The sequence below is a fragment of the Emydura macquarii genome, unplaced genomic scaffold (genome assembly GCF_026122565.2).
Source record: "Emydura macquarii macquarii isolate MOO-44397 ecotype Brisbane River unplaced genomic scaffold, CSIRO-AGI_Emac_v2 contig_2734, whole genome shotgun sequence".
NCBI lineage: Eukaryota > Metazoa > Chordata > Testudines > Chelidae > Emydura > Emydura macquarii.
In genome coordinates this window covers 2,828,570-3,116,927 of record NW_027132871.1, presented here as the reverse complement: position 1 = coordinate 3,116,927, position 288,358 = coordinate 2,828,570, and the positions used below count along the sequence as shown (strand labels likewise).

General features: G+C 41.0%; 1 protein-coding gene and 1 long non-coding RNA gene across 3 annotated transcripts; one reads left to right on the top strand and one right to left on the bottom strand.

Annotated features, from left to right (window-relative positions):
• Positions 1-55,774: 55,774 nt before the first annotated feature.
• LOC137165051 (uncharacterized) lies at positions 55,775-61,611 on the bottom strand. Its single transcript, XR_010923274.1, has 3 exons — positions 61,488-61,611; positions 56,858-56,906; positions 55,775-56,603 (listed from the first exon to the last, which is right to left on the bottom strand). It is a non-coding gene; the product is annotated as an uncharacterized lncRNA (long non-coding RNA).
• A 13,183-nt stretch (positions 61,612-74,794) lies between these two features.
• GLRA2 (glycine receptor alpha 2) lies at positions 74,795-226,401 on the top strand. 2 transcript variants are annotated; one of them, XM_067566161.1, is made up of 10 exons: positions 74,795-74,921; positions 75,085-75,296; positions 77,495-77,628; positions 106,116-106,183; positions 113,904-114,127; positions 126,685-126,767; positions 127,524-127,661; positions 132,864-133,078; positions 184,785-184,934; positions 224,926-226,401. In XM_067566161.1, exons 2-10 carry the CDS (start codon positions 75,229-75,231, stop codon positions 225,202-225,204), a joined length of 1,359 nt encoding a protein of 452 aa, XP_067422262.1. In that variant the 5' UTR covers positions 74,795-74,921; positions 75,085-75,228; the 3' UTR covers positions 225,205-226,401. The 2 variants fall into 2 exon arrangements, with proteins under 2 accessions (XP_067422262.1, XP_067422263.1); XM_067566162.1 differs by lacking the exons at positions 74,795-74,921; positions 75,085-75,296; positions 77,495-77,628 and adding an exon at positions 105,968-106,021.
• Positions 226,402-288,358: the final 61,957 nt, after the last annotated feature.

Here is a 288,358-nt window from a genome sequence, read left to right as displayed (position 1 = left end):
TATGCTGGAGAACTGTCCTTTGGAGGTGTGGTTCCACTGGCAAATGTGACGATTTTGTTGATAGCTTCAATGGATGCAGACTGCCCAGGAGGTGAAGGGGAGGCAGGGATCCCCTGAGCCAATTTGGAGAAGAGGGCCCCCACACTGATGGCTCTGTGCTCCAGGAATTTCACTGAGTCTCCACTGCCTTGTATCTTTTGTTGTCATTCACACAGAAGGGCAAAGTTAGTGCAAAATTCTACCACCCTGACTTCGTAGTGTTTTGCACCTGTTTTGAGCATACGTACATTTGCAAGACAGTATAGAATCAGGACCTGTTTCTTCCAAAGGCTTAAACTGACTGTCATTGAATGTCTCTTTTAAATCATTGTAATTATTTTAGGCTGACTATATGCACTGTCTGTGTCCCTGGTAAACAAACCCCCTATTGGGTGTTGATGCTACTTCAGATCCTGACAGGTACAGAGATGAAGTAGGGGCAAGTACATGCACTGTGTTCAACTGTCATTTGATTCCACTTTCTACCGTTGCTATTATTATCTGCTACATACATTCCAAGTGCCTCATGTAAAAAGATAAGATAGCTTGACACTGCAGGACTAGATATAAAGGGTAGTGCTCCTGCCAGGGTGCTTTCTTTGTTGGTAAAGGAGAAAGCATTATCAAGTATTAAGATCATATTTTTCTACTTGAAACTTTTTTTTTAAACTTGGTTGAAAATGCTGGTTGTAAACAGGTATCAATAGCAAACACTATCAGATGGCTGCCAGACTTTTAGAGCCCTCAGTTGGTATGATGGCAACAGGCATATGCATCATAGCAATCAGAGATAAATAATATCAGAATGGAGATGATCAATGCATATCCCTTTCCCTTGTGGCTCAGTTTGGGGTAGATTTAGATTTCAATCAATACAGAGATTCTGGGGACAGAGACTGGGAGGAAAATGTTTGCACAAATAGAGGTTGGCTAATGGCTACCATTTGTAACGAAAATGAGACTAGTCAAGTCATTGAGGAAAGAACACCATGCGACGGATTCTCTACTGTCATTTTGGACTCTTTGGGCTGCACTGGTGCCCCAGAGGTGGCAGAAAGTAACTAGGGCCTGGGCTACACTGCCGCACTGGGTCGACAGGAGATACGCAGGCTATGTACTGTAGAATGTGTATTTCCTGCCGATTTACTTACACTCCCTTACTGTGGCATCTTCCCTGCACTGCGCTGATGGGAAATGCCCTCCAGTTGATGCAGCATTACTATTTTCTGGGGGATAGAGTTACTGCGTCGAACAGAGAGTGTTTCCAGGATCAATTGAGCAGGTCTCCACTGGTCACTCAATTGATCCCGCTGCGTTGATCCGTGAAGTCTGATGCAGCGGAATCAGTATAGACATAGAGAAATCTCCACCTGTGGAGATCTAGGGTATGTGGGCTGAGAGTAGAGGAGGTGCAAAGGTAGCTTACAAATAATTTAGTGCCCAGCTTGGATGAAAGGGAGAATCTGACTTATTGTCTAGTTACTTAGTGCTGCCCTTGCTGAAAGCCTTACTGTAAGTGTATGAGCCTTTGCAGCTTAGTTTGACAAGACTGCCATGGAAATAAATCAGTAAAAGAAATTGCCACTTGCAAAATGTTTCAATGTATTTTATTTCTCATTTGCTTTTTGAAGGGCTTGAATGGAGTCACGCTCCTTATGCATGTGTGGCTTTTTATTTTGCTTCTTTATATTGTTTAAAGTAGGCATGAAAGATTTATTTTTTTAAGTTTCTTGTTATTCCTGATTTTTTTTTTTTTTTACCATTAGAAATTCAGGTCTTGTCTACATTATTTTTCCCAGAAGACTATGGATGACTGAAGAATGAGCAGGATTATAACATTACAAGTACAAAGGAAGTGAAACTGAGAGGAGAGGGATTTTTAGTGAGGCCGCTTAAAACTCTTTGCTTTTTATATTTTGTTAACCTCTTACTAACTCAAACCCCCAACAAGCAATGAAGCTCACACTCCACTTTCTTGATTCTCTGAGGGAATATTCGGCAAAAATAGGGGCTTGGTATTTCTAAGGTAAGAAACAAGAAGAAAAGAAAAATCTAAAATACAAAAACAACCCCTGCAGGCCTCACCCCCCACGTGTTTTGGTCATCTTTATGCAAAATTAAATAGGAAAAAAGGGGCACAAATGCAATTTTTATTTGGTCTTTGCAGGTCACCTTTTATATAGTTTTACAATCATGAATGATATGAGGTGAGATACTGAAGGGCATGAAGACTGTCAAGAGAAGTTTAATGTGAATTAAAAAGCCTCTTCCTAATGAAACAATTCTTATGATGTTACTACTGTCACCCAAATATAGTGGGATATAATTTCTCTGCAAATAAATCAGAATGTGGCACATCTAAAATGATTACCTCTGCATTTAATGAGCATTTTCAATGGATCATATCATAGAAAAACATCAGCTGTGCAACATGTTGCTGATAAATTGGGTAGTATGATTTATCTTGCCAGATGTGGGTTAAACTGTAGCTTATGAGCAATGGCCTATTTAACATGCTAAATAGCTAAGGTCTTTTATAGCTGATATTTTTCAGGGTCACCTTTGTTTTTCCTATTCTGCATAGGGCTTTCTTTGGTTGGAAGACTAAGTCCTGTGTCATAACCAGGGAGTTTTCTTGAGCACAATATGAGATGGCAGAACAGAAGAAATAGTATGTGAATCCAATTTCACTGTGCTGGCAAGCAGTTTTCTAAACAGAAAACTATAGTAGAGTGCTCCTGATTTTTCCGTTCTATGCAGGAGTTTTCATTTGAACTTGTTTACCCTTCAGCAAGTGGTCCAGATCACAGTGGAGCTGGTACATGCCCTGGCTGCATTAATAGGCATCAACTGGACTTTTCTCCCAAAGTGTGTAATTTTATTAAAATCCACAACTAGTGAAGAAATTATTCAGGGCTTCAAGGGATGCATAAGATTGTATGAAGAAATAAAGCATCAGGCTGTGTTTGGAATGGTGATGCACATAGGTGTCTACCTGGAAAGCATTGCTCAGGAGATGAGTGTGGGGCTAAATCTGTCAACTCAAATATTGACTCATCTCCAGAGGCTTTTGTGACAGGGATCACAGAGAGGTGTTCTGAGGCAAAGTCTAGGAGTCAGGTCTGGTCTACATGGGTATGCATCTCCTGCCCCTCATCCCTACAAAAAACACTCCCATGCTGATAATTTGGACCTGAAGCAAAGTAAACTGTGGGAGGAATCTGCATAGGCCAGCATATAGGCACACATTAACACTGCTTTTACAGCATATATATGGGTGGTTGCCAGTTCACATCATATCAGAGCTCTGTCCAGTCATGTGGTAATACAACACTACTATTGGGCAGTACACATGGTCTCTTTCAGAGCTTATTCCAACAAACTGCCAGGTACATATGGACATAGCTAGTGCACGAGAATGATTTTTTTATATGTAACTAAAGATTTGCAGCATCCACTCCTGACATCCACTATTGGCTCCATTATTTACTGAAGGATGCTACAGCTCTTGCTATGTTAAAAAATTAACTACACCTTTCACTTAGTAAATGAGATGTGTTATTGTGTGACTGCTGGCAATGAGATAACATATATATTGAGGTGGAGAGTGATAAGATCTGAGGATAATTGTAAATGATAGCGTTTATGGCTGGGGTTGTTAAAAATCTTAACTAAGCTAAGCACCCAACTCCTACTGAAATTTAGTGAGATTTGGACACCTGACCCCTTTAGACTTCTTTGAAAACCTCCATCTAAACCAACACACTAAATATTAAATCAACAAATTCAGTGATGACTGGTTGGGAATTTTTCAACAAAAAGTTTAATCAGAAACTGCCAATTCATAGAAACAAACATTTTTTCAGAAATTGGTCGGTTTAAAAGAATTTCCTGTTTTGAAAAAAATTCTGAAGAAAAGTTTTGAAACTGTCAAATGCCCCATTTGATATCTTCAAAATTAACAGCTCCATTTTTCAGTTCAAAACAACTTTTTTTTTAAATTTAAGTTAATTTATAGTTTAAAAATGTAAAAGCATTTTAAAAGATAAACATGAAAATGTTTCATTTTGATTAATCTGATCTGAATCTTCTCAGATTTTCAGTTCATTAATATTTTTGAGACATTGATCTTTGTCTCAATTTGGGATTGGAAAATTTTTCCAAAATGTCTCATTCTCACGAGACAGGGAAACATTTTCCAGCTCAGTTCTACAGATAGTATTAAACCAATGTTGGCTCCATGGTGAAACTTCTGCTAGCCAGGAGAAACTGTAGCTTTTCCACGTCCAAGTAATAATTAATACTAAGGTCCCGATCATCCATGTGTGCAGATCGGTGTGCAGATCTTCCCATGCACCCTCCCACCCACACAAGCAGTAATGGTGAGGGCCATCTATTTGTGCGACAGTGGAGATCCTATGTGCCTCTCGACAAGTTTGTGGTTGGAGCAGGAAGTAGTTGGATTGAGGGAGGAGTGGGCAAGCTATGAGGGGAGGGAATTCATGCCTCTCCACTCTTCTTCTCTCTCTGATTGCCCTGAAAACCTAATACAACTGTATTACAATTCCAGTGCTGCCTCCTTTGCAATGGTAATCCCAGCAGCAGACATGGCTGTCCCTGGCAGCATGGCTCTTTTTAACCCACACTGTCAGAGAGCTGGGTTAGGGCTGATGCGGAGACACAGGACCTCCATAGTGCATTGCCCTGTGGCTTCCGCAGGGTTTGTTGGCCAAATTATCACTATCTTTTGGAAGGTGGGAACAACTCCCTCTCCTACCCCAGCAATGGAAGCAGAGGAGAAAATGATGCAAACGGGAACTGTGTGGTGTCTTCCTGCCCCTTTGTCAGGTATCACAGCACTGAGGCACAATTTGGCCAAAAGACATTTTGTTCCTTTCATGTAAACATGGAAGATGTTCACCTCTGGGCATAGAATACAGTGGATCTCCATAGCGATGGCGCCTCCAAATGTTATCCTGCCTTGTAAGACCTGGGAAATTCTGAAAATATAAACTAATTGATAATGATATGGAATCCTTGAAAAGCTACTTTCAAGCAGTAGTTTGATAATTTTATGGACCCAAAAGATGAGGTAGATGCTTCACAGCAGACAAAGCCATGTTCTCTGCCCCAAAGAGCTCCCAATTTTAATATAGACACGATAGAAGTAGGGGTATCCCAGTAGGGAAGAAATGGGGAAAGGAAGGCTGAAGGTTACTGAAAGATGTTATGTACATATCATTAAATAGCACTGTGTTTTGTTTATAATAGGCTTGAGAGATGTTTTGTCTATGTGAAAATTTGACACAGCAGACTGAAATAAAGACTTTTCAAGAATTTCTGCAAAGATAGGAATGGAGCATTCCAGAAAGAAATGGAGTCACTAGTCATTTTTTTGCATCTCCAAACTATCCTAAATCATATTGCAGTAGTGTTCCAGAATCTCCCATCTGAATCCCTGCTTAATGTCACACAGTGTTTCCTCCAGGTCTTTTGCAAGAGAGCATCTCTATTTCTTGAAACAATTAAATTTAAATTTGTTTGGTGGCCTGTAAGTCCTCAGCCGCATTTCAAGCTTATAAAGATGGTGAGACGAAAACAAGGGCTGTGATTCCTGGGAAATGAGAATAGAATCAAGCTGTGGGGAAAAATACCCTGAATTGCAATCTAAGCCACAAATCCTCTTTCAGGAGCTGAGACACAGCCAGGAGAGGTCATGATCCAAACTGATAAGAATGAAATTGACAGTGCTGGTTTATAGAGTCTGAGCAGAAGCATGTTAATTAGAGTCAATCAATGGAAAAGAGAATGCTAGGATGAGGCAAGAGACTCAGATCAACGAAATCTGATTGACGAAAACCATCTTTAAAAGTCTATTTCTTTTTTCTTTAGGGTAAGATTTCTGCAACAGCTACTCAGCCTGCAGATAGAAAGCACACATTGCAACCAAGAATTATGTAAAAGCAAGTCAAAAAAAATAAATAATACAAATTAACACATTTTATATCAATAATTTAACATGTTACAGCATGAAGAACTGCATCAAAATACCACTCTCTCTTATCTGAAACTCCTCTAAAAATGCAGATAATCATGGACCAGAATATTGATTGCATTTTAATTGTTTTCAGTTTCAAGCTGAATTCTGTATCATAAATTCCCTAATATAATCCAAGTTTGCAGTGTCTCAGTACAACTCTTTTACAGGGTAAGAACTGTGAAGATGCATTCCTAATGATGGGAGGGAACCATTCTCACTAAGGCTGTGGAGGCAGAGTTTAACAGAGGGGTAATAAGGCTTCTAAGACATGGTTACAGAGGGTTGTCCACATGAGATAGAGTCTGAAAATGGAAATCAGATTTAACATCTAACTTCATAATGGAAAAAACCCAGCATCTAGGAAGGGCAACCTGGGTTGGTAGATTTCCCAGGATGGGGAGAACAATACATTTTTCATTTTGTAGCCCCTTTGTGTTTACTTTCATGAAAACGCTGGCACACTCCCTTTTGGGGGTAAACATTTTTTGTGTTTGGGTTTTTTTTAGATTTTTTTTTTGGTTGGTTGGGGTGTTTTGGATTGAAGGGAATGTCAGTGTTGTGCATGTCATTCGTCTGGCAGAAAGGCCTTTATGAAAATGAAGGTTTTACAGCATTTCCTATAGATGGTCAGAGTGGGGATTTTCCTCTGGAACTTTTGTTCCATAGCTGAAACCCCTCAACAAAGAATGCTTTGTCCGCAATTCTCACATGCTCCATCCTGGGCTTTGAGATCTCATGGTCCCAGAGCAGTGCAGACTCAAATGTGGTCTTTAGCGTAGCTGACGCTTGAGCCATTAATTGCTTGGAAGATTTGGATCAAAGCATCAGAAGCTGACTGGAAACCAACAGAGGGACTCGTTTACAGACCTTGTGTGCTCATCGTGGTTTAAACCATGGAAAAAGTGGGCAGCTGCACTCTGCACCAGCTGAATGGTGAACACATGAAACGTGCGCTTACATGAAGCTTAATATTAAATGTGCTTAAGGGCATGGCTAGATCAAAGCCAGAGTGCTCAGAACCTTACAGGCTCAAGCCTTAAATGAGTTAGAAACAGAGGCTCTTCTAGACAGCAGGAGCTGGAGAGGAAAAGGCTCTTACCACAACAGCGGAAAGACACAGGGAGAATACCTAGGAGGCTACTATGGGAGGGGCAGAGAGGAGGGTATAGAGCAGGGCTGTGCACAGGAATTTACATTTTTCTGCTTTTAGAGGGACACATTTTGTGCCCTCGCCACAGCCCTGGAGTTAAAATAGCTCTGTGACCCTGCTGCAGCACCAGGGCCAGAGGAGTTCTCTGCCCCCGCCTGCTCCCCCATGTCCACACCCATGGCGTAGAGAATAAAAATCCATGAGCTGGAGAAGAGGGCGAGTGCAGGGGGAGGTTAGAAATCAGAAGCCAGATCCTCAGCTGGTGAAAATCTGCCCTGTTCCTTTGATGTGAAAATTCTTGGTAACAGAAGAAGTTGTAACTTTTTTCATGTCCCTTGTAATAATGACCATTAAATCCAGTGAAAAGTACCAGCTGAGGAAAAAGATGCTGTCTCAGCAGAAGCAGGTGGGCAGAGTGTAAAGTTGTTGCAAATGATTGGGTAGTGGGAATAAAGTCCATAGCTCCAGGCAAAATGATAAACAAAACAAGGGAGGTTAAACAGGCGTGTGCTTAAAGATCTCGGCAGCTAGCTAAGAGGTGAGTGCTACTTCGATGCACCAAGTCTAACAGTGCTGCTCATACGGCATGGGGTCCGCTGCATCCAGGCATGTCTGTCCTTTTTGAATCAACATTCATAGTGATGAAATGTGCTTGCAAATGCAGTGTTTGACTACCCTGAATCAAAATAGGCTAGTCAGCAATACAGTAAAATTAATAGGGATCATAGTCCCAACAGACATCCATCTTATTTAGTGAAATAAATGTAAATAACTAATGGAGATATTGCTCTGTACTTAGCTACATGTACACGTACACCAAATGGCACACAACCCAGTTTATGTTGGTCCCAATATATGCATGTTGTCAGTGTTTGCAGCTATATTGAAAATGACTTTTACTAAAGTTTGTTAGAATTATCTAAAACATGGTTAAATAGAAAAGTTTCTATCCATGCGGGTATAATGCTTAAATTATCCAAAAGTAGCAAGTTTGGCTTAAAAAGTCAAAATGCATAAAAGTAGTATATAATTTGCAACATCCCAAATTAGGGTTAACACATTTAACAATACAATTTAAATATCAGTATTCAAATACTCAGGTACATGACTCATGGGAAGATATACTGAGAGCAGCTTGGACAAAATAAATACAATAATTAGTGTACATTGTCCCTCAGTAATTGGAATGTAAGGTAAGTTGTCCCTGAAATACGGTCCAAAGAGAAGCAAAGTCCCCCCGTTTCTTCCAAAATTCACCTTCCAGGGAACCGCTGAGGTACATGGTGACATCATGGCTGGAAGAGATCCTGGAGATTTGCTTTCTGATGATGTCATACACAGCACTTGCCATGATTTTCCTCAATATAGCATCCAGACACATCAAAAGATGGAATGCGTGAGCACTTGCTGAAATGTCACACAGAATACCCATTGGAGAGATGTTGGCATTGCCCTGCCTGCGTAAAATGTACACCAGCTCATTATTGACCCTCTGGGAGAGGTTACACCCACTTCTTCACCAACTGCCTGATAATGTTGTCTGCCTTGTTGAGATGTACCTTCACCACAGCAAGATGAATGAAATACGGGGAATCAGGAAGACATTCAAAGCATTGATCTTCCGCCATGGGGCCAGCTGCGAGGAGTCAATCTTGGCCATGTCCCATAGAATCTCCACAATGGTATCCTCAGCTGTCTGCTGGACACAAAAACCTGTGGCCATGCTGAGATGTTGGTATGCTTGTCCATCCTCAAGGATAATCATGGGGTCGCCCTGGATCTTGAACAGTGTCATCTGGACTGAGTCCCTTCTACTGCCATCGATTTTCAGGGATGCGCGCTTCCTAGCATTGAAACGGAATCCCATCCAGTTGACAGCATGGTGGGTCACATCGAGTGTTTACTGGAGGCTCTCACGATTATCTACATTTGTGACTATTTCATCTTGCAAATACCCCCAAGAAATAAAATTCCCACCTCAACAACCCCTTTCAGATGTGGTTCCACTGTGCAATATGGACAAGGTGCAGAATTCTGAAAGCAGAATTTTGTCCTTTTTTGTCAAATATGGACCAGGAAGTTGATGGGAGAATCTCATGTATTTGTTTTAGATTCAGTTATACTGCCAGACATGTGTTTGTCGTCTGTTACATTTATGGAGACATGCTGCCATGCTGTGGCCAAGCAAGTAAAGCATAAAGAGGTTACTTGTCAAAGCAGCTTTTGTTCTCTGAATTCATTGCCTCTGTGGACCCATGTTGTGAGACTGCATGTGATAGCACGGGGTGACAGGACCCATTTCAAAGCAGTTAGTTATTGTGAGACTGCATGCATGCCTCTGTGTTCCAGCATTCTAGAGCCAAGGGTAAAAAGTTCTTGTCCCTCAATTCCTCTCTAATTCTGGGCACATTCTATAAATTACCGACGAAAGGCTTTTACTGTCACTATGGGGATCTGCTGAGGAAATGTCATGAAGGAGAATTGAGATTTGGAGGCATCATTGCTTTAAATTTTCCTTGGATGTTTTAGCATTTCAAACTTTTAAGTGTGATTGTGATGTCCTCAAAAACTTCAGAGGACAGCTGCGGAAGGCTACTGGAATGGTATTTGAACTACAGTCTGTACTGGATGGAATCATATGAGTAACTGAACTTTTAACATTGCTGCTGGTCCAAATAAGTTTTAATTACTAAGTGCTTACCTATAGCGTTGGACTTTCATTGTTCAATAATTTCTCATTTTAGTTAGCATTTTCTTCTAAACTTTTTAGTACACAGTATTAAGTTAGGCACTCCAGAAATCAAGATTTTAAGTCAATTTCATGATATTTTAAAATAAGTTTGGGGATCTTTTTACTTGTCTTCTGATTTTGGGCTTTGAGGGTGGACTTGGCTCACATTTGAAGCTTTTCTGTGCTGGGAACTTTTTATTTAAAATGACAGTTGAAATTCTCACTCATGCCTTCAGGAGCTGAGGCTTTAAGAAACCCCCCAAACATCACAAGACCCACAATAAAATCTCCAGTTTGAACAGCTGAATACACTAATTGAAAGAGTCATTAATTTCAAGGATGGAAGTGTTTTAAAGGAATATCAACACATTACCAAGGAATACTTAATAGATAACAATTTTGAATATAAATAAAGAATCTAAGAAAGAGGAATTATTATAATGGAATTGCTTGATTACTTCCTGGTAGGGGTCTGGAGAAATACCTTGAAAATGGAACACTTTTTCTAACTACTTTAATTCTTGCTCAAGTTATTTTTCTGTGTACTTCCTTCTACTAGGCTGACTACTGCTACCTAACACTCGCATTCTCAACCTAGCGTTGTGATATCAAACACTCATAATTCAGCAAATCCTTATCTGAATTTTATTCCTGAAAAGTTAACTCTGCCCTACTACATACGTATATACTGTTGTGTTTTTATACCCACTTTATATAGATGTGACTACACAAACTGTGGAGAATCCATGCCAGGCAGTGTAAAATTCAGCCCAAAGGTTAATGTTGCAGCATACCAGGACTATATGATAAAGGGGATTAGAATGAAAAATGAGACGATGCAGCTCAGCTTTGTGTTCATAGTTTTAGATGGCTGGCTTCCGATCTCTTAGAATGAAGTCATGCCCGTACTAAAATGAGCGGGGGTTTTGCCATTGACTTAAATGAGGACAGGATTTCACCCTAAGTGACTTTTTTCCCCAAAGCTGTTACCAAAATATTTGCTGGCTTTGATATCATTTTGGCAGTTCCTGGTAGACAAGTATCCACATCACTAAACTGTCAACACAAGGAGCATTAACTGGCAAGTGCCAACTTTTTTTTAATCAGTATCAGCAGGGATGCTGATGCAGCAGTAATGGATTGGCCATGAAAATTAACTTTTCTCTTCCCGCACAAGTAGTATTTCAGGTAAGACACATTTGCAAAACAATCTAAGGAAACTGTACTTCTCCTGGCACTAAATATAGGACTTCACTTTCCATGGTTGTTAGATCAATGCCTTTTATGAGCAGTAGGTTCATATGAAAAATTTAAAAAATTTAAATCATTTCATACTTTTTACTGTAGTTACACATTCCATTGCTTCTGCTAGTTCTCACATGAACCAATAAAGAATCTGTGAAAGAGAAAATAGAACAAAAAGAGAAATGAAAGCAAAATCATGCCTTAGGAATACCAGAAAAGATCCATGCAGATGAAGTAACAAGACTGTCAAGAAAGAAACTCTGGAGAGAGAGATGATGCTGGCAACTCAAATTCAGAAAACCACACTTAAATTTAAAGCTGACATAGTCTGACAACATTGATGAAACCATAGACATATGTGGGCAGCAGCAGAAATGAACATAGTGATGAACTTGATCTGCCTAGACTGGCTGTTGCTCAGATTGGTACTTGATTAATTGTCATCCGCATTCATGATGATATTCTGGAGATTAGTCAGTGAATTTCAAAAATATGGAGCTAAATGTGAGACTGCGTACTACAGAGACCTGGAAACTTAGGTCTACCATAAGAACAATACATCATGCTGCTCTAGCAGTAGAAATGTCATTTCAAGAGGGTATCCACTAAGACCCCAATTCAGCCAAGCAGTAAAGCACAGGCTTAATTTTAAGCATACCTAAAGCCCATTCAAAGTTAAATGTGTGCTTTAGTGCTTGGTTGAATCAGGACCTTAATTAGTAAAACACTGGCCTGTTTGGAGAAATCTGAGCTCCTGTTTACCAATGACCTTGCTTAACTTTAGTTAAAATGCCTAAACAAAGACTTGGGCAAAATCCTGGCATGAAGAGTTATAGCTGTGTGGAGACATATCAGGCAGAAGAGCCACATGGCAGGCTATCTAAGAGCAGGGTGGGGGGAAAGGTCTATACATTTTACTGCTTCTCTAGTGCTTCACATGCTGTTTCTATCACCATTATAAAAGCGGTTTTTGTTCTGTTTGTTTTTAAATACCATTCTAGAGCACCAGGGAGCAATCAAACCCATCCTCCCTCCATTTTCCCTTTTATTCCACAATCTAGGCCACTGTGGTTTGCATGGCTGCTCCTGGAAACTATCAACACTGTTTCTGGCCCTACTCCACTTTCCCCTTCCTCAGCACTGGCATTTGGGGCATGCCGGAGACATGGCTTGAGGTAAAGAGAAGGTGACTGGAGTGCTGCCATTCTGTGGCTACATCTACTCTCCACCCCACTTTTGGCGACACGTGGGGTATAGGTAATAACACACCACAGTGAAAAGCAGGCTGTATCCACACTGTGTTCTGTAGTTGCATCTGTTAGCGAAAGGCTCTGACAAGAGGGAGGCAATGAGGAAAGGCTTCATCACCTTCCCATTGCCAAAGCCTTTCATTATGGTGAGGAAAGGCTCTGGCGGGGGTAGTGGGAAGAGGCAGCAGGGAAAGGCCTCCCCACTGCTGGAGCCTTTTCCTGTGGTTGGGAAGGGCTCCAGCAGCTGGGAGTAGTGGGACACTGAATGGCTCAAAATAACAGTGTAGACAGGAAGGCATGGCTTGAGCAAGCAGACAACAGTCTAGGGTATGTCCTCAGGTACTTACCACACCATTCAGGCTGGTCTGTATTCTACTCACCTAAGTAGTGCCTCACTGTCTACATTGCTACTTAAACCCCTACCCAGGCTAAGAGGGGCTACCTGAGTACATACTCTACAGGCTGCTGAAAGACGTTTGCAGTGTAGACATAGCATTTGGTCATCCCTGGGTATAGAATGGCTCCTTTGGGGACATTGCAGCAGGGCATAATATAGAGCATTCCTGAGGTTGCTCGAAACCGTGCCAGAGACTGAAGCAGCCCCTGGAAAGCCTGAGAATTGAAGTAGTACAAAAGGTATCTCAAAGCCATGTGCGCTGAGTGGAGCTCTGGCACAGATGAGGAAGTGATCCAACAAATGGAAGAAACCAGAACCTGAAAGGCAATTTAGTGGTGATCTTCCTGAAAGTTGCATCTCCACATGCTCATGCACTTAATTATTACCCCATGTATTATATCTGAGTTAGATTCCAGGCAAGTTGGGGTGGGATTTTGTCACTTTTTTTTTTTTGGTTTGTAAAGAACCACATGTCTGTCCCCTTTTACATTCTGTAAATTGGGGATGGACCTAAATCAACACTCCTTAAGCAGGATTTTGTAATTTGCTTTATCTCTGCAACAGCTAACACCACAAACTCAGCACACTCTCACTATCCTTTTATGGGCACATATTTCAGCCTATCTGTTGTTCTCAAGCTATTCTCTTTGACTATACATTATTTGTTGTGCATACTTGGTCACCTAGTCATGTGCTATTGTTAGATGACTGAAATTTTTATAAATGAGGAGGGAAATCAAAGATTTCAAGCTAACTGCACAGATGCTTCTGGTATGAGCTTTCATGTGAATATGTATTTGCTCAGAAATTCATTTTCTGCACACACTTGCAAATATAAAAGAAAAGGGCTCCTGCTACTAACAGTTCACTGAAAACAAGTAAATAGTCATGATAGCTGATGAAGTGAGTTTAGTCTTTATTCATAAAGACACATTCAAATGCATTTCTCTCAGTATTCACATTGCCTTAGTGCTTTCCTCTTAACCAGAAACATTCTGTGATTTTTGTGTGTGTCCCCCCTTCCTCTGAAGCATCAGAGATGGCCACAGCTGAAGATGAGACACTGGATAGTGTGAGCCAGGCTCTGATGTGGTACTGAGAATTCTTTCTGTAGGGTGCTTGTCTGTAGGGTCTTGCTCACATGCTCAGGGTCTAACTGATCACTATATTCAGAGTCAGAAAGGAATTTTCCCTCAGGTCAGATTAGCAGGGAATTTAGAGAGTGTGTTGGGAAGAACAGTGGAGAAGAGGGTTGCAGCAGGGGGCACAGGTCACTTGTCAGGATCATCTAGATGTATCTCACTAAATGAATTCCCTGCAGGGACCTCAGGTATTGCTGCACTTCACTCCCTCCTGTTCTCTGTTGTGCCACACAATAGCTTAGTCTCCTGAAGGCTGTCATACTTTTGGTCTAATTCTGGTGGTTGGGTTTGATGTGGAGGTGGCAGGTTTGTAACTGGTGGCCTGTGATATATATGGAAGGCCAGACTCAATGATCCAATGATCACTTATGTCCTTAAAGTCTCTGGCTTAGTCTGTCATGGGGTAGTGGAAAGCTGGTGATCTTGAGGCTTTCTGTTTGGTGCAGCAAAACAGAAGCAACTGATTTAATCACATAGATTCTATCTTGAATAATGAATAAGTTGCTTCCCTCCCACAGCTGCCCCATTTCTTGTATTTGTATTCAACTGTCATCTTGGGAACAGGAAAATTTAAGTACTTTGTGTTCTGTCTTCAACCTAGGAACAGAGAAAGTTTTTGTACTCTTGTTTTCTGCTGCCAGACGTGCAATAATTTCCCTTCCCAACAAAAGATTGGAAATGGATTTAGTAGAAAACTTTGGGAACTGTTCCCAGCCAATGAATAAAATTAAGTTAACCAAATCTAGGTCAAGGATGAGGGCTTTGGTAATTTGTGTAGAGAAATGTGCTGGTTTTGGTCTGCAATGAAAAAAGTCTGTGAATGAGAAACACTTGCTTTCATTTTATACTTAAATCAGTATGCTAAACTTCTCAAAACCAAAAATTGGCCATATGCAATCTAAACTTTGCATCCTAAAATATACATCTTTTAGTCCACTATTAAGCACTTGAAAGCAAATGTTGGCATTTAATATTGAATTCCAAGCTTCTTACTATCCACCTAATAGCTCTTTCCAGTGAAACAAGAACTATGCCCTCTGACATGCGTAAGTCACTTCAGTTATACTTCCAGCATTTGCTTCAAGAATGTATATTTTCAATTTCCAAATCATCTTTCATGTGTCATCCAACACATATGCTTCACTCCAGGAATGAATAAGCTTGACACATCTCCTGCTTAATGTTATTAGGTTATATTCTTCTTAACTATTTCTTTGAGACTTTATCTTTGCAATGTTTAAGGCCAGTTTGCTGCCTGTTGGTGATTTCCATTGGAATAAAAAACACACTGATCGATGGAAAAACTGCCTAAAACTCTTTGTGTTCAACTACACTGACTTACATTGCTCAGTACAATGCAGGATTACACAGATGTGTCCATATGCTGACTGGCTGAAAAGGCCAAACTATCTTTCTTTTGGCTATTTACACTGGAACAGAAAACACAATTCCCACTGTGGTGATGTTTAGCTTTTACTAATGAGATGCACTATCATTGTAACTTGCCTAACAAATCTCCTGAGATCTGGTTTTACTTTTATTGAACCACTTACCATGGATTGCACATATAATTTTTTTGTTTTTGTTTTCATTTTTATAAGTAAGTTGCCTAGCTGCTGCATGTATCAGGAACACTGCAATAATAAAAGTCCAGTTGTTCATTTTCTTCCACACCCAAAACTTCTATTAGCTTCAGTAGGATTTGGCATATGCTAGATGTACAAGGTTAGGTCTCCTGGTTCACTATTAAATACCTACTATAAAAGTCTCACAATCTTGTCATACGCTGTTTAGCATGGAAAACAAACTCAGTTGCCTGCCAGCCCTTTGGCACTGACTATCCTTTAGTTAATAACCAATTGTTTACACGGAAAAGAGTGAAGGGTGAAATCCTGGATCCACTGAAATCAATGGGAGTTTTTCCATTTCATGTAGATAATGTCAAAATGTTCGGCATTGACTTTCTTGGTTCATTTTATTTGGACTTTTACAGTAGTTAGACTATTCTATACATCTTAGTTATTAAAATATGTTTGACAGTATTGAAACAAAATTATTTGACTATCAAAAAAACATTTTAAAATTTTCAAAGAGATCTTTTTTGTAATTTTCATTTTTTAGGAAATATCAAAATTTCTGCTTGTTCTTCCAATTTGGAACAATTTTCTTTTGAAATGTTGGAATTTCCAGCAGAACAGAAATTCCATTTTCTGACCTCTTTCTGGAATACGTTTTGCTATATAAGATTGCTTCTAGGAATGGGACTAACTGGTCTTCTCAAATATCAAATATAATAAAAATCTTAAATGATTCAAACAGTACCACAGAATCTCTATAGATAGAAATTCCATGCTTCAATCAGAAGAGTATAGTAGTAGGAGTATAATACCAACCGCCTGATCACAATGGTGACAGTGACTGTGAAGTTCTCAGGGAGATTAGAGAGGCTACAAAAACAGAAAACTCAGTAATAGTGGGAGATTTTAACTATCCACATATTGAGTGGGTACAACATGTCACTTCAGAATGGGATGCAGAGATAAAATTTCTAGACCCCGTTAAGGATTGCATCTCGAAGAAGCTAGTCCTGAAACCAGAGGGAGGAGGCAATTCTTAATTTGGTCCTAAATGGAGCACAGGATCTTGTCCAACAGGTGAATATAGCTGAACCATAAGGTAACAGTGACCTTAATATAATTACATTTTGCATTCTTGTGGGGGGGTGGGAGTGGGGGGGGGAAGGAGGGGGAGATACCAAAGAAGTCCACCACAGTGGCATTTAACTTCAAAAAAGGGGAACTACACAAAAATGACTAACCTAGTTAAAAACGGAAATTAAAAAAAAAACAATCACAAGAATTAAATGCTTGCAAGCTGCATGGAAATCTTTAAAAACACCATTATAGAGGCTCATACTAAATATATACCCCAAATAAAAAGAAAGAGCAAGAGAACAAAGAAAATGCCACCACGTCTAAACAACAGAGTAAAAGAGGCAGTTGGGGACAAAAACTGGAAGTCAAATCCTACTGAGGAAAATAAAAAGGAACATAAACTCTAGCAAGTCAAGTATAAAAGTATGATTAGACAAGCTGTAACAGAACAGAGGAGGGTAAACCCCTCACCTGCTTCTGTTGGCCAGAGCCTAAGGGGCTTGGGGAGAGCAGGTAACAGCTGCTGCCTTGATTAGGCTGAGTCAAAGCCTCGGCCTCGGGAGGGAAAAAGGAACAGTTGGTGACCTGGCTGAGGGAGATAAAGAGGACAATGCCAAAAGCCAGGGAGGCACAGCCACACAGGGCAGGGGAAGCCTGTGAGCCAGGAGGGAAGCAGAACCGAAAAGTGGGACTAAATTGTATGTACTGTAAATAAAGGAGTGTGGGTGATTGCAACCAAAGAAGGTGCAGTGCGCCCTTTGGACAAGGGGGAAGGGATAAGGAAAACAGGGGACCTGGCCCACTAAGAGTGGGGGCTTGTGTGGGACCCGATCCTAGCTATTGTAACAAGTGGTGGCCCAAATGGAGGAGACTCTCCACTGGCTGGTGAAGACAGTGCTGGAGCTACAGCAGTCCCACCAGGCGGAGTGGCAGGCACTGCTGTCCTGGCAGGCCAACCAGCAAAAGAGAGTAGACCACTGTGCAGCAGAAGCTGATACAGCAAGCAGAGAGTCCCATGGATGGAGAAGGTGCCCGGGCAACCGGCTGGGGACTCTAAGATGGGTCCAAGTGATAACCCTGATGCTTTCCTCAGGAATTTTGAGAGGGTGACTACAGCAGTGGGTTGGGAGAGGGTGACCTGGGCTCTGCACCTGGCACCATATTTAGGGGGTGAGGCCCAGGTGGTGAACATGACTTTAGGAGAGGCCCAAGCCTGGGAGTACAACACTGTAAAGACTGCCATCCCCTACCGAGTCAAGCTGTCAACGGAAAAGTACTGACAGAAGTTCCGGACGGCCAGACGGACAGGGAACCTAAGGCCGTGGGTATTTACACAGTGGCTGACAGATGGGGTTACCAGGTGGCTACAACTGACCACGCAGACTGTGGAGGTGGTCTTGGACACTCTAATTTCAGAACAATTTCTGTAGGGCCTACCATAGACTGTTCGGGTATGGGTATGACCGCATCAGCTGGGCCAATGAGGGTAACCGAGGAGTACATGGAGGCACAGGCATCTAAAAAGCCGGGGAAGCCCAACAAGGACCTGGAGCCTGAAGAAAGGACCCTGGGGCCTACGCCCAAGAAAGGGCCGGAGCCAGAGAGTGGCAGGGGCTGAGAAATGATTTGTTGGCAGTGTGGCTGCCCAGGTCACAAGAAACTGGATTGCCCAGCTATGGAGTGTGGGCTAGGGGATTTTTGCAGGTGGGAAGGCAGCCAGGGGAGGCCAAAGGGATGCCTGTTGAGCACCATCCCCGTCTGGGTGGGGAAGAAACCCCAGCAGGGTTTGATGGATCTCAACTCTACCCAGTCATTAATTTGGCAGGGGCTAGTAAAACCAGGATGGGTGGTCCCAGGGGCTAGGATGGTGGTGCAGTGTATCCATGGGGAGACTCGGCAATACCCGCTGGCCCGGGGTGAGCCTTGAAGCCAATGAGCAGTTTAGGTGGCAGCAGGTCAGGCTAGTGGGCGGATTGCCCTAAGGAGTTGGGAGGACACCTGGTGCATACTGGTCATATCCAACTTTCCCTTAATGTGCCATTTTTCTGTCAATTAGTGAAAGGACATCTTTGTGTTGTAACAACAACCATGACCCCTGGTACTTTATTTTACTTTGATTTGAATTATCCTAAAACCTCAGCTTGTCTTGACAACTGCTTTCTTTGTGTAACACTGGGAAAATGTCTTGTGTATAGTACCTGCACCTGCATCAGTTTCTAGTCTTGTATTTCTACTATTGTTTACCCTTCTGCTAGGCATTTCACAAATAAATAGTAGGAGATAGTTCTCACACTACAACCTGTTCTGAAAAGTGATCTAAATTAAGAGCTACCTTGTACAACATAGTATGAACATTTTTCACATCATACTAGAGCCCAGTATATTGCCCATTCAGTAACTAGGGCATGAGCTGTATCTCTCTTATTAACACTAATGAAAAATGGTAGATTTTCAATCTCCAGTTCATCACACCAAATTGCAGAAGAGAGCAGGAATTAGTAGAGTCAGCAAGTAGATCAGAGAAACCAACTTAACTTCTGTAGAGCAAACTTCACTTTTCAAAATATTTATTTTATTCATGTTAAAATATTGAATCTCACTTGCTGAAAGAGACCACATTAAAGGCAAAATAAGAAAAAGTATATAAATGTAAATGTGAGCAAATACATTGCAAACTTGTCATCAGGAACAGATTAAGAGTGGGACAAAAAACAGCACTGGAATTCTTAGTAGCACCAAGAATTGAGAAAATTGAGCAGGGTGCCTTTTTGGAATGCTATTCCCTGAGAACTGTAGACCTTGATATGATAGAAGATTCTCCTGTGCACTGATTAAAAGCACAGGAAGCCCTCTTCAAAAGAAGTTGAAGACACTTTTAAAATTACTCATAGAATTGGAGACATAAGAGGGAAAGGAAATCTAATGTACCAAAAGTCACACCCCTTTTGATCTTGACCTGAGTCAAGATTACTATGCATGGTAATAGCTAAAATTATGCAGCATCTTTCATCCAGCTTGATCTGACAGTTTGAGTGTGATATTGAAGTATAAAATAACAGAATTAGGTTTCAAACATCTACCATTGAGCCACCCCACCCAAACCATTGATCCCATATTGCAAAGAGTTCTTACAATAACCTAAGAAAGTGGTGTACACTTGATCTCTGGAAGAGGTTGTTGGTTAAGATAATATGTTAAGATTGTGAAATGATTTTAGGGGAACAAAGTCCACATAGTGAATTTTGCCTGTGAACCAGAATGTGGTGAGCTGTATAATCATGTTTGTTCCTACAGGAGCAAATCCCACAATCTCAAGCCAGCTGTTAATAAAGTTCTGACCCTGGGGCACTGAAGCTTTGCTCTTCTCTGATCAAAAATTTTTGAATTATTTTTTTCCAATCAAAAAATGGCCTTTTTTCAAAACCTTTCATGAAAATATTTTTAAAATGTTCTGGGGACTTTTCAACAAAAACAGAAGCTATTTATAAAAAATTCCTGTGGCTGTGGGGGAGAGGGAGGGAAGAGAAATGGAAAACCCAAATCTTTTCAAAATTGACAAGTTTTGGTACAAGAAAATTGACGGTGGCGCTTTTTTTTTTTTTTTTTTTTTTGGGGGGTTAATCAGTTATTTTTAAAAACCTTGAAACAAACACTTTAGAATTTTTTTTTAAATGTGAAAGCCATTGTTGACTTTCTTTCCAGCTCTAGTAGACAGCACCATTGTTAGAGAGAAGTGAAACTACTGAGTTCCCAGACAGTGGACAGGTCATATGAGACCCTTAACCTTGACCCAGTGTTCAACAGGGAGCCAGTGGAGTGAATGGCATGCTGAGGTGTGTAACTGAAGGGAAACTGTAGGCTGTTTAAAATTATCCCCAGAAGCTCTGTAGGGACTGAAGGAAGCAAAGCGCATTCAGCCACATCTGCATGAGACTCAGGATTTGTAGCCACTTAATGAATCCCCTGTAGCCAACTCAGGTTTTCTTGTGAGTGGTAATTAGGCAGCATGCCTTTAAAATGTCAGCTGAATTACATAACCCCTGAGCAAGAATATCCACCAAGGAACAGAAAATCACTCAAACTAGAAGAGACACAAGTCACCCCATGGTTTGATTGTGATGGCACAATGACCAGCAATGTTTCAGAATGGATCTGGATACAGCCACCATGGACATTTGCACAATCCACACAGGAGCACAGTTTAAGACTAACAAAGCATGGGTCTTACCACTGTTGCTTGGGCAATATTGCCCAGTTTGCCCGGAAATGGTGATCCTCTGTCTTTATGCCCCTGGTGCCACAAAGACCATTCACCCACGTCCAGGAGGGTCTGCCCCCCTGCTGATTCTCTGTGGACTCGTGTGTAGTACAGGGCAGGAGGTGGAGACTTCACTATGCTGTGCACAAGGCTCGGAATCATGGCACCTTTCCTCCTAGTACAACAGAGCATTTTCTTCATGGATCTGATGTGCATTTTGTATGTTGTTCTCAACTACTTATGCTTTCCCTGCATCTCAAACTAAAATTTGGACTTTCTGACTTACAGAGCCAAAACATTTTCTTAAAGTTGTTTATTACTCCTTCCTGCTCTCAGCCTGCCCACACTACCATTTTGGCTTGGCCTGGTGGCATTGCAAACCATTCTCCATTCAGGAGAACCTCCAGAAAATAGCCAAAGAGTGTTGTTCAGAGTGGCTCTCTGATGCTTGTCCAGGGAGCAGATAGAGCATGGTGAGTTTGGCCAGAAGAGAGCTCATGGTGCTAATAGAAAGAGAAATATTTTTAAATGCATGTTTTTATTAAGGCTTCTCCTAAAACTCCCTCATTTTTTTGTAACAAAATTACTACTTCCAATGAAATACATTTGGAATGTAAAATCTTGGTGGCTATCCCAAAGGATTCCAGCATTGATAACTTCTTAAGCTAGAGCTGCATTTACTGATGCCAACTAACTGCCTTCCACTAAGAAATGAAGATAAATTGGAACAAATATGTCCTATTGTTCTCAACAATGATGTACACCTCCCTCTGTTTTAATTTGTATATACCTAAGGGAGTAGTGCCTAAGAGTTACAACTATTTAAAATGGCCTGACTTTCTGTGGCATAAAGCAATTTAACTGATTCCCCTTGATATCAAACACAAATTACTCAGATGTGACTGCAAAGAACAGACCTCTTGGCAAACAGCTGTGCCCGGCTGTTTAGCATTTGCCAGGCACATTAAACATATGCCAAATGAGTCCTGGCCCATTGCCTAGTTTTAAATTTAGGTAAAAGCAAGGACTGGCACTGAGTGTTGTACTAAATGAAACTTGCTGGAAGCTCCTGCAGTTGGTGCGTGTCATGCTTAAAGAATGGCCAGGTTTTTTTAGACATCTAAAACATTTGCCCACATCCTAAGGTGAAGCTTGACTCAGTTCAGTGGGAGGGGTTTGGTACAAAGGTGGTTTTAGGCCATCTTTATATGCTCTCCTAATCCTGGGTCTGTGTGACCATTGCTCTGGTCCCCAAGATAATTAGAGCATCCTCAGGGTTTCTTCACTTATACTGGAGGAGTTGCAGCAGCTGGGGGCTGTCGTCAGAGGATTGTACCAATCACATCTCTTTCCCCCTGTCCAGGGGGATGGGATCATGTAAGAGTTAACTAAAAGAAGAATGGTGGGACGGAGAAGAAAAGAGTCATCTAAATACAGGATTGTATCAGATTGGCCAGGAGAAGCTTCATAACTATGAATTATAACTTTTAAGACTCCATATATATTTGCTGATGACTTGTTTATGTTTGAAAACCTTTCCAAAGGCTATTGCTGCAGCTATTTTAGTCTCTCTGATTTGTGCCCATTTGTAAGATGGGGGTGGATTGGCAGGGGCTGGAGTGCTCCAGTGAAAGGGGTATTTCAGGGATGGAAAGGGGAGGTGGCTGGAGAACACCAAACTCTGGCTATTCCCAGATGGTAGATGGTCCACTGAGAACCATTGCCATCTGCCAAGGTTAGAACAGTCTACAGCTCCTCTAACCTATGGGAGGATCAGAGCTGGGGAGGAACAGAGAAGATAAGAGAACCATAAGTGGGTCCCTTAGACCTTTCCTACTCCACCATGATGAGCTGATTTTGGCCATAACATAGAATCTGCCCCTGTGTATTTAGCAGTACCTGCACTGGTTATCTTTTTCCAATAGCAAATTCACTGCAGGCATAAATTTAGTGCCCTGAGTGAATTAAAAGACCATTGGTTTCAGTACAGTTAATAATCAACAGACCCTCAAATTATACTTGATTTCTTTGTTTGGCTTGCATGCAGCAGATTCAAATATCCATTTCATGAGCTATCACGAAAAAGATAAGAAAGGAACATAACCTTCCAAATGGCAAATCAACATGATAGAACATTTCAGCTTTAAATATTCATGAATATTATCCCCCATGTTTCTTTGAAGAGTTCTGACATTTGCTTAAGTAATTACTGTCACCTCCAAATGGCTGCCCATATTTTTGTCCTTTAAGTTCTCCTATGGTATTATTTATGCCTTTGTTTCATCTCAGCTCTTTGAGCCAGGTTTTATCAGGCCTGCCAGGTGCACTATGCACACATGTTCTGAATTAATCTCCCTACTCTCAGAGTGTAACAAAGTTCATTTATTCAAGGGAGTGGGGAAATTGAGGGAAATTCAGCTTGAGACATCCTGGTCTTGACTGCCTATGCAAGTTATTCACATTAGGGAAAATGCCATCTTCTACTCGAGTAGTTTCAGAACTGGCAAAGCTGGAATGCTAAACATGAGTAGCCTTGAGTCAAATCCTTTGCCACCAATACCTCTCAGAACAAACAGATTAATCCCTCATAATCATGTGTTTTAACAGATTTATTGCACTGTAAACACAACACTTTTTTTCTAAAATCTCATCTCAGTATTCTGTCCCTTCCTTATAGAGATGACAGTTATGCTTCTGCAGTTAGGAGCTTTGCTTCTCCTACAAATCTGTTATTACCAGAAGCGGTCATTCCCAGAAAGAAATTTAGTGCTAGATTTTGATAGCTGGGCAAGTTGCACCCGCTCACATCCACCTAATCGATGTGAACAATAATCCAACTGCATGTACAAGTCCTGCCATCAGCTCTGTGGGTGTAGATGTTCCTACTGTGGGGTGGAATTAGTGCAGTTTTAATGCCTGGTTGGCTGGCTTTGGGGAGCTCATGCAGAGATTGAGTGTCTGCTGCTTACCATGGAGCTCAGCTCCCTCGGGCTGTAATAGATCTGGAATAATCAGTCCTAATACTTGCATTTAATTCATATTGAGGATAGAATAAAGTTGGCTAGAAATTATAAGTGCCCTCTCTTTAAATGCAGACTGGTCTGGATTCAGAATGGCACTTCTAGCCAAGACAGTTAAAGTGGTGAATGAAGCCCGGCTGTTAGGCTAGGACAAAAAGCAGACTTGCCTCCAAAAGAGAGATGCTTATTTGGAAATAAGATTCAAAGATTGGCCAGGAAAACTGCTGTATATGTACACCTTGAAAATGGCATTTTAAATTGCAAAATGCCAAGGGGGGGGAGGGGAATGACATAACTGTTTGTCTAATGCAGTGAAGGCAGTCCTGACTGGAATTTGGAAACATAGCATCCAATGTATGAGAGCCTGTTAGATCCTGCTTGGAGGATATATTTATGAAAATAAGTCTGTGAGAGGAGTCACAAGAGAATCTGAAAGATATGACTGGGGACTCCAGCAAGACACTAGAGGGTGGGGAACGAATCACAGGCTGGTTGGTTGACATGTCTGGCCAGAGGGCCAGGAAAGAAAAGGGGAAGCTAAGGAGAGAGAGAGAGAAAAACTCAAGAAATAGGTTCTTATTTTCTTTAGTGACCTGCATTGTCCCAATTTGGATTTGTTTGTGTAGAATTTAAAGTGCAGATGTTCAGCTGGTGTCACTTGTCATTGTTGGTGTCAATGGAATTATGCTCTCTAACACCAGCTGAGGATTTGCCCCTAAGGCTCTAGTTATGTGTTTTTGTTTCTGTTTTGTTTGTGTTTACCATTTCCTTTGTTTTGATTTTCTTTTATCTATTAATGTTTTATGACCAGCACAGTGATTTCAGATTGCTTTTGGGGAACTGCACATAGAGAGGTGAAAAAGACTTTTAACCTCTAAAAAGTGGTAAAGAAAGCTGAGTATCTGAAGTATACCCTGCAGGAGTACCTCTCTTACTATCAGAGCTACAATACTTGGAATGGAGGCCTCTAGTGACCATGGACAAGAACTGGGTGTAAGGTCATAAAAGCTCCATGCACCCTTGCTGTGCAGGGGAGCAGCTATACGCATTCAGTTAAGAATTACCTAGTGCAGATTAAGAGACAAGAGCAAGAAAGAACATTGTGTTGCTCCTCAGACCATTTGTATTGAGCTGATCATAAAATGCCTGCTGGACTATGCAGCCAGGAGGAAGAGTTCTCTCCATTTAAGTATAGTAGACATAGAAAACAAGTCGTAACAGATGCAAGAGAGTGCAGAGTCACTTCATGTCTTCTCTGCAAACTGGGGAAGAGGGGAAGGCTTCTCTTCCTGCTGCCCTTGTGGAGCCTTTTATTTTTATTTTTTTCCAGATCTTTTTCTGATGTAAACCTCTCTTGTTTTCTGCTACTTCATGGGGGTGTTGCACTTGTCTGTAAAGATACAGAAGGGGGACAAGAAGCCTGGTTTTCATGCGTTTCAATGGCTTACCCACTATGTGTGTGATTGCAAAATACCTTAATTTGTGATATTTGCCTATATACATTGGTGCATGTAATTAGGGCCGTGCAGTTGTGTTGCACACATCAGAGTATATAACAAGCGTCTTCACTGAAGTCAATGGACTTAACTGCTGTTAGTGAGAGGAGAAAGCCCTGTGGATCTTGACTGTCAACATTGCCATAGAAATCTCCTGCAAAGAAAGGGGAACTCTCCATAATCCGTTCTCTTTTGTGCTCCCTTTTTACAGACATCCGTGTGATCAAATGTTTCTGTCACAGATATTTACGGAAAGTGAAACTGAAGCCAACTTGTTCAAATAGCCACTAAAGGAAACTTTTTTTAAAAATTCTTTCCACAAACAATTTTATCACCAGAAATATAATATTTGGCACCTCCGATCCCTGCAAACATCATATCTATTGACTCATAAACCTGCCACTGTAGCTCAGCTCTACTTCAGATTTTATGTCTTTACCAAACAGAAAAGAATGCAGATTTTTCTCTCTACTGCAGTTTACATTGAGTGCTGTACAATGGATTAACTGTGTGCAAGAAGCTGAAGAAATGATTGTGCTGAGTTATGTAGCACATGGAACTGCTGCCATCTTCAAAGGTTCAAGACAATTTGTGAGTTAATAGACCAGACGTGATTGCACTAAAGCAATTTCCATCTGAGTTCAGGGAAGTAAGCCATAGTGGCAGGTTTATGAACCAACAGATTCGTAACCTCAGTGAACTGAGGTTTCAAATTTGAGGTTTGTGTGTGGAGAAAATTGCCCAACTTCCAGGGAATCTGACAGATATTGTAGTACTGTCATCCTTATTAGCATTAAGTCTGCATTGTCACCATAGAACTTTATTCTTAAGGGATTATAAATAAATGTGGATTTAAAATTCTGCTGTGTCAATTTTGGCTAGGCATGGATTCAACAAAACAACAAACACCCCAACCTGTTGTGTTTAGAAATAGGGAACTATCCCTTTAAATAATTTGCAAGCATTCTAGTGGCACTTGCTGTGCTCCGTTTTAGAAGCCTCTAGAACCCAGCCGGAGCAGCTGTGTGGATGTGTTTAGATAGTAAATGTGGTCATTTGGGACCCATGTGGTGTGTTCGTGTTTTACAGCCAACAAGAAACACAATGTTTGTTTTTAACCAAACAAAAATGAAATTATACTATTTTTAGATGACATGGGCAGAAATACAAGTTACTGGGCCAGATTTACCAGCACACTCAAGTTACTTTGCGCTCTTCTGGAGATGCATGGCAGCTGTAAACCTGGCTCACTCAGGTTGGTTTGCAGCTGTTCTGTGTCCTGGAGTAGTGCAAAGTGAATCTAGCCCATTGTTTTTAGACACTATTTTGAACTCCAGTAACTTTCACAACTGTGAAGAAAGTGGATTTATACCCAAATTCGCTGCCAGATTCAGACCCCAGATATGTGATGTGGTATCTGAGAATTTGCTGATATCTGCTTTAATCCTTTGTTGATGAAGCCAGATTTGGTCCAGCCATACCTATATACTTGAGGCAATAGAGAATAACTGCATCTCCTTGTGCCAAACTGTTCTCATTCTCCCCATAGAATTTCCATGAATAGTGTTTTGATGCCACTACAGCTGCCATTAGCTAGATTGAAGGAAGGATCCTTAAATCAGAAATATTGCTCTCTTTTTTAGCATTATGCACAAGTACCTGGTGTTGAGACCTTTGCTCCAGATCATCCCATTGAAATCAGTGGGAATTAGATACCTAAATATTTCTGAGGATGTGGGCCTTTGAGTTTGTTTCTCTCATGAATAACTGTTTTGCGCGGACTCTGTAACATGACTAGTTAGCTGCAGAATTGGTGCTTGGTATTCTGCTCTCTTGGTGGTTTTGCTGAGCTGTTTTCCTGAAGCGTGTGTTTTTTTTTTGGGGGGGGGGGGGGAAGAGAGGGGGGGGAAGGAAAACACTGAGTTACTTTTCAGAAATGTTGCTGCTGCACATGGTTACTCACTTTTGCTTTTGTTTCTTGACATACAGATTGTAGTGCACCCGAGAGCTCAAAGCATTCCATGAGCTAAATAGGGAAACAGCCCTGAAGTCATTTTTAGGGTGGATGGTGACAGCCAACCTGCAAAATGCACATTAAAGTGCACAACACAGTTGAGAGGGGACATTTTTGCAAGAGAATCAAGCCCCACTCTTACAAATAGTGGCATGCCCATGCAGAGCAGATGAGAAGTCAAGTTTGTAAAGTGCAGTTTTGGGCAGAGAAGCGACTATGTAAAAATGTCACTCTCTCACAGATCTGTCCCCTGTATACTCAGTCATATCTACTCACAGGACTCTGACAAACATGAAGTTGTATTGCTATGTTGACTCCTGTTAGTGTTGCAGAACCAGCAAAGCTATGGGGGACTAAGCTGGATTCTCTGATGGTTCATGCCCCAACAGCAGAATTGCAGAAAATCACAAAGGACCAGTTTACCTTTCAGATGCTAGGCTGAGTTTCTAGGGATGGCATTTAAAAGAAAAATATCTTTCTAGAAACCATCCCCTCCTGTTGAGGATGGTTAGAACCCATGGGGGCATACATCTCCCGACAGGAATATTTCAAGTCCTTTGTAGCCTTGGACACCAGAGCAGGGCCAGGCTCAATCGGACACCATGTCTGTAATCCACTTTGAGCATGTTCGCTGATGGTTGGCTGGATCAGGCCTTTAATTTCCCTTGATTTCAATGGGAGCTGGATTGAGCCAAAAGCAAATTTACTTGGGGTCACCTCTCTAAGGGATGTCACAGAAGTGTGTATGTTGTTGGCAGAACTGTTCGCACCTCATTATTAGTATTTCTGTATACAACACCAGAAGTATTTTAGCAGGTGTACAGGTCAGTAAGAAGATAGCTCCTTGGACAGTGACCTTATAATTAAGGCTGGTTGAATCTCTTTTTGAACAGCTTTTCAAATGATATGAAAAGTTTGTGAGGATATCTGCATTGTTTGAATTTTTCCCAGTTTTCAATAAAATAGAGCCAAATGAAAATTGGGCCAAGGCCCACATACTCCCTGCCACTCTCCACCCACTTGTTGCAGTTCTGAAGAGCTTGCTGTCCCACCCAAGTCTGTAACTGGTAAAAGGGCAATTTATTTACTTGTCTTTCCATCCCACTTTGTCAAAGCCAAGAAGAACAGAACACTACTTTGGCAAGTACACCTGTATTACTGTAGGCTGCACTTTACTGTAACATATATATGTTGCTCCTGAAAAGCATTCTGATTTTATTGATTGTACATCAGTTATTCACTTGAAGTGTGTGGGTGGCACTGAAGACCATGGAAAGGATGTGAAAATGTACACTCCTTTAGATTTCTTTAAAAAAAAGAAAAAAAGAAAAAAGAAAAGAAAAAAACACCCACATGACCTGCTATTTTGTGTAACCTAGCTCATTCTAGCCCTCAAACCACTTTGGTAAGAATCTGGATAGGTACACAGGCAAATAAGATTGTTCTTGTAGCATATTCACACAGAGCCCTCCTGTTGCTCAGGTCCTCTGCACCCACAAATCAGCTAGAGACCTCAGCTTCATAGTCCCCTCAGTGCAATTTATTTACAGGCTGCCTGCTCACATCCTTCCAGTTACAAACAGTCCAGTTTAACAGCTTCACAGTCTCATCCAGCCACCATGAGGCACTTGCCCTACTCTGTAGCTTCTTCCTTTCTGGCTTTTTTCACTGGGCAGTGCCTCCTGTGAACCTTTTATAGCCCCTGGCTAATGAGCCCGGCAGCTGCTCCCTATTGGCCCACTAAGTGCAGGCTTACTCAGCCAGCTCCAATTCTCCCTCCTTAATTGGGCTCACATGACAGAGGGCTGGCTCAGTTTTCTTCTGCCTAGCAACCTGTCACATTCTTCAGAAACATTTTTCTGAGCCCTATGATCTCTCTCTTGACAGGGATAGTTTAGTAGTATCCGGAGATGTGGGTGGCTCCATCAAAGGCAGGGAAATCACCCCAATTTTCTCTTCAGGTTGGTGATACAATTTCTAAAAGAGATGAAGCCCCAAAGAGCTCCCTCCCGCACATTTCTGTCTACCTTGACACTATTGGAACTTTTAATTTGTATGGGTTTATGATTCAGAAACATGCCAGAGAGAGTTAATGTCACATTCAAGCAAAATATTAAAATGTACAACTGCAACTTGGAGACATAGTGCCTCAACTTAGATATGGGTTGCACTTACAAAACTTCAGAAGCTTCTTTAAATGTCATTGTGTGATATGCGATATCCTTTATGGTCTGTGACTGCCTGCCTTAAATGATTTCGTTTTATTATGCTGTGAAGCATTTGCCAACTAAGAGCTTTCTGAGTTAACTTTAGCAAGAGTCTGAATGAAAAGTTCTCTGTGCTACAGTAGCTGCCGATTTGTAAGCATTATTTCTTTTTAATTTGTATTATTCTTCAGTGAGTTTTAAAGGTGGCTGAAAAAAATTAAATGGAAAAAACTTTTGTGATCCCAAATCATTAGCAAAATCCATAGGATGTTGTAAAAATCAAAAGCTAATGCATTTTAAAACAAAATATTGAGGGTGAGGAAATGGAATCCCTTTTATACTCACCTGTCCTGCCAGATACTGAGTTCAAAGTTCTGGGTTGTCCTAGAACAGCTGATGACCCTTGAAACACATAAAGTCCTGGAAGTATTCCCTTCTTTCCTTTGGGGGTGTAGTGTTATGGTTTGCAGGGGAAATGAAGACCCTGAACTTAGGACTGGGCTAGAGATGTGTGGTATATTTGCAATGAAACATGAAACCTTATAAAACTCACTTGCTTTTGGATTTTGTAGCAGACTTAAAACATGGACTATTTGTTTTTGAGAAGTTAATTGAAGCTAGTTTTTGAGTGAACCGAAGCCAATTTCATGCATATGTAGGGCAATTGATGATTTTTGCATCAAAAGCAGAAACTCTTGGTTCTGATTAAACCTGTGTGATACTTTGTGGTTTCACTCAATATTGTTTTCAAATTTTGCATTCGTTCAAACTCCGAGTGAAATTTAGCAGGGGGTGTACACCAAAATAGATGGAAAATGAAGAAAATATTGGCACAAATGCCTCCATTGTGAAGAAAATGAGTCTGAAAAGTGTTATGATTTAGTTCAATCTGAGCAACAAAATCTGGACCAGTTCTCAGTGTATTGAAGCTGGTTTGTACCTTTATGAAATTGGCTGCACTGAATATTAAATATTGTGAGCAAATATTTTCATTGCACATGATTTGCGGATATTTTTCTAATATTTTAGCAGAAATTCTCCTTGGTGTTTCTTATGTGCAGTGATTAGCATGTGTACCTACTGTATGACTCATGTTCTGATTTATGCAGATGTGCACCTTTCCGTTAGATTAGACGGAGTGTCAGACCTGTTCAAGTATGTCATCAGCTTGCTAGGTAACAATTAAAGCTGAGTTTCCTAAAGCTCAAGTGATAGGAGCTGTGCCTCAATTTTATTCCCACTTCTGACTGTGAAATCTTGGATATCCACAATGTGTGTTGTTGTAACAGCTGTGAAGTGGTACTTGGACCTGAAGAGTTATTTTGCTGAATGACAAAGAGCTACCCAAAAAATCAGTGTGATAGCCTAATGTATCTCTCATTGACTCAAAGTCATTTTGTGTTAATGCAACACCTAATGAAAACATGCCCTCCAAATATCAGGACATCATGTGATTATTTTATGGTTTACTTTACTGTAACGCATCTGATAAAATATCACCATATTATCTCCTACCATCTATTCTTTCTGACTAGGTAGGAACAAACAGGAGTTATTTGTTCATTAGTCCTTCCTAGTGCTTTATTTGCATTCAGGAGCTTTGGATATAATCCTATTTGCTCTGCCTGGGACCAAAGACAGTATACGGTAGCCCCAGGCAAACATGTAGAGCTCTGCAAGATCCCACAGGTGTTTTTAGACCACAAGATCTGTTATTCTCATGAATTAGAAGTGGGAATTAGCGTCAATCTCTGTGAGTCATTGTTCTCTGTTAAAATGTTTCCTGGATCTAAAAATATTTCAGGGTTTAGATTCCTAAGGGTATGTCTACACTGATGGCAGCAAAGTCGCTGCCGTCAGATCAACCTATCTGGATCGACTGAGCGGTCAGTGTAGACCCGCTCAATTGATCAGGAAGCCGACGTACTAAAACCACTTTCTCAAGTGGCGTAGCGCAGTGCAGTGAAGACACCATGCAGAACAGAAGTACAGCAGTCGACAGGAGTTACAAAAGCTACTCTGCATAGCTTGTGTAACTCCCATCCACTGCTGCCGAATCACCAGGTAAGTATAGACCAAGCCTAAATCTACACTGCCTTTCCAGTGACTGTTCTCTTAGTTTGGTCTGTCACGCATGGTCATTAACAGTGTGTTTCCTTTTTCTGTTCCAAAAGGTAACCTCCAAATAAAATATGGGGATGGATTTTTAATAGCCTATTAACAAATCTGAAGCCAAGCAGCTAGTGTAGAGTGAAAAGTTTGGGACAAGGCAGTCTGTATAAACTTTTCAAAATTCTACTATAATCAAATATTTTTCTGACATCTTTATATTTATTCTCTCCTTGTAGGGAAAGCTTATGCTGTGTAGCTTATCTGTGACTCCTTCGATTAAAATAAGTACAAAAGAACTTATAAAAAAGCAGGGCTTTATATTTAGTTCAAAGTATGAATGAAAGTTCTTAACAAGCTCTTTATGAAGTCTGGAAGCAGTCTCTTTCCCTCAAACTCTGACACTTGCTTGGACCAGGTTTTTAGCTGCAGAACTGCAGTGATCTTCATTCCCCTGGGGTACTAGATAATACTTCTGCTACTCTTGCTGCATTGACCATAAACTTGGGAGCTTCACGATGTGCATGTGGCTCACAGATATAACTCTGTGATTCTGTTATCATTACACTGTTCCAGCCTTCCCTCTTATTGATTGTTACACTCACTTATTTTCATTAGCCACATATTTAAGTGAAAAGACAGTCATAAAAGACTATTGTTTGATCACTCAGCCACTGTCAGTGTTTTATCACAAATGCCAATATTTCTACATGCAAATAGGTGTGGTAATTAAACGTTGCCCTTTGGAGTTTGACAAACTAGTGATTAAAATATATACTCTTAACAGTAATCAATAAGAGGAAAAGGTTCAACGAAAATACCTACTGTTGTTTCATTATGTTTTTTCAGCAAACCTGGAGCAACTGTTTAAAATCTCATCCACACAAGGAAGGCCAGCTTGATCAGTTTCAATATTCCCTAGTTATCAAAGTTAATTTCACTGATCATCTAAACAATATTCTCCATCTTATTACTGTGGGGCTTTAGCAAACCTGACAAGACAGTGAGGTAACACGTCCACCCATAACTACGGGATGGTTTTGCTTGCTGCTTTATTTTTCATTTAGGATATACAAAATGTATAACAACTGGGGCCTTGCACTGACAAAGATTTAAAGGTGGGCTATTAGACTGAGCAAGGTAATTCGAGCTAATTTAGCACCTTCTAAAACTCTAGTCAAGACAGAGCAGCTGTGCTTTAGAACATGTTAAACTGGGTGAATTGAAACCTAGGATCTACCACTTCATCATCTTTTAAAGAAATAGGTTTCAATTCAACCACTTTAGCATGTTCTAAAGCTCAGCTGCTTTGTCTTGACTAGAGATTTAGAAGATGCTAATTAGCTTGAGTTACCGACCTAGACCTGACATCCCACATTTTAAAATCCTAGTCTAGATGTAACCTATAGATATGTCTCTTGGAGGGAGGGGAGGCTGAACAGTAATACTTCCTTAGGAGGGCATTATATAATGAAGAAGCTAAGAAGAATTAAAATTTAGTTGGTCCAGCAATTGAGTAAAGTAGGAAGATCTAGTACAGTCTATCATAACACCTCAGTTTTGAAATTCCTTGCTTTGGGTTTCAGTAAAGGATTCAGGAGCAAAATATATGGGATGCAATCCATATATACTTCAGTGTAAGCAAAGGCAAAACTCTGCAGGGAGTGATTCAGGGTAACGTGGATCTCTGTGGCCCCTGAGTTCTGAATGTGATGTGATGCGTACACAAAACCCTTTCCTAGAACCTCATAGAGGGAATTTGCTGTTCCTAAGGTGGCACATGATAAAATGATGGAGTCAGTTTTCAGTGCATATTGGGGAAAGCATCCACAGTCTTTCAAACAATTTGTGAGATAATGAAAAGTAACTTTTTGATGTGTGATGCAAATGGTCTTTGTTAGCGACTGAAAGCCCAACCCAAGGGTAGTCTGATACGAGGAACAATAAGGTTAGCATCAATGGAAATAGTCAGTGAAGGTGAAACAGGTGAGCCATGTAGAAACATCTGTCAATTTCAGAGTTAATTGTCAGCCTATCGTTTGTCTCCATTTCAGATAAATGCTAATGCAGTCTTGAAACTATTTTCACTGAGGCAAATGGACCATGGGTATTACATTCAGAAAGATTATAACTTTTCTACAGAGAACATTCTGTTTATCCATATCCTAAATAATGGTAACTCCCAGGGTATACAAACCTGGGGTACCCCGAGGGTCTACAGAACTCTGAATGGTCAATTTGCAGCTAACCAGCTAGCAAAACCTATTTAACAGTTTGACATGCTCCAAGACTGGGAGACTCAGACTAAGCGATGGTTCCTTTCCATCTGAAATACAATCAGTATCTGAAAGTTTCAGGAGACATGAACAGGATCTTATGGTATTTGTTGCACCATTCTACAAAATATATACTACATAAAAGTAAAGAATATTACAATATAACAATATGACAAAGCATCATGGTATTGGCAATCTACTTGACACAACAGTTTGTCAGGCATTATTGCATGCTTCCAATGTAATTAAAATAGGGTTGTACTGTTACTGTTTGCACCTTGCAAAAACTTTTGTATGGTGCTCCAAATATGTGGTCAACATATATGTTGTGAACATCTTTATATTCATTATAGGAAATGATTTAACTGGAATGGGAGCAGGACTTGGTTTGAAATGAATCAAAAGACATCCAAACATTTTTAAAATAACATTTCCCCTTTATACAGCATGGTAGCCCATTTTTCTTTTATTTTCTTCTCTTTTTATATAAATATTGGATATTTTGGCTTCTACAGAAGGCAGAGAGAAGCTGGAGAGGTGTCTTTTATACTGGCAAACCACTGGAAATACCTGAGAACAGGAGCCAGTCAGCGTAGTAGCAGCCAGTCAAAGTAGGGAAACTAGGGTATTCTAAATTAGGCTGTCTTCAGTGGTTCAGCAATGATTTACATCAGCTGAAGATCTGTCTTCAAATGTAGAATTATTAGGAAATAACCATATACTGGTTGTACAAATCTCTGACTGAGCCCATTATTAGCGAATAAGGAAGCAGAACACAGGGGTCTGCATGCTGTATGGTTGTCTGATAAAAGAAAAAGACACAGGCTCAGAACTTACTGAGGCATCCAGGTAAAAGTGAATGCTCCTTCAGTAAATCAGGTAGCCAGAGGGCATCATAGACTGATTTTATAGAAGATGATTTACATACCCCAACCTCTTGTCAAGGAAACATTCACTTCTCTTGCAGTAGATTGGGATCATTACAGAGATATACTCCCTGGAATATCTTTCGGTTGAGGATCCAATCAGCTGGTGGTTGGGCAAATCTGTAGTATGACTTGAGAAATATCTAAAACTGTCACTGATGAAAATCAATCCCAGTACTCCAACTGTGAAGAAGACCAAAGTCAGAGTATGACTAACAGTGAGTGAAGAGGAACTGTTCCCTGATGCTATCTATGTTAGTAACACAGAGCCCAAAAATGAGTTCATAATACTAGGGAGGCAATATTTCTTAAAACAGTCAGGGTCCCAGGATTTAGGAATCTACATACATTGGGAAATAAAGTGGCTGTTAGGTTGTCTTCTCAGACTCGATAACATGAGAGAAAAAGACCTTAGCAGTTACTCTAGCATTTAATGAGAGTAAAACTGGATGCCTTCTATTCAATCCTGCTTATGAGTGTTGGTCTGCAATACTTTAACATTTTCAATTCTTCCATCATTTGTGACAGATATAAGACAGGATAAACTTGGAAGAAATCAAGAGGGATACAAATATAGCAGTTGCCTCTGTAAACACACTATCTCATTAATACATTAAAGTGCACCCCAGTAAGTAGTGCTATCTGTAGTAAGAATCAGTTTCTGCAAGGTTTGACTAGCTAAACATAGATAACTTGATTGGTATAAAGAAGACCTAATAAGCCATTTAAAAATGAGCTAAGCAGAGCAGGAACTAGGCATTTCAAAGAACAAGCAACACACATAGCTCTGAGAAATAGCTCGAGTGAAATCCTGGCCTCATTGAAGTGAATTTCAAAACTCTCTTTGACTTTAATAGGGCCAGGATTGTACCTTTGGTGTTAAAAGCATCTTCTCTCTGGAAGGTCTTGGTAATTATATAAATATCCCAGTGGAAATCAGAGACCATATCATAAAGCAGCAAGTCCCCTTGAGCAAGAATCAGGTAACCTTGCTGTCCTTGTCCTTATGTCACTAAGGCACAGAACCTGAAAGGTATATAGCTGTCTAACTCCCATTGAAATCAATGAGAATTAGGCACCTAAATACCTTTCAAATCTGGGTCTGAGTTCATATAACACCAAGGACTGATTTTTGCTTACAGAAGCAGAGTAAATATTTAAGTCATGTCTAGAATTTACTGACTTGGAATCTCTGGTGATATTACATAGTTATCCAGAGCCATTGATGGCCGACATCATCCTACACCAGAATGTGAACAACAAGCTAAGAATCCATGCTCCCATGTGGTCCCTGCTGGCAACTCAATGTGTATTTCATTGGCTGAAATGGATTTCTGGGTGAGAAGATGTTGACTTTTACTTGGAGGAATACCAGTAGTTGGTTAGGAAGTGATGCTGTGTAGACAATCCAGTCCCTTCTGATCCACTCAACTAAACTCTGTGGTTTATCCATGGATTGGCTTCCAATGTTTTTCCTCCTTCAAAATTACCCACTCCAGATATACCTAATCTGATTCCACTGAATGACTGGTAATAGAGGAGACAATCAGCCCTATATTTTTAATATATCTTTTGTTATCTAAAATGTTCTTGTAAAATATTCCATGTCTGGGAACCCTCAGTCTCTGCTTGCTGTTAAATTATTTCAAGTGTCGGTATCAGAAACAACTGCTATATATTCCTCCTTAACACTGTTGTATCTAATTTGCTTGTTTACGATAAAGCCAAGGATTAGTGCTACTAACAGTTCAGATAATTTGACAATGTGAAGTGAAACCCAGGGTAGCTCAAGCATTAATTACCACATTTTATTCTAAGAAACCTGCTTTTAATAATTGATGCAAAGTAGGTGTTACTGCTACTGTTCATTGTTTAATTACTTTTCTGATCAAACACGTTAATGAAGGAAGACCTAATAAATCATGCAAGAGCACAGCAAAGTACTTAATTAATATGTGTTGCACTGATTGATGGTAATATAAAACCACAGCAATCTTGAAACGGTGCTTATATGTGACCATGCACAATTACAAGGGCACCTTCAAACAAGTTCATTTTTTTTAAAACTAAACCGAGACAAAGAATCCTTTTTTTAAAATAAAGCAGGAGGGGAGATTTTCACTGAAATAGGCTGGAGTGCTGTGCTGCGGCTGGGGGAGTGGGGTACATCTAATTTAGGTCCAGGTTGAAGGCTGGAGCTTTGATGTATGTTCCATGGGGAGGCAGGGAACAAACTCCACCCTCCCAACAGAACAGCCCATGGAGACTTCCTTTTCAATGGCCCCCTTACGTAGGTTTTCCTGTGGGAGGCCCTCATTTATCATTGGCTTGTGACCATTGGAAAATGGTGACCACAATACACCTCCACTCCCCACAGGTATATTTTATTTGTCAACAGATCAACTACAGATAGGAATAGGTAGCCACTATCTAATGTCCTCTGCACACAATTCCCTCCTTTGCAGGAAATAGCACTTCATTGAATGTAGTCTCTCTGCTATCAAGGGTCTGGGCAGAGGCATCTAGCTGGGAGTGGAAACCTTCATCGTGGCTGCTTCATCCAGTTGCTGCTTTTGGGGCTCTGGCTATGCCTCTGGGAAGTGCTGCTGGGACTTCTGTCTCCTGTAGCTCTGGGCAATGGTGGGGAGGGAACACTCGGACTATAGACTGGATTTTCAAAGGTATTTAGGCACCTAAAGATACAGCTACATTCCCATTGGGATTTTCAGAAGTTCCTAGCAGTCTAACTCCCACTGAACTCAATAGGAGTTAGTTGCCTAACCTGTTTAGATGCTCTTGTAAGACCCGCTAGGCTCCTCTGTCCCTAATGCAACTACCTCCACTTGCCCTGGATGTACAGTTGCTAACCTACCCACTGCCCGGGTGCTATTACAGTCCAGTCTCTGCTCCTAAGGGGATGACTGTGTCCTTAGAAGTTGGTGTTCTTTCTTTCTTTCTTCCCCATATGGCCCGAGGAGCTTCCCCATTGGATTTTATGATCAGTGTACTCACTATCCCCTTGCCCCCACAAGAACTTTCTTTTATTTTTCTTTGTTTACAACCAGAACACACTCGTTGTTCATGTGTCACAGAAACTGACCTGTCCTTCCTCAGAACAGTAATTGATATTAAAAGCAGATGAGCTGAGAATCTTGCTGCTGATGCCTTCAGCAACACACCCTGCTATGTCCCAGATTTCACCAACTCTCAAATAAGGGATATTTGAGGTTATTTTTTCCTTGTCTCATATCAACACACACATTCCTCTATATGCTTCTAGAACTTCATAAGTTTTCTTTAGTCTTTGGTTCTGAAAACTATAACCTTTGGAAATGAACTCTGCCCTTTTTATTTTGGGATGACTAGGGCCAGTGGATTTGAATATAAGCTTGTAATGTAACAAGGAAACCAAAACAAATGGCCAACAGGATTTCAGACTCCACTAGTGGCTCACCTAATGATAGTCCTTATCAGTCATGAGATTATTCATAGAGTACTACATTCAGTTTGGAACATTGACATTTAGAAACGTTCTTGATCTGTTGGAAGGAATTCAGGGAAGCAAAGGCAACAACATGATGAAGAGAGAGAGGGTGAAAAGAACAAAATCTGTATAGCTTAACCAAATAAAAAGTAGAATAAGAAAAACAACTCACCTTATCTTTTCAAAAGAAAGCCAAAAGGGTAAACAATACATAACGTAAATGACCAAAAAAAAAGTCACAAACAGACCATTTTTAACTTTATACAGTTTTGATTCATTAAATCTGTTGAGGTTTTTCCAGAAGGTTTCCAACAACCTGGTAAGTTGGGCTGGGAACTGATGGCAGAATGGTGAAGTGGAAAGAAGTTGAATCAGATTCTCTGTCTTTTTATGGCAACTACACTGAGGATCTCTCTGAAGCGCATGCTATTGAGGATGGGCTTTGAGAATCATTCTCAAGCTTTGTTTAGTCATTCTGCGTTGAGTCATTGTTCATATTTAGTGCAAATAAGTGCGTCATATTCCTTAGAGGGAATGTGCAGATGACTGAGTATGATGAGGGTTGGAAAGATAACCTGCAATAACAATTCTGTCATCTTATTTTATGAATGAAGTTGGTTTAAAGTAACAAAACTAAACCAAATCAACCAAACCAATCAGTTTGTGCTCTGCATTCCCAGGGTGCCTAGAGGTCTTTGGGAATCACAATTCCAGACAATTGTAACATATGTATGATCAGTTACTCCATTTGAAAGGGAATAATTTATCTGGTATAATCTGTTCTCTTCTCATCATGCTCAATTTAGCACACACCGGATATCTGGCGTGTGAGGGTGGTATAAATAAACTTAATAAGTCTCCTTCCTAGAGCTGAAGACGGAGCAATAGGCATATCACATAACTACTCCAGATCTGTCTCAGGGACAAATGTCAAACTAGCCCTATGCATTCTTCCCCTTAGAGATAATATAATGACCCTTTTGACATCAGTGGCAAAACTCCGATTGACTTCAATAGACCGAGCATTTCACCCTTCGTATTTTAATTCAGCAGACCTCAGGGTTATCTGAAACAAGTGTTTGGGGTTTACTAATTTAGCTATTGTGTTTATATGGAGAAAAAGTAACCAACAGCTCAAGAAGAAAATAAAAGGAAGATTCATAAGTTTTTCAGATGGACCATTTATTATTGAGAAGTTTTCAGCTGGCATTAGTTACACATCCCAAAATATGTAATGTCAAACCTAATCTGATTCACTAGATGAACCATAGATCAATAAAGCAATTTCTCCCCTCCACCCCAACTCTTTTTAATCTTGTAAGGAAGCTTCAGAACTCCTTCTTTCCCTTTGTGGGACAAAATTAATGGAGTGGATTGAAATTTTTGATGAAAAATGAGTGGAAAATTGATAAAGTTTTTCACATAAATTGTTTTCCATTTTCTGACTGGCTCTAATAATTTAGTCCCCAGATTAGTTAATCAGGGGGTTGCTTCTCACCTTTATTACTAATAATAAAAAAAGGAGTCTTTGCCAAACCATTTCAAAATGTCTCTCTCTGTCCCTCGTAACCAAAATTAGATGCCACATTGCACCATGTCCTTCTTCCCACCCCATATGGATCCATGAAAAGACACTGCTGATGCATCTTTCATCACTTTCTGCATAAGGATTCAGGTATGTAAGTACCTGTGTCCTAAATCTGGGACTTATTGTGATCCACAAAACCCCCACTTGGCGGCTGCCTAATTCTATAGGTGCCTAAATTCACTCAACACCTTAATTTTTGCTGTAAAATTTCCCCATGAATCTATTTCTACCTCTGGGTATGTGCATTGCTGCCTCCCTCTAGCTACCTAGGTGCCTATCTCATGCCTAAACCCAGTGATCAGGAAACTGGGGGGAAGATAGTCATTCCTCTGCCTGTTGCTCAGATCAGGCCCCACTGGTGCAGGCCTACCAGATTGGGCCCCATTCAAAATCTGGCAGGAGGTAGAGGTTGTGGTGACAGCTGTAAGTTTTACTCCAGTGTTTAGCGCACTAGCCTGGGATGTACGAGACTTAAGTTCAATTCTCCTCTCTGCCTGATGGTGAAAGAGAAGATTTGAACACAGATCTCTCATTTGCTGAGCTGTGGGATATTCTGATGTGAGGCTCCCTCAGTCTCTTCCGTTGAAGCTGTTCTACTTTCTATAGCTAGAGTGTTTGGCCTACAGAGAAAGAGAGTGAGAATGACCGTATAGCCCAGTGATTAAGACACTCACCTGGGAGACTCAGGGTCCAGTCCACTTGCTCCACTGTCTTTTTAGGAGAGGAGTTCCTGCGTGTGGATTGCTAGCAGAGGTAGGCATCTTCTTGCAGCCTGAACTTAGGCACCTTGCTCCAGGAGAGCAGAAGGCTTGGTGGATCACAGGGTGTTCTTGTGAATCTCTAGGCACCTAAAAGTTTGGTGTTACAATGCTGAGCATGAAAATGCTGGAGCCTCTTTGTGGATCTGGGTCCCAGTTTCTTCCAGGGAAAAGGAAGTCTTAGCAGTAATGCTGCAGAGGGCAGTGTGTAGAGGAGAGAGGCTCCTAACATCATTAGAACTTCCTTTCAGAAAAAGGTTGGTATGCCCAGGCCAGCCATAGTACAGCTAATGATGGGTAGAGCTCACAAATCTAAGTTCAGGTTTGCTTAAGCATCTGGTAGTTTGGATGCTTCCTCTGAATTATGAAAATTTTGTGGGAGGCCTTTGCAGGCCTCCAGCTCTGATCTGGTCTTCAGAGGATGATTGGGCAGCTGCTTCCCCCTCTATGGGCTTTTAGGGAAGCCAATGGGCTCACTTCCCTCCTTCCACTCTAGTCTTTAGGCCTGCCTGACAGGCTTGTTGATTCTTATTAGGGTAGTTGGATGACTGGCCCTAAAATCCTGCCATGGAGGACAGCTAAGCCACCGACTTAATATGTAATAATTTATAGTGCTGTTCAACTTAGGATCTCAAAGATAGGTAAATACTCTGATCCCAAGAGTGCAGATTGGTAAACTGAGGTACAGAAAAGTTAACTGAAATATCAAAAGTGGCCTCAGTTCTTTGGGTGACCAGTTGGAGATTAGTGTTTTGTTTTTCTTTTTGAAAGGTGCTGAGCCTTCTCAGCTCCCAGTGACTTTAATTAGAGTCCTGGGAGCAGAGCATCTCTGACATCGCTGCATGTCTGAGATTGGACCCCACAAATCTGAGCCCCCCCCCAAAATCACTGGCCACTTTGAGCACATGACTTGCAGCAACATGTTTTTAATGTGCCACAATGAGCCAGTGGCAGTTGAGAATGAGACCCAGGTCACCTGATTTCCAGTTCCCACAAGGCCAAGTTTGACGACCCTGAGAAAGCAGTAGTGGACTTACCAGATGACCCCCAAAAGACATGGAAGGGAAGTAGTGGGTGCCTGGCCAATCTCCATAATAAAGCCATGAGAGAGAAGGGACAAATTAATTACAGTCCAAAGAGGGATTAAGGGGTAAGGGGGCCTACTGTGCCTGAGCAATATCTTGTTTTTGGAAACTTGCTGCTTTAGAACAAGAAATGGTAGTAAATAACATAATTGCAGCACCATAATATTGGCTATTGCATCTGCACATTAGACTGCCATGATACCAACAATGAACACTGGTAATTTGGGGTCAAATTGTGGGGACCACAACATATATCACATTACCACTCTAATTCCTGATGGTCATGCACATCATTGTCCACCAGGCCAAAACAGAACAAGATCTCTTTTTGCCTCCTGACTGACACTACAAAATGTAGGTCCGTCCTGCAAGAGGCTGAGCACCTGCTGAGAAGTACTGAGTACGCTCAACTCCCATTGATTTCAAAGGGCTTGAATGGGAAATGAATTTAGTGGACATAAAGGGCGCTTAGCATCTGGTAGAAGATACTCTGCACCTTGCCATAAGGAAAGCAACAAATCAAATGGCCCTGCCCACTTACACGGCACGCAAGTGAAAGCTCAACGGACTGCTTGACTAACCTTCAGCAAGTCTGAGGGATAATAAAAAGGGCATCTGCTTCACATGTGTTAGAGTTTTTGGAATGGCTTAGAAGTATATGATAAAACTTCCCTTAGGAAATCAAAGTAATGATTTGGCTAATTGCTCTTTATTTTTTATACCCATTATAATATTGTAAGATAGACATCAAAGTGCCCTGTGACTCTTATGTTTTTTGGAACACAAATGAAAGGAGACATCTGATCTACATTACCTAGGCAAAAGATCATACAGTAGTCTCTAAACTTGAATTATTCATAAGCAAGTAATACCTAATTAGAACAATGAAAAGCTGAGACATTGCAGATATTTTTTTATTATTTTTAAAAGCACAAATTATACTAGCACATGAGCATTGTCTTAGGGCATCTCAAGAATCACGTATATAAACCGACACACGATCATCATAAGCATCAGTCAAATTAATTGAATAAATATGTTGTTAGACTAATGCACATTCTGGCATGATGCCCACAAGGTGAAATACAGTGAAGGAGGCCACCTCTCTCTTTCAAGCTCTCTCTTCCCTACCCACATCCCTTCTCCTAGCTTGTGAAGTTTTGCTCTAAAAGCCAATGGGTAACATACCTTGGGGCTAGATTGAACCCTTGTTCAGTGTCATTAATATTGGGTGAAACACAGCTGCACTCCTCCATGAGCTGTTCACAGAAGGAACTGGGCCTCAATTGCAATTCCTTCCTTGCTTCCTCTTTTCAGGGGAAAGTAATTTGCATCACTCTTTTCCAGGTGCAGATTCCTTCCCCGCCCCCACTTCCCACTTATTGCTCATCTCTTCTGGCCCATGCATAGGGAGAGAAAGAGCTAACCTATTCTTTGCCCACCCACTCTAAGGAAAGTGTGGAAGTTTTGGGTGAGCAGCCCATGTTCTTCCCCTCCTCCACCAGCTTCTGCATTGTCCTTGGACCTCCCCTATAAGGAGGTCATGAAGAGGTCTTCTTATGCCCCTGGTCAGTCAATTAGAGCCAGCCACAGTCTGATTAAGTGAATAAAAAGCCTCTGAAACTCTTCAGGAGCAAATTACAATGTATGTTCTATATCCTGTGTACTGTCCCTGTTACGTGAGCATCCAGCATTGTTTGAGGTTCCATGAAAAATTTAGAGCAGTGGATTTTTTTTTTTTTTTGGAGGGGGGCTAGTTTTAAATCTTTTCTGAAGCGTTTTTTAATTTGAAAAAGTAAATCCTATTTAAAGTAAAGTATTTTCAGTAAATCCTAATCTGGGACTATGGTTTTTGTGTGTTTTAAATGAGAGGAAACAGATATTTTTCCTAACCAAAACAACCCCTTTGACTGGCTTGATAGCATAAACTGGATATGCTATGATGGAGATGTTTGTCAAAGGCTGCCCCCATTTCAGACACCTCAATACCTGCTAATCAGCATTAGTCCCTATGACTTGTGGGAACATCCAGGTTGGCCCCTTCTCTCATACAGTCTCCTCAGTTTGTCCTGGCTTGAGATCAGGGTTTTGCTGTGTGCCATGTGCTGTCCTTCCAGTGCTCTACCCGCTGCTCAGCCAATGGGTTTGGCAGATCAGCCCAGGGCAGCAAATCATAACGCTCCATCACAGTTCAAAATGGTTCCATTGGTGGGAGGTGGGCAATGGCAGAGAGTAATTGGAAGTAACGATGCAAGATTGTGTGTAACCTACTTGTCAGTGTGTTACATGTCCCACTCTTTGACCCTATCTACTGAGGATATGGATTTGTCACCACGCTTAACCTGAAAGCCTGGCCCTTTATTTCAAGCTATAGAGATTCATGCCTTTAGCTCTAAAGCAGATGTTCCCAACCTTTTTCAGAGAAAGCCCCACTAATTAAAACTAGGTAAAACACACGCCCCACCCCCTCACAGGCCATAAACACGTATAACCCCTATAAACACATATAATGATAATAATAATAACACTAAATTACAAAAATAATAATTAATTTTACCTGAGTGAGAAGCTAAGCCTTCCCTGGCACAGCTGCCACCGCATGCCCTGCCCCTTCCCGTCCCTCATGGGTTGAGGGCAATGGAAGCGGGCCCTGGTGGGTTGGCTGGGGCTGCTCCTCTCCGGTTGGGCGCCTGACCAGTGCGGGGCTGCTCCTTTGCTCTGGCCAGAGTGGAGCTTGAGGCTGCTGCTTCTGTCACAGAGCTCGGGGGGCCTAAATGACCTCAAAATTACTGAAGCCTCATGGACCCCCTGTAATCTTTGGTGCCTCCCCAAGGGGGTACTGCCCCCCAGGTTGTGAACTGTTACTCTAGAGGTCTCTAGGTCAATCCTCAATGTTGGCTAAGGTGGCAGCTGTTGCATGTTCATCTCTTGCACAATCTATGGACACCCTGCACTGCCCTGTGAGTGTGGCGCTGGGCCTGGAAAGGTGGCAAAGCAGTTGGATCGTGTGTCACTGTGAACCCAGTGGCTATTGCCACTTGTCAAGTGACAGTGTAGAGACTACTGCAGCCTCAGGATGAAGTAGTGGCTGCAGAACAGCTCTGCAGCTGCTAAAGGGAGAAAAAGTTCTACCACCCTTTTTGGAAATTGCTGTGAGGAAGGGATGTCATCCATCCATCTTACAGATTAGGAGGCTGGAGCACAAGACTTATGAGGAAAGGCTGAGGGAACTAGGCTTGTTTAGTCTGGAGAAGAGAAGAATGAGGGGGGGATATAATAACAGCCTTTAAGTACCTGAAAGAGGGTTCCAGGAAGGATGGAGCTCGGCTGTTCTCAATGGTAGTAGATGACAGAACAAGGAGCAATGGTCTCAAGTTGCAGTGGCGGAGGTCTAGGTTGGATATTAGGAAAAAAATTTTCACTAGGAGGGTGGTGAAGCACTGGAATGGGTTACCGAGGGAGGTGGTGGAATCTCCATCTTTAGAGGTTTTTAAGATGCGGCTTGACAAAGCCCTGGCTGGGATGATTTAGCTGAGGTTAGTCCTGCTTTGAGCAGGGGGTTGGACTAGATGACCTCCTGAGGTCTCTTCCAACTCTAATCTTCTATGATCCTATAGCCAGTGCAGAGTGTGCTACTTGGGCCGTGCACTAATTCCAACATTTGGGACCCATAATGTGCAGATTCTTTCATGGTTGGTGATGTGACAAATGTCCAGTTTGGATCAAATTTGTAGGTTAATCTTCAATCTTTAAAGGTATTTGAAATCACTCGGATAGTTGCCTGGAGAAAAATATAGATAGCATATAATTATTTAGGGCCTCATTTACAGAGGTTCTGAGCACTTACACCTGCAATTGGAGTCACTGGGAGCTTCAGTTTTATGTTGGTGTAGACCAGAATGAGTTTGAGAGAGAGAAACATTGGTGAACCTTTCCTATGCTGCTCTGGATTCAGGAAAGCACTTGGGAGTTAAGCATATGCCTGAGTGCTGATCTGAATAAGGATGCTTTCCTGTACACTAGAGTTGATTGGGAAATGGTAAAAAAATTAGTACATTTTTTCATCATCTTCACCCTCTCTGTAAAGACTTCTGTTCAGCCCACTCCCACCCCCTACAAATTGGCAAAGCTACATGGCACTGAAGGCACCAGAGAGTCTCATCATCTCAGAAATGTAACTGGGTACACAAAAACACAACTCCATCTAATATCTCTTCCCAAAACCACTCTGTATTCAAAATCCTATTCAGCTTTTTAAGAGACGAATACAAATGTATTATAATATTAGTTGGTGGGTTGTTGTTTTTTTTCTTCTTTCAGTGCTGTAAACAACTTCTGGGTGTTTCAACTCCTTTATCTTATGTTTTCTTCTCCTGGTTTACTGAATTATTAATCTGATTGTTCAATTCATAGTACCTTATATTTGCATGGATTCTAATTCCAGTGGGTGGGACATTTTAACCAGAGCTAACAGAATGAGAATTCAGCATACAGCATGAAAAGTAGACAAGTAAATCAGACAGATTGGCTGACTGAAAGGAGGATGTTTCTTTGTGACCTAAGTTTCCATGGCACTGAGAGAAACACTTTAGTGGGGAGTTCTTTTTTTTTTTTTTTCTTTTTTCTTCTTCCCCACTTGCATCTGAAATGAAGGAGTTCAAAGGCCCAGAATTAAAAAGAGCCTCTCAATAATTGATTAAATAAGGAAATATTGAATGCATACTCTCAAAAATTAATGGAAGAGAGGGAGAATTAATATAAAGCCCTACATATTTTGACACCTGGAATGGCTTTCCAGCTGACTTGAAGCATTTTAAAAATCTTTAATGTGGCAGAATTCTAAACGTTGCACTTTCCCACTGCAAAGTGAAAATTAAAATACAAACTTCAGATGCTGTGCGTAGAGGACTTAATTTTCAGTGAACACAAATTAAGGCCCAGTCCTGCAATGTGTAGTGTGCATTTGGATTGCTTAGCCTGTGCAGAGCCCCACTGACTTCAGCAGGCATCTTCGCAGACACAAAAAAAGGTCTGCCTGTATGTTATATTGTGCAGGATCAAGACCTAAAACCGTGAAAAATGACTTATTTCTGACTTGCACTTAAGTATCTGTAGAACAAGTATGTGCTTTGTGGGCCCAATTCCGCAGGCCTAATCATGTGACTAGCTCAACTGGCACTATCTGTAAAAATGTTCCCTTTCCTACTGTGGGTGACAAGTAATCTTCAACAATTCACCATATTTCCCTTAATTAGTAAAGCCAATCTAGTAAAATGCTTTGAAATTGAATTAGTATTCCATAATGGTGAGAATGAAAGCCATCTAACCAGTATAAAAACTGCCAGATTTTAAAGAAAGAAACAGATGGGTAAGGTAATATCTTTTGTTGGACCAACTTCTCTTGGTAGAAGAGACAAGCTTTTGAACTTCACGGAGCTCTTCCACCAACAGAAGTTGGTCCAATAAAAGATATTTCCTCACCCACTTTGTCTGTCTCATACCCTGGGACCAACACTGCTACAACACCTCTACAAACAAATTTTAAAAACTAATTTGTACTGTTCCATCGTTGATTAATCTGTAGGCACATAGCAAGCACTCACATAACCAACAGCCATTTATGAATGAACATTAGATAAGAAATCTGAAAGCAATACTCATTAGACTAACTGTGTATAATGTGTTTTACAGTGGTTAAAAACAGAACAACAACAACATAGGATGAATTTGACTTAAGTGAAATAACCATGTCTTGTTTCGAGCTGATCAAAAACCTTTAGACTGAAAAATTTTCAATGAATTTTTATTTTCAGTGGAAAATGAAGTTTAATCAAAATTGACATATTTCTGTAAAATGTGTTCATTTCAATGAATTTTTCATGGGAAAAAGTAAAAATGAATCACTTCTACTTGTTTCAGTAATGTTGAAATGTTTTGTTTCAATATGGTAAAAATGTCTTGTTTTGAATTTATTGTTTGATTTATTTTGTTTCAACATTTTTATTATATTTTAATTTCAATTTTAATAATACATTTCATATATTGAGCATTATTTAAATGAATTTTTTTTTTACCTGATGGAGAAATGTTTCAATATTATTGAAATTAAGCATTTTGTTGGTCCCAAATTAATTTTTTTCAGAATTCTTGTTCTGTTGACAATTTTGAAATTTCTGCCTTTTTTTCCTATTTGGCATGAAAACACACTTTGAAATGTTGGAATTTCTCATGAAATGGAAATTCCAATTTCCAACCAGTTCTAGTCCTGTTGCATAAAACCATTAAATGAAATATGGTTAGGCTGACTTTAGTCTCCTCCTGTGCACACGCAAAAGATTTGATTCTGCTCATACCTCAAAGTAAATCAGGAGTAACTTCTTTGAAATCACCAGGCCAAATGCTTTGCTTATACACAGGGGCAAAGTTCCACTGAAGTCAGTGTTTACAACAGCAGTGGCTGTTTATAACAGCCTATTTATAACAGCAGACAATCTGGCCTAATGGAGGTAAACTGCTGGAAAACTAGCATAAGGGAGATCAGAATTAAGGTCCTGATACAATTTACTCAGGTCACTTCTATGGGCTTTTGATCAGGCCGTAAACACAGAGTCCAGGGCCACTATCTGGATTCTGAATGGTGCCAGTTGCACTGGTTGCTACCAGTCAAGTTTCGTATTAATTACAGAAAGTAATTGAAGTGACTTTTTAAAGCCTTCCACAAATGCTCAAGTTACCCCACCAATTTTTAATGACATCTCACTCTGCTGGACACTAGCTAATGACAATTCTTCTTGCACCTTGAGTACTGAAATGTACTGCTTTGAGCGACTTCAGGAATATATGTGCCTTCCCCTTATTTAAGACCATCATAAGCAGAAGACTTGCCAGCTTTTACTGGCTTTTACCTGATTGTAACTAAGTGGTATCTCTGCGGGGTGGAATCACTTAATTTGAAAGCTACCGTAAAGCACCTTGATGTGATAAGGCACGATGAAAGTTTGTTGATTTTGTTCATGGCTGGGTTCTATTACCAGGGATCATTTAAAAGCTAAATAGGAAAATAATCCCTTGCTCTCTGCAATAGTTCAGAAGAATTTGGCACAGCCATTCTAAACCTAGAAAAAAAATCAGAACTATGTTGTGAAAACAAGAAGGATGGTGTTAAAGCATATGCTGTTCATCAGTGTTCTCTGTTAGCCTGAGCACGGCACACTGCCAAAAAATTCATTATATCATCTATTTTTAGTCTAACAAAATCCAAATACAGTGTTATGAAGAATCCCTTTGAATAGATTACTATTACTATTTTTCAGTAATATAAAAAAAATGTGCTTTCCATGCAGCTTGTTATAAAAACTGGTCATCAATGTTCAGCTAAAAGTAATTGTTGGCTTTTCTGAGCCTGAGTTTTTTTATTAGAGTTGAAATAAAATATAACGCAGAATAGTTTTATGACTATGATTAATAGAATTTTGCATGTTCAGTATGTTTAGAGAGACCTGTTATTATATGATATTAAGGACATTTTACCATTCCATTTAATAAACTAAAAAAGAATATGCTGCAGCAGATCATCCTTGTGACTAGTAGGCTGGATCCTGAACTGCCTTCTATAACAGCCTTTCAAGGGGAGCAGTGGGGGCAAGAAATCTAGCTGGCTTCAAGACTGAGCTTGATAAGGGATGGTATGATGGGACGGCCTAATTTGGCAATTGACTCATCTTAGATTATCAGCTGTAAATATGCCCACTTGGCCTGTGATGGGATGTTAGATGGGGCGGGTTCTGAGTTACTACAGAGAATTCTTTCTGGGTGTCGGATTGATGAGTCTTGCCCACATGCTCAGGGTTTAGCTGATCACCATATTTGGGGTCGGGAAGGAATTTTCCGCCAGGGCAGATTGGCATAGGCCTTGCGGGTTTTTCACCTTCCTCTGTAGCATGGGTCATGTGCTGGTGGATTCTCTGTACCTTGGAATCTTTATACCATGATTTGAGGACTTCAGTAACTCAGTCGTAGGTTAGGGGTCTATAACGTGAGTGGCTGGGTGAGGTTCTGTGGCTTGCATTGTGCAGGTCGGACTACATGATCATAATGGTCCCTTCTGACTTGATAGTCTATGGGTCTATGAACTGTGGAGCATTTGACGTAGCTCAGGCAGGGAGATACAAATGTATTTTTGTGCCCCCCCATCTCCTGACTGGAGCATTCTCAAACCTGTGCTAAACTTTTGTCATCTGCCAGCAGTCCTCAGCAGCTAGGGATTACCAGGATATAGAGACAATCCAGCCACTTCTCCTATGCTGGGGGCCAGGATGAGTGTGGCACAGGAGCCACTACAGTGGTTCTATGCACCCTGGGATTTCCCTTGCACAGGGAGAATCCACAAGAGGCTAGATTTATGGGTAAGCCAACATTAGAGTTACTTGGAACACTGCAAAGCTGATGAATCATGGCCAAGGATGAGCTAGCCCGGTAGTTCCCAACCTTTTTGGCTCAAGGGCCACAGTTATCATTTTTACGGCCCTTCAGAGCCACCAGCTTCTGCCAGCAGTGCCCCACACCACTGCAGTCAGACAGAAGGAGTCCTCACTGGTTTCCTGTCCCCTCGGCTGCAGCAGGGAAACCACACATGTCCTGTAACCCCATGTGCTTCACCTGGGTCCCTAGGCAGTGGCTCCCTTCTGTAGACAGGGGGACAGGAGATCAGTGCTCCCTTTCCTCTGGCTCCAGAAGGGCCCCCAATGTCTAGGGAACCCAGGTGGAGTGATTTGGCATGTTCCTTGCTACAGCCAGGGGGAAGGGAGCACTGATTTCCCTTCCTCTTGGCTGCAGCAAGGAGCCAGCACCGGTCTCGTAGCCCCACAGCAACGCCCTTTGCCTGGGTCCTTAGGCAGCAGCTCCCTTCTGCAGCCAGTGGCAGGGGAGTGGTGGGCCACTTTGAAAGACTCTGTGGGCCATTTTTGGCCCCTGGGCCATGGGTTGGGAACCCCTGGTCTAGCCCAGTGACTTTGTAACTATGGATATGTCTACACTGCAGCTGGAAGTGTGCTTCCCAGTGAGGACAGACAGACAGCTCTAACTCTGCATGAGCTAGTGCACTTAGAGTAGCTGTGTAGCCACAGTGGCATGGAAGGAGGCACCGGTGGAGGCTCAGGCTAGCCACCCGACCTCCTGTGTATGTCCTTGGGTGACTAGCCTGAGCTGTTGCCCATGCTGCAGTGGCCACACTGCTATTTGTACCCTGTTCATTTGAACAGAGCTAGCAAATGCCTGCCTACCCACGCCGGGAAACGTACTCCCCCCTATTCTGTAGACATACTCTGGATTTTGTGAAATATTTTAAACGTGAACCTTTTAACTGCTGGGTGTTCCCTCATGTAACCCCTCTGAAATCAACAAGACTACACACATAGACAAAATTCAGCATATGCATAAATGATTTGTTGGATTTGTGTACTCTCTCTGCTAGTTAAAATGGCTGGCTGCTGCTGCTGCTGCTGCTGCAGCAGGGAGTGGCTCCAGGACTGTGGTTACAGGGGTGCAGATCTGTTTATCAGCCTGCTTTCAATCAGCCCTGTAAATAAAGTTCTGTGTTCAAGTTATTGTAGCTTTTATTGTTATTATTTATTATTTTTATCACAGTAATGTCTAGAGCCCCAAACAAGATCAGGTTTCCACTGTGCTAGGCACTGTATAAACAAATAGTGAAAGTACTTATCCTAAAGAACTTAGTCTAAGTATACGAGAGGTGAAGTGACGGCCAGCGATCACACAGCAAGACTCCAAGACTCTGGACTCTCATACCCTGTTCACTAGACCACACTGTCACCCCATTTCTTTTATCTATCTAATTTCTCTGACTTGGCTTTTTTAAGCTGCAAATCACCATGATATCTCAGTTCCAGTATGAGGATCAAAAGCTATATTATATTTGGTTTTGTCAACTTGCACTGAAAGTTGATTTGACACATGTAAACTTTGAGGTAAATTGTGTGAATGTGGATTTAGTAGAAATAAGTGAAAAATATGCAGCAAATAATCCATTTGACAAATGTAACTTTTATATCTGTATATGAAACATCGGGAGTAGGATTAGAATTTGACCAAATATATCTAAGAGTGACATTGACGGAAGTTGGCCTGCGTTCTACTACACCTCTATATTCTCAAGATTATGACGCTGGGAATTAAACCCTAACATGGAACTTAATTTATTAAATATTGTTTCCATGTAAAACCATATTGATTGTTTTGTCATGAAGATCAGAATGGAAACAATATGAGGGCAATAATATCTACTTGTGTAAAATTGTACAGAAGTGAATTTTGCAATGTGAAGTTCTGATTCAGTAATAAGTTTCCAGAGATGCATAGAGCACAACATTTAGAAATCCAGAGGAAAGTGCCAGGAAAAATGAAGCATCTGGAGCAGGTGGTAATTTAATACTGTTAATATCAAGATGCAACGGTCCTGTTCTTTTTGGTAGAAATTGGATTCCAAACCTGAATTTAGACCCGTTAGAAGCTAACCAGATCATTGACCCAATAGAGGAATTATGTATTAAAGAGACTTGTATGTTCAAACCAGGAATAGGTTTTGTTGATAGCATTGAGACAAAAAATATATTTCAAAGAGAGCAATTCCAAAATTCTATAAAGCTAGACCAAGCTTTTGAAATAAGATGCTCTGTGAAACAGCAGCGCAGGGAGGTAGAAAATGAAGGGATAATCTCCTCTGTTATATTTGTACTGTAGCAAAAACAGATGGTGGTGTACTAATGTATGAGGATTATAAAGTGGCAATTAATCTTTTCTCAGACATGGATCAATAACCTCTTCCTAAAACTGAGGATTTATTTTGTATGTTGGCAGGAGGACAGACACTTACCAAGTTAGATTTGACACAGGCTTACCAGCAGGTGGTGCTGGATTGTAAATCTATTTTTCCATTAATTATTAAAAGGATTATTCCAATGTAACTCATTGCCCTGTGGTGTAAGATGGTGCAACATCTTTTTTTCAAATCTTTGTAGAGCAGCTATTATTTTGGATGATATCCTTGTTACTAGAGAAACAGAAGAGCACTTTTGTAACTTAAAAGTGGTACTAAGCAGATTTGCACAGCTGAATTGGGAGTGAAGAAAATACACTAGTAAGTTTTGCAGGAGAATGTGTATTACTTAAGCACCAGAACTGGTGGTGCAGGAAATCAACTAGTTAAATTAAAACCAGAAGTTATAGAGCTAGTGCCAGTTGCTGGCTATCCTGGCATGGCATTAATATACTACTGTGGAATTTGCATTTAATGCTTCCCATCTCTGGCAAAACCCACAAACAAATTGTGAGTGAAAGGATGATGATGAAAATATCAAAGAGTATTTATTTGTGGCTAATTTAGGAAAGAACATGTGCAAAAGAACTGAAACTCTCAACTTCCATTGCTGAGTCTTCATTTTGAATGCATATTATCAGGTACTAAGCAATGTCTGTTTATACCTTAATTTTTTAAAATTACATTTTATGATTGGTATAAACTTTGTAATAGCAGAAGCCAAATGAATAAACTTGAACTGATTGATAAGAGCATAAAAAATATTCATACTAGAAATGGTTGAAAAGTGAGTGAGTCATTTGAAAAAAAATATTCCAGTTTTTCCACAGAAGTGTCAAAATACTAAATAAATAAAAAAAAATTCAGCCACCTCCATAGTTAGTAAAAAAAAAAAAAAAAAAAAACTAAAAAAACCGCGTATGTAAAACAAAACGGAACATTTTATTTCCCCCCAATTTTCATCAAAATTGAGTAAATTTTTCATTCAAATTCAAAAATTGAAATATTTCTTCCCACTCACCTCCATTTTTTGTTTCTCCCTGTACCCTAGGGATTCCCTATCCCTTTTCTTCTTCCCTTAAAGTCTGCACCTCAGATGGCTTTCCTTCTGATAGAAGAGGTCAGGGTGAAAGCTGCCTTTTGAGCCTTAAGTCAAGACCTCTTCTTTGTCTTTCAGAGAGGTAACAAGAGAAAAATTTGAATTGTTCCTTCCACCGATGATGATAATACCTACCTCTTAGCGCTTTTCATTAGTAGATCTTAAAGCACTTCATAATCTTTAATGTATCCATTGTCACAACACCCTTTGTGAGGTATTGTTATCCCCATTTCACAGATGGGGAACTGAGGCAGTAAAGACAAATAACTTGAGCAAAGTCACAGAGGAAGTCTTTGGCAGAGCAAAGAATTGAATGTGGGTTTCCCAGGTCCTAGGCTAAGGCCCCGACCACTGGACTGTCTTTCCTTTTCCTTGAAGGCAGAGCTTCCTATTTTCGCAGAGTTTCCATCCTAAAAGCTTGGGGTGGATTATTTGTATTTCTGCAATGGAAAATCAGACTGATTTTTTTTTTCCCCTTTAAAACTGATTCCACACAGATCTCACATTAAGCCTAAAGTGATTTTGTTTCGGCTATTCAGACACAGCCTTGCTATTGTTCAAACAGGCCACTGATGATAAACTTTCCGAATTATGTTGGCCTATTTTAAAAGTCATTACACTTGTTTCGCAGACTGATTCTACAATAGCACTCAATACTTGTACAGAGCATTTAAGTGCCATACAGTTGTTCTCTGAAACATACCTACAATTTCACAATAAAGAACCTTTTCCTGATTCATCCATTTCACAAAGCTGAACAAACAGTTCTTTATGTCATGGACTCTCAAGTACTTTATCAGCAGATTGTGCAGATGTTACCGCAGTCCCATTAAAAGTAATTATAGGCAGTAATACAGACAAGTATTTCATACTGCCTGAACTGTTGATCCTTTCATTTCAAGAAAACAATATAAATATCTCCTACTTTCATTCCATATCTTGTCCTGTTTAATTGACAGGCCTGCAATACTTATACTTAACTGTGGATTGTGCTTCCCTGTCAACATATATTTTGAATTATGTGGATTTACTTGTTTTGCTATTCCGGTTAATGCATCTTTCTGCTGATAGTTACAGAAATGTGAAAGAACTGAGGGGCTGGAGTTTATGGGGCTTCAGTTCTAATAATCTGGACACTTGAGTTCAAATATTGCTTGGTGGCAACTAACTGAAAAATGTGTTTAGCTTCTCTATCTAGTTCGCAGAGAACATTACAAACCAGTATTCATTCCTCAGGCACAACAGCTCTATTGCCTCTGTGTTTTATCTCTCTTTTCAACTCAGAGATCCTATTTGCTTCCACTTGCTAACCTCTGTATCATCCCGAATTCTGAATTCTCTTCTCTTCCCACAGCTCACACAAATTTGCCTATTTATTGCCTTCACAATATTGCCAGTGTGTCACTACCTTTACTGAACCATGATTGAAATATTCATCTATGCTTAATCTTCCCTTACTTTCTTTATGGCAAATATCTTTGTGACCTCCCAAGTCCCAGCTTTCTGGTTTCAACAGGTGCTAAATGGTGCTGCCCATTTACGCAGACATGCAAACAAGTATGACTACATCACCCTGTCCACAAACATCTCCAGAAGCTCCCCATTCATTTCCAGAGCCAGATCAGAAGTGACTTTGATCTTTATACAACTCTCCAAGGTTTCCCTCCAGCTGGAGGGTAAACTCCATTCCTCCAGCCTTTTTTTAGGGAAAAGAAATTGTTTGGGAAGTCAAAATGTTGCCATCTGTGAACCTGCCCCAAGTTTGGGGTTTGTAAAGAAACACACAAAAAGGTGATATGACAAAGCATATTTAACATGGGAATTATTGGCACATCAAATATGGAAAACCACAATGCTAGTCACTTTTTATGTAACTCACTGAAATCCCCTGGTAGAGTTGGGGGTCACATCTCCTGACACCAGGCACTTGTTCACCCCTGTTAGTGTGGAAGCAAGCATCAGAATAAACAAGTTTGTGTTTTATATGTATTTTAAGTAACAAGATTAACAGAAGATAAAAAGTACAGAAAAATATCAGTGCTTTGTTCCAGGTGCCTTTTGAGAATGGAGAATGTTGTCTTGGTACCAGCCTATGCCCTCTACTGTCAAATTGACTCGTCAAAATAAGTCACTCTTATGTGCTGTTGGCTTCATTTCCAGAAATGCCACTCAGAAATCTCACTGAAGTCAATGGGGATTGCAGATATTCCTTTGAAAATCAGGCCATAACATTTCTCAAGGTGAGAGGTAAGGTAAGAAGTTTTAATTCACATCCCAACTAATCTTTAACACACAATGAATTCAGCTAACTAAAAATAATTCTCATACATTTTGTTCGTTTATGAAAAATTTAAAAACCAGAGAAGCTGAACGTTTACTTTCCATGATGTCCTTAATATTTACATTACATAGCTTATTAAAAAGAAACTGGATTGCTCTAGGGATTCCTTAGTGGTTATTTTATGCCAGTTTTGCATGTTAATGTGTTCTCAAATCCAGTGCTGCTGTCTATAGTTCACTGTCTAGAGAAATGCAAATTAGTTAAAGCCTCAGTATTGCTGAAACAAAGCTGTGTAGCATCTAGCTGAAACTACATCTGCAATATCTCTGTTTATCTTAACCACGTTTAACATTGTAATTAATTAAAACCAGTAGCAATGCTGCGGGAATGCTTCCAGAATGTTTTCAGATCTGGGTGGTGTTTGAAACGCCGCAGAGGATGATGATGTGTCTCTCTTCAGCTACTCTTGTTAATATAGAAAAACTGTCCAGGAACTAGGCATCCCAGAAAGTCTGTTGTTCTGAAAAATAAATACAGTATAGCTATTTATTGGGGAAGGGGCTGAGGGAGAGAAAAGAGGAGAGAGGAAGGAATCTATAGTCTTGTTATGAAAAAGCTTTTGGAACTAGTAGATATACCACTGTTCACCATTTCATTGAGGTTGCTCTAGGGAACTCTCTTCCCAAAATCTTGCAGTTCAGAGCTTTAAAAGTTAACAGAGATTTATACAGAACAGAATATGAAAATCTAGCTGTTGACAGTGATCATACTCACTTCAATAGATGATCCCAAAGGTTAGATGAATCAGACCAGTATCATAGTTCTGTAAAACCAACACGTTTAATATATTTTACTATATATTTATGCCCATGGAAGCTTGAATTGAAGAGTTTGTTTAGTTACCATCCTCTTTCACTGATGGTGGAGAATTATATTTCAGAGTGGGGTGGAAGATGAAACCCCAAAGAGAATGGCACAGACAGATGTAGCTCTCTTAGTTGTCTCTTAGGTATAGAAAACTATCTGGGAACAAGGCCTTCAGAAAGGGCCATCCTTTTAACTGGATTAGTGCCTGTCCCTTTAATTGGAGTGGCATTAAGAAGAAAAAATTCAGACTTCTTAGTAATCCAGGAGAAAGATGTTGAGAAATGGAAAATTGACTAAATGACTACTGCAAAACCAGTAAAAATCACCATATTTTTTTCCTCTGCAACTAATAGATAATGTATATTTTCATTATTGCCTTTAAAGCATATGCATGTCTGACTGAAATATATGAGTTTGTCTAACAGGAAAACAAATGACACTTAAAAGCAGAGGAATATCTTGGAGTAGATTTTCATTTAATTGATGCAAATTGTGCTTAAGTGTGATGTTTTGTAATTTGCTATCAGAAGGAACAGCAGGCTTAATCAATGTGAATGATTCAAAGGAAAATGCATGGAGTGCCACATCCAGTTGTGATACCTCATTATGACTTTCCTTGTTAATCTTGGTAATGTGTAATTAGTGTGCAGTGTTGTCTGGAACCAAATAAAATTGTCTATAGGTGTGCTCCAAGAAAAGTCTAGAAATAACTAGGCAATTTTGAGATGCTCTCTTTCCTACTGACAAAATGTTACACTTTTAAATTGGGCCTTCTGGAAATGCATAAGGAATATTATGTGCAGAACAGAGCACCTTCAAATTACTAAAAATGATTATGTCTACTAGTTACTTTGTGAATAATCATCCATTATTTTGATGCAAAATCTGGAGTAGATCTTACTTGGCTGCCGATTGTTAAACATTTTCATCCTTTCAGATGCTCAAATATTGTAATGAACCTGCTAGTTCATTTTTGGACACTGTACAACATCCAGCCACTAGCAAGCTTCTAGGGCACAGGAAAAGGAAGGACCACGCACAGGAGAAGTGAGAGCCAGAGGCTGCATGAGAGCAGGAACAGCAGGTCAGAGGCAGCAACCTGGGAGCAAGCTGCAGAGAGAAGGCTAGGGAGTAGGCAGTTTGGGAACTGGGACAGAAAGACTGAGAATCTGACACATGCACTCTGCAGACAGGAGAACAGTGTGAAGACGTTATTCTTATACCATTTTATTACTGGTTTGACTCTGAGTGAGATTTAGACTCCTAAGTGCCTAAATCATTTTGAAAATGGCACTTTACAAAAAACATGGGGTAAAATTCTCCAGTCTCTTTGTTCTGATTGTACTTTTGGACAGACTTAATAATCCTAACATCACATAAAATCAGTGTAACTGGTGCCCTAATTTAGAAAAATTGCATATCCAAAATACGGGGACATTCTTCTCACACTTTGAAAAGCAAAATGGCTTTATATGTTAAATCTGATTATCATGGCATTTTAAAGCATTTATGTTTTGGTGTGCATTAGGGCATAATTTCTCAACCTGCCCCAGATTGGACTGGGTGGCAGTCACCCACCTCCCGGGCTGGCAGCCAGGCGGCAGCCACCTGCAACTTACCCAGGTGGCAGCCCTCCTCCCTCGCTGGAGGCCCAGTGCCCAGAAAACTTGTCAATTTCACTGCTCTAGCTGAGCAGTGAAATTAACAGCTATGACAGCCCCAGATTTCACCAGTTACCCTCTTTTCTTGTCTCTCTCTCTCTCGCCCTCCTTCCCCGTCTCTCTCTCACCCCTTCCTCCTTTCAAATCTATGGCAAAAAAATTGGCTCGGCACGTTATATTCCCCAGTATTGGCACGCCGCTCAAAACCTCCTAGCTTTCGCCAACATCACCTCTAATCCAGGTACATACTTGAGTTGTGCACCCCTGGTGGAATGGTGATAACCCTACCCACACTAGGTCTGACATCTGTCATATCACGGCCTTATATACTCAGTCCTTCCTCCAACATATGACTCACATTAGTCTGTAAATAAAAAATCCTGTGGAAAATTGAGTGTTTGGGTACTTATTACAATTTTCAGAAGTTAGGGGGTACTTGCTACTTAAAAGGTTGAGAAACACTGCATTAGGGAACATGCATACAGTTACTTTGTACTGGGTCAAGCTCAACCCTGCAGCCATTCTGAACAAGGAACTCCCACGAGCAACTTCCTTTTTCTACGCACTAAATGGCTACAAAACTGAGTCATTTGTTTCCTGTATATAAAATTCAATATTTCAATTCACTTTTCCCCCTGCATTCTCTATCGCATTAATGAAAAATAAATGTGCAGGCCCTCTGGTGGACAACATAATAGCTCTAAATTCTCATGGCTTCTAGCTGGGCAAATTGTTTTTCAGTGAACTGTTTTTTGCCAAGAAATGCTTTATTCAGGGTCCAAAACTATTAAATTTTTCCCACTTGGTCTAATCTATTTGTAAGAGTTAAAATTTTCTTGTTTTAATTATATCATTTTGACTTCTCTTTAAAACAGCATTTCGATTTTAAATTTGGTGTCTTTAAAAAAAGACTACACAAAAGGGTGAAAAACACCAAAATGGACAGATAAAAATGAAAAACCCAGGGGCAAAAATTAATTTTTGGTTGACTGAAATGTTTTGGTGACTCAAAATTAAACAAAAAACAAGCAAAATAAAACGAAAAAAACCTAACTTACATCCCTTCCCCAAATAGTTTCACGTCAATCTGAAACATTTCACTTGACTTGAAATGAATTGTTTCAGATCTTTTCATTTGATAGAACATGTATTTCATGGGTGGGGGTTTTTTCAGATGTTTTTGTTTGGTCATTTGTACTACAAATTGTAAACAAAAATCTCTGTAAAATAGGTGGATTTGTTATAGGATGGGTTCACTTCAAGAGTTGTTTATGGTTCTAGAAGGGGAAAGGTGGGAAGATTTGTGCAATGGGCTGAGATCAGTCTGTCCCTGGCTTCCTCTAAAGCAGTGTTTCTAAATGACTGGCCTGTGGACCAGTTCTGGTCCCTGAGATTTCCCTGATACAATATAGGAAGGCAGCAAGCTAATTCCTTGTATCAAAAAGGTGGAGAAACACTGCTCTAAAGTATTTTACTGTGTGTTCAAAGATACTCTATTAATTTTCTTAATTCCTCCTCCTTTAAAAAGGTACTTTTTCTATTAAATAAAGACATTAAGTGCCTCTGCAAGTTCATTTCAAGACAAGAAATATTGCCTTGAAATTTGAGTCAGTTTCTCAATAATTGGGATGGCTGGCAACCAACCCCTACTGTGTTGCAAGCATCTACTTTCTAGGGTGGGTTATTTACATAACTGGGAGAGGTTCTTTTCTTTGGCAACTGATCTGTGTGAAGCTCCAGACCCCCATTCCCTGTCCCTCCACTCCATTGAAAATAAAGAGCAGATCCCTGAGGGGACATCTTACTACAGTGCTGTGCTTTGGCATTAGCTGACCCCTGCTGAAGCAACAAGCTATATTACTGTTGGAATTGAGATCATGCCTACAGTAGGTGATGGTCTTTGTAGACAACAGAACAGATGGAAAAGAGCATTTGTATTAACCCCTAGAAAGCTTTGTGGTCTTACTCTGGGGCTGAAAAAATGGATGATATTTTTAAGGGCAGCGCCTACATTCATTTACTTTCTTTTTTATTTCTTGTTTACAAGAGGATATAATTTAATGCTTTTGTGCAACAGTTACTGTATGAACTACCTGACAACATATTCAGAATCCTTTCAGGAGACACTTCTAAAGATTATTTCCAATGTTCGCTGACAAGACGTGATTCTGCTAGGGGGACCATGTGATTTATACACAGCTTTATTTTTTTATCTGTCTTGTCTATATCTATTTATAGATGCATCTTCTAATTCACCTATGCCCATATGGCAACCAGTATTTCTTCCTTTAAGAACAAATGTGGTATTAGCCTAACATAACATCAAAGTCACCTTCCCTTCTAACATTCCTCTTGAACTTTAAGTCATTTCTCAAGTAGGGAGAGCACAGGTAGTTGACATCACAAGGAGTGCACTGCAGCTCCAGTACTGGGAGAGAAAGTGCCTCTGTTTCATTGCAAACTCTTGCTTTGTTTGGAGGGCATGTGTAATGGGATCCACATATTGCAAGAGCATGCTGGCAGGTATATGAACTACAGAGCATGGTGTGTAGTGCCTTTCTTCCAGCTTGGCACCTCCTGCTAATGGTCATTCTATTGCTGCAGTGAACTATCTTCCTGTAATTCACAGAGCTCCCTTTTTGCAACTCAGCCCTCTCGCTAAGTCTCTACATGGTCACTCCCTCTTCTGGGGTCTGGAAGTCTCACCAGACCAGCTGTTTAAATGGCACCTCCCACAGTCCTGCATCACTTCCCAGGGGCTGGAAGGGGAACAGACCCTTGCTCTGCACTGGGTTCCAGCCCAGCAACCCTATAACCAGCAGCCAAGGTCTTCACAGTCTCTCCACTTGCTGCAGTTTCCCTGGGCTTCTTCCTACCTTGCCTTCTCAGGTTTTCATTCTCCAGAACTTCTCTGGGGTTGATCCTTCTTCCATGGCTAGGATTCCAAAGCTTATTCTCCCACTGGATTTCCTCTTCTCCACTTGCAGTGAGAGACACTCCCACCCCCTGCTTGTATAAACTTCCTCTCTTTATTCCTCCCCCAACTTGTCCCTCAGCTGGGCTTCATCCACAATTATTATTTATAAATCCCTGGGCCTCCCTTCAGGTGCAATTATGAAGGTTAATTCGCCTCTTCTGGGCCAGTGCTGGTGTGGGGTAAACACCCCATCACAGCATGGTTTATACATTCAGTAGATGGAAGTCTTTATTCAAAGTCAATACTGAACCAAGGCCATCACATGGTGTTGGGGGTGAGGGGCACTGTGCTACTGGAGCTGCCTTCTTTTGGCTGAGACATAATACCCAAATCATAAACAACTGTGGTCATTTAAACATTCTATAGCCCTGTTGATCAAAATAGTACTGTTAAGCCCAAACATCAAGCAGGATCCCAACTGGATGATTGTTCTGGTTACCTACATTCCTCCAACATTTTGCTGGATTAGGTATTCTTCACTTTTTCTGTCCTGAACTGTTGTGTGGTGTTACTGTACACTGACTATGCAGATAGGGCTGCATTTTAGTGGCAAGTGAAGAAGTATTTGGGGATGGATGGATGAATGGATAGTTTGTACACTTTTTTGTGCATAGTGGGGGGATGAAAGGGAGTATGAAATTCAATAGGAGTTGAGTGCCCAGTCCCTTAGGGTCCTTTGCAAATCACTGTGTATATAACTATTACTACAATAAAGATGTATCTTCCTATCACAATAGTGCTTTTTCATTATCCATGTGTATTATGAAGGTTGAGATGTTTTGGGCTGTCCCTTCTTGCAACACAATTGGAAAAATGAAATGAATTGTATTTTGTACCAAAACAGTAAATCTTTGAGGATAGAGAACATGAATTAGTGGAATGCAAGAGAAATCTAATCTTTATAAATGTGGAGTAATGGAAAGTGACAATTCAGGACTACATTTATCAATTATTTCATTAATCAACTAAATCCCCTGGATATATTTCCTTAGTACACAGAGCCCAGAGTATTAGGATCTTAGATGGCACTCACTCACATGGAACTCTTGCTGATGCCCTAAGGGTTTCCCTAGGATGAAGAATAGATGTCCTTGGATTTGAACCCGATTGATAACTGGAAGGGCCATAGGTGGGCTTATGACCTTTTAACAGTCTTTATTCAGACCTTCCTGTGGAGTGCAAGGAACAGATACCTTCAGATCTCAACCAGATTGAGGTCCTGAAGCAAATCATTCAAGAAATATGCTGCTGTGATTTTCTGAGGAACACTTAATTTCAGATGATGACCCTGAAGTTTTATTTTTTAATTGAGTGAATGCCTTTCAAACTTACCATCACCTATAACTGCTATTAAACTGATCCTAGAAAAGTATTGTCTTACTATATTTCAGTATATAACGAAGCACTTTACTTTTGGGCTATGGCAGAGAAGCACACAATACAAGTCAGTAAGAGGGACTGCAAGGTAGCACTCAGGACTTTCCGTTCACTTTCAGGAGTTCTTAACTATCCTTCCTGAGAAGTGTAGGTCAGAGCCGCAGGTGGCAAGTCATTCAATGTTCCATGAATAGTCTCATTTCTGTAATAGGGAAAGAGAACTCTGGGTCATATCATACAGCCAGGGTACCTGTCATCCTATGAGGCAATCTGGGATCTGAGAGCTTTTCTGTAGATTAGGCATGAAGTTCTTTGCAGTGGACAGCACTGGCTTTGGAGACTGAGTGAAAGACTAGCAAATGACTAAAAGGGCAGACTGGAAGTTACTTGTGAGAAATCCATCTTTGAAAACAAACAAATAAGAACATTGAACCACCAATCTATTGCAGCAGGACAATTTATGCTGGAGCTAATGTTCTGTGAGGTGTTGAAACACTTCCATGATGTTATGAATGATGGCCAGTCACAGGGAAAGAAATTTAATGAAGAAAAATTGTGCTCCAAAGAAAACACAAGACAAAATAAATAAATGTTTGTTAACTGAAAAATGGTAACATTGTTAGCCAGTGTAATATCGTTTTTGTGTTTCTAAGAGGATGTTACAGACAATGTAAACAACAGAAAATAATGTCTAAATTCCCTTCTGTAATCTCCAGGGTGAATCTCTTGATATTTATTTTACTCTCCCTAAGAACCTGCACTCTATTTGAAGGCAATAGACAAGCTCCCCTTGATTTCAGTGTGAGGTGGCTCAGGACATAAATGCCAGAACTCCCGCTAACGTCAATGTGAGTTTTACACAAAATCTGGATGAGATCATCCCTGCAGATCAGGAAGGAGAATTTAGTCTGAAAACTAAAATAAATACATTTGAAAAGTAAAAATTCTTTACTGTGCCCCTGGAAAAAAGTATTTACAAAACTGAGTTAAGCCATTATTCTTGAGTTGCATATTCAACTAGTTTTATGTGGGTAAAATTCCCCTTATAAGATGAAGGTAGTTTTCCATTTCTTCCACTGAAATTGGTTAGTGAAGTAATAGGAAGATTTGGGCAGAACACTCATAAAATAAATCTCTTGAATTCTGTCCACTGCATATTTACCAAAAGCATCATCAATGCCATATGATAAGTCTTCAGAAAGTAAAACCAAGTATGAATAATTCATATATATGTCTTTATACTACTCTAAAGGGACCATTTCTGTCCATTAGGTAAATAATCTGAATTTTTAAACCATGAAAGAAAATGTATCTTACTGATAGGCTGGAGCATTTAGTGAATACTACACCTTGAGATGAATTGAGCTACTTTTTACCACCCATCTAGCATTAAGTATCTTAAACAAATGCCATAATAGTTGCAGGGAGAGGCTTCAGCAGATATGCACCAAAGAAGATTTGTCTAAACAAAATCAATTCCTTTTCTTCATATCCTAGTCTCTTTGCCTCACTGCTATCCTTTAAACCTGAATGACAAGTTTGATAGCTGTTTAAAAAATCATACCTTCACTAGAAAAATCTATTTTCTTAAAAATAGAGGGAAGGAATGGAAGCAGAAGATAACGAGGAGCTGGAATATATGGGTTATTATTTTGTTTCAAAGCCAGGAGCTAGTTTCTTGACAAATATTGTGGATACCTAACTCTGGAATCTGAAGGGCACAGTTTATCGCAGAATAAGACGATTATTCTGGTTACGTGTCTTCACATCTTGAAATGCCTAGTGATCACTGTCACAATTATAGGGTAACTGAACCTGTATCGCCTAGAGTGACCAGACTTTTCAATATTATTGGGACCGGCCTGATATTAGGGGCTTTGTCTTACATACACAACTATATTCCCCCCGCCAAGTGTCCCGATTTTTCACACATGCTATCTGTTCACCCTGGTATCACTCCTCCCATGGTCTACTCCAGGAGTGCCCATTCTGGTCTCAGGTCTCCTACTGTCTCTGGGCAGGGACCCTTGCTCCACTCCCTTCTGATCAGGGTTTTTTTTAAGGCTGCACTGCTCCCTGCCTTACAGTGTGATATCCCCAGCAAGCCAGTCTATCTAACGGACGTGCCGGTGCATTGCTTTCTCTCTGAGGTCTACAAACAAAGTATTACCAGCAGTTACCACAAAACTGTTTCTAAACAAGCACATTTATTTGTGAAGTAAAAGCATTACAGAGAAAACACAATAAAAACAATAAAGAGATTTAAACACACACTAAATACACCAGGAGTCATCCATATGTCTTATTGAGTCCTAGCAGGCCAAAATCTTTCCAACCCTTCCTCAAAGGTTGGGGCCTTCCCTTGGACAGAAGGTCCTGTGCATATGATGGATCAGAAAGGAGATCTGAGTCAGTTTAAACACAGCCCCTTCTTTGTCTGTTCGTCTCTGAAAAAAAAAACAGTTTGAACCAGCCTATTGAAGCCTTCCTAGCAGGTGGCACCTCTCTGGAGCTGTTTACAAGCTAAGGGATTCACCTTAATCACATCCCCCATTGTTTCTGGTTCCTGGAAGAGCTGTGGTAATCCTCCCCTCTGGAGTTGCAAACAATCCCTGGCCCACAGTGATACATAATTAATACAGCATTGTCCCCTAGGAGACTGCATGTGGTTGTAATATCTGTTGTAATCCCATTCAGCCTAGAATTTTCAAATTGAAGAGAACTAAGTGGGAGAATCTAAGATAGCTTCTTTAATGCTAACTGGAGTGATCGAAGATGTCTTATTGAGAGCCATCTTCAAATGCCGAGAGGTTATTCTAGTGCAATGATTTAATATGATGATGAAATGCTGTAGATTTATTGGAAATAAGTAAGGTATGAACTAGGTAGTATTGTTATAGCCATATCAGTCCCTGGATATTAGAAACACAAGGTGGATGAGGCAATATCTTTTGTTGGACCAACTTCTGTTGGTGAGAGAGAGAAATTTTTTGAGCTTACACTGAGCTCCTCTTCAGGTCTTGGAGTTGAATGTAGTTGCCATAGTGATATAGATATTGAGACCACTAGGGATGAAGTTTTGTTTACTGGATTTGCTCAGGAAGTAAATGTCATTGTTAAGTTTTGTTTCCTTTTTCTTCATGTTGAGAAGTTTCTGTTTCAGACATCACTCTGTGTAAGTTCGAAAGCTTGTTTCTCTTACCAACAGAAGTTAATCCAATAAAAAATATTACCTCACCCACTTTGTTTCTTGAAGGCATGAACTGTAATTTAAGTTTAAAACTCTTGAGGATAATGATATTGTTCTCCTCTGTAAAGTGTTTTGAGATCCACTGATGAAAATACCATATAAGAGCTTTGTAGTATTAGTATTATTATTTTACCAGGATTTAAGCTTATTTTACGTGGATTTAAAGGATAAAAATTAGATTTACAGGGTGGGATTTTTAAAAATAGTGAATGGGAAAAACTCACATTTACTTCAGTGGGAGCACCACTGAGCATCCTGTAAAATTCCACCCTCATGAGCTAACACAGAGGTGGCAGAACTGTGGGGACAGGGAGCGCTAGCAATGGAAATGTTGTAGGGTCTCCACCCCTGTGTAGACTTGTGCATGTCTAGAGGAGGTAGAGATGAGAGCGGGATCTGGAGTGACTGGAATGGGTGCCTCGGGACCAAGGTTCAGGCTGGGGAGCAGGGAGTAGGATCCGGAAGAGAAGGATCCCCAGGACCCTCCTTCTCAGCCTAGAGATGGCTCCCAATGAGTCTCAGTGTTTCCCTCTCACTCCCTATACTGTCCCTCCGGACTTCCCATTCTCAGGGTGTTGCCACCCTCCTCCCTCCTAAACCAATCACTCGTTAGCATCTGTCCTTCGAAGAAAAAATAATGCAGAAGTCTTTCGTTAATGCAAATATCAATAACTGGAAGAGAAATTGTATTATTCTTTACCATAAATTGGTGGGCTGCCTTTTTTTTTTTTTTTTAATTCCACTCTCTCTGTTCATACTACTCAAGCAGCAAAGACTCTGAACATTTCACTACTACAAAGTGAGAACTCAGTTGTTGGAATATACTCCTTCAGAGATATCTAGATGGGCAGCTTCCTGGACAATATTGTCAAGAATCACTAGCACCTATATCCTTTTAGGAGTACACTATAGATACCTTATTGTAAACCATTACTTTTCATTGTGAAAATGACTAACATTTGCAGTAAGCAGAAAATTTCGCTGAATTTGTTTGAAGGCATAGCAAGCTCTTTATTTTTAAATGCCTTAAGACAGATCTGGTTAATAAGCACAGTTTTTGTTGTGGTGAGCACTTACAAGGGCTGAATGAGCTCCACTTCCAATTGACTTCAGTTTGGTTTATATTTTGCCAGGAAAGAAGAAAAGCTTGGGAGAATTCCCTTTGTTTATTATCTAGTGGGTAAACAATTAAAGGATAGATATGAAAGGATCCACAATCTCTGTAGGAGTCTTTTCTCCTCTCAGTGTGTATTGTGTAATAAATGCATAATTCATATACGTGTCAATAGTTATTGTCAATAGTAATGCACTGAGGGGGAACAGAAACTTTTACATTGGTAACTTCACTAGACCTTATTATTTCTACTCTATAGACTACTGCTTAATACACTGATATAATATTTATAAGTAAACTTATGTTGGTGCTGCAACAATAATACAAGCACAGTGTTATTGATGCAAATTTTGTTTGGTTGTTTAATTATTTCTCAAAGGTGAAAGAGGTTAGCACATAAATATCTTCTGTAATGTATTTTTCTTCTATTATCTCTCTGTAAGCTGTCACTCAGTATTGCTGCTGCCAGAGGAAAGCACCAAATGTGAGAAGAGACTAGCTGATATTTTAAATCTTTGAACATTGAGGTCATAGATTTTGTTTGGAATTTTAAATTAAGAGAATATAAAAGTTGCATAGTTAAGCACTAAGAAGTCAAATGCACAGGCAGCCTTAATTTTGGCCCACTGTGCATGTACCATTATGATATGTTCTTTAATTATGTGGTCATATGCATCTCAAATAATACTTTTTCTACAAACTTAGATACCAGCGTATGACATTTTGTAGTACCATGTACTATTCTGCGTATACTGGACAGATTCCAGGAATGTCATTTCTATGAAAAGTCTATAGTATGCCAATCCTACACAATATATGATAAATAAATAACACATTGCACAGCACCTTTCATCCCTGGATTTCAAAGTCCTTCACAAGTATGGACAGTCTGTGCTGTTTCTGTATGCTGACCATGCAGATGTGAATGCATTTCAGTGTAAGTGAAAAAAATCCTTGTGTGTTTATATACACACACACAAACACCGGGGGAGGGGGAATATCTGAACAGCAGTAATAATATCTTAAAGGTGAAAAAAAGGAAACTGAACTACAGCAAGGATAAATGACATGCCTAACCTGGTGGCCGGACCAGGGATAAAAAACAGATCTAAGTTCTGATGCCCACTCCCTTGCCTTACCTACAAGACGGATAGAAAAGTCTGATGTTATAAAGTTTATGAATAAAGTAATTGCTCTAAAATTAATAATAATATAGAGGATACTTTGCAGGTTACCTTTAAGCATAGGGAAAACTAATTGTGACTGTCTAAACCAATGATACCAGAGCCACCAGAGATTTGCTAGGGTCTTTCATCAAGTTTTGATATTTAACAAGAGTTCTTATCACTGGACTACTCACAACTCTGCTTAGTGTGCATGAGGTGGCAGAGTTACTGGGAGAAATTGGAATGAAAGCACTGGGATCTCTCCCTCTTCCTCCTAGCTGCCAGAAAAGGTAGAATATGTGTGAGATAAAGAAGAGAAATTGTTAATTAAACAATTTAAGGTTGGAGCGAGAAAATAGGAGAAAAGGCATCGTGTGGAATGAGAGGCCACGAAGAGCCACAAAACCATCCACATTTCATTGTAATAATTGGGTCTCAGTATTGCATCAATACTGAACATTATGTTGCACTGTGACAATGAAATATCATAGCTCAAATATCATAAGGCAATAACAGTATATCACATGGCAAGTGTTTTTCTTTTAATTTCTTTTACATTCTGTGACACTGTACACAGATGTAGTGGCTCCTCCCACATTCTGGATTTACTGGGGCATACATAATCTTGATGATATAGAACCAGGACAACTGCATACAATAGCACAGATTCCAAAATGACTAATTATCTAAATCATTTGTCTTTAGTACTACTATTGTTTTTGGCATGGTTTTCACCAGGCATAAAAATTAAAAGAGCAGTTTAAGGAAACTCTTGTAATCTATTTACAAATAAATTGAGCTTTGCTGTCTTCTTCTGTCTGTAAACATAATTATACCATTCTAGATTTCAACATGCTTAAGATTTGATGGGGTGCCATATTATAAAGACAATTTAAAGAATGTTATCATGACTAAGCTTAGTAAGGATTAAAAGGGGTAAAGTTAAGAAAAAAATCAGTTTTGTTTCAAATCTGGAGGATGCAGATTTGATTAAAATATCAAAGTCCCAAGATTTACAAAATATCTGTATCACAACACAGGCATATTTAGCTTGATAACATTAAGGAAAGACTATATAATGTGTGGCATGACTTACTATAACATTTTGGTGTCTACTAAAGTCACTAATCTACAGTATAAAGCAAGAAGTTGTGTAAAGTATCAGATCAATGTACAACAGCTGGATCAAAGTAGTTGTTGGAAATGAAATCAAGACCTGTTTTCAAGAGTTTTCAAGTATATATGTATTGGAATCTAGTGTTCACTAGATAAATCACCTTAATAGTCTGATACACCAGAACTCTTTGTTAGCCACAAAATCAGGCATACATTAGACAAAGCTTTTGTGGAATTCTTTCTTGCTGTGGTTTCCAGTAATTCGCTCCTTCTGAACTTAATAAATTAGAAATGTTAAAAATGAACTCTGATAAAAAATCCAACTCAGCTATCAAAATTCAAAGATGTGGTCTGCTGGCTTTCTACAAAGACTTGTCTTTTATGGTTGTGGTTAGCTCAGATAAACTAAACAAACAGGATGGGAAGGAGCATCAGATGTTTAATATTTGTAAACTTGTTGAGCTGTTGTTTGTACAGTGCCATGGGTTTACATGGAACGTTACAGAAATATGAATGACAGGCCCCAAGGAGATTACAATCTAAAAGCCTAGTCTGTATCTAAGGCAGTTGTTCAACAGGGTAGAGGGAATAAGGAGCGCCTGGAGTAAGGATAGCCCCAATAGCAACCTCTGCACACAAAGGAGTGTATAAGAAGCTGCCAATGTTGTCCTGTAGGAGCCACTCACCAAAAAAGAGGCAGAGACGAAAGAAGGAAGGAAGGAAGGAATAGGCAGAGCCATGGCTTTGTCCCATCTTGTGCTGATGAGCCTGTCAGGCAGTGTCAAGAGAAGTGAACTGTACTCCTTGAAGGTAGCAAATTACTCTCCCGAGAACAGCAGTGGGAGCATTAGGAGGCATTGTGTGTCTCTGAGGCAGAATATTTCCCTGTGATTTATGGGACTATATACCATCCTCACAAGAGGCTAGGCCTTCAAAAAACAATCCATTTCTAGATAAATGACAGTGTAGGACATATCTACACTGGGGTATTCAAGAAAATTAAGATGAATCAACTAAAGGTCAATGTGCACTGAGTGCCAGCGGCCCGTGTGGGCACTTCCATTCAGGGGTAAAGTGACCTTAGTTTGCTGTAATTTAAATCTTCCTCCACTGAGTGAGAGTATTGGGGGAGGGGATGTAAAGCTCTTTAATTTATGCACACTGACGTCACTTTATCTGATACATTCTAAACTTTCCTGAATATCTCTGTGTGGACAAGCCCTTAGAGACTGCCCCTATTTCATTGCCTTCTATAGAGTTTGTGGAGGAGGGAGAAACACTTGCAGTGATGACCACCTCTCTCCACCACCACTTCACAGGAAAGAGGACATCCGTGCAAGGTCCCCTCTGTGTATGGATGATAGTAACATGCCCTGAAGCCAAAGATAGAGATCCTAGTTGTTTTGGGTTTCTCAGATAAAGAGAGCTATGCAAAGGAAAAAATGCTATTATTTCTTATGTTTTGTTGTTATTAGACCAAATTTTGAAACATTTACTCATGTTTTTATTCAGTTCTTCAATGTATTCAGTTCTTAATCAATAAAAACCCTCACTGAAATTGGCAGGAGCTTTTCTTCAATAAGGACAGAATAAAACCCTGAATAAAACTTCAGGTTTTGGCCTGTTGTTGTTAAGCCTCTTATGACGTTTTTACACATACTTCTATTTTTTTAATTGAGGACAGGATATTTGGAGGAATGTTTTGAGAAAAACAGCTGAGAAACAGCTGTTAAGAGGCATGACTTGGAAAGCAAGTTTTCAAGTGGGTCTTCTCTAGTTAAAAACTTACAGAAGGTAATTAGTTAAAATCTGTACACTTAAAGTACCAGTTACTACATCTTGAATATGTCTATATACCTGCCTGCCCCTAAAAGCAATAGTCATGTCATGAAAAACATTTGAATACCCTTTGCAGAGAGATACCAGCTGTTCTCAATGATTTCTGTGGCATGACATCCACAAACATTCCTGAGATTCCTCACACTTTTAAGCAGGTGGCAGTGTAGGTTAAAGAGATGTAATACATATTTCCTGTTGTTAGAAGAAGTTACATCACAATTTTCCTTCAGTCCAAATTTACCTAGCAGTGTCAGCAACTCCGTGCCAGAGAGTAGGAGCTAGGAAAGTATTTAGAAAAGTACACCTTTGTCTAAGTGAAGAGGAATCCCACTGTGCTCTGGTATTCCCAGGAGTCTCTCTCAAGCAGCATTCCTCAGAATGAGATATCACAGTAGCAACATATGGATTCTCTTGTTTAATACCATTTTAATCAGAACTATCTGCTGGAGATATTGGTAGATACCATAGTGCAGTGATTCAGCATATATTTGTGATATGTTGTTAGACTGGCTGTAGTGATTTTAACAAATACACTCTGTCTTTGTCATGTCATGCATTGGACCTTTCAAGCTGCAGCTGATGTTGTTGTCCTGCTAGAGAAAGGAGGGGAGGGAATTGTGTTAGGTTTATATTTCTACATTTTTCTGCTTTTGTGGTATTTCAGAAGAGGAGTTGTATTATCTTAAAAGAGCAGAAAATCAATGACTGGTAACTTCTGTGCCTTCTGTGTACTTTTAAGAAAAGAATGGTACCGTACTTAACTAAATAAAAACAGCTCTTTCCCATGTAATGAACAATGTTAAATAGCCTTGATCTCTGACTAACTTGGGAAGATAGCAACAGGTTTTCATAAGTAATTTTTAAAGATGCCTACAACCATTAGAAAAAAATGTGTCATAAACTGTGGTTTTTTTCACATGAAGGGGAATGAGAAATATCTTTGTGTTGAACATTTTAAAATATTTATTTTGTGGGAATCTATTTAAATGACTGAAATAGTGTCTGCAGTGAATTGATTCCATGGAGAAGGAAGGTATAGCTGGACATAAAGCTGAAGCAAGAAGAGTAACTTGTTTATTTGGAAGGTGTTAAAGGGGACAGAGGCCTTTTCTTTCTCCATTGATTGATTTCCAGAATGCTAACATGGAGAAGACCACAGGTTTTAATAAAATAATTATGTACCTGTAAAGGAATTACTGAACTATTTATATGACAGTCACAGGCTCCATCCTCAGGTGTGCTGGGCCTTGTTCAGTGAACCTAAAAGGGATGGAGGTGGTACAATGCTACCTTTCTACCTTACCCAATGCTTGGGCCAGTTAGGAACTGCTTCAGCCCTGTGCCCCTGAGGGCTGTTCTAACTTGTACCAACTTGTAACAACCTCCCAAAGGCCATCACAACAGTGACGATTGCCAGAAGCCAGAAGGCTCTCCCCATGCCTCCTCCTGCTCCAGGAACACCTGTTGTGCTGGGAGGGAGGGTGCTGCAAGTATAGAAACAATGTAGCCTATTTTATGCTCCCTGGACATTTCTCTGTGCAAGGAGAATCCCCAGCTGTCCAGGGTGCTTCAAGGGGATTTTGTGTAAGGACGGTTTTCAATCCATGACCAATGTCGGCTCTTAATGTACTTCAGATGCACCAGGTGATGTCTTCCCTAAATTAAGTTCTCAATCACACCAGCTCTCACTCCAGTTTACCACATGAAGACATAACCAATAAATAAACAAACAATAAGGTTCTGGGGAGACACTATGGATAGGGCACTGAAGTAGAAGTCAAGAGACCTGGACTCTATCCCTGGCTCTGTCACTGACCACCTGGGTGAGTCCCTTCACCTCTCCTTCTCTGGGAATCCAAGGAAAGAGAAGAGGTGAATTGGATGATGGAACCACTTCACCTGTCTCCTTCCTCCTAAGAGGCAAATTGGCCCTCGCTGCTCCCACAAACGCCCGGAGGGGAGGGGGAGGAGTTCGTCCGCCCTTCCCCACAAGTGCTCAGGTCTTGGGGCCTCTTCTCTCTTTCTCCTAATGGGTGTTTTCTGCCCGGTGAGAGGCCTGTGCCCAGCACTGGACTGCTTTCATGCCCCACAGGCAACCCTTTTGCACCCACAGCCCTCAGCTACCTGGGCAGAGGTCAGGGGCTGCTCTTGCCTGCCCTTTCCCACCAGGGCGAGGGAAGCAGCTGTTTTCTCCCCCCTCCCCAGGGCCCTGGAAATTCGCTGAGGGAAGATGTCACTGTTTGCCTCTTCTCTAGGAGAGCCAGGGCAGGAGGCAACTCCCCCAACCGGGGCCTAGCAAGGCGGCCTCCTCTTCCTCCCCTTTCCCTAGGCAGTGACCCCGCCTGTCCCTACCCCTCCCTTCTCCACTGGGGCTAGAGCACTGGAGGCCCCAGCTGCTTCTCAGGAGGGGGGCAGAGCCATAAGCCTTTACCTGCCTCCCCCACCCAGGCCACCTCCCCCCTGCCCTTCCCCTAGGCCGTGTAAACAGGTTCCCTTCTCCCCGCTTCCAGTGCCCCGCTCAGGGCCCCGGGGGCGCGTGGCTCCCCTTGCTCAGGGCGAGCCTCTCCCCTGCGGGGTTTCGCCTGCGCCCCGCAGCTCAGAGCTCCTGGCTGCACTGCCCGCCCCGGGCCCGCTGAGGGATGCGGGAGGGGGGAGCTGAGGCCGAGCCCAGCCGCGCGCAGGCTGGAGCGGAGGGAGCGGGGCTGTTCCCGCCCAGCCGGAGCTCAGCGCGGCTCTAGCGCTGCGCGGCGGGCAGAGGGAGCTGCATGGCGGAGCGGGGTGCAAGGGGCCGGGGCCGGGGGCCAATCGGGGACGGGGTTTTCTGAGTCATGACGGTGCACCCCCCCCCCCCCCGGCTTTCCTACCGTGCCCCTTCGCCCTCCCCCCTTCCTCCCCCAGCCCAGCAGCAGCTGGGCGCGCGCCCCTCTCTCCGCAACATCTGGCTGGCTCCCCCCCTTCCCCTGCCGGCGGGCGCGGGGGGGGGTTGGGGGAGCGCCTCCCGGCCGCTCGCGCAGGGCAAGGGCTGGGGTCGTGCAACGGCGCGGCGAACAGATGCGGGTGAACCGGGAGGGAAAGGAGTTAGCCCCCCTCTTCCCCCCCCCGGTTGGGGAGGAAACGTCTCTGAACTCGAGTCACGTTCCGGCTGCTTGATCCCCCCGCCCACCCCACCGCCGATGCATGCGCACACCAAGCCGGGCTCGGAGCTGTCCAAGTGCTGAAATTTATAGGCAGGGCAAGCTCACGTCTCTCTCCCTCATTCCGGCACAGGAGCGCAGCTGTTTCTGCAGCCCACACCAATCATTCCACAGCAATATTTACAACTCACTGCCGGGCGGGGGAAAAGAAAAGAAACAGCCCCAACAACGACTCCTAGATACTGATTTCCAAAGCAAAGGGGGAAATAAAACAAACCCACAACAGACCCTTCTCCAGCGTGGCAGCAGTTATTTCCTTTTGCATGATGTTCTTAAGGTAGCAGGGCAATTTCCCCCCCATCTTTCAGTAAAAGCAGCCGGGGTTACCACCAGTTCCGATGCTTTGTCTCTTTTGCATTGGCTGCTGGGGATGAGCCTGGGTTTGACCTGACCATGATTCCGAGGACTGGCACTTCTTATTTTTTACCCCCAACTTGTAGAAATCCAGATCGCCTCTTTTTGATTTTCAAGAAAATCAAATTATTGCTGGATTTGGGAATCTAGACAGCACAAGGTACTATCCCTGCTTCTCTCTGGAATCATTTCTGGGATATTATCCATAATCATCACAGAAAACAGGAGGAATGAACGGGCAGCTAGTGAAAATTTTGACAGCCTTGTTTGCATTTTTCTTAGAGACAAACCACTTCAGGTAGGTGAAATAACTGTATACTGATATTTACCAAAAGGTGTGGAAAACATAACTATGAGCAACCACATTACATTAACCTAGTTTATTTGCTACGTCTGAGAGTATTTCATATTAATTTTATATAGGCAATACCTTTTACACTGGAAGAGCCCCGTTGCTTGGTAACACACACAAAAAAAATCCCAAGTTTGTGCAATACATTTTCCAGTTCTCTGATTTAAAGGCTTATTTTTACAATGACACATTAATAAGCTCTACATAGCTGAAAAACATTTTAATCGTTTTTCCTTTTGGAATGGAGTTTAGTCTCCCCACTCCCTCTGGAAGTTATTTAGTAGGTTGCCTTATTTCCCTCCTCCCCCCCCCCTTCCCCGCAAGCTGTGGGAATGATTGAACTAGTTTTGTCAGAGATGTGGTTATTTGTATCCAGAGAACCAACCCTCTGAATCTGGGAAAACCTTGGACCAATTCATAATTCCTTTACACTCCTTACTTCAAGCAGCAATACATAGGAATGTCCCTGAAATTTCAAAGAAGAGAGGAGATATTGCTTCAGTTATTGAGCTTTCCTTACCATTCCAAAAAACACTGGAGGGTTATTTGTCAAACCAATGGTTCGCCTGAGTTTCATTAATGTAATATGTTTTGTTTTGTGTGTGTATGTATACATGTGTACATATACAAAGTGTGTGTGAATGCATGTGTGTACAGTGACAGAGTGAAATATTATTTATATTCACAAGTTTGGGATGACCACATCACTCAGTACTGGTGGTTCCAAGTGGAAACACAAGTGATTTGTGTTAGATCATTCCAAATAAGTGAACTGCATGGCTACCCACTTTTTATTATTTTATATTACATTTATACCGATTAAGTTGGGAATAATTTCTATTTTTGTTATATAGTCAAGATATCAAATCATTATCGCGTCATTGTCAGAAAAATGAAAGCTGCAGAATATGGTGGTAATATCACAAGTGTTGAAGATAATATACTATTCTAACAATTCTAATGTTTTAGTGGGGGGAAATAGGATTCATTTGCTTTAAATTTCAGCTAATCATGTTTGTTTGGCTATTTTTACAGATGAATACACACACATTGATGATAAACATAGTAACAAGACATACTGCTCAAAGTGAATTATGTCTTTTGGGCACATATTTAAATACACCAATACTGTAGAAGAAATAGTGACCAAATTACTTCTGATACCTCTTGGAGATGCTTTTAAAATATATTTAAAAAACCAGATAATTTAGGAACCAACAGAATTAGACATATTTTAAACTCACTGATTTAATAATTATTAAGACAGAATTAATGTCTCTGCAGTCCAAATGTATTCAGGTGCTTCTAATTTATTTTTCTAGGGAACAACCATCTGAGATTCCCTTCACCTGAAATATTGAATATGCCATATGCACAAAACTACAAATGCATGATGGTACCATTAAATTAATGTTAACCTCAAGACACAGACCTATTCGGAAAAAGTCTGGATATAAATACAAATTGATGGGAAAGATGGGGGCAATGGCCATTATCATTGCTCGCTGTGGGTTGGTAGAAGATTAAAATCAGATGTGTCTGCTTCTTAAACCCTTTTCAGAGAAAATAAACATACAGCTGGTAAAGAATGGGGTCTTTAATTAACACCATTTAAAACCAATTTAGATGCAATCTGTAAAGACTATTGCTGTTCCTATGTTTTTGTTTTGTTTTGGATATTAACAAAATCAACAATTTTTACTGTTGTGTGATGAGATTTGACAGTCATTGTATGGAAGTTTGAAGTCACCTTAAGAACCAACTTAAAATGATTTCAGTAGCATGCATGTGACTCACACAATAACATGAACTGGGATATCAAAATCATCAGGAGAATGCCTTAAATAATGCAGATAAGTTGAAGACATCTATTTAAAATCCTACATTTTTAATAAATTTTTGTAGTATAAGTATTCTGAAGAGCAAATTGTGATGCACTGATATATTTCTTTTACTTGAAACTTATTTTCACTTCTAAAATAAAGTTTTCTGATGAAAACAAGGATATATTTTTCTACCCATCTATTCATTAATACAGTCAGTGTCTTGATGAAGATTTTTTTTAAGACAATGGTAATTTTCTCCCCAAACATAAAGGCAATGAAAGCTGAATAGTCGCTAATGGTGGCTAATAATTTGTTTAGGGCGGCTTTCTGTAAAGAACATGATTCCAGATCTGGAAAATCCCCCTCACAGACCCTGTCTCCTTCAGATTTTTTGGACAAATTGATGGGAAGGACATCAGGGTATGATGCAAGAATCAGACCAAATTTTAAAGGTAAGTTTCTCTTTCTATTGATAAACTAATTGGAAGTCTTCTTGACAAACTATGGATTTTTGATAACCACATCTGTGGCCTGATTCCCCTTTCCATTATTCCAGTTTTACAGCAAAATCATTCTCTTGAAATAAATTATTCCATTGGCATATAAGTGGAGAAGCACAGTGGAGAATCAGGCCCCTGGTGCTTAAGATGGAGCTTCTTTTGGAATGTAGCCAGACATTACAATAATATTTGTAAAGGATCAGGTTTTGGTTTTGCTAGAAGTCATTTCTGAAAACCTCTCTAATTACTGATCTAAACAATAAACAGAAGAGTGCTCCAGGTTCCCTTACTAAAACAATTGGATTTGCTGATTTCTGAAGTTTCTAGACATACAGGGCCAAATCCTGAACTCTCAAGCAAAGCCCAAACAAAGGGCTGCTGTGCTCATTTAAAACTTTGAGGGAGTTGAGGGAATTAGGGGCCAAGTACCCATATAGTAGGCTTCTTCCAGCCACTGCTGGCTATGGGATAAGGGAGTGGACATAGCCCAATTCTCCTTTCATATGTTGATTTAGGGTTACCTAGGTTTGTGCTTTGCTTGGCCACTCCCTGCCCTGCCCTCATTCTCTCACTGTTTGCATTGCTGTGTGGAGAATCGCCATAAACACCTAAGCATCAGCACATAGATGCTGAGGCTTCCGCAGCTTGGACCACTTGTCAGTGCATAAGCAGTGTTACCGCTGCTTTTGCTCATTCAACATCCATGTCAGTGAGTTCAGGCTTTGGTCCCCAGACAAGAAGAGAGGGGAGATCAAGTTTTCTCTTAGGCATTTAGAATGGCATGAGAGCTCTACAGTTCTACCTAACTACCTATTTTTTTTTTCTTTTTTTACAAAGAATTCTATGCTCAAAGTGCAGTGATTCTTAGAAAAGTAACTATGTGAAAATGTACTTTTTTCCTCAATTGGTCTGCTCCCCTGTGTGTATTTCAGATTCATATCTGCTAGCTTTGGTGACAAAAATGGTTTGGGGTTTTTTACTACTTTTTTACTCCTCTTGGCCCTGCAATGAAAGCTATTCGTATGAGAGTGAAATGAAAGATGGTTGTTCAGCCAGTGGATGCTACTAATATGAGAGAGTGAGCTCACACATCAATGACAAAAATGTTCATTACATTTCAAATCAAGAACCAATTTCTGCCTTCACTCCCTCCTGTGCAAACTGCAGAATTTGGAATGTGAAATCTGTTTTTACTGTTTATGATGCATGAGCCAGGAAGAAGCCAGTGTGACTTTTATATTCCAAATAAAGCTTATGAAGCTGCCAGACAAACAAAATTCAGAAAAGCCCTTGGGCAATGACTTAAATGGTATTTAAGCATGTGTTTAAAGTTTAGCATGTGCTGAAGTGCTTTTCTGTAGCAGGGGCTGTGTTGTTAGTAGTAAAAAACACATCCAAATCATCTTCTGCTCTCACTCACACCCCATGCAGTCACATGGACTTCAGTGAAGTTTGATAGTGTGCAAAGGAAAGCAGAATTTGTCCTTAACTGAACAAATAAATAATTGTTAAGGACAGATTCTGCCTAGCCTTTACATGGGTGTGTAGCTGGGAAGGAGAATGCAAGAAGCCATCCCATGCTATGCTTTGTGTACATAAAACCAGACACAATAGCAATCTCTATACACAAGGGTGCACAGAGACTGCCTCTTCTCTACTCCATGAGGGCATGTAACACCTCTAAGGGAGAAGGGTGGGAGCAGACAGATCTTGTGGCTCTGCTTCTTCAATGCACTAGTAAGCAGAGCTGACTTGCTGCATGGGTAGGCTACATCCTATAAAAGAGGGCATGCTACTCCATTCCACAGTGCCTGAGACTAGATACTTCCAATGTTTCCCCAGGAGAGTGGAGGCTTCCCAGGGGTGCCAAAGAAGGACTGTACCGGCAAGGCATAGTTTAGCCCTGGATGATGATAAATATAGAACCCCCCCAATGCTGTTTTCACAAAGCCATTTTTCAGAGCAGAATTGCACTTTGTGGCATTTTGAAATCCGAAATTAAGCTTCAGCACTGGTACAACTTCCCTTCTTCTAAATCTTTCTGTGACGGTTCTAATAGGTGAACTCATCTGTTTCTATCTTCTCTATAAAGCCATCATGTTTGATGATAGAAAGTTAAGATGCTATGCATGGAGTTTTGAATGTCACATCACCAGTGAAAACCCTGAATAACCATAGCCAGGCTTGTTGGCCTATTTACTCTATATTCCAGGTTCCAGAAAATTAGCTGAAAAACACAATTTTGGCCAATGCCCAAATATATTAAACTTTTCCAAAAAGTACAAGTAGAAAGCATTGTCTTTCTATTTTTGCATAATTTCCCCTTAAAGTAAATAAACAAATAGGCAGATGGCTTGTGGGGAGGATCATAGTGAATTTCTGTTATTAATCTGAATAGTGTAAGGTGTTTTTGTATTGAGTTCAGTATTATGATCACGTTACAAGATACATTTTAGTTTCTAAGATTTTGCTGCTCTATTTTAGTTTGCTTTTGTGATTGGATCCATCAATACAATATTAATGTTCAAAGTAACAGAAATGTATTAAAGTGTAAAATGTCAAATTATTACATTATTGATTAAATTGTATAGTTGAGCACTTTTTAAGCCAAAAAGGCATTTGCATGAAGAGTCTTTTTTTTTTTTTTAAATCTATTATTTGATTATAGGTTATGGAATACATAAATATTAAAGGAACTGTGAACTATAGTACTTTGGATATGCATTCATCCAGATTACTTTTGTTTCATATCAATAACAGTTCAATCACACAGGTTTTTTTTTCTGGGCTATACCTGGCATTTTTTGTTTTGTCAGAAAAGATTCTTGAATTCATGAAGAAGGCAATTCTATTGCATCCTCTTATTCTATGCTACTGAATGTACTTTAATTTAAATACATTTATATGACAGGTTTCAAAGGCTGAGTCACTGGAAAACAGATAGCTATTTGGTTAACTTCTGACAAAAAGGCAATTCACTTTAGTGTAAAGGAAAAATAATTGTTCACTTAAGCAAAATGCTTTATCCAAATAAACACATTTTTCTCATTTGCATTCTTGAATAGAAAATTCAGATGGATTAAATGAAAGCAACAAGGTGAATATTAAATAATTTAAATATCAGCCACTGATGACACAAGTTGACATTTAGCTCTTTTAGCAGCAATACTGTTCAGTGCAGTCATTTATACGCAAGTGACCTTATAAATTATCACTGCCATTTGCCATTATTTTCAATAGAAAATTGTTTTCCAGTTCCTATAGGTCTAATAAGAGATTGTGTGCAAAACCACCAGAGGGTGAGAGTGGTTGTCACCCTGATGGGCACCACAGCGTGAGCTAAGAACAGAGTGGCTAAGAATTTCCTTGCTTAGAGCCCTGTAAGTCAAACACTTAGACCCTGCGAGGGGGGATGGTCCCAGAGCTCGGGCTCCAGCCCAAGCCTGAACGTTTACACCACAATGAAACAGCCCCTTAGCCTGAGCCCTGTGAATCTGAGCCAGCTGACACAGGCCAGCTGCGGGTGTTTAAATGCAGTGTTGACATACCCTAAGAGGCCTGTACTTTAACTTACCTTTGCATTTTACTTAATTTGATGGTCCTAATAGCTTAACAAAGGCCAGTGAGATGACTATCACACCATATTTTAGTTTATATAATTAAAGGCCCAATCCAATTCTGATCGAAGTCAGTGGGAATCCTTCCATTGACTCAAGTCAGCATTAGATCAGGTGCAGTGGCTCAAGCTGATGTTTTGCTCTTTTAGCTGCCTTGTCAGGAGAGCCTCGTTTCTACTAAAGAATAATACGTGCAATTTGTTCGGCGCACACAGTTCACTAACATAATGTTAAAGTCCTGTCTTAAATTACATAAACAAAGACATTTTGAGTGCAGAGTGGAGCTTTCTGTTTAACTTACCTCATTCTTCTTAGGGATAGCAGCCAAGGATATACTTTCTCTTAGACAAGAACAAGAGATAATGAAGTAGTGTTGCAGTGTTCCGGCCTGGATTACCACCTGTTCACCTGAGGCTGATTCAAAATGATGTGCAAAAGCACACGCAATACCATGAAGCCCATGCATTTCAACAACTTAATCACAACATGGGTCATGTGGGTCACAGAGTGGCAGCCTAAAATTAGAATTTCCTGGCAGTTAACTTTTAAAGTCATTTTAATATTTTTTTTATTTCCCTTTGTTACAACTGTGTAGTCTAAAAGCAAATTTAAAATGTAAACACACATTACAGCAAATCATATATGAAAAGCTACTTGCCAGTCATATCGATATGTCAGTCCCACAAAATGCAGTAGAAAAGAACACACCTGACACTCTTTCAGCAGAAGTTTGCAATGGATTCCCACTATAGTTCAATCCCAGTCTGCTGAGCACTGCTGAAAGCTGTGTGAAGAGCCAGCCAAAATGTTAGTATTGTGCTGGGTGAAATCCTGGCCCTGTTGAAGTCAGTGGTAAAACTCTCATTGACTTCAATGGAGCAAGGATTTCATCCCCATTGTTTGCTCAGCACCTGTACACAGAGGTCGAACGAAGTAGGAAAAAAAATGAACACAGCCTTCACCCATGTGAGCAAATCTCCAGATCCATGCAGAAAAGATCAGAGGTGAGGCGAAGGGACAATGGTAGGAAAGGAAGTGGAGATAGGGTGCTGGATCCTCAGCTGGTGTAACTGGACACAGCTCCACTCATTTCAGAGGAGCTATATGGATTTACACACATTCAGGCTCTGGTTCAGAATGAAGGGAAGACATAGATGCTCATACACAATTCAGTGAATGCTTTAGGATTATATTAGGATTTTCAATGACTCATACTGCCAGTCGGGAGCAGCTCGCTCTAGTGTACTTAATAGTTACACCTAAGGGAAAATATGGGTAGGTACAGCCATGAGGGGACTAATCACTGGCATACCTGCTCCCAAGAGTTCTCATGATTGAGAACTATGATATGATCAGTTCACAGTTGATCATATTCAGCCTGGCTGTGTCGACATGAATTCAGATGCAGGGACCCGGTGGCTGTGTAACTTTCCTTCTGTTGGGAGGAACATGGATGACAAAGACAGCCCCACAAGTGGGCAGTACTAGATAAGAAAGGAAGGTGGTCTGGGAGACCAGAAGATGTTTTAATGCATCTTCTCAGTAGCCTATGCCAATGAGTCCTCTATGGAACCCTGTAATCTAAAGCTGCTCCCTAAGCGGAAATTCTGGGGAGAGGGGTGGCACTAAATACAGGAACTCTCTCACAGGCTGATCTCACAAGACAATTCCCTTCTGCGGCACAGGAGAATTAGCAGGTGCAGTGGGAAGTAACATACATCTCCCTGCACAAAGTTTGGTGAATCTATTTTTCTCACAGCCACTGGCTCATGATGGCTGTTGAGCGTAATGTTCTTGCCAGCCCACTAGCACCATCAACCTTCAGCTTTACTCCATTAGCCTCAGCTTACTTCCTGAAAGGATCATGAGGCTCAGCAAAGCACCAGGCTCTACCAGTGACTCAGAATGGCTGATAATGCAAAATCCTTAAAACAAAATAGTATTTTTAGTGTTTTTATTACATGCCTTGGGACCAGTCCTGCTGGTGCTTCTGCAGGAGACAGTGAAGGTCTCAATCCAGTTGTGCCAGGGGCATCCCCATCTGACTGACTAAAATGATTAGCTGCCTGCTTTGAGCTGTAGGACAGCATTAAGCAAGTGGAATGGGTGCGGGGTCTGTGTTTGGCAGGGGGTGTGGAGGATTTGTCCCCATTGTCTCTAATTGTACACTCTATTTTGGCATAGAAGAGATCAACAATATTGGTTACAGTGATGCTGTTAAACTGCATGTTCATAGCTATAGTTACATCTAGCTGTTTTCTTTTAAGTCATGATTTATTAAAGAATCTTTCCATTTTTTGTATGCACTTGCATTTAGGATTTCAGCAGCAGCGCATTTTTCTTTTTCACCAGATTGCAGTGCTGTTATTGCAATTTATTGTGTGGTGTCTTGCCCAAAAGCTGTTGTTTCTGGGACAAGAGCACATGTGACACTCACTGAAGTTATGTGAAGAGAGATGAAGTTTGGGCATGTAATGGCTGCAGTTATGAAAGAGTATTTTGTGATTATAATTGTGTAATGTCATTTTCATGCTTAGTCAGTGGGTTTAAATCTGAATAATAAAAACATGGACTATAAATTAGCCTGACAACTGTTACAGGAAATGGCTTATGCACTTTAATACTCTAACTTCTTGGCACCAAGTGTCAGATTTTCCCTCATGTTTGAATCCATTGTTTACTTGTTTGTCCACTGCATGTACCAGGAATAAATTACAAAAACATTTAACAAGAGAAAGAAAAACCATTACATTACAAGGAAAGTGGAATGAGTTGAGCCATGGTTAATACATGGCAATGTAGTTCTTGATGTGCTAAGAAGAGGCACTGTATGCAGATGACTCAACATGAATCAAAAGATGCCAATTTAAATTAAATACCTTTAAAAATACCTTGTAAAATATAACTCAGGTAACAAATGGAAAAACTCACCATGCAGCACTGGCTATGAATCTGCAGAGCTTTGTTTGACCACGGTTAGCAACCTTCATAAGCCCAGATTTCAATGGCTAACAGCTAGCTTCCCTCATAAGACCAGAAAAAACACTATTCAAAAACTGGTTATTTGCCACACCATTCAAGATCCATAAAGGTCAAAGCCAACAGAAAGCAACATCCTGTGCTGTCTCCACGGGGTGTGTTAAAGGAGCAAAAGGACGCAAATCACCCTTCAGCCAGTGTATCCACATTGTAACTAGGAAGGATTCTCCTTTGAGAAGTAGGTGAATGGCTGGACCAATGATCTGTCAGTTTGGGAACGTGGCCAGGCCATCATCCTCTCTATATGTATGCTGCCATTGCCTGTGAGCATTAGGTGGAACACTGCTATGGGGATAAATGTTATCTGCCATGAATATTCTGCCCTGAAATACTTCCAGCTGATTTCTGATGAAGTTGTGTGCATATCTGAGTGCCAAATTTGGCTGTATATCAGGACAAATTATTCATAAACAATTGTTGTATCCTTTGTGTGAAACATAGTAAAGGGAATGCTATCCAGCCGCAGTCTGTTGGCATGCCCAGTTCACCTGATGTTTTATTTGATAAACCTATTTACTGTAGCTATGCAAGGAACACTCTCTGTTCTATTTCTGTTTGAATTCCTGTATACAGTCTGCAAGGGCATTTGTGGGGGCTTATGTGCTGTGCCCATCTCTCTCTTTAATTTAGGGTTCTCTTCCAATAGACCAGTGTGGCCAATGAGAGTTCCATGGATTGATAGTGATAATTGTCGTTATGGTGTGTTTCCTTTATTCAGAATCAGTGATTTAATGAAGAGATATTACTGGATTTGACTGTTGCCATGGCATATTGGCCTGCTGCTGCAACATAAACTACAGAAGGAATTTACCAAAAAAATAATGTCAAAGCAAAACCCAAGATCTTTGATATCAAAGAAAGATACATTGATGTTCTGATAAAATTCTATTTAGATTGTTTTATTTTTATCATATCAAATTGCTAAATGTCCTGCATAGATGTAAATATTTCATGCAATGGAAGCTGACGCACTAGAGTGACTCACTCAGCTAACATCTTGATGTGTTCAGGTTGCCTTAGAAAACACATACAATTGATAGATATATATAATGTATTTTATGTTTTTATATATAAACTTACGTATACAGAAGAATATAAGAAAGACCATACTGGATCAGACCAATGGTTCAGCAGTCCCAGTATCCTGTCTTCCGACAGTGACCAGTGTCAGATGCTTCCGAGGGAATGGACAGAACAGGACATTCTTCTTTGACTGCTGGGCCCTGTGTGTATTCCACACATGGCATATGCATGCAGACCATGTGCCTGAGTCCAGAAATTCTTCAAAGCAGTGTCCATTGGCCCGCGCATGCACAGTAGCTCTCCTTGTGATCCCAACCAAGGGTGTAAGAGGCAGTGCAGGTTGATGCCTCTCCAGTTCCTTCTTACCACTGAATGGCCTGAGTTGGAATTGTGTCCTCCTTCACTCTGTACTGCAAAGAAAGAAAATATTTGTAGCTAGTTATATAGCTTGGCTTAGTAGTTAGTATTTAAAGTTTATAATTAGCACAGAGTATTTCTTTTCCCCCAGTTGGGGACCCCTCCCTGGCTCCAGGACTATGCCCAGAGTCCTGGGATTCAAGAATTGCATCTCCTGCTCTTGCTCCTTCTCCATCAGTAAAGAACATCAGTGATGTCTGTACTGTCTGGGTGAGTTGCATGTCTCTGCAAAGTGCAATATCTATTGCTCCTTACCACCCAGAACTTGAGAAGCCCAGGAGCTTCACCTATGAAAGCACCTGATGGAGAAGGCTATGAGGCCCCTCCCTGATCTGGGCCAGGGAGAACCCCTGTACATTTATATAGTGGGGTACTCCACTATGGGACCTCATTGTGTCCCAAATGAACAGAAAGCCCTGCTTAAATTGTTCTAGAGGAGTCCTGGGTCATAACTCCCAGGGCGATGCTTTTCTGCTGCCTTGGACAAACAGCCTCAGATATGCCTTTCCTCCCATCCCTCTACTTCCACAAGTCATAGGGAAGATATGTCATGACAGAGCCAACATCATTCTTCTAGCTCCCTACTGTCCCAGACAGTTCTGGTTCACGGAACTTCCAGTAATGTCTGCCCATGCACCAGTCAGAATATGCCCATTCCCAGATCTCCTAACCCAGGGAAAAAAGCAAACATTCCAATTTGAGCTCACTCCATCTCATGGCCTAGTGTCTGGATTGGCATGGGAAATACAATGGTCATGTGTGGCCCCCGTTCAGAAGATCCTTAACTAAAGTAGAAAGGATTCTATTAGAACCTCCCATCTGGCCAAATGGAGATGCGTTTTGGCCAGGGCACAACTCCACTAACCTTCTATAGATACCATAAGCATCCTGGTTATCCTAGACTATCTCTTGTCCCTGAAGACTTCAGGTCTCACTATTACGCCTCGTAACAATTAGTGTCTTCCTCCCTTGGTGGAAGGACGTTGCATCTTTACTCACTCTGCTGCAATATGATTTATGAAAGGTCTGATCAGGACCCTCCCATCACTGCGAAAACCTACACCTCAGTGGGACTTTAATCTTGTCCTGTCAACGCTCACAGGTCCACCCTTCGAACCTCTGGTAACTGTATTCATGACCCACTTGTGCATGAAAGTGGCATTCTTAGTAGCTATCGCTTTGTACAGGACAGTCGGTGAGCTTGGAGCTATCATGGCGGATTCTCTTTACACAATGTTTCACAAAGAAACGTTTTCTCCGACTACACCCTAGATTTCTCCCTGAGATTGTTTCTGAGTTCCATATCAATGAAACAATATACTTGCCTGTATTTCTTTCTGAAACCCCATGCTTCCTCTGAAGACAAGAGACTTCACTCCCTTGATGTTCAGCATGCCTTGGCATTCTACCTGCAAAGAACCAAACCCATTAGGAAATCATCAAGACGTTTTATTGCCATAGCAGAGAAAATGTGTGGGCAAACCATATCTTCCCAGAGGATTTGTAAGTGGGTTTTGGGATGCATTTTAGAGTGCTACAAGATAGCAAAACTTCCTCTCCCTGGGGGTGTCACAGATCATTCCATGCAAGCACAAGCTTCCTCCATGACATTCCTATTGAAGTTCTGCGCAGGACATCTGCAGAATAGCCACCTAGAGTTCCATCCACATGTTTGTAACACATTATACCCTAGTTCATGCCTTGGCTGCACATACATCAGTGGGATCAAAAGTATTGCAAGCATTTTTGCTACCTGTTTCCTCGCACTCATCTCCCGGTCTGAACATTGCTTGCCAATCACCCACGTGAGAAATATACAGAGGGACCAGCACTTGAAAAAAGCACTTGAAAAAATGTAACTGGAGATTCTTCAAGGTGTATGGTCCCTACCTGTATTCCACTACCCACCATCCATCCCCTCTGCTTTGGATCCTATTGGATTTGCGGCAAAAAGAAGAACGGGGGAAGCCTCAACCCACACTGCCTCTTGCACTCATGGCTGAGAGCACAAGGAGAGCTAATGTGTATGTGTGGGCCAACGGACACGTGCTTTGAAGAATTTCTAGACTTGGGTGCATGGTGAGCATGCATACCACATGTGTGGAATACAGATAAGGACCACACATCTTGAAGAACCTCCAGTTACAGTAAGTAACCTCCATATTTATTGGGTGATCCATCCCATGTCATCCAGTCCCAGCTTCCAGCTGTCAGAGGTTTAGGGACACCCAGAGAGCACAGGGTTGCATCCCTGACCATTTTTGGCTAATAGCCTTTGATGACTCCAAGACCTCTTTCTTGAGTGGTAATAGCCAATTAAGACCCCATCATTTTGTATGTATAGTTGGGATTATGTTCTCCAATGTGCATTAATTTGCATTTATCAACATTGAATTTAATCTGTCATATTCTTGCCTAATCACCTAGTTTTGTGAGATCCACTTGTTAACTCTTCACAGTCAGCTTTGGACTTAATTATCTTGAGTAATTTTGTATAATCTGCATACTTTGCCACCTACTTATTTATGCCTTTTTCCAGATCATTTATGTGATCCAGTACAGATCCTTAGGGGACCCTGCTATTTACTTTTTTCCTATATGAAAACAGACCATTTATTCCTACCTTTTTTCCCCTACCTTTTAACCAGTTGCTGATTCATGATTCCCTCTTATCCCATGACTGCCTACTTTGCTTAAGAGACTTGGTGAGAGATCTTGTCAAAGACTTTCTGAAAGTCCAAGTACACTATATCCACTGGATCACCTTTGCTCACATTTGTTGATGCCCTCAAAGAATTCTAATAGATTGGCGAGGCATGATTTCCCTTTACAAAAAGCATGTTGACTCTTCCCCAACATATCGTGTTCATCTATATATCTGATAATTTTATTCTTTACTATTGCTTCAACCAATTTGCCTGGTACTTAAGTTAGGCTTACTTGCCTGTAGTAACCAGGATGGCCTCTGAAGCCTTTTTTAAAAATCAGTGTCACGTTAGGTGTCCACCAGTCATCTGTTATGGAGGCTGATTTAAGCGATAGGTTACATGCAACAGTTAATAGTTCTGTAATTTCATATCTGAGTTCCTTCAGAACTCTTGGATGAATACTTGGTCCTGGTGACTTCTTACTGTTTAATTTATCAGTTTGTTCAAAAACCTCCTCTACTGACACCTCAGTCTGGGACAGTTCCTCAGACTTGTCACCTAAAAAGAATGGCTCAGGTGTGGGAATCTCACATCTTCTGCAGTGAAGACCGATGTAAAGAATACATTTAGTTCTCCACAATGGCCTTATTTTCCTTGAGTGCTCTGTTAGCACCTCGATCATCCAGTGGACCCACTGATTGTTTGGCAGGCTTCCTGCTTCTGATGTATTTTAAATAATTGCTTTTGGTTTGTGTCTTTTGCTGGTTGCTCTTCAAATTCTTTAGGACTGCCTAATCAAACTTTTACACTTGATTTGCCACACTTTCTATTTTCCTCATTAGGATTTGACCAGTTTTTAAAAGATGTCTTTTTGTCTTTAGCTGCCTCTTTTACTCTGTTATTTAGCCATGGTGGCATTTTTGTTTTTGGTCCTGTTACTGGTTTGTTTTTTTTAATTTGGGACATACACATAGTTTGAGCTTCTAATATTGTGTTCTTAAAAAAGCTTTCATGCAGCTTTCAGACATTTCACTCTTGTTCCTTTTAATTTCCACTTAATTAGCCTCCTCATTTTTGTGTAGTTCCCCTTACTGAAGTTAAATGGTGCTATGGTGGGTTTCTTTGGTATTTTACTCCCTACAAGGATGTTAAATTTAATTACATTGTGGTTGCTATTTCCAAATGGTTCACCTATATTCACCTCTTGGACCCAATCCCGTGTTCCACTTAGGACTAAATCAAGAATTGTCTCTCCCCTTGTGGGTTCTAGGACTAACTGTGCTAAGAAGAAGTCAATAATGGTCTCTAGAAACTTTATCTCTGCATCCCATCCTGAGTGACATGTTCCCAGTCTGTACAGGGATAGTTGAAATCCCACTGCCACCAGAGTCTGCCGCTGCTCCCCAGCTCAAAGCATGGGCTACCACACCCAGTCTCAGTTAAGGAGGTTTATTCTTTTATAACAAAGATTAACAAACAAGTAGAAGGCAATCTTAAGTCAATACCTGTCCCAGTGGTCTCTGGCTCTCCAGTTCTGGACAGCTTCCTTATCTCCTCCAGCTCTGCTCCCTTCTTGAAGCTATAGCCACAGGGTTGCTTCCTTAAGCTCCTGGCATCCTTGGGGACCCACCCAGGAATTAGCTACACTCTAGCGTGGCCTCTGCTGACTGGCACTCAGCCTGCCTCGGTCCTTCCTCCCCAGCTGTCTATCAGCAGCTCTTCATAGGCCCAGGTGTAGCCCAGTCCTCTGTAATTAGCTGGATTGGGCTCACCTGCTTCAGTCCAGGAGAGCTGGGCTCAGTCTATCCACAGAGACCAGCTACCCTGTGATACCCCCATTATTATTGGGCTTTCTGTTTTGTAGCCTCTCTAATCTCTCTGAGAATTTCACAATCAGCACCCCCACTGTGGTTAGGCGGCCTGTAGCATATTCCTCCTGCTATAGTCTTATTATCCAAGCCTGGAATTGCTATCCATAGAGATTCTATGGTACAGTTTGATTCCTTTATGACTTTTACTCTGTTTGACTGTATAGTTTTCTTTCACGTATAGTGGCTCTCCCCCACCAGCACAATCTACTCTGTTTGTACCCTGCTATTACCATATCCCACTGATTATCATCATTCCACCAAGTTTCTGTGATGCCTATTATATCAATATCCTCATTTAATACCTGGCACTTAAATTCACCCATCTTAGTGTTTAGATTTCTTGTATTTGTATACAAACACTTATAAAATTTGTCAGTATTTAGTTGTCTCTAGGATGACCAGGTAGCAAGTGTGAAAAATTAGGACAGGTTGTGTGTATGGGCGGGGGGGAGAGGGGAGCGGGAAAGTAGGGGGGGAATGGGTGCCTATATAAGAAAAAGCCCCAAATATCAGGACTGTCCCTATAAAATCAGGACATCTAGTCACCCTAGTTGTCTGCCTTGATGTGATGTAACTGAATAGGCCTCTTTTTTGTTTAACTATTTGTCTTTGGCTCCTACCTGTGCTTTGTCAATGTCTACCCTCTCCTCTTTACTAGGATATATAGTATCCCCTTTAATAAAACCTCATCTAAGGGATGTGTCTATTTGAATTGTGTGCTCCTCCATACCTGTCTGCTTTCCCTCAGACCTTAGTTTAAAAACTCCTCTACAACCTTTTTGATTTTACATGCCAGCAATCTGGTTCTGTTTTGGCTTAGGTAGAGCCATCCTTCGTGTATAGGCTCCTTCTTTCCAAAAAAGGTTCCCTAGTTCCTAATAAACCTAAATCCCTCCTCTGAACACCATCATTTCATCCATGCATTAATACCTTGCAGTTCTTCCTATCTACCTGGCCTTCCACATGGAACTGGTAGCATTTCAGAGAATGCTATCTTGGAGGTCCTGGACTTTAATCTCTTACCCAGCAACCTAAATTTGGCCTCTAGGATCTCTCTCATACCTTTTCCAATGTCACTGGTACCTACATGTACCACCACCACTGATTCTTCCCCAACATGGCACATAAGTCTGTCTTGATGTCTCAAGAGTTCCTCAACTTTCGCATCTAGCACACAATTCACCATGCAGTTCTCCCTGTCATCACAAATATAACTATCTATATTTCTAATAATCGAATCCCCCATTACTGTTCCCTGCCTATTCCTGATAACAGGGGTCTCCTCTCTCGGAGAGGTATCTTTAGTGCAAGAGGGTACCATGACATCATCTGGAAGGAAGGTCCTAACTATGCAATTGTTTGCCTCTTGATCCAGCTTGAAGTTCTCCTTCCTTGAGACTTTCATCCTTCTTACCAGCACAGAAGCTGTCAGATCACTCTACTGTGTCCTGGAAAATCTCATTTATGTACCTCTGTTTCCCTTAGCTCCTCCAGTTCAGTCAATCTGGTCTCAATGACATACATGCCACCTGCCCAGAAGGTGGTATCGTACATGCTGTATTCAGTGCAATAAACTGGATAGCCCCTACCCTGTTGCTGGAGGACTTCTGCCTGCCTTATTTTTACATTTGTAGGGTTTTTGTTTGTTTGTTTGTTCAATCTCTCTCTCTCTCTCTGGCAGGGGCACCATTTCAGATTTTGGTGGGAGGGGGGAGGCAACTTTAACTGTGATTCTAGCGGCTACGTAGCCACCTGAAAATTCTAGGGTTTTTTTGCAGATAATAACTGAGAAATTATTTGACAGGAGCACTGTATCTAATTCCTATATAAAGAAAGAAAATTAAATAAATATTAGACCCACTTTCCTCTAATACTAACATGTTCTGACATCTTGTGTCAAGTCATTTAAGGGACACTGCTTAGATTTAAAATTTTAATGTATATTCTTACTTTGTTATTTTGTACAATTGAAACATCTATATTATTTTCTATCATTTAGGCTACTTACTTTTTTGCAGTTCACCAAACCTGGAATAGATCATTTAACTTATGGAAGCATCCTACTAGGGCCAGGCCCTGTGAGTTTATACTGAACCTGCCCCAGGTTATAGGGGATGTTGCCATACTACAAATATTAGACTAGAAACTGACTTTAAACAGGAATGAAACTGACACTTTCAAGTCACTTTCACAATATTGCCAACCTCAAATAATCAAAAATCATGAATCAGGCTCACCAAAATCATAAGATTGGTTGAAAAATCATGAGATTATGTAAAAATAATAGATTTGGTGTTCTTTTTATTTGCCTTCTACTTTTTTAACCTCTGGGGTGCACTGGAGTCACATTTTGAAGCTGTCTCCACAGCCATGAGGGCCAGAAACTTACTTTTCCTTTAAGAATGAAGGCCGACATCATCACATATCCACTTGACTCCAGGAGCTGGGGCTTTAATGAAAACCATAATTATCATGAGACTCATGACAAAATCATGAGAGTTGGCAACATTGTTTTCTGTTTAAAGACTAGTTACTTTCCAGAAGGCTCTTAAACACAACACTACAGTGATTGAATTGCAGTTCTCACAGGAGAATATTTAAAACCAAACAGCAAGAAAATTCCACATTTTAAATTCCACACTGAGAAAATAATTGAGTCATTTGAGGAGGGTCAAACCTTGCAGTCCTTAATCAGGTAAACTTCTATTGCTGTCAGCACCTCCACTCTAATAGATACCTCATATCACCCTCTTTTCTGAATATAACCTTGGCTCAGAGGGCATGGTTGTATTTCTTCTGAGTCCCCTGTGTTCTCTCTTCAACACCCCTCCAACCCCACAGAGGGATTCCTATCTACAGGTTCATCTAAAGACTTCCAGATCCTTAATCTAATCACCCGTCCTTTCTTATCTTAATCATGCTGCCTTTGTTTGTAAACAAAATATCTGGGGCACAAACTGAGAGCAGCCCCTCCCTTCTGTAGAACTCACATTCCACATTCAGGTTGCCTGGGGCTAGGATGTGCACCTCGATCAGACCACCTGTACAAAAATTGTGGCACCCCATCTCTCTCTCTCTCTCTGTTTTGGGAGGAGGGCTATTGGCCTAAGTTTAGAGAATGTTTATTAGGTGTATCTTGCTCTCAAGCTCCATCTCTAAACTCTCTTTCAAAACTCCATTGGCTGCTCCTGTTCGCTAGCTCTTCTGGTCACTTGTTGCTGAGGTCCCACCAGAAAAAAAGCGGAAATGATGTTGGAAAAAAGCGGAAATGCAGTCAAACACGCCCAAAATCAAACCTATGACAAAGGTGGCAGATGTCTTTTTAAACCTCTGTTCTCACTCAGTTAGCCCCGGCCCCTTGTCAAGGAGTCCTAAAGGGATTAGCGATCAAAGGGTGGCAGGCTAGAACCTCATTTGGAGCCCCTCAGCCTTGCTTAGGAGACCACTAGGCTCAGCACACAGCCCTCCCAAACAGACCCCATTATAAACTTCAATCAAGTAGGCACACCACAAGTAAACAAGCACACAAGAACAAACCAACTAACAGACAACAAACTGACCCCCAGGGTCACATAGTCGCTCCTCCTTTGCTTGGAGAACTCCCTTGCAAAACTCCCCTGATTTGTTGCTCTTGTTCATGCCTATATGCGCACAGACACACGCATAACATACTAAAAGTGTGATGGGTCCATGACTCCCAGGGACTTCACATCATGGGAATTTAGCTGCAATTTTCATTTCCAAATGTCAGTGCTTATAAGATCAGGCCAGTCTGAGGTGTTTTTCTGGGGCAAAAACCAGAAAAATCCTATTCAACAAGAATAAGAGTTGTCTAATGTAGAATGTTCAAAATTCAGAGAATCTAGAATCCCTGTGTCCATGTGAAGCCCCACTGAAGTTCCTTGCAGTATCTAATGAGCACCCTGTTCCAGAAGACATAATTTCAGTAAAAGAGGTAATATAGTAAAGACATAAAATACACTGGTTAGCCCCATTTACAAGATGGTGCCATTTCTTTTAACTTAATATATGGAAAGAACTGGTGATAGTGACAGTTTATTGGTGAAAAGAATCACTGAAGTATGTTTTGAGAAGGAATTTGAATGAAGAGAGAGTGCTTGTTTGGTGTATAGGGAATAGGAAACTGTTCCATGCATAAGAGATAGCACAGGAGGAAAATATGAAGGTGGGTGGAGAAGGATACAAGGTGAGCAATAATGTAGAAGGCTGTGGTAGAGTTTAGGAACAGCTTAGAGATAGTAGGAGGAAATGAGAGCACAGTTACACAGAGTCATAGAGATGAGGACTAGGAGTTTGAGTTTAATACATAAGGTAATTGCCAATGAAGGCAACAGGGAGTGATATGAGCTGAGAAGGAAGAGGAAATTATTTTCAGAACAGCATTCTGTATGGATTGCAAGGGGAACTAGCTTCAATACAAGGAGGTTAAAGAGGAGGATGTTGCAGTAGCTGAGGTGTTCAAAAGGCAGAGAACTGTTGTAGTGGTAGAGGTGATGAGGCAAGGCTAATGATGAAGAAAGTAAGTGAAAAGCTGGCAGGCTTTGGAAACAAAGTAAAGGAACAGGACTCAAGCAGAAAGTAAAGGAGTCAAACAGATTCTGAGTTTGGGTGTCTGGGTGAAAGGGAGAATAGTAGAATTATTGATCAATACAGGTCTTGATTCTGCACTCAGTGAACTCCAAAGTTCCCAGTCACTTCACTGGTGCAGGATAAGGCCTGTAATGGAGGGAATTGGAAGATTTGGGTGTGAAAATAAGGAATTCAGTAGTAGGACATCAGATGGTTTGTGAAAATGTGTATGAGTGAAAGTGATCATGAAATGATAGATTTCATTATTCTAATGAAAGGAAGGAGTGACAGCAGCAGAATAAGACAATGGACTTCAAGAAGCTGACTTTAACAAACTCAGGCCTGGTCTACACCGCCGGCGAAATTCAGCAGCAGTCAACGGGAGTTATGCAAGCAACACAGAGCAGCTTGCGTAACTCCTGTTGACTTCGTAACTCCCGTTTAGCACGCCAGCTCCACTGCGCTGTGCCAACAGGAAATGTGTACCTGTCAACACAGTGCTACACTTTCTGGGGAGGTGGTTTTATTAAATCGACTTCCGGATCGATTGAGCGGGTCTTCACTTCTGTTCAATCAATCCGGATAAATCGATCTGACAGCAGCGACTTTGCCACCGTCAGCGTAGACATACTCTCAGACAACTGATAGGTAAGGGCCCATGGGAAGAAAGTATAATGGATAAAGGAGTTCAGGAAAGCTGGCAGTTTCTTAAGGAGAAATATTAAAGGCACAACTGACAACAACTCCTATGCGAAGGAAAGACAGGAATTATAGTAAGAGGCCAATATGGCTCCATCAAGAGATCTTTGATGTCCTGAAAAGCAAAAAAATGAATCCTATAAAAAGTGGAAATATGGACAAATTCCCAAGGAGTAGTACAAAAGAATAGTGCAAGCATGTAGGATAAAATCAGAAAGGCTTAAGACACAAAATAACATACACAAAAGGGACATAAAAGGCAATAAGAAATGTTTCTATAAATACATTATGACCAAGAGAAAGACGAAGGAAAGTGTAGATCCTCTACTTAGTGGGGAAGGAGAGCTAATAACAGATGACATCAAGAAGGCTGAGATGTTTAATGCTTATTTTGTTTCAGGCTTCATTAAAAAGGTTAATGGTGACCAGATACTCAATACAATATTAGCAACAAGGAGGAAGAAATGCAAGCCAAAATAGGGAAAGAACAGGTTAAAGAATATTTAGATAAGTTAGATGAATTCAAGTCAGCAGGACCTGATGAACTTCATCCTAGGGTACTTAAGGAACTAGCCGAAGCAATGTCAGAACTGTTAGCAATTATTTTTGAGAACTCATGAAGGGCAGGGGAGTCTTAGAAGACTGGAGAAAGGCAAACATAGTACCTATCTTTAAAAAGGGGAACAAAGATGACTCAGGGAATTACAAACCATTCAGCCTAAATTCAATTCCTGGTAAGATCCTGGAAAAAAATATAAAGCAATCAATTTGTAAACACCTAGAGAATAATAAGGAATAGCCAGCAGGGATTTGTCAAGAACAAATCATGCCAAACCAACCTAATTTCCTTCTTTGACAGGGTTACTAGCTTATTGAAGGGGGGAAGCAGTAGCGATATATCTTGATTTTAGTCAGGCCTTTGACACAGTCCCACAAGATATTCTTATAAGCAAACTAGGGAATTGTGTATAGATGAAAATACTGTAAGGTGGATACACAACTGGTTGAAAGACCATTCTCAAAGAGTGGTTTGCTATCAAACTGGGAGGATGACTCCAGTGGGTCACTACACCACTACGCCATTTGAGGGGGTGGATTTACTGCGTCAACTTCCTGATCGATTGAGCGGGTCTACACTGACCGCTCAATCGATCCAGAAAGATCGATTTGACGGTGGTGACTTTGCCACCGTCAGTATAGACATACCCTGTGTGTCAGCGCCCTGACGCACAAATCTGTCTTCCTTACCAGGAACCTTCTCGATACTCTACCAGTCTTAACCTTGCCTAGCAGGTATTTATCAGCTCCTCAGAAATGTCTCTCTGCACTGCACACCACTTATCATGGTACATTCACAGAAGATATTAAGTTTGCTTCTGTTTTATAGAGTCAGTACATTACAGCTTATTAATTTATCTAGTGTAAACACAACCTTTCCTTCTAACACACCACTGAGTTGGTTTATAGTAAAAATAAAACAAGTTTATTAACAAAAGGGCATAGGTTAAGTCAGTGACTCTCAGCCTTTCTAGACTACTATACCCCTTTCAGAAGTCTGATTCGTTTTGCAAATCCCCAAGTTTCACCTCACTTAAAAACTACTTGCTTACAAAATCAGACATAAAAATACAAAAGTGTCACAGTGCACTATTACTGAAAAATTGCTTACTTTCTCATTTTTACCATAGAATTATAAAATAAAGCAATTGGAATATAAATATTGTACTTCCATTTCCATGTATAGTACATAGAGCAGTAAAAACAAGTCATTGTCTGTATGTAATTTTAGTTTGTGCTGACTTCGCTAGTGCTTTTTATTTAGCCTGTTGTAAAACTAAGCAAATACCTAGATGATGTACCCTCTGAAGACCTCTGTGTACCCCTGGTTGAGAACCCCTGGGTTAAGTGATACCAAGTAAAAGGAATAAAGCTAGATATGGTTACAAACAAGTAAAAGTAAACATACACTTTCTAAAGTCTAAGACCTAACTTAACAAGCTACAGTCTTTGTTCAAGGTAGTTTTCTCACCAATCTTCCTTTCCCAGCAATAGTTGGCTAACTCTTAGGCAGGGTCCTCAAAGAGTCCAATGTGTTGGTTTTCCTTGTCTCTCAGATGAAGGATAACTTAAAGTCTTTCTGTGTGTCTTTATATCTCAAAGTCTGCCCATATTTTTGAGGTCAAATTGATCTTCTGGGGGTCAGTCTCCTATCTCCTCTCAGGGTCGACTCCGTCTTGATTTAGGTGTCCCCTGCAGTGCTCCCATATGATGCTTCCTGATGCAATTTTGTAATGTAAATGTTCCCTTCCTGCGGGTTTTGATACCAATGAATAGCCCATTGAATTTGGCCACACCTGGTTTGAGGGGTTGGCCCCTTTCCTTTGTCTGGAGAAAACCTCTTTATCAACTCTTGAAACGCTTGGTTTAAACACCTTTAGTCCAGCGTTTCTCAAATGCGGCCACCGTAGCCGCATGCGGCCACCAGAGGGTTTCTTACAGCCATGGCAATCTCCTGGGCAGAGATGGGGGAGGGGGCAAAGCAGTGGCCCCTCCCTGCAGTGGCCAAGGACTCCGGGGGAGGGCTTCTTAATCACAGAGTTTAAAGCGTAATCTCAGTGAGTATCCATAATGCCACATACAGCATTGTCACATACATTTCACAATGCTATTATTGACCACTGTGTGATTTCAGATGATGCCTTCCCAGGTATATTTTGTACAAATAACATTGCCATAGTGTGTAGGTTGCTTAGGCTCACACCCATGCCTCAGCACACATTGTGCTCTTTACATGTTAATCAACAGCTCAGAGTCATTAATGCAAAGCAACTGGTTGTTCTCAGAGAATATTGTGACACAACTGCCTTTGCAATCTGCTCACGCTGATAGTTCTGGTGCTCTCAGCAATCATGCCTGAAAAGCTGCAACCTTCCCATTCTCTGATTTCAATGAACACTCTCTAGAGCCCAGACAAGATCTTCACATGCCAAGAGGAAGACAATCAATTCAAATTCCCGAAAGGAAGAAATAAGTGGTACCAATTGCTAAATGGTTTGCAGTGGAGTGGTTGAGTTAAATTGAAATGGAAGGACCTGAAAGTAGTAGGCTCATAAGACATGTTTTTTGGTTTGAAATATATAGGAAGAATTAAAAGTGTAAGATAAAATTGTCAAAAGTGAGTTAGTCATGCAAGAACCTAACTCCTATTGCAAGTCAATGGGGCTTAGGCTCCTAAGTCACCTAGGTGCTTTTAAAATGTGTACCCATAGTCTTATTTTCATGCCCAGGGATTTAAGTGTAACTGTATATTATGAAAATAAGGAGACCGGGTAGCTCAGGATATTGGCAATTGCATATAAAGCCTTCGCCTCTAGGTCACTGATCTGGAGGCAATGCTGCTAAGTAGGGACTCAACGCTAACATCTCCATGTCAAGTTACTGCATGCTGCACAGTAACATCCCATGTGATCACTGCTACAGTGAAGTAAAATCCTAGAGTGCACATCAGCGTACTAGTACTTCAAAGCCTAGTACACTAAACTGTGCTGCATGACTTTCACGGCACTGCAGCAGAGTTTGCAGGGGCTGTTATTGCATGGCAAGCTGGTGCCTGCTAGATTCATGCCCTGGCTTGCTGCAAAGTAACTTGATGGGTAGACAAGCCCTAAGTGAAATGATCTTGGCACAGTAACCCCACAACTGGAACCTCTATGCATTTCTGCTGGGAATATCATCAGAAAAGGACAGAAATTAATAGGCATGATGAATGGACTATCCTATAATTCCAAGAGGTGGTCCCTATAGAGCAGAGTTGAGGTTCTTGAGTGGTATGAGGAAACATACCCTGCTCCTTTTGGACCCATCCTATGGACAGAGGTTATCACTCTTTAGGAATGCCAACCCAGCAACTTTCATGAGCTCTTTAATGCATATAAAAATTGGATTTAACTGAGGTTTTCTGTCCTCAAAACTTTGCTGGGATTTTACCTGCATGATTCCCATTAAATTCAGCAGCAGTTTCACAGCCAAAACCCCATGCAACATTTCAAAACTGTTTTGCTGAATGTGTGGAGTTTGACCACAGTGTGTGTCAATATGCAGATAGCTCTGGTAGGAGCTATTCCAGAGGAAATGCTTTCTTTTCTGTGACTCATTTTGTAATCACTTTGATCTGTCATACCTTTGTCTTTGGTGTGAGGACAGGACATACTTGGTAAAGGACCTTTAACTCTGGAACTTGCTTCTCTTTGGACTGACAGTCTGATTATATTGACATTGAAGGTATATGTTGCAAGGCTGTGTATTTGTGCAGGTGTTTTCCAGTGGTGAATCAAAGGCAGGAAGCATGTTAATCCTTTGTGTGAGGAGAAGAGTTCTGTTATTTGTTGCCTTTGTGTTTATTTAGATTTATTTGTGTGTGTGTAATTTTTTATTGTTCATGTGCACAGGCAGAGGATATTAGGCATATTGTATACAAATTGAAAAGTAAGTAAAATCTAAATGCCTCTCAGATAAATAAGGATATACCTAAACTATGGTTCGACATGTCAAAATGTATGGATTGGTCATGGGGAAAAAGGCAAAAGTGTCCAGGAAGCCATGGATATTATCTCTTACATTTACCCTACTTATCTGATTGGCTGTGATGATCACAGTGGGTGTGATCCAGCTCCAGGTGAAGTCACTGGAAAGTTTCCCATTGAGTTTAGTGGGAACTGGACTGACACACTGACAGAGTGCATACGTACAGTATTAGGACAATATATATAAAACTTCAGTAGTATCACAGCAAGCCACTCAAAACAACACACTGCAACCCAGCTTTCCAAACCATTTAGCAGCCCAAACTTCGTTCCCCAAAACACTCCAACAGCTGATACCACCACTCAGCTTCTGAACGAATTTGCCATCCTTGGACCATAACGAGTACAATTCATAGAGTCAACTGCTTAACCAGGCTTCGATTCCAACAATAAGCCACACTTCCATTCGAGCTACCAACCCCAATTTCCCTCAGTTCCGTAGGATGAACACCTGACATAATTTCTCAGATGAACAGTCCTACTAGAACACATCAAGCCTGACTCTTAGATATGAAGCTAAAAAACAGAAAGGATTAGCAAAAACTTAAAAAATCATAGAAGATGGAAAAAGGGCCATACTGACGAAGCCATAAGCGGCCAGCGTACCATAATGTCAAAACAGATGTTTCACTAGGTATAAGGATACATTTGATACACACCAAATAAAGCACACTCAGAATCAGAATCTACTACACTTACTGATTTCAGCGGAACTCCTTGCAGAGTGACGGATTCAGGCTCTGAATGAACACAGTGCCGGTGAAGGGTTAGATGAGTAATTTACATACAAACCCTTTGTTGGGAGCAGCATGGAGCAGCAGTGGCAAAGAGAGAGCAGCAGGAGGCGTTCTGACTCCTGGTATGTGGGTGTAGCATGGCTCTCATGTATAACAGTTTTCACCCAGCATGCTTCCTGTAGGCCCTGCCCCATGAACTGGTGCCCTATGGATCTGGAGAGAGGTAGAACCCACATCCTACATCCATCCCTCTGTGCCTACTTTGGGGTCCTGTGCACCATGAGGAGAAGAGGGATGAACAGTTCCTATGCTCAGGACCTGTATTTCTGCCTGGTCTTCTGCTCCTTGCACATCTCCCCACACTACACACCTGTGAAAGGATCAGGTGGAATCCGGCGAGGTGGAATAGGTTTATTCTGTTGCTGATACATGTGTGGCAGTTCCACAAAATGCAATTCCATAGTCCCAGTTCTACAGCAGGTGCCCAGAACTATCCATTGCCGTAGTCAGATTATACTAGACATAACATGCTCAGTTAACTAAGCTATCGTACATGAGGGATGCACTTAGGGATGATATTAGTTTTAGCTTGATGAAGCAGAATAATAATTTTGGGTTTATTTGTTTGTTCCAGCAAATTGGATCATCATAAAATACCACACAATTACTGCATTTCAGAGATCCCTGAGATTTTTGTCCTTTTTTGTGCTTAATGGCTGGAATTGTCATCAGTGAAGAACAAAAGTGACTTAAGGATATTAATGGCTACAATATATTGCAATATGAAGAATGTTTCTAAACATGCTCTAAAGAAAAGGGATTTGTATTTTATTAGGTATTATTATACTTAGGGAAACAGAATGAGGCAAAAAGACATCATAGTAAACAAAGTCTTTGGTGAGAAATGCCACGTTTATAAGTAAGCATTCGGGTGAACACATGCACACTTGGTCCCCCGGCATCTTGCTTCTCATGAGTGATGTGCTGCTCCTTCTTTACTCATGGTTAACAGTCTAGCTAGGTGTCAATGTTTAGATGGAAGAAGAAGTTGTACTTGTCCAAAGCTCATGTTAGCTAAAATCAATATATGTTTTCCTGGCTCCTCTTCTAGTTTTATCAGTCTCAACACCCTGGTATGGCAAAAGGGTGGCGCTATGGCCAGACTTTCTTCACACCCCATGTTGGGGAGCATTATCCCCCTGGCAGGGTACAGACAGTGAGCAGAGCTTGCATTCTTCTGAGCATAGGCACTGCAACCTACCTGAACTATGCAAGGTAGGGGGAAGGCTCCTTGATTTCCCCACTCATTCCCTGTGCACCTCATAAGGGCCAGCTACAATCTGGGTCTCAGTTTTTTACCTGGTCCTTAGGCAAACTCACTGATTTCAGTGTGAATTGCATTTAGGACTAGATTATGCCTTTAGGTATATCCCTGAGCAAGTGGGTGTGTAAATTGCATCACTTCAGGGAGGAGTTCTAGGAAGTACTGCACCTCAAAGCTTCTGTAACAGAATTACCTCCTTACCTCTCCCTTGCTCTGGGAGGTGGGGGGAGTCATTTTCTGTTGTCCATATCTCCTGCAAACTACAGAGTTCCCCAGGCCAGCTCAGCTGTGCTTACTGGCATATTGGTGACTGGCATCAAGGCTCCGCTCATTCCTCACCCATTCCCTGCCCGCCTGCTCTAGTGGGTGCTTAACACCTTCTTATTCCTGTAAACCTAGACCCAAGATGTGGGTATCCCACACTGGGGCATTAATGGTGTTCTTACTTCCCTGTGGTAGCACATAGTTCAAGGGAGACACTAAGCCTAAAGATAGAGTTTACACTGAGTTGTAACCTCAAGGTTAGGCCCTAAATATGTTTGTCATTCTTCACTCAGTTAGCCTATAAATATCCTGTTAGGATTTTCACATTCGCGCGCGTGTGTGTGTGTGTGTGTGTGTGTGAGAGAGAGAGAGAGAGAGAGAGAAGCATTTTTCCTTCTCTACCTCTGGTTTTGCTTTCACATCTTTCCAGTCTCCTCCCTCCACCCCCAGTTCATGTGTGTCTATATGTGTGTGTCTGTATCCCATTCTTTGATTTTTAATAATTATTCTTTCCTTATGTACCTCTTTACTCAAATAAACTTTCCAAGGAAAATAGTCCAAAACCTGGGAGTTATTTTACACCTCTTACATAATGACAACACCCATTGACATTTTAGTTAAAGGGAATCTGATTCATGTGAAGAAAAAAGTCACTATGTGCAGACTGAACACTAGAGAATACAGAGTATGGATGAAGGTGAAAGAACTCTCCAGGGCAAGGAGAAAAGATAATCTAGAAATGACCATACCATTAAATGAGGCATTCAGCATAAGATACCAGCACCAGAGAATGTGCATCAAAGGCCACTGACAAAAGCAGAGTTAACAACTGGAAAAGTCACAGCAGACATTCCTATGCACACTTCATTCAATTCAGCAGTACTTCTGTGTGATGGAGTATACAGACCCCACTTTAGCAGTTGACAGGGAGAGGCTTACGCTCTACCCATAGACGGGAAACTCCACAGCTACATACCATAAACACAGGAACTGTCAAAAAAGTAGGGCTCAGCCAAGTCTGGAGAATTACCTCCAGGAACACTGAGGGCTCAATTCAGGAAAATGTTCTTTGGGGCACTAAGTACCCTCTAGTTACAGGAGGTGCACAGCACTTTAAAGTATTAGGCCTCTTAGAATGATGAGCACTGGGAAGTCTGGTTTGCGGGCAGTAGGTGCAGACCTGCTGGTGAAGTGATGGGATGGTAAATGCTACGAAACCTAGTTATCGGGCAGACAAGTGACTGCCCTCTTTCTGATGGATTCACACCTCAGCCATCCCTTTTTGGGACTAACTCCATTCAGAAACCAGGCTGAAGAATATTTTTTATTTTGTTTTTAACTTTCACTTGAAAACCCTGACTGTGAAGAGTCTTTGTTTGTTTTAAATAATAATAATACCTAGCTCTTATATGGATCCAAAACATATGGGTAATCAAGTCAAGAGAACGTCAAAATCTTTGAGTATGGTTGCATACTCAGCCATGGTTTGTCCCATTTTACGAGACTAAAAACTATGAAAAGTAATGTACTAATATTTAATAAAAGGATTAGATGCAAATTAAAACAGAAGACTTGATTTAACATCAATTGTGCTTGTTTTTTAGTGGTAGGAATTTCAGTAGTCAAATCAGGTGAAATCTTGTGGGTTTTAGAACAGACTTTTGTGGGTTTGGAACAGGTCCTGAAACCTGAAGTGCAGTTTAAGAGGTTTTCCAAATGCATTAATGGATGAAAAAATCTTGAAGAAGGAGTACAAGTGTATGAAACTTTTAAAAATTAAAAATGTTGTGAACACTCTCTCCTTATAGGCACATTTCTCCATTAAGGCCTATTATATTCCCCACACCCTCTTTGAACTACTAAAAAATCAACAAAAGAAAAATCTTCACAAGAAAAAAAAAAGAGATAATTAAGATATGCCAAATTGAACTGCTGAGTCATTTTTCTTTTTTATTACACATATCGTCTGCTCTTTCGCTGTACATTGTTTCTGAGGCCCCAATTTACAAGGTGCCAACAGACTGACTCCAATGGAGCTCTCTGCAGGTGTAGCCATCTACCCCATGTTATGAATGTTGCAGGACTGGGGCCACAGAGTACAAGTTTCAAATGCCTTTTTTGCTATTTGTCTGTAAAGTACCTATTATAAATCCTATGGGGGATTTATAAATAAATGTAAATAATAATACAATAAATTCATGCCTCCTCGATAAATTGGAATTATTTCAGGATAGCACTGTGAGAGTAGAGAAAAGGAGGGTGGATGCATTGGCAATATTTAGATATGCAGAAATTCTTGGCCAAAATTCCACAGCTGGAATGAATGCCTTGAATAAGAAGACATGAAATAAGCAGAACTATATTAACACTTGGGAGAAGAGAAGAAAAGGAAATGTTGTTAAAACTACCCCTCTGACTGAAAAAAAAGAGAACAATGCAGCATTTTATTTGCAGTAGCTTGTAGGCTGGTAGTGAAAACATTTGTTCGAAGAGAAAAGAGAAATTTGCACACAAAAACTTTTGTTAGAAAAAAAACTAAGATTGCTGGCCTCCACTGAAATTCACTTTTAAGCACCCCAAAAGAATGTTACTTTTTACTTTTACAAATATTCTAATAACTTTCACAAAACTGCAAATGTGAAACATTGAATTTTTAAATATCAGGACAATTTTAAGATTAAAAAATTGGTAATGGGAAAATAGAAAAAAAGTATGTAATATTAAATGCATATGTGAAATCTGCCACTATCTGAATTTAATCATCTAGCCTTAATACAATCGGATTGATTAGGAAATCATATAAAAACACTTGCTTGTTACATCATAGCTAAAGAGCTAGTAGCTAAAATATTAAATATCATTTAGGCTCCCTTCATGCTTATACACTTCAGTGATTCCTAAATAGCAGAGAAGGTTGGAGTGGGGGGACAGAGGGAAATACAGTGTTGCTATCTAACAAAAGCTGTATCCAGTGAAGATTGGTAGTGACCAAAAATTGTTATGATTAGAGAAGCGTCTTGGTGTCTGCTGTGAAAAGGGTTGGTTGTCTGAATTCTGTTTTTAATGGACAGGCGTCTACGTTAATAGTTGCCCTTGTTGTAAGTCTCAGCAGAAAGACCCAGGATTGAATGGAATAGGCAAGAAGCCTGAACCGCCAGAGATGGTCTCTCCATCGTTGGGCTGAGATGTGGGGCAGTGTGGGAAGATTACAGTACTGCTGCCTGTGCTGTTCTTGTTTGGTGGAGCAACACAGAACTTTTGTGTGTGTTTTTTTCAATCTAACGCTTTTCATACATCCTTACATGAAAAAAACGATTGCTTCTTTGACTGACATGCACATGACCTTGATTGTGAAATCTCACTTTCTACTTAGTCACATCCACATCTGTACCAGTCTGTACAGTTATCGATGGATCTGTGCTTTTGCTTCAATGTATATTGCAACATTTTTATTGCATTCCACAGGTCCTCCAGTAAACGTTACTTGCAATATTTTTATCAACAGTTTTGGATCAGTCACAGAAACCACAATGGTAAGTGTTATGATGCCACTGGCAACAAAACAACAATACTTGATATGTCATGAACAGACCCTGTCAATTTTTCTATTTATTGTTCAACTTGCAGGTCCACCTGTAAATGTTACCTGCAACATATTTATCAACAGCTTTGGTTCAATAGCAGAAACTACAATGGTGAGTGGGACTGACCATTGAAGCCATCTTGTGAAGGAGTGGGATGTGGTATAGAATGGAACTATTATAGATGTGGGATAGTTACAGAGTTCTTAAGCTATTGATAATGTACCTATAGTATTAAAATAAAATAAACTTTGTATACTATAGTACTAAAGTTCAGGAATAGCTACTGTTGGTGTTTGCTTTTTTTTGTAAGAAATGATGCTCTAAAGAATAAATACTTAGTCAAAAGAGTAAAGAATATGGTTATAACTTAAATAAATGTACCACATGGATATGCACCTGGAAATCAAGGTTAATTCTAAGAGAAATATATGATGGCTCTGTTTCACATTTGCATGATACTGCTATAATTAGAGCTTTACATATTTTAGTGACCTCCAGGACGACAAATTAGAGTTGTGTGAAATTTCTGTAACGAAATTGAAATGAACCGGATTCAAGTCCTCTGACTTAGGTTTTGTTACAGATGGGAAACTTTGGTGCTTCACTAAAACATGTGTTTTGACCTATAGGGGCAATCTTAGCTACATTTAAGTGAATGTAGATCTATTTACGGTTTTGAGATTAAAACCAGGAAAAACTCAACCGAACATCAGGTAGAATGTAATAATTTCCCCCCAGATTTGTTTTGAGTCTTTGCTTTTGATTGAACCCGATAACTCAAAGCAAAACATAGTAGATGTTAATCTATACAATTAGATACAAAGAAAAGATTCCCTCAAATGCTTGTGAACCTTAACTGCTGAATTTCATAGAGCTCTACTATAATTTTAAAAAAAGAACTTGGGAAAATATGTTGGTGCACATGCTCCCTTCCAGTGCACATAACTCCTGTTAGTACTGAAGGGACTTTTTAAAACAGCATAACACTCCTAATACGTAAGATTCTGTCATCTTTCCATTAATGGATTGTTACACTATAGATAAGCCTATTGACTTTGATGGGACTATCCATGGAGCAAAGTACTGTGACTGAGGGTTGCAGAGTCTTGTCCATAGTGCTTTGTATTTAACCCGCTGTAGCCACTAGAAATGGGTTAGAGCCATATAATGGATTCATATTTTGAATACTTGAAAATTCTGAGATATTTGGTACAGGGATTTAGTTCAGTCTACTCTAGATAAGGACTAGCTATAAATTCCAATTTGCTTTCAGATTTAACCTTCCCCTTCTGACAGCTGCCTAAAAATCAGGTGTATTCACACCCCATTGAAATGAGACCAGACCTCACTCAACCACAAAATTCAATGAGATTCATGTGCACCACTTTAAAGCAGGAGCTGTGAGCTATTTTGAAGTAATCACACAGCAGCTCTGACACTGTTTTGTTTAGTCCCCCTATGGCTCTATCCTATGCTCCTGAGTGCCTTATACACCTGTTGAAGTCAAAGGCAGTAAAGATTTCTCAGCACTTTGCAGGATCAAACCCCTAAAATCAACATCAAGCATGTTATCTATAAAAAGATATGGCAATTCAAGGACAGGTTTTAAGTAATGTGGATATAAATATTGCCCTGCAGTGTTTGCATTCTGCAAGAAGAACAGGTGTGTATCTTAGCTAGTTAATCGACACCTGATTTAAATATTTATTTAAATTATGCCGTCATTTTAGGGAGAGATTTTCAAAAGCACTGAAGACATTTAGGAGCGCAAGTCCCACAGAAATAAATGGGACTTATACTCCTAAATTCTTTGGTGCTTTTGAAAAACCTCCATCTAACATTTCACTAAAGATTAACTGAATTTTTAACAGGGTAGGTAACTTTCTTACATAATATGAAAAGAGAGCGGCCCTGCTATAAACAATAATGGAATACAGAAGAGTGGAGGCAGTATAGGTTATAATGTACATGATTTATACAGTCTTTTAAAATGACCTCGACATGAAAATAAAAAAAACCCTTGAAACTGGGAGGGAGGGGAAAATATCAGAATTCCACATAATTTATAACAATCAACAGATTTTACTTTCAGCAGCCTTAAAGTCTTTGTAAGATTTCCTAAATCTGAAGGATTCTGAGAAGAAAGTTCTATGAACATAGCCTTGGGTTTTGCATTCACTCTTGCATCTTTCTGTTGCTCTTGGCACATAGAGAGATAGGCACAGCATTAAGTAGCGAATATCCTGCACTTCACTGGCTTTACAAGATGGCATTCAATGAAAATATTTGCACGACCTAATGCTGATTGCATTAATTAGACTCCTTCATTTGCTTTGATCAAATCCCCTCATTGCATTTCGTCTATCAAATATGTTAATGTGCACCTTTTCAATGTTCCTTAATACATTCTGCTGAAAAAAGCTAAACGTTCAAGTAAATGAAAACAAAGACTGTTGGCATCCTTGTTTTGCTTTATTCATAATATCTGCAAATAGTGTTGAAAGAGTTTAGTTAAAGTGGATGCTGTTAAGCGGTTTGATATTGATTTTCTTAATACAGCTACCCTGTTAATGACTAGTTTAGAATATGTTTTTAAATGTTCTTAGAGGCAGACATCAATTATTGTTTATCTACTTCACTTTCTAAAGTAAATTTAATTATGTGGTGAAAAGTTTTGCATCGCTTGTGATAAATAACAAGGTTTTTTTTGCCATCTAGAACTCATTTTGTTCCCATCAAATGCTGATGACGTTGACATAAAATTCAAATAAAAAATGAAAAATCATAAGTAGGTTACACATTAGATTGAAAATCAAAAGAAGACGTTCATGTCTCAGAGGACCAAAGTGCTTAAAGTACTAAGGTTTAAATACTAAAGGGGTTATTTTCAGAACATTGCTTGGAAAAGACATATTGAAAACCTTTGGAGATCAAATTCTGCTCTCAGGTGATCTCAGATGATCTCACTGGGATGCCCAATCCTGCAGTATTTACTCAGGCAAGATTCTTAACACCAACAGGCATTATTTCTGACTTTGGAGTAGGACTGATACCTAGATGAAATTCATCCCTGTAGGCCAGCATATGTCTCTTTCCTCACTTAAGTCCCACTCAAGCCCTATTTTGAAGGTTTAACTGGGACTTAAGTGTTGGATAGACCTTGTGCAGATCTCCTGAAGAGCGTTGAATGCCACATGATATACACAAGTTCCACTCATCAGAACACATGAGGACAATTTGAGCCTAAGGAGGCTGGTGGATTGGGCCCTCGATCCTTAAATAGTAACAGGTTCTGAATTCACAGTATGCAATGATTTTGAAATGACTGCATGGTATGATACTCTTGTACCAATGACGAAGGTTTGGTGGGAAACCCAAGTAAATTCTGTATTTTGTTGGTGGACTTTTTTAAAAAAGCTCAATATTATCCCAACTCTGCTCCCATTGAGTCACTCAGAGTTTTACTGTTGATTTCAATGGAAGCAGAGTTAAGCCAATGTCAAGCACATTTGAAAATTCCATCCTACATGTTTACCACTCTTATCTACTGAAATAATTTAGCTTTGGGAGTTTATTTATTTGTAATGGTATGAATAAATTTAAAAGTATGTATTTATAAAAATATTTATTTTTAAAATTTCAGCTAATAAAACGCAACTTATAGTTTTGCTGTGAATTTTCACTCTAAGTTCTACGAAATGATTCATACAGAAAAAAATGCAGCATTGTTAATTCTTCTGAATTTTAATACACAAATGGGATGGTATCACTTTTTCTTATTACAAAGGAAATTATTTTCTTCCTTATTAGGATGATGTACATTATGCCAAATCAATAATAGATAACAAAGGGCATCATACAAAGCCTATTGAAGTCAATGGGAGTTTCTTCATTGTCTTCACTGGTCTTTGGATCAGGCCCTACATTATAAAGAGTGGGCCAAATTCATCCTTCACGTAACTCCACTGAAGAAAGCAGAGATACAGCAGGGATGAATTTGGTCAGCTGACATGATAACTATTACACATGCAGAATTCAGCAATAAAACCTCAGCATGAAATAAATGTGGTTAATTATCACAAATGAGTTATCTATATCAAGTTGGGCAACAATCCCAGAGAATTCAGTTGCTCATTGTCCAGGGGGTTTTAGCTATTGCCCTAAGAGAATCTAAGAGCAGTTCATAGATTGACAAACTAATTGTTAATTATAGAAATGAATAATTGCAAGGATATTTTATTGTTGCTGTGCACTGTAATCAATGGTTGACATTTGAGATAAGTTCTCTGTTGGCTTCAATGGCATTCCATCCATTTATTCCAGCAAAAAAATTAGCTCTTTCTTTACAATCGGTAAAGTGCAATAGAACTTTGTTGTGGCTGCATGGACTGTGTCATCTTTTCACTAGAAAAAATGGGATTCCAAGTTAGCCACTTAGGACCTGATTAAGCCAGGTATTTAAGCACGTGCATGACATTAAGCACATGAGTAGTCTCACCAGAAGTCCGTGTACTCAACTACCTGACTGATTCAGGGCCCTACTGAAGATCATTTAACAACTCACTGCCAGTTAATATTAATTTTTAGAATTTATATAGCACAGTTCTCTGACCCTCTTCCGAATGCTTTATGCTGCTGAGGCTGGGTTGGGGTAGCTAATTCCCCTAGACACTTGAATCAAATCCTTGGATGAATAAAGCCACTGTTGGGGGAAAGATGGGATGGAAGAAGGCCCAATGGCATGCATAGCGCTCTGACAGATCCCTGGCTAGTGCAGCAGCTATCTGCAGCCAGAGTAATTTAGAACTGTCCTGCAGCTCTTCTAAGTTACAGTGGTGGCTATTTTGGCCCCCAGCTGGCCCACTATGGCAGGAGAAGAAATGTGAATTAGAGTTACCTTCTACCTCTCCTTCCCCCCACCCAATTTCCTCAGCAGTGCCTAATATTAACTTGGTGCATCTATAGGTTTGAGCTTTTAATCTTCAATGCATTTTTGAATATCAGCTAATAAATCCTACCAGCCCCCCTATGTGGTAAAGTGATTGCTGTTACCTCCATTTGATAGTTGTAAACCTAGGTAAACAAGTTAAATGATTTGCCTAAGGCCACAGATGATACCCATGTCATAGAGGGGGTTAGAACTTGGAGTTCTTGTTTCCCAGTCCTGTGCTCAGCCCACGTTTCACAGTGAGACTACGAAATGCAGTTAGATAAAGTTTCTGAGTCGGTTCTTCGACGGGTGTTAATCAGCCCTGTGTGAGTGGTTTAATATGTTCCATCCATGCCTGCCTTCAGGAATTTACCAAATAACCCATATGCTGTCCGATATGCCATACTGTGATATCGTTCTCAGAAGAGACTACTTCCCAGGATGATAGTCATAGCATCAGCAAAAAACATAATCTCAGAGAAATACAAAATTCTATACAAGATACTGTATCATTGTACTTAACCAACAGTCCGCCTAACATTCCACACCTCCTCCTCACCGTGTTGCAAAGAGGCAGCAGAGAAAACCTTTTAAAGTTTGTATTTCATTTTAATTTTTCATCAAGGCTGGAAGCAAAAATAATTAGAGATAAACAGGGGCTATAATAAGGCCATTCTGCTTCTCACAAAAATGTGCTGGGAGAGAGCATTTCCATATATACCAAAATGATTGAGCTGAATATTACCCTTACAGATATGTCCATAAAGGATCATTTAAGGCTGTTGGTATTTAAATTCAGCTTTGGTATAATGTATATCATCAAACACAAACTCTTCTATCAAAAAGGACTTTACAGTTCATTCCTTCTAATCTAAATTAGTGTGTACTACAGCTGATGAAAGTATATTTCTTTTATAGGTTTTTAGGAAATGTAAAGAATGTAATGATAAAGAATGAACAATTATAGAAGTGTCCTGGAAATAAAAAATCCTTCTGCTTTCATTAAGCTTCAGTATGTGTCCTACTTCAGAGAAATTAAAAGCCACTCACACAGTTGACTATATTAACTTTATTTCCTAAGCAATCTCTGATGCTAGCACCTATCCTTTTTCCTGTATTAATTTTGTTAGAGTATTTTCATACCTTTTTTAGTGGAAATTGTCCCAAATATATTTACAAGGTAATAACCGTATTTCTAAGGCAGCGAAAACAAGAAAAGGAGTTGCGGAGTTTGTTTCCTTATGTGATACAGAGATGCTTTGGCAATTTAGAACACAAAATATTTGCTTAATCATAAATCATATGAAACTCCATGCCACAGAAAAAAATGCACTTGACTGTGAAAAATGTATGTAGGCTTGTCTTTGAAGACGTCTGTGAAGTGCATCTAATAACCGACTCTCCTTGAGCTCAGTCTCCCACTACCAGTCCCTTGTTACTCTCTAACTCTCATGCTTTGGCTCACATCCACACAGGAAAAATTTTAAAAAAAATCATATTCCCAATGAAATCATGAAACATTACCCTATGGTTTCAGCAGCTTCATCAGTCCATATGCTTGGAGCTGTTTGAAATGTTTTGTCAGTTCAACAGCACACTTTTTGTCACGAGCCTACTGAAGGAACAGCAGGAAACTTAAGTTTGGAGGGGTTTATTCATCAGAATTTGCATATTTGGCAAATAACTCACTGCATCACTAATCATAAGGGAAATATTAACTTACATTTCAGTGATGATAAATTCTTTCTACTGTGCAATTCAGTGGCCTAAGTAAACAAATATCAACTCATACATTTTCCAAGTCAAAAGCATATTGCTGCCATTTTGATATATTCTAGCTATTGCAGAACAAATCCTAAATGCAGGATTTTTGTGCAGGATATGAAATTATTTTGAGTCCCTTTCACTAACATATTTCTTCTTTCAGATAATATCATCAGTTTTCATATCCTTAAATATTCCTGAAACTAAAATATTCAAGGGAATGGCATGTGGATTTCTGATAAACTATTCTTAGAGCAGTTCAATGTAGAGGGTTTGATCCCAGTTAAATGTATAAAAACAGCAACAAAGCCAGCAATGATAGACCTGTATTTGTTGAGCATGGAAACTCTGTAGGAATGATACACTCAGAATATGTAAGACAGTGTGACTGTCTTTCCTATCAACTTAAATGGGCTTTGGGTCAGGACCTAAATGCTGTTATAACATTCCCTCTTAATGGCCAATTTTGCCGCAGTATTGAAGTTAGTTCTAAATGAACCACTTAATAATTGCTGTCCTCCCAGCTGTAACGAAAAGGCTACTGGGCAGAAGAATGCAATTAGAATGAAAATAAGTAGAAAAGATGTGGCGAAGGAGCAGAGAATTAGAGAACACATAGACAGAAACAGACCATAGATATACAAAGGTCATGAACAGGAAATAAGATGCAGATATAATATCTCTTATCACATAAACTATCCCCTGGAGCAATAGAAATCTGTTGATTTACATATTGTGAATGATTTACACTTTGGGGTATTTTCATACCTTTTTATTTTACATTGTGATTACTGGACACTGTACAACTAGTAATACTTCTATATTTCTGAGTTTCATGTTAATTCAGAGTACTGCAGAGGGGGTTGTAGTTAATATTATGGTTGTAGTGGATCAGCTGAAATGGGACTATTGTTTCTGATTTGGAAAATGTACTCATTGCACTACTTTGGTGCAGAATGCCACGTGCACTGCCTTATTTTTAAATAATAGCTCTCTCATTCAAAGGAAAGAGTAATATGTAGGTTTATTATATCCTTGGTACTGAACTGAACCTAAAATCATTGGGAGCATCAGGAAATTTAAAATGAACCTCTCACCTCGGCAAGAGATTGACTTTTGTGCATGGCATTTCCGTAGGACTACAGAGTGAACATCTTTCTGAGGCAGCAATGGAACGACTCACGCCTGGCTTACAGTGAATATCCCGATGACTCCTTGGATTTGGATCCATCTATGTTGGACTCTATTTGGAAACCTGATTTGTTCTTTGCGAATGAGAAAGGTGCAAACTTCCATGATGTTACAACGGACAACAAGTTGCTAAGGATTTCTAAGACTGGGAAAGTGCTATACAGTATCAGGTAAACCAGCTTTTTTTGCTACTTAAGTCCCCTTGCTTCCATGTCTTTCTTGACATGGCTACACTTATAGAATTTACATCTTTAATTTTTTTTTGTCCCTCGTGTAAACTCTAATGAGACATAAGTTCAGCAGAGTAGAAGGAAAATCTGTCTACTTCCCCCTGGTGAGCTTTTACTCTTCACAAATTAGAATATAAGTGGCACAGATGTATCTCCTAGCCATGCTGAAAAATGAAGGGGTCTAGTGTCCTATTGATGTGCATCAGTAATTCCAATTAGCATCAGTTGGAATTACTCTCCTAATAGGAGGAGAAAATCAACCTTTCAATTTTTTGTGGGTTGAATTTTAAAAGTAAAGGGGAAATGTTATTTTAAATGGCTGAAGAACATCTTAAGTGAAGTCATTCTTGCCATGTAATAACTTGGCATGCGATAAATATGAAAATCACCCAGATATCTGCTGGCCTTTGCATGCATTTAAAAATCAGTGGAATTGCTTTTTATTTTTGATAAAAAGTGCAATGTAGTATATGTCATGCTGATTGGGCTTAGGCTGAGTTAATATACGCTGTTTGACACAACATAACTTGATGTGACCTTATGAAATGAGACACATGCAGGGAATCAGAATGATAGAGTGGTAAAAAAGCATTACTTAAGAATCAGCTGCAGCAAATAATCTAGAGCACTCATTTGACATGCAGGTTAGGGTGCACTTTTATTTGATTAATTGCTTAACGCTTGTAATGGGATCTGAAGATGTAAAGCACTCTAAGTGCTATTACTATTATTACAGAAATTAATCATAATTTCTGAATTCCTGAAGACTTCTTTTCTTGCAGTGCTTGGTTTTTATAATGTTTACGTTCTTTTGGGTGTTTAACTAGTTGCTTGATGAGCTGTTTCTTCTTAATGAACCTGAACAAAATTCTTATTAGCTGTAATAGGAGTTATTCATATGTAAGGGCTGTAGGAGTGAAATATTTCAGTGTGGATATTTCTGACTGGACATTCTTAAGCTTATGGAAACAGATTTTTAATAACTAATTATTATTGTTTTGCATAATGAGAAATTAGATTTGCAGTGGACAAAAAATAATGCCTACTCAATTTGCTTAATTCCCATGGAAATTCTGTAATAGGAACACCACAGTATGTGGACGGGTTGGTAGATAATGTAAAATAACAGTACACAAGGGTGAAAACAGAACTAACAGAGTGATATATCATACATTAAACATTCTGTCACGTATAGATACCTCTTATTTAATCCCAAGAAAGAAATGAATGCTTCTGTTCATTTGAGTGACATCAGACCCATCTTACTGGAGGCAACAATGCAGCTGGGTGCCATTCTGAGCACAGATGGATAATTTCCCTGACATTTGTCCATGCTGCAAAAGTAATATTTCAAGCTGTCATATCATATTTGTAAAATTCACAAACCTAAATGAAAGTTAATGTGAAATCGAGTAAACACAAGTAATACTTTGTGCTAAGGAAAAGTGTATTGTTTCTCATTTGCATAGCATAGCATTAGCATATATTGTACCAGGTGCTTTTACAGCACCACAGCATGTAAGATACAGATTAATAACATTTATAGTGAACAGAACCTATGTTTGAAGGGTAATTGAGAGTTACAAATTTAGAAGCAATTTAAAAAATAATTGTTTGACTATATTCTCCATATACTGGCCTTGATTAATCCTCCATAACTCAACTGATTTCAGTGCTGTTACAATGGAATAAAGCTGAAGTAATGCAATGGTTAGTTAGTTCCATTGCATTAGGATGTTATAGTTGTAATTGCTATGTCATTTTCACTACCATAGTACTAGTACTTAGTACTTGCATAATAATAATATGTAGCATTTACTGCACTTTAAAAGTTCAAAGCACTTTACAAATATGACTCTGACAAGTTACATCTCAGGCTGCTCTATCATATATTTGTAAATTTCAGAAAATCAAGAGAAAGTTCATTGGAAATAAACATAAACCATATTTTGCCTAAAGTAAAAGTGTAATGATTTCCAATATGCACTGAATAAGAAGCAAGGTATTTCTAATGTCTCTGGCCTCCCCACACACTGCATTGGTAACATTTTAGGAGTACAATTTAGAAGCTACAAATAAGTAGTTACAATAGAACTAAACACAATTTAGAACTACAATCCGTAGTTACAAGGTCACATTCACGGAACAACTTCCCCATAAGCAGAGGTGCACAGTAACTGGGATTGTAATTTTTTGCATTGTGAATGCATTGTAACTAATTGGGACTTCCATTCTATTTCCCTACAAATAGCATTTCACTATAGCAAAGTTCATTGTAAGTGGCCTTCATTGTTTATATTTTATATAATAAAAATAAACTGAAAAGCAAAAATTACAATATAAATCAATAAAATGTAAACCCCTAAAGTTATATGGTCATACCTTTCTAAGCCTCTGGTACTGCAATGAGCCCCACATGGCTGGCTCTCTAAGTAGAGATCCACCCTTTTGCAGCTCATTGCAATGTCTAGACCCAAGCAATGTCATGACTGTTGAAAATCTGTCTTCTCTTCCCACTGTCTACTTCCCATAGTACATTTTGTTATGTTTTGCATTTGCATTTTGTGTCATGCTGCTGTATAGATTTTAAGTAGTTTGGGACATGGATCATGTCTTTTCTAGCTCACTTTGGTCTCTACATAAGGAATAATAATATTATATGACAAAAGGGTTAAAAGAAATAATGGAATCCCAGAACATAGGGCTGTTTATACATTTTATATAGGCCAGGTATGTGCTACTTGATCCCCACCTGCTCAGTTCTGACTAGTCAGCTACCTCAAACTATTAGTCACAACCAGCCAGAGTGGATTTATTTTACCTGTGGGAGAGGAGAGAGAACACATTTGCTTAAATAAATAGGTTTCCTTGCCACATCTATGCCCCCTTTGTCATGTGCATGTTTCCAAAAGATTTCAGCCATAACAGCTTGATATAGAATGTGATCCACATGAACTAGGATCCAGGAGATTGGGCAAAGTCTTCTCCCATCCAGAGTAAATTATGAAGCAGACCATCACACTTTAAAAATATGAAGAGATGTTAGTTTGTTGAGTTATTTAGCAAATGACTGTTTGGAATTGTCTTAGAGAGAACTGTAGAGGAAGAGACTTGTTTGAACAGTTTACCATTCTTCTCCCCTCTCCTCCTGGCTTTGATTACAGTAGCTGTAAGATATCATTGAGGAGCTGCACAGGGAAGTACTCAAAATATTTCAAAATAGCTACATTTGTTTTCAGATTAGCTATCTTTATTTTGTTCGTTTGTCTTCATTGTGCTGGATGTGATATAGCTGTTTAGGCCACTACCTTTTTATGGTCTCATGTCCTGACCTTGATCCAACTGTAAAATGCTATTAGGGAGAAGGACAGAGAATCTAAAGGGGAAATGGTGTTGGTGGAGGTTGTGTAAAAAGGAATAATGCTGCTAAAACACCAGGGCACGGGGAGGAATCAGGCTTTTCTGTTTATGCAAGAGAATTCTACCTCTGTACCCTCCATACTGTAAAAAACAGCTGTTATTGCTAGTTGCAACCTTCAAAAGCCAACACCTGCTTGCCCAGCCAAGAGAGCTGCTCTACATCTGTTCCAATGGCAGTACATCTATAGTACAAGCCCATGTGCCAATTGCTTTACCAAGAGATGACAGTCCAAAACACAATCAATTCTCATTCTGCAACTTCTTTCTTTGTACTGCTTTTTTTCTTGTTTGTTCTTTTTCTCTTTCATACCATGGCAATTGTGCTGAGTGCTGGAGAAACTTCTCTGGCTCCAACACTAGCACATGTTTTTTGATATATTGTGCCTATGCTTGACAGATTTCAATATTTATTGTTTTTATAATTGCAATGGAAAATATCACTGTTTATTTTTAAGCATTTTAAAATTTTATTTATTCAAATTTTCACAACTGAACAAAATTATGTGTTTTAAGCATTTTTAATCGATTTTAAATTTTCAGATGTGGGCTCTGAAGAAAGAGGATGCACTAAGACATAGTTCCTTCCATTCCTACATGTCCCTGTGGGTGTGTTTGAATGGGGGAAGGAGGGGTCATGTGTAACTGACTTGGCATTATTTCAGCACTGGGTTGAAATAGCCTTGGAGAGCTCTTTAAATTGGCCAGTATAGAAGCTGGTAGTGCAGCCCAGTCAGCTGGTTTAGGTTTACATTGTCTAAGATTATTTTGGAGCCAGATTCTTTGTTGGTGTAAAATGGTGCTTCTCCATTTTCTTTAATGGAGCTATGCCAGTTTATGCCAATGGAGGATTTGGCAGGTGGTGATTATACTATACTGTCCAGTCCAACTGAGCATGCTAAGTGAAAAGTCTAGTGTGCTGTACAGACTATTCGACAGATCTAAAATAAGGTAAGTATCTTTGTGCTTACATTTGATTACTTCAATTTATTTTATAATCTAATGTTAGGATTTAAGAGGATTTTGACTTCACTAGCAACATTGTCTTGTCCTGGGAGATTAACAGAGGGTGGGAGGAGAGAGGCCATTATTACGACTGACAACACTGTTTATTTTCTGAGAATCAGTGAACATCTCCTCTCTGATCTCATTGGTTATACCAAATCCTACCATGATAATATTGTCAGGGTGGCATTTTCCTTTGGAAGCCAGGCTTTGATAGCATAGTCTCCTGTTTCCTCTGGGGAAATTTCAGGTGCTTTTTATCTGGCCCATGAAAAATAATTCATTTCTCCTTCAGCAAAATCGTATAAAATTCAGTGTTCTTTGCAATGACTTTTTAAAAACATTCAGCTCTTTATATGTGCTTGAAGTAACTTCCTGAATGAATGAAAGCACAGTCTAAGAGTAACAAAGTGAAGAAATGCTTGTTGAAGTGGAGCACCTGTGTACAGTGGACACACTGAAAGTGCTTTTTACCATTTTGATAGCTATCATACCTCTCATAGAGAGATTATTTAGACATAATATGAATAGCACTAGAACCAATAAATATTTTGAACTACACCTAATACTATAGGGACAAGGTTAATCTCTAAACAGTGATTGAGTCATATATGAATCTAGCGATTTTGCCAGATTCATCTTCACAGGAACCTGATTACAAAAATTAACAATGGTTTCAAATACAGTAAAATCTGCCTCAGAGACCACCTGTCACAAGCGACTACTTGCAGAGGCCACAGAACACCACTGCTTTCTGATGTGCAAACCTTTGAAGAGAGACCACCTCTTACAATATACCTCTTTTGCTAACTCCCATGAGTGGCTATTCTGGCCAGGTTTTACTGTACAGCACTTAATAGTGAGATGTACAGCACTTAATAGTGAGAAATGTTATCAGCCTGTGAAGCCATCCCCGTGGGAGAATATAGCAGAACCTACTGTCCTTCTGCTACAATCAGATGCCCACAAAGTCCTTTCCCACCCGTCCTTGCTCTCTTCTTCTTTCCTCTTTGGTTCCTTTTATTAAGCCACCTGAGATTCCTTCCTGATATTTGCCTTAGCCCTTGAGACAATTCCTTTCTTCTCTCTTGCTTGCTGATGATCCCTCGCATCACCGTTTATGGACTCATTTATTCTCACTCCCCCATTCTACAGTGTCCAGATCTATATTGAGGATCTGACTGCATTTGTCATCTTCCTAGATTTCCATTGGCCCTGTAGTACTTGTTTTGATTATGTTAAAGACTGAGTGTTTGTTATGCAAGCAGCACAGCTATTGTGAAAACCACATAGACAGTTTTGCTTGAAGAAAATATTAGCTTTTTAATGACACTAGTTGGTTTCTCTTCTTCAATCATAAGACAGTTAAAGTGAATTAAGGACCCTGACACTAGTAGCTACCTGGCAAGCCCAAATTTATACCCCTTTATGCATGCACACATACAAACACACACAACTTATCACCTAGTTTCAATCTAAAAATAGTGTCATATTAATAAACCGATCTTTTTTGGGCACAGCCTGCGCATAATTTACACACAGAGTTGTTCTTGACTGAAAAGATTTAAAAAATAATGGCAAGAGGTTAGTTATGGAAATATGTGCTAATGGGATACTGCTGATTGGTTGCAGGCCAAGGTTTGCCTCTATGTCCATGAGTTTTTTATTGGCAATGGTTAAGTCTTTACTGAATTGTCAGTGACTCATGGCTACATCCACCACTTGAAATGATCTCCTTGTAAATACAGCAGTAACAAGTTGAAATGTAAAAGGGTGTAGCCGTGAGGCTGATTCTAAATGAGTGATGCAAAAAATCTTGTCCCTGTATCATGCTTTTAAGAGTAACTGACTGCCTTCTGCCAATTGTATTTAAACATATTGCTTAGGACAGAGGAGTCATGGTGCCAGAAAGAAAAAACCAGACCAAATAAACAGTGGTGTAGAGTAAATATCCAGGTCCTGGAAATTTAAATATAACTAGGATAAAGAAACAACACAAGGAAAATCAAAGATTGCAATTTATTCTTTTTGGAGAGGAAACAGATAGTTACATTATTTTAACTATTAAATGAAATCATTCTTAAACTTAATTTCATGGTATTGCTTGAGTGATAATTGGAAACTCATTATATTCATTGGCATAGTGTATCAACAGACAGTAACTGCATTACAGTGAAAAATGAGATGCAAAACCATTTTTCACCATTAATGAGAAACCTACCATTCCATTCCAGTCACTGGGGTTGTTAATCAATATGTGAACCAAAACGAAGCCCCGCAAACCACCGAGGAAAGCTAGATAGGATATTCTGAGAAATTGAAGTATAGGAAGCTTCAGACTATAGTTCACATTTTGCCACAACAGAGGATATCCCTTATTTTCCATAAGCCTCAGTTTTTGTTCCATCTCCACATGTCAGAAATGAAGTTGCATGTGCAAAAGATCAAAGAGGTAACTGGTGTGTCAGATTGACAATATCCTGAACAAACTTTACAGAATTAAGGTACACTTTCTTGAATTAAGCTAAACTTCATTGCATTAGGGTTAATACCTTAGGGGTACATTGTATTGAAAATGCAATTGTGTATGTGTTGTTGTGGCATTGTATATACCTTCTGTAGTAGGATGGAGGGATGCTACTAAACTTCCTTGTTATCAGCCTGTGAAGCCATCCCCGTGGGAGCGATACGCATATATTAGTTCAAACTGGATTCTCCAGAGACCAGCAAATAAAGAAAAGACTTTTGGAAAAATAAACTGGGTTTAGATGGATTCAGAGCCTTCTTCCTGATCCAGAAAAAAGGACAGGACCTTAGGGTAAGGTTGGAAGGACTGGCCATGCCAGAATCCATGTTGGGATTCCTGGTATATTAGCATGTGTATACGTTTTTATTGTTTTTCATATGTTTTTTTCTGTAATGCTTTTACCTTAAGAATAAAGGAGGCTTGCCTAGGAAGTGCTGTGTGGTAACTTATATGTATAGCAATACCTCTGTTAGCAGTCTCTGGAGAGAAAACAAGCAGGTCTGCTTAGGCAGACTGTGCTGGGAAATACACAGTGAAGGCAGAGAACTGTGCAGCCTGGACATACTCTGGTCAGAAGGGAGAGAGATGTGGGTCTCCAACCAAGAAAGGCAACAGCTGGGGAGCTGGAAGCCTGAACCACTGAGGGGAAATACAGGTGCAATTGCCCTGAACTGTGACAACTGGATCCAGCAATTCTGGAAAACATGCAAACATATAGGTTGGCAGCTCTTCTTTTAGAAAGCAAGGGAAACTGCCACTAGCTTATACAAATACCAGCATTGCCAGCCCCAGGGATTCAACAATCATGAGTCAGGCCCCCAAATCATGAGATGGGCTTAAAAATGAGCAGCTTTTTAAAACATAATGAACTTGGGTTTTTGTTTTTTATTTGGCCTGCTCTCTGAACCATTTGGGTTTACTTGGATCACATTTTCAAACTTTTCTCAGCAAGCTTGAGGGCTAGAAACTTACTTTTTTCATTAAATAAAAAAATAAAAGCAGAGATTTTCACTTAATCCCACTACTTCCAGGACTAGGGGGCTTTAAGAAATAATATCCAAAATTGTGAGACCTGTGATAAAATCCTGGGAGTTGGCCACATTGTGGTACATATCTGCTAGTATATCCACCTCCTTATATCACACCCATCGTGATATTTGCATGCCTACCATGCCATGTTAAAAAGGAGAAGACAAGCCAAAAATTCAGGATATATGATTACCTACCTGTGTGCTACCTCAGTGTTAGTATTTTCTCATGTATTAGCAAAGTAATACTGAACATTGTATTGTAATGGGCTTCCTTTCCCACTAGTGGGTTGTAGGTGGGTGTGGTTTGAGAGAGGCTGGGGCAATGAGAATTGAAACAAAGAGTTCTTCCTGGGGTGATGCTGCCTGTTGCCTGCTCTAGGGGAGGCAGTTGCTATTGGGTGGGTTCCATTTTTTTTGACAAAGTGGTTTTAGTTCCTTGCTCCAGATGGGGAGCAACCAGAGTTTTCTTAAGGAGGAAGCCTAGCACTCTCCCTCCCCTTGTATCCTATAGGTTGGTTTGGCTTAAGAAATGCGTCGAAGTCACATTTTGGGCCTACATTAGCTTAAGTGTAGAGGAATATGGGAAATGGAAGTTGCTAGTGTGACAAAACTGGAGATCAGTTGGAGACAGAAAGTAAGAGCTGGCAGGCAAGGACATGAACCAGGGTTATGTTACCGTTATATCTGGTTAGTTATAACTGGTATGAGCAAGGTTTTTAATAAGTGTTTTTAAGAACTGTGAATGTTTTATTAAAATGCTCTGTATATTGATAGTATGGGAAGGACACTGGTGCAGATGTTAATTTAAATGATGTGTAATGTAAAGAGCCAATAAGAAGGTGGTGGAAATGTAATTATGGTAAAGATCAGTTTAATGTTAATTAGTGTCATAATAGAGTATAAAAGGGGTAGTTTTGCTAAACTGCAATTAACATGAAAAGAGTACTGTCAGGTTCTGGGATTATAAAACTGTACTTCACTTTGGTGTCAGTGGACTGATCACCCATTGATACTCGTTTCATTTCTGAGTGCGAGTATAATAGGAGCATTTGTGTAAGTGGTAATCACATGCCTGTTTACTTAAAATCATCATTTTTCTTTTTAATAAAGTTTGGTTGTATCATTCAAAGTGTCGCCCGGTGGGCTGTTCCTAAAAAAGTTTCTATAACCGACCTAAAGGCTCAAACCTGAAAACTATGTTGGGTTTTATTGCACCCTTATTTTTAACAGCTTAGTATTAATTGGAAACATGTCAACATAAAGGTTACAAAAGGTTACGCTCTGCCATGCACCTAGACCCAACCTCTTCCACCCGCCCCACATTCTCCTCCTGCATCCAGCCCTACGCGCTCCATCCAGCTGCCTCTGCACCCATCCCAGATCCACATACACTCCCATCCTGCTGCCCCTCACTCAGTCCCATAATTTACCCCCCTGACATTGCCCCAACCCCAGTTCTGAGCTCTCCCCCTTGCACTCAGCCTATGGGCTCCTTGCCCCACACCCAGCCCCAATCTCACCAGAGAAGTGGTCAGGCTGCAGAGCACCAACCCTACCATGGGCCGGGAAGTTCTGGGAGCCCTAGACCCCATCCTCCTCCTGCATCTCCACTTCCCCAGGAAGAGCCAAAAGCCCAGTCCAATCCTACCATCTTCCTGGAGACTGGGGATTCCCAGTGTCCTTTGCTCCACTTCTTCCCAGGGTTTCGGAGTGCCAGATCAGCATGGGTGGCTCAAGGATTGCGAAAGTAAGGGAGGTGCACAGCTACATGGGGTTCAGCGCTGCTCAAATTTGGCCTGTCCACCCCTCCATCATGATGAGAGAGGGATTGGGCCAAATTTGAGTGAATGGCATTGCGACCTGGTGCACAGGATTGCAGTGTCACTCAAATTTGGCCCAGGTGCCCCGCCATCATGATGCAGAGGTGGTTGGGCCAAATTTCCAGCTCTGGCCTAGGGCCAAGGGGAGACCTGGACTCCCTGTCCAGCCCCTCGTTGTTCCCATGCCCCCAGATATCCCTGATGCTACTTTACATCAATGTAAAGCAGTGATGTATTATACACTACAGTGATCAACCAGAAATACAAATGATCTAAACTGCAGTCAGTGCATGCAGATATATACCAGCATGTCCTCCTGCTACATGTGCACAGATGTTATTCTGTTGTGTTTAAACAAACTGACCTGTCTTGCTGTATTGTCATTTCTGGAACAACCCTCTTCCAGTACAATAATATACACCAATAAATTAGTAATTCTCCTATTGTGATATGTCAGGATTTGAAACTTTGTTACTTTTGCTATGTGATCTGCTGTTGAGCCAATTTGACCATCTTTCCAAAGCTCATTGAAGTCAGTGGATAGCCTCCCATTGACTCCAGTGGGGTTTGGATCAAGCCCACTAAAATAATGCTGTTCTTAAGGATCAAATTTGCCACCTTGATTAAGCACTTATTCACGAGTATTCCCAGTGTCTTCACTGGAACAACTTGTGTAAATGTTCATCAAGGTGAGCAAGGGGTCTTCATCTGGTCTTCATTCATCTAGACATTAATTTGCACTATTGTACTACCCAGGACATGGCACCCACAAAAAAAGTCAAACAGGCAGAAAAATGTCTGTGCTACGTGATCTTCTGAGAGAAACACACTTTTTGGAGATAAAGCGGGTGCAGATAAAAACTGCACATTTATCTCCAACAGTATTTCCATTTACCATATTGCTTTCTGTTTCTCCCAGTTCAAGTATAGGGAATAGCTCTTTAAAAATAAATCATGGGAAGTGGTAAACATTCTGTTTTAGTGGCACTGATTGTACTTAGTTGTCATTCGGTAAACTGTGGAAAGAGGATGCTCTCCTCAAGTCTATTTGCAAACCACTACATTTTCAGGGTAAGAAATTAAAATGCCTTTATTCCTTTTTCTCAAATACATATATATCATATCATTTTTGTGAGTTCCTGAGGTCCTTTTTCTTGCAAGATCAATGTTCTATGCCTGTATAAGATTTGTCTTTTAGATCAAATGGAATTTTGGCTGTGAGTCATAGCACATCAGACTAACAAAAGTTAGCTCCTTAAAAATATTATGTAGTTTAGACAGTAGTGTAATGTTTGCTATAGATTAGCAGTCGATTAAATCCTAATTAAAGTTAGATATTCAGTTATACTGCTAACAGAGAAAGCAAGGCTTTTATTTGAATTATGTACTGAACATATAATTCCTTAAAAGATTTAATCCAAAGTCTAACAGTTCTTGATTTAGTTTTGCATAGCTGAACATTTACCAGGCATACTCCCTTTGTATATTAGGTATATTCCATATGTATCTTGAAATATTTGTCTAGTACTGTAGGAAAATCAGAGGAAGAAATATATATAATATATTACTGTAGTATTTGATCTCCTAAAGTTTAAATCCCACATACTGCACAAAAGGGACCCTTTCATTCATTCATATGTACTGACTTAAAGAGATCAAATAGTGCATTAGGGTACAAAACTGCAAGATGAGATAGGAAGATTGAAAGCTGATCTATTGAAATAATCTGACTAATTTAAAACATTTTACTGATATTGGATTTTTCATATTAATGTGCCTGATCCCCTAAAAACTGCCATTAACTTTGTTATAATAGGGATTTTGGGTCAAAGACTGGGTGGGGGCTAGTGGCTCTAGGTGGGCGTAAAATGGCAAGGAGCAGGAGGCAAGAAGTGAGAAAGGTTGGATAGAAGCAGGAGATGGGGTATGTGGGAGTGGATGGGCACAGAGGGAGGAAGGGGCATGAGCTGAAGTTTGTGGGAGCTTGGATAGGTGCCAGGGGAGGGCAGGGTTCAGGGAGTGCGTGTGGGGAGGGTGTGGGAATAGGAGCAGAAGGGGAGAAGAGGTGGGATTTTGGATAGGATCAAAGGGGGAGAGGCTAGAGCAGAGGAGTGGGGGGTTGGATGGGAAGACAGTGGTAGGGGAGAGGCTGGTGGCACATGGGTCTATAATTACTAGAGTACACTGCCCTCCAGGACCTCTAACTGAACCCAGGAGTCCTAAGTATCGATGTTCCACTGTTGTCAGCTAATATCTGTGAAACCCACTGGCAATGTGTGTGTGCCTTCCCCCGTAAGTGGCTTTCCCACACAGAGCGTGATAACCTACTGCATGACCTACAACTCAAGATGCTACACTGTTTGGGTTCATTGTTATACAGAACACATACAGATTGCACTATAACACATTGGCATGCCCTGCTGTCTTTCTGCAGTTCCTGCTGACTGTGGGCTAGTAAGCCACAGCCATCAATGAGCATCCTGCTCACCTATAGGAGCCTCTACCTTAAAAGCTAGAATTCTGACACTGTTGCAGGCCTCATCCCAAATCTCTAAGAGGATGGGGTGAAGGGCTAAAATTGTAGGTCTCTATAGCTTGACTGCATCACTTTAAGCATTGCTGAACTATAAAGTTTGTGATTAGGATATAACTTGCAAAGATTTCTAATGGTAGTTTACTCTTCTTGCCCATATTTAGGCTAACATTAACCTTATCATGTCCAATGGACTTGAAGAACTTTCCTATGGATGTGCAGACTTGTACAATGCAACTAGAAAGCTGTGAGTAACCAGCTGATTTACCTAGTGAAGAACTGTTTGTTTTTTTTTAAATCAAATTTCACAGCTTCACTATTGTGCCTTACAGTGGAGATCATCACTCCAGAAAGTCAGAAAGTCAAAAAGTCTCTGCAATCTGTTATCTGCATAGTGAGATACAGTGCTGCTGTATCACCAGTGTGAAACAAGACCTGAGAGTATTTTAAGTGTCTGTCCTTTCGCATCTTCACTCTCTTTTCTCTGCATTGTCCACTTTGTTCTTTGTCTTTCTCCTGCATATTTCTCTATGCTGAGTTTCAAAGAATTACAGAACTAGTTCAGTTTTGTTATTGATAAGATACAACATATTGTAATCTAGAAATACTCATTTTGGTAGCATGTAAGAAGTGTGTAACAAAAAATAACAAAAATAAAACAAAGTACAGAAATACATAGCTACAGTGAAATATAATTTCTGTTCTGAACATAATATATTTGACAGGCTGTTCAAATTAAAATTAAAAGGTTTTTTATTATAAGTAAACCAAAGCAGATATTCAGCATGTTTGAGGTTTGAGTTGAATATTTTGCTTTTAATACAATTACATATCTGATGCTATTTCAAAGGTTTTAATTGTAACAGCGTAGTTCATCTTATGAATGAATTAGACATTCCTGTATTGAAGTTTGCCCATTCAAAAGTGACTCATCTGAGTCATCATTTATTTCCATCTGTACCTCTATTCCATTATCTAATGATGTGTGATTTGTTTATTCTAGTTGGGTACACTATGAATGATCTGATATTTGAGTGGCTAAGTGATGGTCCAGTGCAAGTTGCTGAAGGCTTAACCCTGCCACAATTCATTTTGAAAGAAGAAAAGGAACTTGGTTATTGCACAAAACACTACAACACTGGTGAGCATTCTTCTATTTTTTTTCCATTAGTAATTACTTCTACTAGCATCCATAGGCAGTTTTGTAATGGGTCTCATTTATTAAGTCTGCTGTTTGAAAGCAGTGATAATTGCTTGTTTAGGCAAAAGCAGGAAGTCCAGGAACACTAAAAATGCTGGAAAATGAAATATTTTTTTCAGTACTTTCCCTTTAAAAAGGTAAAACCCCTGTGCATCACATCTTGTGTCCAGAGCAGGAATTGCTCTGCTGGAGTTTGGATGTGGCTGTTTCTTCTTCTTCTTCTTATGTAGAATCTCTGTAACTGGAGATTTGCAAACTTGGTAGCCCATTCTATATGATCCACTGTTAATCTGTTTGTGGATTCATAGTCCTTTTGATCCACCCAGGATATCTTCATGAATGATCTGAAGGATGGGATAGTTTGCACCCTCAGTATGACACTAAACTGAGGGGCAAGATAGATATCCTGGATACAGAGTGACCTAGACAAATTGGAGGATTGGGCCAAAAAAATCTGATGAGATTCAGCAAGGCCAAGTGCAGAGTCCTCCACTTAGGATGGAAGAATTCCATACACTGCTACAGACGGGGGACTGACTGGCTAGACAGCAGTTCTGCAGAAAATAACCTGGGGATTACAGTGGACAAGAAGTTGGATATTAGTCAACAGTGTGTCCTCATTGCCAAGAAAGCTAATGACATATTGGACTGCATTAGTAGGAACATTGCTAGCGGATCGAGGGAAGTGATTATTTCCCTCTATTCAGCACTGATGAGGTCATATCTGGAGCATTGTGTCCAGTTTTGGGCCGCCCACTACAGAAAGGATGTGAACAAATTGGAGAGAGTCTAGAGGAGGGCATCAAAGATGATTAGGGAGTGGGAGCACATGACTTATGAGGAGAAGCTGAGGGAACTGGGCCTCTTTAGTCTGCAGAAGAGAAAAATGAGAGGGGATTTGATATAAGCCTTTAACTACCTGAAAGGGGGTTCTAGGGAGGATGGAGCTAAGCTGTTCTCAGTGGTAGTAGATGACAGAACTAGGAGCACTGGTCTCAAGTTGCAGTGGGGGAGGTCTAGGTTGGATATTAGGAAAAAAATTTTCACTAGAAGGTTGGTGAAGCACTGGAATGGGTTACCTAGGGAAGTGGTGGAATCTCCATCCTTAAAGGTTTTTAAGGTGCTGCTTAACAAAGCCCTGGCTGGGATGATTTAGTTGGAGTTGGTCCTGCTTTGAGCAGGAGGTTGGACTTGATGACCTCCTGAGGTACCTTTCAACCCTAATCTTCTATGATTCTATGATCACATCGTCCATTCCCGATATTGTTTTTCTTCCCCATGTTCTCCTGCCATTAACTTTTACTTCCAGTGAACATGAATCACATTCTGAACCTCTTAAAATGTGCCCTGCAAATCGAATCTTTCTTTTCATCGGATCATTGACTAGTGTTTGCAGAGTTCTGATCATCTCTAATACATTTTCCTCGGTTATGTGGTCTTTCCATGATACAGCATTTTCATAATTCTTCTATAATACCATAATTAGAAGTACTGTAGTTTCTTTATCATCAATTGTTTGAATGTCCATGTTTCACAACCATAATTTAAAACAGACCAAATATACGTTTTTAAGAGTTGGACTTAGTGTTCAGATTTATGTCCCTTCTCATCAAATGTCTGTTGTTTCAGAATGTTTCCTTCACTCTTGCTGTTCTGGTGCTGACTTCAGTATCCAAGCTTCCAATTCTGTAATGATGCTTCCCAAGTACCAATAATTTCTCACTTTCTGTATGGCTGTGTTGTTCACTTGAATCTTGCATGCTTTCCCAGGATCTTAGCATACCACCATAGATTTTGTCTTGTCCACATTCAACTCTAGACTATATTCTTTGCCATATTTATATATAATCTCCACTAATTTCATCGGAGCTTCTGAATCAGCCAACAACACTATGTTATCTTCATGGCGAATGTTATTCACAAATTTTCCATTCATCTTAATGCCTTCTTCCGTTTCTTCAATTAATTTAATCAAATATTCATTATAAATGTTGAATAAAGTCGGTGACATTATACAACCTTGTCTCACTCCTCTCTTGATCTCTATTAGATTGTTTTATTACTTGGAGTCTATATCAATCAATCCCTACAAATCTTAATATGTTGAGAAATTTATAGTAGTAGTTTCTGTCAAATGCTTTTTGGAAATCAATGAAACACCAGTATACTGTTTTCCCCAATTCACTTGACATTTCTAATATGAGCTTTAAGCTTATAATGGCATTTATCGTGCCCTTTCCACGTTTGAAACTACATTGTTGTTCACTTATTTCCTTATCAATCTTTCTTTCCTTGTATTTGGTCTTGAAAAACTCACAAAAGAATCTTAGAGGCATGCAACAGTAGGCTGATTGTTCTGTCTTTACAATCCAAAGCGTTATTCTTTTGGGGGATTTGGATACACAGGGAGGTTGTAAAGTCTTCTGGCAAATCTTCTGTCTCAAACATATTCTTCATTGCCTCTGACAGGGCTTTCAAACCTCCATCTTCTATGCTTTTTAACAATTCAGCCAGAATTCCATCATAACCTAGCACTTTTCCATTCTGAAGTCTTTTTATTGCTGTCATGATTTCTTCATCCATTATTTGTGGGTGTACTTGATTAATCTCACCATGTCACAGTACTATCTTTGGACTTCTGTGGCATTTTATAGGGGCAGCAGTGTCATCTGCTGCTTCACCACCTTCTGTTAGCACTAGCATCAAATTGTCAATGTCTACTTATGTAACAGTTTTCCCTGCTTATATCACAGCTAACCTCCATATCTGAAGGCAATTCCACTATCCATCACCTGTGGACATACTTGATGGCAGAAGACACTGCCTCTGGGAAGTTTACCCAGAGACAAGTTTTGCAGTTTGGAGTCTATGATATGCAGATAGTGTTCGGGGATTTTTATTAATGGGTTTCTTGGTACTTGCTGGGCCGAGGTATAAATCCGTCTCCTCTAAAATAGGCATTTCATTTTGTCAGGATGAGAGCCAGTTATATTTGCATCAGTTATACTTTTTCATTCCGTGAAATGACATGACATGAGTAGTTCAGCCCCAGTCAGTCAGTCAGTGAATGTTACATTCGTTTTTATGAAACAAAACTATTGTTTAATTTTTCTGGTTGTTTGGTTTTAAAAACAACAGCAACAATGCTGCTTAAGAAATTGCTTTAAATTTCTTTGGCCCAAAATGTCAGGGGATGAAAACCCAGTGATTCACTGTCCAAAAACTCTGGAAAGGGTTGAAATTCTGCACTGTGGAAGATGGGAAGAAACAGACTGGGTGGGGAGCGATTAGTAATCTCTGACCAACAGCTTCCTAGCAAACCCCTGGGGATTCCCTGCATAGGATTATACTTCCTATCCCGTGGTGTGGCAGTTCCAGTCCAGATTTGGGAGCAGTGGTCAACAGAGAAAGCCTTGGCAGCATGGCAGAGCATGCTGAAAAGCATGTGCAGTTAGAAGGGTCCCCTACATATGAATGGCTCTTCTCTCCAGAAAATCTCCCAAGATCTGCAGGTTTGGAGAGTTGAAAGCTATGGTTGTTCTGACGGGGACAAATACTGTCTTCCCTCTGAGAAACAATCCATAGAGAACTCTGCAAAGGGAGGCATATGGAGTTTCCTTGGAGTTTTCAAGCACTGGGGAGAACTGGACACACATGTTGTCCTTATATTTATTGATAATACTAAGACACCGTTGCTGTTCACACACATAAAAAATAAGCAGAATTACCTGTGGGTGTCAGGTGATTCCTGTTACCAGCTGATTGAAGTGGCAGAAGTTTGACATTATCAACCTATTTAAATTATTTAGTCAGGATCTAACACAGAAAACTACTCTTTGTTACATTTTCATAGAACATTATAACTTTAATATACATTTGTGAAAGAACAGCAATCTTATTCAGCTCCAACCTTCCCCTGCCACTTTCCCTCCCTCCATCTCATTGCATGACATTCAGCCCTTGTAGATCTATAGAGTTTTGGAAAATAGAATTCTCGAGTGGCTGGGGTACACTAATGCCCTCTGTATTGTACTTGATCATTCAACCAGTCACTGGGGAAATAATGCCGTGCAGCACCATCCGTTCAGCCAAAAAACTAGTCCCCTACCCACATGAGTGTTTACTTTTAACAGCCTCTTCTCCAACCCCAATAAAGTGTACCAATATAATTTTGTTTACTAAGGATGAAGCAGGTCCAACATACTTAGGTGTAGGCAAATGACTGGTCTACTGGCCAGATGAAGAGAGAACCTTTGAATGAGGTGGGATCCAGCCAACCAAAGGAGAATGGGACTGATTTGTTTAAAAAGATTTTTTTTAGGGGACTGGACCTCTTGTAAAGTGATCACACAATGTAATAAGATTCAGAGTGACAAAAATAAATAAAAAAATATTTTCCACCTTCAAACTTGTTATTTTGCTATTGTGAGGTCCATTACATTTTTGCCTAAGACAAAAACTTGTATTTTTTCAAAATTGAAGAACCATTTTCTCAGTTGAAGTGAAAAATTTGACATCGCTCTGTCCCACTGTTTCAAGTGAATATTATGATGTCAACTCTACCAAACTACAATGTTACCAAAAAGCTAAACCAGAACAACTTTTAGATACTGTGATCTCTGCTTTTAGAGCTAAGATATTATATAATAGCTACAGCCCTATTTAATTTGTGATATTGCAGAAATTGTGGATCCCGCAATAATAGGCTTCCACCACAATTTTGACAACAGTGGCCAGGATCCCACTGTCAGCCCCACACATGGTAGGGCTCCGGCTGTCAGCACTGAGCATTAATGACTGTAATATAATTGCAGAAAAATATCTGATTATCAAAAAAATTAGCAGGAATAAAATAATACCTGAGTGTTTGTATTGTTCCAGCAAATTTTTTTTAAACAAATAGGTCTTCTCTGGTTTTTCCAAATTACCACAATTAACAAAGATCCGTTATTATTTTTCTGCGATTTTCCATGTCTTGTCTAGAACTCAGCCACAATTATCTGACAATCATCCCATGATTCAGTTAGGATCTTAATGATAGCATGTTGTGAAATCTAGATATGCCTGACGTCAGGAAGCTAGTTTGTGCTAAAAAATAAGACAATGTGCAAAAACATTTATAAAAGTAATTTCATGTTCTAGGAAAGTTTACTTGCATTGAAGTCAAGTTTCATTTGGAGCGTCAGATGGGATACTATTTAATCCAGATGTACATTCCTAGCCTGCTGATAGTCATTTTATCCTGGGTTTCTTTCTGGATCAACATGGATGCTGCTCCAGCCAGAGTTGCTTTGGGCATCACTACAGTCTTGACAATGACTACTCAGAGTTCAGGATCCAGAGCTTCTCTTCCAAAAGTAAGACATCTCTGCTTAGTATGCATTTCTTGATTGGTATCTTGCCAAGAAGTGTGTGTACATTTTTAGAGCTTCTGCAAACTCAGTTCAATATGCTTGGGGAATGAGAAAGTTCCACCAGTTTAACTAAAGATGTGATGATGTAATTAAACTGGTGCAAAGGGCTGTGTAACACACTTTTCTTTTGGTTTAAATTGGCTTTTATTGGTTTAATTTAAATCAATTAGGAATCTGTTTAAGATAAACAGAAATAAGCCACTCTTACACCAAAATGAGTATCCATGCAGGGGTTTGCACCAGATTAAATAAAGCGGTTTAAAAGCTAATTTAGATTGGGGCAACTTTGTTGTGTAGACAAGGCCCAAGTCTTCTGCTCAAATTGCAAAGATGTGCATATCAATTGACATTAATGGTGCAAAATAATGGTGTGATGCCCACTATATACACACCCTTGCACTTTCACTAAAAAAGCAGAGTTCTACAAATCTGAGGAACTGTAATGGTCAGTGTAGACAGCACCTCCCCCAATAGATGGTGCTGTATCTTAGTGTTAAGTTGTTGTCTTGTATGTTATTATGTTGTTGTATTTGATTGGGGGAGTTAATAGGAAGTTTTAGTCTTGTCCATCTGTGGTAGAGTTGTATGCAGTGTTGTTGTAGCCATCTTGGACCCAGGATATTAGAAAGACAAGGTGGGTGGCGTAATATCTTTTATTGTACCAATTTCTGTTGGTGAGAGGCACACCCTTTCAAGCTTACACAAAGTTCTTCCTCACGTCTGGGAAAAGTACTTAGAGGGTCACACCTAAATACAAGGTGGAACAGATTGCTTAGCATAAATAGTTAACACATATTTAAAGGGACCATTCTAGGTGAAGTGGCCAGTTAACACCTCTGCAGTGATAGACAAGAAGAAAGGGTGGGGGGGAAGGGTGTGTGGGGGAGCTAGGTGGTATAGATTATTATAATAAACCATAAATCCCGTGTCTCTATAAAGTCCTTGATTTTTAGTATCTAGCAAAGTTATGAATTTATGCTCCCAGGCTTGTACTTTTATGGTGTTGTGCAGGTTTCCTTTGAGAATGAGGACCATGAGGTCAGATAGGATATCTCTGTGAAAAGTATTCACCCACAGGTAATATGATGTTTTTATTTTTTGTCATTTTTCCATGTCAGTTCACTGGAGAGCTTAGTGATTGTCTGGTATAATCCACATAATTGTAATTGGGGTATTTATTGTGCTGGATAAGGTACACCACATGTTGTGATAGGCATGTGTAGGACTCATGGATCTGAAAGGTGTGTTGTGGGGAGTAGTGATCATCATAGCAGTGGAGATATTTCTACAGGTTTTGCATCTGTTGCTATGGCAGGATCTGGTGCCACTTTAAGTTGGTGTGTCCTGGTCTGTGGTAAGCTTGCCTCTGATAGTGATCTTGAAGAGGTGGGGGGTTGCTTGAAGGCCCGAACAGGAGGTTCAGGAAAGATTGTTTTCAGGATGTGGTCCACACTGAGTATGGGTTGTAATTGTTTACTGTTACCCTTATGAGTTCCAGTGTGGGGTGGTAGGTGACAGATAGGGGTAGGCAATTGGAGGAGGTTTTATCTCTGTATTGAATCAGGTTCTCTGGGCGTATTTGGGTAGAATATTCCATGATGTGATCTATTTCTCTGGTGGAGTGTCCTTGTTTGATGAAGGTGCTTTTAGGTGTGTATCTCAGAGCATATTTTGAGGTATTTGAGGGCCTGGCTGCAGATGACCAATTTCTTGGTGTGTTTGGGGTGTTTGGATTTGTGAAAGTAGGTGTGATGATCTGTGGGTTTCTTGTATATAGTTGCCTGTTGGGTTCCATGGTTGAAGCTGATTGTGGTGTCCAGGAAACTGATGCTATTGTGGGAGTGATTTAGAGGAAGTTTGATGGCTGGATTGAAGTTGTGGTGGAAATATAGAAGCCGTTTAAGCCAGCTGTCCAGAGGATGGAAATATCATTATTATATATCATTTGTTTTGTGGTGTATTTGTCCAGAAATTCTCCCTTGAGGTGGCTCATGAAGAGTTTGGCATATTGGGAAACCATCTTACCATGGCTGTTCCCATAGTTTGGACAAAGTGTTTGTTGTTGAATATAAAGTTGTTATGGATGAGGATGAAATGGATGAGCTCAGCGATGTGTTTGGGGTGGATAGCTGAGTGTTGGCCCTTGTCTTGTAGATATTACAGGTAAGCAGCAATCATTGTAATGGATGTTGGTGTAGAGGGATGTGACATCCATGGCATCAAGGATGGTGCTCTGAGGGAGGTTGTTAATGTTACAGAGTTTCTAAAGGAAGTCAGTTGTGTCCTGGAGGAAGTTGTTCCTTTGTGCAAAGTGAGTAGTTTGGGGATGGTTTCCATAGGCAGTGCATGCCTCTTGCATTTGGGGAAGCTGGCTCCATCCCAAGGCTCTGCCCCTACTCTGCCTCTTCCTCCTGAGGCCCTGCCCACGCTCCACCCCTGCTCCATCCCAAACTCCCCCCCCTCCCCTCGCTCAGCTCCCCTACCACGAGGACCCTTACCCCCACTGCTCACTCCTCTAGGCCCCCCCTTCTTCCAGATCCCAGTCCTCCCCCCCGAGGCCTCCCCCACCTGCTGCTTGCTCCCATGGGGAGTGAACCACTCTAGTAACTCTCCACATGAAAGGTGTTTCATTCTCTCACATTCTCCCTCAGGCAGTGCTTTCTTGCTTTCACTTCCTACCCCACCTGTGGGAAAAAGCAGAGTGAGAGCAGGGAGTATGGGCTGAGAGGAGTGAGCAGTGTGGGCAGGGGGCGGAGCGGGGGGAGGGGGGAAAGAGGCAGAGCAAGGGAGAGCCTCCGGGAAGAGGTGGGCCATAGGTCAGACATGAAACAGGAGCTTCTGAAGGCGATGGCTGGGGTGGGGAGGCTTAGCCTTCCCAAGCCTCTTATACCCACCACCCATGATGGTTTCTATGAGACCTGATAATCTTTCAGTAAAAGTGTTGTGGCCAAATATGACATGTCTGCCTATGTTCCTTTGTTTGTGCATCTTGGAAAGACTGTAAAAGGTTCCTATGACTGCAGCAGGGGTGTTAACTGGCCACTTCACCTTGAATGGTAGCTTGAAATGTGTGTTAATTACTTATGCTAAAGAAACTTTTCCACCTTGTATTTAGCTGTGGGCTTGTCTACACTTACCTCCAAGATTCAGCAGCAGTCGACTGAAGTTATGCACGCTACGCAAAAAACTTGTGCAACTCCCATCGACTTCTCTGCTTCTGCTCTACGCGCCATCTTCACTACACTGCGCCAACGGGAACCGTGTTCCCATCAATGCGGTGCTACGCCACTTGAGAAGGTGGTCTTAATACATCGATTGCTGGATCGACTGGGTAGGTCTTCACTGACCGCTCAGTCAATCCAGAGAAATCGATCGGATGGCAGTGAATTTGCCGCTGTCAGTGAAGCTGTAGCCTGTGACACCCTGAGCAGATTTCCCAGACCTGAAGAAGAGCTCTGTGTAAATTTGAAAGTGTGAGTTTCTCACCAACAGAAGTTGGTCCAATAAAAGTTATTACCTCACCCCCCTTGTGCTAGAGTTATTTGCAGTGTTCCAATAAATCCTTTGATTCAGTAAACTCGTATTACAACTGGATGAAGTTGCTTAAAGATGGAAAAGCACTTTTCCCTGAGAAAGAAGAAATTTACTGTCATGAAGCTGAGACTGGAATGACTTTAAACAACTTATATGCTGCTGGTCCTCCAAAGCCTCTACAAGGCCTCCACAATTATCCACATGTGCCCAGAAGTACAGACAAATTTTATTATGATTCACTGGGAAAGAATCACAGAATGAGTTGATTATTTATGCTGCAGTAAGCTATGGGCAATGCCGTCAAAAGTCTTAGTGCCATCATGGGGAAGAACTGCACAAATGAGAACACAATAATGTCGGTAGATTTTTTCACTGTGTCTGGTTGCTCCTGGTGTAAACTGAACCAAGTGCCAATAATCAGGGCTGACTCAGTAGTGAAGACATACTCTTTGAGTGCTTGCACAGATTAAGATCCATTCCTGAAAGTTTGTTGTATTTTGCTATACTGTATCCTCAGTATCATATTTTGTCTTATTTTAACATACTGTAATCTGCTTAAGTGGAGCATATGTGGAGAAACTTTAAAAATTACACAGATTTTGTTGCTGTCCCTTTTTAGTTGATAATGTGAACAGCACTTAAAAATCTGGTGACTACAACAGTTGATTCAACTTCACTTATTCAGTTTGAAATATGCATAATTTTTCAAGAATACTGTGAAGAAGAAAATCTTTCATGTATGAATTTAGGTTTCCAAGTGGATGATTTCCTACCATATGCACAGCTTATTTTATTTGTAGCACCAAGTAAACAGTTTGAAAGAATGTTATTAAGGAACTAACTTGATTCTGAATCAGTGTCTGTCTGTAGGCCTCTGGATACCAAGTTCAGGACAGGACGAGACAAAATGTTTCCCTAGAATGGGATCTCATCATGCAACCCTTGTTCTTGGTGGAATGTTTCCTCTTTTGTTTGTATCCTCCTTTGTGGGGATGGAGAAATAACTGAACTTGATTCTGTGCTCTTGCTAGTATTACACATGTGCTGGGTAGAGGAGAGGAGGAGATATACAAGAGCTGATTCTGGCTCCTTGATTCTGGTGTGCAGATATACTTCAGCCTCAGCATAAATTAGACTGCTAGTGGCTCCCAAAGGGGCAACAGCCAGCCGAGGATTGTCAAAAGGTAGCAATGCTTTGGCCATGCTCCATCGGACCCCAATAATTCCCCACCCTCCTTACGCCAGGGAATTAGTACAAAGGAGATAGATCTCTCTAGAGAATCTAGCCCATTTATTTCAGTGCAGTTATTCTTTATTAATACCAATGGAAGTGAAATCAGAATCAGGTCCCTGTGTGTAGTTTAACAGAGCTATGCCTTACAATTATGGTCGGCCTATCTGAGGAGTTTGTAAAGTATGTAACATAGTAGACCAATGTGAGGAGTTTAAAGTTGCCATTGGAGGAGTGCTCTTACATGAACTGAGAGAAGGCCAGCATGTCTGTCTGTTGATCATAAAAAAGTATCTTTGAGTTAGTTAAATTAATGAATAATCAATGATTCAGTGTCCTCTATCTGGGGGTTCTTGAGGTTCATCCAAAAGTAGATTGTTTTTGATGCATTAGGCCAAAACGTTGCCCTTGGGGTCTAATCCTGCATCCCCAAATTCATAAGTAGTCCTAAGTCATGTTAGTAGTCCCACCAATGTCAATGGCATACTATGTGAAGGCAATGGGACAATTTTTGGGAATAAGGGTTATTCACATGCAGGTGAAATTCTACACTCACTTATTCTGGTGCGATACCAGAACAGTAGTAAATTTGATGAAGTGACCCTGGATTTACATGCCTGTAAATGAGAATAGAATTTGGCCAATGAGTAGAGGTCTTCAGGACTTGGATTAACTGAGCACAAATTGAGATACTTTACTAAACTGGAGTTGTGCTAATATTTTGGCTTGTTGGTGCTTACATGTACTCGTAAAATTAGAACATGTTTAAAACAAGACATACACATTAATTACCATAGCACATGAATCTGACAAATCAGCGTTAATCTGCATCTTCTATCTTTATAATCTATTAATGTGGATATAAGCAGTTTCAAATACCTTTGTTTTTTTTGGAGATTGAACATATTGAGATGTTGTGTCTTGTTTCCATGGGGATTTGGACATTAATACCAAGAGGTGTGCCACTCTCCAATGTGTAATTAAAGGGATCGCTTCCTACCCTAAGAAATAAATTCACAAAGTGCCACAAAGCTGATCCTACAGTACATATGTAGCTAGATACTATATGGCCTCCACATCTGTAGCATCTGACTGCCTACAAAGCATTTGCTACTAATAAAAACAGCCAATTTTTGTTTGTGTGTGTGATTGTTTGCTAAAGGGAGAGTTATTTTAAAGATGCTTGTTTAATTGAGATAATAAATTATGTTTCTTAATAAAAATTAGACAGTCTACCAATGACGACCTAGGTGCCTTTAACCAAAATAAAAATATGAATCAATTCAGTATCAAATCTGAAATCCCAAATGACTCTTTAAAAATGATTTTCCAAATCCTGCCTATGCCTGCCAAGATATAAAAAGGTAATCTGCCAACATTATATCATTTTAAAAATTGCTTCAAGCATGAATATGTAGCAAAATAATAGAAGCCAGAAAAATTATTGCTGTAAGAACATTGGGAAAAATATAGACGCTACTTTGCATGAAAGCTGTGTGAGGCCAGCCCAGATTTGAATACAATATCTTCCTGTTCAACAATTGCTTCCTTTGTTGTTTCTCACTCAGCCTGTTTATTAATGTGTTCTTATCTTATTTACATCTTACTTTTATTTATATGCATTAAAAGAGCTTAGCTTTGCCTTTAATTTATCCACTGCATCATATGGAATATTTCTTTTTCATTTTAGTAGAGCATTACCACAAACTAACAAACAACCCCTCCCTGCCCCCCAACAACTTCTGGGGCAATAATTCCTTTCCTTAATAATGTCCAAAAGAGAATGGGCTGAAGAGATTCATAGCTAACTTGTTTTTGTATCAGTCTCTGAACAGTTATCTAAATGATGTGAAAGTGCTGTTTAGAGGCAATCACCCATTATACACCACACATTTTACTGTACTAGTATGAGATTATATAACAGAACTATTTGGAATCACCCTTCTCTACGTTAAATACTCATTTTGACCCACAGTGCTGCATAACGGTAGGTCACAGGCAAACCAGGCATTATGCACTCAAGCTACAGAAAAATAAAACATGAGCTTTTGACTGCAAAAAGGAAATAGAGAATACTGTAATCTGAAAAGAATTAAATGCAAGTAATTTCAGTCTGCAATCATGGATGCTGTGCAGTAGGTAAACATTGTCATGAAGCTTTTTCCAAATAGTTAAGTTTATCTCTGCGGTAAACTCTCCTGTTAATTCTGTGGACCCTTTGATCCCCACTGTATAATGAAGTGGTTATACATACATGGCCATGTCAGTTACACTGATCAGAACATGGTCCAAAATATACAAAACATTGAACATGTTTTAATATTCTCACTTGGTTATAAACAAAATATCAGGTAAAACTGACTTTTACAAAAGCAGCAGCAAATCACAAGGTATTCCAGCTCCAAACTTGACTACGCCTCTGGAGAGTGAAAGCTGCAGAGCCTGCTTCTGAATGCATGAGCTTTTGTCTTCCCTGCAGTCCCAGCGTGAAGTGTATATTGGCTGTAAGCAGCCACTTAGACCTGCTCCCTTCCCAGAGGTGGGCTAATAGACTCTGCTGCACCTAATTTCCATATAGGGAATAGTATTGGAGAAGCACCGATCATACTCACAGCATGCCCCGATATTTTAATTAGCATTAGGTCCCCATCATGGGCTGTATAAACCCCCCACTGAGCAACAAGGGATTAAGGAACTACTCTGAGCTGAGCCAGCCCCACCATGTCACACCTGTGGCAAATGCACCAACTGGAGGAGGAGTTAAGAGGCAAGAAGGCAGCTCATTTGGGGGCAGACTAGGCAGGAAAGCAGAGCTGCTAGCAGCTGCAGGGAAGAGGAGTGAGGGAATGCAGACTCTCTCCAACAACTGTCCACAGGCCCCTCCCTGAGAGAAGGGAGGGCTTGCTGCAGAAACAACACATTCCTCTCTCCCTCTCCTATGAACTCTGGACTGGATTGATCCTCTATTTTTGTTTAGACTACCCCAGCAGGGGAAAGCCCTGGGACTAAGCTAGCCCAGGAGGCTGGACCATACTCTAGAAGGAGGCAATTGTCATGCTGCTGCCAGGAGGTGCCTTGTGGTGAGCAGACAACCCTCATGTTGCCATGTCCCAAGCTCACTGCCTGGGGTAATTGCAGGGAGGTGGTAGGAGATCGCTGGGGATGCTTAAGGCCCTCCCTGGGCTGTCAGAGCACTGACAGTCCTCAAAGGGCCCTAGGTTGGGAGTGGGAGGGCCTAGGCTCCCCATCCCGTCCTGCACATCCCTGGCCTAAGCCCTAACCACTAGGTGGTACTCGCCTACCAACCAACCCCGAGTGAGGATCTTCACCATCTTCTCCTCCTTGCCAGAGAAGAATCTTGATGGGTTATATGACAAGTAAACTCCCCATCAACTGCTTTAGTGGGGAGTGAAGACATGCCCCAGTGATCTGAAGAGCTCCCTCCCAGTCAGTAGACTGGAGCAGGGGAGAGGATGAGTAAGCTTCTGAGCTCCCTTCTCAAACAAGGAACCCACAACACCCCTGATGGGACAACACCCCTTCCATCGTTACCAGAGGCAGGAGGCCCACTCCTGTCCCTGCCCACACAGCAGTCAGGGGCTGAAGAAGTCTCTGCTAATTTATCAACCCCTTTCAGGTGACTAAGGCAATGCACCACCAGCAGAGGACTTCCCCAATGTTCACTTCACCAACTCCACTTCACTGAGGCCAATTGGTCCTCTGCCAATCACCTGGGGGTGAGAACACATGGGGGAGGGAGAGAGACCCTCCCTCCTCATCCAGAACCATAACAGAGTCCCTGCTTGGCCCCATCAGGGTTTACATGTTGGGAGAAAACTGTCTAAGTGTAGACTAGTATAGGACTGCTGAGAAGATGGCAAAGCTAAATCGTAAGAGGGTCCCTATCCCAAAACACACTGTATGGACTAAGTACCTGATTCAAAGCTCACTGAACTAACGGGAGTCTTTCTATTCACTTCAGTGCTTTTTAGATCATTAAATGGGGGCACTCTGGAGCACTAAATTCTGAGAGCTGCAGAGACCTGACAAACTTAAGTCAGTTCTGAGCACCTGCAAAACTGAAGTAAAAGAAGTTAGACGTCCAGTACCTCTGTGATTCTGGCCCTGTGCAAGAATTATGTCAACATGAAAAAGAGCATGGATGAGAAAGCTCTTTAAATGCATATAAATAAAAGTAGCAAACAAAGAGGAGGGACACTGCTCTAGGGGAACATTCTTCAGTGGCCAGCTGTCTTCTGTGGGAAGTATATAGCTTATTTTTTGCGCAACTAATTTCTATTGTTTACAATTGCTTTAGTAAACAGAAGAGGTTTTTCCTTGATGTAGTTATATCATAAACCATTAATAAAAATTGAGAATGGAAGTAATTTGAGGCCATAGTACTTTTAATTTGGCCTCAGTACTCTTGTTATATGAAGATATAAACTCATAAATAAAACAGATTTTGCAAATATCCGACTTTTGATACTTGGCTTATCCAAATGTCTGAATATCTGACAGGCTATTTAAATGGTTAGGTCAACCTTATATTTATTGGTGAGTTATAAACTCTTGAAGGAGATGATATGCAATGAGCAGCCTGACAAGCCTTAAAGCTTACAGTTGCCACCTGTCTTAATTATTCTAAAATGATGCTGATTTTGATGGGACAACCCCATAGCAGCCAAGTTTACAGCAATAGTTACTGGAAATGTTTTGGTACCCCAAATTATCAGGTGTTACTCTGGCTTCCATTGTATCCGGATATTGACACTGACAAATAAATATGATACTGCAGGACAAGACACTGAAAATCATAGCCCATTGCCAGATCACCTCCAACTTCTGCTTTTTCTGTACACACAAGCACCCATTAATAGGTTTTAGCACTTATTTTTTGTAGTGCTGTTGTGTCTCTTGCTTTCTCTATTGTTATAATTTTGATGCTACAAATCATGTATTCCCCCCCCCTTTATTCATATCAGCAGCACAGTCAGTTCTGTGGGTCATGTGCTCTAGCAGGGCTCTTTGTATCCAGCTCTGCCAAGCTCAAACAAAATCTTGTGGCATTTGTATTTAGACAATGGTCTTCAGCGTCTATTGTTGGTATTTGATTTTTGGGCATGGAGATTTGTTCAGTAAAAATCTACAGGACAGAAGTTACTTTGTTCACAGAAGAGCTTCAAAATAAAAAGGGGCTCACAAACATCTAGTTAGACATTTTGCACCATGCAACGTATTGAAACAAGTACTTTGCATTAAACAGATTGTCACTTAATCCAAGGCTCTGTGTACAACGTATGCAGTCATGCAAATGGCCATGGAATTTGCCTTCGTAAGTTTGCTCATAAATCTCTACTTGTAACTCATATCCACCAAAATATTGCCTTCTTCTACCCTTCAGATTTTCTATCTGCTATCACACCTTTTGGTTGGTGGTGTTGGTTTCATTCTATGGTTTCCCCATGAATGGGGAGTTTGGTGGATTTCATGTTCTCCTGAGATGCTGCCCTTAAAAGAACAATTGGGAATCAGTGAGAGACAGTGCCTTCCAAAATGAGGACATCAGCAAGAATGAGTAATTTCCAGCCTGCTCAGACTTTCAGAGGCATAGGTCTATGTGAGTGGAAAGCATAAATGTCTGGCTCAGATTAAGGGATACATAGCCCAGCTTCTACATTTCTGCTCTCCTCTTGGCTTTAGTAGCTCTGCAAGGGAGCTTGGCGTCTACTGGAAGAGTGACCAGAAGTGGCCAATAGAAAAAGCCATGATACTTGTGGGGACAATAAAAGCAAGAGAGGATTGGGATGGCATATGGAACTCCTCAGATCATTTGGAGCAAAGTCCTACTCCCACAAATTGCCACAATTCATTTCAGTTCTGCCACATAAACCAAGGGTCTTGTCAAATAATTTAGGTCTTACTCTGGTGCATAAGACACCAAGGTTTGGGTTAGACCCATGTTCCAGATGTGGCTGATCCTACAGTCCTTGCCCGTGTGAAATTCTCATTTCAAGACAGATTGCCTGAATAGACTGCTGCACTGGACCTCTATAAATGTTCCACTGGTTAGAGAAGAAAATCCAAGTGCTTAATGAATATGTCAGCCAATATTTTCATTGTTAATACATTACATGTATATTGTACTTTAAATCTGACTCATCTTTATAGTAAATATTCTGGTATTCACTGTACCACAAAAATAGTTGCTGTAGTGCACAATTGCTAAAAATACACAAAAAGGTGTCTGATACCTCTGGGATGGAGGTTGAGTACTTCTGGTACACTCTCAAGTTGACATAGTACCATCACTTGAGAGCGTGGCATTTAGCAAGGCCTATTTCAAGCTTCAGACAAGAGAGCTTGTTGTGCCAGCTAGTCCCTTTATTTGTTTCATAACACTGATGGGATACTAGTGTTCTTTACTTTATTCTGCATACCCTCCAGTATGTTCTTACAGCTTTTAGCAATTCTCAGGGGTGTGTGCAGTACCACTATTTTACATACACGAGTGCCCTGAACCCTCTGAGATCAGCAGTGTACAATACCACAGCTCATTCATTTACATTAACTACCAGTTCCTCAGGAACATTACTTATGAAAATTTTGCTGTTAATATTTTATTTGAAATAATGCTACTAGGAAACCCCATGTTCTGTGCAAAGCATTTTCCTTTGCAGACCTTAAGATAACAAATCACTGCATTCTAATCAGTGCATTACTGTAAAACAAAGTATATTGGGTACTTTGTCCGTCTAAGTTTTATTCATCAAATATATCTTGGGACACAATTAAGTTGTTTGAAAGTGACTGATCTGTGCAACAGCATTTTCATTTGGAATTACTATTTTGAGCTGAATGTTTGAGTTTCAATAACTGATGCTCAAAAAAGCCCAACAAATGTGAAAAGCATAGAAAACCTTACGTCTTCTTTGGGTGTCTCGTACTGATGTTGATCCTGCAGAAATCCATAGAAAAACTTCCACTGGCTTCATCTGCAACATTATTGTGCCCCAGTTTATCTCGTGATGCTATGTTATAGGAAATTCAATTTCTGAAGATGGCTTCCTTGTTAATTATTTAAAACAGGGCTGAACAAAGCATTAGAGAATACAGTTAGTGAACAGATGTCCCAATATTCGTGGATTGTCTTATATAGGTGCTTATCACCCCTCCTCCCCCACACCCTGTCCTGATTTTTCACACTTGCTATCTGGTCACCCTAAATACAGTGTACAGAACAATCCTGCACTGGCAGGAGGATGAACTAGATGATCTGACATGGCCTTTCCTTCTAAAATTTCTGGGATGACCTCATTAATACTTCTTTGCTGGTAGTGCAGAAAAAATGCTTTCCTTTTCAGTGTTGGGGATGTCAGTTGTTGCAGCAGAGGAGTATTCTAAAAGTAGTCTTGGCAAGATAACAATTTAGTTTGCCTTTTAAGGCATGAAAATATGGCATGCGTCAGTCATCAGTGCAGTTTATGATGATTCATTGTTCATGATGCCTAGATAGTAAAGCTAAAACCACAATAAAGTTCTCTCCTCAATTATTCCTTTCTAGAAGTTGGGAGTTAGCTATTGATTCCACATTTTATACTTTGCTGCAGGGAGAAGGCAGTCTGGGCAAAATGAGTCTTGTTCTTCACTGCTTGATCCTTATGTCCACTTTCAACACGTGTTAAGGACTACACAAGTCATTTTGACTTGCTCTTCACAAGGAGCAAGGCAGTAGTGAATCAGTCCCCGTGGTTGTACAAATTACATGTACAGATTTAATATAATTATGTTCCAAAAATAATAAATTTGCACTGATTAAGGAATTAGCTTGCATAATCACTAAACAAAAAAGTAAACCAATAGTAAGATTTTTTTTAAAAGTGGGAAAATTTTTAAAAAGCCTCTTTTCAGTACATGTATATGTATCAATTAGTCAAACATGCATATATAATTATAAATTAACAACTTATTGTAATGGGAAGGTGTAGGCTGCCAACTCAGCCCAGCAGGTGGGTCACAGCCCTTCCTCAGACCCAGGCTTTGAGGAAGGCCACAGTGCCTTGCTCCAAAGAGAGAGTTAGTGGGTTTGCACAAGTCTTCAGTTCCTGGCCCCCAGGCCAGATGGGGCTGGCAAGGAGTATATAGCCCCTGACCCTCCAGCAGGGCAGGGCTGGTAAAGCAGTCTGTAGCCACAATGCTCAGTATCCTCTGTGGCAGCAGGCTCAGAGGAGACAAGCACTCCCAGAGTGGCTAGGGAAGGGGGGAGAAGGACACAGGCCCACTCAAGTCCACTGCATCCCACCTCAGGACTCTATCAGTGGCAAAAGGGTTCTGCCACTGGGTCATCAGGGCTCCAGCCACAATACACTGACACTGGTGCAGCCACAAGCTCAACCAAACTATAGTCAGCTTCCCCTGGGCTATTTCCTCCCACCCTGAACCCAGGTACCTGGAGCAAGGGGGGGGTCCTCTTCCAAGTCACTGGGTAGACAGCGAGCAGGAGTCCCACTAGTCCCTCACTGCTCACCAGCAGCAGATCCAGGAACTCCTCCAGGCCATCAGCAGATGGCAGCTCCTCCAGGTCCCAGGGGGTCCTCCAGCACACAGGGCTCAGACAGCTCCAGCAGGTCCCAGGAACTCCTTTAAGTCATGGCTGGCCTCAGAGGTTCCCTCCCAGTCAGCTGCCTCCAGTAGCTCTTTCCAGTCACTAAGGCCCAGTAGCCCTGGCAGGCCCTTGAGGCTGTAGTCAGTGGAGGGCTTGCTCTGCACAGCCACAGGACCTAGGTCAGGTCCAGACCACAGACACATCCTTCTCTGTCAGCAGCTTCCCCTTGACTAAATGGCTAGGCCAGCCTTTTATACTTCCCCTTCCTGTCCTGGCCCCACCCCTCTGCCCCCGGGGGCTGTGGCCTGCAGTGTCCTGATTTGCCCAGTAGAGGCATTGCGGCCCTTCCTCAGGCCCAGGCTCCGAGGAAGGCCACAGCGCCTTCCTACAGGAGGACAAATCAACATCCGGGAAATGTGGTCAGTTGCTATTTGTTATTTAAACAATCAAATCACTTTCTTTTTAGTGGAGCTGTGATTGTCTGACAAGTCCTGTTTTATGTGGGGGGTTTTGTTGCATTATGTGGGTTGCTGACCCTTCCACCCAGAAACTAAATCTGCTCAAAATGAAAATAAAATCCTGGGAGAGACTCAAGTAACAGAGAAAATTCAGACAGCACTGTAATTGTTACTTCTTGCCATTTTGTCCCTAAGGTAGGGGTGACATTTAGGGGTTATGTCATTGAGAAAGCAATGCACAGTAGCTTGGTTATGTACACATCTAGTAGAATCCCTGGATGTGCAACAAGAAATAGCGTTGCCAGTCCACATCCAGAATGGCTGAAATAGTGATCCATACAGCAGTGTTAGCTTCTTTAGATGTCTTGCTTTCTGTCTTTGTCCTTTCTAATGAGTGGCAAGAGCAATTCATTATTGTTATTTTTCTTACTCATTTGTGGCGTATTTGTCATTTTTCAGGTGGTGTCTGTAGGGAAATAAGAATTCATATGTTTTCTAGGCTTGCTGGTGCAAGAGACAGATGTTTTATAACCTTGGCAAAACAGTGTGTCCTGTACCTTTTAAAAGCCTCGACAAGACAGTAACAGCAAGAGCATTTTATTGGTAAATTGCTTAATGTAAATATCCCTTAGTGAGTGTGGCTATGAGAGCTGATTAGCTTCACATCTTCCATATATTAATGAAGTTTTAGTAAAAGCTTTTCACAATTTACAAGATAGGCTCAGTCCACTTATCTAATATAAAGACTTTGGGCTTTTTGGGTATGTGTAATGCACTATCTAGTGAGTTCACTTGGTCAGTTTCATTCATGATTTGGATGATTAGACTGGCTTCCTCCAGATGTACTTGCCTTTTATTTAAAGAATGACAGCCTTAATAGCAGTTGTTGAACCCACCAGAGTTCAAAAATATCTTCATTGATTTCTTCTCCTGCCAGCTGTTAAGTAGTATTTTTAAGCAAATGGCTGCTGCTGCTCACCATCATCATCATCATCATGATGTGCTTCTAATTCATATACTTTTTAAAGATGAAATCATTGTTGTAGTTGCAAATCATCTTGAATAAAGAATGAATGTTAACTCTGAGCTATATTTTAGAATTTGCTCCTAACTCCTCTTTGCATATAATACACATTCTACCAGTTTTGAGTTTCTGTTGCAGCAGAGATGGGTATTAGAGCTGACTGGGAATTTTTCAATGAAATGATTTTTCCTCAGAAAAGGCTGATTTGTCAACAAAGGAAAGGTTCTGTTTGATTGATTTTTCAGTTTTGAAATAGAAGAAATGTCCCATTTTGATATTTTCAAAATTAAAATGTTTCATTTTTCAGTTTGAAACAACTTTTTATTTGAAATTTTAAGTTAATCTATAGTAAAAAAAAAAAAAAAAAAAAAGTAAACAAAATTTAAGATTGAAATTGAAATGAAACATTGATTAACCAGATCTGAAAACTCTTTGGGATATTCAATTTGTGAAAAATTTTAAGATTTTGGCTTTTTGTCGTGATTCAGGACAGGAAATATCTTTAAATCTTAAATTTTCATGAGATGGGAAAACCATTTCCTCTACCTCTCTGAGTATTGAACGCTTTTGGATGCTTTTTGCGCTTGGAATGATATTAGGAGTCTAGAGGCACACTTTAATAAAAAAAAAACTTAATTCAACCACACGACCAAGCTAGAGCTTTGTAATATTCTGAGTTTAAGAAAACCAGTTCAAAGAACTCCACCCACACAAACTCTAGCAGGGATATTAAATTACAGTAACAATCAATTGGCTGTTTCTGTCTTCTGGGAAGAACAGTGTTGCTTAGCAACTTCTGAGATTTATAGAATATACATTCATAAAGGGACCATTAGATGCTCTAGTCTGATCTGTGTAATACAGGCCATAGAATTTCATCCAGTTGGTGTTTTTTGACCTGGGTCTTCTATAGTGTTTTTCATTATTAAATCTCACGGTGATTCTTGTAATTAGCCCAATAATTCATGTTTGGCTAAAGCATATCTTCCAGAAAGACATCCAGTCTTGATTTGAAGACATCAAAAGATGGAGAAATCACCACTTTCCAATGATTAATCATCTTATCCTCATTGTTTAAAAAATTGAACCTAATTTGAATATGTCTGGCTTTAACTTTCAGTCTTGGTTCTTGTTATGCTTTTCTCCACTAAATTAAATAGCCCTTTAGTACCCAGTATTTTCTCCCCATGAGGGTGCTTATATTCCATAATCAAGTCACTTCTCCCAGTCTTCTTTTTTGATAAGCTTAATTCTTCAGTCTCCCACTGTAAGTCATTTTCCACCAGTCCTTGAATCATTTTATGACTCTTCTTTGCACCTGCTCCAATTTTTCCATCATTCTTTTAAAAAGGTATCTACCATAACTGGATGCAGTATTTCAGTTCTGTCTCACTAATGCTGTACACAAAAGTAAAATTACCTCCCTACTCTTACTCATTACTCCCCTGTTTATACTGGCAAGGTCTGTAATTAGCCCTTTTTGCCACAGCATTGCATTGGGAGCTCATGTTCAGTTTTGTCCATTATGACTCCTAAATCCTTTACACTGATTTCCAGACTTCAGCCCCCCATTCTATAGGTATGGCCTGCATTATTTGTTCCTAGATATATGACCGTGCATTTAGCTATATTAAAAAGTATTTTGTTTGAATGGGTTCAGCTTTCCAAGCAATCTAGATTGCTCCATATGATTGTCCTGTCCTCACCGTTCTCTATCACTCTAACAATCTTTGCCATCCACAAACTTTATCAGCAGTGGTTTTATATTTACTTCCAGATCATTGATAAAAATATTAAATAGTGTTGGGCCTAGAATTGCTTCCTGTGGAGCCCCACTAGATTATTCCCCATTAATCAGAATGTCATGTAGTACTAAGTCAAATGCCTAAGACAATTCTAAGTATATTACATCTACAACATAATTACCTTTATCAACCACATTTGTTATCTCATCAAAAACTGAAATCAGATTTGGTTGGCAAGACCTATTTTCCAGAAAACCATGTTGACTAGCATTAATTAAATCCTCCTTTAATTCTTTCTTGATTGAATCCCAGATCAGTTATTCCATTATTTCCTCTTGGAGTGATGTCAGGCTAACTGGTCTACAGTTACCGGGTCATCCCCTTCCCTTCTTGAATATTGGCACAATATTAGCATTCTTGCAGTCTTCTCAAATTTCACCAATATTTCAAAATTAAATAAAAATTGTGAATTTAATGCTCAGGTATAGTATATCTCGTAGGTTTGCAAATATGATCTTGACCAAAATAGCTGAAATCATCTAAATGGACAGTGGGAATGCTTAGCAAAGAGGATATAAGAAGTATATGTTTTATTATTTGTCTATATTTGTTTGTACTATCCAGTAAGGTGAATTTTTTTTAAAAAGGCAAGTATATATCACATTAAATATGGATGATGGAGATTAGGAAAAAATAAGTACAAGTTTGAGTATTTCATTAATTATGAAACAACAGAATACCAGTGGCAACTTTAGCCATAGAAGAAAGAAAACTGATAGACCTTTTCAGCATCAAAGGTATATAGACAACCATTTCTGCAACTTAAAGTGAACAAAGACTATTACAATCTTTTTAAAAATATTGCCAAAATAAAAAGCAGATTAGTGTTGGCATTTAAAACTAGTAAATTTACAGTATAGATTTTTTTTTGTTCACATATGATAAACAATAAACAGCAAAAAGAAGAAGCCTGGCCAGGCATAAATGAGAGAAATAATGAAATAGCCTTAATGAAGATCATTTAACATAAATCAATAACTTCACATGCACAGAGATTCCTCATAAGCAAATCTAAACTGATATTTAGGAGAGGGATATGAGATTATTTTTGTTTTGTGTTTCGTAATAGGAGATTAAAGGGAGAGTATTGAACACAGACTTTTGCCCCATGGGCTATTTTACTGTGTTTTCATTTCTAAAACCTAAAACTAAAACCAAGTCTTAGTACCTAGAGTAATGACGTTGTACAGTATTTCACAGAAGCCTCTGTATATTACAACCTATTTTAAATTAAAGGGAAAATACAAGAGTTAAGACCAAACATATAATATAAGAAAAAAGTAATAATTCCAGTCATAATACATAAACACTCAAAATATTAAGGTGCAATTTTACTCTACAATGCGGCCATTTAAACTTGGCGCCTTCTTGCCTAGATATGGTCCTTGTGTGTGACCAGAGTCTGATCCTCTGATTATTTTAGTGATAAAATTTTTCACTACATTTATTTTGACTCCTATTAGCCCTGCAGAGTCAACACAGCTAAGAATAAGTGAGCTATGGATGATATTCCATCTCCAGTATCATCCAAAAAACTGCTTATTTCATTCCATCTGTTACATCTCAGCAAACCCACTGAGGGCAAGTGGGTTACACAAATGACACTGAAAGTCTGATATAGAGACAATGGGGTTGCACACAGTGCATATTTCAGCATGCAGATCCCGGGAGTTCTGGATGCAGGACGAGGGTAGAATATGTCTCTCAAGATCTAATGTAAGCTCGCTGATGCTCTCCTATGCTTTATTTGGTCCAACAGCCTATAGAACAAATTGTAGACTCTTTGTGAAAATCAAATGCTGAGCTTTTCTGGATAATTTGGATAAAATCTTGCAGTTTTGTGAGCAAACTGTGGCTCTGTTATCTGCACAGAACATATGCAGGACATGCAGTAGGGATCTGCTCCATGGAAAAGAGGACAGATTCTCAGCTGGTATAAACTGGCATGGCTCCACTGAGTTCAATTTACACCAGCAGAAGATGTGGCTTTAGGAAACTGGTTTTCGATGGAAAATTGGCTTTTTGACTAACCCAATTTTTCTTTGAGAAAAATGTCTGCTTTATATGGAAACTTTTGATTTTATTTTTCATTGAAAAACCAAAGATCTGAAAACCAAAATATTTTGGTCAATACCTGAATATTTCTATTTGAATATGCTGCCACAGAGCCTGGCAGGAGTTGGAGCTCCGTTGCTTTGTGTCCCCATTCTCCTCTATGGGGCTGGACTCTTAAGGTGCACCACCTCCTTTCTCAAGAGGGGAGACTGTGTCCAACATTTAAGATGTAGTCTGACCTGGAAGATCAGTCTATACAGAAGACTAGGAGCACAAGGCACCCAAACTACAACTCATAAGGCAGCCCAGCAGCACTTCCTGATAGATATTTTGTTGTTGTTGTTATTGTTGTTGTTTTAGTTGATTTTTTTCTGGTTTTGAATTTGCCAAACTTGAAATTTTCCATAGGAAAAAAATATTTCCAGCTTGCTCTAGTTATTTGACATCAATGCAGTTCTTAGCTACTCTTGAGGCATTTTAACACCATTAATATAATCTCATTTCAATTTTCCCTAGGCTGTGTTCTCTTGGTCCCCTTTAAGACCTGATCCTCTGTGATCCTGAGTCAACAGGAACTTGACTGATTGAGAAATACGTTACTGGATCGATAGTCAGCATCCATTACACCCCAATCTTGCGCAAAATTAGTTTATTTTTCTCTTACTTGAGTAGATAGATTTCATTGTGACATCTTTAGTTCTAAAGCTACAAACTGTCAATATTTGGCATTTCGCTGTAGCTGTTTAATTTTTCTAAATTTCATTATTTACATTAGTATGTATGTAAGTGCTGTAAATAGATTTCAAAAAGATTTTTTTGTTTAGTTTTGTTAATAAACTCCAAAAATGGAATAGAATTCAATGATTGGAATAAGACAAAAGTAAGTGTTAAATCTTATATGACAAGCAAACATGTAGTATGCCAGGGAACTGTTGCAAACAACTTTCTCCAGCTCTGGGAATATTGCCAGGGCAAGTTGTATTTTGATACATTTAAATACCTCTGCTTACAACTGTATCACGGTAAAGTCTTCCAAAAGGGCCCCAAATATTCAGTAATTGCCATTAATACCTAAGAATAAAAGGTATGTATAATGGCAGTTAAAAGCAATACAATAAGGACTTTCATCCTTTTTGTCTTTAAACAGAGATTTCTGAGCGTGACTGGGCAGGCCTAAAATTTGTAAATTAGCTTTGGGGATTTCAAAGGTAAGCAGAAGTAAGAGCAATTCACCCCACCTCTTGCTAATATGCCCATTTCTAGAAGCAAACTTGAAGTGAGCATATTTATAACAATGTTTTGAAACATTCACACAGGGTTCCCCCTTCCACATCCTCTCTCTCTCTCTCACACACACCTATTTCATTTTCTGGCTGGAAGTGGAGTTGCTAGGATACCATAAGAAAGGTTCTTCTCTCGGGCATTCCAGTTGTGACCAGAAACAGAAGTGACTGATATCTTTTGAGAATGCCTGTTCTCATGAGATTTCCAGACCACTTTTGCAGACCCGAGAGATCCGGATAGTTTGAATAAGCATCAGGGTGGAGATATCAGAAGCTTCTCGTTTACCATCATTGTAATGAGACATAGCAACACATGAGTATAAACTGAAGCATGCACTTCTTCAGAACTGTTTCTGTAAGTGTGCCTTTCCCTTTTGTCTGTGACAAGTGTTGTTCAGCTCCTGTGATGTTTACTGCTGTTCTGGAGACTAGATGAGAAGAGTTTGACGATGATAATTACATGAACGCAGAAGCCCCAGTCATGATCAGGGCACTGTTCTGTTGGTGTTGTACAAACACACAGTAAGAGACAGTCCATGTCACACAGAATTTATAATCTAAAACAATAATAATAGATACAAAGATAATGGAAAATCTGCTCATTATGGATGTTTAGGAACAATCTTATATTTAGAAATTTAAAATTAAAACAGTAAACCAAATTGAAATAAAATTGGGAAACCAGAATATTTTATCTGATTGAACAAGACCTCATCTTTTTTCGAGATAAGTATATATTGTGAAGCAAAATGACTGAGGTAAAGCAAATGAACTGGCAGAATGTTTGCAATCCAACCTCAAGTCATATGAAACTTGTCTGGATGATAGTGATCAGACATGTATTTTTTAGTCAGAATCCTTTGAAATTTGTGATTTCAAAGTAAAATGGGATGAAATGTGATTACAACTGAGTTTTATTATTTTTCATTCACTTGTTTTTCAAATCATTGCCCTAAAAATGCTATTAGCTTGAAAGAAAAGTGAAAATGTAATTTATCTTTAACAAAATACGCCCCGCCATCCCCAACCATAATCCCAGCCAACCCCTCCCCCTACAAACATTTCCTTTATAATTAGTCACTATATAAAATATTACTTATAAATTGTTTTAGAATGTAACCAACTTTACAAAACAACAGAACTTGTATATTCCATGCAGTATTTTACTTGCAATATTTATAGATCCAGCTTGTGCCCAGCCCTGGGTGCAGGAGTTGAGGGGTGTGGTGGAAGAGGACACAAGTCGTCATTCCTCTCTTTTGTACCCTGAACAGTATCTGGACCCAGTCAGAGATTCTGTATTCCTTGAACATAAAGCCTGGATCAGGCTAGTGCTCCTACTAGCACTAGCCACCTCAAAGGGGACTGGGAAAGGAAGTCATGTCCCCTACACTGGCCATTAGAATGAACCCAGCATAGGAGGTGGAAGAGCATACGAGGCACCTTTATAAAGTGGGTAGGGGAGATGTCTGTCTAGCCTGTACTCTTCTGAACGCCAGGAGGAATTCTGCCAAAGTTTGTTACAGTTGCTCTAAGGGCTCCTGTTGTAGAATGGTCTGTCCACATCCCTCCAACTGCCAACAAAATGGGCCTCAATTTGGCCCAGAATCCATAAACTACTCCCTTAAAACAGTCCCTTTTGCTTTCTGCCAATTAAAGAAACAATCATTTGACCTCATGTCTGCATCATACAACTGAAAATTGTATTCATTGTCTAATACTGATGGGTTTGGTTTGACTATCATCTGCTTTTGCTGAGATCGGCAGTAGTTGCTTATATTCTTCTATAGTCCACACTGAAATCCCCGAAGACTTTCTGCTATCTATCTTGGCAAAGCTTTGGGTGGTGCGATGGACTCACATGAATAGCTTCAATCTATAAATGCATATGCCAGCTATCCACAGTGCAATAAACACAAGTACTAACAAAACAATAATCTAAGGGGGAAAAAAGCCATAACTTTCTCCTCGGGTTCTTTGATGGGAGATGTGATTCAGGGTTTAAACCCATTTAGACAAATTGTTTGTTTTTACAGGAATTAAATTTCTCTGTTCACTTCGTTTACTCATATTAGCTAAAAACAAACTCCCAATCAAAACTTGCTTAAGTGAAGAGAATCAATTCACTCAAACATCACGAGAGTCTCATTTTAGTTTCAACTCTCTTTTTTTCCAGGAATCTCAATGAAAATATAATTTAGCTTAATAATCTTCCCAAATGCAATACCTTTGTGTCACTTTAAATAAAAGGATTTTCTTTTAGACTTCGGCCAAAACCAGGGCCTTCCATGAGCCTCAAACCAAATGGAGACTTCAGTCTTCCTCACTGACTCCAACTCTAAACCAAGAAAAGAAAATTTATCACCCACAATCTGTGGAATGCACTTAACTAACTTCCACTTGGGATTCAGCCAATGAATGAATGACGTCTACCCCAGTGCTAACGAATTTCAATAATTTCAAATAAAGTACTAACAACCCCCAAAACTTGCTTTCATGGCAATGCAGAAAACATCAAATCCACTGAAGTCAATGGAATTACAGAAGGGATCAATTTAGTCCTTGATATTTTGTCCTATGATCGATCTGCGATGCATTTCTGTTGTAGCAACTCCAGCTATTTAAAAGAAAATAATCCTCCAAATTCATACAGACAAGCTATTCATGGTATCATTGGAAACTTATGATTACCAGCTCCCCTCAGGAGCAATGGAGCACTTAAAACTGGCTAGAGAAATAGCTGACTAGCAGTGGGTACATTTATATCCATATTAGGACCTACAATACAAAATGAAACAGCAAACCTGCATGGAGAAAAATGAAAGAATATATTCAAACACTAACTTTGAGAAGTGAACTCACCTTATTTCACACATCTCTACTAGTTTGCATACAGTCTTGTGGCTGTTTTAGAGGAGATTAAAGTTCTTCTGCTGCTATGAAAAGAGGTGGAGAGATTGTGCCATTTAGAAACAGTCTGTAGTAAGGGTTGTGGCAAAGCCAAACTACCCTGGGGAAGCAGTAGGAGGCATTCTTCCTCCCAGAACTAGTGGACCTACTGTACTCTTTTATGGGGTGCAGCTGAATCCTGCCTGTGCAGCCAGCTTTCTCTGATAGTTAGTGCCTGTGGGGCAGAGCCAATGAATTGCAGATCCCCCTACCTCTAGGGCCCTCTGCACAGCCAGAGGACAAGGGATGAAGCACTCCCTGCTGTCCTTGGAGAAATTCTGCCTGGCCTTTATGCATACCATAAAAAAGAGAGGAGGGTCCTTAACCTGATGTGCCCTGCTCCCTGCACTGCCAATGTTCTGTAGGTCAAGCAACACAGGCCTGTATTTTGGAAGCCTAAGGTCTTTCACTCTTTCTCTAGTACTGCTTGTGCGTGCAATCTAGCTGGTGACCTATGATATCTGCATGTTTGCAGCCATGAATTAATTGATCCTATCATGAACAATACCTACCATGGCATTAACAGAGCCAATATTTTAGCCTGTATAAGGAGTCAGCAACCATTCATGTGAGCAGACTGGCCGCAAAAGAAAACACCAGGTATGTGCTGCAGGCAGCTAAGGTGACAAAAGAAAGTTAAATGTAGATAATGGTAACCAAAAATTGCAAAGTGTCATTTAAAAGAACAAGAATTAAGTGGTGGCATCACATATAGGGGCACTAAGAGAATGAGAACAAACAGTTTCCAAAAAGCAAAGTTCATACTGTTTTCTATGATGATTTCAATAAGGGTGTGAAGAGAAGCCAGTTGAACCTCAGACTTTCCATAAGAGTGAGAACACCAAAGCCTGAGACAGGGTGGAAACCTGGAGCAAATACTGAAAGAGCATAGTAGGACAGGAAGGATTTGGCCTGGCTTAACATGAGTACTTGAACATGGGTGAGGCCTCATTTCTTGGGAGACAGGATTAGGGAGGTAAGTGGATCAGCAGGCTGGAAAGAGATGGCTGTACTAGCTTAAAAAAAGGGGGAACACTCAGGGACCCATTTACAGTGGACAAGATAACAATGGATAAAATAAACCTGAAGCATGAGATGAGGTAATGAGTAAATTGGGCATGGACAGTGCGTGGATAGAGCATGCTGTACAGGGATTGGTTCCTACAAAGCCAATCCCAAAGCATGAAATGCAATATATAGTACAGGCAATGCAATGTGTAAATGTATAAAAAGGAGAAGGTTTGCTATGTAACTCTGGATGTGTGGTACACCCTAGACCCACCCCCCTATGCAGGAGTCTGATCAATTCAGCGTAGCTTTGCTATATGCCAAATAAAGAAAGTTCTTGGGAAACCCAGTGAAAATGGTCTTGGGGGAACCCTAACAAAGTACTATAAACAACATTTCCCTGCTCTCTCACTTTGTCAAAATGCTTTGAGTCTTCTCTGAAGTAAACTTGAAGCCATTAGGACAATAAATAGCATGTATCCATTTTTATAAGTACACAAGCTTTGACATATACGGAAGAGTAAAAGTGAACATGTCCTCTGTCCCCTTTTGAAAAAATGACAACTGACTTGTCTCTGTGTCTCTGATTGATAAGGCAAACACATGAGAACATTCGGGTATTCCTTTCTGACTGACATAATGTTTGTAATAACACTTTATCACTTTTCTTATATAGATGTTTAAAGACAAAGAAGGCTCCAGTAGTTTGTCTTTTATTTTGGTTCCTAGAACTAAGCCAGGCGCCAGCAAGTATTCAAAAGTGTGTGCACACATCTGCCAGAGAGCTATCAAAGTTACACAAGGAGAGAGAGTCAGAGCCTCTCATATGGCTAAAAGAGGGGGAACTTAGGAACCTAGCTGCCACTTTAGGCACTTAAGTCCAACATTTAGGCACCACTGGCATTCACAAAATTCCTGCTCAGATGCTGTAATGGAATGTAAAACTGCATTAGAATATTTAGCCATTAGGCAGTGCCCTGTGTAATACCTGAGCTGATAATAGCCAGGGCGAGCAGTGCATTGAAGGGTAAGCATCTCTTATATCTCATTACAATGGAAGCTCTGTAATCAGTCCATATCTGGTATATCACACGATGTCAGAAGTAAAGGCAACCTAATTGCCAGTGGAAAACAGAAACAGAAGGAAAGCAGCAACAAATTTTGCACACAGGAGGAAAAAAAGGCAACAAAAGTTGCAGGCTTGATCTCATCGACATGACACTCTTCAATGCCCATGAGAACTTCAGTTTTCACAGGCCTTTAGACTAGACAGATTGTAAACAACATTTTGCAAGATTTTGCATTGCAACCAAACTCCACAAGGAAATTGGAGACATCCAACTATGCTCTTTAATTTATGCTATGGGGAAGAAGATAGAGCATATCTTTAAATCTTTGACCTTTACTGAAGATAGTTACAAAGATGACTGTGAAAGGGTTCTGGCTGTGTTTGATGCATACTTTATACCTCAGGGAAATGGAGTTTATGAAAGTTCATGTGTAAAAAGAAAATTCAACATCCAGGAGAATCTGTTGAATCTTTTATCAGAGCTTTATATGCATTTTCTGAAAACTGATTTGGGGCCTGTAAAACATGAAAATATGAGGGAGAAATTAGTCATAGGACTTGCAGATAAAAATCTTTCACAGCAGCTACAATTAAAAACAAATCTAACTTTGCAGACAGCTATTCAATTAGTAGAGCAATTTGAGCTGGTGAAACAGCAAAACCGAAAGCAAATTGCCAATCTTGAAAAATAAGAAACTAGCTTAGAAGCTGTAAAAAGACTCAGCACGAGTCTTAAAAGTTAGTATCATAAGACCCATGAGGCTAAGAAGGACAAATTTCAGACTAATTAGAAAGCCTTTCAGACTAAATGGGCAAATTCATAGCCAAGTGATGTATGTTCATGCAAAGGTACAAGATGTAATAAATGCATAAACTATAGACATTTTGCAGCTGTTTGTCACACCAAAGCAGTCAGGGAGTTAATTCATATTATAGACAATCAAGAGCCATTGTTTCTAGGATCTATCATGTGTGATCACAGAGCCTGTTCGGAAAGTGAAACTGAATATTAATTGAAAGACTGTTGACTTTAAAATTCACTCAAGAGCAGACATGACAGTTGTATCAGAAGGGATGTAAAATTGCCTTCAACCCCTCCCAGAGCTAAACTCACCTGACACAGCCCTGACTTAGCCTGGAGGTATTCTGAACTACATGGGCTAGTTCACCAAAGAAACAACTTACACTCTGAATGAAACACTTTTGTCTTTGTATGTGATCAAAGGATCAAAGACCAACAATCTTTCCAAACACAGTGTGGCAGACATGATGAGGTTGGTGAGAAAAGTGAAAGAACTCAACAGAGTATTTAATGATATTGGACTTTTTAAGGAGATCCAGTACAAATAACCCTAAGTGACAACGCTGAACTATACAAGACACAGGAAGTAAATTTCCACTCTACTCCACGCTGATTAGGCCTCAACTGAAGTATTGTGTCCAGTGTTGGATGCTGCGTTTCAGGAAAGATGTGGTGGACAAATTGGAGAAAGTCTATAAAAAAGCAACACAAATGATTAAAGGTCTAGAAAACATGACCCATGAGAGAAGATTGAAAAAATTGGGTTTGTTTAGTCTGGAGAAGAGAAGACTGAGATGGGACATGATAATAGTTTTCAAGTACATAAAAGGTTGTTACAAGGAGGAGGGAGAAAAATAGTTCTCTTTAAGCTCTGAGGATAGGACAAGAAGCAATAGGCCTAAATTGCAGCAAGGGTGATTTAGGTTGGACATTAGGAAAAACTTCCTAACTGTCAGGGTAGTTAAGCACTGGAATAAATTGCCTAGGGAGGTTGTGGAATCTCTGTCATTGGAGATTTTTAAGAGCAGGTTAGACAGAAACCTACTAGGAATGGTCTAGATAATACTTAGTCCTGTCTGGAGTGCAGTGGACTGGACTAGAAGACTTCTTGAGATCTCTTTCAGTCCTACACTTCTGTTATTCTATATGGAAAACCAATACCTGTATCAGGCAGACCTTGGAAGAAACCAGATGCAGATTTATGCAAATTCAGAGTACATTATTACCTGGTCATAGTGGACTATTTTATCCAGAAATAATGTATTTGAAAGATATTATATGTTGTAGTATTATTGAAAAGCTGAAGAGCTTTTTTGCTCATCTCAGAATTCCTGAACAACTAGTGATGCACCACAATTCACTGCAGTGGAATTTAAGTCAGTCCAAGTGAAATATGATTTTGATCATATTATTAGCAGCCCACATGACTGACAACTGAATGGAGAGACTAAGAGAGCTATACAGACAGCCAAGAAAAGGAGGAAGATCCATTCCTTGCTCTTCTGAGCTACAGACAACGCCAACAACAGCTACTGGATATAATCTAGCACAGCTCCTGATGGGAAGACAATTCAGAACTACTATTCCAATTTTGGAAAAGAACCTATTTCCAAAATGGCCAGACATGAAGAGAGTAGCCATGTCAGATAAAAAGGCAAAAATTGCTTACAAAGACTTGTATAATAGACATCGTTCAGTTAAAGAACTGCTGGGTGTAGAACCTATTGACTCTGTTTGTATCACATTGGACAAACTTTCAAAACTTAGCTGCGTGAAGTTCACGTGCTAATATTGTCTTGTTCATCCATTGTGTACAAAACTCCAGTTTTGTATGCCCATAGAGGCATTTGCATTCAAACTGGGGTAACCGTATGCCCACCTATCAGTTTGTTTGTTTAAATACTGTCATGTTTACATAAAAAAGGACTTCAAAGCTCCATAAGCATTTTAAAGGATGTATTTTATGTCAAAAATTGGTTCATTAGCTTCTAAAACCAGATAGATGCACTGATGCAGCAGCACTGCTGTAGAGCTTCAGTGAAGATCCTGCCTACGCTGATGGGAGAGCTTCTCCTGTTGGCATAGGTACTCCACCTCCCTGAGAGGCAGTAGCCATGTCGACTGGAGAAGCCCTTGGGTTGACATAGTGCTATCTATACTGGGAGTTACGTCAGTATAATTGCGTCACTCAGAAGTGTGGATTTTCCACACCATTTAGCAATGTAGTTATACCAACATAAGTTTCTAGCATAGACCAAGCCTCAGACATGGTGTAGACATCCCTGGTGTGACTGAGAGTGTGCAGAGTAGGCCTGTTGGTACAAGGGAATGCTTTAAATAGGCTGAAAGCATAAAATGTTCTCTGGAGAGCAGAGGAAAAGTCTTTTGGGGTCTTGCCTTTACTAGACAATTTTTTCCATGTGAACACAATTGTGAAAAGTCACAAGAGCTGAAACAAAGAGTGTAAATCAGGGAAATTATGTTCAGCATTGTATCAGCATCATGATTAAATAGTTAAACAATCAGAGCTATCTTGTTAGATGATTCTGAATGATATTTGCTCTTGTCTATACTGACCAGTCCGTTATGATTAGCATAATTTCAGCTAACTTGGCTCTTCATGATAAGGTTAGCAGACACTCACATTTTGTAATGTAACCCAGCCCACAGAATCAATGTGGTGTTTGCTTTGTAAAACTTGCTTAATAGTTTCTAAAGTAAGTGTACAGAACATGTAACAGGTAGCCATGTGTCCAGTTTTGCACTTCTGGGCCTTGATTATCCCATCAGCTGCACAAATGCCCTTTTGGGTCTTGGTTATCCTATTAGTTGTATATATGTACAACTGCCACACAGTGCAGTGGGAGCTGTGTGCTTAAAACTGACAGAATAATCAGATTCCTGCATACAGATTATTTTTCCAAATTAAAACCTGACCTGGGACTATAATAATTTAAGCAAAGGTTTTAAGATAAACATTATTTTTAGAGAACATAAAAAAGCTGTGAATCAGTATGTGCTAAGAGGGAATGTGTCTCAGTACTCACTTAAAGATATGACTAAATCCCACGGACCTGTTCGTTTTATCCTGTTTTGGGATTATTGAGCCCTCACACTTTTCATTCCCTTCCCACCACCACCAACTCACACTTTACACATAGGTAATTCACAAATGTCGTTATGTCAGATACAATAGTCATTAAACAAAGGCCCTTGCAAAATGAGCGCAAACAATGCTATCATTGTCATTATTTCACCAGCGTGGTTTTGTAAAACATACTTGAAGGAACAAAATGCCAGCTGTGAATGTTATTATCATGCTGCTTTTTTTAAAGATGCTAAATAACTAGCTCTATTTTTTTACATAGACCTTGACATTTCAAAGCTATTTTAATGTGGACATTATTTTAAGACTTTCTTTTGAATCACTATTGTATGGGTATCTTTCACTCAATTTTTTTTTTTTACTGACTTCATACAACGTAAGACTTTCTTCTTGTGAGATTGTTTTTCAAAATGACTTCATGCGCTATAAAAGGAAAGGAGCGTGCCTGTTCTCCATAAAAACCAAATACCTTTAACATTAGTGCAAACTATCTGTTACATTTTACTGGGAAAGACAGGTTGACTGATCTAAATGCGGTTCACATTTGTCCTGCTCAATAAAAGAATGAAAGACTAGAAGCCTCCAGTTGTAAATGTGACATCATTATTCAGCCAAGGTTCATGGGTGTCATTTTTCAAACAGTGGCAAATGTGAGCAAAAGTAACCAAAGACTTTAGGATGCATCCTCGGCCACAAGGAGGAAGCTCTGCACCTCTCCTCCACTCCCCTTCCTCCCCCCCTCCCCCACATCCCAGTGAATAGAGCATAAATATGGAAAAGGGGGTCAGAGTGTCCTTACAACCCTGGTGAGCATTAGCAGCGAGTATGGTTTACAGCTACTGTGATCTGCAGGGGACTGGCCCAGGGCTGGGCTAGCTGAGAATCACTGAGTGTAAATGGCATCTTACCCCTTGATGCACCCCAAATAGAGCACAAGGGGAGCACAAGAGGGATCTGAGTTTCTCCTCTCTGCTTTAGGCAAGGAACTAACACTTTGACGAAGGAAAATAATAACCATTTGACATGGCATCAGAGGTTACTAATCCTTTAGATCTACTCACATGAGGTGTCTGCTGGGTGTTATTCCAAACAAATAAAGTAATAGCACATGGAAATATTGCAAGGACGTCCATTTGTCAAAGGTCACCTTGTCATCTTTGTTGGCATGGGGTGCAATCTTGCCATGTGATGAGTTCCCTGGCCCTGTTCCAGCAAAGCATGTAAGCATGTGCTTAACTTTAAGTATGTGAGGGGTACAACTGGCGTCTTAGAACCTGTTTCCCCAAGGTTTTTATGTGGAGAGGTGATTTCACGTTTTTATTTGGCTGCCAGCTGTTGAAAGAAAAGGACCTTAATAGATAATACATTATATGACATGTTGCCATGGCATTAGGTTATTGCCAAGGCATCATCATGTTACTTCACTTGTCCCAATGGGACTAAAAAAATGATGTAGATGATAGGTTTCATTTCTGAATGAGGACAAATGTGGTATTGAAAGAAACAGTCACTACCACAAATCATGCGTATTGTGCCATTACCTATGGGTAGAAATGGAGAGAGGAGATTCCACTATTACACATGAATGAAGATGAGCCCTTAACGACAGTGGTGATGATCAGAAGTGAACTTCAGTGAGCTGTTCATCAGAAAATGTAAGACCAGGTAAAGATGCCCCAATTGACTCTCTGAAAACTTGCAATTGTGGCATCTTTTCACACATATAATTGTGTCAGGCTCACAGAGGATTCGGGGGGTAGGGGACTTCCATCTGAGGTTGTGTGACCTGCTGTGCAGAGGCTCACTAAAGAAGTCTAAACAGGAAAGAAAGCATTTAGCTAGGAGCCTCAGACATGGGTCACTGGAAAATAGAAGTAAAGGTTGAAAATAATATTGGTTTGGGACTTATTATATTCAATTCTGGACAAGTGCCAGAAAAGTATCTTTAGACTGAGTAAAGAGTATGCCCGTGTCATTGTTTTGCAATCTGTTATTTTACTGAACACCCACAGCTGGAATGTAATGCTTTGTGCCTATCGAAAACACAGATTTCATGTGGTTTGATTATTCATTACTACTACTGGCCTGTTGCAAATTATGAGATCTTAAAATCATGTCATTCTGATTACCACCTTTTATACTTGAATTCTAACATAATTCCAACAGTCAATATCTCAAGAATCTGTAGATACAGAAACCAGTAATTTATACCTCTTGAATGCTTGGAAGTCCAGACTCAAATGTCGTAATGCATTAATCACCAGCAGTTCAAGATTTACAAGATATTGGTCGCTAAAACTGTAAGGGAAGCACTGTTTTAAAGTTCACAGAACTATACAGCTGCATTTAAGACTAAAGTATATTTTCCAAACATTGGCCCTAGACTATTGATCAGAAAGAAAATTAGTTCTCTAACTATAAAAAAATATTAAAGAGTAACATTTTGGTAGAGTGGGAGGGACCTGTTGTTCAACTAAACAAGGAAATATTCACTCAATTATGGTATTATTTGGGAGCAGAGAGAATAAGGGTAAAGCCTGAAAAAAATGAGAAAGTTTCCCAAAGACTCTCTCTGTCCATCATTATTCCTTCTTGTGAGGAGAATGAAACCTGAAAAAAGTTGATCCGCTGCCTGTGGGTCAAAATTAGTCTGCATAGGATGTCTAGCAGCACAAAAGTCTTTAAAGAAAGAAAGAAAACTTTAAGGGTTGAAGCAGTTTCTTTATAGAGAATTTGCTGTCTTGCAAAGTCTTATTGCTTTAATGATATTGTTGAGCCATAGTGGAAAGAGTGACTTAGCCCTGCTGATGCAGTGCTTACGACTATACTTTAATACATTCTGTATATTAATAGTTGCTGCTGGTGCTGCAAAAGAGGTTCTTATATTACTATTTATTTGTTACTAGAAAGATTCATGTGTTACCATGAAATTGTTACTAGTTCTTCTTTCTTCCTCAATATTTATTTTAATTTATCAAAATTATTCTAGAAATAAAATTGAAACTAGGTACAAACTGAAGTCCAAAACCACATCCCAATTCCTTCTGCAAGTTCCCCAGGCTCACTTGTTGAAAGCACTGTAATTCTACTGATGTGTTCATACTATTGCTACTGCTGTTGGCAAAATGCCCCACACACATGAAATATTGGTCTTTGGTGGACCTTTATGCATAAAAGCAATAACTAAATAATAAATTATAGTAGTTATTCACTTTTCAGTCTTACTATTGATGTACATAACTGCCCAGACCCCAAAAATAGACAGTTTGTATATGTAGCATTGTATAATATTTATATACAGGTTTGTACTCCACACTGCATGTCCAAAAATTTTTTGTGAAAAAAATACAGGGATATTGACACGTGGACATCAGTGGAAGTACCCACATATAATGATGTAAATCATAAATGATAACAGCCAAACACATTTATTTATTTATTTTTTACATCAGCAGCAATTTGGTGGTGTTGAAGGTATATTACAGCTCATGATACTATGTCAGCCTGGACTCATCTGCTAATCTTACTGTTTAATGAAGCCGTGATAAGAATTCAACTCTGCAGTGATCATTGCTAAGTAGCAGAGGTATACAAAGAGCAAGTCAATCCTTGTCTGCCTCATTTATCTGAGAAGGGCTCATTAATATATGTGGAAGGAGTTTGGCTGCTTACAAAAAGACTTTTTAGCATGGATTTTGTGATTTAAAAAATACTAAAATAATTCAAGGAAATATGAAGAAAATATTAATTACATAAATGTTAAAAAAGAAAAAAAACAAAATAATGATTATTTTCAAACTAGAAAAGTGAGCTACAAATATGAGAAAAGCACATCATGTCAGCAGCTGCTCAGAAATCTTTGAAACCTCATTTCATGTTTATCTGAACATTTATTAGGGGTAATTTTTCTGTGGTCATAACCATACTAGTAGTAGGCTTGGAAGGATTAGATTTTTATTGGTAAATGTCCGTAAACATCAATTTCACCATGCATGCACAACCAACAACAACAACAAAAAAATTTACACCAATAATAATCCAAATCTACAGATTGGCTAAGTAAGAAAAATGCTGTTTCAGAAATTATTAGAATTTGATTTAAGGCTATTTACTTTGTATATTTTGACATGTGATGTTGACAATTTGTGTTTTAACAGCTACAAGTTTTAATTTTTTGAGTCTCAACATCTGCTAAATTAAAGCTAATGCTTTAATTAATTATTGTCTGACACCCCAGTGTCTGACCCCACCATAATTTCCCTCAACTGTGAAAATTTAAAGAGATAAACATTTTTAAAAATGCTTAAAACCCTTAATTTTGTATAATTGTAAAAATGTAAATGGAAACAAATCTAAATAAAATCTTTAAAATAAACATTGATGTCTGTCAAAATTATCAAAAAAATAAAATTTGAATTCTGCCAAGCCTTACTATCATCCAGCTACATTGCAGAAGAGAGCTTCCTCTAAGGGTCGTGTATTGGTGATTGACAGTAGTAAATTACAAGATTAGATGGTGAGATCTTCTGTAGCAAATGCTATGTATTTAGGCATAAACTGTATGACAGTGCCACTGTGACATTTCGTATATGTAAGAAGGTATTGTATTTCAAAATGTTACATTGGGGAAGCAGGGAGAAAGATGGCTTTGAAATTCAAAAATATCAAAATAAGCACCAAATGATGTGATAGATCAAAGAAGTCTGAGTAATGATACTTGTGTTCATATTTCTTCATATTATTCTGTCTCTCTGTGTTAATGGGGAGTTATACTTCAGGGATGCATGCTAAGGGCATAGTCTCATCAAAACGGGCAATGATGTACAGATCAGACTACAGCCTTAAATTGTTTCAATTTGTTGCCCTAGTGACCTGAATACAGAACTATTAGGAAGGGGAAGATTTAACAGTACCAGTATTCTAATTCAATCAATAAAAATATAAGGCTTGTCAGACTAAAACATATTCGTCCTTGTCTAAAATCAGGGATTTTGGTTTCAGTTTAAACCAAAATTTGTTTTAAAAAAATTGAAATAAAAACCAGGAAATGACAAGGTCCGAAGGTCATTCAATGGAATTAATTATTTTAACATATACAACTTCAGTCTGTTGCATACAAATTCATTAAACATATTTGCAATGAAAAGTCATGGTCCTAGAACACAGGCAGGTAACAAGGATCCCTGGGTTTAATAACATTGCAACAAGAGAAAATACTTTTAATAATTTTCCTGAACATCATATGCATGCACAAATTTTTAGATTAGACTATCATAGTTATTTGGTTATTACAAGAGCTCTGCACTAATCACTCTCAAACCACAATAAAACACTGATTTCCAAGCCTAAACATACCATAATTACTACAGGGAAATCTGTGATTAAACAATATTATTTATAATAAATGGAAGCCTTGAAGCTTGAATAAATGGAAGCTTTGAAAGCCTTCTCAAACTGTGTTTTAATCATGTTTGTCTTTATGAAGCCCTGACGTTAATTAAATAGGTATACCAGTTTATAACAAGGAAATTGCTCTTCTCCTTAGGAGACTTTGTCTCAATAAGGTCTTGAGAGGTAAGAGGAGGGAATCAGTTATAGAGCAATATTTCTTAATGTTTTTAAGTTAAACTCCAGTTTAGTACATTTCAATAGATGTTTCTTTCCTTAGTTACCAGTTTTTTTCATAGGAATGCTGGAATTGGTTTATCAGAGGAGTGGCTTATATAGTTCAGTGTACTATGTCCAACAGTAACCAGTACCAGATACTTTAGAGGAAGTGCAAAAACTCCTTAATGGACAACTGTAGAATAACCTATCCATAGGGGTAGTTTTTTCCTTGTTCTAGTTAGTGGTTGACTTATGCCCTGAGACATGAAGATTTGTAGCTTTTTAATTTTGTCCTGTCTAATATTAGTGTGGATGTTCTCAGTGATATAAATATATTTTTTAATCCTATTGAGCTCTTGGTCTGAATGCAATTTTGGGATGAGTTCCACTGTCTAATTAAGCATTCTGTAAGAGAAAGTATTTCCCTAAATGTGTTGCTTTTCAATTTTATTGAATGATCCCTTGTTCTTGTTTATGAGAAACAGTAACTAGGAGCATGAGACCTACCTTCCTCATAACACGCGTTATTTGATATACCTCTATCATGCCCTTTTTTATTAGACTTCTAATAGTCCTGATCATTTCAATCTGTCCTCACATAGAATGACATATGAAGTCTTTCCAGGCCTGTCCATGTCACAGTCAAATAAGTATTGCATTAAAAGTCAAATCTAAACTCCGCTAAAGATCAAGACACAGACCCTGTCCTACTGAAATGTGTGGACTCCATGTGGTTAAAGTCAATATTCACAAACTCTATGTCTAATGCTACTTAGCCATCCACTGGGGATCTTCTGAAAATAACTGTTTCGAACATGCTGATCAGACATGATACATGTCTTTCCACTATAAGTCAGAAAATCCATGCAAAACCAAGGCTTTATTTCTATGCATTACTCTGGAGTTAGGCTGCATTTAAAATTCTGTGTTTTCTATTCTGCACAATTAAAGTTCATTACAAAAAATACATTTACCTAGTTATTTTTAGCTTGTGTGTTTTCATCAATGTGTAGAACTGGCCTAATGAGTCTGTATATTCACAAACAGACTGGAAACAAGTTTAAGTACTTTCAGAATAAGGATGATGTTGAGAACTAAGATGAGGGATTGTAAAGTAGGAAATAAAGGAGGTGGCAATCTACCAGCCATCAGCACTAGCAGGAGACTGGGTCTTTCTTTCTCTACAGTGCTTCCTGATATCTCTAGAACATCAGGAGCTTCTGCAAAGACACAGAGCATGATGCTGTAGCTAAGTACAGCCAACTGAGGAAAAAAGAGGGAACAGAACATAGGTCTCCTAGGCTGAAGAGTTTGAATACTTCAGTTGCTGTCTCACTGCAGGAGATTTTGTCTCTGCCTCCCTCCTCAGGTTACTGATAAACACATTATGAAAGGAGAGGAGCTCTGAAAGTGAAGGGGGATCATATAGTAGCTAGATAGATTACATGAATGTAGGAGTGGTCAGTCATTAAGCCTGCCAGGGACCAGAAGAAGATATGAAACAGGCACTGGGCAGAAGAACAAGAGTAATGAAGTTATCTTCTGCTCAGCTGCCCTCTCCTCCAGATGGAGGGGGGCACCTACAGAGGGGAGTTGGGGCTGTAGGGGGTAAGAAGGAGGGAGAAACCCTTTGGGCTGAGATGGGAAAAGCAAATTTATTTACAGACCATCAGATCAAATGTACTCATAAGTGTCTTAACTGGGCTTTTGAAAAAGTAATGTTTTCCTGAGGAATGGGAACATGAGGTGTTGGTGGAATAGCTAAAGTCCAAAACTAAAGCACCTCCTACATTACTCCAAAACCAGTCATCCAAAAGGTTGATTAGGAGCCTCACTACATATCTGAAGAGAAGTGTCCTAAAAATAACAATCTTCAAATAAAAATGTTAAGAGATCTCTGAAATCTCTGCAGATTGTACATTTTACAAAGGGGAGGCTGCCACCGAAGCACCCTTTAGAGGTGTAAATGTACTAGCAAATCAAAAGAAGATTTTCACTAATGTGCTACTGAAATATGCATTGACTAAAGCATCTCAGATTATGTTTAAAGATTTTCCAAATAAACCAGGTGTAAATTTAATGTGGCCAAAACTCACCTCCTGATCCTTCCAACTGCCTCAACTCTTCTTCACTGTTGATAACACCATCATCTCCCTTTTCATTCAGAGCCACATCTTGGGGGATCACCTTTGATTCTTCCACCTCCCTGGTCGACACTTTCATCCATGTTCTAATCCTGCTGCTTTACCTTTTGTAACATTTCTAACCTGTCCTTTCTTTCCACACTATTAAAACACATGAAGAAGCATAAAGCACACACCAAATTCTTCCCACTAACATTCTAACACAGAATCTGAACTCAGACCTTAGCCTTTGACCGTGAACATATAAAATCAGACAGAAGCCCAATGCACACCTCTACCTACAGCAAATGCATGTTAATGATCAGGTAGGTATTATAGTTTTTGTGTTAGAGTGTGAATTAGGAGAATTTGGTGTGTGCACTGTATGTCTTTATATGCTTACGGACAAGGGAGTTGCATGTGGAGGCGTCTGGTCTGTTTGTGCAACTGGTCGTCACATGTGGTTGTTAAGATATTATGTTAAAGAAGCTTCCTTTACATGAATATTTCCTTGTTGTTAAATGATTGTGTCGGCAGGTTCTGCACTTAAGCATCCTGAACTGTAATCAAAGGTTTGGATGCTGGAACAGCATTAGGTTCAAGGCGCTTTTTAGGCTATGTTTACACTGATGGCGGCAAAATCGCCGCCGCCAGATCGATCTTTCAGGATCGACTGAGCGATCTCACTCAATAGATCAGGAAGTCAACTGAGTAAGTTCATCCCCTCAAGTAGCATAGCACTGCATCGACGAGAACAGGCTCAGCGCAGTGTGAACAGCACGCAGAAGGGAAGCTGAGCAGTCGACATCAGTTACGCAAACTACTCTGCGTAGTTTGCGTAACTCCCGTCGACTGCCGCTGAATCGCGGGGTCAGTGTGAACCGGCCCTTAGAAAGGGAAAGTGTTGTGAACCTTACAGATGTGTTTACAAAATAAAAATTAAATTGAAAATGAGACCTCATACAAATCTCTAGCTGTTGTGGCTGTGAAGAAAACCTTCAAAATGAGAAGTGAGTGTAACCAAGGCAGAAACGTCTGCTTGAGTTTGCAGGCAGCCTGATACAATAGGTCTGATGTGCAGGCTGTCCCATTCATTTCAATGGTGCTAAATATATCTCCCGCAGCTGGGTGAGAGGAAAGAAGCCCTTAAATGTTACTGTAGCCTTGCTTAAAAAAAGGAAAGTCCTTTTGAATATCTCTTTACTGCTTGACCGGTCTCTTGTCATAGCATAGAGAAAACTGCCATAAACAAAAAAGCACTGAACATTTTTATGTTGAGGTTTCCTTTCCCTCTCTCAGATGGGATTGCTTATCTCACAAATATCAATTTTCTTCCAAATCCCATTTGAAATGAGTTCATGATGCAGTGATGACACCATGAAAGTTACCCTGGGTTGCAGGAGCTCCCCAGAATTCATAAAAGTTGTGCTCAGCAAATTGTAGCTGGATGGTGAGGATAGCCAAAGCACTAGTCTGACAGTCAATAAAGCGAGGTTCTATTTCCAGCTCTGTAGCTGACTTTCCATGTGCACTTCGGCCAGTTGCTTAGTAACAATCACTACCTTGGTCTTCCCATCTGTAAAATGGGGTTAAAATACTTCCTTGTCATGCAGGGATAATATGAGGCATAATTAATGTTTGTAACTTGCTGTAAGACCCTTGACAGGAAGAGCTTTAGAAATGCTGAGCATTATTTCAGTAATCACCAAGTATAGTCTACTACCTGCCAATGCAATGTTGTTTCATGTAGGAATTTTTATTTCTCTGGATCCTCTGGCTTGGTGGCCTGATTTTTAATTTGTTTTTCATCACAAGCATTGTGGACTCATAATGGCAGGTGAGTAAATGTCAACTTATGTGAGAAGCATTTACCAGAGTTCACCAGCAAGGCAAACACTTCACTGCAGCTCTAATAAAGAATGAGAGAACAAGTGATACTGAAATTCCTGATATCTATTAATAATTTATCAGACATAAAGATATCTTTTAAATGTAGATTTGAAGTTTTTCTCTTCATGCTTCTAGCCATGCATTACTCCTCTCTTCAATTTGCTAGCAGGGTCAGTATTTTTAACCAAGAATTTTTCAGGCATACCTATCCTTAATATATATGTTGTAATAAAAATATTCTGTACCACAGTGGCATGTTCTACAATTCTGCATAGAGATACAGGACTCTTCTTTTGGCCCATACAGGAGCACTGCATGTTGCTGCTAATTCTGCTGACTTATTATGGAAGATGTGGCTGGCTAGCAGGGAGCCTTTGCTCTGGTCAGAAGAAACTAGAGGCAGAAAGAGATTGGTGCTGCAGGAAACCATAGGGCCAACTAGTGTTGGGAAGAAAACTCAGGGTGAGGTCCTGCTGTTGTTGTTTGATTTACCAATAAAACCAATTCCCTGGAAGTAGGGTGGGAATGACACCTGCTCACAGTTAACATTTGTCATCTTCTGCACCAAAATTAGCATGTTCTGTGAATAGAATTATCTAGTAAACAAATGCGAGTGTTTTAAAACCTCAGAGAAGAGTTGTGATTTGAAAACTGGAGGTACATGATTTAGAATCCTGCGCAGTGTATTTTCTGAGCTTCTTTAAAGTGTTGAGAATTAAAGAAAGGGTTTAGGTGACTCATTAAGGCACTGGTAAAACTTCAGGCCTTCACTATTGCCTGAGCAGGCAAAAGGGAGGCAGCTTGCACCCAATTCCAGGGCAACCAAAGCTATTTTCTTCCCTGGCACAGGTTTGGTTGCCCCTGATGTTCTTTTGATTTACACCGTGACTTCAATAGCCCCCCATGAACCAATGCAGAATCACCTGGGCACAAAAATGCCTTGGCCCATCCCCCTTCTGCACGTGACATACCAATCCCTGCCAACTCTGACCTGTCCTTTGGGCCTCCTGTGGAGAGTGAGGCACACAGCTGGCTTTGTGGCATCCTTGGAGGATCTCTTGCACCAAAAAGATATCTGTTTGCCTGTTATGCTGGTATTGCAGGTGAACTGTAATCCCGGTGAGCACAATATCTTTCTTCTTGCTTAGTAAAACAGTAGCCCAAGAAGTGCAGAGAAGAGAAGCAATGGAAACACCTATGAACTCCACATGTGATACATGAGTAGCTGAGTATTTACCACAGGGCATCATAACTTTGTGCTCTGTGAGAGGGTAGATACTCTCAGCACAGGTGTCACAGCACTGGCTAACCTGCACTTACAACTCAATATGTTAGATGTAAAAAGCACAGGTCCGCCACTGTACAAAGAAAGGTAAGGAACCCTGGAGGGGTTTTGTACATATTGCAGAATTCAGTGAGCCTCACCCTGAACATTCCATTTCCCCTGAGCAGTGGAATATACTCTTCACCAAACAGGGGTGTGCAAAGAGTGGGTGGCTTTCTTCCAAGTTCTCTCCAGTCTTCTTTGCTCTGAGAGTTCATGATGCAATATCATGGAGTTGCGCTGCAAACATCAAGTAAAAGTAAGCTTTCCTTGTTCAGGTTCAGCAGACTTGAACATGACTTGCTCATGTGGGGTTAGATTCCTATGCAAACCATTTCTCTCAGCCCTGGTTGCAATGCTGTGGCCCTACAGCTCCTAAGACAACCCTTCACTGAGGGAACTGAAAAATCCTGCTCGTAAGCTTAAAGCTGTACTTTTGGATTGCCTTCAGCCCCTGCAGATGCTTGTACATCTTGGCAATGCTCAGATATGTTTTTCCAATCCAGAGGGAAGAAGCTCTTTAAACTTTAAATTTGGCTGCAGGGAATACCGAATATTATCACACACCTGATACGCTTAGCAGCAGACAGAGGGTTAGGAACAAAGGATCAAATCTTGAAGCACAGGCCTCTCTGTTTAATCGTGCATTTCTGTCGTGTGGGTGGATGGGAGGGGGAGCTACCAAGAACCCATCCAAGGGATCCTTATGTCACAAAAAGTGACTTACTTATTATTCTGAAATGTGGAAGGGAGAAAATAGATGCAACACCTACAAATGAATGCATGGTTAATGGAGCTCTGCACAACAGACATCAGACATTCTTCATGGAGGAGGAGCATGCCTCTTTGCTATTCCTCCCTCATCAGCCTCAACAATTGTCATCATCAGGCCACTTATGCTAGATCCCTAGCCCGCCAACATATGTTGTAACTGAGGATTCCTCCCCCGAGCCTAGCTTTGTGGTAGCACAGTGTCAAGAAAACAAAGCCCTTGGTAATATAGTACAAATGAGAATATATAGTTCAGAAGAAAATATTAGAGCACAGATCAGAAAATAGAGATAAGAATGGAGTTTTACCCAAAATTTAGCACTTGCAGATGAAGTCCTATTACTTGGCTCTGCTTCCAAGTATCCAAAACCTCGCCAATTTGTACCTTAAATCAAGAGGCTACTTTATATCCCTAACAGTCTAGGATACCACTGCATTTTGATTTGTTGTGTGAGCAGCTGAGGTTCAGAAAGTAATTCTGGTTAATCAGCATCACCAGCAGAAAATGAATATAAAATGTGGTGCTATGTATTCTGTTCTACCCTGAATGCAAGTGCATAGCACTCATTAGCGCTCATGGGAGCTACGCACATGCACTGAGGGGAGAATATACTCCCAATCTATTGGTTTACTGCTTCTTTCTGCAAAAGGCAGAGCTTACTCTCTCTAGGTTTGTAAATACAGTTGGGTCATAATTAACTTTAATTAAAAAACAGAAGAGAAAGATGTTTCTAGGCCAGACATCTCAGACTACCCAGGACAATTAGATCTTGATTAAAAATACTGATCTGAAACTGAAAAATGACTTGATTGAGTCATTCAATCCAGCATAATGTGAGTAGGAAAAATATCATGTGAATTGGTTGTTCATGGTCTCAGAATTGCTTTGGATTGTTTGGGCCTGATTTGATCTCAGTGGCATCCAACCTGGGATGCAGGCCCTTGGCCAGATAGTTCAATGGGATGGTAATGCAATAATGCAAGCATCTCATAATTTCCTATTTGCCAAGGGCCTGGAGCTGGCAAAGGGAGTGGCGGTGAGGTCAGGTATCCCCCCCTTCAGTGGAACCTCTGGGAAGGAGTCAGGGATCCTGCCACCTGCCCTTTGCCAAACTGCATGCTCCCCTCAAAATAGCTGCAAACCCCCTGCACCTGAGGACATGAATCTAGAGCACTAAGATCAATCGGTATAGGTAGGGAGAAAATCTGTGACAACAAAAAGTTGCCTGTCTGTCCTTGTTGTATGTCAATGGGACACACCTTTGTGACACCAAGGGCAGCGCTGATTCCTTGCCATGAACTTGAGACCTTCAGCTAACTTGAATATGCATTTTCATGCAGTTACATTAATTTTATATCCATGATCAATTTAGAATGTGATGTGATTAAACTAATTTTATTAACCTTAAAACTGTATACATGAAATCTCTCTAAATGTTGCTATTTCATCCCTTTTTATTTTTATTCCTTTTTCTTTTCTTCCATCTGTCATTTTATTTTTCATCCCATTTTCTTTCTTTTTTTCTCCATTCTGTATTTCGTTTTTCTTCCATTAGTTTTTTCTTCCTTTTTCTGCTCTGTTCTGTTCTGTACCTGTTCTTCCTCTCCTCTATTTCCCTTTCTCCATTTCTTCTTCCCCCATTTTCTATTAATCCTCTTCTACATTTTTTTTTAATTCTCTCTCTCCCTATGTGTTTTAAAATACATTAAATGTGGCTGATCTATAGTTACAATGGGAATCTGAATTTGTATTTCTTGACTTTGCCTTGTTTAAAATCTCAACTTCAATGTCCAGTAAACATTTTTTTTTCCAAACATAGGAAGAAGATAATTTGACAGGATGCACATTCAGATACTTTTTGTCACGTGATCATTATCTACAAATTCTTAAACTACACACAAAGAACACACTTGCCTGGCTTACATGCTTTGATCTGATGAAGATAGCAATTCTGAATATAATGCCAAAAGAATCAGTCAGGCTACATCAAAGAATGATGATGCTTAACCCATCCAAAACCATAAGCATGTGCTCAAGTAACAGATTAGGAAGATAGTTTTGTGGTCAAGAGTGAGCATAATGTAATGGGACATCTCATTTCTCCATGCTCAATTGTTTAATCTGATGCGGTTTTAGTGTTGGTAGGGCAATTGTCACTAACCAAAGAACTTGTTTAATTTATCTACTACTAATATGGAGAGACTGACAGTCATAAAAATGAGCAAATGACTTTTACCTTCAAATTATGCCTTGAAGGAAGTCATAAGAAATCTACAACTTAGGGAAGAGGAGGAGCAGAATGATAGGGAGGAAATGCATGAGTCTTTTGTCTAATCACAAACAGAAGAGATCAAGAGTTAAAAAGCTTATTGCCCTAGGCATACTTTTTCTAATTTTAGGTTCTTGTTGTTTGGTTCAGTGAACTGGATCACTTTTAATGGTTCACTTAGTTGTGACTACCATAGAAACTACAGCATGGTAAATGTGTTTTAGAATGTACTGTTGTTACCTGAATAGCACTATTTTTGTGCTATCAGGTAGAAAAACAATATATACATGTATACATACACACACACACCTGGTATCAGTCACAACTACATTACCAGCTGTCAATTTTGTGGTTATTATTTGGCTTACATAGAAGAAAGGGGTTCATTTATCCTGACTCCTCATTATTTGGAAACAGCCATGCATGAGGTCATTCTATTCGGAGGTCAAAGAATACAGAGATCTGGGGCAATTCTGCCCAACCAGGTAACAAATATAATGACAGCATCCTAGCTGGCAGCAGCTGAGTTGAATGAAGATAATTATTCACCTCAGATGAACCAATCAAATAGCATAAGTAAATGCACATATTTTACTTGGTTCTTCAGAGGAAAATAAAGTATTTTCTGGACCTCAGTTAATGTCCATTTTGAAAAATTAAATTTCAGAAATTAGTGACCACAATAAAGAGTTTTTCTGATGTTTCTGATGCAGTCATTCAGAATGTATATGACAATGCACATACTGATTTCTTGTTTCAGTGAATCTTAAAAATGGATAGATATATTATTTCTCAAGATAGATACTTTCCTTGATCTTGGTCAAATTGTGCCTCTCAATTTAATACATTTTTGTTATGGAAGTTAGTGTCAGCATATTGCTCCATGCATGATTTTAATCATTTTGTTTTTGCTTCAAAATCCTATTAGCAGCCTTTGCTTCTCAGAGCAGACCATGTTGCATCTTCTCTTTCATCTTTCACGGTTGTTTTCATCAGTGGTCATTCTAGGCATGTTTGTATCTGCATAGGAACTTAAAATTTAGGGCCAAAATTTTCATATGCAAGTACCTAAATAAGTGACTGTTGACTTTTTTGAGAGTGAGGGTTTTGGCACATCTGAAAATCAGTTTAAGTTCCTAAGTTTAGGCAGTTCTTGATTGTAGAAGATATTTCTGCTGTGCAGACTACACTGATTTACAAGAATTTTAAAGTTAAAAATTGCAACTATTAGGGTGACAGCTGGAAAGGATAGTCATCTTAGTTTGGCATAACCCCCACCACTTTTGTATTGCTAATTTTTAATTTATCCAGTAAGGATTCTCTGAATCCAGTCCTCAAGAAGTGCTTATGCTCAAGGTTGAATTAAAGAATCCAGGGCCTTAGACCCACCCTACATATTATTCCCCTGGCTACATCCCCCTGCCATGGCCCCATGCCTTCTTTGGGTGGTCGTAGCTTTCAGAGTTAAGATGAATAGAGGATGTTCACACCTCTTGGAGCAATTGTGTCAAGCTTTCTCCAGAGTCAGGCAGGCATCAGTTACACTTGGTCCTGTTTTCAAGATCTTCTTTTCATCCATGAGGGTTAAAACATTTTTTTAAAAGAAAGCTAAGATTCTGATGTCATCATGTAACACGAGGAGCGAGGGCCCTAAGCACTGGCCTCAAATGCCTGTCTTAATCAAGTCTGAGTTATACTAGATTCCATGAAATATATTAAATAGATATGTGAGTTATTGGTGTATGATGGATGCCTTTCAATTGCCTGCAGACCAGAAAAGTCTGTTACTTACAGCACAGACACCAAGCTATATTGTTCACCTTTGAAAAATAACTACACTGGATGCTCGTCTATTGGTAAATCTCTTTAGCCAAATGAAGGAATGGTCACAAACACAAGAAAACAACTTTATTTTATTTTTTTTTCTTCTGCTGACTGGCATTGCATGGCTTTTCTTACATTCCTTACTCCCAAATGGAAACTGAAGCAAATAGCTGGGACACTGAGCTGCTATGTTAGCTTTGATGGAATAAGTAGGCCCAGAGAATTAAAGCTGTTAATATGTTCCTGTCATTGAGAAACACTGAGCACTTAAATGTGGCTCTGGGTTTCAGGTACAACCACCATTAATTTTTTTTTATAACCTTTATTAAAGATACAGAAAGAGAAAGAAAAACAGTTTCTTTATTTTAGGAACCCGGAATAGGAGTGATCTTTTCCATCCTTTCATTATTTTTCTACCTTAGGTATTTTGTCTACACTAGGCCTTTTTTCTGACACCACTTTTGGTCTATTAATTCCAAATCCATTTTTCACTTATTTGAGCTCAGTCATGATCTCCTCATTGTCCTTGGGTATTATCAGTACACCTTTTCATTTGGATAATTTTTGCCTGTCTGTCTTTTTGTACTTTTTTTTCTCAACAATTTTATATAACAGTATGAATTAAACTTATATTACTTTGGACAACATAGAGTATAGACCCCTGCTCAACAGATTTTTCCATTCTAATGTCATCTTGGCCACAATGAAATAGCAGGTAGTTGATTACCTTCCAATTACATCAGCATTTTGGCCCTGGATGCCAGTTTCAATAAAAGTTTTACCTCATTGCCATTAGAAAAGACTAGATTGCCCTGGAGTTTTCACTGTAGATTTATATCTGTATTTCAGTATAAATCTGCAGTTTAGAACAAATGAATTTTCAGGAACAGGAAATCCAGAGCAACTATAGCTGATGATGGCTTGAATTCACCAATACTTAATACTGTCTTGGAAAAGAAAAGCTGGCACTCTTTCTGTTTCATCCACCTGATACCCAGCTCTATATTTATGGGATTAAAATTTAAAAGATGGAACTATGTCATGCAGGAAGAGAGATCAAATGGTATGAATACACAATGTGGACATTGTTTTCTTGGGAAAAGAGAATTGCTTTTCATTAACTTTAACCCAAGTGAACTTTTTTCTTGCAATATGTCATGTAGTTTATGGCTGGACTGAATTTATAGCAAGAAGGCACTCCAGAAAGTAGTTACTATTTTATGCCTCTTTTACATTAGACTAATGTGCTATAAATGAATGTGATACTATGGTATAGGAATCAGTTGTGAGACCTTAGCAGAGGTTCATGAGCTGTTGAAAATCTCCAGCTTCTTATGGCCTAATCCTACTCTCATTGAAGTGAATGAAACTTTTGGTATTGATTTCAACAGGAGTCGGATTGAACTATTAGAGCTGTAGTATTCCTGCTATGAACAGACACCATTGGCACTCCCATGGCAGGTAGGCTCCTTCCTGTATTGTACGGAGCCTGTAAGCAGAGCTTTCCAGACTCCCTGCTGCAGAGAGGGGAACTTAAAAGCTTTGAGAACTTCAGAAAGGACTGAACAGCTCCCAGATCTTTGTTAGGCAGGCTGCTGGCTCATCAGGCAGATTTTTTTTTCTGGGAGACTTGCCTGGTTTCCAACAGAAGATTCAGAGACTGGGCCAGATGAGGCAGGAATGAATGGGGCAGGAATGGGGAGGTAACACAGTTCCATACATATTCCCCACAGAAGAAAATACAGACTGAGTCTGGATTATCTTTCATGTGGAGACCTTTTCTGAGGGCTCCAGGAGTAGCATGCCCAGGAAGAGTCTGGTGGCACAGCTGTAGTGCAGCCACACTGCTGGGAAGGGAGAGGGCATTTGAGGTCTAGAGTTGGTGTGGAGGTACAGGAACTTCTCCATGGATGGTCCTGTCCTCCCACCATGCTGCAGGATCAGCCAGGTTTGGTGGTAGGCGCCACCACACCCATTGGAACAGAACTCTTCAAGTGATCTTCATGGAGATTTCCATCCCAGGAGTTTTAATATTGGAGGAGATAGTCCAGGCTAATACATTTATTAAGGCAAATCCAGTACACGTTATACCAAATTCAGTACGGGCATAAGCAGATACATTCATATTGTCTTGAGTTATGCCCCATGGTATGCCTGGCTGTCACACAGTGAATATGACTTTTTAAATTATAGGCTACAAATGATGATAAACTGGAAATGCAATGACAGAGACTAGCAGAAAATGTCAGGGAATAGGAATGTGGACTTGGATTAATAAAATACGATTCAGATTGGGAAAATGCAAATTAATAAATTATGCCCTAAATAAGTACAGTTCCTAGGAGAGAGACATTTGGAAAGAAGTAAAGCCAAAAATGATCTGAAGGAGGAATGGGCATCAAAACTGATATTAACTTCCATGGCAAGGTGGCCCTTCCTTGAGTACCCTCCTGCGGCAAACCATGGCATGACAGATGCACCTGTCTCCTTTTCTCCTTGGATTTAACAGGAATTAGCCTTAAAAGGAATATAGTCTCTCTCAGCCCACCTCTAGGCATAATTTATTCCTGTGCATATACAATCATCCACAGAACCCTCAGGGTAAAAACCAGTCTTCCAAACTACAACAGGTACAATCACAGCTGTTTTCCATGCCCCCTCCCATGACATAATTTCCAATTCACTCTCCCATGAATCCATTTCCAGTCTGTTCCCACACTCTTTCTGCCCTGGTTCCCAGGCTCCAATCTCCAGGTCATCCAGCTAAGAGCTCCCAGATTCATTTATTTTCTGGAACTCTTGGCCAGTAGCCCCAAGTTGGTATCCCCTGATGGAACTACCCAGTGGTGTTCCACTCACTCAGCCTGGCCTACCTATCTGTGAATCCTGCCCAGCAAGGAACATCCCCCCTAGATCAACCCTTTGTTCTGAGCTCAGCTTCGTGCAGCCCTTCACTCAAGCCTGCTTCGTGCCTATGAGTCCTAACCCTAGGATTCACCCTTCAGTGTCAACCCTCTTGAGTTGAACTCAGCTTTCCCTAACCAAGCTGGTTCTTCCCCTTATTTCTCAGGGCCTCTTCACATGCTCTCCTGTAACTCAGCAGGGGATCCCCAGCCTTGCCCATTTCTCAAAATCAACATTTTGTTCTTCCTATTAGTACTCTGTACCAGCTCTCCTCTGCTGCTCTTCTGTCTCCTTTGGGTCTCCCCTTTCCTCCTCAGGCAGCTCTCACCTGTCCTTCTCTGTTTGTCTCGCTTAGTCTATTGTGAGGCCTGTTTCTTTCTTTGCTCTTCATTTATAAGGCTCTCTTGTCTTATAAATCACAGGTATATTGAACCCTGCTTCCTCTTAAAAGTGTCAGTCACCCTATGACAGCTTGCAATCACAGCTGACTGAAATTTTTCTTGCAGAAAGTTTTCCTGTGAGAAATACGGTTTCATTGAAACCAAAGAATTAAGCAAATTGTCAATTCCAATGAACAATGTTGATTTTTTTCTGGCAAGAAATGTGGACATGAAAATTTTCATTTTGAATTGATGTTTTGAAACAAAACAATAATTTTTGTTTTTTTGTGACACAAAATGTCATTCAGGTTTTAAAAACCTGAAAAGAAATTACACAAATTTGTTACTATTTGCTATTGAAATGTTGATTGACATAACAATTTTTGTTTAGGTTTGATCAAAAATGACAACCCTTTTATTTTCAAACTAATTTCAAAATGTCAAAATTTCCCACTGGATGAAAATTCAGTTTTCTAAAAGTCTCTGCTTGCAGTGTGAGACACTGCAAAAACAAAATGTAAAATGATTTTGTACTTCATATCACAAGTCAGAGAGTATTTTTTTGCTGAGATTCTAGCTAACAATGCAGATATTTACATGGTTCTCATCACTACAGCATCTGAGCACTTACTATTGTTAATGCAGTTACTCTTACCTGTGAGAAAGGGAAGTATCTTTATCCCCTATTTTACAGTCTGCTGAACTTAAGCAGAGAGATTAAATGATTTGCCCAAAGTCATACAGGAGATCTGTGCTGAACCAGAAATCGAACTCTTATTGATCCATGATTGATCCATGAATGACAAGTCAGTGAATGGCAAAACAATGGCTTAACCACAAGATCCAAACCATTCTTTCACCCAGATTCAATCGAGAAGAGTACTGCATTTAGTTTATGGCATTTGGATACATTTAACAAGATATAAATAAACTGGAGGAAATTCAGAGAATTAAAAGGTTGGAGGGATTAATCTGAGGAAACAGTTTTTTAAAGGGCCAAATGCTGTGCTGACTTACACCTTAGGAAACTCCAGTGAAGTCAACAGGTTCGCAGAGGTATGAGTCAGAAATTAGTCCTGCATATGCACAGTATAGTTTGGCCAACTGTCAAACAACTGCCGATATGAAAGGTGTAAAGGCTAAAAATGAAGAAGAATTGCTTGGTCACATTTATTATGCTCAGCCTTATCATGCCTGTTTCTTGGTGCAGACAGACATTCTGAAAAACTTTTCTCATTAACTCATCCTAAAACATTTACAGGGCATCTGAATAATTTATATAATTTATGGTGTGATTGGTAGGGAGCCATTAACTCTCTAAAAAAGCCAGTAGACGGGAAGCTCTGCAACATAAGGTACATGGCAATTTAGTGAGTTAAAGAAAGAAAAATACAAGAAATGCTTAATGGACTTTCTGAATGTGATAAAACTGAACAAGGCAATGGTTCCAAACATCTAATTCTAAAAATACTCTAGAGTAGGCTGAGCCAATGCGCTAGGACTTTTAAAAGGTTTTCTGGCGGTCACCCTTCAAAAAAAAACCAAATCTTTTCAATTACACTAGAAAGGGAGAAAATATTTCCTCCAAATTTGCAGTATTTCCTATATAGGGAACAACAGAAAATGCTGAAAATGCTGAGGTAAATTTATCTAGATATCGAGGGCAAAAGTGGAAAGCTTTCAAAGGTAACCACTGTGTTTTTTATATCCAGGAATTACCACCAGTGCATTAGCTCACTGTAAATGGCTAATGGCACAAGTAGGGAACAACCCCACCTCCTATGCAGGCTGTGGCAAATAAACAGCTGGGATTGGGGTATGGAAGTCAAGGAGGCTGAAGAAATAGTGCTGTTTGGTAAGGAATAGGGCAGAATTGAAGGAAGAGAAAATAGACTGGTAGTGGAGGAAGTCCATGGGACTTACATTCTGGTGCAAAAAAAATATGACTGCTGTGAGTTAGTTTGTGTGGGCCTGGAGAAGAAGTGTGTCCCTCAGAAGAATTTGAAGCAGCAGAAGGAATGGGCCTGACTGAGAGATTGCTCTATGTATTGGGGAACTTGGAACAAGGCACAAAGTTTGATTTCAAAGCATTACATGGGGTTTTAGCTACAACAGTTCACTCACTAGGATTACGTAGGTAAAATGATGCACAGTGCTTTGGAAATGAAGGAGTTGATGTGACCCTATTAGAAGACTTCTGCATTTTTTTTCATGGAGCAGTACATTGTGATTGCTTTTTTTTTCCTCATTGATCGCTGTCATGCAGAGGCATGGGACTCCAGGGCAACACAATTTAGGCACTACCAAGTATGCTGCTGTTGCTGCTCGCCTGATTCCAGCTGAGCAAGATGGAGTTAAAAATAATCCAGCTAGCTCAGGAACTGTGTGGATGCAATTTACAGCAGGACTACATAAGTGTCAGGAAGGCTAACTCAGGAGTTCCTTTATTATGTTGGCCTCAGTGCCTTATGCACATGAGCACAGAATTTGATCAGTCAGAAATACTGACCCGGGGGCTTCATGTCCCACAATGCCATATCTCTGGCAGCACATCCCAGGTGTCTGTGCATTCCTCATGTGATCTCTAAGGTATTTCTACACGAAAACAAGTCGTACCTTTAAAGATGGTAACAAATAATCAGAACACCAGTTGCAACTACATGTTTGAAGAAATTATAGTGGCTCGATTATTCACGTGTCTCAGCCCGTAGCCCATACTTTTGGGTTGCTGGAGAGTGGCGGGGGTTGCACTGTGCTTTGCAGAATGCCTAAATACTACTACTGAACATTCTTACATGGGTATGGCCTGCAACTTCCAATACAGCTGCTGTGCATCTAATTTAAATGCATGGCTTTGTAACTTTATACCAGGCCACTGATCCCATCATGTGTTATCCTACTGACATAGCCAGTTTGGCCACTCAATACTGTGTGTGTGTCTGTGGGAGGGACATGACTCTGGGCAGGAGGTGAGCCTCCGGTGAATGTTAACTAACAATGCTCAGCATCTCTGAAATTTTCTGCATCCTGCCCATTGTCATGCAGGATAAAGCCCTGTATCCTTTCTACAGTTCTTTAAATATTTAACTCCTCTGCACATATGGTCTTCTTAGTCCTCAGTGCACAGGGCCATCCTTAGCACACTGATATTAATGGAAATACTTCCATAGACTGCTATGGGTTTTCGATCAGATCCATAAGACTGAAGCTGTTCTTATGCAAAAACAAATGAAATGGGTATGCCCTGTTAGAAGTGTGAAAAGGTGATCAACAGCAAAGAAACAATAGTATGTTGTGAATAGTATATGCAAAGGGGCCCACTGTAGAGAACTGGCCAATATGTCTCCTAAAAGTACTGAAGAGTTAGACAGATATGATGTGTCTTTACCTGTTCTGTTATTCAGACAACTGTGAGTACTTACTGAATGCAGATATGTTTATTTTGCAGTATATTGTTCAGCCACTAGATGTGTTAGTGTTCTAGACATGGTGTGGTTCCTGGTAAACAAAGGTGACAACGCTGGAACTCATGCTGGGTTGAAGTCTGTTTGTTTGTGTTTGTAGTTGTAGATGTTCCCTATATGCCACTTATCAGGCATTCTATTTCCTGTCTCTATTCTCTTTTAGGTCTCCTATGTAAAAGCTATCGACATCTGGATGGCCGTGTGCCTTCTCTTTGTGTTTGCTGCATTACTGGAATATGCAGCAGTCAACTTTGTTTCAAGGCAGCACAAGGAGTTTCTGAGGCTTAGAAGAAGACAAAAGAGACAAAACAAGGTACCACTATTTTAAACTCACATTCTAAAGCTTCCAGTCACTGATTACTCATTATAAAAGGAGTTGAAAACTTGCAACAGGTTCCATCTGCAGTTCATTACCCTTATAAATAGGTGTCAGTGGATTGGTCATTGATCCTGTGTGTCTCATTCTCCATCTCGCCTTCCTGAGGCAATTGTGCTTTCATGTGTTAAATACCAGATATATTAGGCTGTATCTACACTAGATATTTTTAATCTTCAATTTTTACACTACTACTGATGCAACTTCATTGGTAAGCAGGAAAAATGGGAGTGCTACTGTAAACAGGGCATCCATTTTTTTTTTTAACCTCAGTGCCTTCTAGACCTGCTGAGGCCAAAACCTTCCTGAGACTTGTCTAGTGCTCTTACTGTAGTGTTACTAGCATTGAAATGGAAGAAGTTTTTTTTTTCTTTAAATCTAGTATAGAAAAGGTCACCATTCTGCTTCACTTGTACTGCTTGAAATTAGGAATGATTTCATTGACTTCAGTGGAGTTATGTGTGAAACTGGTAAAAGGGAGATCAGGACCAGGGATTGACATTTCCTGTCCATATTCCACTACTTTGCAATTTGTTGACCTATACAGACCTGAAATTGGTAACAAAAAGGAGCAAGTCATCTCATACCATTAACCTGAAATTTAGAACAGAGACTTATTTTATCCTAGATACCCATCTCCTGAATTTTCATTGTAATATAAGAGACAGAAATACTTGGCATTAAATTCAATTTTAGGACAGCAGAGCACATGCACACAATTATAAGAACTTTGCATTATTCGCCTTCTTTGTATCCAAGGGTCTGTCTCCACTACAACTGGCACCAAGCTTCCTAGCGTGGGTCAGCAAACACACACTAGCTCTGCTTAAGCTTGTGTGCTAAAAATGGCAAGGTAATCTGGGCAGCTGCCTGAAGTGCAAGTCCAGCCTGGGTGACTAGCCTGAGCTTCTGTCCATGCTACCCTGGTCACATGGCTATTTTTAGTGTTTTGGCTTGAGCACACTCCCAGCTGTAGTTTAAGTGCATCCTTAGTCATCATAGTAGCAACATTCACGTTTAACCCTACGTTTGAGTTTGTAGTAGGTTGTATAGATATTTCATGCAGGAAAGCATGGTATTTTATCAAAAAGGGCTGACCACAATGGCGCAGAGACATTTGTGTTTTGACAGTTTGGTTTAACTAATGAGCTGTAATTAAGGTGTTACTGTGTTACTTGAGGGGTGGTCTTGGAAGGAATCCAGTGTTGTCCTCTGATCTAACGCTGTTGTCACATGAACAGAGATTCCCATTAAGATTCAGTTACCCCCGAGAATGGAAACACTTGCCAACCTGTAGGTATGTGTGCCAGCAGTGCTGCCACTGGAGTCCTTTATTTCCAAGAATAATGTGGCAGCAACAGAAGCTGTTTTATTTGTATTGTAATTTTGGTTATGGAAATCCTGACTTCTCTGGAGGGGAATGAGTTATTAACAGGCTAATATTAGCAAGTGACAGTTCTGTAACTACACAGACTAAAAGCGTGTGTTTTGATCAGTGGGTGCAGTAGTTACGCAGTAGTAATGCTGCTCTAGGATCACTTGCTGTGATGACTATAGAAAGAACTTGATCTGAAAAGCAAAGAGGACCTGTTTTTACTCTTTGCTAATTTGATGCTTGAAAATTAATCTAATGTGAAAAGGGTAACCCCATAATCAAATACAAGGAAATATTTTGTTATAATTAACGAATGTGAAATGAGACAAGGGCAGCTATTGGTTTTGCTTGACTTTCCTATGAACCCTGATGTTAGTGTTTCACAAAAAGGAATAAAGTTCCTAAGCCATCCTTTTTATCCTATGATTTCCACTGTTCTTTGCTTAAGTTTGACTTTCACAATTTATTTCTTTTTGAACTGATCCATGTGGTTTTGCATGACGGTCTTCTCTAACTGTGCCCTTCTTCTTTTGTTTCTGTTTGTTTGTGGTGTGTGTGGTTCTTTCTTTCTTTCTTTCTACTATTATGCTATTTCCATTCTCACTGCTGCTATCAGTTCTGACAATCTGGGGACAGCACAGACTGTGACTGTTGGGAATGAAAGCGTCAAGTCGGTGCGGCGCATGAATGACTTGGGAAGTAAAGAGTCATCAACATACAGAACAGTAAATCAGATCTACAATTCAAACTCAAGGGTAAAATGATAGAAAAAGGGAGTAAGAGAGACACTTGGTGCAAAAACTATGTCATAAATTGGCAGCACAACCTATTTTCATGGCATCCTCTGTAACCTATTGTGTTCTCTTTACTAAATGTCACAGCAAAATATATGGTACTATCCCTAGCATGAACAGCTGTTTCATGCTATGCATTTCCACCTCTTGTGCCCCATCTTTATACTTTTTCCCCATCACAACATTCATGGTACTGCCATCACAAATTTTCTCAAGGAAAGTGCATGTACATTGTGTAACCTGGTTCTCCAGTACATGTACTTACTGTATAGTGAGTGGAGATAGGAGAGTAGATAGTTCCTGGAGACAGAAAAAGCCTTTTTAATCTCATCTTTCAAATGAATGTATTCCAACAAAACTAGGTATGTGTAGTAAAATGCACTTTGATTGACATGACATTCATTCTTAAACCTGAAACCCTATAGTGTTCTTTCTCAGCATGCTCTGACTCTTGTTTATAGAGGTGTGAACACCCATGAATTAAAAAGAAACTGGTTTATTAATTATTATTATTATTGTTATTGTGAGGAGCAGTTGGTCTGAAACTTTTTAAGTTTACAGTATATACCATACAGAGTGAGTGTTATTTTTGCAGTTATGCAGCAATGTACTGGCAGCCCATAGACCCAGATTATGGGTGAGAAGGGGGGTAATAAATTCAGCGCTGGAGGGAGAAATAGTTTTAGGGATATTTCTCATTAAACGTTGCTGGTGGCTGACCTATAAAACTCTGTGAACATTGGTGGTTCAGAGAAAATGGAACCAGAATCTAAACCTCCCTGGAGATGGTTTCCCAAAACAAAAACAGAGCTTCCTCAGCTCATCAACTGGCTTATTGTTTTATGCCTCTGACTCTGAGCAAGGTCAGTAAAAAAGTGATTTCAGGGGATTTTGCTGCATTATAAAAGAAGCATAAGCTTTCATGATCAAAGCAGAACAACACAGCTCCTGGTGTGAGTCCTTCATTCTATTTTCCCTGTGTAATTCAATAAGCTGTTTGTCAGGTGGAGCCACTAGTCATGTTGGATTCCATCTGCAACCCAGAAAATTGAACAATGGTGTTGCAATGTGAACAGTGTTTTTGCCCTAGGTATGTCCATATTTATACATACACAGAACTGACAATAACAAGAGAATGTTCAGGTTCTCTCTACAAAATAAAATTAATTTCTTTATACTGCCACCTTAATGTACATCCCTGGAAACCCCACACATTACAGCAAAACTTGTTGAAACAGATACTTTGATGTGCAGTTCTCATAAATGTGTTGCAGACACCTAGATGAAGCCAACATAGGGCCTGATTTCCCTTTTCCTAAGGAAAATCAAACAGAGATGTCTCCTATATTTCCATGATGGCATTGCTCCACTGCACACAAGGCAAGGATCATCCACACAGAAGCTGCGTATCTATGCAATATTTTGGCACCACTTTTTGGCAGGCTGGGCTCCTATGAAGTTGCATTGTCAAGGCTTCTGTAGCATGAACTGGGCCCAGAGAACATCCACTGTAGAAAGTGGTCTGCTCTTGGGGAATCTTCATTGGGCCAATGGGAGAGGATGTATATTGGGCCACACATCAGGCCTGATGCTTCCTCTTCCCAGCACAAATTCACCAGGTGAAGATCTCCAGCAAGTTCCAGGGGAGATGGTGCCAAGGAAGCAGCTAATCACCCTTCCGTACAGTGTAGGTGATTGCCAAGCAGAGTAGAACACAGATCTTGGGGCCTTGAGAAGGCTCACCAACTTGTAACTGGTTTGCTGGATCATCACAGACTGCACTGAAGAAAGGCTTTGGCAGAGTTTACAGTGAATGCACATGCTGCAGTCAGCAGACAGCTTCTAAATTACACACCTACAGAGGAAGGGCTACAAGGCCTCTTTCATTGATCTAATGGAGATCTCCTTTACCTGCCACTAGCTCATGTTTCTCTCTGTGAGGCAACCTCCAAAGCACAGCATGAATACACACACAAAGCCAGGCTGTTACAAACAGATATACCGTCTCCATAGGATAAAATGTGGTACATGAACACACAGAGTAACCAATCAAGTTCCTACAAATCCTTAGTGGGGAGGTCTCTTTTCTTTCATGGGGTTTAATGGTTCAAGCAGCACCTCTGGCTTTAAACAGAATAGATAAACAGACATCTTGCTTACCCTCACAGTCTTCACTAGAGCCTCTCTTTATGGTTTCATAGCACTTCCTTCTTCCTCCCCTCTAGGCAGGGCTAGAAGTGAACTACAACAGTGAAACCATGAGATGGGGCCTAAGCAGAAGAAAACTGCAACTGCAACAGTTCCACTCCTCGAGTTTTCTCTGAGGTCTTCTGTTAAGGGTGAAGGGATTGTCTCTCCATGGAAGAAACAGCAAGCATGACCTACACACTATAGATCCCCAAGATCCACACATATCTGCATAGGTTCAAAGGGACCTGCTGGAAAGCCTACACTTTCATGTGCAGGCCTTCTGTATCCATTTTACCTGTAGAACCCCTGAGACTTCTTACAACAGCTGCCTCCAGGTTCTCAGTGAATAGGTCCCCAAGACCCTTCCTATATACTTTGATGATTGTTGCTATGTGTATAATATATATACACCTAAGAGAAATAGGAGAATTGTAATTCTTCTATAGAGAAGTGGCCTGTGGGAAAGGTAGTATAGTCAAGATGGAGTTCCAGTGGTGACGCAGAAAACATGAGCTTATTTAACTTATGAGATCAAAATTGGACCCAGTCAATACTTGGCTAAGTGATCTCCAAAGAAAACCTAGGTTGCTTCAAGAAGTAATATTGATAATCCAGTAAGTGGCTTTCCTTTCTGTGCTTTAGTAGTGAACCAATGCCTCGTCATTGCACTGGAGAGCACTGAGCTATTAGAAGGAGGTGTCAACTTTCCTACAAAATAAAATCTGAGCTCCTCCTGACCATGTGTGATCATTAATGATCCCATGGTATTTTCCGAAGAATTAGAGGATTATTCTCTTTATCTAAATTTCATTCTGGGGTGATCACATTCTATTTTGCCTCCTGGGATTCCCCGGCAGTTTCAGATGACTATAGTAGTCACTTCCTGTCCTAAACTGTTATGTAGTTTTCTGTGCAGTATTAAAAACCTGAAGATTTCATTCCATGAGTGACTGTATTTCAGTGACAGGTGAAGTTCTTCAGCTATATTAGATATATATCTAATATAGTTAATTAATTATAGTTAATTCCTTTTTGTAATGTGAATATTGGAGATTATTTGAGGTGATATATATTGTAAATGTACTGTAATTTTGTTTATTACATTAATATATTACTTTGCAAAATTCCCAGATTGCTTGGCAGTGAAAGCCTTGTTTTTATTATTATTTGTGATAATTACATATAAGGTTTCCAAATGGTAGGATCCTGGAGAAGCATAAGAATTTAGTTTACATCAGATTTAATTTCCCTATAATAAAAGGAATAACAATTGCATATATAAAAAGAAGCAAGTTGAAGGCAAAAGGAATAAGTGCATATTTACACTTTGGATCTTACAATAGTGTTTTGTTCTCCTACAGCATGTAACTACATTGCAAAGAATGTGATAATTACTCCCGTAGCACTAATGTACATATTGTGGCCACCATTTTAGCTATAACCAGGGATTGAAGTGGTGATTGCAGACACTAAAAGCACAGCTTTCTAAAACTTGAACTAAAGGGCTCAGTTCTGCAGAGGGAGGCTATAACAGACTGACAGCCCATGTGGATCGGGCCCAGAAGGATGTGTCTAGTCCTCTACAACCAATGGGTTACATGTACCTACATACCAAATTGGCATGAGTGGGCAAAGTTGGCGTGTTCTACTCAGATTAAAGAATTAGGTCTGAGATTAAATTGTGACAGCAGAAAAAGACAATTTTCCTTAACTGAGATCTTTGGTAGAGCAGCATAAAGGGTATATTGTTTTGCAGGTGGGGTTGTCAGTTGATAGACAGATGGCTGCAGTATCCAAACACAATCTATGTGACTAATTGTCAAGAGAATATATTTATATATTATAACCTGAGAGAAATTAAACACAGATTAAGGTTGTTTATAAAGAAGTGTCTTTACTTGCATTGAAATCTCTCTGTCAGACCTCCGAACAATTCATTTTCTAAAGTTTCTTAGACTTGTATGTAGTAATAGTCAGTTCCTGAAGCCTTTGTCTTTAAAATATTCAGTACTACTGTGCCCAATGCAAATTTTTATACTCAAACATCCTTGTGTACAGCAATCTGTGGCAAAACGTGCACAGTTTGCATTATGTAACATGCCGCATCATGTGAATAATGGAAATGCTTGAGGAAAACCCTTTTTCCTGTGCTATTTTTGGCACTCACATAGCAAGCTCAAGCACATGAGGTTCATTGTGGAAAAAAAAGAGTCCAAGTCTGAATGGTGTTCTCTCTCTTTAACCTTTTGTTTACTTAATGGATTAAAGAGGTAGTAGGTTTTGATGCAGATAAACGCCCCAGAGATAGTCTGATAATTTTTCTTTCTCGAGAGCAATTACATTAGCATACTACTATAACTACACAGGAAAGTTAACAGAAGATAAACACACCAACATTGGTGTTTAGCTCTAAATCGCAGTGAGATTTATACTACTGCATACAGCCCGGTGAATGGGGGGGACAATGTATTCACAAACATCTTAGCTTAAACCAACTTGTGATTTCATCCGACCATGTGTGCCCATTTTTTTGTGTGAATGGGTATTTGTGTGGGAACCAGCCTATTTACACTAGAAGGGCTTGCTCAGCTACTCTATATTTCTTAATTTTGTGTGTTAGTCAGAGAGGGCCTCAAGAGATGAAAGAGAATAGGAAAGTGAGAAAGCCAGTGATTTTTGAAGCCTAGCAGGTGAGTTTTGGTGGTTCCCACAACAGGAGAGGGTAAAAAGGATAGCATGGGCTGGGTCCCACAAGAGTTCCCACCTACACAGGTCTTCTGGGGTAGGACTGAGGTCTTTTGGGATTTGGCATGAGATTTAGAGCCATGATAGGAGCCTTGTTCTCAGGGCCACTTCCTGTTTATTGGTTTCTAGCAGCCCAAGAGGACTGGAGCATGCAGAGCTCATGGATCATGGACAGCAGTCTGGCAATGACCAAAACCTGCTCGATTATGCAGGACACATGGCTGGCCGGCTGCAGGGCTGGAACTAAGATCTGGTGGTGCAGCAGAACAGGCTAACAGACCATAGGTGCTGGAACTAGGGGTGCTGGATGTGCTGCTGCGCCCCTTGGCTTGAAATGGTTTCCATTCATACACAGGGCTTATAGTTTGGTTCAATAGCTGTCAGCATCCCCACTATACAAATTGATTCAGTGCCCCTATAATAGACCCATTGGAGCCACTTGGTGCAGGGAGCCATGTGCTGCTTATCCTGGACCAGAGAGCCACTGAAGAGGTCAGGAAGGAGAGTGAAAAGAGCAAGAGGCCAGGAAAGAAATCATGTCCAAAGTGGCCAGAGACAGAGTAACTCGTGGAGATGATGCAGTCCATTTCAGATTAGCTTGTTGCCCTGGAAAACAATGGTGAGGCACAACATGAGATGCCTGATCCTTGCCAGAGGGTCGACAGATTCTAATCACCAGCACCGGAGGCCATGGAGGTGCCCAGCCAAATCCTGGCAGACCCATGGAATCTTGATTCCTAGAAGCAATATCCGTGGCCAAGGGGTCACTAGCACAATGCACCTTTTTGGCTCACACAATGGCATTTGAAGAGATTCAGGCATTCATGGGGGCTGCAGGTCTACAGGGTCTGGCCTATATCAGAACCTTATATATGACCATCTGTTCATGGTTTTGCTACACAGGCGAGGGCTGGCCCTATTGACAATAGCTATCTAGTTAGTTGGGGTGTCATTTTATTGCAGGTCTGCGGGTCAGCCAGACCCCTGTCAGAGACTCATTGCCTGTAGAATGCTGGAGGGTTGGTCCCAGGCTGCTGGGACACGGAGCAACAACAGGAAGCAGGTGACTTGTAAATCCTTAAGCAATTATTCAAGGTTCTTCCTCGGACCTGACTTTCGAGGGGTGGGGCTGCACTCTTCAAGGCAGCCTTTGTGTTGGCTTTCAGGTCAGTGAGCTGCTCACTTTGGCCAAGGGAGACTCTTCAGGGTGTGCTCTTGAACTACATGACATGAAGTGGGAAGGTGACTCTCTACGACAGTGGTTCTCAAATTTACTTGATTGCACCCTCCTTCTTTGTGTCTGTAGTAGTTTATGCCTCCCCCTCACCCCTCTACACAAGTACATATATGGCCATCCAGCTTTGAAGGCAGAGCAGAGAGCAGCAGATGCTGGCCGGGCGCCCAGCTCTGAAGGCAGTGCTGCCACCAGCAGCAGTGCAGAAGTAAGGGTGGCATGGTGTGGCCTTTCTTCTCTGCTGCTGCTGGCGGTGATGCCCGGTCAGAGCTGGGTGCCCGGTCAGCAGCTGCCGCTCTCCTAAAGCTTCTCATGCCCTCCCTCCCCTCAATACATTCCATGCGCCAGCCAGTTTGACAACCTTTGCTCTACAGCACATGAGCTGCAGGTCAAAAAATAATCAGAGTGGGGTCAACCAGGCTTCTGCTCTGCACTGCTCTGGCAAGATGGACCCTTGTCCCGTACAGGCACTGCAGGCATATGTGGCTCAGTGATGGCACCTGGTGACGGTCCCCTGTTCCTGCACAGGGATGATTCCTTTCTAACCAAATGCCAGTTTGTGGAAGGGTTTAGGAAAGGGCTGTAATTCTTAGGCTTGCCACTGGAGTGTATGGCTCCCACTTGTTCTGTATAGGGGCCACAACAAAGCCTACCCGGTTGGGTCTGTGTGTGTCAAAGGTCCACATTATAGGATGCTGGTGATCCAGGGCCTTTAAGTCCTATGTTCTGTTGCCTGATGGGAAGTCACTGCAGTGGATGGGCCATAAGTGTACGTAAGTGCCACAGGTTTCAACCATGTCTCTCTATGTCTATAATATAGAATGTGTTGGAACACGCCCACAACTGAGAATGTGGATTTGCAGGCATAGAATTGTGCGCTGGGATTACAAGAGAGAATGTAATTTGGAGACAGGTTTACAGCTGGGCTTGGGATAGGACATGATTTTGTCTTAGCACGGCAGATGGGACATGCATAGGGACCAGCTCATGCCCCTCTTTCAGGGGCTGGCGCCTTGGGAGAACATTCTGGATATCAACGTTATCCACCTAGGAAAGAACAACCTGGGCTTGAATTATTTTGGAAGGCTAAGCAGGATAGTAGACTGCTGACAGACATACTTCTCATATACTGACAGACATATTGGAGATAGTATGGTCAGAGATGCTGGCCTGTAGGATTTGTCATACTGTAGTCACCCCACAAAAGGTAGATAGGACCCAGAGGGAGGCCAACTGGAAAGTATCAACATGTCTGGAATCTAGGTGGCACACTTATCAGCCATGGGTGCATAGCCCGGCACGTGGCTGAGCTTTATCAAGAGGATGGAGTACACCTCTTGGATATAGAAGCCAATTTGCTCCTGGAAGATCTCAGTTCTGGGTCAGCTGAACTTTTAGGTAGCCCATGTGAGGTGAAGTGGAGTCAGCCAACCTGATATTAACACCTCCTTGTGCAAGGTGCCCGGTGGAAGAACTTGCTGATTTAGGCTCCAGATCCAAAAAGGTAGCACAGTGGGCATCTACTTATGAGGTGGGGGCATTGTGTCCAACCCCCTGGGAGCAAATGCTAACCAGAGGCCAATACACTACCCTGAGCGGGATCACTGAGGTCCCTTGTCACCTCAACTTGTAACTTCCAGAAGAGGGAAGGATGCTAGGGGGTGAGTGAAGGTGCCCAAAGACGCTTTTAGTGTGATGACTGGCTCCTTTTGTAATGGGAGACCCTAAGAATTAGCAAAGGATCGATAGGGTGTGAGTGACTACACTGGGCTGTCCCCCAATGGGAACCTTGGATCTAATCTGATGGATAAATTGGAGGCTTGGTTCAAACCCATGCTACATGAACTTGTCTTCTTCTGTGCAGCGACCATGCCAACAACTGAGTGGCTATTCCACAGCGGAATAAATTGCCTAAGGAGGTTGTGGAATCTTCATCACTGGAGATTTTAAAGAGCAGATTAGACAAACACCTCTCAGGGATGGTCTAGATATTACTTAGTCCTGCCATGAGTGCAGGGGACTGGACTAGATGACCTCTCGAGGTCCCTTCCAGCCCTATGATTCTATGATTGGCAGCACTGAAGAGGACTGGGGCTGGCAGCTGGTGCAGTGTAAGAACCAGAAAAGTCCCTTTCTGGGACATTCTTTGCATGTGTTCCAGTCTCAGAACATGGAGGAAGGTGTCGGTTCCGTGGCCAGATACTGAGGTGGAGGGACCAGTGCCCAGTGGAAGACGGCTCTCTGGAACAACTTCTATGGGTGATGTAGGCAAGCAGGCAGAGAGAGGGAGAGATCACCCACTGGTATAATGTCAAAGGGCAGCTGACTAAAGAAGGCCATCAATCCCACCACCAGCACCAGGGAGAAACATGGAGCTAATACGCAGCAGCAGCGCCACAATCAGAAAGACAGGCCATGGCAAATCCTATAGCAGCAGCAAGGTGGGCAACACCAGCACAAGGAAGTGTGCTACAAGTGTATAAGCCTCCTTATCCCGTTATGTCTGTCCCTAAAGGGCTGCCCAGTCTCTCCCTGAGAGATTGTGTGTCCAGAGTTCAAGTTTTTCTGGAATGCTCCGGAATGCCAGTATGGCCCTTTGCTGGAGAACTGGGGCACTATTCTGGTACTTCCAGTACAATCATTTAAAGATAGCGCCAGAAGTACCAATAATGTGGGAAACAGACCACTTTATATCCCAGTGCCACAGTTACTCTAGGAACTAAAAAGCAGCAGTAAATGCAATGATTGAGCCTGTAGAGATTTTCAATCAAGAGAAAGATGTCTGCTGTGTGACTAGCAGATCAAAAGATGCTCAGTTCACATGCATTGCAGAAGAAGGCTGCCAGCCATTTGAAACCATGCTATTAGATCAATGAACAATTTGATTCCAGATGGATTGTGAAGCCAGCTGCAATATAATCCCAGCAACACTGATAAGCAGTAACATTACACTGGAGAAATATAACCAAGTGCTGGTGATGTACAGTAAAACCATTCTGATGCCCATTCTGAGGCCAATGAGGCAAATGCAGGCTGTTGATAAAAAACCCATGAAACAAGAGATGTTAGTTGACACACCAGAATACCACCCATTGTTGGGCAGCAAGGGAAATGCAAGCCATGGATTTGATTTCTGGACAACACCAGAATATCCTCAATGTGAGAGAGGAGGGAAAACAGTCACACTGGGCCCTGCCAATATTCTAAAGGGAATATGAGTTCCTACTGTTAGGAGATGGACATTTAGAGGGAAAGCTAAAATTAGACTGTGCAGTCATAAAAACTACCAAAATGCAGAGTTCCATTAGCCCTAGGGGAGCCACTGAAGAAGGAATTGGCAAGCTCCAAAGAAGAGGCATCATTACACCCAGTGAAACTAGCACAGAATGGATGAGCAGCCTAGTAGTGGTGAGAAAATCTTCAAGTAAACTGAGGATCTGCACTGACTCAAAACAACTGAACAGAGCATTGAAAAGAAGTCACTGCCCATTGCCAATGATTGAGGACATGCTACCTGATTTACCCAGGGCAAAAGTGTTCACTGTGAAAAATGGATTCTGGCATATTGGGCTAGATGAGCCATCTGACAACCTTTCCCACACCTTTTGGCAGGTACTTACTTTGCTGGGTATGAACGCCTATGGCCATCAGCTCAAGTTCAGAGGTGTTCCAGTGTAAGGAACCAGGCACTAGAGGGGCTCTAAAGCAATCAGACTCTTATTGTAGGAGAAGGAGAAGACAAGGAAGAGGCAATCCAGGACCATGATATCAAGATGCGACATTTCCTAAATAGGTGCCGGGAGTAGAATATTAGGCTGAATATAGAATAGCTGAAGCTGAAGAGAACTGGCCATCCCCTACATTGCACATCTGTGATTTCTGAGGGACCACAGCCAGGCCCTGAGACGCTGAGAGCCATTAAAGAAATGAACAGACCAAAATATATGAAGAGTGTCCAGCGATTTATAGTGATGGTCAACTATCTTTCCAGATCTGTGTTCTCCTATCAGAAGCCTGTGAACTCTTGACACAATTAACCCACAATGATGCAGTTTGGGAATGGCCAGAGACTGAAGAACATGCATTGAAAGAGTAAGGCACCATCCCTAAAGTAATGCAACCCAGGCGAGCAGCTAGAGGTACAGTGTGATGCCCGAGAAGGTGGCCTAGGGGCAGCACCGATGCAAAGCTAGCAGGGCACAGCATTTGCCAGTAGAGCCTTGACAAAAAGGGGATATGCTCATATAGAGAAGGAACCACTGGCTGTGCTCTTTGGAATGGAATGATTGGACACAGGTGGACATGAATCTGAGCACAAACCAGTAGAAAGTGTCTTGAAGACATCGCTGCTGAGTGCACTCAAGTGACTACAACACGGTATTGAGACTGCAGCGCTATGAGGTGACTACTGTATTGCCCAGGAAAGTCATTACTGGTGGCAGGTGCACTGAACAAAGAAGACCTTTCCCCATACACCACAGATGGCTCTGTGGAACTGGAGATAGAATCTGTCGACATGCTACCATACCTTCGCATCTCTGAGGGGAGGCTCCAGGCAATGCGGCACAGCACCACCTAAGACGGTGTGCTACAGGCAGTAAAACAAGTCACAATCTTGGGTCAGCCAGCTCACAAGGTGCAAGTGTCACAGGACTAAAGGAGGGATGAGCTGTGTGTGCAAATCAAGATTGTTTTCTAAAGGGGACCAAGAAGTAATCCCAGCAGATTTAAGAGCTGATATGTGATGGATGCACGTTTCACACCTGGGGATAAAGGCATATCTGAGATGAGCCAGGGAGTGCCTATAGTGAAGTGTATCTCTTAATAAAGAGCCAGTTTAGTTTTAGAAACAAATCCTCTCATGTTATTACTGAACATAGTGCATGAAATAATAAGTGCTAAGATGACAAGCCTAAGGTACTAAAGAGTTTGCACTTCACTTGGCTAAGTTTGTCATAAGATTTACTCATAAACAGCAGGGAACACATCAGGAATGAACTCTGCAGTTCTCCAAATTGAGAAAGGTGCTCTCCCGCTGTGTGCAAATGTCTCATTCTTTATTGTACCTAGAGGAGAGTGCAAACTGAAAATAGGGCAGGCTAAACTGAAAAAGACCCTGGAAGCAAAGTGAATATTTTGATGTTTCAAAGCAACAAGAGCAAACTTTAAATGCACCAGTTTGAAGAAATGTGTTATACTTAAGGCTCTGCTTGATTCGTGATATTACGGAAAATTCAGATCCTGCAATATTAGGCTTCCACCGCAATTTTGATTTTAATTAGCTCTGGCGGTCACCCCCACCATGCATGAAGCTCCTGCTGTCAGCCGCAATTAATAAAGATCAATTATTAATTTTTCGTGATTTTCCATGTCTTGTCCACAACTTAGTCACAATTATTTGACAATCATCCCGCGATTCAAGTAGGGCCTTAGTTTTATTAACAAACCCTTATTTGTCCCAGTTTTTTAAATAAGGTCATCATAATTCTCCATCAGGAGAGTTCACCTACTAATATATTTGCTTTCTGTCCCCCCAAGCTCACAGTCTTGCTCCCATTGGAGTCAATGGCAGAACTCTTTTAGTAATGATTACTTTCATGAGTAATGTTTCATGGGTTCACTCATCTTTAGGAGTGAAGCCGGTTGGAAAAATTGTCACAAAAAATGTTTTCAACAGAAAACTGGAGGGGAGTTACAGAGATTATCTCTAACCTTAGCTGCCCCCCCAAGACTCCTGGGGGATAACAGAAACCCTGTGGAAAAGATCATGGACTCCCAGGATTTGTTACCTTTTTGGCTTAAGCGTCATAGGACTGGAAGGGAGATGATTGCCCTGAACCTGGCCCACTCACTCCTCCCCACATTCCATCCAATCTCTATCCCCTTCCTTGCCAAGATCCAGGACCTGGGGAACATCATCCACAGGACTCAGGAGGGTTAGTGTCGTAAAGATGGCTGAGCCCCCACTTCCATGTGGGAATGGAGACTTACATGTGAGGAGGGGCCTTTTTGAGCTCAGATTGTCAGCGGACAGTCAAACCATGGAATTGAATTCATGTCACCTTCATATCACCTCTGAATTTTGCTTCTTTTTTTTTTTTAAACTGTTTCAGAATAAATAAATAAATCAGGATTCCTGAGGGAAAGCAAGGGAGCAACAAACAGCATTACAGCCAGACATAATGTAGGCAAGGCCTGTGGAAGATTACCAATGTATTTCAATCCTGACTGGCAAAAGTCTGCCACGGCAGTCCTGAGACTCTCCAGAGCGTAGAACTCCAATTGTTTCAAATTATGCAATAAATGTGTGAGGTGGGCAAGTGTCGCACAGGATCCATGAAATGCATATTTACATGTAACCCAATTAATCCCATTCTCCAGAGGGAAAAAAGGCTGCTGATTGAATGTAATCAGTTGTGAAGAATTCTGTAATGATTTTGTCCAAACAACATTGTGCAAAAAAAAGGAGATATGTCTACGTTGAGATCAAAGATCCGTGACACAGCTGTGGTGGGCCTGGGTCAGCTGACTTGGTCTTGCAGGGCTTGGGCAGTGGGGCTATAAAATTGCAGTGTAGACATTCATGCCTGGACTGGAGGCTGGGCTCTGAGACCCTCCCCCTCCTAGGGTCTCAGATCTCAGACTCCAGCCTGACCCAGATCATTTACATTGCAAATGTATAGCCCCACAGCCCATGTCCCATGACCCCAAGTCAGCCAGCCATGTGTTCTTTCTTGCTGTGTAGACCATACCTAAAAAAGTGTATTGTATTAACTAATCTGAGAGTCTGATGGTTTGCAAAACTTCTTGGGTGAAATTCTGGCTCCAATGAAGTCAATGGGAGTTTTGCCATCGACTTCAGCAGGGCCAGGATTTCATCTATTAATTTCTCTTTTTTTTCTTTTCTTTGTTTTTTTTTTTTTGAGAGGGAAAGGAGTGGTGGTTTTGTAATTCTGGTTCAAATTTGCAAGCCTTACTACTTGTAATATAAACTAATGGGACCAGAGTCTGATACCCTTACTTTGATTCAGTTGCACCTCACTTCTTGGTCAGTCCCATTGACTTCAGTTGGCCCACTAATGGAGGAAGATGCTATATAGTGACAGTAGGAAGTATTAGAATCTGGCCTATGTTGCATTCTCCTCACTCCCTTGGGGATTCACTTTTTAAAAAAATAACACCTTTTCTAACTAAAGAGAGCCTTTGTTCTATATAGAAGAGTCCCCAAAATCTCAGCAGGTACATGTGTGTGCCCTATATAAAACAGATGCTAAAATACTATATTTATTTTTACTTTCAATTTTTCCCTTCCTCTCCCCCAGTACCTTTTTTCAGGCTCTTATAAGCAGAACTCTAACCCAGTAACATCTGAGTTGAAATCTGAGAATATATGTTTAAAGTTAGGAAACTAGGGTTTGCCTAACTTTAGTGTTTTTTAGGTAACAGAACCTAGTCCCCACAAGTATTTTTTTTTAAAGAGAGGTAGGATTGATGACATCAGGATGCACAGCAATTGTTGATGGGCACTGTTATTAAGGGAGCTAGTTTTCCAATGATTGGCTTGAGAAGTCTTTTGAGTGCACTATAAGGTCTTCAATTCTGAGGGCTGGTCCACACGGGTGGCAACGGTCAATGGGAGATACGTAAGTTACATAATGTAGTTTGCGTATCTCCTGTCAACATACTTACGTTGACGTACTATGGTGTCTTCATGGTGCTGCATTGATGAGAGATGTCCTCCCATCGAAGCTGCCTTCCACCTTTCAGGGAGGTGGACTAATTGAGTTAAATGGAGAGCGCTCTCCCACAGACGGCTGCCTGCTGCCATGGCATTGTCGATATACCCTTAGATTAATAGATTTTAAGGCCAGAAGGTATCTTTATGATCATCTATTCTGATGACCTGCATAACACCAAGCCACATAACCACACCTACCAATGTCTGCATCCAGCCCATAACTTATAGCATATCTTTTAGAAAGATATCCGACTTGATTTAAAGACTTCAGCTTACGGAGAATCCATCACATCCCTAGATAAGTTGTTCCAACGATACAGTATTGTCACTGTTAAATATTTATACCTTATTTCTAGTCTGAACTTTAATTTGTCTAGCTTCTAATTTGTATATGAAATTCATCACATGGATGTCACTTACACAAATGGTCTGAAATGTACTTATGTAACTACAAATCATTTTATGATACCAATTGGAAACTTTGGTGCTATTTAGTACCACACATAGGGTGGATAAGGCTCAGAGCCTTCATTTTTGTACTTCACAACCACCCTTCTGTAGGTTCTGCATATAGTTTCCAACATGATATCTCTCAGCTGTCTGTATGGAGTGATTCCATTTACTAGAATATTCTGTCTGTGATTCACTCATTCATTTTTAATGCTGTGCCTTCCTGAGCAGTGACAGAGAGTTGCCTCCCGGTGCTCCATAATCTTCATCTGCCAAAAGAATTGCTAATTAAGAATGGAGACTGCAGTCCAGGTTTGTTAGAGAGGAGCTAACGTACAAGAATCTGCTAGAATCAGAGCTCCCTTCTTTCTAGGAGCCTAAGTTTTGTGTTTTTTATCCTGGATAAAAAGTTCTTATGTCTCTAACTGTGCAGAACTGAACAGACACCCTCAAGCACTTCTCTTTCCAAGAGATTCGCCTAACTGCTCCCTGGTAACTTGTAACAGGTTCCTCGTTGTGCTTGCATTGAGGACTCACCCCTGTAGGGTAGTTTACCTGTGTCTTCAAGTTGATAAGAGAGAGCTATACAAGAGATAACTCTAGCATAGCCCCAGAGCTGCTATGATCACTGTTTCCAGGTTTAACAGAGCATAGAGTAGAATCAAATACTGTCACTCTCCTAGTTGCTACATCTGCAGAGTTTCATTCTCCCAGGCTTTGTCCTGTGTTCAGCCCAGCAGGCAAGGGAGGTTACAGGACTGACATTAATCCCCAATTTAAAGAGCCAACAGAGAGTGATGTCATTACAAGCTAGCACAGTATCACATATCAGCGTGCTCACATATTAGAGAGTCCTCTATTTTGGCACCCTCAGCAGGTTCTATTGTCTTTACAATGTACTGAAAAGTCCTTAATTCCCTTTCTTTCAGTCCTTATGAAACTATCCAATAGTGTTTTTATATATTTATTTAGAATCACATTTTCAAACATTGGTCGAAGAAGTGTGCCTATAAAATACGTGTGCCCCTCTAAGACCCACAAAAAGTGTGTGCCCCCACCCTTGTATCTACACAAGGGGACAGCAGTTTGTATGAAAATCAGGTAGTGGTATGCCTGTGTTTTCAGGCACAATCTCTGCTGTACAGGTACAAATTACATTTCTGTGGGTGCAAATGTAGGGAACGGCAAAAGCAGCAGGTGCTTGCATATTTTTCAGATGCAGTTGTTGTACTCAGCTTTGAAAGTAAATTCCTTATTAAGCTTCTTACTCAAATTGTGCAGTAACCTTCCATCTCTCCCTGGACTGGAGCCTACTGTGCCATCTTCTTCTGTGACCCTCCCAGCAGGTAATCATCTTCACTGCACATTGTCCCTGTGTAGCACCAGAGGAGTGGCAAAGCTGGCTGCAGCCCCATTGCAGTCTGCTTGCTAGCCTGTGGGCACTGCCTTCTTTCTCCCAGGAGATGGATCCACTTCACAGGGAGTTAAGGGAGTAACAGATTTTAGATTCTGTTCTCCCACCTGTCCTACATTGCTTTCCCACAATGACTCCCATATTTGTCTGCTCTCTTTCCTTGACCCTACCTGACTCTTCAGTTACCAAATAATTTCCGTTACCTTTGAAATCCTTATGTGTGCTGCCTAGCTTTATTGCCCTGTTTTAAACTCCTCCAATGTCACCTGTTCTAGTTCTCTCTTTGATCCCATCAAAACTGGATTTCATTCCCTTCACTCCAAAACCAGCCTCACCAAGATTACTAATGACCAGGAAGCCTAGTTTTCTGTGATGAAAAAAACCAAAACTCTCTGATTAGAAAAAATCAAATAAAAAAAAATCCGCCATTTTTCATGCTTAAAACGAAATGCTGAACTTTTGTTTCCCGAGCCACAATATATATGGGTATCGGTTGAACACAATGTTTTATTGATACAATGAAACCCCGATCTAATTGGGAGCCGGACAGTGGGGCTTTGGCCTCAGTTGAAGCCTGAGCCCCGCCGCCTGGGGCTGACAATAGGAGTTCCACTACCTGGGGTTTGGGCTGTCAGCCCCTGTTCGGTTAATACAGAGAGCTGGATAATGGAAGCTTGAATAAATGGGATTCTACTGTGTATGTGTTTTTTTCCCCCCACAGAATGTAAAATCTAAAGAATCTCTGTAAAAATGCAAATTCCACATTTTTCTGTGGCAAACAGATTTCTAGGATCCCTGCTAATGACATCTTCCTAGCTAAGCTGAAAGCATTCTTCTCTTCTTGATTTGTCTGCTGCCTTCAAAACAGCTGGTTGGCCTCAACTCTTCTGCTATTTCTATATCCTAGGCTTCAACACTGTGCTTTACTGTTCTTTCTCCTACTTTTCTTTAACATCTCCTTTGGTGGCTGCACAACCTCTCCTATGTATTTTATATGTATTATCTTGCCCCAGATGCACCTCTGCCTAGCCAAATTTCTTGACTAATTTCTTGTACCACTGTAAGCCGGTGGCACAGTCCGGCTGGGGGGTTGCAACCCTTCCTTGGGCCCAGGCTCCAACGAAGGCCACAGCGCCTTCCTTTAGGGGAATAAACAGTGCCTGTTTACAAGTCTTTAGCCCTGGCCCCCAGCGGGGCAGTCTTCCTTCCTAGTCTGTAACCCTCCACCCCTCCCGTAGGACAGGGCTGATTCAGGGTCTGTAGCCCCGGACTTCCAACAGGCGGTCTAGTGCAGTGGTCTGGTGCCCCTGGTCCTCAGGCAGGGCAGGGCAGCCAAGCAATATATAACCCCTGGCCTGCAAGCCGGGCAGGGCTGATGGGGCAGTCAATAGCCCCCGGCCTTCCCACAGGTGGGGATAGCAAAATAGTTTGGAGCCCCCGGCCTTGCAGGCAGGCAGGGCCAGTAGAGCTCATTATCCTCAGTTAGCCATATGCAGAGGATGCCAAGCACGCCCGGGGTGATTAGGGAAGAGGGAGGGGGATGCAGGCCGTTTGCCCCTGAATCAGCAGGGCTCCAGCCGCAACACGCTGATGGGGTTTAGCCCCTGACTCAACCGCTTGCTAGTTAGCTGTCCTGGGCCACTTCCTCCCACCTGGTCCCCGGGTACCTGCAGGCATTAGTCTCCCTCTGGGTCGCTGGGGTACAATGCGAGTGGCAGACCCACAAGTCCTTCCCCGTCAACCGGCGGCAGGTCTGGAAATTCCTCTGCGTCGTCAGCAGAGGGCAGCTCCTCCAGGTCGCAGGGTCCCAGGGGTTCCTCCGGTCCACAAGGTTCAGTCACCTCCTGGGATTCCCCAGTGTCAGGCAGCTCCTCCAGGTCAGGACCGGCCTCAGGGGGTATTTCCCATCCAGGAGTCTCGGATGGCTCGTTTCAGCTACTAGGGCCTGGCAGCCCCACCCAATCACTAGGGCCCAGCGGCCCTATCCAGTCACTCGGTTCCGGAAATCCGGGCAGGTTTTGGATGCTTTGCTCAGTGAGGCAGTTGCTCTAAACAGCCGCTGGGTCTGGATCAGGCCTAGGCCGCAGACTCCAGGAAGACACATCTGCCTCCGGTAGCAGCTTCCTCCCTGTTGAGCTGCTAGGCCGGCCTTTTATAGTTCCCCTTCCTGCCTTGGCTCTACCCCTCTGTTTCCGGGCAGTTTGGCCTGTAGGGCCCAGTTCTGCCCAGCAGGGGCATTGAGACCCTTCCTTGGGCCCAGGCTCCGAGGAAGGCCACACCTTGCTACAACCACTCACAGAAGTGAGTCATCAGGAGGGATCTGAATGAGAAGAGGATGGTAGTAATAATTATTCATTAGTAATATCATTAGAGTGTCATATCCATACTTGAAAAAAAAATAATAATGTGGCCAAAAATGCATAACTGTGAAAATATTAATTCAAATTTCACTCCGAGGGCAAAATGAATGTGTTATCTGCTTGAGCTAAACAGTCTGTAACCCTGCATTGTAATTCATAGTTGCAATGCAAATAAGGTTATCTCTATTTGGCACTTGGTAGGGATGTCACCTCTTAACTATTTCTTGTACTTGCAAATAAATTAGACAATGCAACTTTGAAATTCACAGTGGACCATGCAGCAGTCTGCTGTGTCTCCTCAGCCCAAACCAGAAAGGTGCTACATATGGGTAGACCAGTATTCAGCACTAACTCAGTAACTAAGTAACTAAGTCAACTCAGCACTAACATATATGAATTATTTAGCCCATTTCTTAAAGTGGTCATGAAGTACTTAGTGGTACTTAACCTTAGTGATCTTAGAACTGAGTATCTATTGGGGCAGCTGGGAATGTGCACACTGTGAATGCAAAAGGGGTGGGGAGGATAATGTATCATATAAGGTTAATCAAGAGAGGTAATAATAAAAATAAAGAAAGCTAAGTATTAGATGAAAGCAAAATGGACAGATTAGTGGTACAAAATGATCTAACTCTGAGTTTTGCACATGCTTCTGTCTTGTGAGCGGCCTAATACAGCATTCATTGTACACAAAAGTATCACTGACTTTAGTCTGCCAGGAAAGCAAGTGTGATGCTGACAAACCAAGTGCCAGCTCTTGCCAAATCTGTAGCATCTGCTGAGCACTGACAAATTCATAGCTGGAAACCAGACCAGTTCATCTGTATCTTAGTATTGTTCAAGACAGGTGTTAGACTTCTAAGGATGTTTGTTTAGTGTTTAGACTCTTAAAAATGCTTTTAAATTGCTTCATGCATTAATCTTACTTGGAATGTCTATATCCCATGCTATAAGGTCATCTGAAAGTTTTGCTTTATAATTGTAAAAATGCCTGGTCTGAATTTGTGAACTCAGACAGGAGCTGTGGTTCCCCCCACCCATCAAGGAGGACTATCAAAACTAAGTGGGTCATTGTAAAACATCACTTTACAAAGACTTTGCTAATTACCCCTATACAGGTTATGTGTAGAAGGTCTCATCTCATCAATTTCAGTTTTGGAAGAGGGAAATAAAGATAGCTGATATGCAGATTTCTCATCTTTTTCTGTTTGGACTCTCACAAGGACTGGAGCTAAGAAACAAAAGCAGAGATCCCCAGGGTCAACCTGGGTTAGACCTAAAAGACATTCAGTGGACATATTACTACATCTCTGTCACCTTTTGGAACCCAAGACTGTAACTCATTTGTGCTTATATGATGCCTGCTTTAACCTGTAAATAACTCTCTAATTCCTTTTTTCTAGTTAATAAATCCTGAGTTAGTTTATTATGGAATTGGCTACCAGAGTTGTCTTTGGTGTGAGATCTAAGGTGCAAATTGACCTGGGGTAAGTGCCTGGTCTCTTGGAGCTGAGAGAAACCTGAATATTTTGTGGGGTTTTTTGGTGTCTGTCTGTGACTCCATGGTAAGACTATACAGTGATCCAGCAGTTCACAGTTGTTACTGTGTTTGTGAAATCTAATAATACCACGTTTAGGATCTCTACCTTGCTTTTTGACAGTTTGCCCTGAGGCTGGCACTCACAGTTGTGAACCACTCTAGACATGACAGTATGACAGTAGGATTGTGTCCTAGTTGTGCAAGGAGTTCCTGTTTTTCGTATTGCCTTTTCTGGGGTGTGTGTGTGTGAAAGAGAGAGAGAGAGAGAGCGAGCAGCAATCCTAGTATGATGTTCATGGTCTTGATCATGCTAAGGGCTGTGCTCTCCTTTCCAGGGCTGAGTGCTCTCAGCTCCCATTAAAGGCAGCAAACACCAAGGTGCATGAAGCACCTTGCAGGTTAGAGCACTAGCTGCCTCGCTCTGTTGGCTCAGACAATGTGAGATTGGGGACAATACAGTTGTCATGTTTTTTACGTCATGCCTGCACTAGCCAAGCGTTTGGAAACTGAGTTACCAGTTTCAGCCCTTTACTGTGACTCCTACTTTATACAAAGTTAAAGTATTATATAAATGCAGTTGAATGGCTAGCAGTTGCAATTCTCTTTTAAAATGCACTGAAGTCCTACAGTTTTGTTCCTTGTTTGGGAGGTGTTGTAGATTTGTTTGTCAAGTACAGCAAGTGAAGCAGATCCATTTTTCATTCATGGATTGTGCTCTTCATGTTCTGTTCTTGCCGTATTTATGTTCTGGATGGCAGCATGAGGAATTGATAATGCTGTTCCTCCTTCTAGTGACCAAAGGGATTGTGGGAGTTTTAAGAGACTGATGCAAGCAGATTTTGCAGGGACAAAAATGATGTCCAGATCTCTTGCTGCAGATAAAAAGACTCTTTTTGAGTTTATACAAAGAAGGACGTATGTGTTTATTTTTCTTTTTCAAATATGCAACAGCCCTTTTAAATTCCACTACTGCTGCCTGCTTCTATTCCTTTATTATTTCTATATGCTGGAAAGGCATCTTTGTGTTTTCTGTTTCTCTTATTTGCTCTTTGATCGTCATTCTCTTTTTCTTGTGGCTCATGTTATGTTGTTTTGAGGTAAATATAATCAGCTTGTATTTTGCTTTTTGCCATGTGAAGACTGAGGACTTAGTCATCCTTCTTTGTTCTGGTCCTGTGTTCTGTTCATTTGATACGTTATCTTGTGGGTGTTTGTGGAATCTGGGTCTATTATCAGAGAAAGGATCTTTTTTATCAGCTGCGTAAGTTTGATCTCAACATTCATTCTTTCAAGAATACTTTTCTATATGATCTTACATTCTTGGTTGTTTCATTCCAACCAAGAGCATATGTTCTTTGAGTTCTGTTTAGTTTTCTCTCTCACTTTCCTTACTGATATCCAGTGTTCTAATGATAATGCCATACACTTGCACTGTAAAAGTCTGTCTAAGTTCCAGTGGGCCAGATCTGCTGCACTGAGATCCACTCAGCACACAAGAGAGAGGTGAGGGCTGGTAGAGAGCTGATTATAGCTCCTTGATTCTCACATTACAGGTGCTCTGGCCGTGGTGCAAGTTAGAGCAGGTTAAGGGCTGCTCTGATTGATGACAGCTGACTATGTTCCCTAAGGGATCATGTGCCAGTTGACAATTGGCAAAGCACTGTGGAGTGTAGACTTTATCCTGTCCCTACTCAAGACTCCTGGTCCTGTGCCCTCCTTATCAAAAGCAGGGGATGGCTGTTGTCAGATCTGGCACCAGCTTTATATCAACTGAGAGCTCCACCCAGCTGGTGTAATTCTAAGATGGGCAAGTAGTGTAAGATTTGAGCTCTTTCATGCTGCTTAGGGATGCACATGGCGGTTGGAACTGATTAAAAGAATTGGTCCTTGTTGGTTGTTCATTTCTGTTTCACATATATGGACAGAAATATCATGCAGCATATTCAGAGATTCAGAGCTGGTGAAAATATTAATCGGTGCTTTTATATAATTTGTTCCCTAGCATAATTATTACATAGTATATCAGTCGGTGAGTTTGTCACTGAGACTTGTGATGCCCAGCTCCTCAGTGAGCCTCTACCTTCTTTTTGGATGTGCTGATCTCAAGCACAGTATTTTTTGATGATGTTCTATAATTCTCCTTGACTTCCAAGGAGACTTGGAACAATGGTTAGTTTTTGAAAACCATTTAAGTATTGTCCTGGATCAGAATATTAATAATCTTTTCCATTGCAGGACTGGGTCTCTCTGACTTCTCTTTCTACTATAACAACAGAGGCTAAACAACTTTTGATACTCAAATAATGTGATGTGATTTATATAGGGGCATTATATCATATTTCAATAATTCTTGTCAATGTCCCATCAACTTGCCTGTCTTTTGAATCTTTGCTCACCATCTCAGACTTGAGAACTGCTCCCCATTATCTATACCCTTTTAGAAGTTACTCCCTGACCCCCAGAAGTTACTTCTGACTTCTGCATTGGTTGGGGAAGCAGTTTTCAAATTGTGTATGATGAGCAAAGATTAATCCAATAATTATTTTACAGTGGCATACAAGAACTTAAATGCACAGCGCAGTCATGGAAAGTAGCCTAACCTGACTGTGCTATGTTTGCAGTGAGTTCAGCAATCAGAGCTTTTTTAAAATTAGGGGCAAGAAGGCAGAGTTATGGATAAAAATGCCCAAATGATTTTTTTTTTAAGGTATGTGCAATTTTCAATATGGTCAGCAAATTTCAGTGAATGAAAAGAAAGTAGAGACTATGGTGTTTTCCTATAATTCTATAAACTGCAGCAGCTAGCCATATTGGCTACTCACATGACACTTGTGATCTGAATCAGAAGGACCTTGACAAGGCTCTGAAGGCAACACTGGCAGAGAGGAACACTATTGCCATTTCATTGTGGGCCTTGCCACAGTACACATTGTAGATAAATAAACAAGAGGGCAGGATTGGATTTCAGCACAAGGATTTGACAACCCAAACAAACAGCAGCCATATAGATTATCTATAATGGGAAAAAATAATATCATTTGTAACCTTTGATGCAATAAGCAAACTGAACACGTCATCATCATATAATGACCTAAGGAGGAACGGTCTCTCTATTTTTCCTTTGTTGTATATAGTTAATAGAACAGGCCCTGCTGAGCAGAAAGGGAATGTCTGATCAAGGGCTGTCCAGTGACTCAATTTTACTGACTAATACCTTAGATTGTCATGTTGCATACATACTTATAATAATACCAAGAACAGGAACAATAATGAGGCTCAGTTTTTTCTTTCCTTGTACATTGAAATGAAGGTGTGATTGGAATGGCCATACCTTGGATATAATCTCTTAACCCTCCATAATAGATTGTTGTATTCTTTATATTTTCATTTATTTTAGGACATACAAGTTGAAAGCAACTGTTTAAACATGACAAACATATTTAAATTGTCCCCTGCATGGCTGTCCCTTGAGGTGATGGCTTAATGGCCTAAGCATCACATTTTGAAATACCTAGATTCCCTCACACCAATGCTAGAGATGACACAGCCCTTCATCCTTCAGAGGCAGAGGCACTGAGTTCCATGCAGCTTATTTGTACGTGAGAGTTCAAAACCAGAGCACTTGCTTTGCAGGATATTAGAAATTCCACTGCACTTTTTGTAGGAGTGGGGCTTTGCCCTGATTTCCCTGGCCAGTATTTCCCTCCCTCATTGTTGTGCAGTATGATCTCAGTTTGGCTGTTGCATTTAGCTCCAAAGGTGCCTTTATCTTAGGGCTATTATATTTTCCTGCACAGTGTGACATATATTTCTCTATATTCAGAGGCATTTGGAAATGAAACTTTGCCTTGACGTTAGCTCTCACAGGCCTATACTTAATTTCAGATTGAAATCTGCCTGTTGTACCCACAATTGTGCTTTGGCATTTAGCATGGACCTTGCAAAGGAACATCAAGAAAAAAAATCATACAGTAGGTGGTACACTGTCAGTGTAAGCTGGGCAAATGCTATAGATCTGTGTTTGATGCCCTCTCATTTTACAATCTGTCCAGTTACTTGGCCCCCATCACTGTCAGGGCCAGATTTCCAATTAGGCATAGTAGACACGTACCTAGGGGTGCCAGCATTCTAGGGGTACCTAAACAGTGGTGGATTCTGCATGGGCTAATGGGGCCTGTGCCCAGGGGCCCCGGCCAATATGGGAGCCCTGCACAAGCACTGGAACTCTGGCCCCACCCCCTGCTCCTCCGTCTCTTTCCTGAGGCCTCTTCCTCTGCTCCTTCTCTTCTACATGAGGCCCCGCCCCCCGGCCAGGCCAGAAGCCGGAGCCCAGCGGTAAACATATTCCCCCTTCACAGAGCTAGCTGAGCCGGTTGCCCCAGCCCCTCTTTCCCCCCACCCTGCGTGGAGCTGGCCTGGCCAGTCCTTCTCTCCCCTGTCCTCAACACCCCTGGTGTGGAAAACATGAAGGTCAGCTGTAGGCAGGGGAGGCATTGAAGATGCTGTGCCTAGGGGTGTGTAAGGTGTAAGTCTGACCCTGATCACTATAGTACCTAAGTGCCTCATTAACACAGGAGCCAAGTTTGTCATTCTTACTGATGCTGGACAGAACTGTACTACTCAAATATCTCCATGGAGATAAATAGTACCCTCAAAAAATAAGGGACTATTCAATGTGAGTAAGGGTGTCAGAATCTGGCCCTAAGAAATTCATTTTCAAAACAATTCTGTGAGGTAAAGAAGTATTATCCCCATTTTACAGATGGGGAACTTAGGCACACAGGCCCATTGGGAGGTAGGTGCCTAAACACCTTTGAGGATCTGGGCTTGAGAGATTAAGAGACTGCTCAAACTCACACAGCCTGTGGCAGAGCCAGAAATTGAGCCCAGGTGTCCTGAGACCCAGTCCACTGACTTGCAGTATGGCAGAGAAGGCTGACAGGGAAAACCAGAGATTGTCTCTCCTGCTGATTACTTGCCTGCATGGTGATCTGAACCTGTTCTGTGGAGGCCCTGGCCTCTCTCACATGCTCAGACACGGACAGCATTTCCAGCAGCCTCCTTCCCCAAGCAGGAGAGCACCCAGGAAACACGGGCAACACCTCAGCAGCCAAATCCCCCTGAGCCTGCCATGGGTGACAGCAGCACTTTGGGATCAGCAAGCGGAAGCTCTTTCCTCCCCACCCTGATGCAGCGTGAGCATAGACTGATGCACAGAATCAAAGAGCCAGGGAAGCTTCCTACCCAGCCATGGGAGCTCACACTAACAGCCACATCTGTTAATCACGGAGCAGATGCCCAGCCGCTCCCCTGCACTGCAAGGAGCTACTGACAGGGATCTGGGCAGAGAGAGAGCAATGAAAGCCTGGTAAGGGGCCCTCAGGCCCAACCTCTGCCTCTATGCCACAGCATATCCCTGCCCAACCCTGCAGTGGCTGAAGGATACTCCCAGTCAGCAATGTCAGCCCAGTGCTGTCTCCCAGTGCAGCAAACAGGCCCAGGACTCCCTGTGCGTGTCTGGCTTTGGAGCCTGGTGTCCATGGGGTGGGATCCACCTAGCTCCAGGCCATGTCCAGGAATTTCCCTTAAACAAAGCATAAGACTCTGGGAATCCCCCTTCCAGGCACAGTCCAGCACAAAACCCCTCTTTCTCAGGGCAAAAAAGCTGCTTAAAAGAGTAACTATAAAGTCCCTCCCCCACTCTTCTAGGGAACCATCAGTCTGAGGAGGAAGATCAAGGGGAGGCATAAGAAAGAAGTCTCACAGATGTTCAGAACCCCTTAGTCACCCTAATGTAAAGCACACAAAACCCCCCAGTCTCCTTCATCTTCTGAAGAATCTGATTCAAGGGATGCCTCTAGCACAGGGGTCCCCAAATTTTTCCCCTGAGATCCACCTGTGCAGTTGCAAGCCCACTAATGCACCCTAACCCATCATTAACACTTCTTGAGGAAAATATTTTATTTTTTATTATTACATACATATAAACGTCACTGTAAATAAACAATGTACACATTTCCTTTTCATTTTAATGTAAATAATTTTAATGATAGAGTTCCCTAGCAATATGCACTCAAATAAATGCTTCAAGATCTTTAAACCAAACAGTTTTAATAAAACTACACTTAAAAAAAAATGTTGAGAGCCAAATGTGGTGTTTAAACAAGGAAAACACAATTTTGTATAAAACTGAACAATAAGCAATACAACAAAGTTAACAAAATTGTTAAAAATCCCATCTTGCGTTATTATTTGTTGATTTTAAAACAAAATAATTGTCCAGCTTTGAACACTATATTGTGCTTTCAATTTTTTTAAAGTGTAAAATCTGAATTTCTGTGCTGTGTAAGTAAAGACACAACTCTACTCTCTACTAATTAGAAAGAATAAAATATTGATAATAAAAATATTTAAAAACTTACAGACCAGGAGTCTTCGTTATGGGATGGATGTGCCTGCATCTCCTTGCACAGTTTTTCCAGCTTAGTGAGGCTCAACCTGATCTCGCCTTCAATTTTGAGTCCCCTGCTGATTCTGGGCCTTGAGCATGGCACCTGTCTGCTTTCCCTGAGCTGACTCTGTCAGGCAGGGCAAGTGGATCGGGCTGTGTGCCCTGGATCTGCATCGAAAGGCCAGGGTTGAGAGGAGAGTGGAAAGATGCAGTCTGGGGTGACAACACCCCTATATGACCACTACCCCCAATCTCCATCCCTTGCTTGACTGGAGAATGCAGCTGTGCCAGTGGACCACCCGGGATTGTGTCATGGCTCACCTTTGGGCCACGACCCACAGTTTGAGAATCCGTGCTCTAGAGACACACAAGGAAATTTGTTTGCCTCAAACTGCATAAACCTCCAGAGTCCAGCAGGGCCTGGATCCCCCACTCATCTTCACAAAGTGCAGCCCAGGGGATAATTCATCAGCTCCTTGTTCCACTGCTCACCTATAAGGAGTTCAGCATGGGGGATAATCATTAGTGCTCAGTTCTCCAGCTAACCCTCACAGAGTGCAGTGTGGCAAATCAGTGCAGAACAGTGCAGGCCATTGACATGTGCTGTTTCCTCTAGGGGTATGTCTACACTGACAGCGACAAATTTGCCACCATCAGATCGATCTATGTGGATCAATTGAGCAGAAGTGAAGAAATACTCAATTGATCCAGAAGTTGATTTAATAAAACCACATCCCCAAAAAGCATAGCGCTGCGTCAACAGGAATGCATTTCCTGGCAGCGCAGTGCAGTGGAGACAGTGTGCTAAATGAAAGTTATGAAGTCAACAGGAGTTACACAAGCTACTCTGCGTAGCTAATGTAACTCCCATTGACTGCCGCCGAATTTCACCAGCAGTGTACACCAGGCCTAGGTATGCATATACACAACCCTACAAAGGGAATTCTCCCTCCTTAGGGGTGGAAGGCCAAAACGTCAAATCAGAACTAAAGATTCAAATAATAAAATATTATCAAAAAAAGAAAAAGAAAAAAAACAGCCCACCACACAAACAGATGTTCAGGAAAAGTGTACTGAGTATTGTGAGCTATGACTGTGAAGTCTGCAGATGCCTTAGGAAAGCTATAGCTATATATTGCTGCTTCTACACTCTGTGAGTGTGTAACAGTGGGATACGCATTTCCTACCACACCTAAAGACTGGGACATCAGCAGGCAGTCGTCCTCAGCTGCCGCTGCAGATCATCATGTCTTAACAATTGGGCTGTCATTCCCAGCTGTTGCTGTGGCCACCAATCCCTTATGTACTGGTTATTGCTCCCAGCTTCTGTTGCAGGTTACCATGCCTCACTACCACCTCCATCTCCTTTTCCCAGCAGATGGTTATGGAGTGATCAGAGGGACAGGAGTCCAGATGAGGAAGAACTCTTGGCCCTCTATTTCTTTCTTCTACCCTGTCCGCCATCCTATAAGGCCTGAAGATTCCTTGGTGTGCACCCATCAAAATTTATCCTGGTGTTATTTCCAATGATAAACTGGTCAAGGACTCAGCATTTATGACTGGGAAAAAAATTTACCTGAAGAGTGGCCTCTTCACTATATAGGCCCTTCATAAGCAGCCAAGTCAAGACAGACATAGTCTCTGCCCCTCCTGCGAAGATGAAATCTACCAAGGGCATCAGGCCAACAAGAATAAACAAACAATAGAGAATTGTTATCTGACATCCTAAGTGCCCCCTGCTTTCACAAGCAATGCTAACATGAGTGGATGGTATTGCAGGTATGGTCTTGCTCAATCTATTTAATAAAAAAAAGTTGCACATCCTAAGAGCTTCGTACCTGAGGAGGAGTCAGGGTACGCAGAAAGCAATCCTAGATTTCCTATGGGAGCAATTGAACCTCTCCCCTTGTCTTCAGAGGGAAAAAAAAGCCTTACTTTATATTATTCCTTGTTTAAAAATAAAAGGCAAAAAGGCTGCAGGACACATCTCGACATCCAGTATCTCAACAGATCATTAAAATAAATAAGTAAAATAATAAAATAAAATGTCAAGATAGTGACCTTAAAATCCACACTACCTGCCATCAATGGACGGGACTATATTACATCTATCGATGTGAAGGATACCTCTCTCCATATCCCAGTTCCACAGTCTGACAGATGCTTCCTAAGTTTTCCTCTCGGAGCACAACATTACCAATGCAGGTAATACAGTACAGGTAATACAGTACAGTACAATACAGTACAGGCCCTTTGGTTTAGCAACAACAATGCAAGTGTTTATGAAAGTACTGGCAGTATTCATATCAGCTGTCAGAAAATGAAGGGTCTTTGGCTATCCTTGGGTGACCTCTGTATCCAATCCTCATCCAGTGTCAGTTGTAGCCTGTACCATTGAAGCATTAAAGATGCTGCAGAGCCAAAGGTTTGAGAGCCAGTTAGCAGCCTCAGCATATTCCCAGTCTCTGAGTGGGAATGGTTACTTTCCTCTGCAAAGTTGCTTATTGAAGGAAAGGCAGGAGAAGCAAAGAAATCTTTTCAAAACAGGGGAGTATCCATTCATATGCTTGTCTCTTCTGGGATCAATGATGTCCCATGTGGATATTCTTAGTGGGTCAGTGCTCACATGAAGCCACCACAGAGCTTCTTATCCCTTCCTCAACTATTTTTATCCACCCCACAGTGAAGGCATCTCACCCCCAAGAGAATTATCAGGTCATTCACATGGGGTCAAGGACTGTACAAGGAATCTGGTCCAAACAAGAGAGCAAGCACAACATAAACTGTCGAGAGCTCAGGGTAATCCAATATGGTCTCAAGGCTCTGCTCCCATATTTAGACTTACCCCAAGTGCCGACAACACCTCAGCCATGTCATACATCTACAGACAAAGAGAACAATATTTATTGTCCTTCAAAGAGAAGCTCACCTCCTGATGACTTGGGAAAAGGACAATGTGCAGTCAATCTGTTTCCTCCACATCCAACGCAAAATGAAATGTTACAGATGATTGGCTCAGCAGGCAAAAATTAGATCATCCAGAATGGGAACTACCACTAGAGGTGTTTCATCTTCTGGTAAAGAAATGTAATTTCTCAGTGACAGTTCTGTTTGCCTCCTACCTGAATGACAAGGTTTCTATGTTATTCTTTTGCTGGTGGGATCACAGAGACAAAGCAAAAGATGGCTTGTTGCAAAGATAGCTAAAATGGACTCTTATGCCTTCCCTCTCTTTTCCTCTCCTCACCAGAATGCTACGGAGAAGCAGCACTGGTAATTTGGATATCCCCATTTTGGCCAAAGAGGCCTTGTTTCTGTGATATCCTTGGCAGGGTACAAAGACCTCCCATCTGCTTTCCATCTAGAAGGGATATGATATTAAAAGGGCCAGTCATGCTCCTGCATCAAAATCCATAGTCTGAGCCTAGCTGCCTGGTTCTTGAACAGAGCCTCTTAAGCCAACAAGGTTATGCAGAAAGCTAATATCCAGTAAATATACTAACTTGGCGCATGCAAGGACCTGACTGAGCTTTAACCATTGGTGCCAGGACAAGGGTTTCAAGTCCCTCCACCCCCCCAAAAACTACACTGGTACCACAGATTCATGTATTTCTTTGAAATGGACTGTGGCTGTTCACACTCTCAAAGGGCAAGTTATGGCTTTGTCTTGCATCCTTTGCGCAGTAGAGAAATAGTGAATTTCATCTTACCAATATGTCCAACATTTTTCTTATGACAGCAGAATCTCTACTACATTCTCCTGACATGCATAAAGTTCTTTTATGTGATCTTACTTGGTTCTCGGTGCCATTACAGACCCTCCATTTCAAACACTCATGGAAGTGTCATTACTTTTTAACCATTAAAATGGCTTTTATTTTTTTAATGACAATCATGTCTGTTCACAGGGTTTTGAGTTAAGAGGTCTTTTCCTGAAACCTCAATACTGCACATTCCATAAAGCTGAAGTGGTACTCAGAATTGACTCTGTCTTCATACTAAAGATTAGCTCCAAGCTCTAGAGAGCACAGGGAATTCATATTCCATCCTTCTGTTTGGCTCCAACCCACTCCAAAGAGAAATTGTGGCATACTTTGGATGTCTGCAGGGCTCCCAAAGTATATATTCACCATGCAGCTCAGGCCAGAAGGACAAATACTTTGTGCTTTATTATCCAGAGTCAGAGGGAGAGAAGACTTTGAAATCATCCCTTTCCAGAAGGCTGTGATATTGTATCTCAGCGATTTACAACTCAAAAAGCCTAACTCCATCTTCCAACATCAGAGCTCACTCCCCCAGAGCCATAGCAAATTCATGGGCAGAAAGATCATATGCATAGAAAATCAGTAAAGCAACCTTCTGAGCACCTATTCAGACTATCTTCAAAACTCTACAAGTTGAACATCTGGTCATCTCATGCTACCTTTGGTAGCTAGATGTTCCTCACTGTAGTAACTATTAGGAAAGGGTTATCCTCTTTCACATCTATCCATAACTGAATATCATTTCACCCCTCCAATCCCCCCAAGCAGATAACTCTGTGAAAATCCCAATGTCATGGATTTATGGGTCTCATTACAAAATAGGACATTTTTTTCTGTCTTACCTGAAAATTTCCTTTCTTGGAGTAAAGAAGTCCACAGATCCCACCTACCCTGAATGGGGTGTTAATTGGAAAAATATATTGAATAACTAATTGGCACTCAATGTTCAAGCCCAAGTGCTGCACCAAAAAAATCCCTCCTAGTAACTTTTTTTGAGTGCCTATTATGTTCATGGCTTATATCTCCACAACCCCTAGCTCAGATGATCTCACGTGGGTTATAACCCTCCCTGCACAGTCCTGAAGCACATCAAATTTCAAAAGGAATCTGACTAACTATGTCAATTTTAGAGGACATGGAAAGGTCGACCATAAAACAAAAGTCATGACACAACCTTAACTACAGAGGCGCTGCCATGCCATTATACTACATTTTATAGGGCTGTTTGCTTACAGTGTTTCAATCAATAAAACAGTAACTTCTGCAGCATGAGACTGAATTCAAACTGGGGCAGAGGTGCTATTAACATCATGATTTCTCTTCTGTCTGTTTGGGGTTTTAGTGCAGTTGGAATGGCTTCTGGATACATCATGTTTGTTTTAAATTGGCTGTGTGAAGAATTGTACAGGTGTACGAACTGTAAATGGAAGTCAAATCATGTGGTTGCCCTTGAAAATATCTTCTTGAAATTCCAGCCAGATTTGAATAAACAAGCACCCTAATGACATAACTATATAATTGCAAGACACTGACATTCTTTCAGGGTTAAAAAAAATATGTACCTTAATCAATGTTATGGATTGCTAAACTTCTTTCTCTGAGAATAGAACCAACAAATAGTTGAAAAATCAGTTTGAGCTTTATCTTTAGCAAACACCTAGAGCTTAAAAAATATTGATTATTTATTAAGCATGTGTTCATGTAGGCGGTGTGTAAGCAGATATAGAATTTAGCACACAGTTATAAAATTAGAACATATAGGAAAAGGCAGATGGCATTACTGTACCTGTATTACCAGATATAGCACTGCAGTGTTCCAGCAATGTGCTGAATCATTAATCTCTCCTCTTATGGATAATTTAGCAAGTTATTGAGTTTTGAACAGACTAGAGAAACATCTAATATGCATGATTGGCAACTCTTTCTGTTAATCTCCAAAATTAGAAAAATAGCAAAATCCCACATTCTGGTTTTGAATACTTTTAGTATTCATTTTCCAAAATTCACTAAGAGGATCATGCAGCAAGTTTCTGGGCAGCCAGAACAAGCCAATATAATGAAGGGTAGATAAAAATGATTCAACTGTACTTCAGTTTTTCATGTCAGGATCTGAGAATGTCCTATTTAATGAAATGTAGTACAAATAAATCACAAGCTATTGCAAATTGTCTTGCAAAATTAGAACTGTTTTGAAACATGGGAAACTAGGAATTTCCAAAAACAGATGTGTTTTCTTCTATTTAACTATTCTCCCATTCAACTTCTATTTAAAAGTCTACATTTCTAAGTCATTTAATGTCAATTTAAGCATTCAAGCATTTTTAATTATTCTGAGAAACTAGAGAGAGAGAAATTCACATAATTTATTAGCCATGTCTGTATTTTGTTAACTATAACAGTTTTGGCAATTGACCCAACACTTTTGATCCTAGGAGTCCAACTGGACCCCAGAAAATGTTACTCTAAGACCAGTAGGTTTTGCCAAAGGATGAGGATGCAGAAATCTGAAGCCAACAAGAAGCTTGAATGTTATGAGTGCACTGGGTGAGGTTATTGGGCTAACTTAAATCTAAAGGCCCAATTCACCAGAATGCTGCAGCTGCTTTGTACCACCTCAAATGACTCAGTGACAGAGAAAGATGATAGTAAAGAGGATTTGGAGGGGGAAGATAAGGTGTTTATTTAGAAGCAAGTTAAGAAAGAGAAACTGAGATGCAGAATTGTATGGAGAGAGATGAATCTGGAGTACAGAGATAGATTTGGGAGTAATCAGCATAGATGATAGCTGAAACGGTGTGAAGTGATGGGATCTCCCAAAGGAAGGGTATAAATCATGAAGGGGGGGACAAGGAGAGAGTCCTGTGGCACTCCTACTGATACAAGGAGGATAAAAGAGGAAGACCCACCAGAAGAGATGATTAAGTAACAGTTAGAACATGAGGAATAGAACCCAGAGAGGACAAAATTGCACAAGCAGCAGACAGGTCAAGCATGAGGATCCTGTAGGGACCTTGAGATTTGACCAGGAAGCGATCACTAGAGACCTTTGTGAGAGCCTTTTCAGTGGAGTGAAGGGGACAGAACACAGACTAGCAGAGATCAGTGAACTTTAGGCAATAATTGTAAATGACATATTTAAAGATGTTAGAGGTAAAGGGAACGGAAGAGATGTGGCAGAAGCTGGACATTTTGATGAGTCAAAGGACATTTTACTGAGAATGGGAGAGTCCCGCATATGCTTTTATTTAGAGGAGGGAGGAGCCAAAGAGAAAACTGAGACTGAGGAGGAGGAAGATGTTGGGGTTAAATCAGATTAGTCTGCAGGAGGGAATGGGCTCATAGGAGCAGGGGGAGGGATTTGAAGTGTTCAGCAGGTGAGAGCATTAATCATGGAGGAGAAAAGTATTGGTGTAGCTACATCAGTGCATGCCCACCATGTCTAGTCATGGCTTTAGAGCGGGAGAGGAAGGAGGCTGGAGAGAGAAATCATGGCAAAGCTTGTTGGTCTTCTCTTTGGAAAAGTTAGCAAGATATTGTATGGAAAAGGAGGTGGGTGCAGGAGGATTCGTGAAGGGAGTGGAATGTGACACAGACAATGGAGGGGATGGGTCTGGGCATCTGTGAGGATGGCAACATGATGCTGTTTGGCCAGGACCATTTTGTAAATAAAGGATGAGAAAACCACACTGAGGAAAATCTGCATGATCATAAGGCTTTCTCCAGAGGCATTGGCATGGGAGTGGGAGCAGAGAAAAAAGAGACTGGCCAGGGTTGGGGGTTAGTGAGGCAGATGATGTGATGGGAAAGAAGGAAAAGGAGTAAAAGGGATAAAGTGGAGTGGTGAGATTGAAATACAGTCAGCAGAGGCAAAGGAGGAGACAGCTGGAAGAAGGGAATTGGTGGTGGCATGTAAAATGTCTCCTATTTCCATAATTCCCTTATTTCCATCACAGATGAGCAGTTATCAGACACATGCATCACTACACCTGTTCTCAAGACTGGAAAGGAACAAAGTGGGCCAGTGTTTGCACATTATACAGATGAGTTCGTTGTTATCTCATTTAGTACTCCCCATACTCCTTCCAAATCTATCATATCATGGACAACAACAAATAAGGGATGCAGACTGTTGTAACAAAGAGGCGTGCACACACCACTACATGCAATGCAGTCCACATGGTAAACAAGTATCAGTTGTACAAGAACATATAGCACTCTGTGGTCTGGTGTACATGATTACGGTAAAATTTTACATAGGACCTTATTTCATATCCATCCTATGCATATTATGAAATGACCTGGCGGGAATTTGCATTTATCATTTACCCAATGAAAAAACAGTTGTGTAAAAGGTTAGCAAATCAGGTTGCTGTATCTTGAGTGCCTATTGATTTTTAATCTTATGTGGTCTCATTTGCTATGAATAAAAAAATCAGTTTTAATAGAATGATCCCTTATAAAAGTAGATCAAATGAAAAGACAAGGAAGAATTTGTGGTAGTAAATTTCTAATAGCTTCAAGCCATCAGGACGTTTTTAAGATGTAACGACTTAACTTTAAGAAACTGAGTTCTGAAATAAAGACAGCTGGCAAATCCTTTGTTTAACCCAATCACACTTCAGAGCCATGCAAAAACACCCAGTGAAATCCAGATGATTGAGATTTCAGCTAGCAGAGCAGCTAAATGATAAGCAAAGCAAGAAAGGCAAATAATTTGTGTTATGGAAGATATGGGGGAAAAAAACAATACTTTATTGGAAGCTCAGTGCTTAAAACTGGTAATTGGAAAAGGCATTGATTTGTCAATTGTCTTTATTCGCTGCAAAAAAACAAACAAACCTAATGGAATTTGCATGTGAATACTTTTAAGATCATGCGGACATTCCTGTCTATTTTTAGCTACGGATTTTAAATTATTAATATCATTTGCAATACTTAATTAGTTTTGGGAAGCATTTGCATAAATTAAATGCATGAAATCTGTCTGAGGAAGCTGTGGTAATCTCTCTCTGGATGTCTGTGGTTTAAGTAAATAGTTTAAAGGAAAGGATCCATCAGTGGAGGAAAAAAGCATGTTCTTTTCCTTCCCCACATGGAAAATCTTCAGCTGACGGAATTATATATATATGTATTTGTTATTTTTGACCAAAGTAGCAGTGATCTGGTGCACACTCAGAGATGACAGGGGAATTCATTTCAGTTCCCACATTCCTCCAATCTGGCATGTACTGCCCTCATCTATCATTCTTTCTTTTGCTGTTGCTAGCTGCCAGGCTTTCCTCTTTGCTGGGGAAGACTGCTGCTTGCCCAGTGCCCCTACAGGGGGAGTACGGGTGCATAAGGCACTTCCTTACTTCCCTGTATAGGCTGCCTACATTACGGGTCACAGCTCAAGTTGGAGAACCCTCTGTGGAGCTGCCACCCTCCTTTCCATGCATCTGAGTGGGCTGTAGGTAGGCAGGGCAGGGCATGGATTGAGCCTTAAATCGCACCCCCTTCCCCCTATTTCACCAACCAGCTGGCATAAAAAGGGACTTCCTTTCCATCAGTGCCTAGTAAAAGGTTTCTGCAGATTACACTGCTTTCCCGCTGCATCATGTGGGGAACCAGGGACCACACAGTGACTCTGAGATAGGTGCTACCCCTTACTGAAGGCAAAATGGATTGTTACAGTCTAGCTCTAAGTGCGGAATCACTGAAAAGAGGTAAAATTGAAAACTAAGGCTGAAAAAATAATCAGGAAAAGAGTCCTAATAGTGAGATCTGCTGGGCTGGTATCCACACTAGAACTGTAACCAAGTCCTAGGAGTCAGTGAATTGTCATATGCACTACAATTCTATATCCTTTTGTCCTCTTAACTGGATTGGATGAGTGGGGCAGTCCAAATCAGAAAACAAGGGTATTGTAACAGAGTCCCTCAACTCGATTCTAACTGAAGCATAGACCATAGAGTGGTTTCCAAAGGGAAGTAGTGGAAGCCACCTGGCCTGAAATATTCAAACATGGGCTGGGTGAAAGCACTTGGGAATTTATTGTCAAGGAACAATCCCAGTGCTGTCGACGTCCTCAAGACCTCAACTGTTGGCTCTGGCAGAGGTGCTTCCATTGCCAGACTGCAGCGGTGAGGGATACAATGGTGGAAGTACCCCGAGGCTGTTGCGCACCAGGTGTACAGGGCAAGCAGGATTAAAGCACCTTTACAAATGTGATCCAGCTGAAGCAACCATTTTCCACTCACTGAGAGCAAATTAGGTTGGTCAGAAATTTGTTGCCTATAGAAATCAACAAGAAAGGCAGGCAGATGTGTGAGGGAATTTTCTCCTACGTATTTACCATTTTTGAAGTTTTTAAGTTTTAGCAAATGGAATTTTAAGTTAAATTTGTATTTGTTTGCCTGGTAGACAGAAAGGGTTCTGGAGTTCGACACTGACCTCAGAGACCTCTTTCAAATTGAGCTGGTTTTACATTGGTGTAACTACACTGACTCCCCTGGAGTTAGTGCTGCTTTAAACTTAAACAGAGGCAGACTAATGTGACATTCCTGCTGACATGTATATATTTAAAATAAATACATATGATAACACAACTGCTGAAAATCTGTTGTCCTTTAATCACCTTCCACATCCTGTATTTGTATTTCTTCTGAAATGGCTAGTGACGCAAGAACACTGCAGGCAGTGCCTCTCCCTGCATGGTAGCAGGGTTTAGGCAGTCATTAACTAATGCAAAAGAAGCACGGTACCCTGAATTTGAGTCTTGGCAGTCTCATCTTTAAGCACTTTACTTATTTATAATAATTAGTATGACCAACATTTTTACCTTTTTAGCTTTTCCCAGAAGGACTGAAAACTGTAAATGAATAAATTGCAAAGAGAGAGCAAAGCATTTCACTTTCACACTGCTGAAAATTTGAAATGAAAAGGATCCAAGTGGTAACAAGCTCTATGTCAATACAATTACACACCTACTGGTGGGTACAGGATATGATAGTCTTCACACCAGAGTACCTGGGTCTCAAAAGCACTATTTGTTACCGTCACTTCTTTTATCCTCACTCACTAGAACCCATTTCTTTTCTTATAACCTTGTGGTGAATTGTTATTTGCTCACATCAGTACGTCAGCTCTAAGGTAAGCAAAGCAAGCTTGATGATGCAGGTGATACAGATGGGTGGCCCTCAGTTGAAGGAGAGAAAGTGGAGTTATAAAGCTTCACATCACCTGTGGATCTGGCCTATTGTTTTTTGCAATCCCTTTCTGTCTTGCAATCTGAAAGCTGTGAGAGCACTCTGCACTTGTGAGCCTAAGGAGAGTTTATTTAAAATCAACATTGAAATGTCTGTCAGTCCAAAAAAAAAAAAGTCAACAGTGAAATCAGTAACATAGCAGATGATGGGTTCACAAAGCTATTCCTGACTGGTTTTTGTCCCTAGACAAATCAACTATATGAACTAGGGCAGCTTTGGGGCATGCCTTTCATCCCGAGTAGAATGCGGGAGACTAGAGTTACTTTGGTGGTTTTGAGTCATTCATGGAGGACTGCCAATAACTGTAACTCAAATATTGTTATTCTATCTGCTTGGCAAAATGGTTACGAAAATTTACCAGGTCAGGCATGAAGTCTTCATCACCTAGTTATCCGGATGATGATAAAGGCCATGATATTTACTCACCTTTCAAAAATATTATCCAGCTTGAGGCGAGTGAGCCAGTGGAATTTTCTAAGGCAGAGTTAAATTAACTTATACCACAGGAGCACAAAGCTTGTCAGCTGGTTTGTTAAGGAACCTTGCAGTACTCCTTGATGCCACAACCTTAATTTTATTCTATACAGACAGTTGATTGTCTCTTACTTCTGTCCTTTATCTTCCAGGAAGACGATGTTACCCGTGACAGTCGATTCAATTTTAGTGGTTATGGGATGGGTCACTGTCTACAGGTCAAAGATGGCACCGCAGTCAAGGCAACTCCTCCAAACCCTCCTCTGGCACCACCAAAGGATTCAGATTCCATCAAAAAGAAGTTTGTTGACCGTGCAAAAAGGATTGATACAATATCCCGAGCTGCATTCCCACTAGCCTTCCTCATTTTCAACATCTTTTACTGGATTACATACAAAATTATACGGCATGAGGATATTCACAAGAAATAGGCAACTCTCTGGGGTGCTGGGACCTTCTAGCCAAAGTGATTTGCTTGTAAATAAACAGTGAAATGTCTTTCTGTCATTTGGACTGAGGATTTTTTTCACCCATGCTACTGAAGAGAATAAGACAGAAAATGGAACGGAAGAAAAAGCATAGAAAAAAAGGTGATTGACTGCAAAAAACAAGATGCTGTGGGACCATGCAATAAGGATCCCCTTATGTACTCTCGATATTGTTCTTCCAGATTCTGCATTGATTAGACATTCTTAATCAGGGCCAAATTTTACTCAACATTGTCACTAAGATATTGAAGAAAATAAAACAACCAACCAAACTGAAACATCTGCTATGGGACTGTAGTGGCTACAGTACAGTGAGTTATAAGAGGACCAAACTTATTCAGGATAATGCTGCCTTTCTATTTGAAACAAGTCTACTGAGCTACATTCCATTAAAATGTCTGTAGTTAGCAGCTCACCAAGAAGTCCTTTTGTGTGTTGTAATTATTTCTACTAACAGGGAAAAAATGATTTATACTTTAATATCCTTGTGGGTGTGCATTTTAATATTATCTTGCTTTATTAGAATTGTAATTTTGGGGTCAAACTTGTGTATTGTGCAATTTATTTGATAGCTGACACTCATAGAAACCAGTGAAACTGCCCATTTTATTTTTGTTCTAAGAGAGTGCACTTATTTCATTTGATTTCTGCTGTTTTTACATGCAACTTGAGGTGCCAAACTGTATTTTTCCTATTGTGCTACCCTGTACCACACTATTTATTAAGAACTTGTTTCCAGGCTGGTGTAGCTCAGTTTAGCATTGACTTTCTATTACTGCTCTCATTGTAGCTGCAATTGATAGCTCTATAGGTAAACACAACTTGTTTACAGACCTCTAATTTATATCTTTACTCCAAGTGGCTATCATTTTAAATATCATTGACTAACCTAAGAATTTTAAAACTGTACTGTGATTTTCATAACCTGTTACCTTTCGGTGCCAGAGCTACGTGGTTCAAATCCTTGCTACATGTTTTAAAGGAGAAAAAAATAAAAATGAAAATAAAAAAGGTATTTTTGCTTACACAGAAAAAGACAAACTGTATGATAAAACATAACAAGATCATTCAAAATTTTACACCTGCTGTAAAAGCGTTTATTAAAAAAAAGGTATTTGTTCAATTTCAATAAAGCTAAGTGTGCTACTAATTTTTCTTCTCTTTTCTTTTCAGTCTCCTTTGTCATTTGGGATAGTGCTATGTTCATTAAAGGCCAGATTCTCAGTCACAGCAGCAGTAGAAAAGCAGCAGTGTGGGGAACTTTGAACTGGCGCAGCAAGCCCTACTTTAGTCCCCGCTGAACTCCCCAGCCCTGACCCCAGCAGAAGAGGCATTCCAGGGCAGTCTAGGGGTTGAGAGTGGAGCTTAACACACTTCCAGCAATCCTGTTTGGCTGAGCAGACCCTTGAGGGCTTTTATCCACCATCACAAGTTATATCAGCCCTGAAACTCCTTTGAAGAGAGGTGTGCCACCCCTGACAGACTTCCCCTTGATAACCTGCAGCCTTAGAGGAAGGTACACTGAACTACAAGCCAAATGCTTATTGGCTCTAACCTTCTCCAAACTGGTCTTAATATTTCTGTGCACTTCACAACCTTCATCAACTAAGACCTCACATACCCCTACTTTAAGGGAAGGGACTATCATGTGCCCACTTAACAGCTAAGATAACTGAGAGGTTAGTTACATGGTCAGTGTAGGCAGAGCTGAGAATAGAAGCCAGCTCACTAACAGGACAGAGCCAAGTCTCACCCAGTTTGCCACACTCACTGCCTGTTAAAGGAAATGGCCCAGATTATGTATTTGTGTCGCCCACAGTCAAAATAAGGATCTTTGGCCCTCTCTAGTGGCTAGACTACATAGAATCATAGAAGATTAGGGTTGGAAGGACCTCAGGAAGTCATCTTGTCCAACCCCCTGCTCAAAGCAGGACCAATCCCAACTAAATCATCCCAGCCAGGACTTTGTCAAGCTGGGCCTTAAAAACCTCTAAGGATGGAGATTCCACCACCTCCCTAGGTAACCCATTCCAGTGCTTCACCACCCTCCTAGTGAACATTTTTTTCGTAATATCCAGCCTAGACTTCCCCCACTCAGAGGTTAATGAGTCTGCTACAGCTCCCAGGCTAATAAGCATTAATTTTAGGTCAAATGGTAGAAGCTCATGCTCAGAGATTACAGGTTGATTCTTTAAAGCTAGCCCAAACAAGGGTGTTGTTACACTTGGCTACTCTCTGTCTAACCACTAAACCATACTGCTGTTCCCAGAGCCAGGAAGAGAACCCGGGAATTCTGTTTACCAACATTCTAGTTCACAAATAATTATGTAACTCAGTGATAAACTGTATAGTGCCCTCCCCCACAATGGACTCTCTCACCAGATACTCTTATGGTTGAAGTGGAAGAGGTCTTTGTTATGTATCGAAAGGTTGTGGCTTCAAACCTGCCTGCTGAATACCGGGGTTAAAATATATAAAGTAAGGGGAGAATGGTGGAATAATTGTCAAAATTACTTTTTATTGCACAATTATATTTACAGGCAAATGTGGATATTGAGTTTATTTGTTTTGTTATATTTTTAGTGTTACTATTTTAATTAATGGGAGTTAATGTTCTTTTTAAAAACTAGGTGGTACACAAATTATAGGGCTAGCTTCAAGAACACTAAAGGTGAACTCCTGGCCCCACTGAATTCAATGGAAGTTTTGCCATTTACTTCAGTGGGGACAGGATTTCACCCTGACTGCAATGGGTGGGAGATGTTGCTGATGTATGAAGAGAGTGGAAGAACCTGTGCCTGTGCAAAAAGGTCTGAACTTTATCAAACCCATCTTTCCAGAAAATTCACATCAGTCTTGAAGGTGTAACTGAGGGGAATAGATGTCTCAAAATAGTGTGAATGAGCTTCAGAGTCTGTTGGTTACCAGTATGAATCCAGCCCAGTTTAGTAGAAATTAAAAACTATTCCCCTTGAGTGGATGTTTGATGGCCTCTTTATGAGATGAGTTTGGTGAGTCTCAGGTCCAGTTGCCACAGCACAAGCTCACCAGCACACTTTGCATTAACTGCCTGTTAGCATTAGCTAAACAACTTTGTAGTGGATGTTCCCCAGATCAGGGGAACTATGAATGGGAAGCTTGCTCTGCTGCTGCCCTGTAGATAAACCCAGGGCTTCATTCATTACAGCTATACAAGCTCTAAATCTACACAATTTTTTTAAAGACAAAGTTTATGGCTATAGGGAAATTAACTGCAGACACACAAATTAGCTCATTGCATAATTTACATACATGTCACAGGGAGCAGCACAAAACATGGCAGCTATCCTTAGATGGAGAGGGAAAGATAGCAGCCTGTTCTGTGTACTCCTCAGCTCTCACACACCAAGGAAAATAAAACCTACACTTTTACCTGGTAACATAGCTGACACCAGCAAGACAAAAGATGAACCACAAAAAAAAAACAAAAAACGTACTGATAAAAAAGTAAAATAACAAGAGCGTAAGAGGATTTACCTCATAGATAATGAAAGAAACAGTGGTGGCTCAGCATCAAGAACTCTCACAGGAAATTGTAGTGCTCAGAAAAATGATGGCCACAAAGTTAGACCTGAGCTCTGGAGATATTAAAACCCTCTCAAAGGATGCTCCTGAGGGTTTATCTGTGGGAATGAAACTAAAAAAAATTACACAGCCAGAGGGCAGCTGGATTAAATGCTGAAGCAGCTTCTTTTAAAGGCACTTCTGGAAAAAATGGAAGAGAAACAAGAGGATTTTGAGACTAGGTTCCAAAGGAGTAACCTTCACATTTAGGACAGGCAGAAGGGGGAAGGGAGGAAAGCCTTTCTGCAAAAACTGCTACCTGCCTTGTTAAAGTTGCAGGGGCACTTTCCTCCAATTGCAGTAGAGGATATCAGGTCTTAGAAGGCAAGAAGAACCAAGCATTTAATGACAGAATGATGATAATGAATGCAGACTTCCCAACAGAGCTTAACAAAAGGGGAGCAGCATTCCATTGTCTGAAGAAAATCTTCAAAAGAACTGACATCATGTAAAGCTCCTAGGCATTCTGGTATTTCGCAGAGGACTTGTGTGTCTCTACTAAGTGTGTTAGGAGACCAGAAGAGGTTTAGCAAGTTCTTCACTAACAGAGACCAGCTGCTATCAAGAACAAGAGTATGGCTATTCAGTATAAATGTTGGCAATTGAGTTGTAAAAAAGACTTGTATTTTGTTTCTCCTCACAAAGCTATTCAGCTAGTTCTATCATAGAAAAAGAAGGTGGTCTTTTAAAAGACCACAATAACTGGAAGAAAGTGGGAAAATACACAGATAGTAATAAATTAGAGTTTTATCTCCCCCTGTGCCCCCCATTCTTTCACTTTCTTACATTTTGTTCATTCTGTACAACAGCCTGTGAGGCTATTGAGTTATATTGTACAAATAATGGGTCAGATTGATTCTCAGTCATGAGTCAGGAGCATAGTTGTGCTGTCCCAGGAGAAGCACCAAAAAGAAATTATGCCTCAGAGATTCATAATTCCTCCCCGGCTCCAGAGGCGGGAAGTAAGTCTCTGCACTTCTTTGTGGGGTGCAGCTTAGCCCATTCCCTACCTATCCCACCTTGTCCTCAATGAGAGACTCTTAATTCAGCAAGAAGGTGCTGAATTAAAAATAATGCAACATTCAATTACTACACACAGTCCATGTTCTGTGTTTGTACAGCACTAGTACAATGGAGTCCTGGTCCGTGTCAGGGGTCCTAGGTACAACAGCAATAAAATAATCTTCCCTTGATCTTTGTGCAAGCCTTCTGTTGGCATCAATGGGAAGTGCAGTGTGAACTGAGGGTGGCACGTCAGGCTAAATTTATACATTGGCCTATGGACCATCATTAAAAATGGGATTTGACCCGCTCCACAGAATGAGTTTGATACTGCAGGCATAGTAATAACATTACACTTAGCACATACAAGGCTAGATAGGTAATGTTGGAACCTGGAACCAGCATCAACATCAATCCAGTTCTACAAGTCTCTTTTTTACTACTGTGGCCGATGGCCGGCTCCCCTCTAGTGGATCTCATGCTTTGCTCCTGTTGGGGGGCCAGGAAAGTGCCCATCACCCCGTCTTCCCTGGGGGAGGGACCCAGGCCCACCCGCTCCTCCAGGTCCCAGCCCAGGGGCCCTATGAACCACAGCGGTATACTGCTGGCTCTGTATTGTTTGAGCTGCAGCCTCTTCCCCTGGGCTACTTTCCCCCCCCCTCAGTCCTTCTGGCCTCTCAGGCCCTATGTTCTTGCTGCCCCTTGCTGGGCTCAGTACCTCCTTTCGGGGTTCCTCCGCTCTCCCACACTCCACTACTTTACTTTGCCTCACCCCACACAACACCTCTGCTCCCTCCACTCAACAAACACAACACCTCTACTCCCTCCAACTTATGCACTGTGTGTTTGGGGGGCGGAGCCCTTTTATGGAGTACCTGGCTGATCCCTAATTGGCCTCAGCTGGCTCCTAATTGCCCCCTCATGACTCCAATTAGGCTGCAGGGAATAAAGCCCTGATCATCCTGGGGCTGATATACCTCCCTTCGCACACTCTCCTGCTGCCCTCTACATACCACACTACTAACAGATATTCTCAGCAGTGTGGGTTTGAACACCTCATGAATACATTTGATTTCAGTAAACTCTCTGAGAGTCAGGTGCCTCAAATAGATACGTTTATAAAACTCTGGGCGATTGAAAAAGCCACGTAGGAACCAACCATAGGAATAGCACCTGGTGCAGATGACTTTCTAGCTGACAGTTTTAAAAACATTCTGGGCACAGCTGATATGAATCAGACAACATTTGTATTGAAATGTCTTAGAAAGGAATCCTGTCTTGTGGTGTGGGAAAGGCATTTTGTTTTTACTCATTTGAAGCAAAAAGATAAGCACTAGCACAGCTATGGAGATTTCTGATCCATCTCCTTCCTGCAAATGGCATGTAAGAATGTTCAGGAAATTAACAACATGCCTCAAAGATATTATTCCTATCTTTATACAGGAGCACCAGTAGGGTTTGTAAAAGGAAGGCTAGAGGCAGATAATATCCACAAAAATATTTCACTTAATGTACCAGGCATAAACTGTCAAAAAATCCATCTGTAGCCTTGTCTTCTTTATGCTGACAAAGCTTTGAGAGGACTGAATGGCTGTATTTGATGGCAGTGCTAAGCAAATCTGGATTCAGTCCAGCCTTTTAAAGATGGATACAGATCCTGTATTACTCGATACTTGCATCAATCTTAATGAATGGTATTATGTCATAGGTCTCCCAGTTAGAGAGAGGAAAGCAGCAAGGTTGCAATATTAGTAAAACACTACTCCAAAATTAAAAGGAATGCAGAAGACATTTTCCTTCTCTTAAATAATCCAGCTACCTCACTTCTACATCTAATGGATTTAATTGGAGACTCTGGCTCTGTGTCAAAATTCCATATCAAAAGGAAGTCACAGCTAACGAATATATTCAGAAGTCCAAACGCAATACAGTATTAACATCTACGCTTCTGTATTTGGAAACAAATTAGACACAAGGGCCTAAAGGTGTACACACAGCTTTCCACTCATCCACTTGAACATAGATCACAACATAATAAAAATAAACAAAGATATAGAAAGATGTTTCAGCTACACTTGTTTTACTGAGTAGGGAGGGAAAACAGCTGAAATGAACATATGTCTTAAAAATTATTTGTCATTTGGGATTATTACACAGGAAAATTCCTGCTAAAATTTTCAAACAACTAAAATTAAATTAATGTGAAAATAAAAATCCTCTCCTCTAAGGGTTTTTGGTTTTTTGTTTTTTTTGTTTGGTTTTTTTTTTTTTTTTTTTTTTTTGGGGGGGGGGGGTAGGGAGGGCGGAGAGGGAAGATTGGGAGTGGGGGGAAAACAAGGCTGCCTGGAGGAAGAGTCAGTCTTACCAGACTCATACTTCTTTCCATACTTGCCTTCTCAAAAAGAGGTTTTGTTAAAACTAATCTTCTACCCCAGTTTGGCTGCAAATAGAAAATATGTTAATTATACTATCTGGAGCATAATATGGACTTCCCTAGTCAACCAGTCTACCAGCTTCACTGCCTCTGAATCCAGTTTTCACCATATTCTGTGCTGGGCTCCAGTTCATCAAGACCATGACCAATTCCAAACCAGTTAATTTGCTTCTAACACCTCCATGGAAAAATCCTCACTTTCCAATTCAATTTCAGACCAGTTGTAAAAACTATTGGAAAGACAAGGTATATTAGGCACAAACAACTGAATAATCATCCTATATCTGCAGAATAAATCTCGTTATCCTTTATCACTTAGCTCATTTTGTCAATAGTTATGCAAGTTGATTAATACACATATACAAAAGCAATGGATCAGACTAACAGGAGACAGCATGGTCTGGTAGACGTGGACTAGGAATCAAGAAAGCTGGGTTCTCTTCTTAGCTCTGCTGTAATTGTGAGTCACTTCCTTTCTCTGTTCTTTTTCCCCTACCCATAGTAACTGTCTTGTCTGTTTAGAAGATAAGCAGTTTGGGACAGGGACCGTCTCTTACTAACTCTTCTGCCAGTTGGAGTCGACAGCAATAAGAGCTGAATTCACTATCGAGGGATTCCTTTTCAAAAGTACAACACAAAAACGGCTTGAGCCCCCCACCCGGTAACCTGGGACAATTACACATCACCCCTTGGGTGCCTCTAGAGAAATATTTCCCCTCTCGCAAGCACAGAGACTGAGTGTAGAAAAGAAACTTTTAAAAAAAGGGGAAAAGTAACCCAGCATTAATTTGGGAAAATGCAGCAATCAGGATTCACATGCATAAAACCATGTACAAAACACCCACTCCAGAATACGTTGGGTAGTTTCCATTTGTCTCAGGTTCTTAAATCCAGCAACCAGAAGTTCCTTTAACCTGCCCTTTCCCTCACAGTGCCGTCCCCCTCACAGCACTGTTTTTGTCCTTACTCAGTGCAGACTCAGAGTTCAGAGGTATAGCTGCAGAGTTCACCTCGGACCTGGTTGCGGGGTAGGGGGAATGAAGGCCCTTTGCTCGATCCAGTCCCTCGCTGGCCACCCTGCCAGCCGTCACCAATGCACACCATCACCTTCTGTGGCCACCTGCTTCTCTACTGTGACCTCTGCTGGTTAGTCCCTTGAGGTTCCATCCAGCTCTCACTGATTTTCAATTTAGTGGGGGAACTTCATTGCTGAAGCAGGCTGTGCGGAAAACGCTGTCACACAAGAAGTGATTTCAGCTCTAGTGATCATTTAACACAACAAAAGACTCTAATGGAGCCTTAATTAGCTCTGCCTTTGAGCAGTGGGGACTGGCAGATTAAGCCATGCCTAGGACTCTTAAGCAGAGCCATACCTCCTGGCAGGACACCTGTCCCCACCCCGTCTTCCTTTCACAGAGGTCTGGCATTCGAGCCCCTTGCTTAGCGAGTTCAGTTCATTTGAGGATGACCTCCTCAATCAGGGCACACTGAGCACAGTTCTGAATAACAACATTTCATTACCCCTGCATTCAGGTGAAGTGAATTTGTAAAGTGATGCATAACCCAACAACAGTCAAAGTTGGCCACTTTGGCAACATAGCTCTGTCTGCTGGGTACCATGACAGAGTGTGTGTGTTCATGTAAATACAGTTTGGTCCTGAAGCCTTTTCCCCTCCCCAGCTAGTTCTCAGGAGAGAGCTCATTCAGACTCTGCTTTCACCTCCCCCCAGCCAAGAATTTGTCATCCCAGTATGAGTGATTACACTCTGGATTCTACCCACTGCATGAGTTCTCCCCAAAGGGTCTGAGGAAACCTACTACGGGCTGCCACAAGCCTGTGAGCTAAGTGTATTTATTCTTCACTAAATAGTGCATCATAAGTCAACCTGTTTACTTGCTTTATAACCCTGTCGCGCCTCTTGAGAATGGGCCTGGCAGGGGAAGGAGGGACTTCTTCTTGGGCAAGGAATGGTGAGGGTTCCTCAGCTACTGGCACTGGCCTCTGCATCTCCTGTTTAGATACTGAAAGATCCAGGGCTCCAGGGATACCTTCTACCTATATGTCCCCCACTGTGCAATAGCCTAGGTGTGTCATCACTGGCCTGTTTTTCTTCCAGGAGATCTGGGGGTGTTGGTGGGACAAGCTCATTATCCTAGGTTGGTCTCATTGTTGGTGTGGGTGTGCCAGCAACAGGCCTAAATGATTATACCGTGGGTTTTCGGGCTGAAGAAATTAAGCTTTCACCAGATTCATCTGATCGAGGCTGGAATCTGGTCTCCATCCTAGGTACAGCACAGTGAGGTCCTTCTCTTTAGATTCCTTTTCAGATGTGCTAAGTAGGGGTGGGTTAACCCAGCGGGCCCACTTCACGTATTGGGTGGTGGATTCGGTCCAGCAATCTTTTTGCTCACAGGTCCTATGTCATGGTGCATGCCAAAAGGGGGCACCTACCAATGCCTCCACAAGTAGTAAGAAGTTTCTATGTACTGTCTTTCTTTGCCCTGGCTCCATCTCAGGTTTAATCTTGTAGACCGGCGATCTTCCATCTTTTCCATCACCATGTAAGGTTTTGCCTTCCATGTGTTAGCTATCCTGTGCGTTTGCCAGCAACACCCAAATTTCACAGCAGAACTCTGTCCCCTGGCTGGTGCTCCTGCAACCGCACCCTAGCATCATACCAATGCTTGTTACTATCTGAGTTCTTGTGGGCAGCAGCTGTAGCTAAGCGATAAGCATCCCACAGCTTTTCTCTTACTCGTGAAACATATTGCTGATGTGTCTCAAGCTATCTCCATCCTCTGATACACCAAAGCACAAATCTATAGGTAATAGTCACTTGAGATCCAGTGTCAAGCACTGCTTTACATTCCATCCCTTTGATCCTCACCGTGACCTCTGCTCGAGGCCCATAAGTCTTGGTGGAATCTCAGCTGGACAGTCTTTTCCAGGGGAACCTTCAAGGTCTGTGGGCCTGGGTGACCCCCTTCCCAAGCCCCTTTGGCAGTTCCTCAAACCCTCCCAACTGGTCCTCACTTTCCATACATTAAGGAGGGATTTTCTTCATTATGACACTTGGCTGCACTGTGTCCATCCTAGCCAGACCGGTAGCAGAAGGACTGTCCTTTCCCCCATTTGCTCGGGTGGGATGGTGACTCCAAATGCTGACTTCTCCCTTACCACAGCCAGGGACTCCTTATGCCTGGAAGTCTTAGCTCGGTCAACGGTACTACATAGCTTAGCTAACTCTTCTGTCAAGACCTGCATTTGTTGGGCAAGTTCCTCTCTGGTGCTCACCATCGGTATACTGGCAGTTCACAAGAGTGCTATGCTGGCTGATTCAGATGGTTGGGCTTCCCCCAACTCACTGGTGGCCTGCCTTTTTTCCTCCTCTCTGACCTGTTTTATCAGCTGGGAATAAGTTGGGGGACTTTCCTATCGTTCCCTTAACCGGAGATGAAGTAGCATCGGGTTCAGATATTGGGTTTCTTTTACAATTTGAGCCTGTCTGGTCTGATCCATCTCTTCAGCAGTCACTACTCCCCTCTTGACAGCTCTCTGAAGCAGTTTCTCTCTATATATAAGTGAAGGCCTTCTCACCCCTTTGTTGAGAGGAATTAAGGAATTTACAATAAAGGTCTTCACTCCCAAAGGTGTGATTAAGAGCCTCTAGGCAGTCCTTCACACTGACCTCAGGATTAGTGAGCTTCAGGGTGCAAATCACATCTAATACTGGGCTTCTGAGGCTCTCTAATAGACATCTTCACCTTTCTGCATCTGGTACGGCCCACTCCTGCAGCACTTTAGTGGTGTGTTCCAACCAGAGTTCAAACTCCTCTTCCCCAGTTATTGGGATGGGACCCCCAGCAAATAACCTTAACTTACAATAGGAGCTTAATGTAGAATGAGACAGCATAACCTTTTCCACTGCTTGCCCCTGTGCCTTTGCCCACTCATCAATCGAGGCTGCTGCCCCCAGGCTGCTGAGTCAAGGCCCAACAAACCTGGCATATCAGTCATACAAACTGTGATTTCCTCAAAATATAACAAAATGGTTTTCCCAATGTAATGCATCACTGAAGATGCGCTCACGAGGGGTACTGACCCAGGGATCCAGTGCCTAGCACAAGGGGGCCCTGATTTTGGTGGAAGTCAGTGAGGACTACTTTAAAACAAAGAACATTTTCTGAGGGCTTGATCTAAAGCTCACTGAAATCTATGGCAGTCTTTCGTTGACTTTAGTAGATTTTTAATCAATCCCTAATAAGCAATTGCTTTAAAACATTTGACAGTATGATTCATTTAGCAGGGAAAAGGAGTAGATGCCTTAATTCTCTTCGACATCCTCTGGACCTAACACTTGGGAGAAGTGAGAACAAGAACTCAACATATCTCAGACAGTAATTGGGAAAACATTTGACAATATGTCAAGAATACTTCTAGTTCCTTGACCTTAAGATTCTACCAAAACAAAATACTGAATCAATATTATTAGTTCCCCCCAGAGAAGTTCTTGAAGGGTAAGTTAACAAAACACAGCCAATGCTGGTGGTGCTGACAGCAATATGTCCATTCATCTTAGATCCCTATTTATCTCATGTCAGAAACAATGTTTTTACTGGGACAAGTTATATAAAGGGCTCTTTAGTCTTCGGAACTACAACACAATCATCACAGATCTGGTCAGGTGCTTCCAGTAAGCCACCCACCAGATTGCTGTGAGGTGAATCTAAGTCTCTGAGCCCCCTTGTGTTCTAACCTTCCCTGGATTTCAGTAGGTTGCAGCACTGTTTCTTTCCTTGGCCTCTCTGACACATTTCCTGGGCATCGACTCTGCATCTGCTACCCCTTCATGGAAATGGAGGCCCTCAGCCCAGTTGCCATAGGCCCCCAAGTCCAGTGCCGATCTCTGAGTCACCCCAGTATCTTAAGCACACACTCTCCCAGACTACCACCAAAGATTCGAGCCTTCTGGATTACAGTGTTAGTGTCACTGGAGGCATGTGGTAGTTGTGAAGTATAACACACACACACACACACACACACTTTGTGCAGAAGCCTAAGACTACTGATCTTTTACTTAACATATAAAGCACCAGAGAGTTACAGCTCATTTAGAAAACAATGAACATCCTAAATGCAAAGTCCCTTGCTAATTCATCCTTCCCTGAAGAGTAATTGGAGCATCATATATGCCCAGATAGTCAGGATTCCCCCGGTCTCATCAGGCTCTTCTGTGCAGCTCCTCATCCTGATCTGGGGGAAAATGGCTGGAGATGATACCCAACAGAGCTTTTTATAACATCCAGTCCCTCTGTCAGGTGACACCTGGGTTCATCTCCTCAAGTGATCAGAAACCTCTACCAGGTGATTTTATTGCCAGGTGACCTCTCCCCTGATAAATCAGTTCTCCTGTTTGGGAGCCAATCTAGTGTTTAGATCTATTCCATTGTAATGGCAGAGCACTCCAGAGTTAAAGACCTTCTACTGTCAGCCCTGTACCTCTATTCTGTTGGAAATTCAATCCAATATGGAGACAAACAAACATAGAGAAGGCAAAGGGCTGCCCATTCAAAATGGAGTTCACAGCTTGGTAAAGACACATGCAGAGAGTTCATAATCTCACACAGAATTAATAAATTGTACAGACAGATTCCCAAATCATCAAAACAATCCCACCAAAATGGTCTTATTAGATCTTGTAGGAGATCTGAATCCACCTTTCAGCATCATAAAGTGGATTTCTGTTGAGAAGGTGGTAGCTGGAAGCATCTTCTATAAATAATATAGTAGAAATAACTGGGGAAATTACAGCACATGAGTCACATGGAAGGGCTACATTCCTTAGTATTTTATGCAATATACTTATAAATATAGGGTAGGATTTTCACAAGTTTTCTCTCTGTGCTTTGGCTTAACTTTGTTAACATTGAAGTCAGTGGCAGCAGAGTTAAGCCAATGCTGACCGCTTTTGAAAATCCCATGCATATCTTTTTCCACAACTTCTCTAATTTCATTACCAACAGTTGCAACATTGGCTGCCTTTCCTTTTGATGGGTGCTCCCTTTGGTATCCATGATAGAACAATCCAAATGTACCTTTGCAAAGTATGCTATGGAACTGAACGTTGTCATCTAATGTTCTAAAAATATCTTCCTTCTTTTTTGTTGTTGTTATATGTATTTATATAAAAGATGAAGAAAGATATAATTATAAAGAAAAAAATCAAGTTATTGTTATTTATTATTTACATTACTGCAGTTCCAAGAGGTCACCACTAAGATAAGGGCCCCATTGTGCTAGATGCTGTACAAACACACAGAGGGAGGCCATTCACGCCCCCACAGCCTATAATCTAAATAGACAAAACAGACAAAGGATAGGAGGGGAAAAGACAGAGGTGTGAACTGACATACTCACGGTCACTCAGTGACAAGGCCTTCAATAGAACCCAGGTCTCCCGACTTCCACTCCAGAACCGAAAACTTATTAAAAAAAACTGACATATCTGCTGAAATGTTTTGGTAATAGGAAAAACTCATTCAGCGGTACTCTAAAATATATATTTACAATGCTATGCTAAATAGTATTACCACTCCTTTCAGGATATCTGCTAGGAACAACTTTCAGCTAATGTAATATACCTGGAAACCCTATTATTAAAAAGCCCATCGTGCCACAGGCAAGAAAAAAATACAATGCCACAAATAGAATAAGAGAGAGTTGATAGCAGGGATTCATGGATGAAATGAGAGCGCTAGCCATTTATTTCACATATGAGACATCACATCCTCTTCTTTTTGGGTTGCTAGGCAGAGATGTTAACAAGCATAGGAATCTGGAAACAGAGAAGTCTGTCACCGTGCAGTTAAAATGGCCCATTAGACAGCAGCTGTGCAAAAAGAGGTGTAGTAATTGTTTTGTTTTTTGGAAGTGACTAACAAGACCAGACTTTACTTACACCTTCAAATGCCTCTGGTGATCAAATAACCCTTACCTGAATAGGAATTAGCATATCCCTTCCATGATAAGCTAACAAACACACTCCTGCAGGGGAGAAATGGAAGATCTTCAAGGCTGCTGTAAACAGAGATAGCCATACTGACTTTCAGAGGAATGAAAAGAAAAGGGTTCACTGTCCAGCAATTGGAACGGGAAGAAAGAGAGCTGAAAGAATTGCATGCCAGAGGTGAATATGGTGTCACTTTTTTCTTTCTTTCTTTCTTTCTTTTTTTTTTTGGTGTATGTGTGTGTTCCTTTTACAGAAGAATATCACAGTCCTCTACCCACACATGAAAAGAGTAAATATTGAACCTCAGTTCTTGAGACCCTTCATTCTTTTACAAGCTCAGACCAAAAACAAAGGAATGCTGATGCACTTACAAGAGATGAAATTCTGATCCTCCACTGAAGTCAATGGCAGCACTCCCATTCACTTCAATGGGGCCGAGTTTCCCTCTTACCTCTATTAACCTTTCACATTGTCCTTCCACTTTGGTGTCCAATGCAGCTGTTGGTTTCAACAATCCCTAAAATCAGCTCTAAGAATTAAGATCCATTGCTTTCTGAAAAACAAAAAGCAAACAAAAAACAAACTAACTAAAATCAAGAATTTGCTAAGAACATTTATTATGCTTAGCTAAATTCTACTCAGATCAGAAGCTGAAATTATACTACTGCTTTAGCCGCATATTTCAGCACTATTATTTTTAAAGAGAAACTGTTTTCAGCTGTTTCTTGATTGAATCCAGCCATTGATGAATCTCAAAATGTCTAGAGGTTCATTTCAGTATGCAATGATTTTCCTTGGTTTCTGTCATTCCCTACCCTCAACTTTTCTAATCTAGTTTTGTGTGTTTAACATTAGTGATTTGTTCTGATTTTATGGCACTTAAATCAATGGAGGTGAATATTTTATCAAAGCAAATTTGCATATTTACCAGTGTAACAACAGAGAAAGTGTAAATGCAAAGTAAGTGATTCTGTCCTTTGAAAATATCAGTGTCATGGTCACACTCTCTTCACTTTGCTTCCCTTAATCTCTTTAGTCTAGCCTGCTGGCTGGTGTCCCTGAACATTTCACTTGCTGTAGATACTGTAGTACAGAACAATCTGCCTTACTTATCTCTGACCTGTTTATGGAAAAGGCCCAAAAGCTCCCTTAAGACTGATTAAGTCTGATCTGCTAATATACTGCAATGGATTAGAATACATATATCATCTGAAATAGCTGAGGTATGGCTTGGACATCCTGCAAACTACAGGACACAGATAACTATTGTGTTTTGCTAGGCAGGCATTTTGTCCAGTGCTCTTGGATAAAGTTTCTGTCACACTTTAAGAGACAAGAGTCTAAAATAAAACATGATTTCAGTTACTAGTAAGATACAGCCTTTCCGCATATTAAATATCAGATGAATATTACTGAACCAGAAATGAAATGTGTACTTAACAAAAGCCAGAGCAAGATCCTTACTACCACTCCAGCCCCTTTATGCTGGGTAAAAGATCCAGAGTGGAAAAAGGAGTCTACAAACTCTGGTTTCAGCCAGGGGAGGAGTCCTGTGGTGCAGGAACTGAGGAAGACAGCTGCAAGGGCAGGGTGCCTTCCAAGGATTCCATTGTAAACCCTGGCATAGGGGGTGCGTGACGGAGTATGTGAGAGGTATCAGGGCAGGGCTGCAGCACACAGGGCATCACTCTATGGAGATTCTGAGCAGTGCTGCCACCCGCAGGGTAGCCAAGGAAACTGCCATAACTTAGATGGGCCCTCAGGGTTGTCAAAATTAAGCCAGGTGTCATGCCAGCTGCTGCAGCAGCTCAGGGTCAGAAGGGCACACAGGTGGCTTAAAGCCACATCTTGGGAACACAGCACGGTATTTCACCCTGAAATTCTACATATGCTAGCTTGAATTGAAATTAAACCCTATTATTAAATATTGTTATGCTGGAAGGTGTTAACAGCTGCCATCAAGCCTGATTTTGATCTATGGGTAATCACAGATCTTGTTAAAGTGATGGGTGTGCTAGCTACCCTGAGTTCAAACTAAATAGAAGAAGCAATTCACTTTCTTTATGAGGTAAGATAGTTGATACCACGGAAGCCACTGCCTAAGGCACTAGCTGCACACAATGCTGATCAGGTTGAGGAGTTTCCCTGGGGACTGATTTTAAATGCAGGGAGTAGGTATTAATTGATGGGAGTGTGTGCGTGTGCATGTGCGTGTGCGTAAGGTAGAAAGCAATGAGAAAGCCCAGAGAAAGCCAGCAAAAAAAGTGGTGCACAAGGCCCTGAGGGTGAACAGAGACAGAGCTCCATAGGGCACCGGACTTGATGAAAAGGCAGGCTTGAAACTGTGTGCTAGGAACCTGCCTGCTGCTCTTTGTTCCTACTGTGTTCAGAGAAACAGGACTTTGTGCACATTATTTGTAAATAAACAGGATTGTACCAAAGGTACAGCTGACTCATACCATCTGTTTCTCCTCCTAATGAAAACAAACCCGGCAAGGCCCAGAATATTGGCTAACTGCTCAGGCCAAAAGGCAACAATATTATCAGAAGGATCAGCTGGTCGAATGGCCAAGTTTTATTTTATCGTTATTAGCCATAGATCTCACAGGCCTCTTCGCTACTGAAAAAAGGCATAGATAAATTTGTATTTCTAAAAATCAAACAAAGTAAGACCAATTACAATGATTGTATTCAACACTATTCTTATAGTATAAAAAATACTATTCATTTTACTGATGTTCATATTTCTGGTTCAAAAGAATCATCCCCCCACTGAGTGATGCACCAGAACTTTAAGAGAATAGAACACCTGCTACTACCGGCTAATGATAGCATGCTTTTAGTTCAAGAAGACAATGCTTTTTGAATTGAAGGCCCTGGCTAAAGAACCATTTTGGTGCATCTTTATGCTAGCACAACTGGAATAATGGTCAATGAATATTTCTATGATAAACTCTTATTTTAAGTCATATACCTGTTGGTTGCAGAAATCCAATCCAGGCTGAAATGTGGCATACAGATAGGAGTATTTGCTTTTACCTAATGTAATGCTCGCTGAGAGAAAGCAAAGGATTTATTGGGACACTGCCAGTAACAACTCCAGCCCACCCAACCAGAACTAACTTCCTCCTAGGCCCAGCCCTGCTCCCCCAACAAAGACAACATCTTAACATCAAAACAAGACAACACTAAGATAAAGATACAGCACTATCTGGTGAAGGTTCTGGCTACACTGGGGTTTTAAAGATGGAAAAATGCTATGTAAGATTTAAGCAATATCATTTTATATTCTTCATTCATTCTGGATTAAATTCATCTCTGTGCAGAGGGAGGGCCCATACAAGGTCTATGTACTTAAGGCCAAAAAAAAAAAAAAAAAGCTTTTCAGTGGGAGTTATGGGGTGTATGTCTAGCCCTTGTGCTGGCTCTTTGCATGGGGCCTGATTTCACTCTCTCTGTACAAGCCTTCCATTGACATGAAAGAGTTCTGCATACACACTACTCTGCAGCTGAGATCTGTGTTACGGTTAAGAGATCAGCAGTGGTATTCAGAGAGGATAACTTTCCAATACAGGCTATTTTTCCAGTTTACACACCTTTACCTTACAAGATGGCTTCAATTTTCACAAGGAAATGTTGCAAGTCATTAATATGAACTCAGATCTTTGGGTATTAAAAACTCACTAAACCTCAATTTAAACAGCTGAACTACTTCAGCAGAAAGGCAACTGCAATAAAAGCATAGCAATTACTAAACTTTTCATTTAAAAAAAAGAATCATGTAACTTTAATACAAAGTTATAGTGCAGATCCAGTGGTTAGAGACTTCCAAAGCGTACATTGCCATAGTTAATTACTGCAGCTCCTTCAAAACTGGTGTGAGCTAAACTACTCTGTCACTGTTCCAGGAATATTGCCTTTCTGGGAGATATTTTTAAAACTATACGTTTTAAATCCTGCTGCCAAAGTTCAAGGACGCTGGGGGGGGGAGGGGGGGCAGTGTTCAAGACATCCTCAGCGCACCTTAAACTGTGTCTCAAACAGATTCAGAAAATCAGGCTGCCCATAGAAATAATAAATCCTTCAAAACCAAAATTATTATTAGCTCTTTTGTATCACTGAACAGACACGCTAACTACTGAAAACAACTATTTCATTAAATAATAAGGGAATATCATTTCACATTTCACCTGCTTCATTAATATCAAATAAGAATTCTATCCCTTCCTGACACAACTAAAGTACAGGATAAGATGTCAGAGATAATATTGTTTAATCTCTCTTCCAGAGAAAACTCTTTCAAGGAAAACTCTTTCAAGATCCTTGACGGTTGGGTCTCAGAGGGTGTCTAGAGCTAGTATGAGTCTCTTTTTAAAAGATTATGCAGTTTGTTCGTTCTGAAAATACTAGGTCAAATTTTCAAAAATGATTAGTTGATTTTAGATGCCTCTGTTTTTTGGGATGCCCTGCCTGAGATGCCTTAAAAGGACCCAAATTTCAGAAAGGGCTGAGGGCTCATCCTCTGAAAATCAGACCCCTTTAAAATGTTTCAGGTTGGCACCCAAAATCTGAGGCACTCAAAATCATAGCCACTGTTGAAAATGTTTGCCTTAAGTTTTACAATAAAATAATATATGTTAGCAAAAAGTTCTGTAAGGAAATTCCATCCTAAAGCGTTATTTTGTAACATCCTTCATGGATTTCTATCATAATTAATAGTTTGTGAACAAAATTCTGACACCCGCAGCAATGCAAAACAACTGGAAAGCTGGGGGATCCAGCCCCCTGAGAACGCTCCTTGCATTGGGGATTCCCCCATGCATACTGGGGCACTATTCAAAAAGGCATAGAGAAGTTCATGCAAGAAACTAACAAATGGATAGAAAAGGCTGGCATCACTGGCACAGGTGGGGGTTGGGGGAGGGAAGAGGAAATGAGAAACAAGATGGAGGGTGATATTTATATTACACTGGCACTCAAAATGTACAATGCGCTTTATAGATGTATAGGAGGACACAGTCCTTGGAATGTAGAGCCCTGTCGAATGGTTAGATTATGGCAGCCTGACCCTGCCTGCCTACAGACAGCAATACTATGTATCTCCTCCCACCTTCAGCCTGCTAGCGCACTCCACTCACACTCAGGCTTGTGAGAAAGTCCTTGGCAATCAGCCTGTCTTCTTCAGTTCCTGTGCCATATTACTTGGTTTAGATCAGTCTACCCACTTTTTTTAAACCATCTGACACATTCACACACACACACACACACTCCATACACACACATCCCCAGTGGTCCCTGTATCTAACCATTATTAGTTCTATTACTGCTTCCAGTGAACCAGAATGAACAGGCATGACCTCAAAGCTGACCTATGGGTTTGTAATGATTTTCAGTTGTGGGAAATCCATATTCACTTGAATTCACCTGTTCTAAGCTCAGGGCCTCAAAGCCCATTTTGAACAGATCATGGCACTGCTTTAGACTCCTCTGTTTTGATTCCAAACAACAAAAGTTAGCTGAAGATTGATTACAAAATATGTCTTCCACTTAAACACGAATCAAAATCTGGAGGGAATCTGGACATTTCTTGCAGCCTAATTATTCTTTATTCTTCTGCTTTATGTTGCAGGACCCAAGTCCAAAAATTGAGGCCCAGAATCCTAAAGTAGTATACATTGGCACAGCTTCGCTGATTTCAGTGGAGTTATACTGATTTACACCAGATGAGATTTTAGATCCTTCAAATCACCAGACCTCCCTTTTGTAAAATTACAGACAAGACTTTATCCCAGCCTCGTAAACCAAGCAGTATGGTTATCCTTTTCACAGTGCCCTTCCACTTTTCAAATCTTAGTTCCCTTCACTTTTCATTTCAGTATATTACTTTGAATGTATAAGAACAAATGTGAAAAGGTGCCAAGACAATCTTGGCATTCCTTTAAGAACGCATATCTTACCAGGAAAACAAATCCTGCAGGAGGCCCTGCCATATGCCAGCAATAAGCAGCAACAGACTCACAGCAAAAAGATTTTAAAAAGTACCCTCCTGTCCACAGATCTTCCTAAGGCAATGCAGCTTTCCCCCAACTCCTGGGGCATCTTTCACTACAGGCTTCCAAAGGAGCGTTACAGTAGTTCTTAGGAATATCAATATCTAAAGAAGGAATTTCTCCACATAACTGAGTCTGGCTTATCCTTTCTGGCAGGAACACAGCATATCCAGATGCTTTTGCATCTGATCTGATCCTTTAAGAGTTCAAGCATCCTGTCAGTAGCCATATGTTGCTGTAACAATGATTCTTAATGCTTTCCATCCCTGCCACTATCTTTTAAAAAAAATTATGTCTGCACTTTTCATACAGAATCTCCTGACAACAGGGTGGGTTGGGGGGAGGGGTTGTGGCACTGTTGTGCTTCTAGCCCTGAAAAGAGGGGAATAGTCTCCTTGCCAAACTACTGCAGTGCTGAAAAGGAGCATGGGGCAGGTGATAGAAATCTACTTGAGAATAATGCCGGAAGAATTGACCAAATAGCATTTCTACAGGGAGGGTACTTACTGTAGCTACAGTAAAACTAGACAGTTTTCTAATCTGTTTATCCAAGGACTTGTACAACAGTTTCCATTTTAAGGAAAGAATAGCAATAAATAATATTGAGCAAAGAACATTCATCTGTAAATGCAGAACTTTTTTTAAGTTACTGCCCCTAGAGGAGAGCACTGGAGGAATTGTGACTCAGGAGACAGAGTCTCCCACAGACCTAACGATTGCTTCCAGTGTTTTCCCCAGTACTTCAGCCCCACGCTCCATGCAGGGAAATGAGAATTTAGGACCACAGCCCTATCTTTTCTCTTTCTGCTCCTGCCCTTTTCTCTGTTCTTGGCTTCTTCAAGGAAGCAAGGAGTGGGCTCACAGGGACTGTTATTGTGTCTTCCCTTGCACAGGTCATACAAGTGAGGAGCAGGTCCCCTTAGGGGCCCCCACACTGTGCACCATTGCAAGGACTGATAATCTGTCCCTAAATGCTCTTACCCATCTCATCCGTGTGGATCACAGATGGAGAGAGAGTTCAGACAATGCTGCCAAACCTGCAGTGACAGGTCACTGGGTCTCCATAAATGTTCATGTGATATTTACCACTCATACTCCAGTGCCACATGGAGTACAAGCTGCTTCATGCTGGCTGAGAGCTCTGTGATGATAATAATTTGAGCTTCCTGGGGAATCAGGACATCTCTTATCACTGCCTTGGCTGAGGAACATCATGGATTCTCTCTCCTGTTTACCAGGAAATCTCGATCTACCGTTCCCTTAACTCCCCCCACAGACACACACACCAATTCTGGACACATCATTACTTCTCCTTTCATTTCCTTGCAAGACTCAATCGCCTGGAATTTGCGTGACACAAGAGTCCATGGCAGGTGATGAGAGAAGGTCTCACACAACCTTGGCCCTTACAGAAATAGATTGCAATTTCCTCACTTCATAGGGAACTCCAGATTTGTTTGAACTGACCCTACATAAATAAATACAAGCCTTCCTTTAGCAGTGAGTGATCACTACCCTATATTTCGTGATTAATAAACAAACAAACTCTCTCCCTTTCTCTCTCGGCCTCCTCCAAATCGCTATATAATGCTTTTTGATCCTTTAACTACTCTGCTAGGAAAATTGCTGATGTTGCTTCTGGACTCAGACCTTAGCCAAAGAGCAGTGCAAGAGCAGTTGGGGTGCTTAGTCTGGCTTAATTTACTTGTACCTATATTAATTATTCAGTAGTACAAACAGAAGAAAAACAGTTTCTGACAGAGGAGTATGAGCAAATGTAAAATATTAGATAAGGAGGAGAGAAGGGTTGTAGCTTTCCATTTTCCTCATAGAATGAAAGCCAAAGACTTGGAATGGAAGAAAGGAATCCCAGAGTGTTTGCACAAGGATTTTGGCATTAAGTCTGTAGCAATTCAAAAGCATGAGTTTAAAGTTATCCTGAAATTGTTTTACAATCCTGTACATTATCTTTCAAATCCTCCAACAAATTTTATGTTATCCTTCAGGAGTATATATATATAAAAAAGTTTTAATTAAACCACTGCTGAAATCTTTTAGGAATAGTGAATGTAACCTTCAAGAGTAATACAGCATTCATTAAAGAAAACTATTAGCATTATAGTAGTATAAGGTTGCTAACCCAGGATATGTTTCAAACTATTGGGTTAGCTCTGATATCTCATGAAAAATGCCATCTACTGGAGACAAGACCTGCCTGACCATGGCCAACTCACCAAGGATGTGCTGGATTCTCCATCACTTGAAGTTTTGATTTGATGTCTCTCAAAAGATATGAAGTAGCTCCACCACAAGTTGTTGGACTCATGGGTGAGATTCTCTAGACCGTGTTATACAAGAGGTCAGACTAGATGATCACAATGGTCCCTTCTAGCATTGGAATCTATGCATTTACACAGACACCTTGTGTCTCCACTTCAGTTTTAGAATAAACCCTTCTAGCAGGGTTGTTCTAGGGTTCTGTAGAAGGTGTACTAACAGTATTTCTTCCAATAGTGGCTGCCTCTAAGAACCTCATTAAAGTGTGTTTGCACTCAGAAAGGGCCATGGAAAAGGTAATACAGCCTAAGGAATGTGGGTAGGATGGATATATACACATATACATTTACAGCATACCATTTCAGACTGTCATCTAACCAGCACTTCTCCAGCAACAGGCTAGTCAACCTTTTGATGGGAAACTTCCCTGGAAAAGTTCAGGAACCTGCAGACACTTGGATATTATATCATGGGGAGGGATGGATGAATGGATGGATGGATAGATAGTGTTGAATCACTTTTTTGAGAGTCAGCACTGAATAAAGTATCTCCATTTTGGTTCTAGGAGACTGAACAATGCAATATCTTATCACTCTTCTCTATATGATCCTGGAGATCTGGCCAAATTCAACTTGGATAATTATGTTCTGTCTCTCTCAGATTTCCCACACTAGTCAAAGTAGATTCAAATCAATGGTCTAAACAAATTACTTATCTCTTTTTATGTAGATTGTATTTTTAAATGTAGACTTGTTTAACACTCAGATTATAGTTTACAGCCATCTCCTTCAAATATGTTCACTGTAAATTATCATCACATAAATTAACTAAAAAAAATTACTTCCATAAATTGAATCAATATGTCATGAATTGACGTGCAACAGTAAGCACTGCAAATAAAATTGGATAGAGCAATTATATAGCCTAGACTACAAGATGACTGCTGACATTCTCTGAATCTCAATATTTGCAATTTAATGATGGTTGAACAATTGAAACAGTTTTTTGTAATTTAGTGGGCTCACCACATTTTCTAGAATAGGATAAATAAATCCCTGCACATCCTCATCTTTTATTTTGCTTGAAACTTGAAGACTAACTTTGCTGCTTTGCCCATTTCCAATCAGATTCTCAAATTTAAATGAACTAATCCAAGTAGGAAGAAAATTATCTATTTCTCTTTATTAGGCTTTTCTCAAGGCATCATCATCATTGTATCTAGCACTGAGATATTTGAGCAAATTTGATTTCCAATTTAACATGATTTCTCTTCAGAGGAAAATTGAATTTTCTTGGATGAAATAATTTCTCATGCTTCCCGAAAAAACATTTGAAAACCTTTTAAAAAATTCAGTCTGAGTTCTCTCTCTCTTTGCATGATCATTTTTTTTTTGGTTTGAATGAGCCTAATAAAGTAATAACATAGACTTTTCAGACTTGTTTCATAGTTACATTGCACCAAAATCTGAAGCATAAGCATACATTTGAAGAATGTAGTTGTAACTGATCTAAATTATTAATGATTGTCGTAGCTAATTTAATTGTCAGAATTATAGTCAAAACTAGGTCAATAGCTCATGTCATTCTTTAAATGTCTATATGCTATTGCTAGGATCCTGAGTAACAAACAAGGAGAATTGCAATTGCTCATTTATGAGCATAAATTTGATCCAGTTGGTACTACTGAAACCTGGTGGATGGTTCATATGATTGGCATGCTAAAAATCAATCATTATAACCCATTTAGGAAGGATCAAGTGGGCAAAAGGACACTCTATGTACAAAATGACATGACCTGTTTTCGATCACGGACAACTCGGAAGAAAATTATCTTGAATGCATGAGGATCATCATCCCATCAGATAAAGCACAAAATGGAGTATTAGTTGGTGTCTGCTACAGGCCACCAAATCACACTAGGAAATAGGATGACTGAGTCCTTTTGCACCTCATGTACAAATCTAATGTGTAGAAAAAAATGTTGCATGATCATTGGGGACTTCAATTTCAGTGACATATGCTGCCGGTAGGTCTCACACTGCCAGTACTAAAATACCCTTGGAACTTCTAACCATTATAGATGACAATTTTCTAATTCAAAAAGTGGCAATCCAACAAGGGAAAATTCTATATTAGACCTCGTCTTGACAGATAAAAGATTAAATCATCACAGAACTCCTAACAAATGCAGTGCACTTCATCACAAGCCGTACTGCACAGGAGACTGCTCGGGTCTTCCAGGAAAATGTCTTCCACTCCATGAGTTACTGATGGGCATTGTATCAGACCAGGGTTCCCAGTTCATGTTCCAATTCTGGAGGGAATTCTTCAGACTCCTTGGCATTGAGCCCCTCACCTGGTCTGCCAATTACCTCCAGACTAATGGGCAAACAGAGAGGGTCAATCAAATCTTGGAGCAGTATCTTCGCTGCTTTTTGAGTTACTACCAGGATGATTGGTTTCTCCTGCTGTGCTACACCATATTTGCATATAACAATGCAATCCCTGCTTCGACCCAATATAGCCCATTGTTTGCTAACTATGGCTTTCACCCCTGCTTCCACCCAGACTTACCAGACTTACCCATGAGTTCCCCAGTACAAACCTGTCAGGCTGCGGCAATCTGGCCATTGGGAATAAGGTGTGGCTCTCTGTCCAGAACCTTAAATTGATCCATCAAACTAGACTACCAGTATGTGGGCCTCTTCAAGTTTATATAACAAGTAAACCCATTGTCCTTCAGATTACAGCTACCTAAGTCCTTGAAGATCCACCCTGTCTTTCATATTTCACTTGTAAAGCCCTACACTGAGAACCCCTACCCAAACTGCTCCAGTCCTCCTCCACCACCCTTAATAATCCATGGGCAGCAGGAGTACTTGGTCCACTGACTCCTCAATTCTTGGTGTGTTAGAGCCAGGTTCCAGTACCCTGTGGAATGGGAAGGCTACGGGCCACATGAGCAGTCTTATGGGCCAACAGAGAACATCAACGCCCCAGACCTATTCTGAGAGTTTCATCAGAAGTGTGCCAAGAAACCAGGCCCCAAAGAGGCACCCTTAAGATGGGAGGGAGTACTGTACAGGAATCAGGGCCTGCAGCACAGTGAGTTTGGAAGCAGGTCCTACAGCTTAGTCCATCTCTCGGCAACCTAACAAGTGCAGCTGGCCTGTATAGGCTGCCTGACTGGCTACACTGCTTGATTGGTAGGTGAAGTCAGCATATTGGCTCGTAAGTCCAGCAGCAGTTCAGCAGCTGCTCAAAGTATTTGCCCAGGGTTGTGATAGCTCCCATGCCCACTTGTTACCAGCCTTCCCCTGACCTTGCCTCATTCCAGGTAACCCAGTCCTGACTCTTGGCTTCGATTCCAGACTTCTGATTTCAGCTCTGAGCCTTGTCTCTTGCACCTGGCCACTGATTCCTGTTCTAACCACTAGAAATAACTGCTAATGTCCCAGTCTCTGGCACTGCTGGAGACTTGGAATGGGGGAGGAGGGAAGAAATTGCATGGGTTGTGGGGTATTCTTAATTCTGGTATTTCCTAAATTTTGAGTGCTTGACTTTGTAACCTTAAATATTCTTTTAACATAGTTTGTATGTGTACTAGTTTGCCTAAACTGACTTAAAACAGCCATCACAATTGCAATTACACAGGGAGGCTGAGCTTCACATGTCATAATTGCAGGACTTTTTATATTTCAGACAGGTGTGCTTTACTTCACCACCCCAAGTAAACAGATCTACTCAATCAAAAACCAGGGGTGGTATCTTCAAAACAGAGTATGACAAAATTAAGACGATATCACAGCCGGAATAGGAAGAAGAGACGAAAACTTTGCAAGAAGAGGAGGGATAAAAGGCGCAAGAAGAAAAGTCAACGGAAGAAGAGGAGAGGTAGAAGCCAAATCTACGTTACAGTGATATTTGGCTTATTTCTGTAACTTTTTAATATGATTTGGAAAAGGTATGTCAAATATTTGGATAAGCAAGTGGAATAGCAAAGGGCCCTGACTGAATGGAGACAAAAGTCCACAGAACAGGATGAGCATGAGTGCAAGCTTTCCCCCCCACTGCCAGGGTACCTTCATGGACCTTTAGTCTGAGGTGTTGTCTCCATGCCATGTCTAAACCACACTTGTGTCTCTACTGAAACTGTCAACAAAGGGAAAATTAGTTCCAACTGCTGCTGTGTTTTCTATGATATGGACAGCATTCCATTGGGAACTGCACTAAGACCATTCATTCATTCCATACAGGACAACAAACAGCCATGAGATGGTCAATATACGAATATCAATTCTGAGTGAACTTTATTCACTTCTCCTCTTTTCTCTCACATACACAGAGTACAAGTGCTTCTACACAAAGACACAAAGAGTCAGCTATCTCCTCTCACCTATTTCTGCTACAGAAAAATAAGCCTTTCCAGTCCAAAGCAAGCTGAAGAGAGACTTCGCAAGATCCTGAGCTTTTGTAACATGAGACTTTACCTAACAACACCTTTCTTGTTTTGACTGTTTGCTGATGTATTTTTTTCATGGTGAACTGCTAAAAAAGAGTGTTTCAAGTTTAGCATAAGTAATGAATGGCAATTTGATCAGGTATTTTTAGTCATGTGTGAACTGGTTTAAACAAAGTATGTATACAAATAAGACTTCACCATGTTGTTTTGGGCTGTGATCATGTCAAATTTAAGATACCGGGCTCATTACTCATCTTCACTTGAACTGGGGACCACCAACAAAAACTAAAGTGCTCCAGACAGCGAAGTCAGTGATGCAATAGAGTATGTAGCAACCTCACCACTGAGTCAGTACTGAAGCACAATGTCCCAGAGTGACCTTAAAGGAAAATATGCTGTTTTTTGGATGAGAAGTAAAACCATTTCCCTGACCACTCATCATATTAAAGATGTATAATAATTTATTCCCAGGCAGAAAACTATGTGAAAATGGAGGTAAAGTTGAAAGTCCATTTCAATAATTTAGGGGAAATACACTACAGCAATGTCGTAATTATTCCAAAAAACAAGCATTATAAACCCAGAAAATTCATAGTTAAGTTTACACTTAAATGAAATCCAAACATATTAAAGTATGAAAATATACAATTGAAGCATCCAAACAACCTTAAATCTGCTTTCTATTGACACCTTGAGGGGAAAACAATATTTAAAACAAACAACTATGTCTTTAAAGCAAATCAGTGTAATATAGAGCAATACAAAACAGTCAGACTGTACACTGCAGATCCCCCCTCTCGTTTTCCACATTCCCACTGCCTCTTGCACTTCCCTACAATCTCCTGCACGTGCACACACAACCTTTCTTGTTGAGTAGATCTCATCCAATAGGTAGCTTCTTAACAGATATTTATGATTAACAGTCATTTTTGCCATTATTTTTCATCGGAAAGTTTATCTTTTGTGGAAGAACATCACCCATTATTCTCAATAGGACTGACGCCACAGCTGTGAAGAGGTGGAGAGACACAGTTTCATTGAGAACAAAGGCCTTCTCAAAATGGCCACCAACTAAAGCTGCCTTTGGCATCAATCCTTTGAGAACAATGAAAGATGCCATCCATTTTGAAAGAAGGCAGTTCTCCATTGAATTCTCTGTGGTAAACCACAGTATCGTTTAGCCTCTGCTGAAGGATAAACTTTCAGTTATGAAGAATAATGGGGGCAAATGACCGTTAAAATTTAAAAATATCCAAAGGGTCAGGAGACCATTTGATGTAATATTAATAACCACACATTAAACTTAGCTCAAGCCAGCAAATATTCTACAAATATATTAGATGCAAAAGGAAGATCAAGGACATGGTAGGCCCATTATTCAATGGGAAGGGGGGAAACAATAACAGGGTAGTTAAGCTGTCAGGGTAGTTAAGCAGTGGAATAAATTGGCTAGGGAAGTTGTGGAATCTGCATCATTGGAGATTTTTAAGAGCAGTTTAGACAAACACCTGTCAGAGATGGTCTAGAATTAATGCTTGGTCCTGCCATAAGTGCAGGGGACTGGAATAGATGACTTGCGAGGTCCCTTCAAGTCCTACGATTCTGTGAAACTCAATAAAAGAGCAATCATACATGCCTCAGATATTTGCTGGAACTGTGGGAATGAGAAGGAAATCTTTTACATTTAATGCGACATTGGCCACAATTGTCTTGAGCTAAATAAACACTAGACTATCAAAAACATCTATCCCATTTTTGGCCACACTTTATATTAAGGTTATATTTCTAAATAACTTTTAAAAGGTTAATAAATGCTTTAATAAGTGGTTAATCAATTCTTAGAGTTCAACAGCTCAATATGTTGCTTATAACTATTCCTTAAATGAAACTGATTAAATTAAATTGATGTTTAAAGACACATTATTTTTATATTTCCCTCCCCCCATGGTGCTACTATGTTTGTGTGCTAAGGGAGTGTTAAGAGAATCAAGAGAATTTCACGAAGCTGTAAACATTTTTTGTGCAATTATTTGGGTTGCTCAGGACTGGAGTACACCTAACCCACCAAGGAGCCAGTAGCATGCCAGATGTACTGCAACTCAGCTGCAAACACTATAGGTGCTTCAGTAGTTAGGCCTTATAGGTGCTAGCCTTGGTGGGTCCCACTAAGCACTCAGACATATGGCTCAATGAAAGGGTGTTTTATTAGGGCTGGCAGGAAAGGGAAAGGATGCTGATATCCCAGGTACAGAGGCTTAAACAGTTCCAGTGAGGGGCATGCACAAGCCAGGTCATGCCCCCCCCAGTAATCGGCTGGGGCACAGAACTCCTCCAGCACTAGGGCGGCAGCGGGGACACAGAGCTCCTCCAGCCCCACTCGCTCTCCCCACTGCTGCCCCAAGGCTGGAGGAGCTCTGTAACCCTGCCACTGCCAAGTACTTGTGGATACATTTATTCAGATGGCTCCACGGCTCACGGATTTTTGTTGAAATGGTGAGTGTACTGCTGTTTATTTCTATGCATATGATGTATGTGCATGTGTTGATACGGTTTAATGTGTATGATATATATGTGTGTTTAACGTGCCCCTCCAAAAGCGGTCAAATTTAAATTTCTGCACACGCCCCTGATTTCAGTTCAAATTGAGCAATAGCTGTTCTTGTTTGGGCCCCTATCCAGTGGAAAGTCAGGGTTTCTCAGGCCTGGTGCATGGGTTACCCTTGACAGTCCAATCTCTATTCAGACAAATAAGAACTTGAGGGTTTCCCAGTCATGTTCAGTTAGTGTCTCTCATTGGCAGCCCTTTGCACTGGCTCCCCCACCCAGCTGCTGCTTCTGCCCCATACATCCCACACAGGCCTGCATTCAGCTGTAACATCTGGCACTCAGAGCCTGCTCTAGGTGTGGCTGTGCATTCAGCTCCTGGGGATTCCTCTCTGCATTGTGCTTCTTTGCAGCTCCCTGCTTTCCATGCAGCCACTGCTTCTAAACAGAGGCCAGCCACTTCCTGGTTCAGGACCTCACCATGCTAGGAGGAAAGGGATGTGCATTGGGATGGGAACTGATGTGAGTTGTAGCCAATCGATCACATGTGGTAGAGGGCTGCATTGGGAGGGATTTGTCACCCATGTACTATTAACAAAAGCTGAATTTTTAAGGTGTTTGATGTATGATGCACAGGTAATGCAAACTCTCCAAAGGCATCTTTCTTGTTTAGCCTAGCCCTGGAGAAATATGCTCAGAAACTGAAGAGTAGAATAGGTTGGAAATTTTCCAGCAGAAACACTTTTCCATTGGAAAGTGATGATTCATCATCTGGCAGGGTGTCTGCCCCGCACTGGCCTGGAAAGGGTTAAGAGGCCCTTGGAGAGACTGAACAATAGGTATCCAATAGGAAGGGGCTGTGTGGCAGCCAATCAGGGCCCAGGAGGCCAGTATAAAAGGGAGCTGCAGCACAGCACAAAGGGGAGTAACTACCAGGAGGCTAAAGAGAGAGGACTGTCAGCACTGGGGACAGAGCAGTGGCTGGCCGATGAAGCAGCGCTGGTCCTGAAACAAGGATAGAGAAGGTACTGGGGCTGTGGGGAAGTGGCCCAGGGAAATTCACAGAGGAGTTGGGAGAAGACACAGTGGAAGGCTGCCACACACACAGAGTTCCTGGGCTGGGACCTGGAGTAGTGGGTGGACCCGGGTCCTCCCTGCTCTCCTGATCACCATAGAAGTGGTGGTAGGACTGTGGTGGCCACAGTGGGAAGTTGGTGGAATGGGCTGCAGGATCCCCCGGAAAGGGGGACAGAGGGAAAGACTGCAGAGAGGAGCATCTGCCCAGCTAAGAGATGATTCCCCAGATAGCCAGCAGGAGGTACCAAGTAGTGAGTCGGACTGTGTTACACATCAATTGACATATTCCGCATGAATGTGTCAATTTAGATGAAATTCCAGTGGAAGCCACACAGATTTCCAATGGGTCCTTGCATGCCAGGAAGGTTTCCATCTGAATCCTGCTTAGTTTCCTTCAAGCTTGCCTACCTGGCTCTTTGGCCACCTACCTGGTGAGTCCAGGCTTCCAGACTCCCACCAGATGGATTGCCCCACCCCTGAGGCAGCCTGCCACATGGACTGTCCAGAAGACAGGGCTTCCGGGGTCCACAGCACCAGGGCAGCCCACCAGGCAGACTGTCCAGAAGCCAGGGTTCCCATAGCTTCTGGGCTCCCCGAGTGCAGTATATTTGAAAACAGTACTGGAATTGTAGGCTGTCACTTTAATTTGTAAGTTGTTTCCTGGTCCTGCTTGCAGGCTAGGGGGCACTGTTGGAAAGCATGCAATCAGAATCATTCCAGGCAGGAAAAAGACAAGCTAGAAAAGGGTAGGGTCAGTGGTGCCTTCCCACCTGCTCTCGCCCGCTCTCTATTTTTGGTTCTTGTGTGTTTGTTTTGGATTTTAAAACCAAGTGGGATGTTACAACCTTCCAGAAAGATAAAAACATGAAATACTCTAACTTCTTCTTTGTGTGTGTGCTGTGAATGTAACACAGCCCCTCAGCAGCCCCAGGGCTCCTAGCCTTCCCAAGTGCCCCAACTGGTGGGCTGCAGGAGCTCAGGGCAACTCTGCAAGCTGTGGAGACATTTCAAAAAGGTAAACAAAATGTTTTGATGTGTTCAAAATTTTGGCATTCCCATTGGCTGAAAATTTTGAAATTCCATTTTTTGTTCTCTTTGGAATTTTTTTTTTTTTTTTTGGAATTTCCCACAGAATGGGAATTCCAGTTTCTAGCCAGCTCTGCTGAAGAATGCACGCCTCCTTCCTTCCTTCCAGAGTCTGCCTGCCTGGGAGAAGGAGGAGGCAGATGAGGAAGATGCTTAGAGCCCTCAGGGAGCAATACAAAGGATTTAAGGTAGGACAGGAGCCCCTTGAGACCCAGCCCTAGAATGCCAGATCCTGCCTCCTTTGAGGAATGTTTTAGGAGTATTCAGAGGAAGGAATCAGTATTACACAGGTACAGCAAAGCTAAGTAAGTCCCACTGAGACAGGCTACCACATCCCATGGGCAAGACCTCACCAACTAAATCTTTATCTGGCTCCTGCTGAGTGTATGTTCTCTCCTACTGCCCTCTTCAGTGAGAGCAGGGGGAGAGGAACACTCCTTTGCGCGTCCTCCAGAGACACTACTTGTATTGATAAGGAACTTGCGGGGACTGCCAAGTGCTTCATTCATAACAGGCTGCTCTTTGCATCTGCAGTGGGGATCATCACAAAGCTGTTGAAGAGTCTTTGCAGAATAGTTTACTTTGTAGTGTCATAATGGCCAAGAGTCACACCCAGTGTACAAGGGGATATTTGAAGACTGAAAGAGAACTCCCTCCCACTCTTTTTTTAAGGGGGAGCTCTGTGTGGGTGTGTGGAGGGGTGTTTTAATCTTGCATTGCTTTTATTTGCCTTCCAATTATTTTGGGCCAGATTGCAATGGGGCTACTGGATAAGATACTACTCAACATGAGAGAGGGTAGCAGAATCTCACTCTTTGTGTTTGAAAGAGAAAACATGGCTGTCTTTTCTTGTCTTATTTCCATCCACTCAGATTATAGATGCATAGCAACCTAATGCCTCTGAAGAGCCTTCCCATCTGGACACCTAGAGTTCTGTAACACAGCCTTCTGAGAACTGACTTTTGTTGTTGTTGTACGCTATAGCTGTCTGTGATTGGGTAAATGGAGGGGAATGCTGCTACAGCTATCACTTACAATCTTCCTCTGAGAAAAGATTGCTGCGCAGACCTTTCATCTAGGGCTCGAAGAACAGTCTTGAAACATACAAATTGCAACAAACAACGTCTAGCGGTCTGTGTGCCGGTCTTTGTGCCGTAGGAAAGATAGATATTACAGATGCTCTGTGACCCCATTTCATCCTCTTTTAAGTAGCTCTTTTCTACCATATTCTCCACCTCTAGACCAATGACGTATAATAATGCACATGTAATTCCGCTGTTTTATGTGGTGTTTTGCTTCGAAAAACGGGAATGAGACTGTTTCTTTCCCTCTCCTGAAATTCACAATAGGGAGTATACCGCTCTCTGTTTCTTCAGGGCTTCAGGAAACAGAAGACCTTTTTGAAAACAGACATCACTCTTTTTCATCAGTATCTCTGGGCTTAATCAAGTGTCAAACTTTGTTATACTTTGAAGCTTCTGGTGCCATCTTTAGTAAATATGGCAAATATACATATAGATGTGCCAAACGGAGATCCTCTTTGACAGATTCTATTCAGGAAATAGATTTTGAGGCACTTAATTACCAAATTATGAACTTACAATGTCTTTGACTAGCTAGATCAACTTTCAGTCTTTTGGAAGAGATCGTTCTTTAAAAGCAAGCTGCTCGGTTCCTGTAGAATGAAATTGCTGGTGAGATTTCTTAATGCATCATTGAAGAGTAAACCAGCAATTCAGATACTTTAATTTAATCATAATGGGGCTTTTGGCTTGTATGATAGATGTACTCATAAGACTAGGCAGTAAAAATATCTAAATGGGCACTATGAGGGTCAAATTCAAACACATTCTGACAGGATTTCTGCTCTGGTGCACACAGAGTAGTCACATAAAGGACCACATTCTTCCCTCGTGTAGCTCCACTGACATCACTGAAATTGCAGGAGGGAAGAATTTGGCCAAAACATTCTAATTCAACCCTGGTGCAGTCTGTGGGGGGTTTTCATCCCTTTCTCCTCTACAATCTGAATCAGCAAAAAAACATTTTTATTCAGCTGAAGAATTCATGTGCTTCTCCATTAAGAGGTTTGTCGTGGTTTCCTTTGGGGCAGGAACTGTCTTCCTCCATGTCTGGAAAACAACTAGCACATTCTATGGGCTGTGTCAATCTAGCTAAAAATAATAGATGTTACCATTTATTCTTCCTGCTTGTCTCATTCAGAACTCATTTTCATATGTAACCCCCAAGGAGATTACCTAGATTCCTGGGGCTCTGTGTGCTAGCCCCTCAGGGAGAGACACACTGTTCCTGATAGCCCCATGTCCAGCTCTGCTTTGACTGCTAATTCGGGATTGCTGCCTGCTGGGAGTGTATCTGAGCATGAGGGTAGGAGACTAAAATTTGGATTTTAGTATTGTTTTGTAATCTGCACCTTGAGCTCTGCCCCCATTGTAGTGAGGGGAAATCCTGGCACCAGAAGCAGCCTGACGCCTGTGTGAAGAGAATAGCTGCCAGCAGAGACCAGCCCCTCTTCAGTGACTGAGGAGTCCAGAGCCATCTCTGAACCTGAGGATCATTCACTGAGTTTGTGAGTGCACTGTCTTATTTAGCTAGTCAAGAAATTGTGTAGGGGACCCCCTACTCCCTGAACTCTGTCCTCAAGCCAGGGAGTAAGGACTTGGGGATTTTATAACCTGCTGTCTAGTAAACCAGCGGAGGGACTGACCATCTTATCCCACTTGTGAGTCCTCTGGGCTATGCTGAACCCAGTCAGCCACACTGATAACCTCTGCACAGAAGATAGCGTGGTCACAGGTCATCAGGGCCCCAACGAAGTACACATACCAACAGGACACTAATTTTACATTTGCTACAGCAGGTCATGGGTCTGGGGAAATTCACAGGTACCATCAGCGTGAGCACTGGTGACCCTACAACTAGTGTTTTGCCCTATAACGTTTATCTCCTGTTTAATATAATTACTATGCTGAATATATTGTATGTGTTTGTGCTATTGCTCTGGAGACTCCAACTATCTGGCAAGTAGGTGGGGGGTACCCTGGGGTTAGAATTTTCCTCCCAAGATTCCCTGGTGACCCTGCCAGGAGGGAGCAAAGAGGGGGAGTGGAGGCAACTCCAAATAAATTCCTAGAGGAAGAAATAAAAAAGATACTCTGCTAAGTGGGTGGCAGAGTCCAGAAGCAGCTCAGGCCTGTCCAAAACCTGTTGCACAGTGGCATTAAAGGAGGTAACCAGGTGGAGAGGGGGCTCTGCCCATATAAAAGTGGGTGAATAATCCACTTGATTAACAATTAATTTGCTGTATCCTCACCCCTTTTATGTATGTTCACTTTCTGTGAATACTCTAGAGAAGAAGTTGCAGGAGTGTTCAGACTCAGTGATTTTTGAGTGAACACCACACAATATTACTGGAAAGCAAATTTTGAACTGGGTTTATGCCCAGGAGTACAACTGATGACCTATATTCTCTAGAAATCCTGATGGAGAAAAGACATGGCAACTGGTCATGGTCTTTTGGACTTGGAGAAAGCATACACGCATGTACGAAATAATTAGTTCAGTAGAGTTTGCAATGGAGAGATGTGCAGGAAGCATATATCCATCTTATCCAGGATATATGTGATGGAGTAACTACCATAGTCAAAACCACAGGGGGCTACAGCCGATAATTTCCAGTAAATGTTGGCCTGCACTAAGGGTCAGTATTGAACTTTTTATTTGTGGTTGTCATGATGTGATAAGTGAGAATATGCAAAGGGACCACATTGGAATAGACGGTTCACTGATGACTTAGTTATGTGTGGAAGATCATGAGACCCTGCAAAAAACAACGTTGAACAGTGGCAACATGGTTTAGTGAACATTGGTCAGACAGGTTTTGATAACTGAGGGAGGAGGATCCACCATAAAGAACATTACAGGCAGAGAGCTTAGAGTGAAAGAATTTAAATACCTAGGATCAATGGTTGCTAACAATGCTGCCCTCTTGAGTGATGCCTGGCATTATATCAGACCTATTTGGTGTAAATGGTGGTAGCTGATCCCAGTTATCTGTGATAAGAAGATTTCAAAATTAAAATGTATAAAACTGTAATTCAGCCCATCCTAATTCACAGAACAGAGACTTGGTCAGCCACAAGAAAGGAAATCTTGTTCTCTACCATGGAAATAAAGATGTTGAGATGGTCGAATGGTTGGACACTCCGTGACAGGAAATGAAATGAGGTTGTGAGGGTCTAATATCAGTTGCTTCATTTGAAGGCAAGTTGAGAGAGGCTAGGCTGCACTGGTATGGATGTTGCCAGCAGGGACCTAACAGTTGTATTGGGAGGATGGCCCTTGCAATGATTGTGGATGGAAGACGACCAAGGAGGAGGCCAAAAACTCGGATATCAGCAGACCTTAGAGAGACTAATTACATGACAGCAAGGCGTACAATCATGAGTTTTGGAAGAAGGCTATAAAAGTCAGACTGAAAATAGGGAAGTGGCAAGAAAGATGATGGGGGTTGGAGAAAGAGTGTGTGTATATGCATAAAATATCTTTCTATGGGCCAAAGTAAGAAAATCTGGTACAGTGTGGCAGAAATTATGCCAGATTGCAAATTGTACTACACGCTGAGTTGAATCAGAAAGATGAGGGAAAGTTTCAAGTTACATTAGGTGCAGTTTGTGGCAAAAAATCATATGTAAAGGTGGGGAATGGGTAGTTGGCTGGAGGGGTGTACACTATAATGGACAGATGCACAGGAGTCTCACTGAACATGCACAGAACTTTGTAATCCACAGCAGGATCAGAAGGGAGGAAGATACTGACCAGTGGAAGCATTGAATAAAGTGATGTGTCATAGAATGAGAGCACAATTACATACATTATTGATGTCATTATCCACTGTATCAGTGGATGCAAGCATGATGAAATAGCCATGCATAAGTTATACCCATCACAAGATTGTCCTGTAAACAGTACAAGATAAATGACATTCATTTATCCTGTGATGATAAAGCCAGATACCAATCACAGCATTCCTCAGAGAGCAGAGGAAGTATGCTCCTGTTGTCTACTGCTCAAAAGTTACCCTTGAAGAGAGTATAGGCTGAAACATCCACTGTAATATCCTTTTTTCCACGGCAAAGCATTCACTCTCACATCAATGACAGAAAGGGGACTATATTTAGGCCTAGGGTGACTATATATTCCCTAAACTAAAAATGGGACACCGGGCCCGCTGCATCGAGACACCAGGCCCGCTGTGCCTCGCCACAAGCCTCAGGCCCCACCATACCTCACCATCCACCCTGGGTCCCCTCATGCCAAGCTGGCCCGAGCTAATGTCCCAGACATCAGGTCTTTTGGGGGGCAAAATTGGGCATTTGTCCCATTTTCTCTTGTCTATACTTTCCTTCTTGCCCTCCTAGGGCAAAAGCAAACAGAACAAAAGCCCAGTCTTGCCAAAAAAAAAAAAAAGGCCTGATGTCTAAGAAAAAGCTTAAAAAGGGGACTGTCCCAGCCAAAATGGGATATATAGTCACTCTATTTAAGCCACACACACACACACTTATTCACCTACTGAAGGCAGCAGAATAGTGAAACACATACCAGTTGAAAAAGAAGGGTTGTTGTGATGCAATTACATCAGAACAGCTCCTATTCCAGGTTGGCACTCAGAACTCCACTAAGGCAGGGGACAACATTGACTCTATGCTGACCCTGTATCTCAGAAATCTGTCTACACATAATATGGAAATGTTATTAAAATACAAGGTGAACAGAAGTCTTTCAGTAATAGTCAAAACTGTTTTACTTTCCAGAGAGGCCTATCTGATCAACATCAGTTCTTCACACCACACAAGCTCAAAAATGTCACCCGTAAAGTACACAAAGTTAGAAGAATACTAAAAATACAGATAGTACAATAAACCCATCATGATAGCCACCTTCCAAACAAGCTTCCCTCATAACCTGTTCTTCTCTAAAATGGATATAATACTTTTAGTCAAATATATCATTTGGAAATTTTGCCATTTTTCATTGAATAATTTGAGTCAATATATTTTTCTGGTACTTGACCAGCTTTAACCATTCTTCAGCCTAATAGTCCTGGCTACAAATTGTTATCAGAGAACAATAATGAAGGACAAAAATCACTGGTTCTCTTTAACCATGAGTTTGCTCCTGTGGCCCATATATTTGGATTGGTTTTAGCCTGCTTACTTTTCATTGTGACATGCTCACTTTGTGCAGTTCCTCCTTAAGTCTCTACTCAAGCTATAGATACAACTGATAGATCAAACCTCCATAACAACGTCCACCACCATTTATATCGCAAGTGTATTGTCTCCCTGGCTTTCTCTGAACACTTTCCTCCATGTTACTAGATAACAGAGGGTGGGATTTTATTAGCAACTTTCTTCTCTCTCTGACTGTGTAACAAAAACCAGAGGTAAAAAATACTCAGGTAGCTGGTGTAAAGTGCCATAGCTCCACTGCAGCCAGCTGAGCAACTGGCCTAAGTTTTCCAACACTGAGTTTGTCGAGGGTAGAATATTTGGTCTTGTTTTAACCGGAGTTAATTGATTGCCAGTTCAGTTGTTAGGTAACACAACTGTAAATGCTAGCTAGACACTGAACAAAGTTTTGCTGCAGGATACAGCTCAGCCTAGATTAACCACCAGTTTTTGTATCCTGGAACAAAGTCTTATGCAGTGCCTAGACTAGTGTGTACAATCAGGTGAGTTAATTCATGTTAATTGATAATCGATTAAAATCAAGTTTAAGCAGGACCCAAAATCTAATCAAGACACACTCTGTGAATGAGATTTAGATGATTATGCATCAGTCTCATGTTAAACCCTTTCTCACACACCTGTAAAGACCCCTGCTCACTCTCTGTCCACTTCATATATGGTACAGTTCTTGGATTAAGCTCAGAGAAAAGCAGAGAAGTAGAGATGATCTCTGGGTACAATTTTACCCATTTGCCTCTTGAATTGTCACTGACATCTCCATATTGACATCTCCAATTCCAAAACAGACAAGAAAAGTAGGCCATCAAGTAAAGGAACTGTAATTTTTTAGACTCTGAAATTATACTTGTAAACACTGAAATGCATCTTCTTAGAAACAGAACAGCATAAATTCCTATCCAAGGAATTTATTCTCAGTCACTTACGTGTACAGATCATTGCTCTGACTCAAGGTTCTCCTTCCCCAACTACATTAGGAAACCCACGTGGAGCCAGGTATGTTATCTTCCTTAAAATTTCTATGCACAGAATGGAAAACAGAGCACTGATTGGAGATGATGGAGCAGGCCCACCATCCCACTCCCATCCTGCAATACTTACTACCAGGTTGGCAGGATACAACCTGGAAAAGAGCCATAAAATGGATGTTTGGAGAGATGTGGCCAACCAGAAACAGGACATTTGAGCGAAATGGCCAGAAGACAATGGTACCAAAAGACCTGTGAGCAATATTTTCATCAGCAAAACAAAACAATGCTTCCCAGAGTTTCCGTAAAAATAAAGCAGGTGTCTACCTTGAAATGAAAATTTTAATTAAAAGGTATTTTCTGTACACAGGAAACTTAAAATTCTTAAGAGCCAATTCTTTTTTCTTCCCTCCCAGCACACTATTTTTACTACAGAAATTATTACATTGATTAACTTACCAAACTCACAAGTAGAAACTATTATTCTGGAGGGAAAATGATGCTGTACTCATAGGCAGGTATGGCTAAATATCACCTAACTTAGGGACATAGGAACAGACATACCTGAATGTATTAGTGATCATCCAATCCTTTATCCAGTCTATTACTGTAGCTCATAGGAGAGGACCTTAGACAATATTTATACGAACAAAAATTCAGAAATTTTAGCAGAGATGAGACTACTGTGTTTTATTTAGGATTTATCATAAATCATGATCGGCTACATTATGACTAAAATAAAAATATATTTTTAACTGCATAGTGTTTTCAGTCAGAGGATTTCAAAGTACTTTACAAACAATTAAATAGACTAATAAGCTTTTCATAACAGATTAGTCAAACCATAATTTTGAATTAGCTGCCATAAAAAGGCTGGTAGCAAGTGTTGATGTAGCAATTTAACTGGCTGTCATTTGTTACATGCAAAAAAGCCATTCTTAATAAATGATAAATTGCTATTCTTGGTCTAGTCACTAGGTGGCATTCAGCTGTGTGCTGGGAAAGGTAAGTACCATATAGTAAAAAAAAACATAGTGTTGCAAAAAAGTATAAGAATTCTTTTAATGCCATTGATCTAAATCTAACTCTCTTCAATTTAAATACAAAATGTGTCCAAGAATGACAGTCTGATCAAATTCCTATTTAAAGCCAAGGCTCCCACTGACTTCAAGAGGAGCTAGAACAGGTTCTAAAGGAGCAGAATTGTTCACATGTATACACTTTATGGAATTGCTTAAGCTCTTTTGCATAGTATCACACATAGCACTTCATGAATAATTTAGTTAGGCAGATACAACAGGGAGAGCAAATGTGTTCTTCTTGGTGGAATTCAGGACAATCAAGACTCGGATCTTGTTTGAGCCATATTTCGCTTCAAGATCAAGTATTTTCTCAGAAATTGTTTCCAGCAAGTTGTTTCTCCATGTCCTCAAAAAAAAAAAAAAAAAAAAAAAAGTTGTTGTTTCCTTTGGTGCCTGATCTGGGTCAATTCTTATTAATCTTATTTAAATGAGCAGTCCCTCTAAAGTCAACATTTATGGACAATATTTGTGAGAGTGACTAATGATCTGAGGGGCCTCACTGTTAGGGTCTCCAACTTGAAACTCTTTAAAGGAGTCTGACAGTGGTTGATTGCTCAGCACTTTCTGAAAATGAAGTGTTTTTAAGATGTCAAGTTGGGTATCTAAAAACAGAGGACCCTCCAGTTCTCTTCTGAAAATTCCTGCCAATGGCAATGTTTCCTTGAGTAAGGCAAGCAGAATTTGCTCCTTCAGTTTTGTTAAATAAAGTAATGTAGGCTCAACTTCGATTTGTGTGTAGGATGCTGTTTATAATAGAAGCCAGTTTTAATCAACTAGATCTGTGCAATAATTGGATGGACTCACTGAAACCCCAAGTTATAATTCAGATGAAAGGTAGATCATTATTCTTGTGTGTTGAATTTTTTGTAAATGTTACTGCCTAGCAAAAAACCTGAAGCAATTATGTGGTCACGGAATATGAACTACTGTAAGTTTGGGCAAAGTAAGTCAAACCATATCTATTCACCTGCGCACATTGTAGAGTTTGCTAGTGTGCCTTAAGAGACTGCTGTTACAGTGATTTGCATCAGAAAGATTATCTGCACAATATAAATACAGTAGACACACAAATTTTATTTTGGATAAAGAGGCAATTTCTCAGAAACAGACCAGATCACAGGGTCTCCATTTGCATTGCTTTCTCCCTATAACATTTTATCATCTCTTAAGGAAGGCTCATAAATATTCAATTGGGACTAGTAAAACTAATTACTGAAATAATGTACTCACTGAATTACAGTAATTTTCTGCTTTCCACTATTGTACCTTTAAGTGGACTTCTAGCTTTTCAGAAATCTCTTTCAAAGAGAGAGAGAGAAGTGAAGCATAGGGTTCATATAAAGGTGAGACAACTGCATTATACATTTAACTACCCATTGCAAATTTCTCTCCATCTGAATCCCAATTATAGTACACTGTCAATCTCAATTCAGAATGATAAAAATAGTCACATATGTACTTTATATGCTCAAGTTTTGTATCCACCCACCTCTAGATGTAGTCTCTTGGAAATGGAGCAGTCAGTCAATGCTAAAGACTAAATATGGACCATAGTCCTTGGATGTTTTAAGACTGGAAATATAGATGTTTATTTTGTCCCACTCTGCTTAAAGGTAGCTTCTAATTATTGGTTTTATAAGTACTATTTGGCCTTCTCATGTAAATTAACCAGAGTATCTTGGCTAGATTGTTACCAAGTCTTTTCACTAGCCCTATTGTGGCAGCAAAGCAGAAGAGAGAAATTATGTTAGGGCAACCCAGATTATGGCTGTAGGACCCCTATGAGCAAGCGGGTGGCTATGACTTTGTCTCTGGGTACCATGCAAAGTACTCACTGTCTCAGTTCAGCACAACTGTACCTGTACATCCCTCAGCAGTCCACCAAGGGCACCCATTTGCAGGCTTCCAGCACTCCAGTCATTGCCTTTCTTGGTTGCAGGCCCAGTCTCTCCCCCTGCTGACTGGGGTATTTCCAGACTGAATAGTTTCCTGCCTTCACTGTATTATTCTCAGCAAAAGACCATTTGCCTAAACAGGCCTGTTTGTTTATCCCCTCAGAGATGGTACATAGTGTAATTGCCCACAGTTATAAGCTATCACTTAGCTCTTCCTAAGCATGGACATTTTATTCTGAAGGTAAAAGCACTAAGGAGAAAACATTTAAAAACAATAAAAGAACCTCCATGCATACTCATAAATTTACCAAGATTCATCCCCTCCAACATGGGGTCTGGCAGGAGCCGTTCTGCAACTGCCCCCCTCAGAAATTTTCCTCTCGTTGCAAGTTCATAACACCCTCAGCTCAGAACTAGCACCTTCGTGAAAATTTAGTTCCTCCTTTATACAGGGGGGGTTAGAACTGGAGTTTTCAGGAGTAGGTAATCAGTAGACAATTGGTTTCTCTCTCCATGGCGTAGATTCAAAAGGATGGATTCAAAGTGGGTCATTTGAATTCCCTCATTCACACATATTGCCTAGGAAATCCACTTCAAATGTGTTGTCCGGAAGAGTCCTTTGAAGTACATAATCTCTTGCAGAGACTGCATTAATCCTGTTTTATTGCTAAAAAAGTTCCATACAATCCCATAATTTTTAATACAACAAACTCCAGATATGTCCAATTTAATTCAATGTGGTTTAATTTAAAATGGTTTGTCCTGTGTATTACAGGACATTCCCATAATTTCTCTCACACACCACACCTCTGGCAGTATCTCTAGGAGCTTTGCAAATGAGTTTGGCCCACTTTCACTGCTAAAAAGAAGTCAAGATCTTTAAAAATATTGATAAATTAGTTTGTGAGGGACAGAAAATCAAAATACTTCACAAAACACTTCTGACAAACTGCTACTCAGCCCACTGAACTTTCAAAGATCTAAATAAGCCAACATCGAACAGTATAAAGAATTATTTATATAAGCGGGAGAACTATTTATACCATTAAGTTTCAAAACAGTATATTTGAGTATGACTTAGACAGTTGGATTAAGAGGTAAATGATATCCATTGGACTGGGGGCAGGAATGATGCACAGCCCAGTGTAAGCAGTGCAATCCTGCTGCATGATATGAGGGGCAGGCAGTCTGTGTACATTTGAATGTCCTATGTATCACTGAGCACAGCTCCACCACTGCTCCCTTCTAAGCTACTGGTGAGGAAGAAGAATAGCAAGGGACAACTGTGGACAGTGGAGTTGCAGCTATATAGATCCATTGGCCAACCACACTAACCCCAACCCTTCTGAGAGGTAGACTACTGCTTTGTGGCCTTGGGGTAGGGTTCAAGTTCACTCCTTTTCAGTCCTATTGTGGGTTGGGTGAAATGGCATTGAAGCTGGTGGGCATAACTGCTGCCCTTCATTTGAGAAGATTACTCACCCTGTGCAGTAACCGAGGTTCTTCGAGATGTGTCCCCCTATGGGTGCTCTACTGTAGGTGCAGCAGCATCCCTTTCACCTGGGATCAGAGATCTTCATGAGCATTGCTCTCGTGCTATGCACAGGATGTATATATAGCACTGTGCGGTCCAATTGCCCCCAGTTCCTTCTCTGCTGCAGAGCTTATGTTTTCGGCTCTGAAGCAGAGGGGAGGAGTGCGGCTAGTAAATCTGATGGTTCATGAATCTGATGGTTTGATGTTCAAAGAGCGGGAGGAAATGTCAGCAGGCACTGTGGACTGCTCGTAGTTCTAGGAGGTTGACGTGCATAGTAGATTCGGTTAATGACCATCCGCCCTGCACTATGTGATTATAGAGATCCACTCCCCAACCGATTAGGGATACATCGGTTGTTAGGATCATGGTAGGTGGTGATTGAAGGAAAGGAACTCTGGCAGACATTGGTAGGCTGTGTCCATCAAAGTAGTGAGTCCTTGTCTCTTATTGGCATGGATAAGAGTTTGTGGAGGCTGTGTTTGTTGGGGGGAGATATACTGTATGAAGCCATGCCTGAAGACATCACATGTATAGTCTTGCGAGCCTGACCTAGAAGTTGGAGGCACATTCTGGCAGAGATCTGGGGGCAGACTCGTATGCTAGATACCTGCTCTAGTATGGCTGAGAATTTGTAAGGGGGTAGGAAGACTCTGGCTTGCATTGCGTCCAACTGTGCATCGATGAATTCCAGGTGTTGTACTGGTGTTAAAGTGGACTTTTCTAGGTTCAGGAGGAGGTCCAATTTTGTAAACAGGTTCATTGTTATGTGGGCAGCTCAGAGAGCGTCTGTCTCAGATAGGGCCTTGAGGAGACAGTTGTTTAAATATGGAAAGATGATGATGCTTTGTTTCTTTAGGTAGGCAGCGACTACCACCAGGACCTTAGAGAATACCCGAGGGGATGTCAACAGTCTGAAAGACAGTACCTTGTACTGGTAGTGGTCATTGCCCATGATAAATTAGAGAAATTGTCTGTGGGCAGGGTGTATTGCGATATGAAAGTATGCATCTTGGAGGTCAAGGGCCAAGAACCAGTCCCCCTGTTCCAGTGCTGGCATAATAATGGAGAGGGTCACCATCTTTAAGTGTTGCAGTTTGACGAACTTGTTTAGATTGCGAAGGTCCAGGATGGGTCACCATCTGCCACATTTCTTCTGGATGAGGAAATAATGGGAGTAGAACCTTGTCCCCTGTGTTGGAAAGGGACCAGTTCTATAACTCCCAGCTGCAGAAGATGATTATTTCTGCCTGTAAAATAGGTTTGTGAGAGAAGTCTCTGAAGAGGGATAGGGAAGAGGGAGATGGGTGGGATAGATAGGAAGGGGATGAAATATCTTTCCTTGATTATCTCTAGAATCCACTTGTCTGAGGTGTTTAGTCTCCTTGATGGAAGAAACAGAACTAGCCAATCGCCAAACTGATGGGACATCAAAGATGGTGGGAATGACTGAAGAGGGGAAGCTTCTTGGGGCCTGAACCACACCTTCAAAATTGTTGCTTCGGTGGGGGTGCATGAGTGGTCTGCTGAGGAGTCGGTTGTCTACACTTGGAGGCTTTTGTTTTTGGTGTTGGGTGTCATAACGCCATTGAGGAGTACATTGCAGTGGTTGGGAGCGAGGGGGAAAGTGATACTTTCCTGGATGTCTCTTTGGCACAGATGTGCAGATGCCAAAAGATTGGAGTGTAGCTCAGGATTCTTTATGGGAGTGCACTCCAAGAATAGTTTTGGCCCTCAAAAGTTACAATTTTTCCATAGTTCTTTGTACTTCTTTAGGAAAACCTGAGAGGTCATCATGAGGCATGCATCATGGCTCCACAGTAGTTGCAGTGGTGTCTGCAGAGTCTAACGTGGCTTGTAGGGCTGTATGGTTTTGGAGGTCTCCTTATGATATTAGGGATTGGAATTGCTCTTTCTTGACCTCCATGAGATCATGCCTGAAATCCTCCAATTTGGAGTAGTTTAAGTAGATATACTTAGCCATCAGAGCCTCATAGTTCGAGATTTGAAACTGGAGCATGGCTGATGAATATGCCTTATGTCCAAATAAGTCTAGGCATTTCCAATCCCTTTCTGGATGGCTAGCACAAGATTGGTGTTTATGGCCTCTCTCTTGCACTGCATTGACCATCAGAGACTTTGGGGTAGGATATGAGAATAGAATTTCAGCATCTTTTGCCAGAACATAGTACTTTTTGTCAGTGCATTTGCAAGTCGGAAGGATGGACGCCAGGGTCTGCCAGAGCACTTTTGCAGGGTCAAGAAGAGCTTCATTGATCAGTAGTGCAATTGTGGAGGAAGAGGATGTGTGAAGGATATCAAGCAGTTTATGCTGCTGATCCTTGACTTCCTCCAAAGGAATCTGCAGTGAGTCTCCAATCCTGTGGAATAAGTCCTGAAAATGTCTGAAGTCATCGGCAGATGTAGGGAGTGGAGGCATGATAACCTCATCAGTGGAGGAGAAAGAAAAATATAATGTTGGAGGAGCTTTTTCCTCCTGTTCTTCCTCCTCACTCATCACTGGTGGGGGTTCAGTCTCCAGAGGGAGAGACCATTGAAGATGGGATAGGTCTAGGTCTCCGGCTTTGCTCCCCTGAAGGTTTTTCAAACTGTGTTCTGTACATGGCCCAAGGGTTCCAGTATGGCCAGTGAGGAGGGAGTGGAACATGTGGTTGCATCCATGGTGGCCCATAACAAGATTGTGGACCAGATGTAGATTGTGCGTAGTGAGGATGAATAGGTGGGATCTGTCTGGCAGACAAAGGAGTGATGGACCCTTCCTCCTCCTTGCTAGGGAAGGGAGGTGCCATCCTCAAGGGAGAAAGGGAGGAGTGTTGTGAGCCTGGACAGGAGGGTGGAAGTGGGGGAAGTCCTGTCAAAGGAGAGGTGACTTGGGAGTGTCTGAAATCAGCAGGTCTTTAGGGTATCTGAAGTCTTGTGGAGGGGAAAAAGCCAATGTACGACTTGGTGCCGAAGGAGAGATGTATTCCCCTAAGGTGTCAGTAGATGGAACTAGAGAAGTGCATGGCGCCAATGATTTGCAGACTTTTCAATGGTGCCAAAGACTTGTTCGGTGCTGACGACTTCAAAGGTGTTGAATAGGATATCTGTGCCGGCAGTTTTTCCTGCAGTCAGTTTGTATCGATCTCCAGAGGTGAGAGAGATGGTGCTGAGGGCTGTAGGGCTGCCCAATTAGGATCTTTAGATGGTTGATTTGTTCTAGTAAGGGGACCTGTCCCCTGTCAGATTCTATTGAGGCACCTGACCTAGCAGGGGACAGTGTTCTGGTGGGCTGTGCCCAAAGTGTGAGGAGGAAGCCTGTTTCTTCTCATCTGAGTGAGAAAGGGACGACTTTCCCTTTTAGGGACGTGGGGATAGGGGATTGAGGATCGGCAGATGACCTGACAGAACATGAGGGCCTTACAGAGGGAGAGATCGGGCCCGAGTCTGATGCAGGCCGCAGTGATTTTTCCATGAGAAGTTTTAAGTGAAAGTCCCGATCTTCTCTGGCTCTGGGCTTGAGGCCATGACAGTGGGAACACTTTTGTGGAACATGTTCCTCTCCGAGACAGCGAATATGCTGTGGGTGAACACCCCACATGAGATGTACTTCTTAAACCCGGGGGGATCTGGGCATAAGGGTTCAGAAAAAAGCTTCCCAGTTGGGAAGGGCAGGAAATGGGGAAAAATGAAACCTAACCTATGAAATAACTGTAAAGGTAAAGCAAAAAAAAAAAAAAAAAACCCCACAACTTTTTTTTTTTTTTTTTTTTTTTTTTAAAGAATAGAAGAGAAGGAAAAACTAATACACTACAACTAACTGGTAAGGTACTAACTATTGAGGGAACAGGAGAAGCAGACTCTGCTGTGGATTCTGTCCCAGACCAAAGGCAGTAGAGAAGGAACGGGGGCAGTCAGACTGCACAGCATCATATATATGTCCTGTGCATATTACGGGAGGTGCGCATGTGCGGTCCGATGGGCGCTGCTGATGATCTCTGATCCCAGGTGCAGGGGCGCTGCCAAACCTACAGTGGCGCAGCCACAGGGACATCACTCAAAGAGGAAAAAATGGTTCCTTTATGAAAGAATAGTGGCTACTATCCCAAACACAGGCACATATCACTGCTCAACACAAAGGTACACAGGGACTGCTCAGGAATTTGAACTGTGGGAGAGCAGCTTGGATGGTTATTGTTTTAAGTACAGAGGTGTGACAGAGGAAAAGAGAAACACGACAGAAGTGAGAGAGAAGGCAACATAGAAGCACTAAACACAGCCTCAATAAGCATTGAGTGTGTAGTCCTAGACACAATGTAGAGAGAAAGCTCTTGGGCTGGGTGCTGGCTGAAAGGGGGCTTGAAGCTTGGAGCAAATAAACTCTCCTGTTTGATTCTTCCTGTGTTGAGGGGAACAGGAGTTTGTAACCCTTAGTAAACAAACAGAATTGCACCAGAGATACCCGATTCCATCATCAATTTCTCCTCCTAATGGACACAACCTGAATGACCCTAAACTTTGATTAGCTGCTTAGGTAAAAAGGGATAACAGACCTGTGCAGCACACAGCAACAATAGCACAGATAAGTAGCTATGCACTCAAAGTGGGATTTGTTATCTCAGGGACAGTGCAGCATTCTTGAGCCAAAATATCCCTGGGAGCATGTACTTCAGAAGCAGCATTTCTGTTAGACTGTACGATCAGTCCAATGAAATGGGACTTAAGTGGGGATGGATTTCACCCAGAATGAGCGAGATTATATTGCTAACCTTATACCACACACACTGAATGAGGCATGCACTTCTGTGGAGTCTTGCTTTATTGTCTGGACCCATTACAAGCTAGGCAGTGAATAAGGCAATGTGCACCAGACAGAAAGTTCATTTTAAAGGCACACTTTTCATCTACACCCATGTCACAGGGCAGAGCTCCCTCACTCTGGATTCCTTTCTACAAACCGTCCTCACACTCTTATGTAGGTTCACTGCTGTGAGCTTTATTTTACAATGTGCTATACAAGGCTTTGTCCCTCTACAAGATAAGGCTTTCACCTTCTCCCTAGGCACAGGGCACGGGGGATCTGATCTACCTGAGATCCTAGACTTCCTGGCCCTCCTGGTCTTCCTCTCCTTCCTCTTCCTGTCGGTCTTAACTGTCCTCAGCTCACAAGCTGAATATTTTGTTAATGGGTCAACTGCCTGGTGCTTAATCAATTATCTCATCAAATTAGTCTGCATGGAGACACTTACAAAGCACACAGAGTGATGACTCAGACTTAGGCTACTCGCACTTTGAAATGGGTTGTGACAGAAATGCTCCCGTGGAGCTCGTCCTCTTTCAAGGTACATCAAGTTTGCATTATGTCATGCAGACTTTCATGCATTAGACTGAGGCACACTTCAATAAAGAGGATGGATGGCCTAGTGCACATTTATAAGATGCATAGACTACCTTTGTTTTGAACATTGCTAAAAAATGCTAAACAATAATCCTACCAAAGTTGTGCAAAGTTGTTTTCAAATGCACATAATTTTGTGAAAACAAATCCAGTTTTCACCAGGACAGATATTTCTCTGGAAAGAAGACCCTGACAAATGTTTACACCTCCACCCCTTGGCATCTAGACTGGTTAAAAGGAGGTGGGTGGGAGAGTGGGGAGAAAGGAAAATGGAAAACCCAATTTCCTCAGTCAAACTTGGCTGCAGTATTTTGCCTCAAACTTTCACAAAGTTATCCATGCTCAGGCAAAGACCAAGAATGGAAAATTTCAGCCTGAAAGATGAAAATTTGGAAAAGCTATAAACAGCTGAAAATGGGGGTTTAGAGTAAAAACACAAAAAAACCATTGATTAAATCCTGGCCTTCATTGGGACCAGGATTTTAGTCTTTGATTTTAGCTATTATTACCCCAAGACTCAGTGCCTTTATAGCTAAGCAATCCCTTCAAAGAATCCACAAGCAATTTACAGACTGAGGCCCCAGTCCTGAAACTGAGTCTGTGCAGATTGTCCCTTGGACTGGAGAGGGGTCGGTTTCCGGATCTGGAACTTAATGAATGTACAGATTACACACCAGGATAAAACAAGGTTACTTACCAGTAACTGATGTTCTTCGAGATGTGTTGCTCATGTCTGTTCCACTATAGGTGTGTGCACGCCTCCGTGCACGGTTACCCAGAACTTTTTTCCCCTTAGCAGATCCCATAGGGCTGGCTCTGGCGCCCCCTGGAGCACCGCGCACATGCCACAGTATATGAGGTGCTGCTGGCCCTACGCCCCCTCAGCCCCTTCTTTCTGCCAAGTCCGGCAGCGGGGACAGGCGGTGGGTTGTGGAATGGACATGAGCAACACATCTCGAAGAACATCAGTTACTAGTAAATAACCTTGTTTTCTTCTTCGAGTGCTTGCTCATGTCCATTCCAGTATAGGTGACTAACAAGCAATACCTTTGGAGGTGCGTAGGAGTTACCAGTGAGCTGCCCTCAGCACTGCTCTGCTGCATCCCATGTCCTCTCTCGCCTGCTGAACGATGGCGTAGTGGGATGTCAAGGTTTGCACTGACAACCAGGTGGCAGCTTTGCAGATGTCCTGTAGGGGCACTCTCTCCAGGAAGTCTGTAGACGAGGCTTTAGCTCTGGTTGAGTGCGCTGTGATGGTTCCCAAAAGCGGCACTCTCGCCTGCTCGTAGCAGAACTTGATGCATGCTGTAATCCACGAGGAGATTCGCTGGGTGGAGACAGGTGAGTCTTTCATCTGGTCGGGCACTGCAATGAAGAGCTGCATTGAGTTCCAGAACTGCTTTGTACGCCTGATGTAGAAGGCCAGGGCTTGTCTCACGTCCAGTGAATGCCATCTCCTCCGAACTGTGAGGTTTGGGAAAAAACAAGGGGAGAAAAATATCTTGGTTACAATGAAATTGGGAAACCACCTTGGGTAGGAAGGCCGGATGCAGCCTCAGCTGGACCTTATCCTTACAGAATACTGTATAAGGGGCTCTGAGGTCAAGGCCCTAATTTCGGAGACCCTCCTGGCAGAGGTAATGGCCACCAGGAAGGCTTCCTTCCATAAAAGCAGGAGCAGAGGGCATGAAGCCATGGGTTCAAAGGGGGCCCCGTGCGTCTTGAGAGGACCAGGTTGAGATCCCAGGGAGACACCGGGTCACGGACCTACGGATAAAGCCTCTCCACCCCCTTGAGGAACCTGACCGACATGGGATGGGAGAACAGCAATCTCCCCTCTCGCGGCTGATGGAAGACCGAAATGGCTGCCAGGTGTACCTTCAATGAGACCAGTGCCAGACCCTGGATATTTAGCTGGAGATTTAGCTGGAGCAGGTACTCCAGGATTGCCTGTATAGGTGAGACCCTGGGCGGAATACCCCAGGACTCCCGAGTCACTGGACTGGTGGTGCCGTGTATGTCCTCAGTCCCAGGTATCCTTATGTGCCAGGGACCACCCTCTCGATGCCTCCGACCTGGAGGGTGATGAGGACTGCCTCCATCGCTGTGAGCGGTGCCAACGAACGGAGGTGCGCTCTGAAGAGTTAGAGGTATCGGAGCGTTGTCTCGGTACCCATGATTTCTGCTGCCGCTTGCCTTGCTGCCCTGCAGACACCTTCAGTGACCGAGGTTGGCGCCGCTCCAAACTCCTCGATGCCGAGCCGAACTCCGGCGACCGGGTTCCGCGTCATGAACTGTGCAGTGCTGGGTCCTCCGATGGCGACCTGGTTCTGCGCCGCCTTGGTGCGGGCGAACTCCTCGATGCCAGGGATCTGAAATGGGAGCTATCCGAATGCCGCCTGGGAGACCTCGACCGGTGCTGCCTCCTGGCATGTGCTGCCTCCAGTGCCGGGGATCAACATCAGCACCGAGACGAAGACTCCACGTCCTGTGCCGGTGCAGGTCGGCTCAACGACGCCGACCTGGAGCGACTGCTGGGGGAGCGGCTCTGCTTTACCCTCGGAGACTGTCCGGCAGGAGATCTTCCTCCCCATACTGGGGATCTCCACTGCCATTCAGGGGGACCCAACGCAGGTTTCGCCTGTGACACTGTCCTCTTCTCCCTCGGCAGAGTGCGGGGGTGGAGGTGGCATAGGCAAGGCCAACAAGGCTCTTGCCGCCTGAAAATCCTCAGGTGTTGACGGTGTCGGCAAGGCACTCTCCCACTCCCAGGAGTCGGGGAGGCTCCCTGACCGGAGATGCAGGCACTGGAGAAGACTCGACAGGCCGGGTCCGGTGCATGTCCGCATTCGACCCTGCCCGTACTGACGGCGCAGGGGAGTGCCCACGCTCCACATGCAGCTTCTTCCTCTTCGGTGCCGGCGATGTTGCGCGGTGCTGAGTTGAGGCCAGTGCCGGCGGTGCACTCTGCGCCGAGGTCATGCCTGGTGCCAAGGTGGAGTGGGCTGACTCGGACGCCGGGCGGAGTGCTGCCTCCATCATCAGGGCTTTCAACTGGATCTCTTGGTCCTTCTGAGTCCTCAGTTTAAAAGTCCTGCAGATCTTACACTTCTCTTTCCTGTGGGCTTCCCCCAAGCACTTAAGGCAGCAGTCATGGGGATCGCTGAGTGGGAAGGCCTTCCCACAGGAGGCACATGACTTGAAGCCTGGCGACTGGGGCATGGCCCGGCCACTCTAAGTCCCCGCATGGACTTGCCTTATCTCTAACTACACTTAACACTTAACAACTACTTAACTAACTAAAACTAACTTAGAATATCAAACAAGTCCAAACAAAGGGAATAATACTTGCTGCGAGTAAGGTTAGTTCCAGCAACCATCACAGGCGGAAAGAAGGAACTGAAGGGGCATAGGGCGGGCAGCGCCTCATATATTGCGATATGTGCGTGGGGCTCCAGGGGGCACTGGAGCCGGCCCTATGGATCTGCTAAGGGGGAAAAAGTTCTGGGTAAACATGCACGGAGGTGTGCGCACTCCTATAGTGGAATGGACATGAGCAAGTACTTGAAGAACAACTTCATTTGCAACTGAATACAAGCACTGAGAAGTAGCAGCTGTTTAAAACTGCATGCAGCAATAATATTCAACAGTTTAGGACAGGGACTTCATTTATAACCACCAACCATTCTAAGTAGGCATAATGTAATTACTCAAATTTGAATTTGGCCAGAACACCAGAGTCAACACTCTTGTGAACAATGCTATAGGATCTTAAAATGAACAAAAGTGTTTTTGGTTTTATATCTTATCAGAAATAGATCGCCTTCAGCAACATAGACTCCTTAGCATCATGATGGAGCACTACATCAAATCTCAGAGGGAAGAATGCCATCTGTCAAATCATCCCAGTGTTCCAATGAGATCTAGCCAAGTACTGAGCCAGGCAACACCGCTTGTTCATGAAAAATGGTTGTTCCTCCCTAATATTCAGCCCAGACATATTTGTATTGTTTAGTATTTGGATTCAGATAATGCTAATGATGTGTACTAATGGGTAAAATTCAAGAAAACCAATCATAAACACCAGGGAACAACAACAGTGAAAACCCTTCCATAGACCTTCGTAGATCTTTGGAGAAGGTGGGAGTCAAGAAGGGTGAGAGAAAGGAACATAGCCTCTGGTAAGGGAGTGTGTGTTCAGCAATGTTCATATCAAAGAAAGTAATAAGTCACCACATATGCATTGCATGATCCCCTTTGAGAAAGAGCAGAGGATATTGTAAATTGATATTGGCATTGAAGGGTAGGAAAGTTTCTCTTTGGAAACACCAGCTCTGTACTTGACTTGGGAATAACTTTGAAGGACGTGGAGATACCGCATATCACTAAAAAAAGTCCCTTTAAGGGCACATTCAGCAGGGGCTGGGGTGAGAGATGCAAAAGGCAAGGAGTGTCAATGAGAGAGAGAGTGAGTTTTCTGCACAGTATGTGCCCTGACCTGATAAGAGAGAATGGAGGGGTTCCTCAAGGGGCATCTCACATTAATATTCACTGGAGATGTTAGAACAGTTACACTGCTCACCTGCCATAAATTACAGGGATGGAGGCAGAGATATCCCAAAGGCCTATGGCCTATGGAAGACAACCAGCATGAAAGGATACAGGGCACAATGAAATTAGAAGATTCGCAGAAGCCCAAGGCAGGGAAGCAGACCCACAGGGAATAGGAGCAGAAACAAACAGGAGTGATAAGACAGAAGCTGCTTTGGGCATTATCTTACATCTTGGTTAAAATAAACTGCAAGCTGGCCTCATGCACTTACTAAATCCTCTAGAATACAAAGTATACATTTTAACTGTAGAGTTATTTATGGGTAAGTGTGTTTAGTGGACTTTTGTCTGTATATGAATGTTTTCGTGAAAGAGGAAGCAATGAGTTTCACTAGACCATTCAAATATTCATATCACAATCAAATATCTTCCCCCCACAATCTCAAGGCAACAATACAGCAAATGTACTACACTATCCATTTTTCACACTCACACACACACAGTACCACTTACAACACCTGTAATTATCCTTATTTCTCATTTAAGCATTGTTAGAGGCCCATTTCTGACAAATGTGATTTTAGTGAATTGAGCTTTAGTAGATTAATCAACAGTAAATGTGTTGCAAGCTGAACTCTCAAAAAGCACAGTGAGGTTTCAAGACAATTTTTTTATGATAATTTCATAAGGAGCTTTTTTTTTGCCATCCTAGAAGTCAGTTAATTTATCAAAGTCAGATTTGATTTTTTTTTTTTTGTTTTTATTGGTAAAAGCTTAGCTTTTATTTTAATGAGACTAGACAGATTGTAAACTGTACATCTCCTTTTGAGTGTATGCTCTTCTTCAAGAAAGCAGGAGAGTGAATTCCTGTCTATTTTTTTCTTCCCAAGTGAAATATTCATTTGTAATTGACTTTGCTGTTCCAGTAAATTACAAATGGACAAGACCAGCATAGTTTATATGGATGGGATTTACTCCAATTTCTATCAGATTGATATAGGATTCCAGCAGTGAGATACTGGTAAATCAATGCCACATTTCCTGCAATAAAGATAAGACTTCTATCTGATGAGGAAAAACTGTTTAAATGTAAAAGACATGATGAGGAACATATACTAATCCTTTTATGTGTTTCATTAAGTGAAGAAAACAAAGTTACTTACACCTTATACTTGCCTGGAGGCACTTTGAGATGAGTGGTCCCTCTGTCAGTGTGCACATGCTCCATGTGCACAGAGTAGAATTCTTGCAAGCAGTGTTCATTGGTCCATGTGTGCCCCCTTGCTTGTCTCATTCCTCAAGCCAAGTGTGTAAAGGGCAGAGTGGACTGACTGCCTGCCTCTTCAGTTCCTTTTCTACCATGAATCCAGGAATGATGTGAAGCAGAGGGGAAGGAGGGTGGTATAGGACCAGGGTGTGGGTTGTCAGGTCTAATGCTTAGAGTCAGGATCTTGAAACCAAAGCTGGAGCCAGAGTCAGCACCAGAGGTAGGCACAGGAGCAGGGACGTAATGTGAGGCAGGAAAGCAGAAACTGGAACAGAGGGGAGTCTGGGGTAAGGAGGGCGTGAACCGGAACAGGCAGAAAAGCAGGGCTCAGAAATCAGGCAAGTAGGCAGGTCCTGTAGTAACAGCTAGACAGGGATTTACCTAGCTGCTTGGACAAATTCCTGTGCCTCTTTCTGGTTTATGTACTGCATCCCAGACAGTAGGTGGGGCTAGACATCTCTCCCAATCAGAAGCTTAATGGGCAGGGCCCTTTGTGAGCTAGACCTTTTCTAAACCCCTTCTCTACTGTTCGAGTGAGCTGAATAGGAGCCACACAGCTCAAAGAAGCTCCAGTTACTATAAGTAAGGCTAAGGTTTAGTCAGGGGTATTTTTAGTAAAAGTCATGGACAGGTTACGGGCAATAAACCAAAATTCACAGCCCGTGACCTGTCCATGACTTTTACTAACAATACCCATGACTAAGTCTTGGCTGTTCCTGGGGCGTTGCTGCTCTGGGTGGGAGCCCCAGGGGCTGATGAATGGCCCCTACTCCATCAGCGAGGGCTGACTGCCCCTGGCTGCCTGCTGCTCCAGGGCCCACAGGGACTGCTCTCCAATGGCCTCCACAGCTGCCCCTGGGGCTGCTGCTGCCTTGGCACCACCGGGGCTGCTCCAGCAGAAGCTGGTGTGGCTGGCCCCGGTGCCAGCTGCTTGGGCAGCCCTGAGGTCAGCTGCCTGGCCAGTGCAGTTGCGTGTCTGTCACAGAAAATCATGGAATCAGTCACTTCTGTAATCTCTGTGACAGACTCGCAACCTTAGGTAGAAGGTAAGTAACTTCCTCTTTTCCTTCTAGTTCTGACCCTCATGAGTATTCTACTGTGGGACAAACAGTACTCAGGTCAGAGGAGGATGCAGGTGGCAGAGCAGTTTGAAGGACTACTGTCCCAAAGGAAGCATCAGCAGAGGAGTCCTGTACTAGAACATCTCATGAATGTAAGATCACACAGCTGCCTTGCAAATGTCAAGTAGAGGCACTGCTTGAAGCATTGCAACTGTCATTTGTGCTCTTGTAGAATGTCCCCTTATCCTATAAGGGGAAGGAAAATATGACAGCTAGTAGCAGAGTCAGATGCAGCCCAAGGTCCATTTAGAGACCCTCTGAGAAGATATGTGACCTCAGAGTCATTCTGCTACAGGAGAAACAGTCTAGGTGATTTTTTTATTATTTTTGTCATTTGTAGGTAAAAAGCCAAGACTCACTGCATGTCAAGGCAATGAAGTCACCTCTTCTCCTCAGATGCATGTAGTTTAAGAAAAACCCCAGGTAAGCAGACTGACCGGTTTAAGTGGAACTCTGAAAGTACCTTGGGAGTGAACTTCGGCTATAGTCGTAATGAGATTTTGTCCTTATGAAATATAGTATATGATGGATCTGCCTCTAGGACTCCAGGCTCACTTATCCTTCTGGCTGAGTTGATGGCCACAAGGAATTCAACTTCCATTGATAGGTGACACATGGAATATGTGGCAAGTGATTTGAAGGGAGGTGAATGCAAAAGTGCAAAGTTAAATCCTAGTGAGGGGCAGGCTTCCTTACTGGTGGGAAGGTTCTGATTAGGCCTTTCAAGAAGTGAGTGAAAATTGAGTAACCATATGATGGTGAATGGCACACACTGATTGCTGCCAGGTGGACTTGTATAGAACTGTGAGAGAACCCAATCATTTTGAGAGAAAGAGGATAGTCCAAATCAGGGAAGTTTCTGCTGACTTAGGTGATATGTGTTTCAGCTGTGTGCAGATGGAAAAATACTTCCACTTGGCTGAATGGCATTTCCTAATGGAATCTTTTCTGCTATTACTAAAGATGGATTGTATGGCTTCAGAGCAGGAACATTCTAGGGATAACACCCATCCAAAAATCAACCCACGAGATAAAGTGCTTTGGGTTTGGTATGCTTGAGCCTGCTCTTTTCCTGGGTCAAGAGATTAGGAAAGGACTGGATGCTGATAAGAGGACAAGATAACATTAGAAGGAGATATGAGACCCAAAACTGTCTAGGCCAACTGAAGTTGATGAAGATGACTCATGCCCTGTTCTGTTGAACATTCCGTAGGAATGGTAAAGGAAGAAAGGCATAGCTCAGATGTCCTGGTGAGAAGAGGAGAGCATCGCCTTGAGTATGGACCTTGAACTTCTCTGGAACAGTAGATGTTGCATTTCCTATTTGTTTGGGAGGCAAAGAGATCCTAGGTAGGGGTTCCCTCACTGAGCAAAGATACGTTCACTATCGTGTAGTGCATCTCCAACTCATGATGCCTACCGAAAGCATTTGCCAACACACTGAGTTCCCATAAGGTAAGCTGCTGACAGGGTGATTCAATTCCTGATAGACAGAATATGGTGTAAGCCCCAATTGTCAACCTGGGCTTGACAAATTCACTCGCCCATTCACCAGCAATGAAAGATAACCTTCTCTAGTGAAACTTTCATTAAAAATAAATCTGGGATCCTTGAATTGGAGATTCAGGGATTCCAGAATGGGAAGTTTTTTAGACAGAGAGATTAAGTGTGACATCCCAGCCCCATTGAAGTCAATAGGAATTTTGATTTTGACTTCAGTGAGGTCAGGATCTCACCCTAAAACCATAAAAGCTGTAAAGGGAACTGAGGAAATTAAAAAAAAAAAAAACCTAGAAAACAAATGAACTGCATTAGATCCTGAAAAGACTACAGGGAATATAAAATGATGCTTTTCTAAGACTCAGATGGGAGCTGGAACTGTATTTGTTTCCAGAGGAATAGCTGATATGTTCATCTTGAACTGTTTATACATGAAGAAAAAAGGGATATATTCCAAGAAATAAAAATATCAATGTGGAACTGAAAGTACTTATTTTCACGTATGTACCAACTATTAAGGACCACATTTTAAATGCTGATATTGCACATATGGATATATTGGGGATGGGTTTAAGAATTAAGACCAGTTCAAATTAACAGGCAGGGAAATGGGGGATGATAATAGCAGGACCTAATATGAGATTCTACATAAAGTAAGGGAGGTGGCCATTTTGGGGTGGAGTGAGCTGCATGTGCATGAGCTTTATACAAGCTAGGAAATGTCCCACCTACAAATCAATTGTATCTATCCATAGGCTAGATTTGCCTCCTTAAAAGTTGTCACATATACTAAAAAGTCTGACAACTTGAGAAATCACAAGTCAGACAAATATAAAAAATAACCTGCTATGATAATCTCATGATACTCTTCTGTTTCCTCTTAGTAATTTAAAATGTGAGTCCCTGACCTTCTCTGTTGCTAGATTACAATTGTTCTGACTTCCTACAAAGTTTACAAAAATTAATGTAAATTTATATAAAACCCTGGAGAATAATTTAGGCAGCCAGTCTAACAAAATTGTTTCTATTCAAGCTCTGTTTAGTGTCCCCGTGCTTTGCGGAGGAGAGTTGTTCCTTTTGCCATCACTGTGAAAATACTGTATGTCCAAATCTGGCCATGTTATAAACCTTTGAAATAATTGCAGTTCACACTTGCTAGAAAAAAGCAACCTTAATTATGGCATTTACTAACTTAAGTGCTTGACTTGGCAACTTTAATAATATTCTTTTAACATTGTGTGTGTAATTTTATATACAGCAGCACTGAAAACCATACATAATAATTTTTAAAACATTTAAGAAATAAAGGTTACTCAGCTGTAACTAGAGCTCTTTGAAATGCTCTCCACACATTAACACTCTTGGGATTGCACTGACGATGCAGTCTGGACTGGTGAAATCTTCTATCATCAGTGGCTATTAGAGCCCTTTTGCAACTCCTACCCCTTCCCTTGCAGCTAAGAATATTCAAAGGGCAATACTATAAAAGGGGGAATAGCACACCAACTGTTTCAGTTTCTTCCACCATCTCCTCAGATCCAAAGTTGTAATAAATACTCTGAGGAAGAAAGGAGGGTAGGCAGGGAGTGTGAGTGTGCAAATTCTATCTTGAAGAAATCCAGTTACAGGAGAGTAACTTTTATTTCTCCTTTAAGTGGTCTCTGCACATACCTGCTTTTGGGAGTCTGGCAAGCAATATTACTCTGCAAAGTAGAGAACTATAGGAAAAATTTGGTGCACTAGGCACCACTCTCTGGAAGCCATAGCCTTTTTTAACAGACTGGAATGTGCTCCCCACTGCTTGTTCCCATAAAATATCATTGTAGTGTTCTCGGGAACTACTTGAATGGCTTTCCCATGTAGGTGATGAGGAAAAGACTTAAGAGCAACACACTGGACTTTCAACTTTAGAATGCTGATATGGAGTATTTTCTCCTGGAAATCCCAGTGGCAATGAATTGTTAAATTCTTGCAATTAGCTTCCCAACCCAGATTGGAGAAGTCGGAAGTGATGGCATACTAAATTGGGCCGTTGAATGCAACTCCTTAGATGACATTGCATTGTTGAATTCACAACATGATGGACAGGAACACATCCATGGCTAGTGTCAATTTCATAAACATGCTCTCTGTATTTGGAATGTAGTGTCTTGCTGGTCAGTGCTGTAGAGGGTCATCTTTAGATGTGCATACAAAGTTACATATGTTGCTGAAACCATAAGGTCCCTCAGTTTGAGGAAGAACACAATATGAGAAGAGCTCTGCTGCAGGATTTCTATTACTGCTATAGGGTAAGCATGTGGAATTTGAACTAATTGATCAGAGTTGAACATCTGAAAGTCTAGAATGGGTTGGAATACACTGTCTTTCTTTGAACCAGGAAGTATCTGGAATAAAATCCCTTTCTCCAGAATTCTTTGGGAGCCTCCTCTATGGTATCCTACTCTATTAGTGAACAACTTCTGATCTTGCAAGAATGATGTGAAGAGCAAAGAGCTGTCCTGAAGGTATTTACTTTTTAAATGAGATGCCAAACTAAGGTCCAGTCCAGTTGCGGACATTTAAGAACCTGTGTACTTTAGAAAAAACAGTGAATCCTGGCCAAATTCAAAATCCAATAATTACATAAAGGAAATCAAATGATCTCCTACTGTGCTGAAGTCATGTGGTGTAAATGTCCAGCAGATTTATTTTGGCAGATATTTTACTGAATAGGAAGTTAGCCACCTCAATGAACAGCATCAAACTTCTGCCAAATTAACTTCCAATGTCTAGACAGTTCATTTATTAAACAACCTCATGGATATGTAATTAGGGATATTGACCAGAAGAGTGAGCAGAAGCCACAAGTCTGTTCAGAATGGTAAATGATTCCTAAAGTAATCTTGATACATATAATTAACCAAATGATTTATTTTTTCTTTAGCTACCATAGTTATGGAAAATAATCTTTAACCTTATTGTTCTTATGGATTATTTCCCTATTAGAGTCAGGGTTCTAGTTTCCACATAAGATAGAGACAAATATAAAGCAAATTTAAAACACTCAAGAGCTAGCTTACATTACAAAATAGCTGGAGAAAATAAGAATAATGTCTTCCTATAATTTTTAGGGTTAAACATCTATTAATAAGAGTTTCAGACAAATATTAATCACTATATCACTAAAAACGCATCAAGATTTTCTTATTTGTAAAAGCAAGCTACACATTTCAAGTCCAAAAAAAAAAAAAATCTGAGAAATCGAAAACTACCATTACTGAAATAAAACAAGATTTTAATCTATTTGGATATGCATTAGTAGCCACAAGTAATCAGTATGCAATTTATATGCCAATATGCAAGCTATTTTTCTTCCTTACATGCTTGTAGGCATTTTTCTACACAGACTGTCCTTTTGTGTTTGTACAGAGCCTAGCACAATGAAGTCTTGGTCCCCAGGCACTATCTTAATACAAATAAACAAACTGACATTTATTGCTGAAACAAATGACAATGTAACAGCTAGGATATTGAGTTTCAGTAATAAAAGAAATTAATTTAATGGAGAAATAAATCACAAGCCTCGATAAAGATTTAGCGTAACCAGGAGCTGAAGGCATTAAAATTTATCACTCAAAACCAGATAGTTCATTATGGGGTAGTCGGTCACTCTTATGTTGAATAGCATCTTATTCCACAGTTAGCCCAGTTGCAGTATTCTTACTCAATAAAGATCTATGCAACTGAGTAAGGATGGCAAAACCTGGCCCTGAGGAAAATTATTTAATCTGACTTGTTTATATAGATTTACATTATTAGATTTATCCATTCAGAAAACTGTGCTGTCTGGCTTCTGGAAAAATTTCATGCTTTTTTTTTTTTTTTTGGTAGAGCTAAGAGGATTTTTTTAAAACTCTGCATACACAAGTCATTTCTACTTAGCACTTACAGTGCTTTGCACCTTCAAAATACGGTACAAACATCAATCCTCACATTGCTATCAAGTAGGTAGGTTTTATTCCTATTTTACTGATGAAGAAACAGGTTAAGTGATTTGCCCAAGATCATGCAGTAAGTTACTGGCATCAGAACTCATGAATTCTTGTCCTCCAGTACTGGTCTAGAGTTCAGAGCATAATATGATCTGATGAATAGGTCATTTTAGAATGCATTTTAGAGGAGACAGTAGATTCATCTGGTTATCCTCATTATCAAGATCTTCACAACATCCTGGAGTGGGTTACACACCCAAGGGCAATTGTATTAATAATTATAATTTCCAAAGTAGTTATCAGTGACAGGGTTTGACTGGAATATGCAGATAGGCATCTGCCAGTTCCACATGGGGGAAACAGAAGTGAGAGTGGAAACTAGTTTTCATCCTGACTTTCATCTTCATTAACCCATTCAGCTGCCTGAAATTTTAAGATGGCATGGACTCCTCCTAATCTTTGTCTTATTATAAACATGAAGTAGAAACCTTAGCACCTTTCTGGCCAAGTGACTAAATCACTCACTTTAGAAACTAGATAGTATAGATAGCATCAACATTATCCAAAAGTTAGTGGGAACAAGCTGGGGATCAACTGCCCCAGTGCAATGAACATCTTTGGACATGGTGTACTCAATTGCAGAGTATTGTACCAAGCTGCCATAGCCAACTTGTGGATAAGCAGCTGTATCAGACTATGCAAATCATCACAGTCTTTAAAATCAAGCCTTTTACCTTGGCTTTCTGTATTAGCAAACATTGAACCTCCATTGAGATATAGCCACAGCATGAGAACTTAAATGTGCTGAAGACTACCCAGAAGTTCCCATCCGGCAGGTTATGGACAACATACACCACCACCACCTGAAATAGCAAAATCCACTATGGACCAGACATGCAACCACTTCATGTCTCTGGATTTGGCCAGGGAACAGCAAAGCGCATGAATGTCATCCACCATTTCAAACAAGCACATTCTCACTGACTGAACAAGTCACCCTCTCAGTTTCAACCTACCATGCAGGCTTTGGACCACAATGAACAAACCATGGAAGATGTGGCTACTTGATGCACAAGTAGAAAATCAAAAGATTCCTCTCTGTGCAACTGCAATGAACACCCAAACCATCAAACACATCATAATGCAGTGTCCCAAATAAGGATTAAAGGTGAAATGGACAATATTCACAATGTCAGAGAGGAGGCCTTGAAATGGCTTATGGACCATCAACTGCCTCTATATAATGTTGCTCTGCAGACACCATATGCATGAGGAAGAAAGAGTTCAAGATACACCCCGAGTTCCTTCCCCTGATACAGGAAGTCCCTATGAATGTAGTGAATGAAGTGAATATAGGGAGGAGGGAAGTATTTTACATGCTGCTGGACCAAAATAAATAAGCAAGAATTAAAAGTTAGGGTTGCAACTGATGAGATAGAAAGGCTAATACCAACTCTGCACTGCCAGAGCATCTGTGGCAAGAGCACAAAAATGGCTACATCCTAGAGCCTCATGGATAAAGTTTGAATTCCCTCCAGTATTTGCAGAAAGCAAGACATAGCCCAAACAACTCAGAAAGGAGGGGAAAGCCAGTGATATATTTGATATAAGACAACTTTGAACAAGTTACTCTTAGTAGTTTCTCCAACATTTAATGAAAATTGACACTTCATTCAGTTTTATTTAGCTTCTCTAACAATATTAGAATTACCATATGATAATCACTCACAGTCACTTCAATAGAACACACTTGTAAAAAACCCCGTTTTGTTCATTTACTTCAACAAGTTTGCCCCTCTGGTTGTAGGACTTCCTAAAGCATATGAATGTGTGGCTTTGGATTGCTGTAAGGTTCATATATTTATCAACTAATATTTAAAACTATATCATCACACTCTTCCCTATCCCAATGAAGGCAAACAGTTTAAGGCAAATGTGGGAGTTTCTAGGCAAAAACATTTGATATATTGCAATTTTTAAAAATGCTCCCTAT

Bases quoted from the DNA above. Each gene is read 5' to 3' on its own strand.
- GLRA2 (XM_067566161.1), top strand. From the start codon at position 75,229: ATGAACGGGCAGCTAGTGAAAATTTTGACAGCCTTGTTTGCATTTTTC. The intron at 126,768-127,523 runs GTGAGTAACCAG...TGTTTATTCTAG, and splicing joins TACAATGCAACTAGAAAGCT to TTGGGTACACTATGAATGAT. The intron at 127,662-132,863 runs GTGAGCATTCTT...TTCATGTTCTAG, and splicing joins CACAAAACACTACAACACTG to GAAAGTTTACTTGCATTGAA.